The sequence below is a fragment of the Argopecten irradians genome, chromosome 10 (genome assembly GCF_041381155.1).
Source record: "Argopecten irradians isolate NY chromosome 10, Ai_NY, whole genome shotgun sequence".
In the NCBI taxonomy this organism is placed as follows: Eukaryota; Metazoa; Mollusca; class Bivalvia; order Pectinida; family Pectinidae; genus Argopecten; species Argopecten irradians.
This window is the reverse complement of record NC_091143.1, coordinates 16671682-16960039: the sequence shown is the minus strand read 5'-3', so window position 1 is coordinate 16960039 and position 288358 is coordinate 16671682. Positions and strand designations below refer to the sequence as shown.

Sequence of the window (288358 nt, the reverse complement as noted above, 5' to 3'; positions counted from 1 at the left end):
AAATCCCCTCACCATTAACTTTTGTTACTTCGTGATTCAAGGGGTAATTGTATACGTTAATGACGTCAACAGCTGTCAGAGATCGAGATCATGAAGAAGTTTCGGTATATCATCCGAGTATCAAGGAGTTATTGTATATGTTAAGATTATAATAGCATACGTCAACAGCTGTCGGAGTTCGAGATAAACACGATGATGAAAGACTATGAAGAGTTTCTGGTATATCAACCGAATATCAAGGAGTTATTGCCTATGTTAAGATTATAATAGCATACGTCAACAGCTGTTGGAGTTCGAGATAAACACGATGATGATGACTATGAAGGAGTTTCTGATATATCATCCGTTATCAAGGAGTTACTGCCTATGTTAAGATCATAATAACAGGCGTCAACTGCTGTCGAGGGTTCGCGATAAACATGACGATGAAGACTATGAAGTAATTTTGTGGTCGACATTAGAGCGTTATCGGTAATCATATGTTTCTCTTAGGGTTCTATATTTATTAATGTTTTTTAACATATTTTTTGATTCCGAACCAATTGCTAACAAACTAAGTCTTTTGAAGCAAATGTTCAACTAAACTTAACTAGTTTGTTTGTACTTTGAAGCAATATCTCGACATCTAAACTAATCATCCAAAAATTGTATTGGTAATTTCATTCATCAAGACCGCGTGGCCTAATGGATAAGGCGTCCGACTTCGAATCGGAAGATTGCGAGTTCGAGTCTCGTCGTGGTCGTTACATTTTTGGTTCAATTAGTTGTGCAGCTATGTTTTCAATTGTACTATGGATGATATAACAGATATTGACAAATTTATATCAAACTGTATCACAACTATCGAGATTTTTTATTTTCATTTCTAGATTGTAAAATCCCCTTACTAATAACTTCTCATATTTTTACTGTTCGCGTCTGATCCGATATACAGAACCAAGGGGTTAGTGCTTATGTAATCATTACTATAACATACGTCGACTGATGACGGGGTTCGAGACCAAAGGAATGATTAAATTGAACGCTGGTGATGCAGTTTGGTTTCAACTTGTCAATTTATGTATCATCATGATACCTTGTTGCCTTGATTTAACATAGATTTGTATGACGGGTGTCGACGATCGAAGCATATTTACAGTAGCGGATTTTCTCAAAGAAACATAGTTCTATAATATTTGATGTATTTTATAGTAATCATTGTAATTCATTTTAATGTGTATATTGTTGCTAACTGGTGTTGTTGAAGAGTTTATAATTTCGATTTTGATGTTAATGAATTTATTTTTACCATGATTTGTATTTGGTGATGTGCCAGTGTGATTATCAAGTCCATTGGGTACAAAATGGTTTCATTTGGAAGTTTCAATGTTCCTTGACGACAAATGAAAGCCTTTTCATAAAACCGCATCTATTAGTCACGAATCACTTGAGGAATGCATTTGCATGTTTGCTGGTTTGCTATTTTACCTTATTAAAATCAAAACAGTGAAGATTACTGCAAACGCATAAATTTGATGTGAAAGATGTGGCAGACATCAATTTAACACTGTACATTTGTATATACATATACCTTAATCGACATTTCGACATTTAAAGCTCATTTGTTAAAAAAAAATGATTGACTTTTATTATTTATCAAGACCGCGTGGCCTAATGGATAAGGCGTCCGACTTCGAATCGGAAGATTGCGAGTTCGAGTCTCGTCGTGGTCGATATATTTTTTGGTTCGATTAGGTGTGTAGCTATTCACTAATGTTTTCCAATTAAACAGTGGATGATATACAGATATTGATAACTTTAAACTTAATTGTAATCATCAGTATCACAAATTTTATATTTCATTTCCTAGATAGTAAAATCCCCTCACCATTAACTTTCCGTGTTGTACTTCTGATATATCATCCGATATCAAGGTTTTATTGTATACGTTAATATTATAACAACAGACGTCAACAGCTGTCGGAGTTCGAGATAAACACGATGATGAAGACTAATGAAGGAGTTTTCTGATATATCATCCGTATAAAGGAGTTACTGCCTATGTTAAGATTATAATAGCAGTCGTCGGGACAGCTGACGGAGTTCGAGATAAACACGATGATGAAGACTATGAAGAAGTTTCTGGTATATCATCCGATATCAAGGAGTTATTGCCTATGTTAAGATTATAATAACAGGCGCTAACTGCTGTCGGGGTTCGCGATAAACATGACGATGAAGACTATGAAGTAATTTTGTGGTCGACATTAGAGCGTTATCGGTAAATCATATGTTTCTCTTAGGGTTCTATATTTATTAATGTTTTTTAAGATATTTTTTGATTTCCGAACCAATTGCTAACAAACTAAGTCTTTTGAAGCAAATGTTCAACTAAACTTAACTAGTTTGTTTGTACTTTGAAGCAATATCTCGACATCTAAACTAATCATCCAAAAATTGTATTGGTAATTTCATGCATCAAGACCGCGTGGCCTAATGGATAAGGCGTCCGACTTCGAATTGGAAGATTGCGAGTTCGAGTCTCGTCGTGGTCGTTACATTTTTGGTTCAATTAGTTGTGCAGCTATGTTTTCAATTGTACTATGGATGATATACAGATATTGACAAAATTTAAATCAAACTGTATCACAACTATCGAGATTTTTTATTTCATTTCCTAGATTGTAAAAATTTGCCTTAATAATAACTTCTCATATTTTACTGTTCGCGTCTGATCCGATACAGAACACTCGGAAGGGGTTAGTGCTTATGTATTATCATTACTATAACATACGTCGACTGATTGACGGGGTTTCGAGACCAAAGGTACTGATTGAAATTAAACGCTGGTGATGCAGTTTGGTTTCAACTTGTCAATTTATGTATCATCATGATACCCTTGTTGCCTTGATTTAACATAGATTTGTATGACGGGTGTCGACAATGAATCATATTTACAGTAGCAGATGACTTTTCTCAAAAAGAAACATAGTCTATAAACTATTTGATGTATTTTATAGTAATCATTGTTAATTTATTTTAATGTGTATAATTGTTGCTAACTGGTGTTTGTTGAAGTGTTTAAAATTTCGATTTTGATGTTAATGAATTTTCATTTTTACCATATTTGTATTGGTGATGCCAGTGTGATTATCAAAGTCCATTGGGTACAAATGGTTTCATTTTGGAAGTTTCAATGTTCCTGACGACAAAATGAAAGCCTTTTCTCATAAAACCGCATCTATTAGTCACGAATCACTTTAGGAATGTATTTGCATGTTTGCTGGTTTGCTATTTTACCCTATTAAATCAAAACAGTGAAGATGCAGCAACGGATAAATTTGATGTGAAAGATGTGGCAGACATCAATTTAACACTGTACATTTGTATTATATCAATATACCTTAATCGACATTTCGACATTTAAAGCTCATTTGTTAAAAAAAATATTGACTTTTATTATATATCAAGACGCGTGGCCTAATGGATAAGGCGTCCGACTTCGAATCGGAAGATTGCGAGTTCGAGTCTCGTCGTGGTCGATATATTTTTTGGTTCGATTAGGTGTGTAGACTATTCACTAAGTTTCCAATTAAACAGTGGGATGTTATATACAGATATTGATAACTTTAAACTTATCTGTATCATCAGTATCACAATTTTATATTTCATTTCCTAGACAGTAAAAGTCCCCTCACCATTAACTTTCCGTGTTGTACTTCTGATATATCATCCGATATCAAGGGGTAATTGTATACGTTAATATTATAACAACAGACGTCAACAGCTGTCAGAGTTCGAGATAAACACGATGATGAAGACTATGAAGAAGTTTCTGGTATATCATCCGATATCAAGGAGTTATTGCCTATGTTAAGATTATAATAGCATACGTCAACAGCTTGTTCGGAGTTCGAGATAAACACGATGAATGAAGACTATGAAGGAGTTTCTGGTATATCACACCGATATCTAAGGAGTTATTGCACTATGAAGATGTTATAATATTAGATACGTCAACAGCTGTTGGAGGTTCGAGATAAACACGATGATGATGACGAAGGAGTTTCTGAGTATATCATCCGTTATCAAGGAGTTACTGCCTATTAAGATTAAGATTTTTTTTTTACTAATAAACAGGCGTCAACTGCTGTCGGGGTTCGCGATAAACATGACGATGAAGACTATGAAGTAATTTTGTGGTCGACATTAGAGCGTTATCGGCTAAATCATATGTTTCTCTTAGGGTTCTATATTTATTAATGTTTTTAACTGATATTTTTTGATTCCGAACCAATTGCTAACAAACTAAGTCTTTTGAAGCAAATGTTCAACTAAACTTAACTAGTTTGTTTGTACTTTGAAGCAATATCTCGACATCTAAACTAATCATTCCAACAATTGTATTGATAATTTCATATCAAGACCGCGTGGCCTAATGGATAAGGCAGATATTGAGTCTCGTCGTGGGTCGTTACATTTTTGGTTCAAATTTAAATCAAACTGTATCACAACTATCGAGATTTTTTATTTCATTTCCTAGATTGTAAAATCCCCTTACTAATAACTTCTCATATTTTACTGTTCGCGTCTGATCCGATACAGTACCAAGGGGTTATTGCTTATGTAATCATTACTATATCATACGTCGACTGATGACGGGGTTCGAGACCAAAGGAATGATGAAATTGAACGCTGGTGATGCAGTTTGGTTTCAACTTGTCAATTTATGTATCATCATGATACCTTGTTGCCTTGATTTAACATAGATTTGTATGACGGGTGTCGACGATGAAGCATATTTACAGTAGCGGATTTTCTCAAAGAAACATGGTTCTATAATATTTGATGTATTTTATAGTAATCATTGTAATTTATTCTAATGTGTATATTGTTGCTAACTGGTGTTGTTGAAGAGTTTATAATTTCGATATTGATGTTAAGAATTTATTTTTACCATATTTGTATTGGTTTGGTGATGCCAGTGTGATTATCAAGTCCATTGGGTACAAATGGGTTCATTTTTGAAGTTTCAATGTTCCTGACGACAAAATGAAAGCCTTTTCATAAAACCGCATCTATTAGTCACGAATCACTTTAGGAATGTATTTGCATGTTTGCTGGTTTGCTATTTTACCTTATTAAATCAGTGTGAAGATTGCTGCAAACGCATCAATTTGATGTGAAAGATGTGGTAGCTATCAATTTAACACTGTACATTTGTATATACATATACCTTAATCGACATTTCGACATTTAAAAGCTCATTTGTTAAAAAAAATTATTGACTTTTATTACTTTATCAAGACCGCGTGGCCTAATGGATAAGGCATCCGACTTCGAATCGGAAGATTGCGAGTTCGAGTCACGTCGTGGTCGATATATTTTTTGGTTCGATTAGGTGTGTAGCTATTCACTAAGTTTCCAATTAAACAGTGGATGATATACAGATATTGATAACTTTAAACTTATATCTGTATCATCAGTATCACAATTTTATATTTCATTTCCTACATAGTAAAATCCCCTCACCATTAACTTTCCGTGTTGTACTTCTGATATATCATCCGATATCAAGGGGTAATTGTATACGTTAATATTACAACAACAGACGTCAACAGCTGTCAGTGTTCGAGATAAACACGATGATGAAGACTATGAAGAAGTTTCTGATATATCATCCGTTATCAAGGAGTTACTGCCTATGTTAAGATCATAATAACAGGCGCTAACTGCTGTCGGGGTTCGCGATAAACATGACGATGAAGACTATGAAGTAATTTTGTGGTCGACATTAGAGCGTTATCGGTAAATCATATATTTCTCTTAGGGTTCTATATTTATTAATGTTTTTAACATATTTTTTTATTACGAACCAATTGCTAACTAACTAAGTTTTTTGAAGCAAATGTCCAACTAAACTTAACTAGTTTGTTTGTACTTTGAAGCAATATCTCGACATCTAAACTAATCATCCAAAAATTGTATTGGTAATTTCATTCATCAAGACCGCGTGGCCTAATGGATAAGGCGTCCGACTTCGAATCGGAAGATTGCGAGTTCGAGTCTCGTCGTGGTCGTTACATTTTGGGTTCAATTAGTTGTGCAGCTATGTTTTCAATGATACAGTGATCATTGTGACAATGATTGTGCAGCTATGGATGATAAACAGATATTGACAAATTTAAATCAAACTGTATCACAACTTTCGAGATTTTTTATTTCATTTCCTAGATTGTAAAATCCCCTTACTAATAACTTCTCATATTTTACTGTTCGCGTCTGATCAGATACAGTACCAAGGGGTTATTGCTTATGTAATCATTACTATAACATACGTCGACTGATGACGGGGTTGGAGACCAAAGGAATGATGAAATTGAACGCTGGTGATGCAGTTTGGTTTCAACTTGTCAATTTATGTATCATCATGATACCTTGTTGCCTTGATTTAACATAGATTTGTATGACGGGTGTCGACGATGAAGCATATTTACAGTAGCGGATTTTCTCAAAGAAACATGGTTCTATAATATTTGATGTATTTTATAGTAATCATTGTAATTTATTTTAATGTGTATATTGTTGCTAACTGGTGTTGTTGAAGAGTTTATAATTTCGATTTTGATGTTAATGAATGTATTTTTACCATATTTGTATTGGTGATGCCAGTGTGATTATCAAGTCCATTGGGTACAAATGGTTTTATTTTGGAAGTTTCAATGTTCCTGACGACAAAATGAAAGCCTTTTCATAAAACCGCATCTATTAGTCACGAATCACTTGAGGAATGTATTTGCATGTTTGCTGGTTTTCTATTTTACATTATTAAATCAAAACAGTGAAGATTGCAGCAAACGTATAAATTTGATGTGAAAGATGTGGCAGACATCAATTTAACACTGTACATTTGTATATACATATACCTTAATCGACATTTCGACATTTAAAGCTCATTTGTTAAAAAAAAAATTATTGACTTTTATTATTTATCCAGACCGCGTGGCCTAATGGATAAGGCGTCCGACTGGACTTCCGGTTTGGACTTTGATGCGAATGGACGTTTGTCTATGTGCGTAATTCAAATCTGTCAAATCTGTCAACATCGGTGGTAAGGAAGGGTCATTGACCCTAAATTTGTGACTTTTGAATATTTATATATATATGCTGATTACCCGCTGAAATATTATTATGTGACTTTTTCTGCGTATTTTGACATTTTCCCCTATTCCCGTTTCCGGTTTTTACCGGGGGGGATGGCGGCCTCGGGAGGAGGCTCCGGTGGGAAGAGACAATATTCTAAAGATAACACTGTTGTAGTGGATGTGTTGGATAACAAAAATATCAAGGCGGCACGTGTTATTCATGAAATATCGGAACTTTGTGGTGAGGGTTCAGTTTTCGCTTGTGTCCCGAAATCTGGAAACCTTTTTGAAGTGACCTTAGAAGGTAGAGCTGGAATAAACATTTTATTGGATGGTGTTGTTGTTGATGGTAAAAGGTTTGATTGTCGCGATATCACTCAGCGGTTTACGCTTGTGAGTTTCCTCCATCTTCCTGCCTATATTAGTGACGATGAAATCGTGAATAAGCTTCAGCAGCTTAATGTTGAAATGGTTTCGCCGATTAAACGTCGTTTTTATCAAGGGACAACTGTTGCTGATGGTACGCGATATGTGCGTGTGAAATTGCCCCCGACATTGAAATACCTACCGTATACAATGAAATTTGGAACTGATTACTATCGGGTCATTCATGATAATCAGCTGAAGGTATGTACACTATGCTACTCGGATCAACATTTGTTCCGCGAATGTCCACAGTTTGTGTGTTTCACGTGTGGAGGTCAAGGTCATTTCAGGAGGGCTTGCAAAACACAGCCGTGTGTGCGATGTGGAGAGATTCGATTTGAGTGTGATTGTTCGCGCGCACCCAGGTGTGTCGACACTCTTTGTGACAGGTGTGGGCGCTATGACTGTACATGTTTTGACACTGGCGATAACCAGTATAGCGGAGATTCGGACGAGGTGTGTGATATTGCCAGTGATGATGTCTCGCGCTCTGAAGTTGGAACCGCAGATTCCATTCCGTTACCTGATGGGCATGGTGATAGCTCAGAATCTATGAGCACCAGTGGTGGGGATGATGACGCTGACGACGACGCGATGATGATGATGATGATGATGGCGGCGGTGATGCTGATGGTGGTTGGTAGTGACGGTCTTTGTTCGGATGTCGATCGTGAATCAGAATCCGTCCAGAGTCAGAACACTTTAACTGACGGTAATGATGTTTGCTTTGGCGACGTCCTCGCGCAGCCAATGTGTTCCAAGTTTTGGGATAACGATGGTGTAGAGGAGGAGGGGGATGATGATAAGAAAGTAACTGAGAGACATGGTGTTGCTCAGGGAAAAGATTTTTTAAAATTAAAGGTTGGAGATGGCGGAGTAAAGAAAAAGAAAAAGAAGAAGAAAGCCAAAAAAGTTAAATAATTTTTATAATGAACTTTGTCTTGTTGTGTTTTTTTATGTTTACGGTATCATCCATAAATGTTAACGGATTAAGAGATGTTGTAAAAGTTAAGAATTTATTTGAATATTTTCAGTATCATAATTATAAAGTTGTTTTATTGCAAGAAACTTTCTGGGATGACACTTTTGTCAATCAAATAAGTCACCTGTGGAAAGGTAAGGATTTTTTTTTAACAATAGTAATGATAACAGGAAAGGTGTCGCTATTTTAGTGTCTAATGATTTAAAAGATGGTTTTATTGATTTTGATGGTTATGACGGAAGAGTTTTACGATTAAGATAACGATTGATGATAATGTTGGAATATTGTTAATATATATGCCCCGAATGTTGTTAGTGAAAAAAATTTTTTTTTGAACGGTTGAAAGTTTGGTTAGGACCTTTTTTGGAGAATCTGATTACAGGGGGTGATTTTAATACTACTCTGTCCACTCTAGATCGTACGGGTGCTACAGTACATACGGTGAATCCTAGTGTGTCGGCATTGAAAAGTCTTATGTTTTCATGTGATATTCACGATATTTGGAGAATTAGAAACAAAAATTGTGCTGTTTTTTCACGCAAACGAGTGAGTTTAGATACTTTATCGCAAAGTCGTATAGACTACTTTCTAGTAGCTAAATCCATAAGTTCTTTTGTACAAAATGTATACTATAATGATACTTCGTTCAGTGATCATTGCTTTGTAGTTATGAAAATCGACTGTGATAGTGAAAGTAAAGGTCCAGGTATTTGGATTTTTAATAATTGTTTTTTGTTAGAAGATGATTTTAATACAAAAATAAGGTCTTTAATAGATTCTGCTAAACATTGTCCCTTATATGTCAATGAACCTAAAGTTTGGTGGGATAATTTGAAATATAAAATTAAAAGTTTTCTCGAGTTTACGGTAAGGATCGAAGAAAACAGAAAATGTCCGAGTTTTATAAGATTCAGAATAAACTGCATAATTATTCTTGTGATATAGCCAATGGGAGATCCTTTTGATTTTAGTAAATATGATGAGCTTAAGCAGAATTTACAGAAAATTTGAACAAGAAAAATGTAATGGTGCTGTTTTGCTGTTTTAAGATCTAAAGCGAAATGGGCTGTGGATGGTGATAAAAAACACTAGTTATTTTTTAAAATTAGAAAAGTACAGACAGAATTGTAATACTGTCAAAAGTTTACATGATGTTGATGGCAATGTTTTATCAACGCCAGATGAAATGTCTAATGAAATATTCAATTTTTATAACGAATTGTATAATTGTATAGAAACAGATGACAATGATATTGAGAATGTTTTATCTTTTATTGATAAACGAGTAACTGATGAAGATAGAGTTAAATGTGATTTGCCTGTGACTATTGATGAAATACAAAAGGCATTATTGTCCATGTCTAAAAATAAAAGTCCAGGCTTAGATGGTTTGACTGTTGAATTTTATTGTCACTTTTTGATGATTTAAAATACATTTTTCCTCGAATTGTACAAAGTATATGGGAAGAAAGGGAGTTGACCAGAAGTATGAAGCAAGGAGTTATTAATCTTGTTTATAAAAAAAGGGGGTATAAAACTTTGTTGAAAAATTGGAGACCTATCAGTCTTTTAAATGTTGATTATAAAATTTTAGCTCGGGTTATGTCTGAGCGACTTAAATTTGTTTTACCTTCTATTATTTCTGATTTTCAGTCTTGCTGTGTGGTTGGGCGTGATATAGCGGATACTATTTTTTGTGTGCGAGATATTATCGATCTACTTCGCAAGAAGATTGTGAGGGATATATCCTTAAAATTGATCAGGAAAAGGCATTTGATCGTGTTAGTCATTCGTATCTATTTAAAGTTTTAGAAAAATTTGGTTTTGGGGGAAAATTTTGTTGATTGGATTAAGATATTTTACACTAATATTTCAAGTTCTGTAAAATATAATGGCAATCTTACCAAATTTAAATCCATCCGAACTCAGTAAGGCAGGGCTGTCCAATTTCTGCGATGTTATATGTTTTGGCGGCAGAACCTTTGGGAAATATGATTTTGAAATCTCCAGATGTTAATGGTATCACTGTTCCTAATAAAAATTTTGATCTAAAGTGTATCAACATGCGGATGATACTACTTTGACACTTGGAAATAAAATGTGTATTGAAAATGTTTTTAAATTATTGGAAATTATAGTAAGGGATCTGGTGCCAAAATTAATAAAGATAAGTCAGAAATTCTATGTGTTGGCCAAGGTAATATTTCGCCAAATGAGCTTGATAAGTTTCGTATAAAATTATGCGAAGAAGTTATTGTGTGTCTTGGTGTGTATGTTGGTATAAGATTTGCGTTTATGCAATGAAAAGAATTGGGATAATAAGGTTGCTAACTATTAGAAATACTTTGAAAATGTGGTCCCAGAGACAGTTAACTATACAAGGGAGAGCTATTGTGATCAATTCATTGTTGATGTCTAGATGTTGGTATTGTCTAACGTCACATACAATACCTCTGCAGCTATTACTGAAATAAAAAAAACTATGTATTGATTTTTTGTGGCATAAAATGCACATTTGGTCGCTGATGACACCATTATTGGCAAAAGAAAAGATGGTGGTTTGAATGTACCTGATATTGAGTTAAAACTTAAAGCATTTAGATTAAAATTTCTTTTAAGGTGGTTAGATACATCTTGCAGAGCAGTCTGGAAATGTACGGGTCAGTATTTTTTTAACAAATTTCTGAATTTAAATCTCGATTTTGAGGTTATTTATTGTAAGTTTCCTAATAAGTATCTTAGATCTTTACCCATTGTTTATCACGAAATGTTAAAGGCTTGGTATGTATTTTCAGTCTGTTAATGAGTGTCTTCTATAATGAGGACAACTTTTTTGTGTATGAACAGCCTTTGTTTTTCAACCCAATATTTTTGAACAATGACAAACCTGTATTTTATTGAATGTTTCTCCAAAGCTGGTATAGTTAAAGTGAAGCATTTGACTTTAGAAGTTGTATCTAAGTTCATTCACTCAAATGCAATAGTTGATGTTATTAAGGATAGTAATCCAGATATTTCTAGAGATATGATTTTAAATGATTATAAAATTATCATGAACTCTATTCCTGCTAAATATAAAGATGTCATTTTGAGCAATGTACATACCAATATAAGAACTGACGTAGACCTTTCGTTACATATATGGATGGTAATGGGACAACTGTACAGCTCTATCCAAAAACTACAAAGATATCTATGGTTGTTTCATTCGTCGATTTTTCAGAAGACCAAAATCAACTGAATATTGGTCAAATGTTTTTAATAGCATGAGTCCTACCACAAGTCTTTACAATAATGTATTTGCCATTTTTACCATGTGATATTGTTGATGTTCACTATCGTATTGTTCATAATACTATATTTTACCATGGAAAAGTGAAGAAAATTGGCACAGTTAATAATGACCAATGTCTAGTTTGTAAAACTGATTCAGAAACTTTACAGCATTTGTTTCTTGATTGTTCAGAACTTTCCGATTTTTTAGCCTATATCCAAACATTAACAAAGAAACTTTTTTCAAAGGCTGATCAGAATTACTTATCGGATATTTCTCTAGGAAGTCTTGTACTTCTGGGTTTCACAAGAAAGATCAAATTCACTAATCCGTATTTCATTAACTTCTTTTTTGGAGTAGTTCGTTTCTGTATATTTAAAAGGCGCAACTTAGTAGTTAGTGATATGTCAAAGTTGAATTTGAAAACTTTCTTTAAGTATACACTTAGAAAATATTTTGATTATATTAGACATTATTATCAAATGGCAAAGAAATATCAGTTGTTCAAAAAGTATATTGCTGCAGATAATGTATTGTTAAAAGGTGATGATATTTTTTTAAATTCTAATGATTTGAGTTCCTTTGTTTTAGATATCTAGTTAACACTATTGTACTCATTGTCTTTGCATTATTATTGCAAATGAAAAGAAATTGAATGTATGCGTTATAAAGTACTGTGATATATTGATTTCAAATGTTTATATTAAATGAAATGTGAGGAGCCTTCGGGGCCCCAACCCCGGGGGTCCTATTTGCTGGGAACATTAAAAGATTATTTTTAAAGATAAAAAAAAGGCGTCCGACTTCGAATCGGAAGATTGCGAGTTCGAGTCTCGTCGTGGTCGATATATTTTTTGGTTCGATTAGGTGTGTAGCTATTCACTAAGTTTCCAATTAAACAGTGGATGATATACAGATATTGATAACTTTAAACTTATCTGTATCATCAGTATCACAATTTTATATTTCATTTCCTAGATAGAAAAATCCCCTCACCATTAACTTTCCGTGTTGTACTTCTGATATATCATCCGATATCAAGGTTTTATTGTATACGTTAATATTATAACAACAGACGTAACAGCTATTAGATAAACACGATGATGAAGACTATGAAGAAGTTCTGGTATATCATCCGATATCGGAGTTCGTTAAGATATAATAGCAGTCGTCGACAGCTGTCGGATTCGATGATGAAGACTATGAAGAAGTTTCTGGTATATCATCCGATATCAAGGAGTTATTGCCTATGTTAAGATTATAATAGCATGCGTCAACAGCTGTTGGAGTTCGAGATAAACACGATTACTATGAAGAAGTTTCTGATATATCATCCGTTATCAAGGAGTTACTGCCTATGTTAAGATCATAATAACAGGCGGCAACTGCTGTCGAGGTTCGCGATAAACATGACGATGAAGACTATGAAGTAATTTTGTGGTCGACATTAGAGCGTTATCGGTATGTCATATGTTTCTCTTGGGGTTCTATATTTTTTAATGTTTTAAACATATTGTTTGATTCCGAACCAATTGCTAACAAACTAAGTTTTTTGAAGCAAATGTTCAACTAAACTTTACTAGTTTGTTTGTACTTTGAAGCAATATCTCGACATCTAAACTAATCATCCAAAAATTGTATTGGTAATTTCATTCATCAAGACCGCGTGGCCTAATGGATAAGGCGTCCGACTTCGAATCGGAAGATTGCGAGTTCGAGTCTCGTCGTGGTCGATATATTTTTTGGTTCGATTAGGTGTGTAGCTATTCACTAAGTTTCCAATTAAACAGTGGATGATATACAGATATTGATAACTTTAAACTTATCTGTATCATCAGTATCACAATTTTATATTTCATTTCCTAGATAGAAAAATCCCCTCACCATTAACTTTCCGTGTTGTACTTCTGATATATCATCCGATATCAAGGTTTTATTGTATACGTTAATATTATAACAACAGACATCAACAGCTGTCGGAGTTCGAGATAAACACGATGATGAAGACTATGAAGAAGTTTCTGGTATATCATCCGATATTAAGGAGTTATTGCCTATGTTAAGATCATAATAGCAGTCGTCGACAGCTGACGGAGTTCAGATGAACACGATGATGAAGACTATGAAGAGTTTCTTCGAAAATATCATCCGTTATCAAGGAGTTACTGCCTATGTTAAGATTTAAAATATAGTTGTCGACAGCTGACGGAGTTCGAGATAAACACGATGATGAAGACTATGAAGGAGTTTCTGATATATCATCCGTTATCAAGGAGTTACTGCCTATGTTAAGATCATAATAACAGGCGTCAACTGCTGTCGGGGTTCGCGATAAACATGACGATGAAGACTATGAAGTAATTTTGTGGTCGACATTAGAGCGTTATCGGTATGTCATATGTTTCTCTTGGGGTTCTATATTTATTAATGTTTTTAACATATTTTTTTTTATTCCGAACCAATTGCTAACAAACTAAGTCTTTTGAAGCAAATGTTCAACTAAACTTTACTAGTTTGTTTGTACTTTGAAGCAATATCTCGACATCTAAACTAATCATCCAAAAATTGTATTGGTAATTTCATTCATCAAGACCGCGTGGCCTAATGGATAAGGCGTCCGACTTCGAATCGGAAGATTGCGAGTTCGAGTCTCGTCGTGGTCGATATATTTTTTGGTTCGATTAGGTGTGTAGCTATTCACTAAGTTTCCAATTAAACAGTGGATGATATACAGATATTGATAACTTTAAACTTATCTGTATCATCAGTATCACAATTTTATATTTCATTTCCTAGATAGTAAAATCCCCTCACCATTAACTTTCCGTGTTGTACTTCTGATATATCATCCGATATCAAGGTTTTATTGTATACGTTAATATTATAACAACAGACGTCAACAGCTGTCGGAGTTCGAGATAAACACGATGATGAAGACTATGAAGAAGTTTCTGATATATCATCCGTTATCAAGGAGTTACTGCCTATGTTAAGATTATAATAGCAGTCGTCGACAGCTGACGGAGTTCGAGATAAACACGATGATTAAGACTATGAAGGAGTTTCTGATATATCATCCGTTATCAAGGAGTTACTGCCTATGTTAAGATCATAATAACAGGCGCTAACTGCTGTCGAGATTCGCGATAAACATGACGATGAAGACTATGAAGTAATTTTGTGGTCGACATTAGAGCGTTATCGGTTAATCATATGTTTCTCTTAGGGTTCTATATTTATTAATGTTTTTAAGATATTTTTTGATTCCGAACCAATTGCTAACAAACTAAGTCTTTTGAAGCAAATGTTCAACTAAACTTAACTAGTTTGTTTGTACTTTGAAGCAATATCTCGACATCTAAACTAATCATCCAACAATTGTATTGGTAATTTCATTCATCAAGACCGCGTGGCCTAATGGATAAGGCGTCCGACTTCGAATCGGAAGATTGCGAGTTCGAGTCTCGTCGTGGTCGTTACATTTTTGGTTCAATTAGTTGTGCAGCTATGTTTTCAATTGTACTATGGATGATATACAGATATTGACAAATTTATATCAAACTGTATCACAACTATCGAGATTTTTTATTTCATTTCCTAGATTGTAAAATCCCCTTACTAATAACTTCTCATATTTTACTGTTCGCGTCTGATCCGATACAGAACCAAGGGGTTAGTGCTTATGTAATCATTACTATAACATACGACGACTTATGACGGGGTTCGAGACCAAAGGAATGATTAAATTAAACGCTGGTGATGCAGTTTGGTTTCAACTTGTCAATTTATGTATCATCATGATACCTTGTTGCCTTGATTTAACATAGATTTGTATGACGGGTGTCGACAATGAATCGTATTTACAGTAGCGGATTTTCTCAAAGAAACATAGTTCTATAATATTTGATGTATTTTATAGTAATCATTGTAATTTATTTTAATGTGTATATTGTTGCTAACTGGTGTTGTTGAAGTGTTTATAATTTCGATTTTGATGTTAATGAATTTATTTTTACCATATTTGTATTGGTGATGCCAGTGTGATTATCAAGTCCATTGGGTACAAATGGTTTCATTTGGGAAGTTTCAATGTTCCTGACGACAAAATGAAAGCCTTTTCATAAAACCGCATCTATTAGTCACGAATCACTTTAGAATGTATTTGCATGTTTGCTGGTTTGCTATTTTACGTTATTAGATCAAAACAGTGAAGATTGCTGCAAACAAATAAATTTGATGTGAAAGATGTGGCAGACATCAATTTAACACTGTACATTTGTATATACATATACCTTAATCGTCATTTCGACATTTAAAAGCTCATTTGTTAAAAAAAATATTGACTTTTATTATATATCAAGACCGCGTGGCCTAATGGATAAGGCGTCCGACTTCGAATCGGAAGATTGCGAGTTCGAGTCTCGTCGTGGTCGATATATTTTTTGGTTCGATTAGGTGTGTAGCTATTCACTAAGTTTCCAATTAAACAGTGGATGATATACAGATATTGATAACTTTAAACTTATCTGTATCATCAGTATCACAATTTTATATTTCATTTCCTAGACAGTAAAGTCCCCTCACCATTAACTTTCCGTGTTGTACTTCTGATATATCATCCGATATCAAGGTTTTATTGTATACGTTAATATTATAACAACAGACGTCAACAGCTGTCGGAGTTCGAGATAAACACGATGATGAAGACTATGAAGAAGTTTATGGTATATCATCCGATATCAAGGAGTTATTGCCTATGTTAAGATTATAATAGCATACGTCAACAGCTGTCGGAGTTCGAGATAAACACGATGATGAAGACTATGAAGGAGTTTCTGGTATATCAACCGATATCAAGGAGTTATTGCCTATGTTAAGATTATAATAGCATACGTCAACAGCTGTTGGAGTTCGAGATAAACACGATGATGATGACTATGAAGAAGTTTCTGATATATCATCCGTTATCAAGGAGTTACTGCCTATGTTAAGATCATAATAACAGGCGTCAACTGCTGTCGAGGTTCGCGATAAACATGACGATGAAGACTATGAAGTAATTTTGTGGTCGACATTAGAGCGTTATCGGTTAATCATATGTTTCTCTTAGGGTTCTATATTTATTAATGTTTTTTAAGATATTTTTTGATTCCGAACCAATTGCTAACAAACTAAGTCTTTTGAAGCAAATGTTCAACTAAACTTAACTAATTTGTTTGTACTTTGAAGCAATATCTCGACATCTAAACTAATCATCCAACAATTGTATTGGTAATTTCATTCATCAAGACCGCGTGGCCTAATGGATAAGGCGTCCGACTTCGAATCGGAAGATTGCGAGTTCGAGTCTCGTCGTGGTCGTTACATTTTTGGTTCAATTAGTTGTGCAGCTATGTTTTCAATTGTACTATGGATGATATACAGATATTGACAAATTTATATCAAACTGTATCACAACTATCGAGATTTTTTTATTTCATTTCCTAGATTGTAAAATCCACTTACTAATAACTTCTCATATTTTACTGTTCGCGTCTGATCCGATACAGAACCAAGGGGTTAGTGCTTATGTAATCATTACTATAACATACGTCGACTGATGACGGGGTTCGAGACCAAAGGAATGATTAAATTGAACGCTGGTGATGCAGTTTGGTTTCAACTTGTCAATTTATGTATCATCATGATACCTTGTTGCCTTGATTTAACATAGATTTGTATGACGGGTGTCGACGATGAAGTATTTTTACAGTAGCGGATTTTCTCAAAGAAACATAGTTCTATAATATTTGATGTATTTTATAGTAATCATTGTAATTTATTTTAATGTGTATATTGTTGCTAACTGGTGTTGTTGAAGAGTTTATAATTTCGATTTTGATGTTAATGAATTTATTTTTACCATATTTGTATTGGTGATGCCAGTGTGATTATCAAGTCCATTGGGTACAAATGGTTTCATTTGGGAAGTTTCAATGTTCCTGACGACAAAATGAAAGCCTTTTCATAAAAACCGCATCTATTAGTCACGAATCACTTTAGGAATGTATTTGCATGTTTGCTGGTTTGCTATTTTACCTATTAAATCAAAACAGTGAAGATTGCTGCAAACGCATAAATTTGATGTGAAAGATGTGGCAGACATCAATTTAACACTGTACATTTGTATATACATATACCTTAATCGACATTTCGACATTTAAATCTCATTTGTTAAAAAAAATGATTGACTTTTATAATTTATCAAGACCGCGTGGCCTAATGGATAAGGCGTCCGACTTCGAATCAGTTTGTGTGTTACACGTGTGGAGGTCAAGGTCATTTCCGGAGGGCTTGCAAAACACAGCCGTGTGTGCGATGTGGAGAGATTCGCTTCGAGTGTGATTGTTTGCGCGCACCCAGGTGTGTCGACACTCTTTGTGACAGGTGTGGGCGCTACGACTGTGATTGTTTTGACACTGGCGATAACCAGTACAGCGGAGACTCAGACGAGGCGGGTGATATTGCCGATGATGATGACTCGCGCTCTGTGATTGGAACCGCTGGTTCCATTCCGATTCCCGATGGGCGTTGTGATAGCTCTGACTCTATGAGCACCAGTGGTGGGGATGATGACGCTGACACGATGACGTCGATGATGATGATGATGATGGCGGTGATGCTGACGGTGTTGGTAGTGACGGTCTTTGTAAGGATGTCGATCGCGAATCGGAATCCGCTCTGAGTCAGAACACTATAACTGACGGTAATTATGTTTGCTTTGGCGACGTCCTCGCGCAGCCAGTGTGTTCCAAGTTTTGGGATAATGATGGTATAGAGGAGGAGGGGGATGATGGTAAGAAAGTAACTGAGAGACCTAGTTCTGCTCAAGGAAAAGATTTTTTAAAATTAAAGGTTGGAGATGGTGGAGTAAAGAAAAAGAAAAAGAAGAAGAAGGCCAAAAAAGTTAAATAATTATATAATGAACTTTGTCTTGTTGTGCTTTTTTATGTTTACGATATCATCCATTAATGTTAATGGTTTAAGGGATGTTGTTAAAGTTAAAAATTTATTTGAATACTTTCAGTATCATAATTATAAAGTTGTTTTATTGCAAGAAACTTTCTGGGATGACACTTTTGTCAATCAAATAAGTCACCTATGGAAAGGTAGGATTGTTTTTAACAATAGCAATGATAACAGGAAAGGTGTCGCTATTTTTAGTGTCTAATGATTTTAAAGATGGTTTGATTGATTTTGATGGGTATGACGGAAGAGTTTTACGATTGAAGATAACAATTGAAGATAAGGATTGGAATATTGTTAATATATATGCTCCGAATGTTGATAGTGAAAAAAAAAATTTTTTGAACGTTTAAAAATTTGGTTAGGACCATTTTTGGAGAATCTGATTACAGGGGGTGATTTTAATACTACTCTTTCCACTCTAGATCGTACAGGTGCTACGTCACATACGGTGAATCCTAGTGTGTCGGCATTGAAAAGTCTTATGTTTTCATGTGATATTCACGATATTTGGAGAGTTAGAAATAAAAATTGTGCTGTTTTTTCACGGAAACGAGTGAGTTTAGATACTTTATCGCAAAGTCGTATAGACTACTTTCTAGTAGCTAAAACCATAAGTTCTTTTGTACAAAATGTATACTATAATGATACTTCGTTTAGTGATCATTGTTTTGTTGTTATGAAAATTGACTGTGATAGTGAAAGTAAAGGTCCAGGTATTTGGATTTTTAATAATTGTTTTTTTGTTAGAAGATGATTTAATACAAAAATAAGGTCTATAATAGATTCTGCTAAAAATTGCCCTTTGTATGTTAATGAACCGAAAGTTTGGTGGGATAATTTGAAATATAAAATTAAAAAGTTTTCTCGAGTTTATGGTAAGGATCGAAGAAAACAGAAAATGTCCGAGTTTTATAAGATTCAGAATAAACTGCATAATTATTCCTGTGATATAGCTAATGGGAGATCCTTTGATTGTACTAAGTATGATGAGTTAAAACAGAGTTTAGAAAAATTTGAAAAAGAAAAGTGTAATGGGGCTGTTTTGAGGTCAAAAGCGAAATGGGCAGTAGATGGTGATAAAAATACTGGTTATTTTTTAAAATTGGAGAAGTATAGGCAGAACTCTAATGCCATAAAGTGTCTGCATGACAGCGATGGAAATGTTTTAGCGTCATCTGAAGAGATGTCTCATGAAATATTTAGTTTTTATAATCAATTGTATAATTGTATTGAAACAGATGATTGTGATATTGAAAATGTTTTAACTTTTATTGACAAAAAGGTATCTGAGGATGACAGAATCAAGTGCGATTCGCCTGTAACTGTTGATGAAATACACAAAGCTTTGTTTTCTATGTCTAAGTCTAAAAGTCCAGGCTTAGATGGTCTGACTGTTGAATTTTATTGCCATTTTCTTGATGATTTGAAATATATTTTTCCTCATATTGTACAAAGTATCTGGGAAGAAAAAGAATTGACAAAGAAACAAGGGGTTATTAATCTGGTTTATAAAAAGAGAGGTGATAAAACTTTATTGAAAAATTGGAGGCCTATTAGCCTTTTAAACGTAGATTATAAAATTTTAGCCCGGGTTATGTCAGAGCGGCTTAAGTCTGTTTTACCTTCTATTATTTCTGATTTTCAGTCTTGCTGTGTGGTTGGGCGTGATATCGCGGATACTATTTTTTGTGTGCGTGATATTATTGATCTTACTACACAGGAAGATCGTGAGGGGTATATTCTAAAAATTGATCAAGAAAAGGCCTTTGATCGTGTAAGTCATTCGTATTTGTTCAAAGTTTTGGAAAAATTTGGTTTTGGTGGGAATTTTGTTGACTGGATTAAGATATTTTACACCAATATTTCTAGTTCTGTGAAATATAATGGCAATCTTACCAAATTTACATCTGCGATGTTTTATGTTTTGTTTGGCGGCAGAACCTTTGGGAAATATGATTTTAAAATCTCCAGATGTTAATGGTATCACGGTTCCTAATACAAATTTTGAATCTAAAGTGTATCAACATGCGGATGATACTACTTTGACACTTGGACATAAATGTGTATTGAAAATGTTTTTAAATTATTGGAAACTTATAGTAATGGATCTGGTGCCAAAATATTAATAAAGATAAGTCAGAAATTCTATGTGTTGGCCAAGGTAATATTTCGCCAAATGAGCTTGATAAGTTTCGTATAAAATTATGCGAAAAAGGTTATTTGTGTTCTTGGTGTGTATGTTGGTACAGATTTACGTTTATGTAACGAAAAGAATTGGGATACTAAGGTTGCTAACATTAGAAATATTTTGAAAATGTGGTCCCAGAGACAGTTAACTATACAAGGGAGAGCTATTGTAATTAATTCATTGTTGATCTAGATGTTGGTATTGTCTAACGTCACATACAATACCTCTGGCAGCTATTACTGAAATTAAGAAACTATGTATTGATTTTTGTGGCATAAAAGTGCACATTTGGTCGCTTATGATACTATTATTGGCAAAAGAAAAGATGGTGGTTTGAATGTACCTGATATTGAAATAAAACTTAAAGCGTTTAGATTAAAATTTCTTTTAAGGTGGTTAGATATACAGATATTGACAAATTTAAATCAAACTGTATCACAAATATCGAGATTTTTTATTTCATTTCCTAGATTGTAAAATTGCCTTACTAATAACTTCTCATATTTTACTGTTCACGTCTGATCCGATCCAGTACCAAGGGGTTATTGCTTATGTAATCATTACTATAACATACGTCGACTGATGACGGGGTTCGAGACCAAAGGAATGATGAAATTGAACGCTGGTGATGCAGTTTGGTTTCAACTTGTCAATTTATGTATCATCATGATACCTTGCTGCCTTGATTTAACATAGATTTGTATGACGGGTGTCGACGATGAAGCATATTTACAGTAGCGGATTTTCTCAAAGAAACATGGTTCTATAATATTTGATGTATTTTTTATAGTAATCATTGTAATTTATTTTAATGTGTATATTGTTGCTAACTGGTGTTGTTGAAGAGTTTATAATTTCGATTTTGATGTTAATGAATTTATTTTTATCATATTTGTATTGGTGATGCCAGTGTGATTATCAAGTCCATTGGGTACAAATGGTTTCATTTTGAAGTTTCAATGTTCCTGACGACAAAATGAAAGCCTTTTCATAAAACCGCATCTATTAGTCACGAATCACTTTAGGAATGTATTTGCATGTTTGCTGGTTTGCTATTTTACGTTATTAGATCAAAACAGTGAAGATTGCTGCAAACGCATAAATTTGATGTGAAAGATGTGGCAGACATCAATTTAACACTGTTCATTTGTATATACATATACCTTAATCGACATTTCGACATTTAAAGCTCATTTGTTAAAAAAAATTTATTGACATTTATTATTTATCAAGACCGCGTGGCCTAATGGATAAGGCGTCCGACTTCGAATCGGAAGATTGCGAGTTCGAGTCTCGTCGTGGTCGATATATTTTTTGGTTCGATTAGGTGTGTAGCTATTCACTAAGTTTCCAATTAAACAGTGGATGATATACAGATATTGATAACTTTAAACTTAATTGTATCATCAGTATCACAATTTTATATTTCATTTCCTAGATAGTAAAATCCCCTCACCATTAACTTTCCGTGTTGTACTTCTGATATATCATCCGATATCAAGAGGTAATTGTATACATTAATATTATAACAACAGACGTCAACAGCTGTCGGAGTTCGAGATGAACACGATGATGAAGACTATGAAGAAGTTTCTGATATATCATCCGATATCAAGGAGTTATTGCCTATGTTAAGATTATAATAGCAGTCGTCGACAGCTGACGGAGTTCGAGATAAACACGATGATGAAGACTATGAAGGAGTTTCTGATATATCATCCGTTATCAAGGAGTTACTGCCTATGTTAAGATCATAATAACAGCGCACTGTCGGGGTTCGCGATAAACATGACGATGAAGACTATGAAGTAATTTTGTGGTCGACATTAGAGCGTTATCGGTAAATCATATGTTTCTCTTAGGGTTCTATATTTATTAATGTTTTTAACATATTTTTTGATTCCGAACCAATTGCTAACAAACTAAGTTTTTTGAAGCAAATGTTCAACTAAACTTAACTAGTTTGTTTGTACTTTGAAGCAATATCTCGACATCTAAACTAATCATCCAAAAATTGTATTGGTAATTTCATTCATCAAGACCGCGTGGCCTAATGGATAAAGCGTCCGAATTCGAATCGGAAGATTGCGAGTTCGAGTCTCGTCGTGGTCGTTACATTTTTGGTTCAATTAGTTGTGCAGCTATGTTTTCAATTGTACTATGGATGATATACAGATATTGACAAATTTAAATCAAACTGTATCACAACTATCGAGATTTTTTATTTCATTTCCTAGATTATAAAATTGCCTTACTAATAACTTCTCATATTTTACTATTCGCGGCTGATCCGATCTAGTACCAAGGGGTTATTGCTTATGTAATCATTACTATAACATACGTCGACTGATGACGGGGTTCGAGACCAAAGGAATGATGAAATTGAACGCTGGTGATGCAGTTTGGTTTCAACTTGTCAATTTATGTATCATCATGATACCTTGTTGCCTTGATTTAACATAGATTTGTATGACGGGTGTCGACGATGAAGCATATTTACAGTAGCGGATTTTCTCAAAGAAACATAGTTCTATAATATTTGATGTATTTTATAGTAATCATTGTAATTTATTTTAATGTGTATATTGTTGCTAACTGGTGTTGTTGAAGAGTTTATAATTTCGATTTTGATGTTAATGAATTTATTTTTACCATATTTGTATTGGTGATGCCAGTGTGATTATCAAGTCCATTGGGTACAAATGGTTTCATTTTGGAAGTTTCAATGTTCCTGACGACAAAATGAAAGCCTTTTCATAAAACCGCATCTATTAGTCACGAATCACTTTAGGAATGTATTTGCATGTTTGCTGGTTTGCTATTTTACGTTATTAGATCAAAACAGTGAAGATTGCTGCAAACGCATAAATTTGATGTGAAAGATGTGGCAGACATCAATTTAACACTGTACATTTGTATATACATATACCTTAATCGACATTTCGACATTTAAAGCTCATTTGTTAAAAAAAATTATTGACTTTTATTATTTATCAAGACCGCGTGGCCTAATGGATAAGGCGTCCGACTTCGAATCGGAAGATTGCGAGTTCGAGTCTCGTCGTGGTCGATATATTTTTTGGTTCGATTAGGTGTGTAGCTATTCACTAAGTTTCCAATTAAACAGTGGATGATATACAGATATTGATAACTTTAAACTTATCTGTATCATCAGTATCACAATTTTATATTTCATTTCCTAGATAGAAAAATCCCCTCACCATTAACTTTCCGTGTTGTACTTCTGATATATCATCCGATATCAAGGTTTTATTGTATACGTTAATATTATAACAACAGACGTCAACAGCTGTCGGAGTTCGAGATAAACACGATGATGAAGACTATGAAGAAGTTTCTGGTATATCATCCGTTATCAAGGAGTTACTGCCTATGTTAAGATCATAATAACAGGCGCTAACTGCTGTCGAGATTCGCGATAAACATGACGATGAAGACTATGAAGTAATTTTGTGGTCGGCATTAGAGCGTTATCGGTATATCATATGTTTCTCTTAGGGTTCTATATTTATTAATGTTTTTAACATATTTTTTTTTATTCCGAACCAATTGCTAACAAACTAAGTCTTTTGAAGCAAATGTTCAACTAAACTTTACTAGTTTGTTTGTACTTTGAAGCAATATCTCGACATCTAAACTAATCATCCAAAAATTGTATTGGTAATTTCATTCATCAAGACCGCGTGGCCTAATGGATAAGGCGTCCGACTTCGAATCGGAAGATTGCGAGTTCGAGTCTCGTCGTGGTCGTTACATTTTTGGTTCAATTAGTTGTGCAGCTATGTTTTCAATTGTACTATGGATGATATACAGATATTGACAAATTTAAATCAAACTGCATCACAACTATCGAGATTTTTTATTTCATTTCCTAGATTGTAAAATTGCCTTACTAATAACTTCTCATATTTTACTGTTCGCGTCTGATCCGATCTAGTACCAAGGGGTTATTGCTTATGTAATCATTACTATAACATACGTCGACTGATGACGGGGTTCGAGACCAAAGGAATGATGAAATTGAACGCTGGTGATGCAGTTTGGTTTCAACTTGTCAATTTATGTATCATCATGATACCTTGTTGCCTTGATTTAACATAGATTTGTATGACGGGTGTCGACGATGAAGCATATTTACAGTAGCGGATTTTCTCAAAGAAACATAGTTCTATAATATTTGATGTATTTTATAGTAATCATTGTAATTTATTTTAATGTGTATATTGTTGCTAACTGGTGTTGTTGAAGAGTTTATAATTTCGATTTTGATGTTAATGAATTTATTTTTATCATATTTGTATTGGTGATGCCAGTGTGATTATCAAGTCCATTGGGTACAAATGGTTTCATTTGGGAAGTTTCAATGTTCCTGACGACAAAATGAAAGCCTTTTCATAAAACCGCATCTATTAGTCACGAATCACTTGAGGAATGTATTTGCATATTTGCTGGTTTGCTATTTTACGTTATTAGATCAAAACAGTGAAGATTGCTGCAAACGCATAAATTTGATGTGAAAGATGTGGCAGACATCAATTTAACACTGTTCATTTGTATATACATATACCTTAATCGACATTTCGACATTTAAAGCTCATTTGTTAAAAAAAATTATTGACTTTTATTATTTATCAAGACCGCGTGGCCTAATGGATAAGGCGTCCGACTTCGAATCGGAAGATTGCGAGTTCGAGTCTCGTCGTGGTCGATATATTTTTTGGTTCGATTAGGTGTGTAGCTATTCACTAAGTTTCCAATTAAACAGTGGATGATATACAGATATTGATAACTTTAAACTTATCTGTATCATCAGTATCACAATTTTATATTTCATTTCCTAGATAGAAAAATCCCCTCACCATTAACTTTCCGTGTTGTACTTCTGATATATCATCCGATATCAAGGTTTTATTGTATACGTTAATATTATAACAACAGACGTCAACAGCTGTCGGAGTTCGAGATAAACACGATGATGAAGACTATGAAGAAGTTTCTGGTATATCATCCGATATCAAGGAGTTATTGCCTATGTTAAGATCATAATAACAGGCGCTAACTGCTGTCGGGGTTCGCGATATAAACATGACGATGAAGACTATGAAGTAATTTTGTGGTCGACATTAGAGCGTTATCGGTAAATCATATGTTTCTCTTAGGGTTCTATATTTATTAATGTTTTTAACATATTTTTTTTATTCCGAACCAATTGCTAACAAACTAAGTCTTTTGAAGCAAATGTTCAACTAAACTTTACTAGTTTGTTTGTACTTTGAAGCAATATCTCGACATCTAAACTAATCATCCAAAAATTGTATTGGTAATTTCATTCATCAAGACCGCGTGGCCTAATGGATAAGGCGTCCGACTTCGAATCGGAAGATTGCGAGTTCGAGTCTCGTCGTGGTCGTTACATTTTTGGTTCAATTAGTTGTGCAGCTATGTTTTCAATTGTACTATGGATGATATACAGATATTGACAAATTTAAATCAAACTGCATCACAACTATCGAGATTTTTTTATTTCATTTCCTAGATTGTAAAATCCACTTACTAATAACTTCTCATATTTTACTGTTCGCGTCTGATCCGATACAGAACCAAGGGGTTAGTGCTTATGTAATCATTACTATAACATACGTCGACTGATGACGGGGTTCGAGACCAAAGGAATGATGAAATTGAACGCTGGTGATGCAGTTTGGTTTCAACTTGTCAATTTATGTATCATCATGATACCTTGTTGCCTTGATTTAACATAGATTTGTATGACGGGTGTCGACGATGAAGCATATTTACAGTAGCGGATTTTCTCAAAGAAACATGGTTCTATAATATTTGATGTATTTTATAGTAATCATTGTAATTTATTTTAATGTGTATATTGTTGCTAACTGGTGTTGTTGAAGAGTTTATAATTTCGATTTTGATGTTAATGAATTTATTTTTACCATATTTGTATTGGTGATGCCAGTGTGATTATCAAGTCCATTGGGTACAAATGGTTTCATTTGGGAAGTTCCTGACGACAAAATGAAAGCCTTTTCATAAAACCGCATCTATTAGTCACGAATCACTTTAGAATGTATTTGCATGTTTGCTGGTTTGCTATTTTACGTTATTAGATCAAAACAGTGAAGATTGCTGCAAACGCATAAATTTGATGTGAAAGATGTGGCAGACATCAATTTAACACTGTACATTTGTATATACATATACCTTAATCGACATTTCGACATTTAAAGCTCATTTGTTAAAAAATATTTATTGACTTTTATTATTTATCAAGACCGCGTGGCCTAATGGATAAGGCGTCCGACTTCGAATCGGAAGATTGCGAGTTCGAGTCTCGTCGTGGTCGATATATTTTTTGGTTCGATTAGGTGTGTAGCTATTCACTAAGTTTCCAATTAAACAGTGGATGATATACAGATATTGATAACTTTAAACTTATCTGTATCATCAGTATCACAATTTTATATTTCATTTCCTAGATAGAAAAATCCCCTCACCATTAACTTTCCGTGTTGTACTTCTGATATATCATCCGATATCAAGGTTTTATTGTATACGTTAATATTATAACAACAGACGTCAACAGCTGTCGGAGTTCGAGATAAACACGATGATGAAGACTATGAAGAAGTTTCTGGTATATCATCCGATATCAAGGAGTTATTGCCTATGTTAAGATTATAATAGCAGTCGTCGACAGCTGACGGAGTTCGAGATAAACACGATGATGAAGACTATGAAGGAGTTTTGAAGGAGTTTCTGATATATCATCCGTTATCAAGGAGTTACTGCCTATGTTAAGATCATAATAACAGGCGTCAACTGCTGACGGGGTTCGCGATAAACATGACGATGAAGACTATGAAGTAATTTTGTGGTCGGCATTAGAGCGTTATCGGTATATCATATGTTTCTCTTAGGGTTCTATATTTATTAATGTTTTTAACATATTTTTTTGATTCCGAACCAATTGCTAACAAACTAAGTCTTTTGAAGCAAATGTTCAACTAAACTTAACTAGTTTGTTTGTACTTTGAAGCAATATCTCGACATCTAAACTAATCATCCAAAAATTGTATTGGTAATTTCATTCATCAAGACCGCGTGGCCTAATGGATAAGGCGTCCGACTTCGAATCGGAAGATTGCGAGTTCGAGTCTCGTCGTGGTCGTTACATTTTTGGTTCAATTAGTTGTGCAGCTATGTTTTCAATTGTACTATGGATGATATACAGATATTGACAAATTTAAATCAAACTGTATCACAACTATCGAGATTTTTTATTTCATTTCCTAGATTGTAAAATTGCCTTACTAATAACTTCTCATATTTTACTGTTCGCGGCTGATCCGATCTAGTACCAAGGGGTTATTGCTTATGTAATCATTACTATAACATACGTCGACTGATGACGGGGTTCGAGACCAAAGGAATGATGAATTTGAACGCTGGTGATGCAGTTTGGTTTCAGCTTGTCAATTTATGTATCATCATGATACCTTGTAGCCTTGATTTAACATAGATTTGTATGACGGGTGTCGACGATGAAGCATATTTACAGTAGCGGATTTTCTCAAAGAAACATAGTTCTATAATATTTGATGTATTTTATAGTAATCATTGTAATTTATTTTAATGTGTATATTGTTGCTAACTGGTGTTGTTGAAGAGTTTATAATTTCGATTTTGATGTTAATGAATTTATTTTTACCATATTTGTATTGGTGATGCCAGTGTGATTATCAAGTCCATTGGGTACAAATGGTTTCATTTGGGAAGTTTCAATGTTCCTGACGACAAAATGAAAGCCTTTTCATAAAACCGCATCTATTAGTCACGAATCACTTTAGGAATGTATTTGCATGTTTGCTGGTTTGCTATTTTACGTTATTAGATCAAAACAGTGAAGATTGCAGCAAACGTATAAATTTGATGTGAAAGATGTGGCAGACATCAATTTAACACTGTACATTTGTATATACATATACCTTAATCGACATTTCGACATTTAAAGCTCATTTGTTAAAAAAAATTATTGACTTTTATTATTTATCAAGACCGCGTGGCCTAATGGATAAGGCGTCCGACTTCGAATCGGAAGATTGCGAGTTCGAGTCTCGTCGTGGTCGATATATTTTTTGGTTCGATTAGGTGTGTAGCTATTCACTAAGTTTCCAATTAAACAGTGGATGATATACAGATATTGATAACTTTAAACTTATCTGTATCATCAGTATCACAATTTTATATTTCATTTCCTAGATAGTAAAATCCCCTCACCATTAACTTTCCGTGTTGTACTTCTGATATATCATCCGATATCAAGGGGTAATTGTATACGTTAATATTATAACAACAGACGTCAACAGCTGTCGGAGTTCGAGATAAACACGATGATGAAGACTATGAAGAAGTTTCTGGTATATCATCCGTTATCAAGGAGTTATTGCCTATGTTAAGATTATAATAGCAGTCGTCGACAGCTGACGGAGTTCGAGATAAACACGATGATGAAGACTATGAAGGAGTTTCTGATATATCATCCGTTATCAAGGAGTTACTGCCTATGTTAAGATCATAATAACAGGCGTCAACTGCTGACGGGGTTCGCGATAAACATGACGATGAAGACTATGAAGTAATTTTGTGGTCGGCATTAGAGCGTTATCGGTATATCATATGTTTCTCTTAGGGTTCTATATTTATTAATGTTTTTAACATATTTTTTTATTCCGAACCAATTGCTAACAAACTAAGTCTTTTGAAGCAAATGTTCAACTAAACTTAACTAGTTTGTTTGTACTTTGAAGCAATATCTCGACATCTAAACTAATCATCCAAAAATTGTATTGGTAATTTCATTCATCAAGACCGCGTGGCCTAATGGATAAGGCGTCCGACTTCGAATCGGAAGATTGCGAGTTCGAGTCTCGTCGTGGTCGTTACATTTTTGGTTCAATTAGTTGTGCAGCTATGTTTTCAATTGTACTATGGATGATATACAGATATTGACAAATTTAAATCAAACTGCATCACAACTATCGAGATTTTTTTATTTCATTTCCTAGATTGTAAAATCCACTTACTAATAACTTCTCATATTTTACTGTTCGCGTCTGATCCGATACAGAACCAAGGGGTTAGTGCTTATGTAATCATTACTATAACATACGTCGACTGATGACGGGGTTCGAGACCAAAGGAATGATGAAATTGAACGCTGGTGATGCAGTTTGGTTTCAACTTGTCAATTTATGTATCATCATGATACCTTGTTGCCTTGATTTAACATAGATTTGTATGACGGGTGTCGACGATGAAGCATATTTACAGTAGCGGATTTTCTCAAAGAAACATAGTTCTATAATATTTGATGTATTTTATAGTAATCATTGTAATTTATTTTAATGTGTTTATTGTTGCTAACTGGTGTTGTTGAAGAGTTTATAATTTCGATTTTGATGTTAATGAATTTATTTTTACCATATTTGTATTGGTGATGCCAGTGTGATTATCAAGTCCATTGGGTACAAATGGTTTCATTTGGGAAGTTTCAATGTTCCTGACGACAAAATGAAAGCCTTTTCATAAAACCGCATCTATTAGTCACGAATCACTTGAGGAATGTATTTGCATGTTTGCTGGTTTGCTATTTTACGTTATTAAATCAAAACAGTGAAGATTGCAGCAAACGTAAAATTTGATGTGAAAGATGTGGCAGACATCAATTTAACACTGTACATTTGTATATACATATACCTTAATCGACATTTCGACATTTAAAGCTCATTTGTTAAAAAATATGATTGACTTTTATTATTTATCAAGACCGCGTGGCCTAATGGATAAGGCGTCCGACTTCGAATCGGAAGATTGCGAGTTCGAGTCTCGTCGTGGTCGATATATTTTTTGGTTCGATTAGGTGTGTAGCTATTCACTAAGTTTCCAATTAAACAGTGGATGATATACAGATATTGATAACTTTAAACTTATCTGTATCATCAGTATCACAATTTTATATTTCATTTCCTAGATAGTAAAATCCCCTCACCATTAACTTTCCGTGTTGTACTTCTGATATATCATCCGATATCAAGGGGTAATTGTATACGTTAATATTATAACAACAGACGTCAACAGCTGTCGGAGTTCGAGATAAACACGATGATGAAGACTATGAAGAAGTTTCTGGTATATCATCCGATATCAAGGAGTTATTGCCTATGTTAAGATTATAATAGCAGTCGTCGACAGCTGACGGAGTTCGAGATAAACACGATGATGAAGACTATGAAGGAGTTTCTGATATATCATCCGTTATCAAGGAGTTACTGCCTATGTTAAGATCATAATAACAGGCGCTAACTGCTGTCGGGGTTCGCGATAAACATGACGATGAAGACTATGAAGTAATTTTGTGGTCGGCATTAGAGCGTTATCGGTATATCATATGTTTCTCTTAGGGTTCTATATTTATTAATGTTTTTAACATATTTTTTTTATTCCGAACCAATTGCTAACAAACTAAGTCTTTTGAAGCAAATGTTCAACTAAACTTTACTAGTTTGTTTGTACTTTGAAGCAATATCTCGACATCTAAACTAATCATCCAAAAATTGTATTGGTAATTTCATTCATCAAGACCGCGTGGCCTAATGGATAAGGCGTCCGACTTCGAATCGGAAGATTGCGAGTTCGAGTCTCGTCGTGGTCGATATATTTTTTGGTTCGATTAGGTGTGCAGCTATGTTTTCAATTGTACTATGGATGATATACAGATATTGACAAATTTAAATCAAACTGTATCACAACTATCGAGATTTTTTATTTCATTTCCTAGATTGTAAAATTGCCTTACTAATAACTTCTCATATTTTACTGTTCGCGTCTGATCCGATACAGTACCAAGGGGTTATTGCTTATGTAATCATTACTATAACATACGTCGACTGATGACGGGGTTCGAGACCAAAGGAATGATGAAATTGAACGCTGGTGATGCAGTTTGGTTTCAACTTGTCAATTTATGTATCATCATGATACCTTGTTGCCTTGATTTAACATAGATTTGTATGACGGGTGTCGACGATGAAGCATATTTACAGTAGCGGATTTTCTCAAAGAAACATGGTTCTATAATATTTGATGTATTTTATAGTAATCATTGTAATTTATTTTAATGTGTATATTGTTGCTAACTGGTGTTGTTGAAGAGTTTATAATTTCGATTTTGATGTTAATGAATTTATTTTTATCATATTTGTATTGGTGATGCCAGTGTGATTATCAAGTCCATTGGGTACAAATGGTTTCATTTGGAGTCAATGTTCCTGACGACAAAATGAAAGCCTTTTCATAAAACCGCATCTATTAGTCACGAATCACTTTAGGAATGTATTTGCATGTTTGCTGGTTTGCTATTTTACCTTATTAAATCAAAACAGTGAAGATTGCTGCAAAAACGTAAATTTGATGTGAAAGATGTGGCAGACATCAATTTAACACTGTACATTTGTATATATATACCTTAATCGACATTTCGACATTTAAAGCTCATTTGTTAAAAAAAATTATTGACTTTTATTATTTATCAAGACCGCGTGGCCTAATGGATAAGGCGTCCGACTTCGAATCGGAAGATTGCGAGTTCGAGTCTCGTCGTGGTCGATATATTTTTTGGTTCGATTAGGTGTGTAGCTATTCACTAAGTTTCCAATTAAACAGTGGATGATATACAGATATTGATAACTTTAAACTTTCTTATCATCTTATCACAATTTTATCATTCAGATATCACCATTAACTTTCCGTATTGTACTCTGATATTCCAAGATTTTATTGTATACGTAAAATCCAACAACGCAACAGCTGTAACTTTAACACGTGTTGAGACTATGAGATTCTGATATATCATCCGATATCAAGGGTAATTGTATACCTATGTTAATATTATAATAGCAGTCGTCGACAGCTGACGGAGTTCGAGATAAACACGATGATGAAGACTATGAAGGAGTTTCTGATATATCATCCGTTATCAAGGAGTTACTGCCTATGTTAAGATCATAATAACAGGCGTCAACTGCTGACGGGGTTCGCGATAAACATGACGATGAAGACTATGAAGTAATTTTGTGGTCGGCATTAGAGCGTTATCGGTAAATCATATGTTTCTCTTAGGGTTCTATATTTATTAATGTTTTTAACATATTTTTTTTTATTCCGAACCAATTGCTAACAAACTAAGTCTTTTGAAGCAAATGTTCAACTAAACTTAACTAGTTTGTTTGTACTTTGAAGCAATATCTCGACATCTAAACTAAATCATCCAAAAATTGTATTGGTAATTTCATTCATCAAGACCGCGTGGCCTAATGGATAAGGCGTCCGACTTCGAATCGGAAGATTGCGAGTTCGAGTCTCGTCGTGGTCGTTACATTTTTGGTTCAATTAGTTGTGCAGCTATGTTTTCAATTGTACTATGGATGATATACAGATATTGACAAATTTAAATCAAACTGTATCACAACTATCGAGATTTTTTATTTCATTTCCTAGATTGTAAAATTGCCTTACTAATAACTTCTCATATTTTACTATTCGCGGCTGATCCGATCTAGTACCAAGGGGTTATTGCTTATGTAATCATTACTATAACATACGTCGACTGATGACGGGGTTCGAGACCAAAGGAATGATGAATTTGAACGCTGGTGATGCAGTTTGGTTTCAGCTTGTCAATTTATGTATCATCATGATACCTTGTAGCCTTGATTTAACATAGATTTGTATGACGGGTGTCGACGATGAAGCATATTTACAGTAGCGGATTTTCTCAAAGAAACATAGTTCTATAATATTTGATGTATTTTATAGTAATCATTGTAATTTATTTTAATGTGTTTATTGTTGCTAACTGGTGTTGTTGAAGAGTTTATAATTTCGATTTTGATGTTAATGAATTTATTTTTACCATATTTGTATTGGTGATGCCAGTGTGATTATCAAGTCCATTGGGTACAAATGGTTTCATTTGGGAAGTTTCAATGTTCCTGACGACAAAATGAAAGCCTTTTCATAAAACCGCATCTATTAGTCACGAATCACTTTAGAATGTATTTGCATGTTTGCTGGTTTGCTATTTTACGTTATTAAATCAAAACAGTGAAGATTGCAATTCATCAAGAATTTGATGTGAAAGATGTGGCAGACATCAATTTAACACTGTTCATTTGTATATACATATACCTTAATCGACATTTCGACATTTAAAGCTCATTTGTTAAAAAAAATGATTGACTTTTATTATTTATCAAGACCGCGTGGCCTAATGGATAAGGCGTCCGACTTCGAATCGGAAGATTGCGAGTTCGAGTCTCGTCGTGGTCGATATATTTTTTGGTTCGATTAGGTGTGTAGCTATTCACTAAGTTTCCAATTAAACAGTGGATGATATACAGATATTGATAACTTTAAACTTAATTGTATCATCAGTATCACAATTTTATATTTCATTTCCTAGATAGTAAAATCCCCTCACCATTAACTTTCCGTGTTGTACTTCTGATATATCATCCGATATCAAGGTTTAATTGTATACATTAATATTATAACAACAGACGTCAACAGCTGTCGGAGTTCGAGATAAACACGATGATGAAGACTATGAAGAAGTTTCTGGTATATCATCCGTTATCAAGGAGTTACTGCCTATGTTAAGATTATAATAGCAGACTTCGACAGCTGACGGAGTTCGAGATAAACGCATACAATGATGATAGACTATGAAGTACGTTTTGTGGTCGACATTAGAGCGTTATCGGTAAATTACATATGTTTCTCTTAGGTTTCGCATATATTCTATTAATGTTTTTACTACATTTTTTATTCCGAACCAATTGCTAACAAAATAAGTGTTTTGAAGGAACTGTTCAACTGAACCTAACTAGTTTTTTTGTACTTTGAAGCAATATCTCGACATTAAAACTAATTAGTAAAATTTTTTATCTGCAGTTGTATTTTTCAAGACCGCGTGGCCTTATGGATAAGGCGTCCGATTTAAAAAAATTTCATAAAATCGCATCTATTAGTCACGATTCACTTTAAAGGATGTATTTACATGTTTGCTGGAGCGACTATTTTACGTTATTAAATATGCTCCACCGCTGACAAATGGTATTTTTTCACTATCAAAAACAGGAGCAGACGATTTTGTATTTTTCTTCAGTCACAAAAGTTACTTACTTTACACCATTACCATCATTGAAAAGTTTGAGCTTCTAAATTTACTTCAAGTGAAAAATATGAAAAATAATTAATTGCATCCCGAAAAAATTCCGTGCCACTATATCTTATATGGAATGAAGTAATGATTGCGAATGCACCAAAGGCAAAATAAATTGTTTTATATTATTTTTTCTGTTGATTAGGCATATATATACACGATTAAACACCAATTATTGTCCATATGATGAATATCATTTATCCTCTGTCAGCGGTGGAGCATCAAAAAAAAAAATTTAAAAAAATGTGAATCAATTGCTAACAAACTAAGTAAATTGAAGCAACTGTTAACTAAACTTAACTAGTTTGTTGGTACTTTGAAGAATTATCTGGACATTTAAAACTAATAATCCAAAAATTGTATTGGTATTTTTTTCATCAAGATGGATAAGGCGTCCGACTTCGAATCGGAAGATTGCGAGTTCGAGTTTCGTCGTGGTCGATATATTTCTTGGTTCGATAAGGTGTGCATCAATTCTTGAAGTTTCCAATTAAACCATGGATGATATACATATATTGATAACTTTAAATGGTTAATAGGAGAGGAGACATTGTCAAATATGTAGACATTTTTTTATGAACATTGTTCTTTTTTTCTTTTATCATTTCTTTATTTGTTGATAACCAACTATCTAGACCACTGTACTATTATATACGTCTTAAATGTGTTATATTACCTACTATTATACGTATCAAACATTAGTGGTGAAGATACAAAGGAGTTTTAGGAGAGACACAATACCTATGTACATTACTTTGAATGTGCTCTAAAGTATACATTAAACTTGACTCCATATGAGGAAGACAGAGGTACAAATGAATATCAGACACCAAAATGATTTCTACATATAAGTGTTTTCTTTGATAAAACTCACCTTCTTATCAACCTCTTCAAATTTAATCTGTGTTTCCTGCAAGTCCTTTTTGTACCACTTTCACATCTTTCTTGATCGTTTTAACATCAGTTTTCGCCTGATATGCTAAAAGAAACGTTAACATTAGATTGTTTAACATTTTCAATGTGCAAATCTATCAGTAGCAATGGACGTTTATCATGGCAATTTGAACTGTTTGCGGCGTAAAATCTCGTGTACAACGCAGACCTTGTCATATCAAAGCTGAACATACCATAGTTCGCCTCATGAAAAGAAAATAATGAAATGTCAAACGATAACATTTAAAAGATACATATATACAACAAAAGTATTGACAATTCGCAAATAGTCCTCTCTAATAATCACGTTGTCCTGTCAATGCAGTAGAAATGCGTTAAGAAATCGCAATTTCTCCATTTATTACAGAAAATAGCTTACCTTGTCAACAAAGTCTCTCAATAGGTAATTGACTATTTCGAAATGTATGTTTTTTTCTAGTTGTGCTCCATGTAGGAACGGCAGTCCCTCCGTTTCCATGGTGAATTTCAAACCTGTTATGAATGCTTTATTTACCGTGGCTGGTATATCTTTCCCCTTCCTAAACATTTCCTGCCTAGACATAGTGTATTTTTAAGGTGCTCCATCGCTGATAGAGCATAAAATATACCCATCATTTGAACAATAATTGATTGGTATTAACTCGTTTATAGATATATGTCTAGTTAACACAAAAAAATAATATCAAATAATTCATTTTGGTTTTGGTGCATGCGCAATCAGTACTTCATTCCATATAGACATAGTGACACGGATTTTTTTTCTGGATACAGTTTATTATTTTCAATATTTTATCTTGAAGTAAAATTAGAAAGATCAATAGTGGTAATGGCGTTAATTAAGTAACTTTTGTAACTGAAGAAAAATAATAAATCGTCTGCTCCTGTTTTAAAACAAAAATACCATTTGTCAGCGGTGGAGCATACTTAAAACTTAGTTTCCTTTTTTCTATACCTATAAAAGGAATATGATATGTTGCATCAAGAAGATAAAAACAAATTATTATTTAAATTTGACAACAGCGATGTCACATAAACAAAATCTTCAATGCATATTGATCTTTAAAATATTTGTATTTGAAATTGGTGTTTACGATTTAAATATGACGTTTACTTCCATAATGATATCTATTGTCTTACTTGTAAGCATTCAGGGATCCGTCAAACAACATTCTACCAACTCGAACGGATCTAATTGCTTCCCATGGATAGTCCCTCTCCTTCATAAAAACCACCATTCTCTCCATAAGACCAGGAACTACAGACGGGTAGTTCTGTAAGTAGATCATTAAGTTGTAATCGGGAATAGAACTGTAAAGTAGGAGGGATACAGAGGGATAGGTCAGTAATGGTACACAAAGATTGATCGAGAAATATTCTCAGTTAATAGGGAATAGAACATTACACTAAGACCAACTAAGCGGTAACCCTGAAAGCTAAGTGTCTTAGCTGTACCTTAAGATGGAGGTTATACGCCACATGTTTGGCAAATCTGTTAAGAAAAGAAGACTTCTTCTCCATTGTCGCGATGGTCAGCTTGGCTACAGTTGGTCCTAGTTTGTCATCAATCTTGTGCAATCTAAGGGAATATCTTTTGCACATTTTATGATGTAAATAATTCATTCTATTAAAAACAATGAAATAAAATATTGACAGATATTTCGCCATTGATTTAACACAATATCACTCATACGTTACTTACATTAACTATATAATCTTATACAAAAAATTCAAATCCAAATGTATAAGACTTTTTTTAAGCATAAAATTTTTTTTTTAATTTTTTTTACAAAAAACATGAAATTGTTTAAATGGGAACCGCAAAACAACAGATAAAGCTAGTCGACATTCTCAATTTGTCGAAGATTAGGAGAATTTTATGAGACTGCATCACACTTGGTATATGTGTATAATCCGGAATGCGTTACACAGGCAAAGTATCGTTAGGTGAGTTTGACCTTAAAAGAGCTTGACCTATAATCAAATGAAGTGGAAATGACCTTTATTTTTTCATCACTTTTAATTTCATTTTTTACCATCTATTTTTTTTATTTTTTTTCCCGATCACCTTTGATTTGTTACTGTTGCACGATTCACCAACTCATAATCTTTTCTACTATGAGATATTAAAAAGTATTCTAGCAATCACTTAATCAATTGTTGTGTGTCGTTTTAACTGTGCTCTAGACAAAGTTAAATTGATTCTGAAATGATTGACTGAAATTAACGTACACGAATTGCTTCATTAATGTGTCGATGCATTCCGCAAAATCGTCCCAACTTTCGTCGTGTAATTTAATTTTTTCTTTGTCGGAGGATGTGTCGAATTCCTCTGAATCGTCCGAGTCTTTGGCTTTTTTTTCCTTTTTCTTGTCTTCTTTCATTGACCTTTCTGTGGGAAAGTCAATTTCCCAATGATTTTTATGATTTCCACAGCATGTCTTTCATTTTTCTATTAACTGAATATGAAAAAAAATCCTTTGGTATTGTTGTATATTCGCGTGATCTATTTAGAAAATGACAGTTCGTTTTAGATGAGGCAAATGAAACATTATTTCTATTTATGAATATGACCATATTAGTGTTTATGTTATTGTTCATATTATGGCCTCATAATACGAGGGTTTTGAGTTCCCGAAACGACGTGGGTAAAGTACAATTTACGTCGTGTTGGGATCTCGAAATCTCCGTATTTGATTTGAACGGCACAATCAATGAAAAAGTAACTCAATGTATCGACAATGCAATTCAATTTAAAACAAAACATTCGTTATGTACCAAAAATTATGTTACTTTCCATTCCCCTTTAAAATATTACATATTTTATTTCGATTTTTTTTAATTTTGTGTCAGAATGCATTCTCTTACTTTCCAATCTCAGATGGCTTTGAATATGTCTCTGTTGAGAATAATGTGTGCTGCTCTTCCGACGGCTTTGTGTAGATAACGTACAAGTCCTTTCACTATCACAAGCCAGGATACAACTAAGTCTTTCCTAACAAGGCATGAAACAAGATAAATGTTCAACAAGTTTTAAACATGTCCGTAAGTAAACACAAACCATTAGCTTAATAAGCTTATCTTTTACAACATACTAAAATCAAATCAAGATCATTCTGACAAGAAATGATTGATACATGCTTCAAAATACAAACAATCGTTTTCCATGTGTTTGTGTAAACAAAACCTGATGAATATCTCGTATATATACCACATTGACATAACTTGAAAATTAATTATTTCATTAACACATAGAATATTATCTTGTATATTTCTACTTTGAAGATATTTACCGAGTGGTTAAGATGTCCTGACATGTAATCACGCATTTGCCAGGTACTGGAAAATTGTCGGTGGTTTTTTCCCCGGGTACTCCGGTTTTCCTTCACCATCTAAATATTGCACCCCAAAAAATGGCCTTGGTTATCAACTGGACGTTAAACTAGTAAAAAAACAGACATTTATGAGTGGATATACGTACTGTGGGACCCAGTAGTCTGCCATCCGGGTTGCAGAAGTGAAAGCCCAACTTTCCAAACATTTGTACGATGGTGCCTTTTGTAGCATTTCTCCGAAAACTGGTATCCATCTTGTGACCAGCTCGGGATTTTTCTGAAAACAACGTCTTAACTTGTTTATCGTTCATGATCAACCAATTATTTATAAACGTATTCTGAAATATTAAATCTTCTTTAGCACTTACCAATTACTTAAATAATTGAATGTAATTAGAATACAATGATGCAATATAACGATCAACCAACGAATCAGTAATTTATTTCGAAATAATTAAAAAGAAAATTAACACTTACTATTACAATCATTAATTGAATGTGATTAACATACATCGATGCAATATTATGTAATATTAAGATATATTTTAACTCTTTGTAATTATTTTTTCTAGCTCTTTTACGCCAATGGGACTAGTTCACGTACCACGTGATACCCGATAACGTTTGTGCGGGACTAGTATCTCCAGTGGTGATGGAACGTAGCTCTTTGAAATCTTCCCGCTGAAATGACGTTATCCCGCGATAACGTCATTTGACGTCATTCCATCACTAATAGAAACAATAGTCCCGCACAAACGTTATTGGGTATCACGTGGTACGTGAATGAGTCCCATTGATTTAAGACCTTAATAATAAAAACAAATTACAAAAATATCCATAACCTTTTCCGCTCAACGGAGTCAGTAAAGACATCTGCACAAAGTATAATATTCTATTACCGTAAATTACTTTATTTTATAGAAAATTCTAACGCGAATTTAAATATATCGCGAATATGTTTATAAAACAAAACATGTGGTAAGCACGATTGTCAGTCAGAGCCCTTGGTCGCGAATTTTTGTTTTCGAATATGTCGACAATAACGCTGACACGAAATACTGTAAACGCAAAAAAAAAGTGATTTACAGTATATGCTATATATGTATAGACATGTATATAGTTTCCTCTGTTAATATGAGATATGCAACGGTGGTTGACTCTTTTCATACAGAAACATCAACACAAAGCGCAGCATAAATGTATATTCGTTAAACTGCAAACAAAAAGATTTCTTACTCACTTTAAATCTTTTTCAAAAGTTACCAAAAAATATTCTTAGCGGATTTATAATCTCCGGATACTGAGTACATTTTTCCGAAACTACCAACTCTTTCATGAACTGCAAAACGCTATCCCAAAACTCTGATATCTGGTGTATCTCTGTAAACAGTGTTTTAATGGCGTTATTACCTTACTTAGAATGAGTCACTTGAATATGAAGAAGTTTAGATAGTCATGCAATTTGTGAAAAATAATTGATGAGGTGGAATTTTTTTTTAATAACCACAAAACTTTGGCATTTTATAAATAAACTGAATTCCTATCACTTTCATAACTTATTTATAAACATGATCGAAATTGATTACAGCGATGTAGAATTCATCAGTTTGGTTTGGCTGTTTTATTAGCGTCCTATTAACATCCAGGGTCATTAACGACGGCCTCCCATGTATGTGATGTCTGTGTTAAGTGCGAGGTGCGTGTTTTTGAAGATTGTGGTATATTCGTGATGCGTCTTCTTGTATAAATTGGATCTCTTGCCGTTTTTATAGTGATAAAAAGCATTTTGCCGAAGGACAACCAGGCAACAACCCCACTCGTGCTCACATTATTCGGACAACGGGCGAGCTAACCGTCTGTAATGCTTTAGGCGGGAGCGATTTACGGACGTGTATACTTCTGTGCAACAGAAACCAGAGCATTCTGGAAACGTCATAAGAAGAGAAAATATAATATCCAAAAATATAGTGGACTTTACCACCCCCAAATTAGAAATGTCATACAAAATTATAATATGCAACAAATAAGCATCAAAACACAACATATTAATGATAAGAGGTACGGATAATCTAAGATATCCTGTATACAGAGGTAAACAGACCTGATAGCACCAAGAGTTCTTTCTATTTCTTCCACAGTTGTCTCCAGCTGCACCTTATTCCTACCGAATTTCCCAATGTAAAAAACCTCTTTCAATCCTTCAAAATGTCTTTGGACGATTTCTTTACTTCTCAACGATTTCTGGAAAATAAATACACAAAGTATAGAGACTCTCAGAAAGTTTAGTAATCTTCCACTTGTAAAGAACACAAACCACCTTCTAACTTGTAAAATATTTGACAAAGGGAAGAGAGATCAACGAAATATTTTGGAAAGCAACGATGGTATCTGCAATGAAAAAAAGGTGTTCTGAAACATAGCCATGTCATTGAATTGGTATTCTGAAACATAGCCATGTCATTGAATTGGTATTTTGAAACATAGCCATGTCATTGAATTGGTATTTTGAAACATAGCCATGTCATTGGAAATATTTTGAAGTTGTCCTTGAAAGATACGTTTAATATTGATTTGTTTGGTTTGTTTGGTTATGACTATGTTCAGTTCGCGATGGTAGTTTGCAAGATATTGGCAGCGGAGAAAATCCGCAATAAAAGGGTTTTTTGTGTTGAATTACCATAAGTTTCAAAATATCCCAACTCTATTTCTCTAAATTTTCTATCTACAGAATCTATATCCAAAAATCATAAAATTTGTTCTTTATGGTAGCATCAACGTTCCCATCTCAATTATTCTAAATATTGATCCAATATAAACATAGTGTTTTTGAATACGACGTGCTCTGGTTCAGTTGGAAATGCATGTAGCTAGGTATATGGTCAGTACAGTTCAGAAACTTGTTTAACAAGGTCGCAGAAATAAAGAAAAAGAAAAAGACAAATTAATTTCTTCTTATCTTTACCTTTCTTGACCACTTCCAAAATATTACTTCCGTCCTCGTCATAGCCGTTCTTTATTCCCCGTGACAACCTCTTGATGTCTCCGGCGAAAGCATTGGGGAAGTCGCCCATCATTCTGATAAACATGTGTGGAGCTCCACCATTTCTCCATGGACAACTGGATCGTTGAGTCTTTTCTTTGCCTCCCGACTTTAGTCGCCAAGTGCAACAATTTTTGGAAACGTTTGTGAAAATAAAATAATACAATATAATAATTACAAACCAACAAAGCCACAATTTTTGTAAAATATAATTTTATTGAAGTCTTTTATTTTCAATTCGATAAATAAAAACTAAAGAATTTGCAGTATAACCGAAGAATATTTTGTTATATATTATTTTAATATGCACAATCACCTGCAAGGGTGATACCTCTAAACTATAATATTACTATAAATCAACTTTCTTTCGTGGCTACTAATTTGTTCGCGATTTTAATAACAAATCCAGTTTGTGGAGATTAATTTTGATTATTGAAAAATGTATCCAAATAGTGTTGAAAATTATATTCCAATAGTATTGAAAAATATTTCCCTATAGCATCGAAGCAAATAAGAATTCGCGGAGATAAACGATTACGAATTAAGATAGAACTCGAAAATCGTGGAAGAAAATCGCACACGAAAGACAGTTGTTATACCGTATCCCGATAGTGGGTATAACAAGGTCGTACTTTACAATGTTCAACACGATTGAATGAAGCATGCAGTCTCCCCAGTACGTGGCCCGGTCATCATTTTTGATGGTGGGTCTTTCTGACGTAAACTCCACCGCCTTAATCGTGTCCAAAAGTCTAATTAACTCTGGTCCAGTTAATTTCTATCAAAACAAAACACAATATTTCTTTATCTGTATTATATCTGCATGTTAAACACATTTTCGTTTTCAGAAAAGACTAATCAGTTTTCAACAGTTCTACAAACAACTTTTCGCCTTCATCCAATAAAATCAGTTTTTACATGTCAAACAATCCAATCAAAAGCTACGTTACAAAATTACTCACCTTGATATATGATGTCATTCCCTTCATATCCATGATCTTTTGTACAATTTCGTCGGCATGAGCACTCGAGGGGCCAGTGGTAATACAAGCAAGATGGAATTCAAACATGATCTTCGTACATTGCTCCCGGGATATTCAAGTTTAAGATTGTGAGATAGTGAGAATGTATTTAAAAAATACAAAGAGTACCTGTTGAAGACGATTTCCTAAAAGCAAATGACAATTACTATGTATGTCATTTTCACTAGCAATGATAAAGATGATTTCACACGTATTTGCGCACAATTCCCTTTCTCCGCTAACATATTTTTCTTTTTTATTGTATTTTGTTTATGTTGTATAAATCATGAACATTTCTGTTTTGATATCAAGTAAACAAGTTTGATAAGTAAGTTGCAGTATAAGAAAATATCATTATGGCATCAAGATCAACGTTTAAATCTAAAAATAAAGAATAGCATTTATAGTTTTATTTGAAATGAGCATTCTGTGAAACAGAACATCATATGAAACTCGTGTTGTACAGTTTATTGGCAAACAATAGAAATAATACTGATTTACATGAAGTTTACGATGTTTTTTCTGAAATGTTCGTTTTTGTTTTGTCTTCTGATCCAGAGTTGAGCATTAGTACCCGAGAGGAAGGCTATATCCCCTGGCCGAGACACACCATAGTTTATAAAAGCAGTTGCCATGTTTTATGTTCAGAGAGAAGAGAGTTGGAATACGGGTTTACCCGTTGGATAATGTGACCTAGTAGGGTGTGATGTTCGGTGTCTTTAAGAGTGTACTTTATTGAGATAGCATTATCAAATTGATAAGTTTTTATTCGCAAGGAAAAAACAACACGGATGTACTACAGTCTCCCAGAAACACAAAAGTATCACATATAATTTTAATTGCTCTATATGATTTGATACTACATACTTCACCATACCAGATGTATCTGTGATGATTTTCATCATTAATAAGTATTGGCATGTGTCCGCTAAATTGCATTCGCAAAGTAAAGCACATCATAGAACAATTGCACAGCGAGTGCGCAATACGATGTTTTGTAGCTTCCTTGCAATAAAATGTAGTTTGATTTATTACAATTGTTTTCGGGTGTTAAGTAAATCTGATAAGATTGTTTTAGTTGATAAAGCTGTACAGTATAATGAATATAGACACAACTGACTGCAAGCAATATATGAAGAGCCTTGTTCAAGTCATTTTCTATAAAGAAAATCAATGAAGCGGAGATGACTATAGACCTATAGCTAGTATACCTACCCTGCCCACCACCTACATCCTCGTCAAAGTCCTGCCAGAGTGGTGGTTCGGACGCCTCAGAAGACATAGTATTTAATATCTGTCCACCTAACCGAAGGTATCAAACATCTTCAGTAATTCCATGCACAGGCTCCAAGCCCAGGTTACAGGTAAACAAACTGCTCTGACGGACAGTCTATCTAGAAACCTTCCTAATTAACTAACGCGTCGTTGTCCACATAACAAAAGCATCCAGGAAAACCCACAACCTAAATTCGGTTGAACTCTGTGGAGTCTATTGTTTAGCATCACTACCACACACAATTGGTCAACAGTGGGTTAAATGGATTTTTTAATAAAAAAATGTACCTTTTGTTTATGCTCCGATCATATCAAGCCAATGACTGGAATAGTATATTTTCCAAATGAGCTCTATATTATGAAATAATCTATTTTGCCTTTGGTGCATGTGCAATCAGAACTTCATTCCATATAGAATAGTGCCACGGATTTTTTTCGGGATGCAATTTATTGTTTTTTTTTATATTTTTAACCAAGTAAAATATAAAGCTCAAACTTTTCAATGGTGGTAATGGTGTAAAGTAAGTAACTTTTGTAACTGAAGAAAAATACTATTCTGTCTGCTCCTGTTTCTGATAGTGAAAAAATACCATTTGTCAGCAGTAGAGCATCTTTAAATGCACTATCTTTAAATTCTGCTAAGCCTAAAATGCTTCAAATTAAAATTACTTAAGAAATATTTACCAATCTATAGTTTGTTTATTGGTTTTCACAGATGAAAACATGCATATGTCATTTGACGAAAGGCGGTGCAAATAAGTCTGTAGCTACCTCAATGACAAAGCTATCATTCCCATGAACAAGTATTATAGGGAATGAAAGTTAGTTTCACGTGCGGTTAGATTTCGAGAATTCCGCGGGTAATAAGAAATCGCGAGAATCATTGGCCGTGAAAATATTACCATTGCATAATTATACCGTAGAATCGCCGTGAAAAGCTATTGGGACATGAAGCCGCGAAATTGTTTACAGTATACCTAATGTATTCGCTTGATAGAATAAATAGTTTGAAGTTGGTATAAGATGCATTCTATATTAGTTTTAGTAACCAATAATTAAACATTTATCTCCATTTTATAATACAGCATATTTTATACGACGTTTTGGCCAGTTTCCACTTCAACATCTTCGTTTCAAAATGGTCCACAAATTATCCCTTTCGGGTTTTTTTTTTGGTGCGACTTTCCATCAATTAAATGGCTTTTAGACTAATTATGTAACAAACAACTGAGGCAAGCAACACCTGGTACGCGCTGTCATAAACAGCATGTGAAGCTGGAGCCTCTGCACAGCTGGTCACTGGCGATCGATCCGATCTAGGAATGAGTGCTTGGTTATTGAGAAGTTCAAAGGAATATGCTAATGCTGGACGCTTCACCAAAGGTATGAGATCACGCTTTGGGCAGTGCAGCTAACAATATGGGTGGTCTTTCGCTGAAGCATGATACTAGTCCAATAACATCATCGATACTCCAAGGGTTTCGATCACACACGATCTCTACAACCCTGGACTATCTCATAGTAAAACTGAAGACAGCAGAACAGAACAGGTAATTCAGTCCTTTGATGTACATCAAAAGAGGCGTATAATGGTACACTGTGTGGCTTTGAAGTAGGGCGTCACTCTCTGTAGTTTTCAAAGAAACATTTTGCATCGATTGGTTCAGATTTGTTTTACTTGATGTACCAAAATAGTAAGTGATCGGAACCCCTGGAGTATCGAAGATGGGCCAATGGCATATAATCAATAAGTCATTTTGGTGCATTGGGCCTCTATGACCATGATAAACAAGTCAAGGTCATCCATTTCAACATACTTGGAATTGGGACAGACATAGCTGGACTCTTTAAAATGCCTGAATTATTTCAAAATGTTAAGTGTTGTCCGGTATGTACATGATGCAGAAATATCAGTGTTAGTATCTCTAAACAGGCGTATATATAGTGGACTGCCTTGTCCTTATAACCAGAGGTTGACTCTGTTGGTGCCATTATTCCAAAATTTGTATTCTGTGCACTAAATTAACATCCTTTGAATTTTGGAATCTAACCCAAAGGAAGGGTCCCAATTGAGTTGACTTCAGATGAGCTATCAACTTAAGGAGAGTACTACACAAGGTCACAGCTGGACAAAATAACAGAAATCTTGTATAAATTATCAATTTCATTATTTTGTTGATTTTTTTAAAGGTAATTTTTCTTTTTATATTTTGACATGGCTATGTACATCAAGCTTACATGATCCATGTACATATGTGTATGAAATAAACTTACTAACAATCTCCACACCAACTTCACAGGCTCTAACAACTGTTCACACACATCCAATATATCACATGTCACTACTCAATTTCAAACTTCAATCTACTGTATTAAAAACTATTTTCATACCAACTGAACTAATTAATCACTTGCTTTCAAAGAATTAAACAAATCAATTCAATCTTATCAAAGTAATGTTTAAGGAATTGGACGGAGAAATAGTTCAGATGAAATTTAAACTGAAAATATTTTTATCAGAATAGTTATAATTCAAATATTGCAAAAGTTCTTAGAATCAACATATAAAGTGACTTTTGTAAGTTATCAGAACTATCTATTGAATTTTGATTGCTTTGAATTTTGCTTTGAATTTTGAGCTCTTTTTTATATAGGTCATAGATCAAATTGTATACCTAACAGAAAATTAGAATATTAAAGATAGAACCAGTACAAAGAATGTGTTGAACGATAATCCAATTCTTAAAATGACATTCAACAAAAAAAATTGTTGTCAAGAGATTGAGTTACTATTGCAGAACATAACAATATGAACATCAAAGCTGATATTTCATTGGGGTTTTTCCAGCACAAACATCCAGTAGCACTAACAACAAAGTGGCTATAAACTAATATAACCGTCTAGGTGATATCATATCATTACAATGTGTACAGCTTGTACAATACAACTAAGATCAACACTAGAGACAGGGGCAACAACTCTTCTTCTGCTTGTATCAAGAGTTTGTAACTGAAATCATGTCGTGTATGTGACACTCCTATAAAGTTTGATCCAAGGAAACTGGATCTGATAAAACACTAAAATTGTTCAACTTCTGCAGAAAATGTTGGCATTGTCATCATTTTTGACCATGCATATCAAACATTTATTAGGATTATTCCAAACTTACTTCTTAATATTTTAGATTCTTAAAACATGTAATCTAAAATTTCAACCACAGCTCTATAGGCTGGCGAATAGTTCTCGTCAAAGACCAATTCCCTTCAAAGCATGTGTACAAAGTATTAGTGTTTTATGTGTAAAAAAGTCCTCTTCTGATCGTGAGAGAAGACTTGCTACTATGCAGATTTCTACAAAAATATGTCTGTAAATGTGTGTTATCATGCTAATACCAATGCATTTCAGGAATCAAAGATAAATTATTAACTGAACATTAATACTTAATTTGCCAAAAAAAAACCTAACAGGTATACACATGTCTAATACTAATTCCAAAAAATTAGCGGTCCAGCCAGCTATATTTCTCCTCATACTGTTTATGGTGTGTTAATTGTGACGTGTGCCAAAACGTTTCTATACCAATCTATCAATGTCATGCATATCCAACATACTTTGGAATATTTATGTTGATTTTACTTCTTTGACTCATTGTTAATTTAATAATATACTGCAAACCACTTTATTTCTGAGTATACAATATTTTGTGTTTTTGTTATTTTTAACACATTTGCAAACACATTAATTCACGATGAAGTTCTCTTACTGACTAAAATGCATTCATAGATGTGGATTCAATTATTTGCAAAACATCTGAATTCATGTTCCAGCTCTCACAGAATTATGCAAACATTTTTAACTTGCAAAAATAATGTGGTTAATAGTACTTGTTAAGTTATTGTCAAAACTATTGGGTCCAATATCTCGCATCTTTTAAACATGTTCTTATCCCGTCACATCAGTATAGAATGTTACAGAAAATCTATTGGTGTATCTCTGGTCATATCACAATACATGTTATAACCTCTGTATGTAGCACAATACAGGTATTCAACTCACTTATAGTATATATTAAAACGTCTTCAAATAAACCAGTTGTGGCTTCCAACATCCAGTTTAAACCTCAAGTTAAACTTGCTTTAAAAAATAAATTATTTGATATACAATATCGAGAAGAAAATAACATCAACAAATAACAGTTCATTCTGCACATCTTGTTGTTGACAAGTGATCTATAAGTCTCCTGCATGGGGAGTTGCATTTAGTTTAAAAAAAATTACAAACGTTCACACTGTCAACACACACAATATTCTTAAATAAAAATGAAAATCTAACAAATTATCTTACTGATACTGTCTTTGTTCTGTACAGGTTTTCCTACATTTCATTTATTGCTATGTCACAAACAATCCAGATTCACTTAAGGCTTATCCTAACTTACAAAAACTTTCATTTGAAGACTGGCTTCTGATTTAAGATATGTAACACTGATACAGTTGTAATCTAAGGGAGATAACCGTGACATATCTGTAGTGGATTATACTATTGACAGTCTTACCATACACTGTTACACGAGCTGAAGCTCTTTCCATCAACTTTTATCATATTTGACTTTTCTTTGGCAGAAAATGGTAATGATGGAAGTTGGTTCTTACTTTACTTGCTTAAACTGAATAGTTTACAAATTTCGTTTTATGTTAGATAATCACCAGTGAACACAGTCAACTATCATACATGTACTTCACATTTCTATCAGCTTGTATATATACTAGTGCACAGATGTTTATATGTATGAACAGTTTCCCAAGTTGATATCACTCAGCACTTCTAGAAATGTACACAACATCATGTCCTATTGAAACACATGTAAACTTTAGCACCATCCTTCATAACACACTACACATTCTCTCAAACAGTCACAGAACGCGAGATTCACCGTCAGACTTCACCGATTCAAGCAAGAGATGATGATGATGATGAGGACGATAAAATGGTCTTGCTAAAGATGAATTTGTGATAATTCCGTAAAGATTCCTAAAAAGTTAAATGCTAGGATGACACCAGCGTCACCACACTCCACATACATATTGGCCACAGTTTGTGTATTTGTAGGTGTAATGAGAGACGCTGAGGCATCCCATTCTGATAAGCTTCACGGTTTCTAGGTTGTAAATGAACACAATGAGACCAGAATGAATCAGCTGCTCCCCTTTCGTCAGTGCTTCCCATGGGAGTCACTCCCTGCATTTGAATATCCATCATTACTATGGTCTTCAGCTAGCCTAGGGTCTTTTAAACTACTATAGGATCGTCTATCAAAATTATCACTTTTCCTTTTCCGGTCGGAATGAGAAACATAACTGAAAACAAAATAGGAAACAGTAATTATACATAGGCTTGGAGGTTATAAACCGAGAACTACTTTACATACTAATTCCAAAGTTGTTTGCACATATGTCAATTTCTAACAGGCATAAGCTATAAAGCTATTAAGGTTATCATTATTTCCATTTTATTGGTTGGTGTCTAATTTGAAGAAGTTTGATCTCCCACAAATAAACATAGCTATACAGTAATCAGGACAGATAACAATCACCTACTCATAAATAACAATTAAGTTTAGTTATGACAATCACCTACTCATAAATAACAATTAAGTTTTGTTAACTTATTCACCCCGATGACATATTCAGTCTAGTTTAAGGATTGAATGAAGTTTCAAGGGAAAATGGGGTTAAAGGTTGAAATACATTATAGCACTCTAGTAACTTACTTGTCACCACCTGGTCGTGCAAAGCTCCTAGATGACCCTCCACTACCCCCATAATCACGGTGTCCAAACTGACCATAGTCCGGCCGCTGGTAATCTCCACGATCGTTCCTATCAGAGCGGTCACTACGATAGTCTGGCCTGTACTTGCCACTGCTGTGATGATCTGGCCGATCATGATGGTGAAATGATGCATTATCTCGATGAAATTGTTTTTGGCTTCCAGACGAATATTCGCGCCTGTTATCACTGTTGAACCTGTAAATTTAAATCATGCTTGTATTGATAACTAAATCAAAATTGATCTATTCATAATGACAAATTTTGTAGTTGTGAGATGGCATATTATCTGAAGTACATTAGCGACCAGCACGATATTTAACCATTCATGTCAACAACTTTACAAGAATATGGTGCTACTATCACTAATGTGTGTCCTCAACAATGAGTCTGTATTCCACATGTAATTTTATTACTAATACCATGAAAAAGATACATTTTTGTGACCGAAGATTTTCATTGCTAACCTATGATGTCCGTCTCCAGCTCCATATTTGTGTTCGTTGGCGTGGAATCCTCCCCTATAACCGTCCTGGTGTTGTTTGGATCGTTTGTATGTCCCAGATCCACCACCATCCCCATACCTACACAAAGTACATAGTTACAGATTAATATATATCACTCATTCTACTTCCTTTCCTCCCATCTCTGTAAACCTCCACCTGGTGAATAGCCTCATCTACCTCTGGAAATCTGTGACACATTTTACTATGATGTTTAACGACACAAGAGTGAAACAAAATAATGAAATTGTTACAGCGCCGTTACAATAAGCGTACGTGTGACGACCAGTCTAGTAGGTGGTTTCGTTGATCGGTAGCTAGTCAGCTTGCATGGTAGCTAGTCAGTTTGCCAACGACATTGAATAAGCTGTGTAAGTGCGGCTCTCATTGGCTGTCCTTCAATGTAGGGGCGAGCTAAACAGTCGGAAACGTCACTCGGTGATTACCAAGATCAGAACGTGTACTGTACCAGAAGGCAGTATACATAAGATGATCGGCATCATAAGCAGATTACACAAACACATTTTTAAATACCTCATGTATAGACTCTGAATCAGTGTACTCAGTGTATGGAAAGAGCTACTTTTGTAGCAGAAAAGTCAGTCAGAAGTTGTACAGAAAAGATATCGCCTGCTTCTGACTAATTATAACTTTACCGCAAGGTGTGGGAAACCAAATGGGGTACAATGTACGAACGATTATTGTGTCTTTTGTTACATGCCAACTAAAATCTAATCTACTGCATCAGTTACCAGCCTACTACATCAGCTACCAGTCAATGTGTCTATCGAGTGAATGAATGTAAACAGGTACACTTGTTGTCACGGCGCTGTAAGACACTACGAGTGTTCCTTTCCAGGTCTTTGGATCAATTTCATAGTTCATACCAATTACAAACAATTTGGTATTTGTCTGAGGCAATGTTCTTTATCTTATATGTCTAGGGTTGTGTGATGACATACAAACTAAAATTCTGAAAAAGATAAAGTGAAAGCATGCATTTAGCTTCAACAACATGCCTATTTCTGATTACACAAAACATGCCATGCAGATGGTTAGACCCCTAACTCACAAAAATGGACAGACCAATACCTCATAAATATAAGTGATTGTGATGATGAGTTAGCTACTATGTAGTTGTAAATGATATTTCAGATACTATATGTATATAACATCATTTTCATAACCAAACATCCCTATGCTTCAGAGAAAAAGAAATAGATTTTGTGACCATAGCATTAATTTTTGAGCTTGTAAAACTGGCAGAAATCTTAATCTGAAAAAAGCAAACTCATGCTTAATTCTGATATCTCTAACTTTCTATCCACCTGGCATATTGTTGAATCTAGTACAATGATTTTCAATATTTTAGGGTGTAGAGAAAAAGACAATATTCAAATTAACCTGTCATTGCTTGTAAAATGCAGTAAAAAAAAATATTAAAAAAAGAAAAAAAATTCAACTGAAATAGTTAAGACATCTCATTAGCTAATGAAATTATTTTACCTTGGAGGTGCATTTCAAAATCCATCAACATTAAATCAGTTCTGTGTAAATCAATCATTCTGATATCAGAAACAAACATAACCAGTACCAGAGCAACTGAAGATAACTGATTATAGTGGGTGATGTAAGCCTACAACCTACTGTAGTGGTTTGGAAGGTGTCCTCACATAAACATGTTGTCACGTGATCAGAGAGATGACAAATAAAATTAAAGGAACATCGACATCCTTTTTATAATATAACGGCATACAGCTGTTAGGCACACAAGAAGTTTTATTTTGTGTAGCTCAAATTCAGTCACACCAGAAAGCAGTCAAAAATATCCCCCAGTAACAAATCCAAATTTGGCAGTTAATTCCATAACACTTTAGGAGAAATCAACTATTAATAAATTAGTTTTAAATAAGCAACTTAATTTTTCCAAAAAGTCTTCATCAAACACTTCAACCAAAAACACTCTTGAACCATTTTATTAATTAAGTATTTCACTTTGCCCTTAAAAACACTTTAAAATCAATTGTTATACATGTACACACGAACAGAAAATTGAGGTCCTCATATCTTTCTAGAATATGTTTGATAAATGGAATTCTTTGAATTGATTAAACCAAGATGGTTTTAGTCACTATAAACCTAACGATAAATCAAACAAATCCATTTAGTTCTATGAGGTTACAATTGAAATAAGCTATTGGCTATACTGTATAGAGCTTTAAGTTGTGGGCTCCAGATTTCGCAGAACACCGATTTCTCTAAGTGCAGTATTCACTGATCTACAAAAATTTTAATTTTGATTTTAGTCACTTGAGAGTTGTGCATTCTTTTTTACTATGGTACACAGTAACCGAAGCATTGACAATAATACAATAATGAAACAATTATTTTGCTAGTTTTTGTATTTTGCAGATTTCAGCAATATCATGAATATATAGCCAAAATAAATCAACTGCGAAATTTACCTGCTATACAGTATATCGGTTCATTTACCAAAAACTCTAGAAAAATAGTGAGGTCCATGGTGTAGCACTATCATGTTTCGGGGCATGAACACAACTTGCCTATTTCTTGTAGGATCGTCGGGTCGGGCTAGCGGACTGGCTTGTGTCCACCGGTCAGCGGGACTAGCTTTCGAGTCAGCCCGCTGACTGGTACTGTCTCGCCCTCCTTTGGTGGCTGCACTATGCCAGGGACCGTTACTATTAGAGGCAGAACTGAACCACGAGACAGAAATGGAAAGAAAAACAAAATAATTTTAACAACAACAACAAACAACATTGACTCACAAATGGTATACTGGTAGCACACAACATGACAAAATGCCTACGGTATTTCTCTACTGGTACTATGTATCACACGACACCAATTAGGAGGATATAGTTTGATAGAGAGAGAAAAGAAGAAAGTATGACTAGTTAGAGTCAGTGGGTCCCAGAGAACAGTTTTGAACAACGCTTACTCAGATTGAATACAGATGTTGAAAGAGGGGAACTAGAAGAAAGCGGTAGTTCTTTTTGAATGAAAAAAAATAACATTAACGCTATATTTTCCCCTATAAGAGATTACATATTACTTTTAATGAACATTTAAAAGCAGAAACATCAATAAGATGAAGAAAATTTGTCAAAGAACAATTCCCAACTAGGTCACTGTCACAGTGACCTTTCAGTAAACAACACATCCCATTACCCAGCTGGTAAACCTGTGACACAAATACAAGTCCTTGTAACAGGTAATAAAGCTCAAGACAATACAACGTGCAGAATGATGGAAGGAGACAAGGCAAAGTTATAGTAAAACCATGAGTAAAATACATGTAGAACATTGGTATATTCAGAATTCCCAAACCATATGTAAATTATAGAGTAGTATATTCTAACTTCCCAAACTATGAGTAGTATAATTAATCAAATATTATTATCAATTTAGCATTTTCAAGTTATTTTTTTTCCTGAATGTCAGGGATAACTGAAAATGGTTTTATACTGAGAACAATCACAACTATCTATGACAGATGCAAAAATGATAAAAACAAAATCAAATAACTAAGCCATTATCACTAGATAATGTACACATTTACAAGACAATTTGAAATGATGCAAAACTTGGCTACTTGTAAACAGGATTTCTTAACACAAAAATAAAATTGTAACATGTGGACATAGTGTCAAAATAAAAGGAGAGTGCCTGTAGCTCATATATAGTTAATAAAATACTTGCAACTAATTAAATGGTGGACAAAAGTACAAACAACAAAAATAAAAGTGTGGAAAAAAAACCAAAAGTGGCTGAAAATTGAAGTAATAGAAGAATCTTCGCAACTACTTCACTTCAATTTGAATGATGCCATGGCTACATTTGGAAAAATATTTACAATATATTGGTTCACAATATTGGGTCAGAAGGTATACTATGCTTTATGCTTGATAAAAATTCATCTGATTTGATATTCTAACTCATATAGGCTTACTATGCATAATTGCTGAATATTTTCAATTTCAAAGCAATATATGATGTGTTTTTTCCCTTCAAAACTCATGACTACATTTGTTAAGCAATAGATATGGTGAATCTGGCATATATATGGGTGAGTATACACATGATATAAAATAGACATTTTCATCTTGAGATGTCAGCATGCACCTAGTAAGTCCTCATTATCATTTTTTTTTTTCTCAGCCTCAGACAAATGATCTCCAATAAACTAAGACAATCAGATACACAGATCCTTACATATAAGGTAACAATAAGTACAAACTAAGACAATCAGATACACAGATCCTTACATATAAGGTGACAATAAGTAAGAATCAAGAAAATTATTAACGACATGCATCTGTGATACAATGATACATTACATTTTTTTTATCTCTCCCTATCAAATATGATCACTTACAAACATTCAAAGGTACAATATAGATGCTACCACAACCCATTCATAAGAAAATTGACCTACTTTTTATGTTCTTTACTGCTCCAATGGTCCGTACTGTTATGCATAGGTTTCTGTGAATGTTCTTTTTTGATGTGGTCTGCGTGGTCAAGTGATCGCTTGTGGCCAGATTTGTCGTGTGATGATGAATGGTGATGACGCTCCTGAGAATGAGGTTCAATCTTCAATGAAAAACAAAATTCCCCTAAAAGTGATCTTGTCATGATCAGGTCCTAGTTTATTAGAGCATTTTTAATGAATGAAATACCTCCCTATAAGCTGCATTTGTGTGACAGAATTCTAAACCATGATTTGCATCTCAAGGTTAAACATAAATGTTTATTCAGTCAAACAAATCGTAAGAGTAACTAACTGCTATATATACTATTATCACCAGGGCAGGATTTAAGTGCAATTCATGTGTCCCTTTTCTCCTGAAATATTTTGTACCAAATCAAATGCATCATAACAAATTATTGCATATCAAACACAAGGCATTGAGCGATTTACATGTATACTTATTATTTATCAAATTCATTGTTGTTCAACTGTTCCAGAAAAGTGATGATTAACCCTATACATGACTATCAAAATGTATAAAGTCTTGTTACTGTTCATCAAAACTTACATCTTCTTTCTCCTTGTCTTCCTCGCGTTTTCTGTAGGCTCGTTTGTACAGCTTGTGTAGTTTTTGATCATCAAATTCTGTGAATTTTGACACAAATATCCAAAGATGACTGTAAAAAGAATCATTCAGGTGTAGCAATTAGAAAATGACTCCGAGGATTTTATCATTCAAATGCAAATTTTGCAAAAGAAATTAATTATAAAGCAGAATAATCTGTCCAATTCTTACTGTTTGTACTTTATTATGATAATAAATGTTATCATACAAGTTTATTTTCAATTCTGGAGAATTTATCTTTTTGTATGAACTTGTTTAAACTTTTTGTTCTTAACTTATGACCAACAAAATATCCGATAAACCCTAGTAAGATCCACATACGAGAATGTTTAAACTTTTTCCACAAGTGTTAAAGCCCCATTATGTTTTGGGATGAAAAAATATCGTCATAAAGTACCAAACTTTCCTGAATAGTAGAGTATATATCCTTATGAAAACATCCGCTGATAAAAAATGCCCAACATTTCCATGTTTTCGAAAAACAATAGAAAACCTCTCTTCGGAGAGGGGGAAATCCGTAGTTCCGCCCCAGAGCCAAAACTATCTAGTACGCATGCGTAGGCACAAAAAAGGTGGAATTTCCCTAACAAACTTTAACATCGTGCATGGCGAACGCACTGAAGACTCGCCAAATACGTGTCAGCGAACACACATGGGTCCGTTCTTCATCACGTGCACGTTCCTTCAAACAACGACAATTTAGCGGTCAAGTTGCATTGCTCGATCGCGATCGACTGCACGTTACGATCCCACGCATTCCACGTGTGGACCTACAAATACATGTTATACATGCATGTATTTACATGTAGTTTCGATATAAAACTAGGCTAAAACTATTCAAAAAGCGTTTGTTCTTGAATGGAAAGCAAGCAATTAACAAAATTATAATTACAATGGTATTTGCTGATCTTATGTATTTTGTAATAAAGATTTATAGATGCCTATAGGGTCTAATCTAGCTTTATTGAAATGTACATCGAAACCGAACACACGTTTATTGTGTACATCGAAACCGAACACACGTACGTTTGTGTTACCTGATGAGGCTTCCCACGGGACTCGCAAACTCGGAAACAAATAAAAGTAAACACAAACACGCCATGTCGTTACCTGCTATATAGATATTACACTTTGTTTCTTTTTACAATAATACAGCGATGTATACATACATACATACGAAGTCTGGAAAGCCTACATGTTCTACCCCATTGAAGACCGATCGCGAACATGTACATGAAACTTAAACCAGTGTTTGAGACAACAGGGTCAACGACATTATCGGATATATCAATGACAAGTGATCATGATCATGAATTACTAACTGAGTACAATCCACATTGTAGCATAAGATAATTATTATGAACTTTGTAATTACTACATGCAAAAACATATATACATAATATTAGAGACTTATCTAAGTCTCTGATAATATATGTTTATGAACCACAGGTGTTTGGCTCTATAGACTTTTTTTTTCTTTTTCTATATATATACATGTACAAATGTAATACTGTGTCAATATATAAAGAGAGAAAAATGTCTATAGAGCCAAACACCAGTGCATGGACCACACATGTAGGTCAATGTGATTAATTTTTATCTCATAATTCATTGCATGCACGGGACAGGAAAAGGAATGCATGTACAAAATGTAGAATAGTTTGGTTTGATTGAATAGGACTAATTAAAAAATGGTGTATAAAAACAGTCCGTTAATGATTTCTATACAGTTTATCAAGTGAAGAAGATCTGGTGGAAAAGTATACCAAAACAGCTAAAGAAAACCTGGATCAGTCCTTCATTAAAGGAAGAGAAAATGGGGAAAATATCCGTTTAAATTAGACTGGTAAAGTCCTAGCAGGCATCACGAACTTATTTTTTCTCACATATTTTATTTAGCGCATAAACTTTTAGCCTTGCTCCATAAATCGAAAACAAATGGGCTGAATGCTTATAAACATAATTCACGTTCAGCGTAAAATGGAATGCACACTTGTGAAATTAGAGAAATTTCAGTTTCAATTCCCTTTTCCTTTTTACTACGTACATGTAAGAATTACGTACCGACGGCAAATGATAGTCCACCAGGTAGTATCAAGGGTCAAAATAATATATGTTGTGTCTTTTTAATGATGAAACTCCAATAGTCTGACAATATTTATATCCCCTTAGTTCACTCTAATACTGACGTTTGTACTAATAAAAATGCGAGTCTTTGATTAGTTTAATTTGCTCTGTGTACATAAAATTGTAGGCCTATATTTAAAAATGCCCATACGATAATTTAGACTCATGCACCTGGTAATCTCTACTTAATCAGTTAATTATACAGAAATGAAATCTCGACAGGTATCGGTATATAGATACAACGTACAGATTGATGTATCTCGACTAGCGTCGATTCCAGTGATCTTTCATCTATATGTACATGCATGTACTATCACATATTTCATAGACGAATATCGTTATAAAATATCCAAAGAATAAATAGAAAGCAGTTATAATACATAGTAACCAATTAGTCCACCTCTTTACGTATGTTCTAAGTATTTAGATATACTGTGCTCTCCTAACTCTCAAATTATGAATAGATTAGTAGCATCATGGTATTTATTTATCTATATATAGTTTGGATTAATACTGTATTTATCTCAAATTATTACACGAGAGGAAAGAAAATCAACTGATCATCACCAAAATTGACACGGCCACGTGTTTATATTTGTACGATAAAATACCCCATGTGGTGCCCCATGTATGCATTTCACTATTTACATCCACTGTTTTTCGATTAATATGTATTTTGTATTATGCTTTATATAAACTATATGTAACCTTGGACAGGACACATTTATAATAAGTGGAATCTAATATGTATCATATACTAAAACAATTATAGAACATTGTATTGCTCACCGTTTCCTCAAAACTGCACTCTGTCTCGGCCATGCTTGTTTTGTTTACTATATCCGGGTATCGAACATATACGTATACACGAGGTATTTTTAACTATGCAAATCGACCTGTTCTATTTTAAGAATTCTTTACTAATTGATTATTGCGTAATTATCTTCATTGGAAAGAAACCAAATGAAGAACCTTTCATAAGGGTTGTTAATGTATATTTTAGCAAAGTTTGGTGAAAGCATAATGGGACTTTAACAGCATTACCTTCTCCACTGTTTAATGATGTCTGGGTCATTATACTCTGCCAGGCATTCATTAATTCGATCACCTATCTTCAGTAGGCAGTGCTTGGTGTGCACTACCTGCTCCTTCTCTGTGAGGCCCTCATCTGGGTTATCAAGTCTCTTTAAGGCTCTCTTCACTGGCCTCATCATTTCCTTACACTATGATAAAATCAACACACACAATCAGTTAAAGTATCAACCATAGCAAATGTTTAAACACCAATTTACTATTCACTATAGAGGTACTGAAACTCAATTGGCTTGAAATCTGAGAATTATTTTGTTGAAAATCTTTTTTTTTTAGGTAATTTGAGATGAAGACTTTCAGTTGCCTGCAAACATCAACCTTAATGGCTAGAGAAGTACTTATCATCAGATATCCCTATTACTGAGGCTACTTTGTATGAAATATTCTAATTTTCAGATTACCTTAGCAAACACATTAGAAGGTAACTCGGCACCGAACTCTGCCTCTGTTGATATAGCTACAGGCTCCTTCTCAGCAGTGATATGTACAGGACCAGATTTGTTCTTTTTGTTCTTGGCTTTTGTTCCCTGAAATATTGGAGAATATATTACCGTAAAAACTTGTGTAAAATGCGCATTTTACCCCTGCAAAAATAAAAATTTCAAGTTGGGGGTGCGCAAGTTACATTCATAGAAGGGTTTAAAAATTTTACGAGGAAAAAATCTGTCCATTCTGAGGGGTTGACATTCTATGAATGTTGAAGTACCACTCTGTTTATAGTAGCCTTTTATATAATAAAAGCTATTGATGATTGTAAAAACAATGCCTCACCTACTACAGTTGATTATCTAAGGCTAATTAAAGTGTTAAGTTATGACCACGATGTCTTGATTTCCATTTGACATGAGAATTCAATGGCGACTGACCGAGAGCATGGCTTCTCCGACAGCAATAGATGTATACCCTTGACACCTCCTAATATAATGGGACAGCCACAACCAGTGACTTTGGCCGGGTTTATCTAGTTTATTATTTTATTTTATTAAAATTGCCACTTTAATACATCAGTTTTGTGGCTCCCTGCACATCGTTTTTCCCCCAAAAATTTTATGCGCAAAATATACCGATACAGGGCATTCATTAACCTGAGAACTAGGGTTATTGACGCAGCAAAATTTACTTTGACGCATGATCTTTGCATGCCGTGCGTCAATCTGACGCTTCACATTTTTACTACCACTGCCCATCACTAATTGGTAGAACACCCTATGCCAACTAAAAGATTCACAACTGTGGCATAATCCGACCGTAAGCTGCTAATTGGAGCACAGGTAAAGAAGTCACACCTCTACTGAGTACCTAGCCTACCTATCTCCAATCCACTAAAACTGCACTTTCTTATCAGCAATCACATTTTAATCAAAGCAATATTAGAATCTCATTTCACTACATTAATGTTATATAACTTGCAATCGAGTATACAACAGAGTTAGTAGATAGACTGGTGCGCAAGTTACATGAGTTTATACGGTAATTATTTTTTACATGCTGACAGAATGATGAATTAAACATCTTCCTATCCTGTACATAACTAAATTTCACATGTGGTTTTATTTTCAATATATTTGCTTTTCCACTAAAATCTTCAGAAATTCATTGACATACCTAAGGAAAATAGTTCAAAGAATTCAAGGAATCAGTGAAGGGATTTTTTTTTAACAAAATATTGACCATACAAATTTAAAGCACTATACAGCGCTTTAAATTATATCTAAACATGTCATAGAAAATTAGTGTCAGGCAAATAACCACATATCATAGACCATACATGTCAACTTAGACTACACATTAGTCAAAGATCTGAAAATGTCAATTTCTCAATCATTTTCTAAAGTTCAACTATTTACATGTAAACAGACTTTGTATGTTCATGGAATCGTAACATATAGCTGACCTTCTTTTTCTTGTTTTCCCTGTGGAAGTCGAGAGAATCCTTTGTGTCCTCGTCATCAGCCATGTGCGACTTCGCCTCCTTCTCACTATTATCCTTCTTCTTCCTTTTCTTGGCAGGACTTTCTGGAATACTGTCTAGTGTTGTCTCATCTTTTACGGAATGATGTTGGCCCGTGTCGGAATCAGAAATATCTTTCTCTATCACCTCTGCTTTAGATAATACTGGTTTTCTTTTCCTTTTTGTTTTTGTTACTGGAGCCTAGAGAAGATAAAATAAACGAACAACTTCAAAACCATTTATTTTTCTGCATCAAACTTATCCACATATATAAATAATTGAAAAAATAAACCTTTTGGTCGGTTTTTGATTAAGCTAAACAAATGTCCCAACAGCTGTATGCAATATACAGCATTTTAAAGTATAAGTATTGTTAAAGTTTAAGAGTAAATATACTTACAATGCCATGTTTTTCAATATCAAACTGTCGTTTGAGCACTTTAAGGAGGTATTCTGCTCGTGTCTGTAAATGCTTGGCCTGAGGTTTGAGGTCACCTCCATCAGGAAGGATCTGTTGACAGCAACAACAATAAGATCCATGAAAACAACGAAACAAAATTTCTACACACAAAAATTAAAGGGATGAAGAAATCAAAACATGGCAAGGGGATTAAAGAAAGCATTTTGTCAGGTGGGACTTTCTTTTAGTAACAGTATATAGTTTGTGGTATCATGTCAAGGAAAGGAAGTTCTATCTCAGTTTGCATTGTTTTTCTTTTGTCATTAACAACCTTAACTGAATAATGGGACATTAACTAGTTTTAGTATCAATATAAGATCATTGAGACATAGACCAAGTCTATCTTTCTCCATCCTAACATTCCTTGGTAAGAAGAGTATACCTTGTCATGTAGGTTGAGACTAGGGTCCATTTTGATTGCCTCCCAGCTGCCCATTCCGTACTCGTGGATTCCTTTGAGTAGATCACTGTCTTCCTCAATGTCCCAGGGACAGTCCCAATGCACTGCTTTCACGTGAGCAGTCAGGCGGTACCTATAGAGAGCAAAATAGAGAAAGTGTTGTACACCAAATTAAACATAGGATTTAAACTTTAGCCTAATTCTACATGCTCTTCTAAATCTAAAATCACCACTATTTTTTAAATGTATAGGAGGGCGGTCTGACTTACTTGCTCTTTAGCTCCTTGTTGGAAGGTATTGCGACAGCCAATGGCTCTAGTTCCTGTTCTGCTTTCATTAAGGACTGAGCATTAACAGTTACACTAGAGATCTTCAATGTTGGCCCTCTGTGTGTCTTCTTTCCAGCTAGGGATCAAATGACAAATACAACTGTAGGTAACCACATAATACAGTAAGGCAACAACTGAATATTTATTTACAGATCATACACTTTCTAAAATATTTAGTTTTATAAATGTATTTATAAGTAAAAATGTATAAATAATTTTGTAAATGCAACAAATAAAGATTATGACAATAAAACATACACAAAAGCTATGCACTTTCTTCAATTATAGACTCTTAAGTTCAATATTTAATTATCTTAGTTAACCCCATAAGTGCCCCCCCATCCATATAAGCACTCTTTCCCCTTTTTGAAGCCTCAATTCTAATTACCTCAAATTAAATGTATAGTGAAAATATAAAACCTGTGTAGGTTTCTTTATTTGGTATCTTTTGAAAATTAATTTATGGCTTAATTGGTGCAATAATTCCATGAAACACTAGTCCATATTTGGTTCTATCAAGCATACCCCTATTTTTGTGATTTTTAAGCGCCTTTGGCAGCTATTGGGTTAAATATGGTACTACCTGTTGCCATACTTACCCTCGAAGTTAGGATCTCCCTCCAGCTTTGTCTTGTATTCCTCCATAGCTACCTCACAGCTGTGCTTTATTGTTTCAGCCAGACGCTTCAAGTCAGACTCTGACTTCTCCTGTAATTCTGCATCACACGCCACCGAGTCAAGTCTATGGAGTAAAATAAAAATCAATCTCATTTGTTTATGTCTTTTACACAGTGTGTCTGCAGATTATAAGATAGTTGCATATCGATTGGTATACTTTTCTGACTATTTCCTTTTCTGTTGATTTTTTATTTTTTCAATTCACCAATTTTCCATTTGTTTAAAAACATGTACTTACCTAGTCATAGGATGGCCAAACTTTTTGAAGCTTTTGATGAACCTCCTTATCTCGGAATCGGTGAAGCCCTTCACAGCCTCTTTTGCAATAGTTCTTGGACGTCCTCGTTTCTTTGGCCGATCCTCCTCTTCATCATCATCACTAGAATCAGAGTCGTCAGCATCATTCTTCTTTTTTCTTCGTTTTTTGTTTTCATCAGAATCATACTCTTGCTGGAGCTGGAATAAAACCCTAAAATTTAGTTACAAAGAACACACAAAAACAATATAGCTATGTCAGGATTTCAGGGACAATTCTCCACCCTATACAGTTTTTTTGCAGCATATTTTGACATTTAAATTCTTTGAAATGCACGTAGCTTTAGTTATGTAATAAACAATACCTTTAAATTTGTATCAATTTCTTGATTTCATTTTTTTATTATTTAATGCAAAGTCTTAGGTTTTAATTTTGAAAACCCTATAAACACAGATTTAAGATCGTTTATGAAGGTTCTGTTAACCCATGTGTTCCATTTTCTGATTCATACCATTTGTACTAAATTGATATGGCACTGGATTTTTCCATGATGTGGCACCCATGTGAAAGATACGCTTTGAAAATTAAAGCCAATTATTTTCAATGTTAAATATAAAATGGATATAAAAGTAGTACATATATATTTTCTGCATACATTGAAATACATAATCCATGTAATTCCATTGGATATAAATACTCTCTGTATTGTTATCAAAAAGAAAACATTTCAATGAGAAATGAAAAATCTTGGGTCCCCGTCCTGGATCCAAGTGGTACGCTTCTAAAAACAAAACACTTGTACCAGTTCGATTCGGCTGGTACAGCACGTTCCATTACAGATACTGTAGATCCATACTGGTACAACTGGTGCGAATATACAAATTGAACCCTCAGTAAGTACCTGTTGTATCGTTTTCCTACTACGAGGAGGCAGATTCAATTCCAACAACTGTTGTTGTCTCTCCTCCTCTTCAATCCTACGGATATCATCTTCTGGAATTATGGCATCCCACATTTTTCCTGAAACATTAAAGAGATTGAGAGTCAAACACAAAATCAATGTGCCATAAGGATTAAAATGTTGAGGTGTAATGATAAAATACTAGGAAATTAATTATCTTTAAACCATCATAGGACTATCTATTATTACCTGCATCGTCATGGTTAGTTTCTCCAAGGCGTTCAATTTCCTCGTCCTCCAAATTATCGAAACTGACAACTTTAAACTGTGAGAGCAGGTCATCTCCTACAGTGGTTGGTTCAACTTCTCTAGTTTCTGCTCGTTGAAGGATTTCATCAATGTCCACCTACAAAAATAAACAATGAAATGAAGAATTCCTGACAATTAAGAAGGAAGCTAAATAGCAGGAAGAAAAAATATGACTACTCCACAACCAGATTTAGACCCACGCTGTAAATTATTCAGTCCAATTGTGCTTTACCTCTCTATATATATACACAACATAAAAATCATTTATGGATAAATTCAGTCTTAGCATTGTTGAATTAATCAGAGTTTCCCTTGATAAACATTTGATATTTAATTTGGTCATTTTTATTTAAAACATTCTTCTATCAATATGGGCAGTATTATTTTTATTATAAATAAGAAGTTGACAACATCATACCTGTGGTTCCTCATCATCACTATCACATTCTTTGAATAATTCTTCGGCACCGAATTTGAGAATGGCACTCAATTCTTCCTTCTTAAATGGGGTAGCATTGCTGTGGAAAACAAACGTCTCCTTTAACTATCTTATATTAATTGGTACAAGTATCAAAACATTACAAAATGGGAGTTTTACAAACATATTTAACCTAGTTTCAATAATTGACACAGTCTAACACTCTTTAACAATCAGACCACATTTTGTCTTGACAAATGCTCACCTAGAAGGGACGTTGCCACGATCTAGAACTGTCCGACCAGTTGTGTCCATTCTTTGGATGACCAAATGGTCAAGCACCATCTTCCGTTTGGCTCGCTCTACAATGTCTTCCTCGACGCTGCCTTTTGTCACAAGTCTGTACACGCTCACCTAATATACACAGCAAATCATGAAAGCATGAATTTCTCTTGTTATCATATTCAGTCTGTCTGCTTAAAGGTTGTATCTGTCTTATGGAAATCTTGGTTGGAGTAATATGCAGTCTAAAACTAGCGACTATGTTAAAACATGGTTTATCTAAATGAGGTCAATACACGGTTAATTTCTGTGTGACCAACTGTTTTATTTGAAAGTTTGTATAACTTGACTTCTACACATTAATAGGTACAAAACATACCAGATTCCATACACTATTGTAATCAGCTCCAACATGCAGAACTATAGATTTCTTGTACCAAAATACATCAGACTCCCCTAGAAAATTCTATGGGTTGTAGCTTGACTTTAATGTAGATAAGTATACCTGGTTCTTTTGACCTATTCTATGGGCTCTAGCTTGAGCCTGGAGATCATTTTGTGGATTCCAATCACTATCAAATATAATGACTGTGTCTGCTGTTGCAAGATTAATACCCAGGCCACCTGCTCTTGTCGACAAGAGGAAACAAAAGTCCTGAAATGATGAATCATCATAATCATATTCAATAGTATGCCTATCATAAATATGAATAAGACAATGCGAGTGCTATTACATTTCAACAATATTTTCTGTTAAAATCCAATGGTACCGGCCAACATTCCAATTCAAATTGAATTGTTTCATTATATGTATATAATTATCAAAATGCACTTTTAAGAATCCAATTCTTTCTTTCTTATTGATTTAGTTAAATCTTCACTCTTAAAGACTTACTTACCGGCGAACCTTCTGCATTGAAATGATCTAGAGCTGCCTTTCGTAAATCACCTCGCATAGAACCATCTAGCCTCTGTTTGAGAAAAAGTACAAAATAATCAGTTTTCATTAAAATAACCAAAAAGTTATCCAAACGTATAATATAAATACCTGAAAGTAATGCATTTAACATAAATAAACAATTTTAAATGTTGCTTCTTGGTGATGGAATGTAACTCTACATGAAAACTGCAATACCTTTCAAAAACATGCCCCTATCATAAACAATGAAAGAAAGCACAAAATATTTATTTTTTCCAGTTTCAGATATTTGGAAACTTCACAAAGAATACTTAAAACAATTTCCGTATTCAGATAATTTGGAAAATTCATATGACTTTATGCAGAGGATAACTGTTTCCCAAATCTAAACTTCTGACCAGATGAGAGCTTCAAACCTACCTGGTGATTGAAATGCCGGGCCTTGAGATAGTCAGCTATAAGATCCAGCATGCGAACCATCTGTGAAAATATTAGCACTCGATGTCCCGTTTCTTTAAGTCGACACAAAAGTTTGTCTAACAACAACAACTTTCCACTGCCCTTCATAAGGGCCTGAAATTTTTCCATATTTGCATCATCATCTGGCTGACGAATAAGTTGGGTGTGGTTACAGCACTTTTTTAGTTCCATTATAATGTTCACAAAACTCCCAATATTACCCTTTAGGCCTTTTGACAATGCCTTGTAGTTTTTTGTGAGGATCCACCTGAAAAGTAATAAAATAATATAGGAAAATAATAACTAAACAATTTCCATATTTTCTATCACTCTCTTTAAGTTACTTTGCAATTTCTAGTTTTTTGTCTCAGTGACTTTTTCAGTGGGTTCTGTCCACAGATTCTGTATTCACAGGTGTAATCAAGTGAAATAAGCACAATAAAAGTTAACGATTATAGCAACTCTCAAGTCTGTCTTGTGTATAGCAGAAACCAAAACAGCCTAAAGCAACTATTTTGATATGCAAGATATGTCCTCTTTATATACAGAAGAAAGAGAAATGTACAGAAATATTTACTTATAGTACTGTTTTTGTAAGGATGTCATTTCCACACGCAGGATTTGTTCAGTCTGAAATACAAAAAATTCATTTCATACTCGGTAAAGTTTAATATTTGCAAATTTCAAATTAATGTGTACAAGGTCTATTCCCCAAAGATACTGGGGTTGTCAGTTTGTATTTACAGTCTAGACTCTTACGATACTAACTGATTGCCTGATCAATTAGCAAATGCATGTAAATAAAGAATAGCAAAAAAAAAACTTTCAACTTTGTCAATAGATTTAAAACAAAAACTTTTTTTCTAGCAGAAATTTAAGCATTGATATGTTAATAAATACTTTTGCCGGAAGAGATTTTTCCACATCTTTTTTCATCCGGCGTAACAAGAAGGGTTCCAGTTCTTTGTGTAAGTTTGTAAATCCAGTTTTGTTCTCTGAAGAATGCATTCTTTCAAAGTCAGACCAGCAATCAAATCTGCAATGATGAAATGTTTCATATGAAAGAAAAGATGTGTAGCAAAATGCATAACATTAACTTAATGGTGCGAGATGCATATTACTTCAACACACACACACACACAAAATATTCATTGTAAACTTTGTCCTGATAATACAAATGCTTGAAAATATTTGAATGCATAAAATCATGAATAATATCACACAAAATTTGTTTATGTATAATGTGTACTAGCTTTTTTCTATAAACTGGAATAATCAATTTTAATTTGCAGGTGATTGGTGTGAATTAATAAATTTCTTCCATATAAATGCCCTTATCAGTGACAACATATTAAAGGATATTATACTTTCCGTGATCATCTAAGACATTCACAGACTTCGAACATTTCTTACATTCTTTAAATCTGTCATCTTATCTTCTCTAAATAGCATAACAATATTTTGTGCTGGTTGTAAATGGTGCCCACAAGAATATTGGTGCGCATGAGCGAGTACCAGATGTGCTTCCAGTGGGGTGCATTTGATTTGTTTTCAGGTGTATAGTGTTGGTTAACAGTGGAATTGCCTAATGTTTACTTGTAACTTACTTGTCAGGCATAATGAAGTGTAGAAGGGCCCAGAGCTCTTTGAGGGAGTTCTGGAGTGGTGTGCCTGTAATGAGGAGGCGATGATTAGAATGGAAATCAAATAATGATCTGTACAGAAGGGAGTCGTCATTCTTCAGACGGTGAGCCTCATCAACACCAAGGAAAGCCCACTGAACACCACCAAGGAAAGACTACAAATATAGAAAGAGAATAAATACATAGACTTATGTAAATTACAGATTTATGAAGCTTTAGTGTGTTCTAAAACCATTACTATCAATATGGCTACCAAAGCCGAAGATATTTTTATGGGATTTTCAGTAAAAAGTTGTCATTTTTAAGATTCATGAACCATTTTTATCCAATACCAGACTTACAATAGTGTTGTATTTCACTGAAGTTACTGTTCTTTATACCGTCAACATTTGAATCTAAGTTATAATGTTTTTGCATTACATTTACATTTCATAAAATAATTTAATATCAAAGCACAAAATTAAGAAAGTGATGTGTTCTGTATGTGATAACCCACCTTGTCTTTGAGTAATATTTCATATGTAGTTATAAGTACATTGAACTTTAATCTCTTGTTTCCTGGGTGACACCATTCAAACTCCCTAATCTGGAATATACACAACACAACTTATAAACTCAAGACAAGCATATAACTCGATTGAATTAATGGCTGATGAACTATGGCAAAACTAACTAATTCAGATATTGAGTCATGTATTTCTGAGAATTTCCTTAAAATACTTCAATGTTTACAGATGATGAACAATTACAGCTAATGGCTGACAATTTACAAATCCATAATCTCATTTCTAAAACACAAGAATAATTTCAAAGAAATAAGTGTAGGAAGCTTTCATGCACATTTGAATACTTGCCTTGTTTCTACTGATGATATCACCCATATATATCACAACGTTCATTTCTGGTGCCCAGGTTTCAAACTCGCGTTGCCAGGCGACCACTGTTGAGAGCGGTACAACCAATAGGTATGGGCCGTGGAGTTGGTAGTTGTTATGGAGTATGGAGATGAATGATATTGTCTGTATAGTCTTACCCAGCCCCATCTCATCCGCAAGGATCACACTGTTCTCTCTGTAAAATATCAAACATTCACATTCTATATTACCAGTGATTGATAAAGTTATTTACACGAATAAAAATTTCTTCAAATTGGACTACTAGAAACGAGAAAATTTAATTTCAGTGTTTTAAATATTTCGTGATTTGGCTCTAAGGTTATATCATTCATCCATTTCTAAATTTTTCATGGATCAAAATTTTGCAACCATAGCAATATCACACTAAACGGTGACAAGAGGCCTATGGGGCTTAGCAGTCACCTGAGTTTGGATACTGATAAAATAAACACATATAAACACTATATTGGCCCATCAGGCCCTTGAAATCGGTTCATGATTTTATAAATTTGACCTTTTAAACTATGAATAGTATTTGGTTCCATCAAATCTGTGAATTCAAAAGAATTTTTTTTTAAATTTTAGTCAATTTTGACCACGTTTGGCCCTGCCCCACTGGTCCCTGAGGGTTGGCCAGGACCAATATGGATATGACCTAAAAATATCAACTAGGCAAAAGTAACCGGTATATGTAAAATGGTACAGGATAACACAGTTTCAATAACTTATTTTATACAAATTTCAACACTGTAACTTCTTAACATCAATTTGACTATATGTTAATGCTTATCAGAATGTCAAATAACATATATCATTTTTGTTTGTTTGAATTAATTACATTCAAAGAAAAAGGTCCAAAGTTGTAAAATTTAAATTAGCCTTGTAAAACATACTTGCACCAGGCATGCATTAGCCAGTTTACTCCATTCAGCTGGTAGTCTCGTAGCTCCAAGGACTCAACACCCCCTAGGAATTTTGGCTGGACTTTCAAGGGTGCAAATTTAGGACGGGACTTCAAAACCTGGACAAAAATACAAAAAGAAATACTGAGTACAAATTGAAGGCAGGTTTTCAGCAAATATCAAATGATATTGTGAATATTTTTTTTTTGAGTCTCTGGATTGAAGCCAATAATTTAGACTGCACTGGCAAACAAAATTCCTACTTAAAAGTTTATGCTTCAATTGTGAAAACATGTATATATTTTGATACAAAAAGGAACACACCTTTGAAAGCTTTGTAGGAATTTTTTGTGATTTGTTACGAGCTTGGTACTCGTCTACAGCTGACTGGAATTTTCGAGAGACCAGCTCGCCTTCTTCCCAAGTACACTCCGAGTATGGTAGGCCCATCCACTTACACAAGTAGTCCGGATAGCCATTATTCTCATTCGCCATCTTTTGGTTGGAATGAGCTGGAAATAAATACAATTTATCCCAGCAATCTTGCAGAGTCTTCTTAGAACGATATACAGCCATACTTAAAAGTCTAATTCTACAGGAAATGATGAAACTGAATGACTCATAATTGAGGCCAAAACATCTAACGCTGTTTGAATCATTCTTAATACCTTAATTGAGTTATTAAGTGTATCTCCAAAACAAAAGCAATAAGAAATGGAACCAAATTCATTTCCTTTATCGAATTTAATTGGTCATTAGTTTTGACAAAATCACATCTGACAAATCATCTGTTGATATGACCTTCATCAAATAACTATGACATGCTCACTGTTGTAGCACTTGTAGTATAAATTACTTATGACACTGTTCTGATTACATTGGTTATGACCTTAATATACTTACCTATGACGCGTTCACAGTTGCGATACTGCTGGTACAAATCTTCCATCATTTCCTGTTGAATGTCATAGTAATCCTGATCCTCGGGCGAGGCATGATCCTTCCTACAACACACCATCAATGATCACATATTGATAACAACCTAAACCTTTAACTCTTTAGATACTTAACTTGAAACTTAGTATTCTGTCTTTGCATATTACAGATTTACCTCCCTTGCGAGCAGGTATTAATAATGAAATAAAGTTATTCTATATTAAGTGAGTCATTATCTCTGAAAAATATGATGGTGTGTTCACAATCTATTCTATACCTAACCACACGGGCAAATATTAAAAGAAATAAGTTCATATTTTACAATCAAAAATATATTTTATGACTCCGATGGCATAACAGCAGATTGTATAGTCTAATAAACAGAATTTGAGAGCTGCATATCTATAAGAATATATTTTGTCATCAGAACCACATTAAATGAAGACTTTTCATAGGATTTTCTTTTGTTGTTGTTTTTAAAACACAAATAGTTAGACTAGAGGTATATGATGGTAGTATGACATACCAATCTTTGATTTCATTCGTTTTTTTGATGTAGTTCTCCAGCTTTTTAAGTCCGTGTACTTTCTGCTCCTTGATGTTATCGTACGACTCCCAAGTATTATGGATATGAGCCCAGTTCTTCCATTTAATGTGGTACTGCTGGGACGTCTCCTCAGTCTGGGGATCACAGCCTTCATTAGGATCGCCATTGTCCTGTACATTGTAGATTGTTGTCTTGCTGCCAATAGCTAGACAAAAAAGACAAACTAACATACAATACTCCTTGTTCATTTATTATTAAGAACAACTTAGGCCAAAAAAATTAATTCTTAGTTTCTCAGGCCCCGCCGCATCGACATTTACCCCCCGCACCAACTTTTTTATGCGCCATAACTTAAAAATTAAAATCGAGACCGCCGCATCGAATGCACCCCAAATTTCCATTCGAACTCGCCCGCAATTTCCATTCGAAAACGCACCCGGAAATTGGCTCCAATTTTAGTATGCACCTTTCATTTGCGGAAAAAAATGGCTGCCGATGTCAGCATTGCTCAAAACGGAATGTTTCCTCCCAGGATTATGTATTTTCAACTGGTTTTCTTTGGATATAGTGAGGATTGAGATATTTAAAAGCTGTTCTTTAAGACTGAGTAAGAATTTACATTTTCTACATGTGTTTTCATTGATTTTCATGTCCTTCAAGTGAGAAAAAAATAAAATGTTATCTGCCGCATTTGTTTTCAGAGAAATAAAAAATAAAAAATATTCCCGCCGCCCGCACTGACTTTTTAAAAAAGTGGCCTGAGAAACTAACAATTAATTTTGTTTGGCCTTAGGTACACATATTCTGTTTCAGAAGAAAACTTTACCAAAGAGCATTGCCATTCTCTTGAAATAATTTCATGCCGTTGGACTTCTATGTGAAATGAGTGTGTGCCTGGCACGCTAATTTTATAGCACGACAGTATGTGATTGTCATTAATTCTCATCCATTCTTTCAAATTTCTGATAGTGCCTGATTAAGTCCAATCTGTATTATTTACCTAATTTTTGCCCTATCTGTGTCGTTTAAGCCCTGTTTGAAACTGTTTTACACCCTATCTGTGTTGTTTAAGCCCTGTTTGTACCTGTTTTACATCCTATCTGTGTTGTTTAAGCTCTGTTTGAACCTGTTTTATACCCTATCTGTGTCGTTTAAGCCCTGTTTGTACCTGTTTTACACCCTATCTGTGTCATTAAAGCCCTGTTTGTACCTGTTTTACACCCTATCTGTGTCGTTTAAGCCCTGTTTGTACCTGTTTTACACCCTATCTGTGTCGTTTAAGCCCTGTTTGTACCTGTTTTACACCCTATCTGTGTCGTTTAAGCCCTGTTTGTACCTGTTTTACACCCTATCTGTGTCTTTAAGCCCTGTTTGTACCTGTTTTACACCCTATCTGTGTCGTTTAAGCCCTGTTTGTACCTGTTTTACACCCTATCTGTGTCGTTTAAGCCCTGTTTGTACCTGTTTTACACCCTATCTGTGTCATTTAAGCCCTGTTTGTACCTGTTTTACACCCTATCTGTGTCATTTAAGCCCTGTTTGTACCTGTTTTACACCCTATCTGTGTCGTTTAAGCCCTGTTTGTACCTGTTTTACACCCTATCTGTGTCATTCAAGCCCTGTTTGTACCTGTTTTATACCCTATCTGTGTCGTTTAAGCCCTGTTTGTACCTGTTTTACACCCTATCTGTGTCATTTAAGCCCTGTTTGTACCTGTTTTACACCCTATCTGTGTCGTTTAAGCCCTGTTTGTACCTGTTTTACACCCTATCTGTGTCATTTAAGCCCTGTTTGTACCTGTTTTACACCCTATCTGTGTCATTTAAGTCCTGTTTGTACCTGATTTACACCCTATCTGTGTCGTTTAAGCCCTGTTTGTACCTGTTTTACACCCTATCTGTGTCGTTTAAGCCATGTTTGTACCTGTTTTACCCTATCTGTGTCGTTTAAGCCCTGTTTGTACCTGTTTTACACCCTATCTGTGTCATTTAAGCCCTGTTTGTACCTGTTTTACACCCTATCTGTGTCGTTTAAGCCCTGTTTGTACCTGTTTTACACCCTATCTGTGTCGTTTAAGCCCTGTTTGTACCTGTTTTACACCCTATCTGTGTCGTTTAAGCCCTGTTTGTACCTGTTTTACACCCTATCTGTGTCATTTAAGCCCTGTTTGTACCTGTTTTACACCCTATCTGTGTCGTTTAAGCCCTGTTTGTACCTGTTTTACACCCTATCTGTGTCGTTTAAGCCCTGTTTGTACCTGTTTTACACCCTATCTGTGTCATTTAAGCCCTGTTTGTACCTGTTTTACACCCTATCTGTGTCGTTTAAGCCCTGTTTGTACCTGTTTTACACCCTATCTGTGTCATTTAAGCCCTGTTTGTACCTGTTTTACACCCTATCTGTGTCATTCAAGCCCTGTTTGTACCTGTTTTACACCCTATCTGTGTCATTTAAGCCCTGTTTGTACCTGTTTTACACCCTATCTGTGTCATTCAAGCCCTGTTTGTACCTGTTTTACACCCTATCTGTGTCATTTAAGCCCTGTTTGTACCTGTTTTACACTCTATCTGTGTCATTTAAGCCCTGTTTGTACCTGTTTTACATCCTATCTGTGTCGTTTAAGCCCTGTTTTACACCCTATCTGTGTCGTTTAAGCCCTGTTTGTACCTGTTTTACATCCTATCTGTGTCATTTAAGTCCTGTTTGTACCTGATTTACACCCTATCTGTGTCGTTTAAGCCCTGTTTGTACCTGTTTTACATCCTATCTGTGTCGTTTAAGCCCTGTTTGTACCTGTTTTACATCCTATCTGTGTTGTTAAGCCCTGTTTGCACCTGTTTTACACCCTATCTGTATTGTTTAAGCCCTTTTTGCACCTGTTTTACACCCTATCTGTATTGTTTAAGCCCTGTTTGTACCTGTTTTACATCCTATCTGTATTGTTTAAGCCCTGTTTGCACCTGTTTTACACCCTATCTGTATTGTTTAAGCCCTTTTTGCACCTGTTTTACACCCTATCTATATTGTTTAAGCCCTGTTTGCACCTGTTTTACACCCTATCTGTGTCGTTTAAGCCCTGTTTGTACCTGTTTTACATCCTATCTGTGTTGTTAAGCCCTGTTTGTACCTGTTTTATACCCTATCTGTGTCGTTTAAGCCCTGTTTGTACCCGTTTTACACCAAATGTGTATTGTTTAAGCCCTATTTGTACCTATTTAAACCCTATTTGTATTGTTTAAGCCCTGTTTGCACCTGTTTTACACCCTTTCTGTATTGTTTAAGCCCTAGTTGTGCCTGTTTAAACCCTATTTGTATTGTTTAAGCCCTAGTCATACCTGTTTTTCGTCCAATGCGATCGCCAAGAATCTTTTCTATACACTCCCTGTTATCCTCTACAGCTGGTTCCGCCGTCTCATCTCCTGCAGCAACCTCTATCAGGTCGTCCGAGTCTGTACGGTCATCGGAGGCTTCCTTGTAACTGTCAAAATAAAATATGTAATACACTAAATGTTTCACAAATTTGTCAGCATTTGAGATTTTTTTTATTGATTAAACTCAAGAAAAAACATTTACTATAATTTTATATTTAGATGTTATATAGGTTACATAAAACAATTCAGCTAGATTTGTTACCCTTCACCTTTTGTAGCCTGGCTCGAGAGTTTAATGGATCTAGATCTATATCATACCTTATAATTATCAGTTATATCAGTAGGTTATTATTAGATTATTATTATAGATAATTACTAAATATCTTGAAACATTTTAACCTGTACCTTATATTGCAATGCAAGTGCATCTAAAATAACATAACTGAATGAAAACTAAACAAAAGTCTGACAAGGTCATACAACTATGGTACATGTATAGACTAAGTGTGCACTCCAGATATGTTCATCTTAGATAATCTTACACCAATAAGACATTTTTTGAGCCAGTGTAAAATCACTAAAATGGTACTGATTTCGCTCTATACTACATGAGAACAATTGAATTATAATGAGGAAGATATGAAAATGAAGGAAGGCTTGTTTTTGAGACAATACATACTCCTGTGATAAGAAATGTGTAGTACAACAAGTAAATAGAAAAGTTTTCAAACCTAACAAAACTATTTGATACATGATAATAAACATCAACTTTTTTTCTGAGAAAAATTGATAAAAATATATGTGCTTGGTCAAGATACTGAAAAATAAACGATTGTAAATAAAACTGAAAAGAAAGACAAGAAACTACTAAAATAGGTATGGCGGGCAAAGACAACATTCCATGCCTTACCTAACATTTTTCTTTGCACTTTTCCTTCGCAGGGCGGGAGCTTTGTTAAGCTTGTTCCCCGATGCCTTGCCCCTATGTCACATAAGGAGAAATCTATCAGCACTACTAGCACGTAACAATACAATGATTTCCCCGGCACTTGTTCTTAACACTTCTACTTAACTTCTAAGTGGAGAAAAGAAGAAGCTTCCTTCCAAAAACATTGACTTGTTGTCAGGTGTCATACTATCTTACTAATCTATCATTAAAAATTCCATTGACGTATATAACTCATTGTATGCAATATCTTGGGTATGTTTTTTTATTGATCCAAAACTATTTGGACAATTATCAGAATATGCTCATATGTTCATGATATACTAAAAACATTTAGCATCTAGTTGTTTGAAATTGGTCAAATGTGACCTTTGACTGTCTAATTAATCTTAACTGTTACGTGAACTAAATCCATTTGGAAAGGATCAAACGCTTTGCTTTCTCTCACATATAAAAGTGATAAAAGTATCTGTCTCTCACATATAAAAATGATAAAAGTATCTGTCTCTCACATATAAAAGTGATAAAAGTATCTGTAAGCAGTTTTTCCGATATTAATGTGATAAACCTTGGAATCGACTCTACATCTCTGATCCCACACCAACTCATTTATGATGACAAGAGATGGAAATGATGATGATGATGAATATTTCTGACATTTTTTAAAAACACTTACCTTATTTTATTTGCTGTACTTCTATAGGAAGTTCTTCGATCTTCATCACTGTCAGAGTCATACGAGTCAGAGAGGCGCCTTTCTCTCCGCCTCCCTCCCGCTGCTCGACGTTTTTGTGTCTTAGCTGGGCGACGAGACGGCCTTTTAGACTGTGGTTGCCTAGTAGAAGAGAAACAAAAATATTTACAATTATATTTGATGTGTCTGTAAAGCTGGGCTGTAGCTATTCTGGCGACGTGAAAGGGGATGGCAGCCTTGTGCCAATCAGAACCTTATAGATCTCCACAGGAGAGTCTTTTCATCTATTTGGTGCGTCTACTGGGCCAGAGAGTTCCAACAGCCAGAGACGTGATTGGCAGCTAATATGTTCTCTTTCATCATGAACATATCCTTGTACGATAAGTATGGATCTGCTATTATAGACACAATAACCTACCTCTTGCTGATTGATATTATCGTGATTTTGTTGGACATTGCTATAGTCATGAAAACAAATTTCAAAGAAATACAAAAGAAATTGATGAAATATGTCTCCTTACATACATTGAAAGTAAAAATTTTTGTTTTAGTTTAAATCATGATAAATTTTGACCACAGAAAGTAATGGGCTATACAGCATATTCTTGCAGGATTTCTTAAATTCTAAGTGCAGGTCAATGACCAAATTGCCCCTACAACATGATCCCTGCGGTAAACTTTAGATTCAGGTATTTGTTTATCTAACCAAGTCTTTTTACCCATGGACCAACCATACCAGAATTATGTTGTTTGCTAGCTGCCTTATCTTACCGTTTCTGTCTGATAGCTGCTTTGTATCCATCACTCGATCCACTGTCACTGTCACTGCTGCCTTCCCATTCCCCTGATCTGAATGTAAGGAAGGAGTTATTACTAAATAAAACTAAAAACAACCATAAAGGACAGAATTCACTAAATACTGAGAAATAATTGAAAAGTTTTATCAAGATTTTGTTAATGCTTTTCATGTCATTTATATGATTGCCTACAAAACAAATCTACAATGCAATGTAGGCTTCTTCTTTTTATCATTATCAGGGAACAAAGATAAACACTAAACTACTCACCCTTTTCTACGAGATCGTTTCCTGCCAGCAGAATCACCATCATCGCTTTCATTCTGTAACATAAAGATAGTCCTTAAAACCAATTCAAGATTCAATTGCTTATTTTAGCATCTGTAAAATGGTATAAAACAATGCAAAGGCAAGGCACCAGGAGAGACATTGCTTTTAGATTTAAAATTTTCTTTGAAATAAGAACTTTAACTCATAAATGCATTACATCCATGTGCATTCCCTTCAATCATTGAGATGAACAAATTTTTTGAGTTTTAATAATCTGAATTTTGTTTGCTTCATTATTTTAACGTCTTATTAACAGCTAAGGTCATGTAAGGACGACCTCCCATGTATGCGGTGTGTTGCGTGTATGTTGTGCAATGTGCATGTTTCGGGAGACTGCAGTATGTTCGTGCTGTGTCTTCTTGCATAGTGGAACTGTTGCCCTTTTTATAATGCTATATCACTGAAGCATGCCGCCGAAGACACCAAGCAACACACCACACCCTGTCATATCATACTGACAACGGGCGAACCAGTCGTCCCACTCCCCATATGCTGAGCGCTAAGCAGGAGCAGAAACTACAATTTTTCAAGACTTGGGTGTGTCTTGACCAGGGGACAGAACCTAGAGCCTTCTTCACAGGGGTGAATGCTCAACTCAAGGCCAAAAGTGAGGTGGTGCCAAGGGAGGCATTAGGAAACATAAAGTCAGTTAGGAAGAAAAGAAAAGATAAGATCCTAAATTTTTTGCGATCATGCAATAGGGGCAGCAGGTACAATTCTAACGCCCCACCTGCAGGGGTACTTACAATTGAGGTGTATCGTATAGGCTCCTTCTTAGCCCTTCCTGACCGTCGGAGTCCATACAGATCAGGATTCTGTTCTACTATCTGAAATTTAAGTTAAAATCATCTGGAAAGATCTGAGAGATAAGATATACAATGCGAGTTTTGCTTGATATTTAATTTTATTTCAAAACTTTTTAACTGTTAACAAGAGATCCCAGAGGGATCTTGGCGCCCACCAAAGAATGATCTATGTCTGACAATGGAAAGATGGATATTTTCTCTACTTTTTAAACTTTTTCAAACATATACTACACATAAAATTTGAGACAGATCGCTTCAGTACTTTCTAAGAAATAGCAGTAACAAACTTCAACTATCAAAATCCAAGATGGTTCCTTGGCGGTCATCTTGTTGATGATCGGTCCAAAATCGCAATATGCACGTCAAGAGCCCTAGGGGAACCTACATGTGAAATTTGAGAATGATCTATTCAATACTTTCTGAGAAATAGCGATAACAAACTTTAAATGTCAAATTCCAAGATGGCTGCCTGGTGGCCATCTTGTTGACTGATCGGTCCCAAAATGCAATATGCACAACCAGGTTCCTAGGGGAACCTACATATGAAATTTGACACATGTCCCTTCAGCACTTTCTGAGAAATAGCGATAACAAACTCAAGCTATCAAAATCCAAGATGGCTGCCTGGCGGCCATCATGTTCACCGATGTGTCCCAAAATGCAATATGCACAACTAGGTTCCTAGGGGAACCTACATATGAAATTTAAGACAGATCCCTTCAGTACTTTCTGAGAAATAGCGATAAAAAACTTTAAATATCAAAATCCAATATGGCTGCCTGGCGGCCATCTTGTTGACCGATCGGTCCCAAAACGCAATATGCATAACTAGGTCCCTAGGGGAACCTTCATATGAATTTTGAGACAAATCCCTTCAGTACTTTCTGAGAAATAGCGATAACAAACTTTAACTATCAAAATCCAAGATGGCTGCCTGGCAGCCATCTTGTTGACTGATCCGTCCCAAAATGCAATATGCACAACTAGGGCCCTAGGGGAACCTTCATATGAATTTTGAGACAAATCCCTTCAGTACTTTCTGAGAAATAGCGATAACAAGAATTGTTAACGGATGGACGGACGGACGGAAGGACGGACGACGGACCACGGACAAAAAGCGATTTGAATAGCCCACCATCTGATGATGGTGGGCTAAAAATGAACTCAATTTTTTTAAAGTCAAAACATACTATAAATCATTTTTTCTGTCATGACTTCTAAATTTTGTGATTTTCATGTCAAAATAAATTTGGAAAGATTAACTTGTGTGGATTTGAATATTGAACGAAATTATCACTTAAAACAAGTTATTTGTACATTCACAGAAATAAACGTTTGCGAACAACCTTTAATCATGAAACTCACAAGAGGCTGACTTACCTCTTTGAGTTCGCCAATGTCAGCTTTGCGAGGACGACCTTTCTTGCCCGTCGACGATGGTACATCTTGGGAATCAGAGGTTGTTATTTCTAACTTTGGTCTTTTGGAGTCATGATCTTCATCACTATCCGACCCACTCTCTGACTTGTTTGAGTTTCTATCACTATTGTCCTCCTGGCTGGAGTCAGACGAGCTATCTGATCCACTTGACTTCCCCGACCTTCGATCTTCACATCCTCCTGATCCTGATCCCGACCCTGATCCAGATCCTGATTCAGAATCAGAGTCGGAACTTGAACCACTAAAACAAAATTCCTCAGTTTGTATAATATTTAATCCATTTAACACATAATTTTTCTGAACATTTTCTTCGGATTGGAAAGTATTATTTATGTAATGATATTTTAACACACAAGTGGAAGTGTCATATATATGTGACGTTTTCAATGACCAGTAGGATGTGTACACAATTACCATCATCAGACAAATGACCGTAAGGATCTGGATTTAAATAAGATTTGTAAGGAAATACAACAGAATGAGCAAGTGGCAATGAATTATATATTGATATCTCAGGAGAAATATGAAGCATATACAGTACCTAGTGTTTGAACCCGACCCGCTGTCTTCTACATCATATTTTTTATCGTCAGAACCATTTCTGGTATCAAGTGAAGACTTCTTAAACTTTGATTTGGAGTTATCATCATTACATGTTGGACCAAACAGGGGGCTGCTAAAATCCAATCCACCCTGAAAAGTACAAAAGAAAAAGTATGATCATCGAACCTTTCAAAAACCTTTTGTATACATGCATGTAATTATGTATATTTTTACTAACAAATCATCCATGTTCCAGAATAAGGAAAAAATACTTTGATGTCACCAAGACTATATTTATTATCCTAATGGAGACAATGTGTTGATGACGTCATATTTAATGAGCACCAGTATGTATTTATGACAACTATGGTTCCCAACAGAGAGATGCTACACAACAAGTTAAGAAAATTTTAAGAAATTACATATTTATTTGTAAAACTGAATGCTTGATTTATCATGATCAAAGTCTAACAATTTTATGCTGCACTATGCCTAAAAAATTGTAAAATATCTTAAGAGGGTCCGTCTTAAAAAAGGGTAAAATCAACATCATCAGTAATCAATTAATGGGTAGAAAATAAATCTATTGTTTCAGCTTGGTCCACATTCGATTACTGCTTTTTTCTTTGCTTTTTAAAAAAAACTTTAATTCAATAGAAAAATAGTAGGGAAACAAGTACCTATCAACTAAAACCATGCTGACTATATATATATTCATATGAAATATCAATTTCAAGATGTAATATCTATATACATTGCTCTAGTACCATTACAATATAATTTATTCTATTTTCAGTCATTTTAAAATAAAGTGATCCCCATATTTTAGACTGAGAAAATACTATCTTCCAAGGTCAAGGTCACTCTGACCTTATTCCACACAATTAGCAGATGACATTGAGATGACCTTGACAGTTTTTATGACCATTAGGATGTATGACAACTAGAACTGCAAACCCAAACACATTGCCCCTATAGACATTAGTACACTTCCTCACTATATAACACTCCTGTAGCAGCCATTTTGTACACACACTGCAGACACAAATTGGCTGCCTTCACAAATCAATTCACAGTTATATAGCTACTGGCTTACTGGTAATCATAATTTACTGTAATTTAACATTAAATACAAATGTTATAATCAGAGCATTTATAACAAATCACTATTGTACCTTACTGAAATTTATAAAAGATGAATGTCAATAAAGAATTCATATACATTGTATATCCTTAAACATATATATTCAACATAAATACAATGAATGCAATAGTTTAAAACTGAAAAGGAAAACAAATTACTTCAAGCAATGATACCCTAGCTCTAAAACTGTAAAATATCTTAAAAGGGTACATCTTGAAATCGTGAAAAATCAACATCATCAGTATGCTATCAATGTACAGAATATAAAACTACAGTTTCAACTTGGTCCACATTCAATTATGGCCTTTCTTCTTAGCTTTTTGTTCATCAAACAGAATGTCTCAGTGAACAGACAATTACCTATAAGTCCTTATACTGACTGATCATGTTTAGTAAATTACATAAAGTGTTGTTACTTTAAATTACTCAAAAATAGGATATAAATGACAGAATACTTACATAAAAACACACTTGTTTCATATTTGATGCAATGGATGCTTTTTTTTTGACAATTAAGATGCTTTATTATCTTTTGTTCATGTCTCTTTCATCTCAAGAAAATAACAAAAAGTATCTTCTAAGGTCAAGGTCACTGTGACCTTATTCTACCCAATTAGCAGATGACCTTGAGATGACCTTGACAGTTTATGACCATTAGTATGTATGACAACTAGAACTCCCAACCCAAACACATGGCCCATATGGACTCAACACTACCTCGCTATATAACATTACTATAGCAGCCATTTTGTACACACACTGCAGACACAAAATGGCTGCCTTCACAAATCAATACACAGTTATAGACTTTGGTAATCCAAAAGTAGCATTAAAATACAAATGTTATAATCAGGACATTTACAAAATATCGCCATTATGTAGCTTAGTGAAATGTATAAGAGATTCTTGTAAATAAAGAATCCATATATAACTTATAACATATTTAACATACATAATATATACAGTAGTTTTTTACAATTGTTTCTCACTGACAAAGTGAACAAATTTTTTCACAATAACAATCAGTAGTGACAGATTATATTTGCTTATTCAACTTCAGCAAGGATACCCTTGCTCTAAAACTGTAAAATATCTTAAAAGGGTACATCTTAAAATCTTGAAAAATCAACATCATCAGTAAGCAATTGATGAAAGGAAAATAAAACTACAGTTTCAGTTTGGTCCACATTCAATTATGGCCTTTTTCTTGGCATTTTGTTCATTCGATGGAATCGTGGAACAGACAAGTTCCTATAAACTATAACAGATTAGTAAGTAAGTAAGTGTTGGTAAATGTATCAAACAAAAATATGTCTATAAATGACTGAATATTCCCACAAAACAAATTCATATCACACTTTACACAATATCTTTGCTCTATACATTTTACCATTAAAAAGTTTTATTCTGTTTTGCTTATGTCAATTGCTTTAAAATGCTGCTATGTTCTCTAGATCTAAATATGAAAATACCATCTTCTAAGGTCAATGTCACTATGACCATATTCCACACAATTAGCAGATGACCTTGAGATGACCTTGATAGCTACTGACTATAAGCATGTATGACAACTAGAATTGCAAACCCAAACACATGGCCCCTATAGACACAACACTACCTCACTATATAACACTACTATAGCAGCCATTTTGTACATACACTGCAGACACAAAATGGCTGCCTTCACAAATCAATACACAGTTATAGTCTCTGTTAATCCAAAATTAACATTAAAATACAAATGTAATAGTCAGAATCATTACAATATATCACTACCAGTAGTTTACTGAAATTTATAAGAGATTAAAGATTCTATATTTTATTACATATTCAACATACCAGTAAAATACATGCAGTAATTTGTTACAATTGTTTTGAACTGAAAAAGGAAAACAAATTACTTCACAATAACAATCAGTAATGAAAGGTTATTTTCGCTTACTCAGTCCAAGCAATGATACCCTAGCTCTAAAACTGTAAAATATCTTAAAAGGGTACATCTTAAAATCTTGAAATATCAACATCATCAGTAAGGTATCAATGTAAGGAGGATAAAACTACAGTTTCAACTTGGTCCACATTCAATTATGGCCTTTTTTTAAGCCTTTTCTCTCTTCAATAGAATGTATTGTGGAACAGACAAGTAACTAAAAGACTACATGCTCACTGATCATGATTAGTAAATAACATAAAGTGTTGTTACCTTACACATAAATATGCATACAAAAGACAGAACATTCACATAAAAACATCTATTTTGTAATAATTACAATTCTTTATTCTCTTTTGCTCATGTCAATCGCTTTCATCTCCCAGAGATAAGAAATGGGAAAGTACATACTATCATCCGAGGTCAAGGTCATTGTGGCCTTATTCTACTCAATTAGCAGATGACCTTGAGATGACCTTGACAATTAATCACCATTAGTATGTATGGCAACTAGAACTGCCAACCCAAACACATGGCCCCTATGGACACAACACTACCTCACTATATAACACTACTATAGCAGCCATTTTGTACACACACTGCAGACATAAAATGGCTGCCTTCACAAATCAATACACAGTTATAGACTTTGGTAATCCAAAAGTAGCATTAAAATACAAATGTTATAATCAGGACATTTACAAAATATCGCCATCATGTAGCTTAGTGAAATGTATAAGAGATTCTTGTAAATAAAGAATCCATATATAACTTATAACATATTTAACATACATAATATATACAGTAGTTTTTTACAATTGTTTCTCACTGACAAAGTGAACAAATTTTTTCACAATAACAATCAGTAGTGACAGATTATATTTGCTTATTCAACTTCAGCAAGGATACCCTTGCTCTAAAACTGTAAAATATCTTAAAAGGGTACATCTTAAAATCTTGAAAAATCAACATCATCAGTAAGCAATTGATGAAAGGAAAATAAAACTACAGTTTCAGTTTGGTCCACATTCAATTATGGCCTTTTTCTTGGCATTTTGTTCATTCGATGGAATCGTGGAACAGACAAGTTCCTATAAACTATAACAGATTGGTAAGTAAGTAAGTGTTGGTAAATGTATCAAACAAAAATATGTCTATATATAAATGACTGAATATTCCCACAAAACAAATTCATATCACACTTTACAGAATATCTTGCTCAATGCATTTTACCATTAAAAAGTTTTATTCTATTTTGCTTATGTCAATTGCTTTAAAATGACGCTATGTTCTCTAGATCTCAATATGAAAATACCATCTTCTAAGGTCAAGGTCACTATGACCATATTCCACACAATTAGCAGATGACCTTGATAGCTACTGACTATAAGTATGTATGACAACTAGAATTGCAAACCCAAACACATGGCCCCTATAGACACAACACTACCTCACTATATAACACTACTATAGCAGCCATTTTGTACACACACTGCAGACACAAAATGGCTGCCTTCACAAATCAATACACAGTTATTGTCTCTGTTAATCCAAAATTAACATTAAAATACAAATGTAATAGTCAGGATCATTACAATATATCACTACCAGTAGTTTACTGAAATTTATAAGAGATTAAAGATTCTATATCTTATTACATATATTCAACATACCAGTAAAATACATGCAGTAATTTGTTACAATTGTTTTGAACTGAAAAAGGAAAACAAATTACTTCTCAATAACAATCAGTAATGAAAGGTTATTTTCGCTTACTCAGTCCAAGCAATGATACCCTAGCTCTAAAACTGTAAAATATCTTAAAAGGGTACATCTTAAAATCTTGAAATATCAACATCATCAGTAAGGTATCAATGTAAGGAGGATAAAACTACAGTTTCAACTTGGTCCACATTCAATTATGGCCTTTTCTAAGCCTTTTCTCTCTTCAATAGAATGTATTGTGGAACAGACAAGTAACTAAAAGACTACATGCTCACTGATCATGATTAGTAAATAACATAAAGTGTTGTTACCTTACACATAAATATGCATACAAAGGACAGAACATTCACATAAAAACATCTATTTTGTAATACATGTAATTACAATTCTTTATTCTCTTTTGCTCATGTCAATCGCTTTCATCTCCCAGAGATAAGAAATGGGAAAGTACATACTATCATCCGAGGTCAAGGTCATTGTGGCCTTATTCTACTCAATTAGCAGATGACCTTGAGATGACCTTGACAGTTAATCACCATTAATATGTATGACAACTAGAACTGCCAACCCAAACACATGGCCCCTATGGACACAACACTACCTCACTATATAACACTATTATATTGCAGCCATTTTGTACACACACACTGCAGACACAAAATGGCTGCCTTTACAAATCAACACACAGTTATAGTCTCTGGTTATTCTAAATTAAGTTTAACATTAATTAAAATACAAATGTTATAATCAGGTTCATCACAACATATCAATACCATGTAGTTTACTGGAATTTATAAGAGATTAATGTAAATAAGGAATATCTTTATCTTTTAACATTTTCATTATAAGTAATATATATACAGTATTTTGTTCAAATTGTTTTGAACTGAAAAGGAAAGCAAATTACTTCACAATTACAATCAGAAGAGAAAGGTAATTTATGCTTATTCAGTTCTAGCAATGATACCCTAGCTCTAAAACTGTAAAATATCTTTAAAGGGTACATCTTAAAATCTTGAAATATCAACATCATTAGTAAGCAATTGATGAAAGGAAAATAAAACTACAGTTTCAGTTTGGTCCACATTCAATTATGGCCTCTTTTTAAGCTTTTTGTTCATTTGATGGAATCGTGGAACAGACAAGTTCCTATAAACTATAACAGATTAGTAAGTAAGTAAGTGTTGGTAAATGTATCAAACAAAAATATGTCTATAAATGACTGAATATTCCCACAAAACAAATTCATATCACACTTTACACAATATCTTGCTCTATGCATTTTACCATTAAAAAGTTTTATTCTGTTTTGCTTATGTCAATTGATTTAAAATGACACTATGGCCTCTAGATCTCAATATGAAAATACCATATTCTAAGGTCAAGGTCACTGTGACCTTATTCCACACAATTAGCAGATGACCTTGAGATGACCTTGATAGTTAATGACTATTAGTATATGTATGACAACTTGAACTGCCAACCCAAACACATGGCCCCTATAGACACAACACTACCTCACTATATAACACTACTATAGCAGCCATTTTGTACACACACTGCAGACATAAAATGGCTGCCTTAAAAATCAATACACAGTTCTGGTCACTGGTAATCCGAAATAAACATTAAAATCCAAATGTTTTAATCAGGACATTTTTAACATATCACTGTCATGTAATTTACTGGAATTTATAAGAGATTCTTGTAAATAAGGAATCTCTTTATCTTAAAACATATATTCAAAATGAGAAATATATACAGTAGTTTGTTATAATTGTTTTGAACTGAAAGGGAAATCAAATTACTTCACAATAACAATCAGTAGTGACAGGTTATATTTGCTTATTCAGTTCAAGCAATGATATCCTAAGTCTAAAACTGTAAAATATCTTAAAAGGGTACATCTTAAAATCTTGAAAAATCAATATCATCAGTAAGCTATCAATGTAAAGAAGATAAAACTAAAGTTTCAACTTGGTCCACATTCAATTATGGCCTTTTTCTTGGCTTTTTCTTCATTCAATAGAAAGTATCATGAAATAGACAAGTATCTATAATACTACACACTGACTGATCATGATTGTTAATTTACACAGTATTGTTACCTTACATGAAAATATGACAAAAACGACAGATATTCACATAAAAACACATTCATGTCATACTTGATACAATATCTGCTATTTGGTTATAATTTAAATGCTTTATTCTCATTTGTTCATGTTTTTTTCATCTCCAAAAGATAAGAAATGGGAAAATGCTATCTTCCAAGGTCACTGTGACCTTATTCCACACAATTAGCAAATGACCTTGAGATGACCTTAGTAGTTAATGACCATTAGTATGTATGACAACTAGAACTTCCATCCCAAACACATGGCCCCTATAGACACAACACTTCCTTACTATATAGCACTACTATTGTAGCCATTTTTTACACACACTGCAGAGACACAAAATGGCTGCTTTACAATGCAGCTCAATACAGTTATATATAGTCACTGGTAATCCTAAATTTCATTAAAATACAAATGTCATAATCAGGATGTCACTATCATGTAGCTTACTGAAATTTATATGAGATTAATGCAAATAAAGAACTCACATTAGACCTTATAACATATTCACCAAGTACAATGCATGCAGTAGTGTGTTAAAAAATGTTTTTAACTGAAAAAGGAAAGCAAATTACTTAACAATTACAATCAGCAGAGAAAGGTAATTTATGCATATTCAGTTCAAGCAATGATACTCTAGCTCTAAAACTGTAAAATATCTTGAAAGGGTACGTCTTAAAATTTTGAAATATCAACATCATCAGTAAGTAATTGATGAAAGGAAAACAAAACTATAGTTTCAGTTTGGTCCGCAGTCAATTATGGCCTTTTTCTTGGCTTTTTGTTCATTCAATGGAGTCGTGGAATTGACGACTACCTTTAAACTCAAAACAAACTGTTTGGTAAGTAAGTATAAATGTTGGTATATATGTATCCGACATGTATATGTCTACACATGACTGAATATTCCCATAAAAACATATTCATATCACATTTTACCCAATATCTACACTTTATATATGCTGATACCATTACAGTGTTATTCTGTTTTGCTCATATCAATCACTTTAAAGTGAAGCTATAGTCACTAGATCTCAATATAAAAATATCTTCTAAGGTCAAGGTCACTGTGACCTTAATCAACACAATTAGTAGATGACCTTGAGATGACCTTGGTAGTTAATGACCATTAGTATGTATGACAACTAGAACTCCCAACCCAAACATGACCCCTATAGACACAACACTTCCTCACTATATAACACTACTATAGCAGCCATTTTGTACACACACTGCAGACACAAAATGGCTGCCTTCACAAATCAATACAATCCCTCAATGATTAACAAATATCTGAATACAGAACCCTTAAAGTTTTATATGGGCCAATATCCAACTTGGAAGACATTTTTAATGTAAGACTCATCGCTCAAGAATATCAGTTTTAAAGGTGTCGGTAGTTTTTAGGTATTTGTAGCATCAATTCATGGGAGTATATTGTAAAGGACTTACTAAGGTACCACTGAAGAAAAGCCTTTCTTAATGAAAATAAGTATATATGAATGAAGAGTCATGCTTGCTCAATTAATTATCTAGCACTAAATAATAGTCTGGGTCTGTTAAAAATTAACCATCATGCCATTGATATTAATTCCAAGCTATTACAGTATAAAACCCTTTTCTCGTTTTGTTTATAGATTTACCAATGCTTTAATTTGTACAAGCTTTCTCTGAGGATTTCATATCATTTCTTTCAATTAGTATGTGCCTGACATTTCATTTAAGTTTCTGTCATCACAGTTTATTGTAATGGTAACTTTTGCTTACATTTATTTTTACACAAGCACTTGCCATCTTATGATCACCATTGAAGATATTAATAAACAAGATCATGATTTAATGAAAATACTTATAAATACATGCAGTTTTCATCCATCAGCAATCTTTTTCATGGATTCATTTTATGCTTTAAATAATATATCTGTTGTTATATGGAAATAATCTGAACAAATTGATCGAACAACAAAATCTGTCCTCTAAAGACAAGCAAGCAGAAAATCTAAGGTCAAGGTCACATTGATCTTGTTCAACAGATATTACTGACCTTGACTATGACTATTAGTACCTGTAGACAAGCTATGCACCTAACCTTAACATTCAGCCCCTCTTGCTACATTCTATAACCTAAACTTGAGCAATATGACATTATGAGAGATTTCTGTTATACAAAGACGTCCTCAACTTATTAGATACACACATTTGCCTTAGTTTTGAAAAGTATTAATATTGATGTCTTTATTCTCTAACAACAATCTAGATGAAGGCAGCTACCAGAAAAATTGAAACTTATGTTGTTGTTTTTTCCTTTTCAAAAAGCTTTTAACTCTTTATGAAATATATCTTTTGACATTAACACAGTCTGTTTGAAATCAATGTATAAAAAATATTAAAAATACCTATTTCCTCTTAGAAAATTTGACAAGGTGATTATAACACATTCATATGGAATTAATACAAAAAAGTGTTTTCTAAAAGCAAACTTGTTCAAGTTAAGCATTATTTTCAAAATGTTTATACCTTGATCATGACCATTGAATATTTAATGTATAGCCAGGGCTTTAGCCTTCAAACAAGGCTATGATTTTTTTCAAAGCTGGGTGAAAATGTGAAAGACTTACTTTTGAAAAATGATATGCAAGCAAAAGTTAATTGTTTGTTGAAGCTTTGCTTCAGAAATTTATGCTTTGGTACCATAAATGTATGCTTTGGTACCGTAATGGGAGATAACCCATTAACAAAATTCAAAAATTCAATTTTCACTTAAAATATTAATTCATTAAGACATCCTATTTTAACTGGATAAACAAATTTGAATGCCATTTTCATACAGAGATTATTTCCTAAGCAATATATGTATCATGAAAGAAGCAAAAGAAATGTGGAACTTTTAGCAAGGAAAGATAACTCCTTACTTTGGATAAAAGCATATAAATTGGCATTTATCAATTTTTTCTTTTACTGAATAACTTTTATTTCAACAAAACTATTAATTAACATGAAAATCACAAAATTCATTCCTAAAAACCATGTTTTCCCCTTAAAACACCTTTTACAGTCGTATTACTATATTTATATATATAGCTCTTCTGATTGCTTAGGAATACTTATTCAAGGTTAACTAACAAAATGAATTAATAATCATTATCTTTTCAACTACATTTACCATGACATATTTCTGAGATTTCGATAGACCATGGATACCATGTATTTAATAATTGAGTTAAATAATTTCATTTTATCATTCATTTTATAAAATCAGTTCTACATAAAACTTCAATTCTTAATGGTACCAACATCGCATTATGGAATATAGTATAAATTTCAATACGATATGGCGTTTTTTACAGGCAAAATACATTTCAATAGTTATTTGTCAATCATCTTACATAATTACTTTTGATTCATGCTTTTTCTCAAATACAATACAAAGAATATCTTGTTGTTTTTATATGATAGCACAAGGCAAACCTGGCACTATTGGTTAATAATGAAAGAGAGGTGAGATCACAAATAAACATTATATTGAGCATTAGGCTAATAATTCTGAGCTCATTGAGCTTTCTAAATGTTATTTAATCAACCAGCTTTTGAAATGACCTATCATAGAAAGGACTCCTTCTTCCCAATATGTGTGGATACCACATTTTCATAACTATTCAGTTTTTAACACAAGAACAAGCATTTGTAACACACTCCTGAAGTCATTTCACATTGAGAACATGATAACAAACAAACCATTGTCTACTAGGTGGTGAAATGAATGTACTTCAGAGGATGAGTTTCATGACACCTGCAAGTACAACTGATGGTTGAGTTTCAAAAGAAATGAATAAAATGTCACAAAAATATTAGAAAATGTAAGAAAAATGCTTAAATATCATCATATTTGTACATACAAGATGCTAAAAGTATGCATTGACTATTCAACATATATAATAGCTCAAAAGACACAAATTTTATCAAATATCACTGTTGTGTATTTAGAATCATAATATGAATACACAGAAAATAAACAAAGTCCAAAAACAAGTGCAAATTGCAAAAATGGGCCTGTTGACAAAATGGCAAATTTCAAGGTCATGTGAAAGACACATACATATAGGACATCTTAACACAAAAATATTCATGAAACACATCCAATTATGATATTTTAAACATTATTTTTGATAGCTGGTCTCCAAAACAAATTTCAGAAACATCTAACTGATCAAAGAGGGTACTCACCAACTTAAGCAAAAATATCAAAACAGGTATAATACACACGTACAATACATATGCCATAATAACAATTGAATATTAGCGAAAACGAATAACAGTGTAATAGACACAAAAAATACTCTTTAGACCACTAAATCTGCGAACAAAAACGAGCCATCGTCTAAACGTAAAATTTTTCAATATGGCGGCCGAACGTCGGCGGCCGGTTTCCACCCAAATTTTTGGATCAACATTCAATATTTACGACATATTTGACTCCTAAATGTTCACAAATTGCAAGACGAAGAACTGAAATAACATTTAAATACATTAAGTACTCTACAAACCTTGCTCATCTTGAGTCATGAAGTCGCTCCATCGTCAACTGTCTGGTGGCGGCCCAACAAAGGCGAATCGAACAAAATTCTTTGCGAATCACGTGTCACTGTCGCTCTTGCTCACGTCATAAATTGTGCATAAACAATTTACAACAAAAATACGTGGATGGCCCCAGTTCTTACCTGGAAATTGTGGAAACAACGTCAAAATACGACAATATTTACCTTCAATATGCGATTTCTAACCGAAAAAATGGGTGTTTGTAGATTTTCGAGAAAACAAAGTGTTGTCAATGAAAATCATGTAAAATTTTAACCTTAAAATACTTTGCCAAATGAATCTTAGGATGTTCAAATGCATACTTACAGCAATTTCAGCACAAAACAGTGTCAAAAACACACATGCATAAGGGATTTTCCTGTCGTATTCTCAAAGCATAAATAGTCAATATGGCCGCCATTTTCTGTACTAACTAACAATGTTGCATCATGGGATAGGGTATTTTTTAGCCATGCTGATTTTATAATTTCAAAATGATCATTTGGGATAAACGTAAAGATGAATCGACTGACCGACTACATTTCACCCATTTTACATTATATCAGAACAGTAAATCTATTGAACTTCTACTACCAGTAAAACATTTTTTTAAATGTCCGGAAAGGAGCTAAAAATGATAAATTATATATTTCCCCGTCATCTGCCATGGGTTTCGTAGTGTAGTGGTTATCACGTTCGCCTCACACGCGAAAGGTCCTGGGTTCGACCCCCAGCGAAACCACTTTTTTTTGTATATTTCATTTCATTTTATTTTCTAATTGTATACAATGGCAAATAACAAACACCGGAAAAATATAACCAAATGATAGAACTAGTTAAATTGAATAGTCGGACAAAGAAAACCAGTCTCAATGCGTTCACTGGCCTTCCAAAAGTCCTCACATATCAAAACGACGGTCAAGTTCTGTTAACGTTACCCAATTCTGACCATCGAAATAGTCATAATGGAAAAGTTTGTAAAATAAATTCGCCTAACCATTTGAAAGCGAGACTGTGGAAATGTTACAAAAAGCCATATAATTTAAATTAATTTCTTCGCATGCAGAGCGATTTTGACGGGAGATTTTATTTTTCTATGTCATAAGAAATTATACTTGATACATTCACACCATTTTTACCGACTTAAGCCTTCCTTTGCCCAATTGTTCACCTAAACAAACCAAAACAAGCACACTAAAAACCCAACAAAACAACAGAACTTCAATCTGAACAAAAAACACTAAAAAAAACCTACCTGTAAATTCCCGAGTTAACAATTAAGCTCTAAAACCACATATGACATGACTCAACTACACTCGCTTCAACACCGACACATTGTGTGATATGATTCTGCGTTTAACATTTTTTTTTTAATTTTTCAAAAGTTTTCAGTATGTAAAAGTTACATCAGACATCGGCACACAAGTCATCATATTCACTCCCTTTATCATAATTATCATATTCATCATCATCATCATGCATATACTCATTCTATATACAACATCATTCAGTAGGCCTAATCACCACATCATCATTAGCAGATTATCAGCATAGCTACTCAATAAGCATCACCACTATATAGCTACAGTTAGCACATCAATAGCACAACATCATCACTCAATTCGCACAATTATCACCATGATCATAATCACTCGGTCAGAAATATCACTGCATGTATTTTAACATCATCATCAATGTTATCACATATTATATCTTGTCATAGATATAATTTGACACTTAAGCTACATGTAATTACCGTCATTACGGCATGTATTCTCGATACACCAGTGGTTACTATCCCTATCGTTATATCCACTCCTGGACTATCTCGTAGTAAAAGTTGAGACAGTTCAAGAGAAATAAAAAAATACCAATCGCAGGCCAGCAGAAATCCTCTGAAGATTACACGAAGCGATGCCCGACTTCAAAGCCACGAAAGCCACAAAGTCAACAAAAATGTACCATTATTCGAATCTTTTGACGTTCTTTTAAGGAATTTTTGTTGGCCTGCGATTACTTGATTTTTTCCCCTTCCAGGTTGATATGATAACTACGGTGGCTGGGAGCTACGGTGGCTGGGAGCGGACATGGAATAAATAAAATTATTGCGTGCGAACGAAATAGTATTGCGTGCGAACGCAAAAGTATTGCGTGTGAACGCAATAATTATTGCGTGCGAACGCAAAAGTATTGCGTGTGAACGCAATAATTATTGCGTGCGAACGAAATACTATTGCGTGCGAACGCAATAATTATTGCGTGCGAACGAAATACTATTGCGTGCGAACGCAATAATTATTGCGTGTGAACGCAATAGTATTCTCACGAAATACTATAACGTTCACACGCAATAATTATTGCGTTCGCACGCAATACTATTACGTTCACACGCAATAATTATTGCGTTCGCACGCAATAATTATTGCGTTCGCACGCAATATTATTGCGTTCACACGCAATAATTATTTCGTTCGCACGCAATAATTATTTCGTTCGCACGCAATAATTATTTCGTTCGCACGCAATACTATTGCGTTCACACGCAATAATTATTTCGTTCGCACGCAATACTATTGCGTTCACATGCAATACTTTTGCGTTCACACGCAATACTATTGCGTTCACACGCAATATATTTTTTTTCATGTCCGCTCCCAGCCACCGTAGTTTTACGTGAGCACGTAAACGTTTTATGTGCTCACAAGTTTTACGTGAGCACGTAAAAGAAAAAATATTTTTCACCCTACATAAAATCTTTTTTTTTTGTCCTACATTAAAAAAATATTTTTCGTGTCACTTCTGTGCCGCCGTAATATTCTAAATTCATAATGCTTAATAAATATATCGCATGAATAGATTCACCCTCATAATTATCAGATTTAACTAACTATGTAAAATACCAATTAAAGTCTCTAACACAGCAAAGGATGGCAGGACTAAATCTATAAGCTTGAGAATATAATTTTGATTGGATATAACGCACGAACTTGATAAGGAAATATGTTGAATAATGCAGTAGTTTACCCAATGAGATATTTGGTGATGTTTTCAATTAATAACGCATGTTTCAATCAATTATCGAATTGGAATTCGATGTTCATTATGAACACAATAATCGAATTGGAATTCGATGTTCATTATGAACATAGAATTTTAATTATATTTCTTAATCAATAACAGAACATAAATATCTAATCTATAATTAAGATTCCATACATTGTAATTATTATAGTTAAAGTGAATCATTTTGCAGATCTCTTCGCTGGTCGATGAAATATGTTTCGAATAAGGTAACCTGGAATGTGTCACTGTGGATGTTGAAAGCCGATTCGCTTTTCAAGTTGCAATCGGCAATATCAGGTAAGTAAGCCAACATGTTAACACGTGAATGAGACGTGATGCATGACAATTATTAGAAAATAGGAGTCTATGATTTACATCGGTTCTATTTTAAACTCATCTGACCTTGAGACGACATTGTGAGGAAATATATACGACAAGTCACGAAGACCATAAACTAATGCTATATAACAAGCGATCAAATCTAGTTAAACTTAGACTTGTTATGTTGATTAGATTGATAAGTGATGATATTTTACCTGTTAAAGACATTTGCGCGTGAGGAATTTACTTCTTTGCAATTGAATTTAGGTTTTGTGAGGTATCCTTAGGTGTATGGAAGAGAGATTGACTGGTATATAGTTCATATTTGTTTTGCTGTGTTTAGTTTGTAAATGAATATACACAGTTTTATTACTTTGTGTTTTTCAATAGTACGACCTCAACACATTATACGAGCCTAAACCTCGTGACAATTTGGTGGCAGCGGTGGGGTGATTTGATTCACGTCCTTGATTAAGCGACATTTGTAAAACCAATATGGCTGAAATGAGTTAGAGGAAGAAAATTCGAAAGCATATGTCATCGAAAATAGCTCTTGTTACTTATCTACCAGTGTTTGGTGTTTAATATTAGACCTTCTCATCCAATTGATCAAAAGTATGGTGCTTTAGGCACGGTCCCACTGAAGAGCGGATTAATTACGAATGAATGGAAAATAGCTCTTGTTACTTATCTACCAGTCTTTGGTGTTTAATATAAGACCTTCTCATCCAAGATGATCAAAAGTATGGTGCTTTAGGCACGGTCCCACTCAAGAGCGGATTAATTACGAATGAATGGAATTTCCAAATTTCGTCCGTTCGTTGTCATCCACAACATAATTGACCAAAAATCACAAATTTCTTAGTGTTCATTACGGATATATTAGTAAAATGAACAAATTGATGACGAACTAACGAAAAGCATATTGATGAGGCAGGTATTTCACGAATAAAAGCGAATAAGATAACGGATGCTCTCCGTATAGGTAAAAACCGTCTAACCTAACAACCAGTCATCGGCAATGTGCCTCCATCCTTCAGTAGTAAGACAAGTCACCTGCTCATCAAGGTACTCTTCCACTCTGGCCTCACATACTTCTTTGACAGATTTGCTGTTTGACGTCCTCCGCGCATATCGTATATTCAGTATTTTGTACCTGGGGTATAGTCCATGGCGCAGAGTTACTGCTTCCTAGAGCCCACTTCATGTTGTTTTCAAGTTGGTATATTCTATCAGGTTTTAAAATCGTCTTACCTCTTCCAACCACCGTCTTCCAATGCAGACTGTCGTTCTCTATCTTTGTGGTCTACTCTGTGTCTCCGTTACATCTTTGTCGACTGACTATGCCTTCTGTCTGTTCTCACTCCTATTCCTGCTGTATTACTTTCTCGTCTCTACAGTCTTTCAACCGGGAACAACGACATCGTAACAAGATGTGGTCGTTAGTTTCAGTTTCGTTTTCATTATTGCATGGACACAGTAGACTATCTATACAAGTTTTTCTTAAAACTGTGGAATTAAAATATCTGCAATTACCCTTGGGGAATATATAATTACACATAAAGAAGTGTCATCTGCAAATTTTACAATATCGTTAATGAAAATCAGAAACAGGAGGAGGCCAATAATGGAGCCCTGTGGAACACCAGCCTTAAAGGGCCACTACCTTTCCGGAACGGCTTTTAATTTTTAAAATGGGAAAGTAAAACGAGATCGATAATTTTGTAGAGTCGCAAAAGTTATTAACTTAACCGTTAATACTACGTTTATCATCACCTTCTGAACAATTTGATTGATATAAATAAAACGCTAATTTTCATAACGCGGGTCGTCTCATGTTTCCCGTCGTCATGCTAAATACCGGGCGGTAGTGGACTATCACTGCGCCAGACGGCAAAACAGCGGAATGTCTTTCCACTGTTATCATATATTACGCAGGAAATCTTGCATATGTTCGGTATTGTAACCTCAGCTTAGGCCATCGGATATATTTTCTTCTGTTATAATGTTTTTAAGAAACATTTTGTTTTGCTCCGGAAAGGTAGTGGGCCTTTAATATATGATAAGATGAATTTTTGTTCCCAATTACAACAACGTTGTTAATTTTCGGTTGGATAGGTAATTTTACCATTCATATTCTTTGACATTACCGAGTTAAGAAATGTTACATTCATTTCTATTGGTTAGATCTTTGAGGTTATATTTCCATAGACCAAAAGAATTGTACGTCACGTATTATGACGTCACAAATACAGAACGTTTTCGCAGGGAATTTTCTAAGCGGCACAGTCATTGGCCAAACTAAATTATCAGATAAGATATCAATGCGCCACAACTCAATTTGTTTTATTGTAAAAGCAAGTAAAATTTCGGAAATACATACTTTAATTTATTAGTACCTGAATGAGTTATCTGAATTAAATCATAAGCATTATTCTCAAAATCTTTTGGGGTTATGAAGTCATATACAAAAAACGGACGGACATTCTTTTTCATAGACGCGTCGCGTCGCGTCTATGAAAAATGTCCTTCAGTTTTATGTCTATGACTTCATACCCCCAAAAGATATTGAGAATAATGCTTAAGGATGCTCGTTTTTCATAGTTTAGCCGACAGAGCACTGACAACCCTCGATCTACATCCTAGATGTTCATATGGTTACTATCACTGTCGTCCATGCAAACATACCATAGCAAAACTGAAGAAGAGAGAACAACACTTTTTGTAGATCTATTCAAAATATCCTCGACACTGGAGGGGTAACAAATTCGTTTTCAATTTTGGAAATCATAAAATCGAATTCTTGATATCCAAAATTATCGTTTCAGCATTGGTAAAACAAGTGAGAATTTATTTCTTTATATCCATAATTCGAATTCTTGATATCCAAAACTCGAATTCTTGATATCCATAATTCAAATTCTTGATATCCATAATTCGAATTCTTGATATCCAAAAAAAAATGGATATCAATAAACGAATTTTGGATATCAAAAATTTGAATTTTGGATATCAAATATAATAATTTTGGAAACCAAAAATACGAATTTCGGATATATCAAGAATTCGCATCCATCAGAATGTGAAATTCCGGAAACGTTGCTTTTGGTTTTACTTTATCAAGATACGAATGGTCAGTTGAACGTTTGTCGCGGTTGAGCTGACAGAGACACAAAAGCGTCTAACAAACATAGAAGACCGCGACGGGCACCAACGCGAAATGGACGAAAAGCAAGTTCGCTATGAGAAAATAGAGTTCTTAGGCGAAGGACAGGTATAATTTTAAACTATTTTATGATATTGTCACAAATTTTCGCTCACATTTACAATATAGAGCAGAAAATATCCCACTATCGTATTTTTAGCAACAAATAACACATAAGAAAAAGTGAGCTCAAACTTTTTCCTGTCGTGTCTTGTTCAGCTGTCAATACTGTCAGTTTTCAGCTAACGAAAATTAGCCACTTTTTATCTTTTTAGTGTTTGTTAATTCATTATTATCATTATTTGTTTACGGTAGGAAAAGCGGCTCCGGGATTTACAGAAAATCATCTGCGATAATTTGTTAATTTAGAAATAATTTGTCTCCACTTGTCTAGTAAAGTACTGTAACTGTTATGTTGAGTATAACAACTGTTCCTTAAAATATTAAAGAAGCCCAGAAAAGCTTAAACTCTCTCAAGTTTTATATTAAAACCAATAAGCATATGATACTTTTTACTTATATGTTTATTGTTGTTAATTATTATTTTTTAATATTGATTATTAATGTAAACTAATTAACACCTTATATATACTGTAGTCAAAATTACAATTCCAGCATTTTAATTCTCTCTCAATTTACAAATAGACATAAAGCAGCAAAGCAATTCCTGTCTTAAAACCCCTTGCTAGCTCTTATTATAACTTGCAACTTGTCCATTTATTTGATTAATAAACAGCCTAATATATTGAATAAAAAATCTAAAATGTTGTCAATCTTTTATTATGACGCTTTTCAAAGAGAAAAGAACATGTTTGTCGGATGTCATTTCTGAGGAGCTATTCATGATTTCAGAAATAAATCTTGGAGGACTTGTTATTTTTAACATCTTCAATTTTATATAATTATATATTAATATATTATTGCAATTTTCTGATCCATAGGTGATTGTATTGGAGGAATTAAGTTATTGTCAGATTTTGTTTTTCTATACATTCATAATGCAGTCGATTGGTGTTGTTTTTTGTTCGGTAGATTGTCTCTAAAACCTTTTTTTAGTCCACCATCAAAACTAATTGGCACACTGGACCATAAAGTATATCACAGGTCCAAACCAGTATCTGACCACCTGTCATGACCAATCCACAAAAGATTTGTCACCTTTGGTTACCTTTCACAGTTTGTTTTATTGATGACACCTGTTTTCACTCATGATTAAGTGTTGACAATTAAAGGTTAACAATAGTCTTTTACATTAGTAGTATATACTTATATTTTATACCCTGGTATTACTGCCCTTAGTAATTATAAGAAAGGTAATAAATTGTTATAATTTATTACCTATGACACTCTGGATATCATCAAGAACATTATTTTTTGCTCTTGTTATCAGACAGTTGATTTAATTATCTTCAATATACAAATATATCCTCTATTTTCACCCGTTGATTGAAGATTTTAACAGTAGTATAGGGAAACATGGATATGATATATACTTTTTTATATAAAATCAAAAGCATTATTAAAGTGTACACGGAATGGTTTGGTATATAAGGCTTGATAAATGTGTGATTGTATAAAATTTAGAATGGAGAAAGTACGAGTTTCATAGCGAATACGGTATTAGAGATAATGCGACTTTTCTCTAGGACACACCTGAAGCCCCCAGCCATTGACCCCGATTCGGGACCCCTGACCTGTGACGTCACGAGGACAACGGGACCGACTCTACTCGCTTAGATAGAGTGGCGATTTTCTGTGTCTGCCATCTAATATAAACTATCTGTTTGTAAATATCGATTTTTACAGACACAAGTACCTGTGTACATGTCCGATACCTATTTAATATTATCCTCAATCACAGATATGAGTTTGGAATACGCTTGAAAATAGGAATTTATACCATGCATATATTGATGTACCTGTCGTAGACAAATGAACATTTCTGCGCGATTTCTGCACAATTATACACAATATAATGTTTATAATAATACACGTACGTTGTAAATCTACGGTATTTGGAACCACATATACATGAATATTATGTAAAGGATTCTTGACTAAGTTATCCAAAACTCGACTCGGGCTCGGGTCGTTGTACTGGTCAAATCCGCTTTACAAATTTCTGACTTTTTCATATAACCTACCCATACGAATTAAGTTATGATTCTAAACAGAATTTTTCGCATATACGTAAATGCATCTACTAATTGCTTTATATCTGAAATTGATCCTTTTTTTTTACGAAATACATTCAGCTTTCATATAATACAATACATCCGGCGACTTGTTGATATTTCGCTCAAGTTCATTTATTAGTGTCTTTAATTGAACAAAATAAATCATGCACGAGTCAGTTGAAAAAGATTGAAGATGTCTATGTCTAATCCAAGTTGCAGATATCTAGTATAGAACAAAATCAGAACTGTACTTCCGAATAGCCAATGTCGTGCTGCGTTTATCTCTGTACCTGTATACTGCAGTAACTGAAACGCGTAGTCAACCGTAACTAATGAGGGGGCTTATAACCAGATTACGTAAGAAAGGTGTTTAGTGATCTGTCACGCTTCGTTGATTAGCTCACGTCAGGTGTCAAAAGTAAGATCACAGGTAAGTTAGCGATGGACCATCATTTAATTGTTGTAATGTCATATTTGTTTAAAGTTATAAATCCTTGGTTTACAGTAAAATATACCGTTCGAACATAACATATAACAAGTGTATAAATCACTAGATGTATACATAATTGCATATTTTAGAATGACCGATGTATACATTTGTCTCGTATATATATTTCTAGTTATATGTATATGTATTTTCATAACAGAAACAAGAAAATTATTTACAAATGGCATGTCGAGAAAGAACAATGCAAATATGATGCACAATGTCAGAATTTTGATATTTCTGGTAGTTGCTAGATTTTGGATATCCAATTCTTTGTGAATTTTAGTCAATATCGATCATTATATTATACTAATAATGATAATCAATATAACCAATATATTGTTAAAATAACGCATGTTCTCATACATGTACATGTAGCTATAAAAGGAAGATAGACTCGTTACAGCTATAAATGAATTATGTATTTTAAATTCACTTTCTCAAGTGGTTTATTTTTTTTTATTTACTCTCCCTCCCAATTTATGTCTATGATATCTACGTGTATTGAACTATGAAATACATTTAACACCTTTTCTTTTCGTTATGCTGATTCTTGAAATCCATAGGCCAAGTGAATTTTTATTTATACAGAAACACATTCAAATGGATAATTATATGACCATCATTTTTCGAATTCGTCTCTTTTTATATGACATTATGAAAATTGAATATTCCCCAGGTTTGATAATTTAGTAAGCTGTTAAAACAGAGATAAGATCTCTACTTAAAAGTTTTTACACAAGGTACACCTGGCTTATACCAGAAACATAAATAACTTCCGCTAATCTACTTATGTATTTAGCATGATTTCAGTAGCAATATCGTCACCATAACTGTATACTGTATATATATCTGTAAAATTCTCGTAACCCCATTTTAGGAATACATATATGTCCACCTTTGTGCTATAACTCCACTACCAAACACCTCACTGCCGTTGTCCTCGTGACGTCACATCCGGTTATTCCCCAAATCAGCGTGAGCGGCCGATTCCCTGATTAGCAATTGATTAACAGGTAAAAATCGAGCACTTCGGAGGGCGGTATCTCGGTACTGAAGCGGCCGATTTTGATGCGGTTTTCAACATTCTTGTCAGGAGATTAAACAGAATAACATATCTACATATCATTTTCCATTCCGTGTACACTTTAAACAAGATTTAGTAATAAATCAAATCGTCAATAGGAGTGACTGAAGAGTCAGTTATGTTGTAATAATTTTTCACACTTAATTTTGAAATTATGTGATGGTTTGCTACCAAACATCAACAGGATTATAGACTATGTTTTGATAGAAGGTTTCAGATTGATGATGACTATCTTTGGGAAACTGAAACTTGTTACCAATGTTGTAACCCTGGATAATGATTCCAGATACTAGTTAGCTTCCATGATTAAGATTATGCCTCAAAACAATAACCCAAGATACCTTTTTTGAGGGGGGTTATGTTATTACCAGACATTGTCACCCTAGTTTTAGAAGACTTGATAAAAAGGGGAGGGAGCTTAGTGCCAGTGAATTACAGTATCATTAGATGGAATACTGCATTTTAGACCATTTACTATTTACAAACCCAGTAGTATGAATTTGAAATAATTAGTGTATTCTTTTGATTTCAGTTTGCTACAGTTTACAAAGCTAAAGATTATAAAACCGGGAACATTGTTGCCGTGAAGAAGGTGAGTATACTAGTGATTTAGAAAAATAGTGTATAGAAATGTTTTCCAATCCTGTACATATTTAAGCTGCAATTATTTGTTGTTTTAGGGTTTTATCACTTTAATAGACCACCCTTTCAATAAATTACAACTGATCCAATTCATGTGCCATATTGTTGAACCTGTTGATGCATTAATTAAGTCAAGATGTAAAAAATGAAATTTTATTGCTGAAAGCAATATTCTTTATTTTAGTGTGTATTGATTGAAATTTTAGCACAGCATTAGGCCCTCTTTCAAGTTTTACTTTAGAATATTTAAGCAATTTTCTCAAAATTTGAATTGACCTCTTAAAGTTCTTATATAACCTCATTGCTTTCCTGAGATGAAAGCTAGCTCTTATCTAAAGTCCGAAAAGATATAGAAGTAGGAATCTGTTTAGTCTCTGAAGTTATTTAGGGATAACTGACTTTTTATTATTTGTACCTCAGATAAAAGTAGGCACGCGGGCTGAAGTCGCTGATGGAATCAACAGAACGGCGCTCCGGGAGATAAAATTACTCCAGGAGCTAAGTCATACACATATCATCGGGGTGAGTTAATTATATATAGATGTACAATCATTATTGTGTCATTAGTTTAGATTTGTTGCAATAAGTAACCAGATAGAAGGTTATTATTTATTCACATTTTGGCATATGCCATAGAAGCTAGTTCTATAGCCATGATACTGTTTTGATACAGATTTAGGAAACCAGGGGCTAATCCAGATGGCATTGAAAAGGGAGGGGGGCATATGTACATTTGTTGAAAAAAGGGTGAAATTTATACTAGAATGAAGAGACATGACAGTCAAACATGAATAACTGCTCTAATTTACCGGCTTGATATCTTTTGTTCTACATTGTCATACCACTGAGCAAAGAAATTAAAGATAATTTTGTATTTTCAGCTCCTTGATGTCTTTGGACACAGGTCAAATGTCAGTCTTGTTTTTGATTTTATGGAGACAGATTTAGAAGTGAGTATTATGGGATAACATATTGTTGACCTGTACAATTTTTAGGAGTCTCATTTCAATACCAGTGCAAACATCACAAAAGCATGCCTACCCAAATAAAACCAATAAGGTTATTCATGTCTATGCATAATTTATTGGCAATAGCTTTAATCATCCTCTTTTCCATTATAGAACTTATGTTTTGTTTGAGTACAATTGTATCATATAGTTTTGTCACAAATATTTTATACAATGTATACATCTTTAATGCAATTTTCCAAGGTGGGAGAATAAATTATTTGTACTGTCAAAAAAAGAATTTTTTGATTCTGTTTAATTTTGGTTCCTCTTTGTTTCAGATTGTTATAAAAGATAATGAGATTGTTTTAACTCCAGGACATATAAAGTCATATACACTACAAACTCTGAAGGGTTTGGAGTACCTTCACTCCCACTGGATATTACACAGAGTAAGTTAGACAGAATTAGACATGTAGTTTGGTGAAAAGCTATGATAGTTAATTGGTAATTGGTGTAAAACATTCTACCTGTCACCTGCATATCAGTATTGTGATTACCAATAAGTAAGCTGTCTGGCTACTACCACAAGTCCTCTGCTTTTGGGTCATAGATGTCAAACTTTTAATGACTATCTCATAAACCTCATCTATCAAATCTACCAAATCTATCATTAGCTCTCCACCTTATAAATGTTTTTAATTTTTTGTGTTTCTTTTCATTTTACCAGGATTTAAAGCCAAACAATTTACTCATAAACCAACAAGGAATACTAAAACTTGGTGATTTTGGCCTTGCAAAGTTTTACGGATCCCCAACGAGGATTTACACACATCAAGTGGTAACAAGGTTAGTATCGGGCATTCCTTCTGTTAAACAATCTAAATAAAAATAATACTTACTAAAAGTTTAGAAGGGGAGTGATGTAAATTAGCAACTTTTGATATGTTGATTTCAAGATTTTCAAGCTTTTACTAAACCAAACTAAATATTCTCTTTACTGATGAGAAAGGCATAAAAACATAGATTCATGTGATTCTGTCTGTTGAAAAAATAAATTGACCAACAAATTGTTCCTAATAGAATACACTTGTCAAAGCTTATTTGTTTATTACATGTACAGTCAAACCTGTGTATAAAGACTAGCCAAGGTCTTTGTAGTCATGTGGTCTTTATTATAATGAATTTGTGTTTTAATTGTTTATTTTGACTGATTTGTTTACAGATGGTACCGGTGTCCAGAATTGTTATTTGGTGCACGACAGTACGGGACAGGAGTGGACATGTGGGCTGTAGGATGTATACTGGCAGAACTGTTACGACGAGTTAGTACACATCTATTATAATGTAACAGTGCTATAAATCACTTTGTTATGACAAGTTAGTGCACATCAATTATAAGGTTACAGTACAGTAAACCACTTTAAATATTTTTTTTGTAAGACACAAGTTTTCATGTAGTTTCACAAGAATGCAAATTCAAACATTTATACCGTTTTCACCTCATTATGAAACATTTCATGAATAATTGTATATATGAGTGCATGATTGTCAGTAAGAGACCATGATCACAACTTGATGTATTCGCAAATATGTTGAAAATGATGAATAATGTGATTTTTATATTGTATCCGCAAATATTCAGCATCATAAGTTGTTTGACATCATAAAGGTTATTACTTTCCAAGCATGTGAAATAACAGCTAAGAGTGATGTATAAAAGTTTGGTGCTTTTGCCAAACTGAAAAGGTTTTGAACACAAATAAAATCCTAAATGTATACATCTTTTATTTAATGCAATTTTCCAAGGTGGGAGAAAAAAACTCATTAATTGTACTGTCAAAAAAAATTTTTTTTGATTCTGTTTAAAAATTTTGGTTCCTCTTTGTTTCAGATTGTTATAAGATTTGTTAAAAAGATAATGAGATTGTTTTAACTCCAGGACATATAAAGTCATATACACAAAACTCTGAAGGGTTTGGAGTCTTTTTCACTCCCACTGGATATTACACAGAGTAAGTTAGACAGTTTAGACATGTAGTTTGGTGAAAAGCTATGAAATAGTTAATTTGTAATTGGTGTTCAAAAATTCTAATGTCACCTGCATATCAGTATTGTTTTTACCAATAAATGTAAGCTGTGTGGCTACTACCACAAAGCTCCTGAATCTGCTTTTGGGTCATAGATGTCAAACTTTTAAGGTACTATCTCATAAACCTCCTCTATCAAATCTACCTCATAAGCCTCCTAATGTTATAAATGGGATTTTTCTTATTATTTTGGTTTTTTTTGTGCTTTGATATTTGTACCAGGATTTAAAGCCAAACAATTTACTATAAACCAACAAGGAATACTAAAACTTGGTGATTTTGGTCTTGCAAAGTTTTACGGATCCCCAACGAGAAAAATTTTAAACACATCAAGTGGTAACAAGGTTAGTATATCAGGGCATTCCTTTTAAGTGTTGTCACAATTAAATAAAAATAATAAAAATCCAGTCACTTAATGTACTTTTAGACCCAAGTTTTAGAACCAGGGCTGTGATGAAATTTATAACTTTTGATATATATTGATTTCAAGATTTTCAGTTAATGTACCTGTCACTAGCCTTTACTGAGACCCAAACTGTAAACACCAGGGCTAGTGGTTATATATACTGATATATATCATTGAGACCCAAACTGTAAACACCAGGGCTAGTGGTTATATTATATATAGTATATATATCAGGACACCCCTTTACTACTCGTCCACTCAGTTAATGTACCTGTCACTAGCCTTAACTGAGACCCAAACTGTAAACACCAGGGCTAGTGGTTATATATATATATATATATATATACTCAGGACACCCCTGTTACTAGGACACCCTTTACTACTCGTCCACTCAGTTAATGTACCTGTCACTAGCCTTATGAGACCCAAACTGTAAACACCAGGGCTAGTGGTTATATATATATATCAGGACACCCCTTTACTACTCGTCCACTCAGTTAATGTACCTGTCACTAGCCTTACCTGAGACCCAAACTGTAAACACCAGGGCTAGTGGTTATATATATATATATATATATATCAGGACACCCCTTTACTACTCGTCCACTCAGTTAATGTACCTGTCACTAGCCTTAACTGAGACCCAAACTGTAAACACCAGGGCTAGTGGTTATATATATATATTATATCAGGACACCCCTTTACTACTCGTCCACTCAGTTAATGTACCTGTCACTAGCCTTAACTGAGACCCAAACTGTAAACACCAGGGCTAGTGGTTATATATATATATATATATATATATCAGGACACCCCTTTACTACTCGTCCACTCAGTTAATGTACCTGTCACTAGCCTTAACTGAGACCCAAACTGTAAACACCAGGGCTAGTGGTTATATATATATATATATATATATCAGGACACCCCTTTACTACTCGTCCACTCAGTTAATGTACCTGTCACTAGCCTTAACTGAGACCCAAACTGTAAACACCAGGGCTAGTGGTTATATATATATAAATATATATATCAGGACACCCCTTTACTACTACGTCCACTCAGTTAATGTACCTGTCACTAGCCTTAACTGAGACCCAAACTGTAAACACCAGGGCTAGTGGTTATATATATATATATATATATATATATCAGGACACCCCTTTACTACTCGTCCACTCAGTTAATGTACCTGTCACTAGCCTTAACTGAGACCCAAACTGTAAACACCAGGGCTAGTGGTTATATATATATATATATATATATCAGGACACCCCTTTACTACTCGTCCACTCAGTTAATGTACCTGTCACTAGTCTTAACTGAGACCCAAACTGTAAACACCAGGGCTAGTGGTTATATATATATATATAAATATCAGGACACCCCTTTACTACTGGTCCACTCAGTTAATGTACCTGTCACTAGCCTTAACTGAGACCCAAACTGTAAACACCTGGGCTAGTGGTTATATATATATATATCAGGACACCCCTTTACTACTCGTCCACTCAGTTAATGTACCTGTCACTAGCCTTACCTGAGACCCAAACTGTAAACACCAGGGCTAGTGGTTATATATATATATCAGGACACCCCTTTACTACTCGTCCACTCAGTTAATGTACCTGTCACTAGCCTTAACTGAGACCCAAACTGTAAACACCAGGGCTAGTGGTTTATATATATATATCAGGACACCCCTTTACTACTCGTCCACTCAGTTAATGTACCTGTCACTAGCCTTACCTGAGACCCAAACTGTAAACACCAGGGCTAGTGGTTATATATATCAGGACACCCCTTTACTACTCGTCCACTCAGTTAATGTACCTGTCACTAGCCTTAACTGAGACCCAAACTGTAAACACCAGGGCTAGTGGTTATATATATATATCAGGACACCCCTTTACTACTCGTCCACTCAGTTAATGTACCTGTCACTAGCCTTAACTGAGACCCAAACTGTAAACACCAGGGCTAGTGGTTATATATATATATATATATCAGGACACCCCTTTACTACTCGTCCACTCAGTTAATGTACCTGTCACTAGCCTTAACTGAGACCCAAACTGTAAACACCAGGGCTAGTGGTTATATATATATATATATCAGGACACCCCTTTACTACTCGTCCACTCAGTTAATGTACCTGTCACTAGCCTTAACTGAGACCCAAACTGTAAACACCAGGGCTAGTGGTTATATATATATATCAGGACACCCCTTTACTACTCGTCCACTCAGTTAATGTACCTGTCACTAGCCTTAACTGAGACCCAAACTGTAAACACCAGGGCTAGTGGTTATATATATATATATCAGGACACCCCTTTACTACTCGTCCACTCAGTTAATGTACCTGTCACTAGTCTTACCTGAGACCCAAACTGTAAACACCAGGGCTAGTGGTTATATATATCAGGACACCCCTTTACTACTCGTCCACTCAGTTAATGTACCTGTCACTAGCCTTACCTGAGACCCAAACTGTAAACACCAGGGCTAGTGGTTATATATATCAGGACACCCCTTTACTACTCGTCCACTCAGTTAATGTACCTGTCACTAGCCTTAACTGAGACCCAAACTGTAAACACCAGGGCTAGTGGTTATATATATATATATATCAGGACACCCCTTTACTACTCGTCCACTCAGTTAATGTACCTGTCACTAGCCTTAACTGAGACCCAAACTGTAAACACCAGGGCTAGTGGTTATATATATATATATATATATCAGGACACCCCTTTACTACTCGTCCACTCAGTTAATGTACCTGTCACTAGCCTTAACTGAGACCCAAACTGTAAACACCAGGGCTAGTGGTTATATATATATATATATATATATCAGGACACCCCTTTACTACTCGTCCACTCAGTTAATGTACCTGTCACTAGCCTTAACTGAGACCCAAACTGTAAACACCAGGGCTAGTGGTTATATATATATATATATATATATATATATATCAGGACACCCCTTTACTACTCGTCCACTCAGTTAATGTACCTGTCACTAGCCTTAACCCAAACTGAGACCCAAACTAGTAAATATATATATTCAGGACACCCCTTTACTACTCGTCCACTCAGGTACCTGTCACTAGCCTTAACTGAGACCCAAACTGTAAACACCAGGCTATTATATATATATATATATCAGGACACCCCTTTACTACTCGTCCACTCAGTTAATGTACCTGTCACTAGCCTTAACTGAGACCCAAACTGTAAACACCAGGGCTAGTGGTTATATATATATATATCAGGACACCCCTTTACTACTCGTCCACTCAGTTAATGTACCTGTCACTAGCCTTACCTGAGACCCAAACTGTAAACACCAGGGCTAGTGGTTATATATATCAGGACACCCCTTTACTACTCGTCCACTCAGTTAATGTACCTGTCACTAGCCTTAACTGAGACCCAAACTGTAAACACCAGGGCTAGTGGTTATATATATATATATATATATATATATCAGGACACCCCTTTACTACTCGTCCACTCAGTTAATGTACCTGTCACTAGCCTTAACTGAGACCCAAACTGTAAACACCAGGGCTAGTGGTTATATATATATATATATATATATATCAGGACACCCCTTTACTACTCGTCCACTCAGTTAATGTACCTGTCACTAGCCTTAACTGAGACCCAAACTGTAAACACCAGGGCTAGTGGTTATATATATATATATATATCAGGACACCCCTTTACTACTCGTCCACTCAGTTAATGTACCTGTCACTAGCCTTAACTGAGACCCAAACTGTAAACACCAGGGCTAGTGGTTATATATATATATATATATCAGGACACCCCTTTACTACTCGTCCACTCAGTTAATGTACCTGTCACTAGCCTTAACTGAGACCCAAACTGTAAACACCAGGGCTAGTGGTTATATATATATATATATATATATCAGGACACCCCTTTACTACTCGTCCACTCAGTTAATGTACCTGTCACTAGCCTTAACTGAGACCCAAACTGTAAACACCAGGGCTAGTGGTTATATATATATATATATATATATCAGGACACCCCTTTACTACTCGTCCACTCAGTTAATGTACCTGTCACTAGCCTTAACTGAGACCCAAACTGTAAACACCAGGGCTAGTGGTTATATAATAATATATATATATATATATATCAGGACACCCCTTTACTACTCGTCCACTCAGTTAATGTACCTGTCACTAGCCTTAACTGAGACCCAAACTGTAAAACACCAGGGCTAGTGGTTATATATATATATATATATATATAGGACACCCCTTTACTACTCGTCCACTCAGTTAATGTACCTGTCACTAGCCTTAACTGAGACCCAAACTGTAAACACCAGGGCTAGTGGTTATATATATATATATATATATATCAGGACACCCCTTTACTACTCGTCCACTCAGTTAATGTACCTGTCACTAGCCTTAACTGAGACCCAAACTGTAAACACCAGGGCTAGTGGTTATATATATATATATATCAGGACACCCCTTTACTACTCGTCCACTCAGTTAATGTACCTGTCACTAGCCTTAACTGAGACCCAAACTGTAAACACCAGGGCTAGTGGTTATATATATATATATATCAGGACACCCCTTTACTACTCGTCCACTCAGTTAATGTACCTGTCACTAGCCTTAACTGAGACCCAAACTGTAAACACCAGGGCTAGTGGTTATATATATATATATATATCAGGACACCCCTTTACTACTCGTCCACTCAGTTAATGTACCTGTCACTAGCCTTAACTGAGACCCAAACTGTAAACACCAGGGCTAGTGGTTATATATATATATATATATATATATATCAGGACACCCCTTTACTACTCGTCCACTCAGTTAATGTACCTGTCACTAGCCTTAACTGAGACCCAAACTGTAAACACCAGGGCTAGTGGTTATATATATATATATATATATATATCAGGACACCCCTTTACTACTCGTCCACTCAGTTAATGTACCTGTCACTAGCCTTAACTGAGACCCAAACTGTAAACACCAGGGCTAGTGGTTATATATATATATATATATATCAGGACACCCCTTTACTACTCGTCCACTCAGTTAATGTACCTGTCACTAGCCTTAACTGAGACCCAAACTGTAAACACCAGGGCTAGTGGTTATATATATATATATATATATATATATCAGGACACCCCTTTACTACTCGTCCACTCAGTTAATGTACCTGTCACTAGCCTTACCTGAGACCCAAACTGTAAACACCAGGGCTAGTGGTTATATATATATATATATATATATATATATATCAGGACACCCCTTTACTACTCGTCCACTCAGTTAATGTACCTGTCACTAGCCTTACCTGAGACCCAAACTGTAAACACCAGGGCTAGTGGTTATATATATATATATATATATATCAGGACACCCCTTTACTACTCGTCCACTCAGTTAATGTACCTGTCACTAGCCTTACCTGAGACCCAAACTGTAAACACCAGGGCTAGTGGTTATATATATATATATATATCAGGACACCCCTTTACTACTCGTCCACTCAGTTAATGTACCTGTCACTAGTCTTACCTGAGACCCAAACTGTAAACACCAGGGCTAGTGGTTATATATATATATATAAGGACACCCCTTTACTACTCGTCCACTCAGTTAATGTACCTGTCACTAGTCTTACCTGAGACCCAAACTGTAAACACCTGGGCTAGTGGTTATATATATATATATCAGGACACCCCTTTACTACTCGTCCACTCAGTTAATGTACCTGTCACTAGCCTTAACTGAGACCCAAACTGTAAACACCAGGGCTGGTTGTATATATATATATATAAATAAGGACACCCCTTTACTACTCGTCCACTCAGTTAATGTACCTGTCACTAGCCTTAACTGAGACCCAAACTGTAAACACCAGGGCTAGTGGTTATATATATATATATATATATATCAGGACACCCCTTTACTACTCGTCCACTCAGTTAATGTACCTGTCACTAGCCTTAACTGAGACCCAAACTGTAAACACCAGGGCTAGTGGTTATATATATATATATATATATATATCAGGACACCCCTTTACTACTCGTCCACTCAGTTAATGTACCTGTCACTAGCCTTAACTGAGACCCAAACTGTAAACACCAGGGCTAGTGGTTATATATATATATATATATATATCAGGACACCCCTTTACTACTCGTCCACTCAGTTAATGTACCTGTCACTAGTCTTAACTGAGACCCAAACTGTAAACACCAGGGCTAGTGGTTATATATATATATATCAGGACACCCCTTTACTACTCGTCCACTCAGTTAATGTACCTGTCACTAGTCTTACCTGAGACCCAAACTGTAAACACCTGGGCTAGTGGTTATATATATATATATATATCAGGACACCCCTTTACTACTGGTCCACTCAGTTAATGTACCTGTCACTAGCCTTAACTGAGACCCAAACTGTAAACACCTGGGCTAGTGGTTATATATATATATATCAGGACACCCCTTTACTACTCGTCCACTCAGTTAATGTACCTGTCACTAGCCTTAACTGAGACCCAAACTGTAAACACCAGGGCTAGTGGTTATATATATATATATCAGGACGCCCCTTTACTACTCGTCCACTCAGTTGATAAGATAACAGGAGTATTAATCAATATGATTAAGAGTATATTAATACAACAGAGTAACTGATGTGATTTTACAGGCTCTACAGATGGACTACTTTGTAATGAAGCCCTACCCAACCCCCGGTCATCTACTTCCGATGCCGGGTAGTAATAAAATAAAGGACCAGAATCAACTCGATAATAGATTTAGCCTTAAACGGAAACTTCAGGGCGATACAGGTAAGATGAATGACATCACAAATACAAGAAAGTATGGCAAATAAAGACATGCTGAAAAATAAAGAGAATTATTTGAATAATGTAACTAGATGTGCCAATAGTGGTTCTATCAAAATATGAATCCGTATTCTTAACAATTTTGTACATTATCCTTACAGGTGGTTTAGTAAAGAGGCTGGTGTTTTAACGGAACATGGACAGGAGAGAATATATTGATGCAGTGATCTCATTGATAAGATGTATACTGACAAGCTGTTGAGGATTCATACCAATCACTCAGAATTTGTTTTTGTCGGTTCACATTTTGAAACTGTCAAGTTAAATTAAAGAACAAAACAAACTGATAAGATAAGGTTGATATTATAATAGATTAAAAGTGAAAATATGTTGATTTTGGTTTTGAAATTGAAAATTCAGAAAAAAATGAATATTTTTTATGAAACTTTTCATTTGACAAAATATGAGATTTTTTTTTTACATAACAGATAAAATTTAAAAAAAAATTCTATAGATTCTCTGTTAGATAAATTATCATTATTTACTTAAAATGAATCCTGATTTTACATGGTAACAGGAAAAAAACTGAAAGAATAAAATAAAGAACTTTACTTGTATGAGAACTTGGAATAGTCAGATCTCCTTGTATAGATTAACAATAATGTGAAAATGTAGTGATATTAGAGATCGATATCGAGTGAGTGTGTTTGGTGTCGTTTGTTTCAGTGAGTGTGTGAATTGCCATCCTCATTATTTATTTATTACACCCATCACTTGTTGATCATTTTCTGCACGTTGTTACAGATTTGTGGACAAATGGACAATTGTTTTGTTGAGTTTTATGACTTCAAGTTGTTAAGACTGTTAGATTATTGCTGTAAAGATGAAACTAAACACGAGAGGAAATTTGCCAGAGTTAAGAAAAGTTATTCAGCATTTAAATGTGCTATTTGAGTGTATATAAAACCCTCATGTAAAATTTGTGTTTTAAAATTTGGAAATTACCACCAGAGGAGATAATCAGTACCAAAGCAACTTTTCCCGCCATTAAAAAGCCAAAACTATTTCCTGTGATTTTAACCTTCACAATTTTTTTCACTTTATTTTTATCATTCTGGGTATGATGAGAAATTTGAGTTTCTAATGTAACAGATACTGTATATTACTGTTTTAAAAACTTAGTCTTATTCTCAGTGGAGTGTATCACCATTATAGTAAGTTTTAATGAAAGTGTTGGCTGTAAAATGAGAGCAAGTTTTCCGATAAAGTTATTTGTATAATAAACAACACATGATCGTTTCTAGTGAAATAAAAATGATGAATTTGTCTCTTTAAATGACAGTCTCCAATGTATACATTGTAGTATATAAGGAGAAAATATATCTTTTATTGACATTTTTTTTGTACAGTTTATTCTATCTGCTTTTTTGATACAGCATGGGATGTTTCATAATTTTTTTGAGAGAGATGCCATAAGTTGCTTTAAGGTATTCATGCTATGGAGTTATCTGCCCTTGTGGATAGGTATTGGTTGTGACTTCAGTTGTTTGTAAATGTAAGGCAGGGGAAGATAATTATATAATGTACAAAGAAGGAATAACTTTGGAATGCATGCATATGAAGCAAACAGTCAATAGACTAGAAGGATCAACTTGAAGAAAACAGGCAAAACCTTCTCTCAAGAGTAGATAACTCTGTAGAAAACAAAGGCATTATTTGTTCTATTATTAATGATGGTCATAGCGACACAGTTGTATTGTGTACTTGTTATATTCCTTAATCTAGCAACAAGAGGTTTATGTATTTTGTTGTTGATAATGTTAACATGACCGTTTGTTTTTGATTATATTTATTAAAATTTTTGTTTAATATTCAGAAATGATTACAAAAAACTTTATATCAAAATCTGAGGTGAACGTCCTTTAATACAAACTGTTCTTTCAAAATTCAGACACTGAATGAAAAGGAACAGTAGGTTTTTATATTCGTTTTAGGGGACCAAAACATTATGATCAGATATTTTTCTAAGACTGGATTTGGAAATGTGGAAATTGTTGGTTTCTTCTGTTAAAAAGAATTGTGAAAATATTGGAACATTTTTATGGGCAATAATATCAGATTGTGTTTGAACATGTGATAGTGCCATTAACAATATAATACAATTTTGGTTGATATATTGTGTCAAGACTGTGATGCAACTTTTGAACTGTACTTACATATGTTTATTGGTTAAAGAATTGGACTGTTTTACATTATAGTAGAGGTTGATAATTTAGTATGTTCAGATGTATGTTTCAGTATCATTGATGCTTAAAGATGAAGTTTATGTACAACTGAGCCAAACTTACTATCGCTTTGTTTCATTGTCAATTCTTTTATAATTATAATAAATATTGACAGGCAAGTGAACAGCCATGTAATGTCACATCTGATAAGGTATTCAACACTGTCAGTCATTTTTGTTTCTTACAGTAATTTATGTATGTCTATAGTTTAGTAAAATTGATGATATCTAGTTCCTGGATTACCACCTACCATGACTCAGCCTATTGCTAGGCTTTCCTTGTAAATTAATTACACATCATTTACAAAATCTTTCGGATTATGAAGCCATAGGCAAAAAGCAGGATATTCTTCGTAGTAGCTATTTCTACTATTGAATCTGACAAAATAGTATACACTTTTTTTTTATCTTTCAAATAGTGTTCACAGTCATTGCCAAAATTGAATCAAACTCGTAAGAGAATGATTGATTTCTCGACAAAAGTTTTTCCGAAAGTTTGTTCACATGTCTGTGTCTTTAGCACTGCCTGTACGTTCTAGAAAAATGATAGTAATTTTGATTTTCTGTTTCATTTAGTCAAAATACCTGGGAAGAAATGTTGAGATGTCCCGACATATAACCACTTGCCTTCCACCTCTAGGTTTCAAGTTCAAATCTTGTTTGGAGCAGTTGTCAGTGGTATCCTTAAATGATTCTGACTGATAAAACAAACCAAACAAATAAATCTAAGAAAAATGTTTTAATTAATAAAATGGAATTTTTGTTTCATTATAATATCTTTTCCATTCTTTCATCATGGTATTCTTTCTCAATGAACATACAGAATAAAAAACTTTTATTCAAGATTTTTGAAAATTAAAAATTAGTTTTCTTCGCGTTGTTGAACACCTGTGTTAATTTTTACCTCACCTCTGCTATCACAAGGATGCAACTGTTTTGTTATTATTTATTCTGTTTTCTTAATTTGCACTTTGTTGAAATGTGAGCGCATTTCTTAGTTAATTAAGCCAGTGTTTGGTTTTCATCTGTAGAATCTTGCCTCTTGAATGATTTTAAGTGCTGTTTTGGATATATGTATGACCCTTAACAAACATTTTATATCGATAGACATAAAAACATAAAAAAATGAAACAAAGTTTGTTAACAATTTTGTTTGTTTCATCTCTTCCTCTAAATGTTATAAATACTTTTACAACGAATATGTTTGATATACTGGTACATATTGTATATTGTACCTGTCCGAAGATCACCTGATTGAGAGAGGAAAAATGGTATTTATAGCCAGGTGGTCTGTCAGGTCAAACTGGAAATGTGGTCTTGTCAAACAGGTGATCTTTATATAGAGGTGGTCGCTAAGGCAGGTTTTACTGTACCAAGTCTTTTTGATATAAATTAAATAGTTATTGTGCAATGAGACTTACAGTTATGCAATGTTTTAACGGATAGCATTCATGACACATGTACATGTGAGGATATTGAAATTTATATGCATCTGATTTAGTACAACCAAATACTAACATACTTCAGGACCCAGTTTCAAGAACAGCACTACTAGGGTTAATTCAAAATTCCCTCTCGGAAAGCATTATAGCAGTTAAGGAAAGTCACTTGGAGGAATACTTTCCCTTTAACTTCTGTAATGATTTCCTATGAGGAATTTTTAATGAAGGCGTCTCCTAAGTTAAGAAAATGTTCCTGAAATAGGAAAATAAGTTTAGTATTTAAATGAGAAGTTTATATATATTCACATGTATTGATCCCGATATAGTTTAATCTAGACTATTAAACTTCTATTTGATACTGTTGAGGTTATTTTTACCTTGGATTTGTGTCTGCTTAAAGCAAATTTAAACAAAACATCTAAGTATCGGAAATTGACCAAAAGGGAAAGTCCCTTGTCTTGATTAACAGAAACTCTTGCAGATGAATTTGAGTTCTATGTGATTGAAAAACACAATTTTTTTATACTAAGTCAATCAAACATATAAAAATGTAGATAACTTACAATGGCTTGAGGAAAATGTTATTTTTATGTTGTCTCATTCAAGCAATGATGGCGAGCAAGCATTACATTAGACAAATGTAGCAATTATGCAATTTAGATAATCTTGTATGTTGTTGTCAGCCAAGTCGAAATAAACTCTTATAATATAGAATGTTTGTCTGGCTTTTCTCACGAGTTGAATCATTTATTTTGATAGTTCTGGTGGCTTCTAAAGGAACAAGCCAAGTTTGACCACTACAATTGAGTCAGTAAATGATTGAAACAGACTGAAATTTAACTACGGACAAAACATCTGTAGGTAGTTTTACCTCACCTGAGCTATATTGCAATGAGGGAGGATCATTTGTGCGACTTCTATTAGCCTTTCTCAACAGAGAGGGATGAAATTTAATTCAATGACTAGTTAAAGGATCCTTATTGATAATTTGTGTTAAGACTTGTGGGGGGAATCAAAATGGCTACCATGACAATCATCTTTAAAAAAAATAGTTCAGCTCCTGGGCTGTTTTCGTTTCTTCTGAACAACCCGTTCAACCGTTTGTTAAAAATTATCATTTCAAGTATAAATCCTAAAAGACCTGCAGTTTTTGATACAGGCCTGTGAGGGCTTTGTCAAGGCTCGTCTGAAAACAATATAAAATCACTAGATACGTCTTTAATTCATAAACGAACAACTATGGGTCAAACCAGTCAAACTGTGTACTCAAAAATGGCCGAGCTCTCTTACTTTTAAGGGAACCAATCTTTAAGGACATGAGGAGTGGGATTTGTTGTGTAGAGAAATAATCAACACTGTACACAGACTTGTATTCATGTTTATTAGGATTCCAACATGTAAGCCTTCTTGTAGATTTATATACAATTTTACAGTAACAAGATTTGAAGATAGGGCTCTCACAGTTTATGTTGAACATGATATATTACCTATATACAAGTAGGTAAACCTTATCACACAGACTATATACCCCACAAAACAATAGTATCTGTAAGTAACTAAAGATACAGGAATTATAAATTTATACTTCCGTTAAACAAAATCACAGATTTGCACACACATTATTAGCCTCAGTTTGATTCTGTCATTGTAACAGTTGTAACTAAAGCTTTCCTAGTATTAAATACTGAAGCTTACACCAATGTACACAACTTTTCTGAAACCAGCTTATTTTTGTGTAAGATTAATTTTTATCCTATTCCAACAGCAATTAAAATATCGAATTATATAAAAAAGAATACATTTTCTTAGAAATTTCCAATTGAAAAGTGTAAAATAAAATCGCTGTTAAATAGTTGTTAGGTGTGAAAATAAGAAACCATATTGCAACAAAACTAATTTGGTTTATTGTGGTTACTTTTAGCAGCCTAGAAAAGAGTGTTAATTGTATGATGAAATGTCATACATTATCGTGGCAACTTTTAGCAGCCTAGAAAAGAGTCTTAATTGTATGATGAAATGTCATACATTATCGTGGCAACTTTTAGCAGCCTAGAAAATAGCCTAAATTGTATGATGAAATGTCACACATAACAGTGGTCACTTTTAGCAGCCTAGAAAGTAGTCTAGATTGTATGATGAAATGCCATACATTATAGTGGTCACTTTTAGCAGGTTAGAAAATAGCCTCAGCTGTATGATGAAATGTCAAACATTATAGTGGTTACTTGTAGCAGCTTAGAAAATAGCCTAAATTGTATGATGTAATGCCACACATTATTGTGGTTACTTTTAGCAGCCTAGAAAATAGCCTAAATTGTATGATGTAATGCCACACATTTTAAATGTTATTAGTTGTAAATTGAGCTTTGCTTCAGTAAATCTGTATATGAAAAGTTAGTAAAACATTATCAACTGTTAAAATCTTAAAAATTACATTTGAAGTGTTATGTATAATATAAAATATTTTATTGAATATTTTCATACTGGTGCTTTTTTCAAAGAAAGGCAACAACACTCATGGGCATTTACTTCTTATTGAAAGTGTTGAAAATTCATGACCTCTGTGTTTAGTATGAAGAAGTAGTAAACAAGCTTACTGCAGGAGGATATTCTATAAACATTCATATTTCAGCTGTTACCTTAATTCAGCGCTTTTAGTGAATTTTTTTTTTGAAATATCGCAGTACAAATTGCTTTTATCTTAATTCATGTTGTGAGAGCAAACTATCAATGTAAATGTGCTAATTTATCAGTGTGATAACTTGCTAAAATTCAGCGCTAAAATTTGACTGCACCCAAACAAGAATTTTTATATTACTCCTTACAGTGAATTAACAAATAACAAAATTGATCATTACCAGAATTGATCCCATAAACAAAGCACTTAATATTAGTTCAAATAGCCATCCCTTAACCTTTGGTTAATTCATATAAATAGATTATGTAATAGAAGGTACACACACACACACACACACTTCCAACATTTAACTCACACGCAATGCCTCTGTGACTCACAGTAATAATTAATATACACTGTATATGCAACTCAGGCAAATAATTCCCAGTAAAAATATTTATAAAAGACTTTGTTCAGAAATTGTTCAAGTCATCTTTTTAACTAATATTTAAATTTCTCCTTCCTGTACAGATCCTCAAATCTGTTCACTGGTTAAATCACATCAAACATTAATTTTTTTTATACATGTACATTAACATTTTGTATATTTCAGTAAAAGTTAAAAGACATACACAGTAGTGCAAGTATACCATTCCCAATACTCAATGGGTTACAATCACCTACCCTCTCCTCTATATGCTCACTCTTTGTATACATGTATATATAAATTGTATGGTATTACTTAATTGTATAATGTGTTTCATGATTTGATTAAAGATCACTCCAAATTTTAAAATGTAGTATAACCCATTCACCCCTGAAATCCAATAATGGACTGTTCCTGTCCTTGAACTAGAAGAGTCCAAATGTATCTTCAGGAGAGAATGAGCTCACCAGAAGTAAGCACTAAATAATATTTTTAATTAGAATTCTTCAGTTTTTCAATGTTACTGAAAATATCACACGTGATGATTTGTATTTGACAATTATTAAGAATAAATCTTAATATTGATATATATTGTACTTAATAAAATAAAATATGTAAATATAATGATACATACATAGGCCTACAGTACACTTCAGTACTTTTTAACCACTTGATCATAGCAACTCTACACTATTGAATATTCATGAGTAAAATATTTACTTGCTTCGATCTAGTACCTGTTATGGTAACAGTTGATCAAGCAGAAACAAACTTACTGGTATGCTTAATGCAGGCCAAAGTAATATAAACTGTAGGCGATTTATCAGGATTTTGGATGAATATCTGACTAGTAATATTTGTACTCTGTAGTACATTGCAGCCTGTCAAACAACACTGAAAACGAAATTCAGTCAACAGAATATCCTGAACAGTACACAGGGGCTTGACGATAACGCCAGGGTCAATAAAATAATGTGCATGGTATCTTTGATGTTTATTTGGTCACGTGCCGTTAACTTATTCATCTCTGAAGATGCATTTAGATTATTTTAGTTTTAAGACTGGAACGGTTTATCTAAAAATAGTTCGTGGAGAAAAAAAAAATCAAAACAAACCACACCAAAGTTTTGGTCAGAATCTGGTGCAGTCATCACAATATATTTGACCTTGAGCTGTGCATAGGCCATATGCCCCTGAACAAGCATTTAACCTCAGGCAACACAACTGAATATCCTTACCAATGTATGGTGTATTGCATCCTCAATGAGAGAGGAAACATACGTTACAATCATGCATGCTTTCTCTAAGCTTACAACAAAGTTAGATATGTACCGTAAAGCACTTTATTTTCACATATTTCACATCTTCTTTACTTTCAACATATTTGTGAATAAATTTGCCATCAATGGCTCTTACTGACAATTGTGTATTCACATACATGTATACAGCTATACAATTTTTTGTATAACATTTGAATTTGCCTTTGAGCTCTCACAAAATCAAGTGAAAATTTGTATCTTGCAAAAATAAAGTGGTACAGTATTCTGTCTCTGAATATTACAGAGTTAGCTCCCCTGTGGATAGATATCGATTGTTACATCATTATTTTGTGAATGCAATTATGTTGTTATCTCTGAAAAGTATGATGTTGTGCTCAAAAACATGACGTCACAATCAATAGCTACTTAGACAGGGTAGATAAATCTGCAATATGCAAATACAAAATATCAACAAATGAATGAGCAATGATGAGGTTACAACATATGGTTTGATGATTATACATGTACTTTGGTGAATATGACATCTGCGGCTTATATATACAGTATCACACCTGTATAAATGATAATGGAGCACAATATTACTTATCAAAAAGGCCTTTGTCCAATACAGATCCCTGTCTTGTCCATCATTATTTTATAGCATTTTCTTTCTTAATTCATAGTAATTACAATGTAATCTGGAAACCTGGCTATACCGACCATTTTAGTTTCTGCATGTAAATTGATATTAAATATACCCTGTATATGAAGAGAATTCAATCCTCTCCTGCTATATCTTTCTAATATTTTTGCATTGAAAGGCCAAAGTGTATCCCGGATGAAATGTTGAAAAATGTACTTATGCAATACAGACTTATATACAGAACACAATGTAAGCCAAGCAGCTGTACACAATATATGTTTTAAAAACACTAATACTGGAAGCTTTCATACATTCATACTACAAATATTGACTTTTAATGACTTGTTGTTAAAATGGCACAAACAATTGTTTAAAAAAAGACAAAAATTAACAAGGTGTTTTTGTCATTGGTTACAAAAATAAGAGGATGATTACACATCCGAGGCGATATTCTGTATTTTAACTTTAAACACCCATGTCCTTTTTAGTGTACTCACTTTATTTGGTTGACTAATATAATCATAAATGAATATCACATATCAACTAGCCCCCATTTTATATGACACTGTATAACAGGATTATATTTTTGTGCTTCCGTAGGACATTTTTTGAAACAAATACACTCTAAAGTCCAAATTGTGAACTAAAATTTCGTTATCTTAAAAGTAGCTGGTTTACATCAACGTAAAAAAGCCACTGATCTTGATCTCTATGCATGTAGAATCCTGGGTGCTTAAATGGTCTGATACAGGTTTTCCTTAAACCTATCCGTCTGTGTGATTGTCAAACAACATTTGTCAACAACCCAACCTACAATCTTAACAACCCATTTAAAATTGTAAACAATCTAACCAACAGTTGTAAACAACCCAACCAACAATTGTAAACAACCCATGAACAACAATGCTGTTCAGTAACAGTTCTAATCTATTGCAGAAGGCAAAGTAAAAATCAATAAATAAGATGTCAAGTTCAAATATTGTTATTTCAATTATTATATCCGATTCAGTTAAAAGATTAATTTCATAGAAAGTCTTGAAGAAACCTTGTCTAACAAATCGTATGTTGTCATGATCGTCATTTTGGTCATTTTGAGCATATGTTGAAGAACAAAAGACATGCTTAGTTGTTCTTTGATAGTTCATTTCCTCACCTATCTACCTATAGACGGGGCCCAGTTTTAACATCATTCTTTAATTTAGGGATTCTTTAACGTGAAATTTTCTAGAGAAATGCATAACAGAAGTTCATGATAAACTCTTCAGTTAAGGAACTTTCCTTAACTTCTGTAATGCTTTCCAATGAGAATCTTAATATAAGGAATTTCCTTAAAGTTAAGGAATGTTGATGAAACTGGGCCATGTTATTGTAAATTGAGGACATACCAGGCCTATGTTTAGAGGAAAGCCAGCTTCCTACAAGGAAAATTACATGGCAAGTATGTCCTCTTTGGTAACACTGGCCGTAAACTGTCATGTATAACAAAGCACAACATGACATTATGATGATAGTTTATCAATACTATGTCTGACGAATCAAACCTGTGATTAAAATGAAGTTGACACACTGTACTTATGAATGAAATATTCCACAAACATTATTACTCTAAGTACAAAGCAAACATATATGACCAATTACACATGCTGTGTCTTCCTGGACATATCTTGACTTCTTGATTAAACAACTGTCTAACTTCAAGGTCATTTTAAGGTTGTGACCTTTGACACCATTTAAAACAATATGACAACAATTTTGTTGGCAGATGTTTCAAGGTCATTTCAAGGTTGTGACCTTTGACACTGTTTTGTTGGCATAGACATCCTTCAGCAGTTTGTGTAAGCGTTGCTGATTGGACGAAGAAGGTGAAGTTCACTTTCCTGTGATATGATTGGCAGATTGTGTGTACGATGATGCTGGATGAGATGGGGTACACTGTCAAAGGCCCGGTCCTTGGTCCTTACCTAAAACATCACAATAATGTCAGTTTACATACTACAATACAATACCATCATTTTGGATTGATTAATATAACCTCCAATTAATGGCCAGGGTCATTCAAAGACATGCCAGGATTAGATGTTAGAGGAAAGCTGGCATACCCAGAAAAAACCGCCGACCTATGATTAGAACCACATGAGATTCAAACTCATGACCCAAAGGCAGAGGGCTTCTGAGGTCAATTTAATTGGCACCCTTCTGTAATTGGAAAGTCATTTCCTAATGGTAGGATATTGCCCAATGTAGTTAAGAAATCAGAAAGCCTTCCAAAAGGAGAAGGATGTGCTAATCAAGTGTACAGAATACAAATTCCAGAATAAGAATGATAACAGCTGTGTTAGAACACTCACCACACCATCAGGGTCCACTAGTAGTAAGTGTTTGATGGAGCCGTCCTGTTTACCACACAGTACAAACTGACCAGGATCGGAGGAGCTCTGTCTCACCAGGAAGTCACCATCCTTCTGTAACAGCTTTTCTGCCTGAAAGTATTACATAGAAATCTCATCTCTCTTTATAACAATACACATTCCAACAAATATAAAAATAATATGCCTCCTACAGGTATACTCCCCAAAACCATTCTGCTAGAAGTATATTCTCTAAATTTATCAAGGGCCATGGTGGCCAAGTGTTTAAAGGGACAATTCAGTTTAAGAGAACATTAAAATTTGTACATATATCGGAAAAAACCAGTTCTAATGGAGATTAGATCTCAGATTTCCCCTATTGGGCCCCGCCCCTCCTGCCCCGGGGGGTCAGAGCCCAAAATTTATACAAGTTCTGTTTCCCCCTCCCCCAAGGATGTTTGTGGCCAAATTTGGTTACAAATCCATGCAGAACTCTATGACTAAGTAGCGATTTAAAAAATGTTGACGGACAGACGGACGGACGGACGAACGGACGGATGACGGACGGACGGACGACGGACGACGGACGACGGACGACGCGCCATGACATAAGCTCACCGGCCCCTTCGGGCAGGTGAGCTAAAATAGATATGTGTGGGGGGTCAACAAAATTGAAAATCACTTCTATCGGTGGGTCTCCTAATTTCAAAGTGCCTTCCCCCCTACCATATATGTTTTTGCTGGAACAGCCCTCAGTCGGTTTTACTGTGATATGCCTAAAAAGCCCATGGTGGTGACATGTGTTAAATGTTCAAACTCGCTCACTGTCCACCATTACACACTGTAGTCGAACTTCTTGTATGCCGAACCTTGTCCCTTGCTCGTTGAGTAATGCAACTTTTGTCTAGAACTGCTCAAATCGCTCTGACAGTAGTGTGTTTACCTTATAAGGTGAATTGTCTTGCCTAAAAATTATTTTAATCACCTTCTCAGTGATTATGTAGTTCATTTGTTTAACGTGCATGACTTAGGCTCGGGTATGGGTACAGCGTCTATATTGTACCTGCTTAATCGTATTGATGAACGATTTGATATTTCAACAATATTAATTAAAATACTAAACAATGTCGTGGAATTTGTCAATGTTTTACGTTATATGTTTCATAAGAAATGTAGAACAATACATTTATGCTATATATTGCTTCTTGTTATGTAAAAGAATTAGCCTGAGTGAATTGTCTCTTTAAGATGTCCAGACATATTACCACAAAGCCTTCACATCTGGGGCATAAGTTAGAATCCCATGTGGAGAAGTTGCCAGGTACTGAGCACTTTTCACTGTTTTTTCTTTGGGTACTCTAGTTTTCCTCCACCAACAAACCTGGCACAACCTTACATGACCCTGGCTGTTAATAGGATGTTTAACTAATCAAATACAGTGAACCCACGATAATCCGGACGCCGATATTCCGGAAAACTCACAATCCGGACGGAAATGTCCGTAATGTTATTTATACTCACTTGTCCGGAAATTCACACTAGCTAGTGTGCTGTAATTGAGATACACAACACATTTTTAGCCACATGCTTTTAAACATGCAGTTTGAGCTTTGTTACCGGTACGCATACTGTCGATACCTGTATATCGCTCTCAGTTTCCGATATAATAAAGTGAGATGATGCTCACAAAATTTATTTTAAATGTAAGTGAATCTATTCGAATTTATCGTCTATGGTTCTATGGTATAAGATATAATGGCACATGCCATTTACACGTGTGACATTGTGCACGAAGTTAGACATAAACGGGTGAGTGGTTGTTACACACGTCTGTAAGTCAGTAAGCAAAGACTTGTGGAAATGGTCAATAAAAACACACAATATACAAATCTATATTTGTTCTTAAAATATTCACAACTATTTGTTATCATAGTTTTTTTTATGCCAAGTAGATGATATTGATCCTTGGTTTGGCATTTTGAAACATAATTTGCCGTACGACAGATCAAGAGTGGGATAGGTGGCTAAAATAATGCATATATAGTACACAATTAACGATGGCTTTCGGTTTTGTATTTTGAAAAAAAGAAAAATGTTTATTTAATATTCTTTACGTTATAGTATAAAATAACGCCCATAAAACATAACAAAAGAAGTATTTATTATAATATACGTATATTACATAAAAGTCTATCATCAATTACAAAGTAATGGGGAGTAACTCTTATGTGAGAATTTAATTGACTAAGAACACGGAATTTGGCAGTATGTAAAACTCATAATCCGGAAAGTTTAGGCTTGGAACGAAGGTGTCAGGATTATCGTGGGTCCACTGTAAACCAAATATATCCCATTTTTCAAATACAAATTTACAATTTTTCTCTCAACTAACAAGTAAACTCTTTGTATTTAAACAGTATAAATGTCTCTCCTTGTACAAATTTTCAACCTTTTGGCTATCCTCAGGTACATAGAACAGAAACCATCAATGTAAAATCCATCTTGAACTTCTTGATATGATGCTATAGTAACCATCTTTCTATTTACCCGATCTCATGATTCCCCTGTCCTACAAGTGTACACACATATCTTTACTGGTTCAGAGTTGGAACTTAGTCATTTCTAAGTAGATTTTTTTTTTTTTTATCATTATGAAAATTTTTCAAATAAATCCCCTTAGAGTGTATGATAACCAACAACTTGGGTAAAACACCACACAATGATTATGCTATAATGGATCTTTACACTAATTGCCATGGTTTGTGTTTTAAGATCATTCATCATCTGTAAATTAGTTTTTGTGTCAGATTTTGGGAGAGAGATGAGTCAGTGTTTTCTGGGAAAGGACCACTGAACTATAGATTCTGATGTTACTGACAACTCCTCAATGTAGGAATCAACATTGAAAACCACTACAACTTAGGGGTAGATTGAAGGTTAAAGGTAAAACGTGAGAGATCTTTTAATTGAAAACTATCAGCCACTAAGACCCAGAGATGGAGAGGTATTGGTTGAATGTCAGATGCCTTAACGACATATGTACTTGGCCACTAACATTCAGCCGTCTACTATTGGTTACTATTTGTATTACCTGTTTCCGTGGCAACGCCCCATGATACCACTCCTCAAACACTGGCGCTATGTCTGAGGTAGACTGAGGAGGCACATCTGGAGGGGAAACTGGCACATCGGGGTGTCGCCGGAACGTGTCCTGGTCTGTGGGCAGGCCTGCATTGAATGGTTCTGTAAAGGAGATTAGATAAATGTATTAGAGTATTGACACACTTGCTCCAATTTTAAGGCATATTTTATATAAATTGATACTCTAACAGTGTTTTTTTTTTTTTTTTTTTTTTTGTATATGCCTTCAATTTTTGCAATCAAATTTTCACTTGTAACACAAATTTTTATTTTTTCTTTAAATTATATGCTATATGAGGTGGTTTCATTGATACAGTGGAACCGGTTATATTGAATTGAAATCTTCGAGGAATGGAAAATCTCTTCAAATTATCAAGAATTCAATATAACCAGGGAATAAGACAATGAATTTGTGTTAACAATGATTATAATTCATTTTCTATTAAGCAATACTTCAATATAACTGATTTTAAATTAAGTGGGTCCCACTGTACATGTACTGGTGCCTGAATTGTTTCCAATACACATTATATATCACAGTGATCATGTCAGCATATCGAACCGACTATCACTTCGTCATTGAAACATCCTTTTTGGGGATGTGGATGTGGCGCTGTGGTAGAAGGCGCAGCTATGTTTGGCTAGGCGATTGGGTGCCGTAGATCGTGAGTTCGAGACGAGTCAATAAATTGGCATGCTTTGTTAAATTGTGTTTCTTTGATATTCAATACACATTATACAAACCCATATCAAATGGATCAGCAGCTCCATTGGCCTCCGGGGAGGAGAGGACATTCTCTTTGTTGTCATACACATTGTCTGTATCAAATTTGTAGGCCCCATTCATATTTCCTGCAACAGAATAGATCATCTAATTAATCTCTTGATGTTCTACCAAAAGGTTTCCATTTATAGGTACAATATTGTACAATCAACATAATACACAAGATTGATATTCACATCAGGAACGTATTTTTCTACAACGACAATGCAGGTTTTTTTCTAGTTACATTATTGTAAAAGTTACCTTGCCCTTTAGGAAACTGGAGTCAATAGAGTCCAATACGTTTACTATGTTATCTATTACCATATAGCTTGTTATTTTTGTGGGTAAGATGTTACCGTGATTTCATTTTGACATTGCTATGATTGCAAAAATTTGATCTGTGAAATATTGTGAATTGTTTGAGTCACATAGATACTGAAAGCCAGATGACAAAAAGTTTTAAATCACTGAAATTTAATTTGATCATTTTTGAATTAAAATTGCAAAATTTTTGACCCACATAAATAACAGGCTATACAGAATTAGGATATCAAGTTGATTGTTTATATTTACCTTTATTGTCATAGATTTCTGCGACTTCAGCATCTGAGAAGTCAATGAGTGAGCGTTCCTTTGCCTCGTCATATAATGGTGGGTCTTTTACAGAGGAGTACATACCATCACTCACCTAGACAGTTTTGTAAATCAATAAAATCATTTATTATCAGTAACATCGGCTGTTATTATCATATAAACAAGTGTCACTTATCCATTATAATATTGCTTAGCTCAAATTGTTGTCTCGAACAACTTTCCATAGTCTCTATTCTAAACGTTTCTGTGCACTATCAAAATAATTAACAACTTAAAACTGTTTGATGAAGGTTTGAAATTAAATTTCTGTGAAGCATACTGTACTTCAATTTGAATTACATAGTTATTACTGCAATACTAGAAATTGATAATAAGTCGGAACTTGTATTCATGAAATTGTAATTAAATCAATACATTTTGACATTAATTTTACAACAGCATAACATGGATTATGACTTGTTTATAAATTAAACTTGATTCTGGATCAAAGAAGTAATAACCGCAGCATGTTCCAGGAAACACAGGATGCTTACAAATATATAACTGTAGGATACAAATTACACAGACTTAATCCTAACCATGTAGACAAAATAAGTTGTTAAATTTGCCTTTTTTATCTATTTTTTTAGGTTGTTGAATTTGTCTTTTTTTTGTCTATTTGATAAAGATCCTGAGTGGACAGCCTTGAAAATTTGATAATCTATTTTGTTTACACTCTTAGATTTAATTCTGTGATATTGATGATTGCAAAGCTATTTAAACTGCTATGACTGATATTAAAACGAAAGAAAAGCCAATGAATGGATAATTGGATTACAGAGTGAGAGTACACTTCCAATGACTTTAGGTTGGCTCACTAAAATGAGTGAAGAAGTACAGAAAAGAGAATTTACTACTTGCATGCCATTTTGATCTTTGTAAACATGTAATACAAATGAAAGATGAATCAATAGGCCTTAATGTAAACCATCATTTTTCAAATCTGCAAAATTTAATTTTCATATACTTGTTGCAAATTTAGAAATTTGAATTACAGTTTTGCATTCCATTGTACCCTCTCTCCAATGATACTGGGATTTCTGGCGAGTTAAAGGGAGATAATCGATCCTCTTATGATACTGGGATTACTGGTCAGTTAAGGGGAGATAAACCATTGTCTATTGATACTGGGATTACTGGCTAGTTAAGGGGAGATAAACCATTGTCTAATGATACTGGGATTACTGACTAGTTAAGGGGAGATAAACCATCATCTAATGATACTAGGATTACTGGCTAGTTAAGGGGAGATAAACCATTGTCTAATGATACTGGGATTACTGGCTAGTTAAGGGGAGATAAACCATCATCTAATGATACTGGGATTACTGGCTAGTTAAGGGGAGATAAACCATTGTCTAATGATACTGGGATTACTGGCTAGTTAAGGGGAGATAATCCATTGTCTAATGATACTGAGATTACTGGCTAGTTAAGGGGAAATAAACCATAGTCTAATGGTGCTGGGATTACTGAGTAGTTAAGAGGAGATATACCATCATCTACTGATACTGGGATTACTGGCTAGTTAAGGGGAGATTAACCATCGTAAAATGATACTGGGATTGAGTAGTTAAGGGGAGATAAACCATCATCTACTGATACTGGGATTACTGGCTAGTTAAGGGGAGATTAACCATAGTCTAATGTTACTGGGATTACTGAGAAGTTAAGGGGAGATAACCCATCCTCTAATGATACTGGGATTTACTTGCCAGTTAAGGGGAGATAACCTATTGTCTAGTGATACTGGGATTACTGGCTAATTAAGGGGAGATAATTCATCCTCTAATGATACTGGGATTTACTTGCTAGTTAAGGGGAGATAAACCATTGTCTAATGATACCGTAACTACTGGCTAGTTAAGAGGAGATAAAAGTTCCTCTCCCATGATACTGGGATTACTGGCTAGTTAAAGGGAGATAAACGTTCCTCTCCCATGATACTGGGATTACTGGCTAGTTAAATGGAGATAAACGTTCCTCTCCCATGATACTGGGATTACTGGCTAGTTAAAGGGAGATAAATGTTCTTCTCCCATGATACTGGGATTACTGGCTTGTTAATTAAGGGGAGATAAATCAATGAATCAAACAAACACATCATAACTACTCCTGTTTCTTTCATAGGCATGATAGAATGGAGTTTCCCTACTAGGTAGCTGAATAGAAGGAAGGATGGAGTGGTACTTCTTTGAGAGACAAGCACTACAGAGGTACCTTGCTGAGAAGGATGTGACTAATATGTCAAGCACTGCTAGGAAGGTATTAAATGGATTTTTCTGCATGCTTAAGAGGAATAGAGTAATGTTTCTGTGAGGGATACTTACAGGTAGGTTGGAGGTGGGAACAGCATATTCAGAAGCTTGTGTCAGGGGTGGACGTGCTCCAGGTCGGTCATTATAGTAATCACCTTCATGATCTTCACCCCATGCGTCACCCTCGCTAATGGGGTTCTCCATTCTACAGTACAACATACCAAGTTTAGTTTCTCTCTTCACACACCCCTCACTAATAGAGTTCTACAATACCATACTACTTTACCCTCTACGTACTCCGGCTTTCCTTTACCTCCAAAACCTGGCATGTCCCTAAATGACCCAAACCAAACTTTTTGTGTGTATTTCTCACCAACAGCTTCTGCTTGTCAAAGTGCAAAAGGAAAAGCAATGAGAAACAGCAGGAGTGTGATATCTTGGTAGGGTGGATCGCTTGACCACTTACAACTGGATTTCAATCTGTTATAGCAACATACTGCCTTATGCAATCCTGGAATCTCACAGACTGATAAATTCAATAAACAAACGTTCTGAACGTGCAAAAGGAAATGTTGCTGCATCATGTGTTTAGGGGGTGTACTGTAGTCTCACTTACATGTGGTAAGTTTGGGTAGAGGTGAGCAGTAAAGTTATTACTATACTCAGCATCCCTTTCTCTGTCAGACTGCCATTCAGGTATTTTGTTATCGTATATATCACCATCGTCATGCAGCAGTTTTACACTCAGGTCTGCGTAATCATACTCTTTATTCTCTGGTACTTCCGCAATACTGTTAAGGAGTTATTTTTTTCAGAATATTCTTTTCAGAAGGACTTCAGTCAACAAATAAGAAAATTACCCAGTAGGTATGTATTTGCTTAAATCACATATATATTAAATAAATCAAGTGTATTCATTTGATAAATATCTACACTGAATGAATGAATATATTGAAATATCTAGCAGGAATGATATTCAATAAATTATTTACCGTAAAAACTTGTATAATTTGCGCACCAGTGTAATTTGCGCAGGTACTTTTTAGGGCTGAAAATGCTGAAAAAAATCTACTATCAATATATTTTGCGCATCAAATTTTTTTGGGAAAAACGATGTCCAGGGAGTCCCAAAATCGATGTATGAAGGTGGCAATTTCAATGCAAAATATTCCCCAGAAATGCTTGACAACATGCACAAAGAAGTGTTGTATTAAGAAGAAATAACATATTAAAACCACATTGTGTTTGTTTTCTTTTATTGGCCACCGTAACCTGAAACTAAAATATCTTGCAGATGTCCAAAACATCGGCGGCCCGGTTCGCCGTACTCCGTGCACATGTCAATGTTTTGAGATATTACACATGAATAGTAATCAGTAATATTCAAAAATATTAGAATCTATTTGTTTAAAATTGTCACAATAAGTAATTAGTGTGTTGGAGATCATTAACAATCAACAGCAATCGGCTAGCGGATACGTTAGCTTGCAACAATCACATTGTGAGTAAACTCACTACCTGTACGGTACCAGATCCAAGCTGATGGCTAATTATATTTATCAATACGGTTGAATATGTCACTAACCTTGTAGCTTGTTAATTCTGCAGTAATAAAATTGCAAAGCAGTTATTAAAAGTCCTAAATATATGTAAGTTTAGGCATCTTATAAATCCCACGTGTGTTTTGATTTTTTGCACACGGCCTGCAGCCGGGCCCTACGGAGTTTCATGTGCAAAGCTAAAGGCTAATTATATACAACAATACGGTTGAAAATGTCACTAACCTTGTAGCTTGTTAATTCTGCAGTAATGCAATTGCAAACCATTTATTGAAAGTCCTAAATATAGGTCAGTTTAGGCATCTTATAAATCCCACATGTGTTTTGACTTTTTGCACACGGCCTGCAGCCGCGGGGTAAACATATGTTTGTGTATACACACAGACTCTCTCTACAGCCTCTCTCCCCTAAAAAAATACAGGTAAACTACATTGACCCGGCCAAAGTCACTGATTGTGGCTGTCCCATTATACTACGAGGTGTACAGGGTATACATCTCTTGCTGTCAGTAGAAGCCATGCTCTCAGTCAGTCACCATTGAAATTCTCGATCAAATGTAAACAAGACATCGTGGTCATAACTTAACACTTTAATTAGCCATAGATAATCCACTTTAATAGGTGAGGCATTGTTTTTACAATCTTTAATACCTTTTATCATATAATGGCTACCATACACAGAGCGGTACTCAACAATCATAGATCGTCAGCCCCTCAGAATGGACAGATTTTTTCCCCGTAATTTTTTTAAAACTACTCTATCAATGTAATTTGCGCACCCCCAACTTCAAATTTTATTTTTGCACAGAAAAAGTGCGCAAATTACACAAGTTTTTACGGTATCCATCAAGAAATTTGTTAAATTACATACCAAGTAAACCACCTTTATTTGCATTTTACTTTCGCAATTTGTGATAATGGTAAGTTCGCTTAAGTTTTCTGCAGATTATTATTTATACTTTGATAATTATAATACTGTTTTAAAAATATTTCAATTCAGTTTTTGAATCTATGAAAATTAATCTCTATGAATTTGATTTAAACTGAAATCACAAAATTTAGTAGCCATAAAATAAAGTTGGTTTACAGTCGATGAATATTATCCTGAACAAAACATGGAATGTAACAATACCTGTCTGGAGCTGTGACTGGCTTGGGCTGATTTTTGAGATATTCTTTGAAGCGGAGCTCGAAGGCTTGTCCTATAGTGGTAATAACGTCCTCAGCCAAACCACCGCCACACTCCAGGACATGACAGGCTCGCCCATTTACCGCATCCTTCGCCACATAAGCTACAAAATCTAACGTTTCCTGTAATACAACACAGACACTGACATCTTCAGACAAACTTTCAATCTCAAATCAAACTATACAAAGATATATACACAAACATTATCATCTTCTGCCAAATTTTCAGTCTAGAGTCTAACTAAATACTGCTATATTGAAAATGCTATTTCACTAAACTTCAGACATATGAAATGTAATAAGAATGCCACTAAGATCAATTACTCATGTATTTATAAGAATCTTTTACAGGTAAAAAAAAAATCAGACCTAGCTATCACAGTCAACATATGACATTTCCTCATATATTTACATTTCTGTAAAGCGCCTTGATTTTTAAATAAGAGTTTTTTCTCTTTTACTTACTGAGTCTCCCCCAGAAGCAAATGATATTCCAGGCATTTGGTGGTTGGCGATCATCTGAAATCAGAACCATATAGAAAGTCAATGGTATTGGAATGTGCAAAGAATGATCAATGATATCAATTCATCTAGTCTTTTTCACTGGTAATATTTACAGCTACAGTAAAACAGCTTTCTTTCGTGTGTGATTTATTTTCGCAAATTTTGCTATGCAAGAGTATATTTGCTTAAGCTGATATCCATGAATAAGTATATACATTACTTATATTAATAAAAACTTCAGTTTTTTTCTTTTTAATCTGCTAATGTTTAAGTCTTTGCAACATTGTTTTGAAATTATGAAATTTAATAGCTGCAAAAGAAAGTTGGTTTTACAGCATCTTGGTTGATTTTGATCACCCTTGATCAATTCATAGGTTTTCAGAATGATAACGTTATGTTCTCGGGAACATTTTACTCATTATGGGATTCAGATGAAAGGGAGGCCGTGTTATCTCAGATATCATCTTAAACATTTTCCGTGTTGACATTTTCTCTACTGTAAATCACTTTATTTTCACAAGATACAATTTTTTGTGCAATTTCGAGATAGAGGTCTGAATTCAAATATTTTGCATTAACGAATATGTTGAAATTAAAAAGACACGAAATATATTGTACATGCGAAAACAAAATGGTTTACAGTTATCATGACAGTGCATGATAGGACAGATCAGACATTGCTAACACTATAGCACCCCTCTCTACTTCAAGGTACGGGCATGAAACTGACTGCCCTTATCCCCGACACATACCTCACCAGACTCCATAATCATCAGTGTAAGGGCCTCGGTAGTTATCGTCAGATTGACATTTGATCCAGCATACTGCATCTCTGGTCTCTCTCCCAACATTTTGGACAGCTTCTTGTCCTACAAAATTACATCTGTATAAGTTGACATACAGACTCTCTGGAGGTCATAGTGCTGGATTTCCATATGATAACATGAAACAGGTATTTTTGTTTTATTTGATGATGTTTGTCATGAATTAAACAAGCCTGACCTAAAATAAATCTACAATTAATTAAAAAGAAAACTCTCACCTTTTTCTTCTTTGATAAAGGTTTCATACCAGCAGATTCACAAACCCGGCTGATAGCTTCTCTACAAGTACAAATATTTTCTTGTGAAAATCAAACATAATTTTAACAAACCAGATTTTTAATAGCTAAATTGATACAAACCAGATTTTTAATAGCTTAATTAATAAGAGTTCTCTATAGATAATAAAAGAACTTTTAATTTATTGTATTAAAATTAATTAATAGGTTTCCAGCAATAACACTATCTACTGGAAGAAACAGCACAAAATGTCTGGACATATTACCACTTGTACAAGCCCTCCACTTCTGGGTCACAAAGTTAGTTAAAAATGTTTTATCTAACATATGAAGACTTTGCTCCATTACCTGGCAAGACTTGTGCGTGTGTCAAAGTCTAAACTTCTCATTGATTCCTTCACTTCCAAACAGCCAATATACTGAAATCATATCCAACAAATTTTCATTAAACAAACAATTTTGTAAAAATAGAATCCATCTAATAAATTAATAGAATTTATTCCAATTTTATCTAAATAGTTTTTTTTCAAATTTAGAAAATTTTACATTAAAAGTTCAAAGCACATTTATTTTCGAAATCAATCTCAAGCTTTTATGATATACCAGATGTTTGCTGTGATGCTGAGTACAGACTCAAGTTTTCTAATTCTTTTTGAGGAAATGCAGAGCATGAAATCTGCTGCTGGCAATACATAAAACAAATTTTAAGTAATTAGAGAAATATTCTGCTATAACCATCTTCAACAACTCTGAAACTGACCTGAAGGGACTCAGACGTATGAAAAAAGACATGTAAATTTACAAAAGAGGGTAATTAGGTAATTATGAACTAACCCGGACTCCGTAACAGATACCGCTGTCAACTTGTAGTTGTACATCAGGATGGATCCAACCTCGATCCGGTTTGTTCATGAAACTTCCAGTTTTGGACCATTCTGACCCCGTCCGCTGCTTCTTCTTTGTCTTGTCTGGTTTACTCGCCATTCTGAATAATAATACATAAATGACATTCATATGAATACATAAATACATGTACTTATCTATCAAAAAAAGTTTACTTAGATTCTATGAGAGAGCTCCAAGGCTGCTTCAAATGATATAGTACTTTACTGACAGACATCAGTTTTGATACTTACAAAAATATTATAAACAAAAGATTTGTTATTATGGATAAACAAAATATTTATGTATCCTCTTTTACAATTTCAAAGTGAGGAACCAATAAGTATTACATACCTATCATTTATAGACATCTGATCAAAGGGTTCAAAAAGGCCAAGTGACACAACAATTACAGTGTCGTTTATCTTTCCCATACTGTCATCTTACTCTATTTATAGTCTGTTTGAAATGAATATTGTAATAACTAAGTCATGGTAATTAAAATTTATATAAATTGATGTTTGATAATGGTGATACTTTCCCACTAAATTCAAAGATTCTGTGATGAAAATAAACAAGAGGCCCAGAGGGCCTGTATCGCTCACCTGGTTTGTAATGCCTAGTAAGGTTCATTGTTTCTTTTCTAAAGGAATTTGAATATTTACCTCTAATTCCCCTATTGGGCCCCACTCTTTCTGCTCAAGGGGGTCAGAGCCAAAAATTATAGGAATTCTGTTAACCCCAAGGATGTTTCTAGGCCAAATTTGGTTAAACTCCAAGCAGAATTCTAAGACTAGTAGCGATTTATAGGATTTACCTAAATTTCCCCTATTGGGCCCCGCCCCTCCTGCCCCCAGGGGGTCAGAGCCAAAATTTATACAAGTTCTATTCTCCTTCCCCCAAGGATGTTTCTGGCCAAATTTGGTTTCAATCCATGCAGAACTCTAGGACAAGTAGCGATTTATAGGATTTACCTCTATTTCCCCTATTGGGCCCGCCCCTCCTGCCCCCGGGGGTCAGAGCCAAAATTTATATAAGTTCTGTTCCCTTTCCCCTAAGAATGTTTCTGGCCAAATTTGGTTACAATCCATGCAGAACTCTAGGACAAGTAGCGATTTATAGGATTTACCTCTATTTCCCCTATTGGGCCCCGCCCCTCCTGTCCCCAGGGGGTCAGAGCAAAAATTTATACAAGTTCTGTTCCCCTTCCCCCTAGGATGTTTCTGGCCAAATTTGGTTACAATCCATGCAGAACTCTAGAACAAGTAGCAATTTATAGGATTTACCTAAATTTCCCCTATTGGGCCCCGCCCCTCCTGTCCTCGGGGGGTCAGAGCAAAAATTTAAACAAGTTCTGATCCCCTTCCCCCAAGGATGTTTCTGGCCAAATTTGGTTACAATCCATGCAGAACTCTAGGACAAGTAGCGATTTATAGGATTTACCTCAATTTCACCTATTGGGCCCCGCCCCTCCTGCCCCCGGGGGGTCAGAGCCAATATTTATACAAGTTCTATTCCCCTTCCCCCAAGGATGTTTCTGGCCAAATTTGTTTTCAATCCATGCAGAACTCTAGGACAAGTAGCGATTTATAGGATTTACCTCAATTTCCCCTATTGGGCCCCGCCCCTCCTGTCCCCGGGGGGTCAGAGCAAAAATTTATACAAGTTCTGTTCCCCTTCCCCCAAGGATGTTTCTGGCCAAATTTGGTTACAATCCATGCAGAACACTAGGACAGATAGCGATTTATAGGATTTACCTCAATTTCACCTATTGGGCCCCGCCCCTCCTGCCCCCGGGGGGTCAGAGCCAATATTTATACAAGTTCTATTCCCCTTCCCCCAAGGATGTTTCTGGCCAAATTTGTTTTCAATCCATGCAGAACTCTAGGACAAGTAGCGATTTATAGGATTTACCTCAATTTCCCCTATTGGGCCCCGCCCCTCCTGTCCCCGGGGGGTCAGAGCAAAAATTTATACAAGTTCTGTTCCCCTCCCCCCAAGGATGTTTCTGGCCAAATTTGGTTAAAATCCATGCAGAACTCTATGACTAGTAGCGATTTAAAGGAAATGTTGACGGACAGACGGACGGACGGACGGACGGACGGACGGACGGACGGACGGACGACGGACGACGGACGCCGCGCCATGACATAAGCTCACCGGCCCTTTGGGCCAGGTGAGCTAAAAAGAGTGAATTCTTAGTGTTATTACACTGTCTAATGACATTCCAGGGCATTTGTCAGCATTCCAGGGCTATGACCTCTGACCTTGGTCAAAGTGATATTCAAATCCGCTTTTGGTTTAAGAAAGTTACAACGAATTGAGCTTTACATTTAGAACTTACAAGTCTAATACAGCGTGTCTCTCCATTTATTTGAAGGGGATTGAAACATGACAATTACATGTACTTATCAATTAGTATATAACATTATCTATACTGTAGAGATCAAAACATGACAATTACATGTACTTATCAATTAGTATATAACATTATCTATACTGTAGAGATCAAAACATGACAATTACATGTACTTATCAATTAGTATATCACATTATCTATATAATGTAGAGATCGAAACATGACAATTACATGTACTTATCAATTAGTATACAACTTTATCTATACTGTAGAGATCAAAACATGACAATTACATGTACTTATCAATTAGTATATAACATTATCTATACTGTAGAGATCAAAACATGACAATTACATGTACTTATCAATTAGTATATCACATTATCTATATAATGTAGAGATCGAAACATGACAATTACATGTACTTATCAATTAGTATATAACATTATCTATACTGTAGAGATCAAAACATGACAATTACATGTACTTATCAATTAGTATAACATTATCTATACTGTAGAGATCAAAACATGACAATTACATGTACTTATCAATTAGTATATAACATTATCTATACTGTAGAGATCAAAACATGACAATTACATGTACTTATCAATTAGTATATAACATTATCTATACTGTAGAGATCAAAACATGACAATTACATGTACTTATCAATTAGTATATAACATTATCTATACTGTAGAGATCAAAACATGACAATTACATGTACTTATCAATTAGTATATCTTATCTATTAATGTAGGATCATCATGACAATTACATGTACTTATCAATTAGTATATAACATTATCTATACTGTAGAGATCCAAAACATGACAATTACATGTACTTATCAATTAGTATAACATTATCTATACTGTAGAGATCAAAACATGACAATTACATGTACTTATCAATTAGTATATAACATTATCTATACTGTAGAGATCAAAACATGACAATTACATGTACTTATCAATTAGTATATAACATTATCTATACTGTAGACATCAAAACATGACAATTACATGTACTTATCAATTAGTATGTAACATTATCTATACTGTAGAGATCAAAACACGACAATTACATGTACTTATCAATTAGTATGTAACATTATCTATACTGTAGAGATCGAAACATGACAATTACATGTACTTATCAATAAATACATGTATAACATTATCTATACTGTAGAGATCAAAACATGACAATTACATGTACTTATCAATTAGTATAACATTATCTATACTGTAGAGATCGAAACATGACAATTACATGTACTTATCAATTAGTATATAACATTATCTATACTGTAGAGATCAAAACATGACAATTACATGTACTTATCAGTTAGTATGTAACATTATCTATACTGTAGAGATCAAAACATGACAATTACATGTACTTATCAATTAGTATAACATTATCTATACTATAGAGATCGAAACATGACAATTACATGTACTTATCAATTAGTATATAACATTATCTATACTGTAGAGATCAAAAACATGACAAATTACATGTACTTATCAATTAGTATGTAACATTATCTATACTGTAGAGATCAAAACATGACAATTACATGTACTTATCAATTAGTATATAACATTATCTATACTGTAGAGATCAAAACATGACAATTACATGTACTTATCAATTAGTATATAACATTATCTATACTGTAGAGATCAAAACATGACAATTACATGTACTTATCAATTAGTATATAACATTATCTATACTGTAGAGATCAAAACATGACAATACATGTACTTATCAATTAGTATATCACATTATCTATATAATGTAGAGATCAAAACATGACAATTACATGTACTTATCAATTAGTATGTAACATTATCTATACTGTAGAGATCAAAACATGACAATTACATGTACTTATCAATTAGTATATAACATTATCTATACTGTAGAGATCAAAACATGACAATTACATGTACTTATCAATTAGTATGTAACATTATCTATACTGTAGAGATCAAAACATGACAATTACATGTACTTATCAATTAGTATATCACATTATCTATACTGTAAAGATCAAAACATGACAATTACATGTACTTATCAATTAGTATATAACATTATCTATATAATGTAGAGATCGAAACATGACAATTACATGTACTTATCAATTAGTATATAACATTATCTATACTGTAGAGATCGAAACATGACAATTACATGTACTTATCAATTAGTATATAACATTATCTATACTGTAGAGATCGAAACATGACAATTACATGTACTTATCAATTAGTATAACATTATCTATACTGTAGAGATCAAAACATGACAATTACATGTACTTATCAATTAGTATATAACATTATCTATACTGTAGAGATCAAAACATGACAATTACATGTACTTATCAATTAGTATATAACATTATCTATACTGTAGAATACACTCAACAATAAGCTTATGATACTTATAAATAACTGAACTATTGTATATCTCTGTGTACTTACATATCAAACACCTTCAATCCCATTTCACTTATAGATAGACTTTGTAACCTAGTCATCAACAATACATTTTATCAGTGTGTGTTACATTCAATCTACATTTACTATGTGTTCATAGAACATGGTGAATGGTACATCGTGACAACTAAACTAACGAACCATGAATCATACAATGAAATAACATATTTTAATGTCCCCTGGTTTTGCCCATTTAACACATGTACCTGTTATATCTATATATAGCATCAGCAAATAACCACTATTTTCCATTTATCATGTAAATCATAGGTTATCAAAACACCAATTAGTAAACAAGATGCCCAGAGGGCCTGTATCGCTGTTCAGCCAACTGTACCGAGCACAGCTTGTCAATTTTCATGCTAGTGCATGATAAAAACATCATACATACATGTATATGATGATTTTTAAATCATTAACAATATTGATGCCCTTTTTTCATCCATAATTAAACACGAAGGACCCAATTTTTGGTCAATAGCTCATTCTTTAAAGGGATATATATATACAATGTATTATAATCAACATGTTATGTCTATTATGTGACAATAGCGGAACTTAACATACGTGCATACAGTTAGGTTTGTTGGAAATGAAAATTAAATCATGTGGAATTAATCTGCTTTACCATATGTTATTCTGCTTTCCATTAGGGCTGTCACGGGTACTAAATTTTGTCCCCGGGTACCCGAATTTTAGTACCCGACCCGTACCCGGGTACTCGACACAGATCTACTGCTTTTCTAACAAATTGGGTTACGTTATGTTTGCTGTTTGGAAAGATTGGTTGATCGACAGAGATTTGATGAAATCATATGTGAGTTCAGTAAAGATAGCTTCAGTCGTTAATTGTCTACTTCATTTCTATTTGACATTCATAATTGCTAATGAGCTGCCGTAAAGTGTGTAGCTATATACCAGTCCCAGAGGAAATGTTTTTGCACATGCGCAACAGGAAGTACTACATTCGGACGGTCTCTTGTGTTATCCGATATGACTATAGTGTGACCTATTTAAGTGTACATGTCCGTCAAGTAGATTGTTCTCGCTTCAAAAGACGGTCATGAAAATTAAAATGTATTGAAAAGATAAGGTTTCATCCTTGTTGAGTGAAAACGAAAACAAATGAGTTGGATTTTGTAATACTTTTAATATAAGTTCTAGACTTGTTTACGTACATCCAGACGAATTGTCCTATTTTGACGGGTACCCGGGTACACATTTTTTGACCCGGTTACATCCCCAACCCGACCCGTAACCGGGTACTCGGGTACTCGTAACAGCCCTACTTTCCATCATGCATAGGTGCTTCTAACTTAAATTTTAATAAACTTTTCTGAACAAATATTATCAGAAATGTTTGGAAAAAGTGAGTGAGCTAGGTGCACATATATTATTGTACCAACACATATAAGTATATTAAGTCTTTTGTGAATGTGACAATTCGGTATATTTATTGTACATATTACAATAGGTTCATGCCTCACTGACTTTAGGTGTATAAGTCACAAGGAGTTTTATGACAAGGTAAAACCACAAAACCTGACTTTGGTGTAATATCCTCCCTGACCACAGAACAGGATAGCACGGGTGATTCACATCCTAGATAATGTCACCTATCTACTAATGTACACTACAGTAACATATCTTCTTAAATAAAGTAGTCCATAGTCTATACTGTTAAACTACACCTTTTACATATAAGGTCAGATGGAGAGTGTACTCACTACTGAATGTGCATCTGTGAGATTAGCCTGAATCTGTACTGTTCATACTGTTCACGTTAATCAATTTCCTGAACTGTTCAGTTCTACTTTCACAATAAGTGAAAGACACTTCTTTCAAATGCTGATTTGATTTCCTTTATTATATATACTGACCCAGTTTTATATATTTACTCAATCCAATATCTTTCATGACTTCCTGTTCTATTTATACAGGTATATCATAACAAAACACTAAATACATCAAAGTAAACATTATACCTGATACGTACAGCATTCATACAACCATCATCCCCAGTACTTCACAATACATCCACATCTTATCATTCTTTTCATTATCAGTACATGTGCTGCATTATAGATACTTGAGAGTAGTGTTAAATATAATCCCAAGGTACTAATACTATTGATCATAATATGCTTGTTAACAACAAATTCCATGGATATGGTAATTATGATTGATAAATCATATATGTATACACTTGTTGTCACTTGCAAAGAACTTAGCCTATAGGCATTCAGCCTTTAAATCAAATTTCAAAACACAATATCTAGTCAAGCCTCAAGGAGCAGTGGCAATAATGAGGCTTAATGGCCCAAAACATATCAATTTATGATTTTGGCTTAATACACATTTAATACATATTTTCTATTAATATGATACTTGATAGATAAAAAGATGGAATTTGGCAGAAAAATTGTGACGTCACGACCCCAAAAAATTGGCGGGAAACGTCACGTTATTTTTAGAAATTACTTAAAATGGCCAATTTTTTGTTGTTCAATTCAATATTTAACTACCTCCGCATTTGTGTACCAGCCTGAAATGTTGCATATAGAAATATCAGCCTACAATGTAGACTATATCCAAAAATATTTTTGGTACATCCTTGCGGAGGCATTCAAAATTAAACAAGTAGGTGAGAAAATGGAGCCTTTTCAGGCCTAAGTAACTACGTTGTCATAACATAAAGTTACATCTTGGGCGGATCGATTACGGATCGGTAAATTATTGACAGATATGATGAAAAAATCATAGCTCTTTGCTATGAAAATAAATCATTAATTTTCCCCCTTTTTCCGCGTCTCTAGATTAAAAAATAAGATTGATGTGATGTAAAAAAAAACGTCAAAAACTGACTTAGGTCAAATGTTTTCTCTGAACATAAGTTACATACAGATGAAACTTAGTTTTGAATTAAATCTGCACTTTCTTTTTGTGTTTTGAGAAATCAAAGCCTCATGCTGTACAGATTAGAATACCTGGTGACTGATGACCAGCCCCGCCCATGCAATCCCAATACACTGGCTCAAACATCAACATCAAAACCTACAATATAACGGTAACATAATCTATAAATATTATGAATACCATAAAAAATATTAAAATAGTCAGTATTAAATAGAAAGGCTCACTCAGTAACAGTTACCATAATCTGTTATTTTTGCACAATTGCTTTTTTAAGTATGACATACATATGGATATGGGTCAACATATCAAATTCCACTTCAGAGTACAATGTAGTTGCATTGTTGATCAAGGCTTTAATATTGTATACAGTATCAAATGACAACAGAATATTTTTGCATATATTATCCATTCAACCTTGAAAAAGGATAGACTCATTTTGTCAGCATTATTGACTTATTTTACCATATCGACAAATTTGCAATGCTATGGAAAATGTCTACTAATATAGTGCTAAAACATATTCAACTTAATACTATATTTGAAAGTACATATTTTAAAATTTTGCTTTGCCTATAATTTTGAACTGATCTATAGTAGCATTTCTGAAGCGGGCCATCCTTTAATAATATGTCATATATTTTCAATGAAAATTTATGGCATTTCTTCTAAATTTTCCATCCTTAAAGCAAGGATAAGACACTGTGAAATTAGTTAAACTTTACATGAGTGTTTGACTCGATAAGACAAGTACAATGCAGGCTGGTAAGTTTGCGCACCTAAGACTATCTTTGCTGTTTCTGTCATTTTATTTTCGTTAAAATAAAATAAAATAAAATGCACATCAATAGCTATATATTTAAGAAGGCTGAAGTTTTATCTTTTGAAACAAAAGAAATAAAATATTCATCAAAATATTGGAGTTTACAAGGCGTAAAACGTGGCTGCTCCCACGTCTCTGCGGATGTTGACATGTCGGGTAAGTCTGCGCATGTACTAGAATAGTCATTTATGGAGATATTTCACTTGGTATAGAGGCCAATACATGTTAAATTGGTTTATCGGTGTCGTGTGCTGATTTCCAAGTATTTTATTTTTAATATAAATATAATAACTGTTGAACTAGGGATGAAAATCAAATATCTGTACTGTAACAACACATTTCATGATTTGATCTAACTGATTATAAAAATAAAACATTTCAACACTTTGATGAATTTATGACAATGTTTTGCCATTATACAAAATTTACTGAACGTCTGCTATTTTCTTGACAGCAAGATATGGCGTCGATTACTCATGCGCAGACTTACCAGACCCACAGAATTGCTGGACACATCTGTATTTGTTGAGAAAAATGGTTTTTATTCCTGGTTCATAGGTGTCTCGCGTAGTGTAAAGAGACAGTGACAGATCCTCCTCACTTATAAATCCTTTGATTATCCAATACCAATACAAGTTTCTTTTAGCTCCAATATTTTCTAATATATTAGGTCATAATCTAACAAATAACACACTGTAAACTATATGGGTGAAGTTTCAACAGCCACTGTCAATCTCCACTGACATCAGAATGATTTTTTTCAAGCAACATTACAAATGAAGCTCTATAACCAACTTCGCCAGGTTCGTTGTGTTTTGATGGGTGTCTGCTTGGACGTGCGTTTAGACTATATCATCACGTAATTACGATAAGCGCTAGGCTCTTCCCGAGCAGTCAGACAAAAACAGGCAGCCTGACAGATCACAGATTGCACAGACTGTCTGGAGGCGAAGATCATATTAACACCGTTGATTGTAAATATCAAAGGTATACACAGATAATGGTCATTCAGAATATTGATGATCGATACAAAATGGTTAATGTTATATGAATGGCTCACCTGTCAAATTCTTGTCATATTTTCGTTTTGAGGATGAAAAACTTCATTTTCTAATCCGGAAGTTTATTTCGGTAAATACAATGCGCATGCTTATGGACGTTTCCTGGTACCTTTATAATAAAACGTATTCAAGTATTTACCGGTAATAAAGATCCGGAAAATAATACTCTGAAATTCTAAATCAATTTACAAAATATCGTACTAAAAAGATATACCCTACTACCACAAAATGGACTCGTTATAAAATAAATAAAATAAAATGTCGTGATTTAATAAAGCAAAAATTATTGAATAAATGAATTATTTTGTACCATTTGGTAAAATAGTCATTTTATCGAATCAGAACTGTTTGTAATAAATATTTTTTTTAATAGTTAGTTTTTTTTCTTTTTTCTTTTATTTTTTTATGTGATGTAATAAAGAAAATTTATGGCCCTAAAAAGGACCATGTGCGTATTTTCGAGCGTATTAATTAAATGGAGCACTTTAAAAACATGGACGTGATACAGAATTTTCATTTTACAATCTAAACTCAAAAAACCTGAAAACTGCCCTGAACAAAAAATAAGGTGCTGAATAATAACTGTGAGAAAGTTCCTGTTGCTTATTATCTGTATATAAAAATGAAAATAATGAAATTGTGAAAAACTTTCGGAATCGTTATTTTACACAATTTTAGGAATGTCGGTGAGTGGTTATATACTATGCCCGTGATTCCAAAAAGTACATTTACGTTTGTCGGCACAACTTATCAGCTGAAATTCTGCTGATTTATCCGTTTTGAAAATCCGATAATTTCCCGATCTCTGTCAACTCAACAAATGTTTCTGGACTTGTTGCGAAAACCACTAGGCCATTCCAAAAATTGTGTAAAACAGAGCCCCTCCCCCTCGTACAAGCGATTTTCCCACGGTACCGCCTACACCCGGTGGTATAGTCTAGGAAAAGCATTAGGCTATATATATATATAATTCATTTTTGCTTGTTACGAGCATTTTCATTGGTTTAAAAATTTACTTTATCAGCCCATAAAGGAAAAAATGGCGTCGCCGTTTGTAACGTTGCTTCTGATTGGCTGAGATGACGGCGCATTAATTTCATAGACAAAAGAGTCCCAAAATGAATTTTAAATGTTGAAGAGATTATCTTTAGTAAATTGAATTATAAGTATTAATTTGAATAGATTTTTTATGTTATGGAGATATAACACAAAAATCTGAGTGTACTCTCATCATAAACCGCTTCGCGGTTTATTTAGAGTACACTCAGATTTTTGTGTTATATCTCCATAACATAAAAAATCTATTCAAGTTAATCCTTAAACAAATGTACATAAAAAGAAAACACAACTTTAAAACAGTTTTTTCCTAACTATTGAAAAATTGGGAGGAAAAAACTGTTTTATAGTTGTGTTTTCGTTTTATGTATATGGAAACCATCACATGGACATGGTTCTTTTTTACTTATATATATATTATATATGATAAATTTAAAGAAAAATCCTTACGGACGAAATTTATAAGAAATAAAAACAATAACGACTGACTAGTGAGCGCTTTCGCCTCATTCAAGGGAACTCTTAGACTAAGAGCTCCCTTGAATGGGGCGAAAGCGCTCACTAGTCAGTCATTATTGTTTTTATTTCTTGTGTCTGTTTAGGATTACATTGGCAAAAAAAAAGGGTTGGTAGGTCGGACTTTTTTTAGTGCCTTTCACTCTAAAGTAATGGCCGGAACCGGAGTCTAAGATCGAAATACCGACTTTTTTTTGCCGCAGAAAAGTAGAAACAAATTGGGCGGGGGGGGGGGGGGGGGGGGTCGGTCGGGTACTCTTATTCATCATTAGGTTTAGGTTTTTTAGGTTTTTTAGGCCTTCGGAATATACAAGTGTCACATAACTAGTATAGCAATGAAAACCGTAGAAATGTATTAGTGTATATAGTGCGTGAACCACAGGTGTTCGTTTCTAATATAAGTATAAGTATAATACTGGGTCAAGGTCTCTATAACTCGGCCGGCCATATAACACTACCCAATTTCAGAAAAAGTATGATTATTAACCAACCGTATAGGATATAATAATAGGAATACTCTCAATCGGCAGCCAGATAATTTATCTTTATTTTGGTATATGATACAATAGTTGAAATCTGGCTGTTTTCCGATGTTTCTGGATACCTAGTGACATTTATACGGCATGATATATATTGTATCATATACCAAATTAAAGATAAATTATCTGGCTGTCGATTGAGAGTATTTCTATTATTATATCCTATACGGTTGGATAATAATCATACTTTTTCTGAAATTGGGTAGTGTTATATGGCCGGCCGAGTTATAGACCTTGACCCAGTATTATACTTATACTTATATTAGAAACGAACACCTGTGCGTGAACCACATAAATCATACTGGTTTATCATGAAGTAATAGGCCTAATAATAGGCGGGGACATGTAGTCGGAAAAAAATGATTATAGCTACATGTAACTTATATCAGTTTTCAATGTCAATAGTCTTTAGCTGTAACCAACGTCATCGAGTAGCAATTTTATCAGTCAGCTTTGTTAGTCGGCTTCGACCGTTATCTAAAAACCGCACAACGTCAACACTTATTACAATTTTAAATGGCTCTTTTGATGAACATCAAAGGCTTAATTACATATTATTTTCTGTTGCCTCCGGTTTACTATGAGAAAGCCAACGTCAGTTATCATGGTTATCTCTGGAGTATCGAGGATGTATCCACCCATGATGGACTTTATGTCATGCTAGGTAAATTTTTAAAATGCGTCAGTGCCATTTAATAACAGTAATGGATATAAATTCAAATATCTTTGTATGTGCAATAATAATGTCAAATTGAAATAAAACAAATTATTACGCAAACCTGGTATTCTACCACACAACACTGGGACCAATGATTGACTGGGACCTATAGTCCTATCTTACAGAATGTCAAATTTACATTTACTATTATTATGGTATCAATTTCTATTTACATAATTATGTATTATTGAACACTTGTTACGTTACATATGCAATGATATTTCTAATTTAGACCCAATGTTGGCTGTTACAGATTCCTCACCGTATGTTGGTTATTGTTTTAGTCCCATCTTGACTTTTCGGAATACCTCTTCCGCTCATGTGTAATACAAGGTGTTGCGCATTATGTTTTTTTCGTTAGTGCTATTTTTCTGTTAATAAAGAACCATCCAGTGCTTTAAAGGTGAATGGTAGTAGTACTAACATTCAAAAAGAGTTCTAAATATTCAATTACATATAGTCCATGGTATGCTTCTGAAGTGAAATACTTTGTTTTTTACTTGCATCACGTGACTGAATATATCGACCAATCAAATCAGGTCAACTCCATTCAAACATTCCCGTACTTCCGAAGAGGACCGACACGACAACTGGCCGAGGCACGTCCACGAGGGATATATAGCTAAAATGGCACACAAAAACATATATTATTCAGACAAATACACAGATGAAAACTATGAATACAGGTACACCAATGGACATATCCCTTATATATGTTGTTTTGGTTTTGTACTGTAATGTTGTGTTGCTAGCAAGTGCGCCATCTTATCGTGTTGTGTTTGGACATGTTTCTAAGATCCATGTTATATATTTACGCAATACCAACAGTAATGGGTTCCTGACATTAGCTAATATTTCCATGATCTAATTGATATAACATATCATGATATAACATTTTTTAAAGAAATAATCGCAAGAACATTCTACTGAATGTTCTTCCTGGCCGTGGTGTGACTGTGTACAGATCTAGCGCCAGGGGAAGGGAGGGGGTGTAACAACAGCGCTATTATGAGCTAGGAGGTCTAACATTGATTTTGATTTTAGCTTATAGTCCTATTTCGGTAATACATAATTATTTCATGTACTTAATTTGATAGAAATCCCTGTAGTCTAGGCTCTACTGATAGTAGTCCGCTAAACCTGCCTATATTATTATTAGGCTTTTTTTACTATTTTTTTTTTGTCTAATATATAGTCAGCTCGCGGTACCTCTTAAAAGTTTTAAATCGTAGGACAGATTCTGCCTACACTATGTCAACGGCATATTTCTAATATGTCTTTCATGCAATGCCGGGCAAACATGCACATACCCAAGGATTTATAAGTGAGAAGGATTTGCGATTGTCTCTTCACACTACTAAACACCACCCGAGACGCCTATGAACCGGGAATAAAAACAGTTTATCTCAACACGCCTATGAACCGGGAATAAAAACAGTTTATCTCAACAAATGCTTGCCTTATCGAGTCAAACGAAACACCAATGTAAAGTTTATTAAATTTCACAAAGTTTATTACTTGCTTTAGCAGGTTGGGGACACTCCCGTATATGCAGGATAGTCCTTCATTTGAGTAACAGCTGTCAGTCCTGTATTTGAGGGATAATTTTGTTACGCAAATGCAGGATTCTGTGAAATGAAAACTGATAAAGTTGTTTTAAACATTGCTATCAAAAAAGGGCGTAACAATTTTTACATGGCATCATCACTGATACAACTTTTCACATTATTACTCAAATGTAAACAATTTTCATTATCTAATTGTTTGTAAAAGTGACAAACAAAATCACCTCTTGCTTACTATGGGGCTAAAAATAGAACGCCGGTAAAAGTCAATCAACCATGACATTTGCACTGAATTTCTCTGATTGGTATACACTGTCTATGATTGGAGAGCACCTAAATTGTCACTTTATGACAAATAGCTGCAATATTGTAGCTCAAAAGACTTTTTGACAGAAAATGGTGTTGTCTTTAAAGCTACAATTGTTGCCTATTACTGCTTATGGAGCAAAGTAATGATTATGCAAACCACTATAAAACGTTTGTTTGCATTTTTATCGTACTTGTTTGATATCGCTTACCTTCTAGGTAATCAAACTGAACCACATAAAATATTAAATTCTCATCGAGGCATTATTTTTTTTACATAATACATATGAATGTCTTTCTGAAGGGAATTTATACGGCAAGTCCACAAATTGTGAATTTCCCGTCTTGTGAGCGGTACGGTAGATATTAAGAATGGCAGTAATGTTTGTTTTGGACAAAAATAATATGTAAATGCATGTATACGCATAAAATAATTGGAAACCTACAAAAAAAGTAAAGAAAAGTTTTTAACTATTCCCGAGTGATTTTCGTAGGCAGTGCTCCACTACGACACATAGGGACCAATTGCATTTGCGTAACGAAATTATCCCTCAAATACAGGACATATGACATGTCCTTGACATAACTATTCATTGGGATCTTATGTACTCGGCTGCCCCTATGTTACATCCCATTTATTTTATAAATAAAACCGGAAGCGACGGTGATTGGCTACCATTTGCTCAAACAAATGTGTAAGATGGCGGCCATTACAAATGTGTGAAATAGAAGGGTCTCGGAAGTTTTTCATTGTGCAGAGTTGTTTAATTTCATAAATGGGATGTAACATAGGAGCAGCGGAGTACATATCCCAATGAATAGGTATGTGTACGTTTTACCGACAATGCATGAACGATATATTAGAAAAATGCCGTTGACATAACGTACTAGTGTAGGCCAAATCAGTCCTACGATTTCACTTTTTAGCTCACCTGGCCGGAAGGGCCGGTGAGCTTATGTCATGGCGCGGCGTCCGTCCGTCCGTCCGTCCGTCCGTTTGCATGTCCGTCCGTCAACATTTCCTTTAAATCGCTACTAGTCATAGAGTTCTGCATGGATTGTAACCAAATTTGGCCACAAGCATCCTTGGGGGAGGTGGAACAGAACTTGTATAAATTTTGGCTCTAACCCCCCGGGGGCAGGAGGGGCGGGGCCCAATAGGGGAAATAGAGGTAAATCCTTTAAATCGCTACTTGTCCTAGAGTTCTGCATGGAATGTAACCAAATTTGGCCACAAACATCCTTGGGGGAGTGGGAACAGAACTTGTATAAATTTTGGCTCTGACCCCCCGGGGGCAGGAGGGGCGGGGCCCAATAGGGGAAATAGAGGTAAATTCTTTAAATCGCTACTTGTCCTAGAGTTCTGCATGGATTGTAACCAAAATTAGCCACAAACATTCTTGGGAGAGGGGGAACAGAACTTGTATAAATTTTGGCTCTGCCCCCCTGGGGGCAGGAGGGGCGGGGCCCAATAGGGAAAATAGAGGTAAATTCATTAAATCGCTACTTGTCCTAGAGTTCTGCATAGATTGTAACCAAAATTAGCCACAAACATCCTTGGGGGAAGGGGATCAGAACTTGTATAAATTTGGCTCTGGTCCCCCGAGGGCAGGAGGGGTGGGGCCCAATAGGGGAAATAGAGGTAAATCCTTTAAATCGCTACTAGTCATAGAGTTCTACATAAATTGTAACCAAATTTGGCCACAAACATCCTTTTTGGAAGCGGAACAGAACTTGTATAAATTTTGGCTCTGACCCCCCGGGGGCAGGAGGGGCGGGGCCCAATAGGGGAAATAGAGGTAAATTCTTTAAATCGCTACTTGTCCTAGAGTTCTGCATGGATTGTAACCAAAATTAGCCACAAACATCCTTGGGGGAGGGGGAACAGAAGTTGTATAAATTTTGGCTCTGCCCCCCTGGGGGCAGGAGGGGTGGGGCCCAATAGGGAAAATAGAGGTAAATTCATTAAATCGCTACTTGTCCTAGAGTTCTGCATAGATTGTAACCAAAATTAGCCACAAACATCCTTGGGGGAAGGGGATCAGAACTTGTATAAATTTTGGCTCTGGTCCCCCGGGGGCAGGAGGGGCGGGGCCCAATAGGGGAAATAGAGGTAAATCCTTTAAATCGCTACTAGTCATAGAGTTCTACATAAATTGTAACCAAATTTGGCCACAAACATCCTTGGAAGAAGGGGAACAGAACTTGTATAAATTTTGGCTCTGACCCCCCAGGGGCAGGAGGGGCGGGGCCCAATAGGGGAAATAGAGGTAAATTCTTTAAATCGCTACTTGTCCTAGAGTTTTGCATGGATTGTAACCAAAATTAGCCACAAACATCCTTGGGGGAAGGGGAACAGAACTTGTATAAATTTTGGCTCTGATCCCCCAGGGGCAGGAGGGGCGGGGCCCAATAGGGGAAATAGAGGTAAATCCTATAAATCGCTACTAGTCATAGAGTTCTACATGAATTGTAACCAAATTTGGCCACAAACATCCTTTTTGGAAGCGAAACAGAACTTGTATAAATTTTGGCTCTGGTCCCCGGGGGCAGGAGGGGCGGGGCCCAATAGGGGAAATAGAGGTAAATCCTTTAAATCGCTACTAGTCATAGAGTTCTGAATGGAATGTAACCAAATTTGGCCACAAACATCCTTGGGGGAAGGGGATCAGAACTTGTATAAATTTTGGCTCTGCCCCCCTGGGGGCAGGAGGGGCGGGGCCCAATAGGGAAAATAGAGGTAAATTCTTTAAATCGCTACTTGTCCTAGAGTTCTGCATAGATTGTAACCAAATTTGGCCACAAACATCCTTGGGGGAAGGGGAACAGAACTTGTATAAATTTTGGCTCTGGTCCCCCGGGGGCAGGAGGGGCGGGGCCCAATAGGGGAAATAGAGGTAAATCCTTTAAATCGCTACTAGTCATAGAGTTCTACATAAATTGTAACCAAATTTGGCCACAAACATCCTTGGGAGAAGGGGAACAGAACTTGTATAAATTTTGGCTCTGACCCCCCGGGGGCAGGAGGGGCGGGGCCCAATAGGGGAAATAGAGGTAAATCCTTTAAATCGCTACTTGTCCTAGAGTTCTGCATGGATTGTAACCAAATTTGGCCACAAACATCCTTGGGGGAAGGGGAACAGAACTTGTATAAATTTTGGCTCTGATCCCCCATGGGCAGGAGGGGCGGGGCCCAATAGGGGAAATAGAGGTAAATCCTATAAATCGCTACTAGTCATAGAGTTCTACATGAATTGTAACCAAATTTGGCCACAAACATCCTTTTTGGAAGCGAAACAGAACTTGTATAAATTTTGGCTCTGACCCCCCGGGGGCAGGAGGGGCGGGGCCCAATAGGGGAAATAGAGGTAAATTCTTTAAATCGCTACTAGTCATAGAGTTCTGAATGGAATGTAACCAAATTTGGCCACAAACATCCTTGGGGGAAGGGGATCAGAACTTGTATAAATTTTGCCTCTGGTCCCCGGGGGCAGGAGGGGCGGGGCCCAATAGGGAAAATAGAAGTAAATTCTATTAATCGCTACTTGTCCTAGAGTTCTGCATGGATTGTAACTAAATTTGGCCACAAACATCCTTGGGGGAAGGGGAACAGAACTTGTATAAATTTTGGCTCTGACCCCCCGGGGGCAGGAGGGGTGGGGCCCAATAGGGGAAATAGAGGTAAATCCTTTAAATCGCTTCTAGTCATAGAGTTCTGCACATATTGTAACCAAATTTGGCCACAAACATCCCTTGGGGGAAGGGAAACAGAACTTGTATAAATTTTGGCTCAGATCCGCTGGGGACAGGAGGGGCATGGCCCAATAGGGGAAATAGAGGTAAATCCTTTAAATCGCTACTTGTCATAGAGATCTGCACGTATTGTAACCAAATTTGGCCACAAACATCCTTGGGGGAAGGGAAACAGAACTTGTATAAATTTTGGCTCTGATCCCCCATGGGCAGGAGGGGCGGGGCCCAATAGGGGAAATAGAGTATAAATCCTATAAATCGCTACTAGTCATAGAGTTCTACATGAATTGTAACCAAATTTGGCCACAAACATCCTTTTTGGAAGCGAAACAGAACTTGTATAAATTTTGGCTCTGGTCCCCGGGGGCAGGAGGGGCGGGGCCCAATAGGGGAAATAGAGGTAAATTCTTTAAATCGCTACTAGTCATAGAGTTCTGAATGGAATGTAACCAAATTTGGCCACAAACATCCTTGGGGGAAGGGGATCAGAACTTGTATAAATTTTGCCTCTGGTCCCCGGGGGCAGGAGGGGCGGGGCCCAATAGGGAAAATAGAAGTAAATTCTATTAATCGCTACTTGTCCTAGAGTTCTGCATGGATTGTAACTAAATTTGGCCACAAACATCCTTGGGGGAAGGGGAACAGAACTTGTATAAATTTTGGCTCTGACCCCCCGGGGGCAGGAGGGGTGGGGCCCAATAGGGGAAATAGAGGTAAATCCTTTAAATCGCTTCTAGTCATAGAGTTCTGCACATATTGTAACCAAATTTGGCCACAAACATCCTTGGGGGAAGGGAAACAGAACTTGTATAAATTTTGGCTCAGATCCGCTGGGGACAGGAGGGGCATGGCCCAATAGGGGAAATAGAGGTAAATCCTTTAAATCGCTACTTGTCATAGAGATCTGCACGTATTGTAACCAAATTTGGCCACAAACATCCTTGGGGGAAGGGAAACAGAACTTGTATAAATTTTGGCTCTGATCCCCCATGGGCAGGAGGGGCGGGGCCCAATAGGGGAAATAGAGGTAAATCCTATAAATCGTACTAGTCATAGAGTTCTACATGAATTGTAACCAAATTTGGCCACAAACTTCCTTTTTGGAAGCGAAACAGAACTTGTATAAATTTTGGCTCTGACCCCCCGGGGCAGGAGGGGCGGGGCCCAAATAGGGGAAATAGAGGTAAATTCTTTAAATTGCTACTAGTCATAGAGTTCTGAATGGAATGTAACCAAATTTGGCCACAAACATCCTTGGGGGAAGGGGATCAGAACTTGTATAAATTTTGCCTCTGGTCCCCGGGGGCAGGAGGGGCGGGGCCCAATAGGGAAAATAGAAGTAAATTCTATTAATCGCTACTTGTCCTAGAGTTCTGCATGGATTGTAACTAAATTTGGCCACAAACATCCTTGGGGGAAGGGGAACAGAACTTGTATAAATTTTGGCTCTGACCCCCCGGGGGCAGGAGGGGTGGGGCCCAATAGGGGAAATAGAGGTAAATCCTTTAAATCGCTTCTAGTCATAGAGTTCTGCACATATTGTAACCAAATTTGGCCACAAACATACTTGGGGGAAGGGAAACAGAACTTGTGTAAATTTTGGCTCAGATCCGCTGGGGACAGGAGGGGCATGGCCCAATAGGGGAAATAGAGGTAAATCCTTTAAATCGCTACTTGTCATAGAGATCTGCACGTATTGTAGCTATAAGGTATACTCTCGGAGGCAAGTCACCAAATTTGGCCACAAACACCCCCAGGGTGGAAATGGGGACATAAGAACTTGTAAAAAATTTTGCTCTGACACCCTGGGGGCAGGAGAGGTGGGAGACCCAATAGAGGAAATAGAGGTAAATCCTTTAAAGGCCACTACCTTTACTGGTTATCACATGACCCAGGTATATAACGACCCAGGTGTATGTTTAAGGTTGGTGATACCATTCAACATTACATGATCCAGGTATAAAAATAAAAATATAACATTGAGACAGGAGTCAGGATTATAACATTAAATGATCCATGCAAATATATATAACATTGAGTCAGGAGTCAGGATTATAACATTACATGATCCAGGTATAAAATATAACATTGAGTCAGGAGTCAGGATTATAACATTACATGATCCATGTGTAAAATATAACATTGAGTCAGAAGTCAGGATTATAACATTACATGATCCAGGTCCATAAAATATATAACATTGAGTCAGGAGTCAGGATTATAACATTACATGATCCAGGTATAATATATAACATTGAGTCAGGAGTCAGGATTATAACATTACATGATCCAGGTATAAAATATAACATTGAGTCAGAAGTCAGGATTATAACATTACATGATCCAGGTATACAAATATAACATTGAGTCAGGAGTCAGGATTATAACATTACATGATCCAGGTATAATATATAACATTGAGTCAGGAGTCAGGATTATAACATTACATGATCCATGTATAAAATATAACATTGAGTCAGAAGTCAGGATTATAACATTACATGATCCAGGTATAAAATATAACATTGAGTCAGGAGTCAGGATTATAGCATTACATGATCCAGGTATAAAATATAAACATTGAGTCAGGAGTCAGGATTATAACATTAAATGTTCCAGGTATAATATATAACATTGAGTCAGGAGTCAGGATTATAACATTAAATGCTCTAGGTATAATGTATAACATTGAGTCAGGAGTCAGGATTATAACATTACTTGATCCAGGTGTAAAATATAACATTGAGTCAGGAGTCAGGATTATAACATTACTTGATCCAGGTGTAAAATATAACATTGAGTCAGGAGTCAGGATTATAGCATTACATGATATCGATCCAGGTATAAAATATAACATTGAGTCAGGAGTCAGGATTATAACATTACATGATTCAGATATAATATAACATTGAGTCAGGAGTCAGGATTATAACATTAAATGATCCAGGTATAATATATATATATAACATTGAGTCAGAACTCAGGATTATAACATTACATGATTCAGATATAATATAACATTGAGTCAGGAGTCAGGATTATAACATTACATGATCTAGGTATAAAATATAACATTGAGTCAGGAGTCAGGATTATAACATTACATGATCTAGGTATAATATATAACATTGAGTCAGGAGTCAGGACTATAACATAACATGTTCCAGGTATAATATATAACATTGAGTCAGGAGTCAGGATTATAACATTAAATGCTCTAGGTATAATGTATAACATTGAGTCAGGAGTCAGGATTATAACATTACTTGATCCAGGTGTAAAATATAACATTGAGTCAGGAGTCAGGATTATAACATTACTTGATCCAGGTGTAAAATAGAACATTGAGTCAGGAGTCAGGATTATAGCATTACATGATATCGATCCAGGTATAAAATATAACATTGAGTCAGGAGTCAGGATTATAACATTACATGATTCAGATATAATATAACATTGAGTCAGGAGTCAGGATTATAAACATTAAATGATCCAGGTATAATATATATATATATAACATTGAGTCAGAACTCAGGATTATAACATTACATGATTCAGATATAATATAACATTGAGTCAGGAGTCAGGATTATAACATTACATGATCCAGGTATAAAATATAACATTGAGTCAGGAGTCAGGATTATAACATTACATGATCCAGGTATAAAATATAACATTGAGTCAGGAGTCAGGATTATAACATTACATGATCCAGGTATAATATATAACATTGAGTCAGGAGTCAGGATTATAACATTACTTGATCCAGATATGAAATATAACATTGAGTCAGGAGTCAGGATTATAGCATTACATGATATCGATCCAGGTATAAAATATAACATTGAGTCAGGAGTCAGGATTATAACATTGAATGATCCAGGTATAATATATATATAAACATTGAGTCAGAACTCAGGATTATAACATTACATGATTCAGATATAATATATAACATTGAGTCAGGAGTCAAGATTATAACATTAAATGATCTAGGTAAATATATATAACATTGAGTCAGGAGTCAGGATTATAACATTACATGATCCAGGTATAAAATATAACATTGAGTCAGGAGTCAGGATTATAACATTACATGATCCAGGTATAAAATATAACATTGAGTCAGAAGTCAGGATTATAACATTACATGATCCAGGTATAAAATATAACATTGAGTCAGGAGTCAGGATTATAACATTACATGATCCAGGTATAATATATAACATTGAGTCAGGAGTCAGGATTATAACATTAAATGATCCAGGTATAATATATATATATAACATTGAGTCAGAACTCAGGATTATAACATTACATGATTCAGATATAATATATAACATTGAGTCAGGAGTCAGGATTATAACATTACATGATCCAGGTATAAAATATAACATTGAGTCAGGAGTCAGGATTATAACATTACATGATCTAGGTATAACATATAACATTGAGTCAGGAGTCAGGATTATAACATTACATGTTCCAGGTATAATATATAACATTGAGTCAGGAGTCAGGATTATAACATTACATGATCCAGGTATAAAATATAACATTGAGTCAGGAGTCAGGATTATAACATTACATGATCCAGGTATAAAATATAACATTGAGTCAGGAGTCAGGATTATAACATTACATGATCCAGGTATAATATATAACATTGAGTCAGGAGTCAGGATTATAACATTACATGATCCAGGTATAATATATAACATTGAGTCAGGAGTCGGGACTATAATATCCTTTGGGTGTATAATAGCCAGACTAAAACTTTGTGGACGGGGTTATATATCAATGTATATGGCTGAGAATTTATTATGTTGAATTTTGTTTACTTACTTAACTATACAAAATGTACCAGTATGAAAACACTTAAAATTTTTTTTTTAATTTCAGAACCTCACATTCTTCTGTTTCGAAGAGGACTCCCAATGCAGACACAGAACTGTTCATGATCCATATACAATGTACACTTGATAGTGTAATCATCGCCATAACAACAAGTTCATCATCCTCATTACACACCATACCTCATCGTCCTTCCAATCGACAAAGACAGAAGGAATCTTTGTTACAATGAAAAAAGTATCAAAAATCATGTGAAAATATTTTAAACATCTTTTCTTTGAGAAAAATCTCGAAAATTATTTAGTTATTATACATGAATCATGCAAACAGGTTGATAATGTTTGATTGTTAATCAGTTAATGAGATGAATTTGTGGAAAAATCTGTTTCTGAACCATTCATAGAATCAAAATTGTTATAGATTATTTAGAAATACAAAGATAGATTATAACTGCATTTGATATAACTTTTGATGAAGATAAATGTAATGTTGACACTGCGTGATTCAAATCGACAGAAGGTGCTGCAAAGCAAGTGTTGTGAAAGGAGAGTTTGACCGAGCAAGTCTTGGGTTGTTTCTATGAAAGCCACCATTCAATTTAAATAATAGAAATATGTTGTGAGATACAATACGCCTGTTATGTAGAAAAGATTTTTAAGCCTATATTTTTGGCATAAAGTATTTTTGGACAGGTCTATAGCTAGCTTTTTTACTCCAAATTTCTGTTCAATCGTGCTTAACCAGGGAGACTCATTGTTGGTAAACTTCAAATATACAAGGTCAAAGAAAATTATGTGGATATCTGGTAACACTTTAAACTGAAGGGCCAGTAGGTATGCTCTTGTTATTGTTTTCTCTTCATCAGTTTTCTTGCAATGAGGCCTGAAATAAAAAACTTAATTTACCTGATCAGACCATGGATTTGATTCTAATTTCTTATATTCTGTACTGTAGACAGAATCTGCACAGAAAAACATGATTATGATAAAAGAAATTTTTTTTTTTTCGGTCATTATTTTTTATTTGCTAAATCATGATTGATTTATAAAAAAAAAAAAAAAAATGGGTAGGCTCCAATTCTATAATGTTGATCAAGTAACTGAAAACTAATATTTGTTTAACAATGTTTGTATGTCGACCTGAACTATAACTTCAGCTTAGTCTGTTACTTCTACGATTTTGTTTCATTATATCTTTAAATTTACATGTAATGAATTTTTGATATGTGGACCATTGGTTGGTATTTGGTGCCAGGACTGTATGGATGCATTGATGTATGATGTGTAGTAGTAAAGATATGTACAGTATGAATGTCTGGATTCTCCTGCGTGAAGATAGGGTTTTGTGCAAAAATATGGACTGTTTATAACTTGTATTGTGCTACTGATTTAATAACAAGTTATTCTGTTATAATGTAGAATGTAATGAGATAAGTAGTATAACTTTTCTGAGAGAAATGGTGAGTCGTTAGTTGTATATGCTGAACTTAACACTGAAAACAGGTAATATATATAAAAAGATGTATACATACTCTGGTAATTATAATATGGGTATAAGTATTTTGTCAATGTAAAAGCAATCTGAATTTTTTCTCTGGAACATTTCCTTTAGTTGTAAATAACTAAATAAGGAGACAAATGAATGTTAATAACAACACCTTGGTATCCATATGCTGTATAGTAGCATCTGTCTCTAATTAATGAACATAAAACATTTTAAAATGAGGAAAAATAACATGGGGGAGGGGAGAGAATATGTTAAAATATCAAGTGTGATCTGTGTTGTGATAACAAATCGTAACTAATCCATTATTGGGAAGTTATTATAATTAGCTCTTATTCCTATTGTGTGAAAGGCAGTTTTATACTGTAAACAATGTCTTTGCTAAACTTGAAGTTTTGTTACAAATCACATGTGAATTGTCATTGTGGTATGTTGGCTATATCTTCTGCAGACATTGGTAAACACTAATTATGCGTGTACCCAATCTTACCTAATGTTAATTGGTAAAATATTTTGTTTTTGAAATTAAATAGCCAAATATAGCACTGTCACCTCCATGAGGTTGAAGCACAGTTGGAAGTGTGTACTATTATGTTACAAAAACTGTTATTAGTATGGTCATAATTTTCCTGTTTACTTCATTATTGTTCAGCTTCTTTTTTTCTACCTTGGTTTTTTTCTGATCTATTAGAATGAGGATATATATGTGTACATTTTGTAAAATAAATTAAAAATATGATATTAATTGAAAATTGAAGTTGAATGTTCATGATCACTGATTCAATTGAATTATCATTGATTATGAAATCAGAAAATTATGAAATTGTATCATCAATCCTCATTTGTTCACTACATCTGTCTTCTTCCTTCCATTCCTTTAATCTCTTGTGTAAATATTTTTCAAGCTTGAACATTTTGAATTTGACAAATAAATTTTGATATACATTAAATATTTTTCTTGTTATTCAGAACAGTTGGATTCCCAAGATATTTTCATCAGTATAAAATTGGCTTGAATTTACATGTAAGAAAGTCTATCACTGACATTATTTCTAGCTGATTACATGGTATTAATTGACTGATTATATATAACAATAACCTGATATTTTGCCAAGAGGTTCAACTCGCATAAATTGGTAAAAGTATCATTTCAAATACAAACTGGCAATTATGCTTTTAACGGAAGTAATTTCGCTGGTCCTAGAGATATGTTTTAAAGTGAATAGTCCGGCAAAGAAAACCAATCTAAATGCGTTCATTGGCCTTCCAAAAGTTCTCACATATTAATACGACGGCCAAGTTCTGCTTAGTTTCCCAGTTCTGACCATTAAAGTAAAGAAAATTTGAAAGCATTGAAAGCGAGGCTGCGTGGAAATGTAACCACGGACATAGTGAGCGGGGAGGACGTTTTAGAATTTCCATACTTTAAATTAATTTCTTCGTACGCAGACAGATTTTGACGAGAGATCTTATTTTTCCATTTCATAAGAAATTATACTGGATACATTCACACCATTTTTACCGACTTTAGCCATCCTTGCCCGACTGTTCACTTTAACCATGTTTTACTGTTTCATTGGTATTTAGAGTAACTGTTGATACAATGTATTGTTTACACTATTTGTTTAGGATATTTATCAAATATATTTCACTTCTGATATCATTACTGTCAGAAGTCAAATCCATAAAATATCTTTCATTGAAGAATTGTTTAGCTGACAAACCAGCCCAAACATTGGATCTTCATGCAGACGATGTATTCCATGGTGCAAAATAAAGTAATAATAATATGGCCAGCGCAATCATTTACCTAGACTTATATTTCCAACAATCAAGAATATAAGAATTATCACTAAAAATTGACCTGATGTTTTCAAACCAGGGGGAGACAATCTAGTGTCTAGTTCAAAGAAATTCTTATCAACAACTGGTTTGTCATTCTGGTGGTCAGTCCAGCAGTCATTTTCACTATAAGTACCATATTCGCCGTAATAAGTGCCCAGGGCACTTTAAAATTTTTACCAAGGGAGGGGGGGCTTATTAGTGAACCAGAATGTAAGTTGTAGACAAAAAGATCAGCCATATTAACTTTTGAGACACTATGTTGTCATGATTCACATGTGAAAGATATTCAAGACTCACAAGTTCATGCAATATTGGATACAATGTGATGTTGGAGGCATCACAAGTAAAACATTGTTAAATCCTCTTTCTCCAGAAAAGGGGAGGGGTGTTAATAACGAAGAATAAGGTACTGGTACCTGAAATGAGTTTTTTATAAGGAGGCATACACTTCACAAACCAACACTAGTGATCTACCTGGTCATAATTTCTCAAAAAATGTACTAGCTAGTTAGGAAAGGAAGGTTTTGCTATGTTTTGAATCAGATGAATACCCCCCCCCTCACCTCCCAACATCCCAGGTCACAGACATCTTGAAATTAATTTCCTTAGGCTTAATTCGCTTGACCTTCTTTTTCAAGCGCTACAAGTTTGTGTGTGATGAACAAGGTACTATAAACAAGAAGTGAAATATGACATAGAAGTACTGTTAAACATTCCTTATGAAAAATTAACAAAATTCATATAGATAAATTCTTCAATATCAACTCATCAACTCTTTCAATTGATACCCTTGAAATTTTAAATTGTATATACCATATGAACCATACCCGAGCCAATGTCACATAAGTAACACGCTGGTCATGGGTTGGTCTCTTACTTTACTCTCACTACTTAACCATGAAATATAATACTTTAGATTGAAATCTAGTGTTAAAATTTAACATATTACTCTTTGAAGTAAATGTAAACAACAGTTTCCAACTTCAACTCAATGCAATAAATTAAAACTAAAAACTAAATTATGTTAAAGCCGCACTATACGAAACTATCAACAAAAAGTCAAGTTAGATTCGTCCCCGATATTGAAACTATTTGTAGATGTAGTTGAATTTAAGTTACATCAAAGAATATTTATATCGATTTCTTAATAATTTTGGTACAACACTTGTTGAAAGTCGATACTTGTAAACATGCCTTCATATCTAATTGGTTGCCATAGAAGTTACGATTATTGCCAAATGGAAGTCGGAAAGTTCATGACCCGTTCTGGGAAGAGTTCGGACAGACGTTACGTAGTTACGGTAGTCACATGACATTCTCGGCAACGACAGCTACCTTCGGGTTGTTTGGCTATGTGGAACCCACCTAGCGATGTTCAATATCTATTTGTTTTTTGTCAAAAGTTTCCGAATCATTATCGCTCACCTTGACCTCGATTTAGTCCTGTCTCTGCATGATTTACAACAGGATTTTTTTTCAAGATTCTTCTAAATCATGAAAAATAAAAGACAGATAAGGATAGTGGGACTTCAATTGTTTTTATTATTATTTTTTCAAATTTAGTAAACAATAGTATTTATAACAACACTTATAACACATTGATGTTTGTAAATCTCAGTATAACTACTTCATCTATCCACAAATAAATGAATTCTTTATTAAAGCACTTCTGACTTTTACTAGCTTATTTTATACTTTTTGAATGAAATTGGTTTGTAAAATTTACCAATGATATAAAAACATGTAAAATATTGCACTTCTGATCAATCATATACATTCTGTAATGACATTAAACTTTTAGCATTCAGTAATGAGAGGGCAAATAAACTCAGAATGACGGATGCCAAGGGAATGTTGTGGCGGGGTCTGCTTGTTGATGCTAACTCTCTCGGGGCTGTGTTGTCCAGGACCTGGCTTCTTGGTATTGTCTCCTGGCATGTAGCTTCTGCTTCTCATCGAATACAGTGGAGCCTTCACCATGTAGCTGTCAGGGTGTGTTCCATTATACTGACCAGGTCCCGGCGCCTTGGCCAAGTCTTCAAGATAACTGCCGATGTTTTGTCTACTTGACATGAAGTAGGCAGGAGGTGCTGGTTTGTTTGGCTGTTTGTTACCAAGGACTGGAGGTAGACAGTACTTATTGGGAGATGGGTTATGGTCTCTCTGCCTATAAGGAGTTCTGGCTGAGATGGAATAGCGTGCAGCATGTCTCTCGCCCTGGGGATGAACTTTTTCTGGCGAGTATGCTCCAGGAGAGGGAGTCTTGAAGGTATCTAAAGCACAATTTTTTCAAAATAAAGATAAATATCTTAGCTTATTAATGCAAATTGTTAATGAATATGAGTGAATTGTAAGATTGAAGAATTTATCAAACACTGTCCAGTACAAGTATCAATTTGTGTAGTACTTATCTGAATTTGATATACAGTGTGTTCATTTTTTTTTTTTTTACAGCGTGTTCATTAATAACATCATTGCATATTAGAGTTAAACATAGATCTTAACAAAATCTTTGCAGTAAGTCAAATCATCTTGGTCACAGCACCAACATGTTAAAATGATTGACTGAGGTTAGGCTGCAATGGTTTTGGGTTGTCGAGTTTCGCGCATGCGCATTGCTGAGTTAAACATAGATCTTACCAAAATCTTTGCAGTAAGTCAAATCATCTTGGTCACAGCACCAACATGTTAAAATGATTGACAGGTTATCTAGTCGATGCTGAACTGGTAACACTAGACTCAATTATAATTCCTGGGCCTTTAAAAGGCTGTTAGACTTACTGGGGTCATGTTGACGTGCTAACATGGAGTATGCTGGAGTTCCATCTGTGCCATGACGTGTAATTCGGGGATCAATGAAGTAGGCAGGTCCTGGGCTGCTATCACTTCTGTACACTGTTGAAAAAAAAAGTATTTCATCGGCTATCACTTCAGTGATGATGTCGGGTAAGACCACGTTCGGTAAGATTTTCGCCTGATATTGAAAATTCTATAATATTAGTATGGCATTCGGATATCAAAATCGGGACAGTGTAATGCGGGCATTAAGAATTTCATAAGTATAATTGGTAATTATAATCTTAAAAGCATTATACAAGCAGGTCATACACTTGTAGTTTACATATACTGTAGTTGGAAGATCTACTAGATCTAGTACTTAGCAACATAGTAAGAAAAAATGTTTGGGGAAAAAATTACATACAGTCATCATACAATCTTCGCCCAAATGAGTATGCAGGTTTCATATGCTTGGTACAATCATGGGACATGAACCCGATAGATGAAGGGAGTGCATATCGTCCTGGACCCGGACCTGTTAAATAAAAGTAATTCAATTCATTAGTAAACAATATGTAACATCTTACCTGACATTGTTGAAGGCCACTTTTACAGGCTGACATAAGGCAGTGATTTTTCAGGGTATTTTGGGAAAAAAGTTTTTGTAACAAATTGGGAATTTCTAATCGCACAAAGAGCAGTTTTGGAAAAAAGTTTCACAGGTGATCAAATATTGTAAAACAGTAAATTGTCTCATTTTATCAAAAGATGATGACCATTGCAACAGCTTCAGAGTAGGTTGTTTCAGATAAAACAACGAGGGAAGAGATTTTCGGGTTTTGTTTGTCTTTCACGGATTTAGTTTTCTGAGATTTTCATTGTAATTGGGGAAAAAGTTGGGAGGTTTGGCATTGGGAATGGGGTCGTTTAGTTACCGACCCGTCATGTAAGGAGAAAAATCACTGTAAGGCTGTTATTTGATTTATTATAAGATATTTTGAAGTGTACACCAACTAAGTTGATATCTGGATGAGAATGCCTCTACTGTAATGTAACTGTTACTTTTCTTCGCTGATACTTCGCTGATGGCGGCCTCGTTGAAAGGGTAAACACTTATGTAGAGGCATTGGTGATGTATTGAATCTTTGTACTTCTCCTCTACAATAACATCATCTGGCCTCTTTGTATTTAGTTTTCAATTTTTGTTAAAAACAAATATGGGCACAATATTTACACAATAGGCCTATTTGCCTAATAAATTTTCGTGTATATTACAGTCAAACCTGTGTATAAAGACCGCTCAAGGGGAGAGAGAAAAACGGTCACTATAGACAGGTTGCCTTTATCGACAGGTCGAGATTTTCGCGGCAACCAATCAACAGCAAAATGATACAAATAACCTGTCATTGAGCATGTGATTCAGTAAAACCATTGATATGACCCATGTTATAATTATGATTGATTTTAAATATTTTAATTATATGAAAATAGATAAATAATTGATCTTTAAAATGGTTTATACTTATTACATGTTCAATATTAGGCCTACAAGGCTATAGCAACTGTACTATAATAATGAAGTCTCTGTACGCAATGTCATAACTTATCACAGTTGGAGGTCAAATGTCTGAAGAATTTCTATTTATGGCCTAGACATAGCTGAAAAATATAAGCTCACAAAAAGATGACTGCACAAAGTTATTGTAGGGTCTGCAGAACAATGACGAGGAAAGAGTCTACGCAGAGCTCTCAAAAATGCATGAAAGTTTGAAAGAGGAATTTCATTCTAACTAACCAATCTGTTTTTCGTTAAGATCTAGATATTAAAACTACTATCACATTTTGATGTACCTCTCTCCCTTGCAGCAATGATGACAGTTCTTTTATCGTTTGCAGTTGCTGCCATATTCAGATTCACACTTCCCGGTTCTCATACATTTGTGATAGTTTACTTAGCAACGAGTCACGTGTTCCAAATCACGTTTTACTTAACGCGATAAACGAGACTTGAGATCAAGTGACCTGCCACTTCCGGGATGAAGTAGGATGAAAACATAGGAAAGAGATAGACGAATTCTGGTAAGAAATAACGATGTCAGCAAGTTATCTGATGAAAATGAGTCCTTTTGTATGCACACGTACACATTGCAAGTAATGTTGGTGTTTAAAATCCCAAGAATAAACAACATATTTCTTTATCATATCGACAACTTTACTGAACAGAAGGCACTTCTGTAGTTGAGTGTCATGACAGATGACGAGGGCCGTCTGTTGCAGCTGAACGTTATTCACGGCTTATTTCATGTCAAATGTTTTGATTAGATATAGATATTTAGAGTCGTGCAGCATTTCCTTTGTTTTCTTAATCTAACTATGATGACAGCAAAGAATTATAGGATAAATTGGTAATTTACACTGTTTTACATCATCACAATATATAACTAGTCAAATGAGCGCAATATTGAAAAAACCTCCCCTGTCAAAACATCGTCTTATTCAGTGTGTTCATTAAACTTTTTTTAATTTTTTTATTTTGTTTTTTTTGTTAAACATATCCTTTTTTTAGCTCACCTGGTCCGAAGGACCAAGGCTTGAGCTCTATGCCATACCGTGGCGTCCGGCGTCCGCTCGCGTCCGTCGCTCCGTCGTCCGTTCCGTCCGTCGTCCGTCGTCCGTCCGTCCGTCACGTCTTCCGTCAACAATCGACGCTTCTTCTCCATAAACCGCTGGTCCGGATTTCAACAAAATTTGGCTGGAATAGCATCCTTATGGTCTACTTACTGAAAATTGTACAAATGATGAGGCGCTGACCCCCCAGGGCCTGAGTGGGCGGGGCCAAAAGGGTCAATTTGGCTATTTCCATTATAAACGACTTCTTCTCTGAAACCAAGCATGAGATCAGCTCCCTCCATAAATGCAAATGGTAGCATCATTATAGGGGTGGGGATTCAAAATTGTACAAATGATGGGGCTGACCCCCCGGGGGCCTGAGGGGCGGGGGTCAAATGGGGTCCATTTGGCTATTTCCATATAAACGACTTCTTCTCTGAAACCAAGCTAGGGATAGCACCCATAATGCAATGGTTAAGCATCCTTATAGGGTGGGATTCAAAATTGTACAAATGATGGGGCTGACCCCCGGGGGCCTGAGGGGCGGGGTCCAAATGGGGTCAATTTGGCTATTTCCATATAAACGACTTCTTCTCTGAAACCAAGCATGGGATAGCACCCATAATGCAATGGTAGCATCCTTATAGGGTGGGGATTCAAAATTGTACAAATGATGGGCTGACCCCCCGGGGGCCTGAGGGCGCGGGCGTCAAATGGGCGTCCCATTTGGCTATTTCCATATAAAACGACTTTCTTCTCTGAAATCCAATGCATGGGATATGCACCATAATGCAATGGTAGCATCCTTATAGGGCTTTATAGGGTGGGGATTCAAAATTGTACAAAAGATGGCCCCCCCCCCCCCCATGGGGCTGACCCCCCGGGGCCTGAGGGGCGGGGTCAAATGGGGTCAATTTCGGCTATTTTCCATATAAACGATCTCTCTGAAACTAAGCATGACGATAGCACTCATAATGCAATATGGTAGTTAATCGTTAAAGGGTAAAGGAATTAAAAAATTGTACAAATGATTTGCGATTGACCCCCCTGGGGGCCTGAGGGCGTGGGGTCAAAAGGGGTCCATTTGGCTATTTTTTCCATATAAACAACTTCTTCTCTGAAACCAAGCAAGGGATAGCACCCATAATGCAATGGTAGCATCCTTATGGGCTAACTAACTGAAAATTGTACAAATGATGGGGCTGACCCCCCAGGGGCCTGAGGGGCGGGCCAAAAGGGGTCAATTTGGCTATTTCCATATAAACGACTTCTTCTCTGAAACCAAGCATGGGATAGCACCCATAATACAATGGTAGCATCCTTATAGGGTGGGGATTCAAAATTGTACAAATGATGGGGCTGACCTCCCGGGGGCCTGAGGGGCGGGGTCAAATGGGGTCCATTTGGCTATTTTCCATATAAACGACTTCTTCTCTGAAACCAAGTCATTGGAATAGCACCCAAAACTGCAATGATGTAGCATCCTATATAGTGGTGGAGGATAACAAAATTTGTACAAGATGATGGGGCTAGACCCCCCGGGGGGCCTGAAGGGGTGATGGTCAAAAGCCGTGGTCAAGTTTAGTATATTTCCATATAATCGACTTCATTCTCTGGCAAACTAAGAATGGTAAGAAGCAGCCACTTATAATGCAATGTAGCAATCACTAATGAGGGTTGGGATTTGTAAATTTGTTACAACTGATTAGAGTCTGACCACCGAGAGGCTTTAGACTGGGCAAAAGATGCGAGGTCAAAAGGTCAATTTTAGGTCTACTATATTTCACTATAAATCTACTTTGTCGTCTGAACCTATGTTATGTGGATAGCATATTTGTATTGGTAATCAATAGCATCATTGTAAAGATGTTGTGATACTATCAAAATTAAACTTTGGGAGTCAATTTTGCTTATTTATTCTAATTGTCTGAGTCTTGTGATAATGTACTAATCAAAAAAACCAGTGTCGATGAGGCGATACAGGCCCCTCTGGGCCTCATGTTAATTTGTATTGTTGAGTAAAAAATAAATACTAATACATGTGGGAATTAACCGATAATCACTATAACCATCAATAAAGTTTGTGTGTCCGAAATTTGAAACACCCCATTACATCAAGATGGAAAATTTCCTTATATGGAACAGTCCACAAATATAATCGCAATAAAATACTTAAAATATCTGTTCGATTAATTCATATACAGTTTGCTAAAGTTCTGAACTGGCATATTTTAGTAATTCCAGATGCTTTCCTTAGTTATATCAAATCAATCAAAATGTAAAAGTAAAGTAGTAACTAAGGGTAACCAGTTTTATCCTAGATAATAAAAGTTGCCAAGTAGACGAAGGATAACATGTTTTATCAGTCTAAAGCCTCTTAGAGGTACTTTACACATTGATGCCCAAAATCTGGGTAAATAATGTATGTAAAGAGTAACAATTTATTATATTAACTAAACAAACTCAACAAACTTTTTATTTCAATGCATATACATTTGCTCACATGAAATTTCATGATTATCTGTAACAATTACATGTTGCAGTAAAATGTAAACAGTGCTAAATAATTAAATACTACTTGTTAAGTGTATTTAGTCTTGTGGCGAAAGATACGTTATGTTATAGTTTTAAGCAAGATGTATGTTTGATGGTTGTAACTAAGAATCAGATAAAAGGGATTTTTTTTACTTTATTTCATCGCATAATTTGACATAATTTTCAACTTTATGAAGTCCATTCAATATGTGGTAGAAGTAAAAGGTTTAAGTTTCTTATCCTATTGTCAGGAATGTGTCCTAATTGCATTATCATAAAAGGCGACTATTTTCTCTTCCTTCCTACTGTCTCCCTTGACACCATCTTACTTTTGGTCTTGAGTTGAGTGCTCGCCCCTGTGAAGAATACTCTAGTTCTATCCTTTTGCCAAGACACACCATACTGATAGTCTATTATGGTGGAAGTTTCTACTCTTGCTTAGCACTTAGCATAAAGGAACTAGTTTGCCCATTGTCAGTACATTGTGACAAGGTGGGATGTGCTTGTTCTGTGTCTATCGCAGCATGCTTATTGAGATATCACTATAAAAAGTTCTGTGATAAAAATAACATTGATTCACAACATGAACACATGCACTTTAGTCTCCTAAAACATGCACACACGCTTCACACTACCTACAAAAGAGGCCATCATTACACGACATTACATTATATTACATTACATTACATGAAAGTTTTTATTAATTGGACCAATATTCATCTTATTGATCAACCAACTTACTGTCCTGGTATGAGTATAGATTCCCAAAACTAAACACATATGACCATCCATTTGGTTATTTCTCAACTTGTTAAAGTTGATCATTTCAAATTAGAAGTAGAGGGAAAGGAATATAAATCTCTTATCATTTAAGTTATCAACATATTATACAGACTAGATACTGTTTTCCTAAGGCAACCAATGTTTATAAGCAAACTTTTGCACACTGTTATGTCTTTATTCAATGGTTGTTTTAGGTTCAACATTGCCATACGTTCTAAAATGGATTAAATTAACTAAACTGGATATAATTTGGTTGTATGTATATGATGGTGATCATGATCACATTGCTGAATGAAAACACAAATATCACAGGGAACAATTTAGATATCGGACAATTATAATCCATTACCATTGCTATTTTATTTTGCTCAGCATGAAATCAGAGATGTTTTAATTAAAATGATATTTTGCACATTTCAGTTTGTGATGCTGGACAGAACTTGTTATGTGCAATGATGAGTGAAATAGCTAATTCTGCTGAATATAAGAGCTTTAGAAGCTCAGTTCCTATGAAAAAAGTAAGTTCCCTGACTATTATACCTCATATACATTACTGTGTATTGGTAGTTGTTTTTATTCGCTAGGGATTAAACTTTATTATATTTGTGGTCAATGTAATTTCTGCCAAAATAAATACTGTTAATTAAATGGAAAAAATGACAAATAAATCCGAAAAGCTTTTTGGCGTTAGAAATGGACCATGTGTGAAAATTTCTCCCTGTGTAAGTATCAAAGAGGCGATTGTGAAAATGTTTTCCCTGCCAAAATAAGCGACGGTACTGTAATATATGATGGGGGCGATAGTAGCATAGTGAAAACTTGCACCTCTTGTAATTTTACCACTGGTAAAAATGTTAGGTTTATTCTTAAGCATCCTCTATTTTGTTGTTGAAACACCTGGTACTGTTTATTTTCATGCTGAGAGTTGGTTCTGCATGTAATAAAAAAAAATTAACAATTATAGCAATTGATGCCATACCATTAATATTCAGAGTGGTATATCAGAGTGGTATATAAAGGTAGCCATTTACTGTAATGGGAGACCTTCACCAGCTGATAAATTCATAAATTACTATAGTAAATGCATTCAACCCTGGCTTCTTCAGGGTGCATGCACAAGGTAAGCCAAACTAAGCTAAAAGTATTTAGTGAAAAGAAATGAACAGTTTCACATGGAAGTTTTTTTTTGCCATAGTTTATTGTAGATGATGATCAAACTAAAGAATGGGCCCTATATGATGCTGGACCTAAGAGTGTAAGATGTCCATTGATATGTTTTCCCCCTGCCAGTGGAACTGCTGATGTTTATTTTCGTCAGGTGCTAGCACTGTCGGCACATGGTTATAGAGTGATTACTGTAAGTAAACCTGATGTATTAATAATACCTCTAGATCAATCATTGCCCTCATCTTTATAGGAAACCTGATGTTTCAGTTAGGAAAAAGGTTAATTTTCCATAATAATATTTTTATATGAAATTATTGTATTGTTTTCCTTTAAGGAAACCTCTCAAGCAAACTCTTCTCATATCTGTTTACCGTATATTGTTGTGCATGAGAGGGATGGAGACTAAAATGAGGTAACTAAATGATTTAAAATTTATCTGTTTGTCACAGGTGGAGTACCCTGTGTACTGGACCATGAAAGAATTCTGTGATGGCTTTAGAAAGTTACTAGATCATCTACAACTTGACAGGGTAAATTCTTGAATATTTGTTATTGCAGAAGATGCAATATGAGTAGTGTTGTTTTCATTAGGAATTAATATTGGTTAAAGTGAATAGTCAGACAAAGGAAGGCTAAAGTCGGTAAAAGTGGTGTTGATGTATCAAGTATAATTTCTTACGAAATAGAAAAGTAAATTTCTCATCAAAATCTCTGTGCATGCAAAGAAATTAATTTATATTATAGGAATCCTAAAACGTCCTCCCGGCTGGCTATGTTCCTGTTGACATTCCCACGCAGCCTTGCTTTTAAGAAATTATTTTTAGAACTGTACTGAAACATCGGGCCTTTTCATAATTTCAATGGTCAAAACTGGACAACATAAGCAGTTTTGGAAGGCCAATGAAGGCATTTAAACTGGTTTTCATTGCCCGACTACTCACTTTAAAGATGCTGCACAGCTGACAGAGCATAAATGATACTCATCATTTGAGCAGTAATTGGTGTTTAATTTTATTATTAATTAATACAAAAATAATTCAAAATATTTTATTTTACTTTTGGTGTATTTGCAATTTGTATCTCATTCCATGTATATGTAGGATAAACATTGTAGTGCCAATTTCTTTTTAATATGATTGATTTTAAGTGAAATTAGAAACTCAAACTTTCCAAGGGGGGTAATGGTGTAAAGTAAGTAACTTTTGTAACTAAAAAAATACTCATTCGTCTTCTATTTTGGACAGATAAAAAAAACACCATATGTCTGGTGGACGTTCTTTAATTTACACAAACAATAAGAAATCAAATTTAATTTGCTCATAAATTTATTTGACTTGAAAGTTATAAACCTCATGCAAATTATACAGTAAAAAACTAATGTACATTGTGTTGAAAACCTCTAAATGTAACCTTTACTTTATTGAAATCATTCCTTTCAGGTGCATCTGTTTGGATCCTCACTTGGAGGTTTTCTGGCTCAGAAGTTCACAGAGTTCACACAGTCGTCTCCGAGGGTTGCCTCACTGATTCTGTGCAATTCTTTTTATGATACATCAATATTTCAGCAGACAAATTCAGCTCCAACGTAAGTTTTATGTCAAATTGATGCTTTATTTCTGGTGTATACAGCACTGCTACTAGAGTAGTTGGTATTTAATGCGGTATTCTCCACTTTGTTGTATTGAGTATGTAAAAGTTAAAATTGATATACTGGTATTTAAAAGACTGTGAATAGTGTACTTTGAAATGTTGTGGTGACACCTTGATGTTTCAATTTCTAATTGTTAAAAATAAATTAAGGACACACATTCTACTAGAAAATATAATGTAAATTGGAATTCTGAAATAGAATATTTTTGATTAAATGAGTGTATATCATATATTGATAGGATTATTTTATATTCTGAATTGGATATTACAAAATTTGAATGATTCCATAAAAAAATAGTGTAAAAAAGTTTCAAAGTAAATTTTTGCTACATTTCATGGTTGAATTGCTATATAATGTTGTAAATAAATTGCATGTTTTATTCGACAATACAATGTATCTCTAAATGAAATCTAGAATACTTGGGTTGGTTGGGGAAGATGTTTAACTGCAGTTGTAATAACTAAAGTACTTAAATGTGGAGAATATAAATAAGGTATCAGGTTTGAATAAAACCTAACTTTACCATAAGGGTATGGATCTGACTTTGTAGAGCCAATGAAGAAACAAAATAGAATCAGTTGTGCCTTTTTTTATCAGGTTCTGGATGATGCCTGCCTTACTTCTCAAAAAGATGGTGATGGGGAACTTTGAGAAAGGCCCATCTGATCCTAATATATGTGATTCTGTTGACTTTCTAGTAGAAAAGGTAATTATATGTGGATTCTTATTAAGGGTGTTTTACACAAATTGTAACTCCTTCACCACATTTGGTAGATTCTCTTCAAATGATCAGATTGGGACTTCATGGAAAAACAGCAAAGTAATTATAAAACTGGAAGTATACACAGTATTAAGATACATGTCATCCATGTAGCTCCAGGAGTTACCGCTACTTTACTTGATTACGTTATATTTAAGCTAAAGGCATTTCAGGAAGCGTAAAACTAGACTACATGTATACAGATACATAACTTGAAGATTACAGAGAATGACATGCGTTTTCAAATACTATTTACTATTATTGGATTCTTTTGATGTACATCAAAGGACCAAACTACCTGTCTCATGTGTTGTTGCTCACAGAGCCTTCAGTTTTGCTATGACATAGTCCAGGGGTGCATATAATGACAGTGATAGTAACTCCTTGAATGTCGAGAATGGACCCATGATGGACCTATCTTATTGTGCCTTGTGCTATGAAAAAGACAGATGCATTTATAAAATATCATGAAAAATATATGTATGGGAAAAACAAAATGTTTTATTTGGAAATACATGTTGAAACAATTGGTATACGATGGAAAACCATTTCATAAGAAAAGAACATGCTGATTAAAGATATCAATGGAAATCAAAGTTAAGCAAAATAGATCAGTATTTTAAACATGTATACCTGGTAGATTCACGATTGATTGTACAACTCTACACTAAACTTATTACTGGATGATGAATGCAGTGGTGCATTGTGTAATCATCCGTTATGTGTAGCTGTCCTTTTAATTTAATAAGCAAAATAAGCCTCCACGACCAATTGATTTCCCCTATTAACATTTGCTTGTCCCTCTAGCTGGATAACCTGTCACAGCAGCAGTTGGCCTCTCGTCTGACGTTAAACTGTATGAACTGCTACGTAGAACCACAGAAAGTCTCTACGGTACCCATCACCATACTCGATGTAAGTATAGTGGATTATAACTGTAATAATGCTTCAAAAACTTCACTTTGTCTTAGTTAGTTTATATCTAGAAGAAGTGGCAGTTGAATGTTATACTTTACAAAAATACTGTATACTATAATCCTATTCTGTTCTGTAGGTATTAGATGAAGCTTATTTTGTCCTCTAGGTATTTTATAAGTCCCATTTTGTCAACTAGATGTTTGATAAAGCCTATTCTGTTGTCTGGGTAATTGATGAATTGTATTAATCTGTTGTCTAGGTGTTTGGTGAAGCCTATTTTGTCCTCTAAGTGTTTGATGGAGCCTATTCTGTTGTCTATGTGTTTGATGAAGCCTATTTTATCCTCTAGTTGTTTGATGATGCGTATTCTGTTCTCTAGGTATTTGATGAAGCGTATTCTGTTGTCTAGGTGTTTGGTGAAGCGTATTTTGCCCTCTAAGTGTTTGATGAAGCCTATTCTGTTGTCTATGTGTTTGATAAAGCCTATTCTACTGTCTAGGTGTTTGATGAAGCCTATTCTGTTGTCTAGGTGTTTGATGAAGCCTATTCTGTTGTCTAGGTGTTTGACGAAGCCTATTTTGTCCTTTAGGTATTTGATGAAGCCTATTCTGTTGTCTGGGTAATTGATGAATTGTATAAATCTGTTGTCTAGGTGTTTGGTGAAGCCTATTTTGTCCTCTAAGTGTTTGATGGAGCCTATTCTGTTGTCTATGTGTTTGATGAAGCCTATTTTATCCTCTAGTTGTTTGATGATGCGTATTCTGTTCTCTAGGTATTTGAAGCGTATTCTGAAGCGTATTCTGTTGTCTAGGTGTTTGGTGAAGCCTATTTGTTGTTTTGCCCTCTAGGTGTTTGATGAAGCCTATTCTGTTGTCTAGGTGTTTGATGAAGCGTATTCTGTTGTCTAGGTGATTGATGAAGCGTATTCTGTTGTCTAGGTGTTTTGATGAAGCCTATTCTGTTGTCTAGGTGATTGATGAAGCCTATTCTGTTGTCTAGGTGTTTGATGAAGCGTATTCTGTTGTCCAGGTGTTTGATGAAGCCTATTCTGTTGTCTAGGTGATTGATGAAGCCTATTCTGCTGTCTAGGTGTTTGATGAAGCCTATTCTGTTGTCTATGATGAAGCCTATTCTGTTCTCTAGTTATTTGATGAAGCGTATTCTGTTGTCTATGTGTTTGATAAAGCCTATTCTACTGTCTAGGTGTTTGATGAAGCCTATTCTGTTGTCTAGGTGTTTGATGAAGCCTATTCTGTTGTCTAGGTGTTTGACGAAGCCTATTTTGTCCTTTAGGTATTTGATGAAGCCTATTCTGTTGTCAAGGTATTTGATGAAGCCTATTTGCCATATAGATTTTGATGAAGCCTATTCTGTTGTCTATGTGTTTGATGAAAACTATTCTGTTGTCTATGTGTTTGATGAAGCCTATTCTACTGTCTAGGTGTTTGATGAAGCCTATTCTGTTGTCTAGGTGATTGATGAAGCCTATTCTGTTGTCTAGGTGTTTGATGAAGCCTATTCTGTTGTCTATGATGAAGCCTATTCTGTTGTCTAGGTGTTTGATGAAGCCTATTCTGTTGTCTAGGTATTTGATGAAGCCTATTCTGTCCTCTAGTTATTTGATGAAGCCTATTCTCTCCTCTAGGTATTTTACGAATTGATTCTGTTGTCTAGGTGTTTGATGAAGCCTATTCTGTTGTCTAGGTGTTTGGTGAAGCCTATTTTGTCCTCTAAGTGTTTGATGAAGCCTATTCTGTTGTCTATGTGTTTGATGAAGCCTATTTTATTAGGTCACCTGAGACGAAGTCTCAAGTGACCTTTTCTAATCGCCTTTTGTCCGTCGTCGTGCGTCGTGTGTTCGTAAACAATTTACATTTTCGACTTCTTCTCCAAAACCGCTGAAGCAATTTCAATGAAATTTTGCACAAACCTTCTAAGGCATAAGGCTAATCAAAATTGTGAATTATATGACCCCCACCCCCCAGGGGGCTGTGGGAGGGGCCAAAAGGGGTAAAATTGACTAAAATTTCAAAAATCTTCTCCTCCACTCACAGATGTGGTAGAATCAAATACTCTTCATAGATAGAAAGGTCTCAAGGCCCTCTACAAAAATTGTGAATTATATGACCCTGGAGTCTCAGGTTTCCCCCTGGGGAGGGGGTTAAGTTTACTATAGTTTATATAATGAAAACACATTTTGGAGCATTACTTGGTCATTTATATTAGAAAATTAGTCAATTGTTGTCAGAATTATCCCTATGAAATGGCCATTGAATTCTATTAACAAATTTTCCATGACTGACTCCCAGGGGCCTTAGGGGTGGGGCCAAAAGGGGTCAAATAGGCTAAAACTTCAAAAATCTTCTTCTAAAATTCTGGAACTGGTAGAATCAAATACTCTTCATAGATGGAAAGGTCTTAAGGTCATTTACAAAAATTGTGAATTATATGACCCTGGGGTCTCATGTTTCCCCCTGGGGAGGGGGTCAAGTTAACTGTAGTTTATATAGGAAAAAACACATATATGAATGTTTTTTGCTTATTTTTCATAGGAAATTAGTAAAACTGGGTTAGAATGTTTAGCCTGAGATAGCATTTTATCGTCATAACCATATTGGTCCTGGCGGACCTCCAGGGGCCTTAGGGGCGGGGCCAAAAAAGGGTCAAATAGGCTAAAACTTCAAAAATCTTCTTCTGAATTCACAGATTTGATGGAACCTGATACTCTTCATAGATTGGAAGGTCTTAAGGCCCTTTACAAAAATTGTGAATCTCATCGCCCTGGGATCTCAGATTTTCCCCTGGGTAGGGCGTCAAATTTACTATAGTTTATATAGGAAAAACACATTTATGAACATTATTTGCTTTGTTTTCATTGGAAATTAGTCAAACTGGGTTAGAAATTAACACCATATCCATATTTGTCCAGGCCTCAGGCGGACCCCCAAGGGCCAGAGGGGCGGGGCCAAAAGGGGTCAAATAGGCTAAAACTTCAAAAATCTTATTCTGAATTCACAGTTTTGATGGAACCAAATAATCTTCATAGATTAAAAAGTGAAATTTATGAAATGACTGACATTGACTGACTTCTTATTTGGTTTTGTTGTTTAACATTGGCAAAGCAAATTGGAATTTGAAGCATAAGGTTTGGTAACATAAAACACTATCAAAATGAAAAACAAAAAATAAAAAAATCCAAAAGGTTCAAGTTTAAAGTTTATTCTAATTCGTAAATACTTATTACAGATTTGAACCTACTTTGCAAGGTGTTTGATGAAGCCTATTCTGTTGTCTAGGTGTTTGATGAAGCGTATTCTGTTGTCTACATGTTTGATGAAGCCTATTCTGTTGTGTAGGTGTTTGATGAAGCCCATTCTGTTGTCTAGGTGTTTGATGAAGCCTATTCTGTTGTCTAGGTGTTTGATGAAGCCTATTCTGTTGTCTAGGTGATTGATGAAGCGTATTCTGTTGTCTAGGTGTTTGATGAAGCCTATTCTGTTGTCTAGGTGATTGATGAAGCCTATTCTGTTGTCTAGGTGTTTGATGAAGCGTATTCTGTTGTCCAGGTGTTTGATGAAGCCTATTCTGTTGTCTAGGTGATTGATGAAGCCTATTCTGCTGTCTAGGTGTTTGATGAAGCCTATTCTGTTGTCTATGATGAAGCCTATTCTGTTCTCTAGTTATTTGATGAAGCGTATTCTGTTGTCTATGTGTTTGATGAAGCGTATTCTGTTGTGTAGGTGTTTGATGAAGCGTATTCTGTTGTGTAGGTGTTTGATGAAGCCTATTCTGTTGTGTAGGTGTTTGATGAAGCCTATTCTGTTGTCTATGTATTTGATGAAGCGTATTCTGTCCTCTAGTTGTTAGATGAAGCGTATTCTGTCCTCTAGGTATTTGATGAAGCGTTTTCTGTTATATAGATTATTCTGTTGTCAAGGTGTTTGATGAAGCCTATTCTGTTGTCTAGGTGTTTGATGAAGCGTATTCTGTTGTCTACATGTTTGATGAAGCCTATTCTGTTGTGTAGGTGTTTGATGAAGCCCATTCTGTTGTCTAGGTGTTTGATGAAGCCTATTCTGTTGTCTAGGTGTTTGATGAAGCCTATTCTGTTGTCTAGGTATTTGATGAAGCCTATTCTGTCCTCTAGTTGTTTGATGAAGCCTATTCTCCCTTCTAGGTGTTTGATGAAGCCTATTCTGTTGTCTAGGTGTTTTATGAAGCGTATTCTGTTGTCTAGGTGTTTGATGAAGCCTATTCTGTTGTCTAGGTGTTTGATGAAGCCTATTCTGTTGTCTAGGTGTTTGATGAAGCCTATTCTGTTGTCTAGGTGTTTGATGAAGCCTATTCTGTTGTCTAGGTATTTGATGAAGCCTATTCTGTACTCTAGTTGTTTGATGAAGCCTATTCTCTTCTCTAGGTATTTTACGAAGCGTATTCTGTTTAGGTGTTTGATGAAGCCTATTCTGTTGTCTAGGTGTTTGGTGAAGCCTATTTTGTCCTCTAAGTGTTTGATGAAGCCTATTCTGTTGTCTATGTGTTTGATGAAGCCTATTCTGTTGTCTAGGTGTTTGATGAAGCGTATTCTGTTGTCTAGGTGATTGATGAAGCCTATTCTGTTGTCTAGGTGTTTGATGAAGCCTATTCTGTTGTCTATGATGAAGCTTATTCTGTTCTCTAGTTATTTGATGAAGCGTATTCTGTTGTCTATGTGTTTGATGAAGCGTATTCTGTTGTCTAGGTGTTTGATGAAGCCTATTCTGTTGTCTAGGTGTTTGATGAAGCCTATTCTGTTGTCTAGGTGTTTGATGAAGCCTATTTTGTCCTCTAAGTGTTTGATGAAGCCTATTCTGTTGTCTATGTGTTTGATGAAGCCTATTTTATTAGGTCACCTGAGACGAAGTCTCAAGTGACCTTTTCTAATCGCCTTTTGTCCGTCGTCGTGCGTCGTGTGTTCGTAAACAATTTACATTTTCGACTTCTTCTCTAGGTATTTGATGAAGTGTATTCTGTCCTCTAGTTGTTAGATGAAGCGTATTCTGTCCTCTAGGTATTTGATGAAGCGTATTCTGTTGTCTAGGTATTTGATGAAGCGTATTCTGTTGTCAAGGTGTTTGATGAAGCCTATTCTGTTGTCTAGGTGTTTGATGAAGCGTATTCTGTTGTCTAGGTGTTTGATGAAGCCTATTCTGTTGTCTAGGTGTTTGATGAAGCCTATTCTGTTGTCAAGGTATTTGATGAAGTGTATTCTGTCGTCTAGGTGTTTGATGAAGCCTATTTTATCCTCTAAGTGTTTGATGAAGCCTATTCTGTTGTCAAGGTATTTTATGAAGCCTATTCTGTTGTCTAGGTATTTGATGAAGCCTATTCTGTTGTCTAGGTATTTGATGAAGCCTATTCTGTACTCTAGTTGTTTGATGAAGCCTATTCTCTTCTCTAGGTATTTTACGAAGCGTATTCTGTTTAGGTGTTTGATGAAGCCTATTCTGTTGTCTAGGTGTTTGGTGAAGCCTATTTTGTCCTCTAAGTGTTTGATGAAGCCTATTCTGTTGTCTATGTGTTTGATGAAGCCTATTCTATTGTCTAGGTGTTTGATGAAGCGTATTCTGTTGTCTAGGTGATTGATGAAGCCTATTCTGTTGTCTAGGTGTTTGATGAAGCCTATTCTGTTGTCTATGATGAAGCCTATTCTGTTCTCTAGTTATTTGATGAAGCGTATTCTGTTGTCTATGTGTTTGATGAAGCGTATTCTGTTGTCAAGGTGTTTGATGAAGCCTATTCTGTTGTGTAGGTGTTTGATGAAGCCTATTGTGTTGTGTAGGTGTTTGATGAAGCCTATTTTGTCCTCTAAGTGTTTGATGAAGCCTATTCTGTTGTCTATGTGTTTGATGAAGCCTATTTTATTAGGTCACCTGAGACGAAGTCTCAAGTGACCTTTTCTAATCGCCTTTTGTCCGTCGTCGTGCGTCGTGTGTTCGTAAACAATTTACATTTTCGACTTCTTCTCTAGGTATTTGATGAAGTGTATTCTGTCCTCTAGTTGTTAGATGAAGCGTATTCTGTCCTCTAGGTATTTGATGAAGCGTATTCTGTTGTCAAGGTATTTGATGAAGCGTATTCTGTTGTCAAGGTGTTTGATGAAGCCTATTCTGTTGTCTAGGTGTTTGATGAAGCGTATTCTGTTGTCTAGGTGTTTGATGAAGCCTATTCTGTTGTCTAGGTGTTTGATGAAGCCTATTCTGTTGTCAAGGTATTTGATGAAGTGTATTCTGTCGTCTAGGTGTTTGATGAAGCCTATTTTATCCTCTAAGTGTTTGATGAAGCCTATTCTGTTGTCAAGGTATTTTATGAAGCCTGTTCTGTTGTCTAGGTGTTTGATGAAGCCTATTCTGTTGTCTAGGTGTTTGATGAAGCCTATTTTGTCCTTTAGGTATTTGATGAAGCCTATTCTGTTGTCAAGGTATTTGATGAAGCCTATTTGCCATATAGATTTTGATGAAGCCTATTCTGTTGTCTAGGTATTTGATAAAGCCTATTTTTTCCTCTAGGTATTTGATGACTGTGCCTTGTCGTTTTCTGCACGAGAGGAAATGTACAAATGTTACCCAGATGCCAAAAAAGCTCATTTAAAGTCAGGAGGAAATTTCCCCTACCTAAGCCGTTGTGATGAAGTTAACATCTTTATACAGGTAAGAATTACGTTCAATTGCTTTTCTAGAATTTGTGAACCCTACAATTCCAGGTTCATCTCAAGGTTTGTATTTTTTCGATGACCCCTACAAGTCTTGTTACATTTCATAGTTTAACTATCTATGCTATTCCATTTACTGTTATTACTTTTTCATTGCTTGACGGTCCAACAACTCCCCAGTTTCCTTGCACAGTTTAATGCCTCTCTAAAACTTTGGCTTTTGACATGACATATTCAAGTTTAGTACTTTAGGATAAATTAGGGGTGGGACTAATTTACCCTCAGACTGAAAGTACTTGATTTGCCTTCAGTTTTGCTATGAGATAGTCCAGGGTGGACAATATGTCAGTGATATTAACCCCTGGAGCTTGGAGGATGACCCAAATCATAATCAAAATAATTTGTTTTACTATCACCATATTTCCATTGATAATCCATGCTTGTTATCACCTGTTGTTATTTCACAGATTCATCTGAAACAGTTCCAGGGAACTCGACATAGTGCCAGTGACACAGTTCTGTTGACAGACGAGAACGACTCCTCTAGAGAACAAATGTAGAACTGGACTTAAGCACAGGGACCAAAAACTAGCAGTTAGTGTGCCATTGATTAACAGTAGCCATGGTTATGGTTTCTAACCAAAGGAGTGTTGTTCAGTTGTAACCTTGACTTGAGCTTCCTTTGTATTCACCCATTGGGTCCACTATCGTCAATATCCCTTAGCTTTATGAGTCATAATTTTTTTTAATACTTAAAATCATCCCACTGGAAAGCATTACAGTTTTTTCCTAATTTCGGAAATGCTTTAGTAGAGAACTCCAACTTAAGAAATTTCTTTGGGACCAGGACACAATTCCATAACTAATCCTCATCTTAGAAAGAAATATTTGGAGTTCTTGTTCACTAAATTAAAGCATTAGAAAAGTAAAGGCAACATATCATATTAAAGTAAAAGAACATTCTTTGCCATATATTGTGTAATGCTTTGGAGAGTACATGTATGTCCTTAAGTTTATTGATATGTAGATGCAGTACAATGATATTAACATTTTTAATTTTGACATGACTCAAACCCCATATTCAAATGACTTGATGTCTCCATGAAAACTTGTCAATATGACATTTCATTTTTGGCTATAAACATGTGTACAAACTCTTGCTATTTCGCAAGTAGTCTTGGAGAGTGTGTTTAACACATTCAGAGCAATGGCAATGTTTTAGTGGGTTAAACTCCCAGTAAGAAATTTGCTTAATATTTTATTTATACATGTATATGAATGCTATATATAATGCTTGCAATGCCAAATCATTTGTTTTACATTGTTTGAATGTGACTTATTCATGTATGTGTGTGTTGTTTTAAATACCAGGTACAAGAATGTTATCATAAACCTATTTCATTAACACAAACCTGCATTAATTTTGTACTCAAGATATATAATCATAAAACATCAAAATTACAAAACTATTTTCTTATGAATCTAAAGGTTAAAAGTTGAGTGTAATTTTGTTGTTTGTAAATATTCAGTAAAAGTTTTATGATCTTTTTTAATTTTTCAACATTAAATAGGATTTTGTTTCTGAAAATATTACGTCTTGAGGTAGAAAAGCTTCAACTGAAAAAGCAGAGATAAATGTTAAAATTTAACAATGTATATAAAAAAAACTATGTAATTTTTTAAACTTCATTTATGTTATAACTTCATAATCAATAAACAAAAATGTTGTATTTTTGGAGCTTTAAATATTATTCTCTTTACAAAGAAATTTAGATATGTTACCAGTCTATTAAATTTTTTTTTATCATATTGATATGATTTCATAAAAAATATACTACTTTGTCGCCATGAAAAGATTTAGATCCAATTATTAAATTATAGTATACGTACATGTTATGAATAAAAGTAAAATAAAATGGAAAAAAAATCCATTAAGTGACGGTTATAGTTGACATTTACTGCTCATCAATTTTATTATATTTTAGATGTATTCTTTTCAGTTCACACCAGTACTAGTCTTATTGGTTCATACACTATATTTTACAAGATTGATAAGCACTGTCAAAATGACCATGAATCAATACTCTGATACTTACATTTCTTAATATTGTTGTTATTAAACCAAGAAAATACATCCGAATCATACACACCTATCAATAACATTTATTTAATGTATTAAAAAGTGGCTATATACATGTATAACATAATTGATATAAAACTACTATAATATATATGTATATCCTACAACATCAATTTGAGTTTTATAGGACAAAGTTGTGAAGAGCATGACTATTATGATATTTATTTGGAGAAAATTGAATTAATGTGTTTGAATTTTTAGCCCACCATCATCAGATGGTGGGCTATTCAAATCGCCTTTCGTCCGTGGTCCGTCCGTCCTTCCGTCCGTCCGTCCGTCCTTCCGTCCGTCCGTCCGTCCTTCCGTCCGTCCGTCCGTCCTTCCGTCCGTCCGTCCGTCCGTCCGTTAACAATTCTTGTTACCGCTATTTCTCTAAAAGTACTGAAGGGATCTTTCTCAAATTTCATATGTAGGTTCCCCTAGGACCCTAGTTGTGCATATTGCATTTTGGGACTGATCGGTCAACAAGATGGCCGCCAGGCAGCCATCTTGGATTTTGATAGTTAAAGTTTGTTACCGCTATTTCTCTAAAAGTACTGAAGGGATCTTTCTCAAATTTCATATGTAGGTTCCCCTAGGACCCTAGTTGTGCATATTGCATTTTGGGACTGATCGGTCAACAAGATGGCCGCCAGGCAGCCATCTTGGATTTTGATAGTTAAAGTTTGTTACCGCTATTTCTCAGAAAGTATTGAAGGGATCTTTCTCAAATTTCATATGTAGGTTCCCCTAGGACCCTAGTAGTGCATATTGCATTTTGGGACTGATCAGTCAACAAGATGGCCGCCAGGTAGCCATCTTGGATTTTGATAGTTAAAGTTTGTTACCGCTATTTCTCAAAAAGCACTAAAGGGATCTTTCTCAAATTTCATATGTAGGTTCCCCTAGGACCCCTGTTGTGCATATTGCATTTTGGGACTGATCGGTCAACAAGATGGCCGCCAGGTAGCCATCTTGGATTTTGATAGTTAAAGTTTGTTACCGCTATTTCTCAGAAAGCACTGAAGGGATCTATCTCAAATTTCATATGTAGGTTCCCCTAGGACCATAGTTGTGCATATTGCATTTTGGGACTGATCGGTCAACAAGATGGCCGCCAGGCAGCCATCTTGGATTTTGATAGTTAAAGTTTGTTACCGCTATTTCTCAGAAAGCACTGAAGGGATCTTTCTCAAATTTCATATGTAGGTTCCCCTAGGACCATAGTTGTGCATATTGCATTTTGGGACCGATCGGTCAACAAGATGGCCGACCAGGCGGCCATCTTGGATTTTGATAGTTAAAGTTTGTTACCGCTATTTCTCAGAAAGTACTGAAGGGATCTTTCTCAAATTTCATATGTAGGTTCCCCTAGGACCCTAGTTGTGCATATTGCATTTTGGGACTGATCGGTCAACAAGATGGCCGACCGGTGGCCATCTTGGATTTTGATAGTTAAAGTTTGTTACGGCTATATCTCAGAAAGTATTGAAGGGATTGTTCTCAAATTTCATATGTAGGTTCCCCTAGGACCCTAGTAGTGCATATTGCATTTTGGGACTGATCAGTCAACAAGATGGCCGCCAGGTAGCCATCTTGGATTTTGATAGTTAAAGTTTGTTACCGCTATTTCTCAAAAAGCACTAAAGGGATCTTTCTCAAATTTCATATGTAGGTTCCCCTAGGACCCCAGTTTTGCATATTGCATTTTGGGACTGATCGGTCAACAAGATGGCCGCCAGGTAGCCATCTTGGATTTTGATAGTTAAAGTTTGTTACCGCTATTTCTCAGAAAGCACTGAAGGGATCTTTCTCAAATTTCATATGTAGGTTCCCCTAGGACCCCAGTTGTGCATATTGCATTTTGGGACTGATCGGTCAACAAGATGGCCGACCGGTGGCCATCTTGGATTTTGATAGTTAAAGTTTGTTACCGCTATTTCTCAGAAAGTATTGAAGGGATTGTTCTCAAATATCATATGTAGGTTCCTCTAGGACCCTAGTTCTGCCTATTGCATTTTGCGACCACCATCTTGGATTTTGATAGTTTAAAGTTTGAAAAGCAGAAAAAAGAATTGAAAGTTTGAAAAGCAGGGATCTCTTGTTTTTTCTGACGATGAAACACATGAGAGTATGCGACTTCTGTGATATGAACGGAATTGAATGTTTTGTTGGTAAGATTTATATAAAGAACGGTTGTAAATACAATAGCATGATGTTGAGTTGTTTGAGTTGTTTTATATCATTTCTCCCATTTCCATTATGGTGCTTTTACATTTGAAGTAGTTAGTAAATAGCATATTCAATTATTCATGCAGTATGCGATATTTGTTAGTACTTAAAAATCTACCAATGATAGACTATTAAATGTCTCAATAAGGCCGAAGTCTGGCATCAATATAATCTGTTCAGTTTAAACTTTGTTAATATGAGTCATTATATTTTAATTAGAAAGAGATCCATACATGTTGTTATATAAAATATACTACATGGGTCTTGTTCTTTCGTTAGCCAATCAAAAAATAACTTTAACAAATTATATCCTGTTCCGATATATTTATATATAGTGAATGTTGGCTTAAAAATCAGCTTCCATAACTGTAGTGTCCCTGAAATCATTTTATCAACACAATACATTATGTGCTTGTTGTTTCAATTATATATTGACAATTGTGATGTACAGATGATACAGAGAGCACGAGAGCATTCATGACTTTTTGAGGGATATCATATATCATTCTTTTACCGACAGTAACAGATACAGCGTAAGGATCTGGTTCTTTATACCTGATCAAGTTTGTAAACTTTGATAGTCATTTCTTAGAATAATTACCATTTCTAACATTTAAAATTGTCTGTTAAGCTAAATGTACAAATGAAATACATTTCATTCCATATTATGAACACTTCAGGTGTTATCCTATAAATGGAAACTTGAATAATTTATGGAACAGAAATTGCTATGAGTGGACTCGAATTACAGTATTAGAGATAACTGAAGAATCTGGTATTGAGTACCAGAGAAATTGTTATTGAATAAGTTTCCATTAAAAATTGGAGTCCACAGTTGTTATTTTACCCTCAATACTCCAGGGGTTACTTTCATTGTTGTTACCGGTTTATCAACTCCTGAATTATCTCATAGTAAAACTGAAGGCAATTCAGAACTGACCAATCACAGGCCTACAGAGACTGCCTTTGAAGATAAGCGTGACTCCCAACTTCAAAGCCACAAATTCAACCACATTGTACCATCATTCAATTTTTTTGATGTACATCAAAGGACCAAGTTAACCAATTGATCATTCATTGCTGTAGACAGAGCTTTCAGTTTTAATGAAATAGTCCAGGGGTGGATATTATGACAGTGATAGTAACAACTAGAATGTTGTTATGAATGTATGAATCAATAGCATATATATACATACAAGTATATATAGCTCAGCAAAATTATTCAAACATGAACAAATTGTAAACTTTCTTAATATTCATAATAATTTTAAAGATATACATGTAAGCATGTATGTTCACATTAAAATTGTTTTCGCATGAACTGGATCCCAGATACATAAATCGACTGATGAAAAATAAACTTTGATAAGAAATCATTGTTGTTTGGTGATTCACTATAAATTCTACAATAGGTAGTATTGATATTCTATGCTACTGACCTGCAAAATAATTCCTCAAGATCATTAATTCATTATCAAATGCACATCCCCTTTTGCTGAAAAAGACATTTTGGGGAATATTTGCTGAGAGAGCTTTACATGTCAACCCTGACACCCCAACCTCCAAACTTGTTGAAGATATTTAAAAATTCCCTGGTGAAATACAGTGAATGGAGTGCTGACAAGAATTCACTGTATTTAACCAGGGAATTTTTTAATATCTTTAACAAGTTTGGAGGTTGGGGTGTCAGGGTTGACATGAGGTGCTGTTCATGTATGCTGATGATATACAGTGTCAAAGCTTGGTTTAATTTGGATTACATTTAAGTCCTATTAACAGAAAGGGTCATTGTGTATCATGGAGGTGGAGGAAAGTTGGAAACTACCTGCAGTCACTACCTAGCAGCTGGGTCAGCACATGTCAACACATGTCAATGCAAATAGTATGGAGACAAAATAGTATCAAGTCAAAATAAAACATCATTAATTTATTCCATACATACACTTTTTGACATTTTATGCACACTAATTCAATAACTTTACTGGCATCTACCATTCTTTTAATGATGAAGTGTTATGCATTATGTTTGCTTCGGAGAGGCTTTGGTACAGATCGTTCATGTTTCAATTCCTTCTTTGATTTTGCATATCTAGGTTTGATAGCTAAGAAATCGTCATATACTGTAAGATTGTGTCTTCCTTTTAGATATCTATTGAACAGTCTTCGACGTCCTGATTGTGATGCCAGTGCATTCTCTAATCCAAACTTATGGAGACGTTTCCAGGCACTAGGCTGGAATTTCCCACGTTTCTTCAGGCCACTTTCCCTTTCTGGAGGGAGAGTTAGACAACGTTTAGGTATTGACCAATGCAGTGGGACATTCTTAAATCCAGTAGCAGTATGTTCACTGGTGATTTGTGAAAAACAGGAATGTATCCTACTTGTATATCTCAGAAGATTCCTGGAACAACAGATTTAAATTACATCATTTTCTCAGAAGAACATATATATTTACTTGTATACATGCCTAGATAGATCCAAATAAATTGTCCTACAGCGATGGTATAGGAGACAGAGCCTGGATAAGATTTTTCTCTTACTAAAAGTCAAAGGTCATAATATAGGTCACAAAGCGACATGGTTGTTGATGGTAGTAATATTTATACCGATAATTATGTACATGTAGTTGACTTTTCATTCCTCCAGTTCCTGGACGGGCTCTATTTCAGTTCTCATGATCTCTATATAATCTCTTAAAACTGTAAACAGCTTACATTATCAAGTTTTAATTTTATTATCATCTAAATTCTAACTTGATGGATACTTCAACAATGTAAGAGGTATAGCACAACACCGACGAGACACTTTTGAAACATAAATACATCATGTCCGATAACGTCGGCAAAATACTTGCTGGAAAAACTGTCCATATAATTTTATAAACATACAATGACCGAGCATTTTCATTGAAAAATTTACTCATCAGTAAAGGAAAAAATGGCGAGTTTACTTGCTGACGGCGTGAGAGTCCCAAAATGAATTTTATTTGAAAAAGTAAATTGAATTTTAATTTGAATTTTTTTATGTTATGGAGATATAACACAAAAATACTCTCATCATAAACCGCTTCGCGGTTTATTTAGAGTACACTCAGATTTTTGTGTTATATCTCCACATAAAAAATCTATAAGTTAACTTAAAACTTGATGAAGAAGGTCAACATGATGTTAATGAATGTGACCTTGAGTAAAAGTGAGTCAGTGACCTAGGATAAAGGTCATCAAGGTCAAGGTCACTATTCATATTGTTCACATATATAGAAGTTGAAGACTATGAACTGACAGATCATGGCAGATTGAGATTGTTTGCCATCTAAACTGAGGTTTAAATAGACCAAGAATCAGGTATATCATTTTTACTGCTTTTGACTGGGCTAATGGATTCACTGCCGTTTTTATGCAAAGGGGAGATAATCACCGACATGATATTATAGAAGTGACAGTCTGACTGGACATAAAATCAGACCTTTAGTAACCAAAATAGAAAATATTTCAACCACTAAACAAGTAAGCTATAGTGTCAATTTGTATTTATGCATACCTGAAACCAGCTACCACGACTGACATTGCTCCTTTAGGTCTGTTAAAGCTTCCCAACTTGCCTAGGGACTCCACGAGCCATCGATCCTCGAACACTCTAAACTTCCGGCGGAAATATGCTGAAATATTAATCCGCATCTTTCATGAATTTTAATAAAAATATTGATATTTGATCACATCAAATGCATTATTAAATGAAACAAAATAAAACGAACGTAATTTGATAAACACAGGACATGTATATCCCTTAGAAAATACTCAATTTGACCTGTTCAGCGGACTATATTTAAAGAGGTTGTCGCTTCCTTTTTTGTGAGTTGTTCGGTCCACTTCCATGGAAAATATAAACAAGAATGCACACAACAGGGTCTAAATGTAAGATAACTTTTATTGTCGTCTGGTGTGAATTCAAATCGTCTGCAACTACTGAATATCTGATAAACCGTACGTTCTGTTGTCAACCAAAGATAATTTTACTCTAATAACATACAGAATTTCATTCAACCTCACTGTTGCTGTTAGATGTCATACAATATGTTTCTTATATAAAACACGTACGTATCTCATATGCTTCATGTTATGATGTATAAAAGCACGCGTAGCTCGGCCTTATATATTTATAAGACCGAGATACATGTATTTTTATAAATGACGCATATGTTTGTAATTATCTTTGTTAGCATTCTATATAATGGAACATGGTACATTCCAACATATGTTTAAGACATAAAAAAAATCTTCAAAAAAATATAAAAATAATAATTTATAGACATATTCATGTCCACAAGTACCTGTGGTCCACAGGTTATTTTCATGAATATAAAATTAATCCATAGTAGTGCAATTTTTAGTACGTTTTATTATCAGATCAAGATCAATTTAATTGATGTCAATATATTGATCTCGACTTTAAATTATTGTTACTTGGTATTTTCATTAAGTTTGTCATTTAACAACACCTGTGGTCATCACTGGTTGACAAAGCATGCTTCTTTGGCTCAGTCGGTAGAGTCGTAGATTTTCACACTGGTGACCCGGGTTCAATTCCTGGTCGGGGCACTTGACACGAATGTATATTTTCCCTGTTCTACAGTAGAACTAATATACGTACCCAAGTCGACCTACTACACTTTACCAAAGTCTTTTGAGGTTAAATATTGCAGCTATAGTCTATAGCTTCTAGAGTAGGGCCTATTAGTTAAACAGTATATGTTGTAGAGAGTGGGCTATAATAATTATACTGAATACATATTTAGATAAACCAGGTAACTCTGATTACTACCAGATGAAACTGTCTGTGGGTATTGTATAATTTAATCAATATTTCTGGTTTGATTAATAGAGCTGTTCCTTACTAAGAGTGTAACAGTTCTGGATGGGTCGATCAACGATGATCTCAATTGGTAGAGTACCTGGACTAGTGTTGAAGGATCCCAGATTTTAATCCTGGTATTGCTATTCATTTTTCACTCCTACAACAGGAGAGGAGTGGAAATGACGACAAGTTAGGAGTTTAAGCTCATGACCTCTGAACACTAATTGGGTGCTCTACCGCTTGAACGATGTGGTCATCAATGATCGACTTAATTAAATCCCGCTACACTCTCTCTAAGACATAACCACCACCTCTCCTGTTAGTTCTACTTGGCACCCATGTAAATAATGGGTGATAGTTTAAGGGTCTCGTGCGTCTTTAAGGATGAACATTTTGAGAAAGGAATGATGAATGTAGTGGGATGGGACTGTGTTGATTATCAAAACCTCAGTGAGCACAATATAATTAAATACTTAGCAAATTGAATGAAAGCAATGTTTTCAGATTTGAACTTTACAAATTCTTTCCTGCATCCCTGGAATTCACCAGTCACAATATGCCAGTTTCAGAGAAGACTTTTTATACTTTTGATAGACCTTAGGAATTAGCCACCACCAGTTATAATGATTTGTTAATTGAATTAAAAATGTTCTCTGTTACAATTATTCTGTTTTATTTATCAGATGGGAAGGTGATGATGTTTAACCAGCTGTGAGAGATATTAGCTTACATGCCTTGCTGCAATGCCAGACGCATTGTTCGTGTATCACCAGCCCCTGACACTAATCCAGAAATCGTTGAGATTCGCAAAGGCCGTTACCTGAGGATACAACATTTCAATAAACAAAAAAGAGATGGCAAATTTGAAAAAGAAATGCAGATGTTCATGGAATACAAACACACAGGGATGCTCCCAAATCTTGCCACACATCTAAGTATTCGACGGACGAATGGGGAAAAGGGATCCAATCAATCCACTCCGAACAAAAGCATTGGCAAGTCCAGTGATGATACATCTGTGGTTTCCAACAATGTTTCAAATGATCCAACAAATAGTCTTCCCAATTGTAATCCTGAGCGGCCTCTGACAGAAAAGAGTATAACCAGCCGACGGACCATTCCAACCCCGAGTAGAGGAGTTTCACAGACTTCCTATGTAGATACACAGAGTGTCATGTCCTCATCCAATGTTACTATTTCTATGGACCAGCAAGGTAAACGTATAGATTTGGGACATGTTGACACTGGGCCTACCATAGATGAGGGCAGTGAGTCTGTCAATTCTAATAGTAAACCAAATCTCACTGATAAACCACCTATGCATTCACATGCTGCAAGCAAAATCATTGGAAAGGAGATGCAGGGCAAAAATACCGATACAAACATGGTGTTATTCTTTATTCATGGTGTAGGAGGATCGTCGGATGTGTGGAAGTCACAAATCGATTACTTTGCTGGTCTTGGGTATGAAATTGTGTGTCCTGATATGATTGGCCATGGATTGAGTTGTGCTCCAGACAAACGCGAAGCCTACCATTTTGATGAGATTCTTGCTGACATCAATGAGATATTTGACAAATACTGTAAAAGAAAGAATATTGTCATTGGCCATTCCTATGGGTAATGCTTCATTTGACATATTTTGAACAGATGTATGCTGTTAATATGATCTTGATTGGATATACTTGCATTGTGCTGTAGAAAAGTGTAACTTAATACCAAATGAATGTTTTCTTTATGATCTGTAAAGTATATCAGAGCATTTGACCAGACAGTTAAATTTGGATAAGAAAATAACTGACATATTTTCAGAGTACTGAAAAAAATGTACATGCTAATTGTTTAGATGTATTAAGATACCAGCATAAACCAAACTGACTGTTCCATCAAATGAAAACAAAAATAGTCTAGTCCTGATGTTCTATTTTACAGATGTGCATTTGCCACAGTGCTGGCCAGACAACGTTCCAGTCGTATCCACAAACTTATCCTTGTTAGTGGTGGAGGGCCAAACCCTCTGGCGCCCCAGCCAGGGGTCTTCTCTCTACCTATATGTATGCTGGCCTGCATCAAGCCATGTCTTTCTTGCTGCTTCCATAGGTTAGTGTGTAGTAACAATACTGAAAATGAGTCATGACAGCACACAGAGGTCAAGTGGTAAACCACTAACCTGTTACACATCTAGGTCATGATTTTAAAACCCACAGTTTGATGGCTTTTCTCCATTTATTCTGGTTTTCTTGGGAATTAACATTTCTATTTGATAATGAGGGTCGTGAATTTTTACTACTTTGTAATATTTCCAATCAATAATTGTCTCAATTTTTGTATTTTATGCAACTTTTAAGCAACAATTTATAGGGTGGGGATTTTTGGGGCTGACCCCCCGGGGGCCTGAGGGGCGGGGTCAAATGGGGTCAATTTGGCTATTTCCATATAAACGACTTCTTCTCTGAAACCAAGCATGGGATAGCACCCATAATGCAATGGTAGCATCCTTATAGGGTGGGGATTCAAAATTGTACAAATGATGGGGCTGACCCCCCGGGGGCCTGAGGGGCGGGGTCAAATGGGGTCAATTTGGCTATTTCCATATAAACGACTTCTTCTCTGAAACTAAGCATGAGATAGCACTCATAATGCAATGGTAGTATCGTTATAGGGTAGGGATTAAAAATTGTACAAATGATGTGGCTGACCCCCCGGGGGCCTGAGGGGCGGGGTCAAATGGGGTCAATTTGGCTATTTCCATATAAACGACTTCTTCTCTGAAACCAAGCATTGGATAGCACCCATAATGCAATGGTAGCATCCTTATAGGGTGGGGATTCAAAATTGTACAAATGATGGGGCTGACCCCCGGGGGCCTGAGGGGCGGTGTCAAATGGGGTCAATTTGGCTATTTCCATATAAACGACTTCTTCTCTGAAACTAAGCATGATATAGCACTCATAATGCAATGGTAGTATCTTTATAGGTTGGGGATTCAAAATTGTACAAATGATGTGGCTGACCCCCCAGGGGGCCTGAGGGGCGGGGTCAAAAGGGGCCAATTTGGCTATTTCCATATAAACGACTTCTTCTCTGAAACTAAGCATGGTATAGCACCCATTATGCAATGGTAGCATCTTTATAGGGTGGGGATTCAAAATTGTGCAAATGATGGGGCTGACCCCCAGGGGGCCTGAGGGGCGGGGTCGAAAGTGGCCAATTTGGCTCTTTCCATATAAACGACTTCTTCTCTGAAACTAAGCACGGTATAGCACCCATAATACAATGGTAGTATCCTTTTAGTGTGGGGATTCAAAATTGTGCAAATGATAGGGCTAACCCCCCGGGGGCCTGAGGGGCGGGGTCAAAAGTGGTCAATTTCCATATAAATGACTTTTTCTCTGCAACTTAACATGGGATTACGCTCACAATGCAATGGTTACATCCTTATAGGGTTTGGATTCAAAATTTTGCAAATGATGGGGCTGACCCCCCGGGGGCCTGAAGGGTGGGGTCAAAAGGGGTCAATTTAGCTATTTCCATATAAACGACTTCTTCTCTGCAACTAAGAATGGAAGAGCACTTATAATGCAATGGTAGCATCCTTATAGGGCTGGGATTTGAAATTGTACAAATGATAGGGCTGACCCCCGGGGCCTTAGACGGCAATAGATGCGAGGTCAAAAGGTCAATTAGGCTACTATTTTCATATAAATTACTTTGTCTCTGAACCTATGTATTGGATAGCATATTTGTATGGTATCAATAGCATCATTGTATGGTTGTGATTCAAAATTAAACTTTGGGAGTCAATTTGCTTATTTTTCTAATTGTCAGAGTCTTGTGATAATTACTAACAAAAAACCAGGTGAGCGATACAGGCCCTCTGGGCCTCTTGTTTAAAGAAAGACATGTAGAATAGATTTATAGCTACCAATCAATAATCTAAGAATTCTAATATTATGATGAAATCTGGTTTGTCTAGTATTAGCTGAGAAATTATCTGAATCTAAAACTTGGTTGTCATTTCGAATAAGAATGTAGTAATGATTAAGGTAAGCTAAACTATTTAGTTTTTACATATAAACATACACTGAAACTACAAATATAAACATATACTGAAACTACAAATATAAACATACACTGAAACTACAAATAATACTTACTGTGTTCTAAAGTATTGTATAAGCCACACATTTCATTATAGATAAAAATAATATCATTCCTGTTACAGAAGAGCCTTTAACTCTGGTTCAGATTTACCAGTATCTAAGGAAACAACGTTTGACATTCCGACGTATGTACTGAGTTACATTATGAATGGTCAGTACTGGCCGGATGGAGACGATATGTACCACAGCTGGATAGCGGTCAGTACTCTTTTAGTGTATGGTCGCCATGACATCTTCGTCACTATACAGGAAGAGGAGGAAATGAATAAGGTAAGATTTTTAGGATTGTTGTTGTAAATGTATGTGTGTTTTAAGACTAATTTGCATGCATAACATCAGTGTAGAAACAGTTTAATACCGGGGTTTCGGAATCCCAAAACAATGTTGGCAAAGTACAATTTATGTTTGATTAGTCCCACCTTTCAGTGATTTTGTCATCACAAAAGTCACGTCAAAATATGATGTCACAATCATCGGAAGATGGGACTAATTGACGGTAAATTGTATGTAATTTACCTACCTCATTTTGAGATCTTGAAACCCCCACAATCGTATTAGAATAAATTAAAGAGAATATTCAAGTACAACTTAATTCAGGAGTTACTTACCTCACATAGTCAGGGAGAATTTTGCAGGTATTCTGGCTGTCCTGCTTATTTTGCATGTTTATTGTCTTATTTACCTGACAGGAAAATTCTGTAGATCTTAGCAAGAACCAATTTATAGTCCTGGTTATGGTTTTGTAGAAAAAAACATTTGCTTTTACTTTATTGAAACTGTAACATGATATATTTTATTTCTGTTTAGGTGATCTATGGGTCCCAGCTGGAGGTGGTTGAACATGCAGGTCACATGGTGATGATTGAAACGCCAGATGTGTTCAATCAAAAAGTTCATAGCTTTATTGATGAAAACTGGGCCCCACCAAACTCTAGTCAACAGGCCCCAGACACAAGGGCTGAGGAAGGTTCCAGCCCCGTACCAGAACGGAGTCAAACACCACTCACAGACCGACTAGCGAGTAGGGCTAGTCACCTGTCCATCCGATCGGCTAAGTCTACCAAATCCACCAAGTCTATGCCACGAGTTGTGCTGTCTACAAGAAGCTAAATGCAATATTACTCAAAGGTGTCAACCAGAAGCCATGTCTCTACCAATTTAAAATTTCCATAATGGTACATTATTGTAATACAACTTTCTTTTTTATACTATTTTTATCCAGTATATTTTTTATTCATTACGACTGTTGGTCAATTTGTTGATTTTGTACAGACATGTTTTATTACACTGATTTTGTGATGTTAAGACTGTGATAAAGTTATCCCTCCCGGCAGTTTTTCTGTCTCCGTTGTTATTTACAGAAATTATATTTGATATTAAGTATAATTCATGATTCATAGTGCTATTTTGTGTATTACTCCCAAAAACTTGTTTCAGACCTACATGTAATTTTTTTCTTTGATTTGTTGTCTCCGGAAGTCAGATAGGGACCATAAGATAAGCCTTAAGGGTACCATATTAATGATATTATACCACCAAAAACCTATTCATTAACATTAAATGGTAAAGTGCATCAGGAACCAAACACAAAGCAATAAGTGCCAAGTATTTTCAGCCTCTAGATTCTACTATCTATAGAGTGATAAAGGGGACATAACTCCAGATGAATCAGAATGGAGTTATAATTTAATGACTTACCTACTAGTCTCTGTTGTGTTATCATTCAACATCATATGACTTCAGGATCACAGTTGCTGATTGATTGTAATTTACAGAGTCTCTACCACTAACATTCCACCTCTGAATTATCTGTTTAAAGCCTTTGGGAATAAACCATATGTAGTTTGGTTATTTTCTCCGAGTACAATGGCTTTTTTCCCAGCAATTCTCACACTCTGTAAGTGATCCAGGATGTTATTAGGAGACATAAATCAAATGAATACCCACGACCTCTGTATACAGTATTATGATGTCAGCTTATACTATCTTTATATATTAACATTTAAAGTGTTTATGTCGCATACTGGTACATGTATTCCTCTATTTTGTTTTATCACCTTTGGGAAATATATTACTACATGTAGTAATTGTACTATACCTTAATGTCAGCTGTGATCTGATTTTACCAGAAACTGTTTATGGATCTGAGGATGATAAAAAAAATCCAATTACAATATGCATTACCTTATATCATATGTCATTTATATTGTTTGATAAAAGTTTAGAATTGGCTACTAGGGGTACATTTATATTTTTGAATCTCATCGAATGCATGATGAAATTATTTATACAAGCTGGCAGACTTATAAAGACTTGCATTAGCTATTATTGATACCCAATTCTCAATATGTTTTATTTTAAATATCTTTCTTTTTAAAAAAAAAAAAAAAAAAAAAAAAAATTATGTTTGTTTACCTTAGTATTGTAATTTTAAATTCAATCATATCTTCACATGGAACTGTTGTATTGAAAACTGAACATGATAATTCATACTTTATAATAAGACATGAAAAGGAATAGAAGATAGGCTTTGGTTTGTTTAGTTTAAGTCCTATTAACAGCCAGGGTCATCTAAGGACGTGCCAGGTTTGTTGGTAGAGGAAAGCCGGAGTACCAGGAGAAAAACCACCAGTCAGCGGTCATTACCTGGCAACTGCCCCACATGGGATTCGAACCCGCATCCCAGAGGTGGAGGGCTTGTGGTAATATGTCGGGACATCTTAACCCCTTGATAGGCATCCAATCTATAACACAAGCAATAGTTACAGAAGACTCAAGCTTTTTATAAAATTTATGCGAGGGGAAAATTTTGGCTAATTACACAAAGATTGCTTAATCGCAAAAAATCCTCATGATTTACAACAGCCATTATTTCAACATTTAATTAAACAAAAAATGTTTTAACATTAAAGTTTTCATTAGTGATCTTTTTCTAGGTATTTGTTTGCCTGTAACTGATTTGTATTGCTGGGTTGTAATTAGGAGAGATTTTTTTGATCTATTAAAAGTTATTTTTGAACATCAATCTGTTGTATATGTATGAAGGCTGTTTTTTAAAAATTCTATTAAATATTATTTTGTTTTAAATTAATTATATACATGTATTTACCTACTTTAATGAAATAAAAATGAATGTTGTATTTGAGGTTTGTAACTCAAATGCCAGGTTCACATCCATATACATGTAATACATTATTGAAGAATATATCCACTTTGTGTTTACTTATCAAGTTACCATCAGGATCTGTATATGATAAGATCAACAAAACTTTTATTATATTAAGATGTTTTATCTGATGTAGAGCTGAAACTGACTGATGTGGTATTACCTATTTCAATAATGATTTTATCTTAATGTGTATCAAATGTGTATTTTTTTCTTATTTTTTTATACTTTTGATATAGTTGTACCCAATAATTGTTGAAAAGAAAAAAGTCAGACTTATGTCTGTGATTCAATCTGGTCTGTGATTAACTAATTAACTGTGGTGTGATGAATTCCTATCTATATGAGTTATGTTCCATTGTTTGATTTTGGATGTCAAGCAATAGCTGTCACAGAGAGAAACTAAGGAAAGCTTTGTGATATCTTGACCGTATATCAAGCACTACAGCATTTATTGGATATACAATTCGTCTGATAATATATATTTTTATTAGATATATTTAACCTCTTAGAAAATTATGCAGTAAATGATTATCATAATTTGTTAAAACTGCAATAAGTGACAATTCTTGGTAGTCTAGAGGTTACTGTCACTGTCATTATATCTACCCTCTGGACTACCATATATCATAGTAAAATTGAAGGCATTTCAGGAAAAACACAAACTGACCAATTACAGGCTTACAGAGGATTCCTTTGAAGATTATAGATTCCCAGCCTTACTGTTAACCATTATTCATTACTCTGCACCTAAGCATGGGATAGCACTCATAATGCAATGGTAGCATCCTTATAGGGTGGGGATTCAAAATTGTACAAATGATGGGGCTGACCCCCTGGGGGCTTGAGGGGCGGGGTCAAAGCGGTCAATTTGGCTATTTTCATATAAACGACTTCTTCTCTGCAACTAAGCATGAGAGAGCACTCATAATGCAATGATAGCATCCTTATAGGGTGGAGATTCGATATTGTACAAATGATGCAAGAGTCTTTGTGATAATTACTTTAAAAAAAACCAGGTGAGCGATACAGGCCCTCTGGGCCTCTTATTTTTGTGCCCATGCCATGTAGTTGGGGTACATAAATTGTTACTAAAATGTGTCTCATTGTGTCTCATCATGCCTTCCATCCTGTCCAACTTTGAAATATGGAGATGACATTTATGTTTTAGACATTTCTAGTTCTACTTTGTGTATTCCAGGTTACAGATTATATTCCATATCTCAAAAATTGTTCTACCTATCCAATTTTTAATGTTATTTATATGTAATTTATGAATTAAAATAATTGAATTGTTTTGAATGAAATTTTGAAAGATGGTTTAAGCTTCATATCTTAAACCAATTTTGGGTTTCACTTTAATGACACTATATATTATCAATCTGAATTATATGTAGACACACTATATAGCTACAATACACTGTTCTTGCCTGTTGATAATGTTGCTGCCTGATAATCAAAGTACAAGTTACCTATGCATACAAAATGTACATATACCGGGTATGTTAGAATTAAATGTATAGAATTTGGTAATGTGACTATGGAAATGGTTTTCCTGAAAAGTTTATATTACAATAAATTTTTGAAGAGAAACATTGAAAAAACTGTGATCTCAAGTTTTAAAATGCTCGAGTAATTTTGATATATTAATTGGTTTTAAATGTGTTATTGAAGAAAAATTTAGTTGACCAGAAACAGAAAAAGTATTGGCTAGGCCAAAAAAAAAAATGTCTGTTAAGGGTTACATCGGCAAAAAAAATAGGGTCAGTCGGTTGGTCAGGAGGAATTTTTTTTATCCTTTTAGGTCATCTGAGCCGAATGGTCAGGATGACCTATAGTCTGTCGTCGTCTGCTGTGCGCCGTCCACTGTGCATTAACTTTTCACATTTTGAACTTCTTTTCAAGTTCTCGCAGTGCGATTTAGCTGAAACTTACATGAAATGATCCTGACATGGTCCCGACAAAGTGTTGTTATTTTTCAGGTCGATCCAAAATCCAAGATTGCTGCCAGAGCCACCATCTTGAAAACACATTTTGAACTTCTTCTCAAGTTCTACCAGTGCGATTTGGCTGAAACTTGCATGAAATGATCCTGACATGGTCCCGGCAAACTGTTGTTATTTTTCGGGTTGATCTGAAATCCAAGATGGCTAAGATGACACTATATCTAATTAATTTGTTATATCTTAGGCCCTTGGGCCTATTGTTTGAAATAAAATTTGTTGAAGGAAATTGAAAATGTTCCTGACATGGTCCTGACAAAGTGACACCATATGTAATTTTACTATTGCCAAGGTAGTCAGATGACCGTTAAGGCCTTTGGGCTTCTTTTTTTTTTTAAAGTGTCTTTCACTCTAAAATGATGGCCGGAACCGGAGTCTGAGATCAACTTTTTATTTATTTTTTTTTGCAGAAAAGTGGAAAAAAATTCAGGGTCAGTCGGGTAACCCTAAACAGACATACTTTTTTTAGGCCTTGTATATTCACTGACATGAACAGGTATAGTCAGTACAACAGACCAAGACATTTTTATTTACACTGGCGTCTGTAGATAACATTTTTTATGTTTGATGTAATTTCCAATCATAAGATACATTGTTTAGTAAGTTATACTAATTGGTTTAATTTATTGATAAAATCATGAAAAATTACTGTGGGAAACTTAAATAGATAATTTTCATAAATTCAAAAATATTTCTACGTTTCATGCAAACCTCTGCCAGGAATATCACGATCAGTACCCGGTAGTTAAGAAAGTTTCTCAATATAATCAATGTTAATGTTTGTTGTTGACAGATCACATTTATTGATTGTTTGTAAAGTTCAATAAATCATAGAATTTAATATTTGTCATTGATTTTCTATTCATACAAATAACAACAGTCTGTCTTAATTAATCATATATAATGATTGCTTTTAATAACTGAAAATAACATATAACAGTTGAGGTATAAAATGGTATCATTTGTTCCCAAAAGACTTTTCCATTCAAGATTAATGCCACATTTCAACATAAGTAAAAGTAAATTCATGGCTCAGTGCTATTCACTGATTTTGTCAGGCAGCTTTGTGTTGTATATAAATATCTTTTGATAAAAGTATTAATGATTTTTGTTTGTATTTACTTTCTCCTCCAAACTTGATGGACAACACTTGAATAATGGTAGAAGAACTGCAGTCAATGCCATAAATAGAAAGTACACATATCTGTAGCCTACAAAGTCTGTGATAGGTCCTGTTGCCACAGAGAACGTTAACTTTCCCAGGACTTCCAAGGTCGCTAGCACAGTGTAGTGTGTGGCTTGAATCCTGTTGGGTGCTAGCTGGGAACACTGCATCATCATGGTGAAGGTTGCTGTGGTGACCGTGCCACTGATCAGTAACATTGTAAGCATACTCGCTATAGATATCACTGAAAACAGAAAAGTAACACTGTAACTGACTAAAGATTTAAATCTGATTTCCTTACTACTGTAAACCAACTTTCTTTTGCAGTTTCTAAATTTCATTATTTCGGTTTCAAAACAATAAATGGAAATAAATTTGATTTGAAATTGCAATCAGTAGAAATGTTGATGTAGATGTTTAATCATGGATTACTTGAATCACAAAATTTGTGTCAGTTTAGATTGAAGATCAGTATTTCAATCAGATCTATTAACAGGTTCAATTATAAACATTTAACCCAAATGTTTTCTTTATTATTTTTTAAATTTCTCTATGTAATTCAGGATACACCACCTGTTATTTACTTACCATAACAAAGACTAGCATTTTCCTCTGACCAGAGCCACATGACAAAGATCTGACTGCAAAGTGGGAACAAGCGAAGCATACAGGACACTCTGAGGAGGTCCAATGTGTTCCAGCTAAAGAAGAAACACAAATATTAACAAAATCAATACTACATAGGCCTATGAAGAATAACAGTTATTTTCTACACAAAAGTCCATTAAGATAATAGCAGTTTCTCTGATACAGTGTCTTTATCGGGGATAAGACGAGATATCACACCTTTTACCTGGAAACAAATACAAATGTATTACACTTGAGCTTTTATTTGTCATGCATTATACCTGAACATTTTAGCTGAAAGGGAATATATCACACACCTAAATAGCACATCTAAGCTATCTACCTATAAAGAGATATCACACATGGGTCTTTCACCTGCAGTGGAAAGTTTGCAGTTCAGTAAAGATCATTTTCGGAAAAGATCCAATTAAAAATAATTTCTGGAAATATTCAAATGTAAAATTTTAAAACCCATAATTGTTTTGGCAAGTATTGAAGCAAAATTTATCCTTGAAAACCAATTGAATTTACCTGAGATGAGATATAAGCCAGCCTCCAATGAATGAACCAACAATAGACACTAGTTGTCCTATCATGCCTGTCCAGAATCCTATCTGTGACATTGGTAGGTCTTTATCTACAAGGAAGAGTGGCACCATGCTTATGGCTCCTTGTTCACCTGTAATCAAATGAACTGGTTTGTAAACAGCTAATAATCAATGTCCATATAAACTACAAACATATACTAGTTTTATTTAGGAAATTAATGTAATTGATTTTTGATTTCATAGGAAAATGAAAAAAAAATTGTTTGCATACTGTGAATCTGCTAGGTGGATTAATTGATTTTTCTTAAGTTTGTTTTCATACTAAATTTGACTTTCATATTTAGCCAACTTTTTTCCATATATATCTATGTTAAAATTCAAAAGTGGTGCAAAAAATAGCATTGACACAATAAAAACATTGATATTACATCCTTGAGTTGGAAAAATTACCCCTCGATAAATCAACAGGCCGTACATAAAAACAAGAATCCGAGAAAAATATTACATAATCCAAATAAAATGAGAAAAAAACCCATACATATCTAGCTGTCAAAAAAACATAGGGCCAATTTGATTTATCAATAATAGCGAAGGAGTGAAGAATATGTGTGATAAAGAACTACACTAATAGTAAAAATTCCCAATTTAATTAAAATTTTATGTTCATCATCTACTCTGTAAACTCTGAATAATGAGTTCACGGAAAAGATAATGAAATTAAATTTTAATTAGACTGGAAATTTCATGGTACAAATTTTGTTTTGTTGCATTCACTTGAGCTAAAAAACCCTTACTTACCTAATTTATAAAGAAGAACAAACACAATGATCCATTTAGTTCCATTAGATCTGTAAACTTCTGCTAGATGTGTGAAAAACCATCCATACTGTCCGTCTTCATTATCTGTCTGTTTAGATGTATGGTCACTTTTCTCTGTCTCCTCTGTATGTGTACCTTCTGTATGAGATATGCCAATAGTGACAAGGAATGTTGAAAGCGAGTAGACTCCTACTAAAACGAAGAATAGAACTGACCAGGGCATGTGGTCACTTAGCCAGGTAAGAACACCTCCGCTGACCAATGTTCCTACCTTGTAACCCACCACCTGAGCAATATTCCCATATGCCAGTTCTGATGAAGTCAAAATTTGTATAGCTATTCCATCTACAGCTATATCCTGAGTTGATGTTAAAAGATTGAACAGGAAAAGTACACAGGCCAGTGGAATGATGAGCTCCGGTGGTGACATGGCCCCAAATACACAAGTCACAGCTAGTCCAGCCATACTCCACATTAACCAGTCTCTTTTGGTGCCATATCGATCAACATAAGGTGCCCACAATGCTTTACACATCCAGGGAAGTAGGAGGAGTTTGAAGAGGCTTATGTCTGTCAAGCTCATGCCATGTGAGCGAAAGTAGATAGGTAGAAACTTGGCCTGTAGTCCATATGGTAGGCCTTGTAGAAAGTACAGCACAGCCAGTAATAAAATGTTTCTCATTGCGACGTTTGATTTATGATTGCTTTCTACTAAAAATAAGGCAACTAAAATAAGATTTTGTTTCGTAATTTAAGACAAAGTCTGCAGCAGAAGTTCAAGTGTTCGTAATGTAACTTGCTTTGATCAAACAATTACAACTAGGAATTTTTTCTTGACATTGTTTTCTGAAATATAGATAAGATTTTACAACATTCAACCATTGAATTATATCATCACACTAACATAATATTTAATACAAGTTTGACAAAATGTCAATCTCATGGTTTATGATTTATTCAATGTTAATTAATCTGAATTCTGAACACTGAAGTTGTATTACTTTATACGAAAGAAAATAAAAAAATGAATCATGAAATAATATAATTAAGCTTATCTGTCAAATTATCACATAAAAAAGAAGGTGGAAAAATACCCCAAACAGTATAAATCTATGTCTATGAAACTTACGATATAGGCCTACACATCATATTCAGTTGAAATTCTCTGTTTGTAAACATATAAGCGCCAGATATTGGTTTGATACACGTGTTACTAAAACACTACAACCTATATTTATCTCTGACGGGAACGGTACTTAGCTAATCACTGTTCTACTTTCAGTTTAACCGGAAGTGTTAGTTGGAATCTTACTCTTATGTGGACGAGCCAGCGATCTCACATTACCGCTTACGTTAAGTTTATTGAGAAATCTTATAAAAATGTAAATGTAGAGGCCTACTGAAGTAACAAAATTTAAATCTATGCTAGAAGTGTTTAAAACAAAACATATGTTACTCTAGCTATTAACAGGTAATTTAGTAGAACGGAACAAGTCATGAAAGGGGAGGGATCCTAATGCGTGTAACAAGAAAATACATATTGTTATCCATAATTGTGATTAATCAAGTTCTGTTGATATTTAAAATTTATTTTAACATATGATTATTCAATATTTATGAATTGTTTTTGACGTTTAGTAATATTTCAAAATAAAAAGAAATAAAAGCGAATAATGAATCCGGATGTCGTTTTATCAGTTTAGTTTGTCCTTAGTATCGCGTAAACTTCCGGTAAGGAGAAAGTAATCGATGTAAGTTTTAGGAAATCTTTATTTGTTGTGTAAATGACGAGATTTACGCTTTGCAAAAGTAGTAAGAATATTTGTCAGTAGTTTCATGAAAGTGAAAGTAACGTGGAAATTCTTGTGTTGTCGCGAATTTTACACAGTGTACCGTCACAGATCCAATATTTAACAGTTAGAACGAGCACGACCATAAGCTTTGTTACATATATCCGATTTCCTTGAAGTTGCTTGCAGGCTATTTCATACACATTTTCCACAATGTAAAATAATTCTGTATGTTATTGATTATTGAAGTACTGTGACCCTTTTGATACCTCTGAGAACATAAAAAGAATAAAACTCAATTGTTTGGAAAAACAAACACCGTTTAATACAATTTTATCTACGAATCTAGATCTAATTCGTTATAAAGTATTATCAAAAATTAAAGATGTAATAAATTATTCAGAACTACCAACCAATGCTGACAATTTAACTTATTTTTTTTCTAGAATGAAGTTGAAGAAATGTTATCAAAGTATTCACCATTTAAGTTGAAGTTAAACCATATTTCTAACGACCCTGGGAAGAGGTAAGTGATGCGCTTTATTATTATTATTGTTCTGTTTTTCTGAGATTGTTGATTAAGGGAATTTCATGTTTAAAATTGTTTACATTAATTTGTTCTGTATATCTGAGATATAATATTAGTAAGCGCATTGTACATTTTTAAAGGTACAGTCTAATTTCGTTATCTCAAAATCGCTTGACTCGAAATTCCGATTGAGTCGAATTAATTTTGAAGTCCCATTTTTCCCTTTTTTGTATATGTAATTAAAGATCGGATGACTCGAATTTCGATGACTTGAAAATCTGGTTGAGTCAAAGTCAATTCCTGGTCCCTATAACGAATATTCAGCGAAAAAAAATAGTCGCTTTGTGTGTATTTACGCTATTCTCTTTCTTATTTACTTTCAGGTTTAAATCGGTTTTTGTGAAGTTTTCTCAAAGTAACAGTGCCAAAGCTGAGCAATTAATAAAGGAAAAAGATGGTAAAATATGGAAAGGGAAGAAACTGTATGTTGGATATGCCAGGAACAGGAGAGGTCAAGATGCTAACGTCAAGGAAGGTATGATAGGTTTGATGGTACTTATGGTATCAATGTTCTGGCCTCAACGCTTTCTGGGAATGTGAGATTGTTTGTTATACTAAGTACATCGCACACAAATAAAACACAAAATAATGTTAAACCCAAATGAACCGAGTTTATTCTGGTTATTTTTTATGTGATAATTTGAGTGTAAATCACTATCATTTTTATTTTTCCTTACAAAATGAGAACATAGAAAAGTTTTGTAAATGATAATCTTTAAACGTACACACGATATTACAGGAATTTCATGACACAAATCTGACTCATGACAACTCATTTATATAATAAAATTACATACCCACCTCCGGTATGGCTATTTTTAGTCTTGATACGCAACATCAGTTACCGAAATTTTGTTTTCATTAACCCCATCTTCCCTATCACATGAGAGATGGGATGTTCCATAAGTAACGGATATTATGACAAAAAACTAAAAATAATTTATGAGCCTGAAATATACACTGATCTCTTCTTTTATTAGGAAACGAGGATACATCTGTCAGTTCTGCGACAAACAAGGACACCTCTTCTGGAATGTTGATAAAGCCTTTACACAGAACTTCATCATACGATTCTAAAGGGTTTTCCGGCACCATTCCAAAAATGTTACCCTCTAGGCGAGAACCAATAGCAGATGACTCAAGTAACAACGCTAACAAAGCCTGGTGGAAAAAGAACTGAAAACGATCCTGATCTGGTCTTGTATGAGGAAAATCAGGTACATGTATCTGTGAGTGGCGTTTTACGCTAAAAAGTTTTAAAATCATATAAGGGACCAAGAAACCATGCTGTTATATATAGTGCTAAAGCAATCTATACAATCATTAAGCTTATTCCAAATCGGTTTTAGAAAATTCACACAGAATACAATGTATAATTTAAACTATCCTGTAACAGGGGCTCGTTTGCTACTCAGTTGCTCTCTGCGTTAAATTTATCAATTTAACGGTTAAAGCAGCCGTTGGATATTGTGTTGGTATTCTTGTGTGTAAAACCATCAATGCATAATCCTATTCTTGTCACTGAAATAGTTCATGAATATGGGAAACATGAATTACGATTATTTGGGCATTTCAATGTATCTTGTAAAAATGATGGATGTTTAAACGAAATTTTGGATCACAGGCTTTAAGTAAAAAGGAGGAAGACTTTCTTGTTAAGTTGATAAACTGGTATTACCATATTTGTAGAATATTGTTTCAATGCGTAACTTAAACCACCCTTTGCTAAGGAGGCTAATGGTTATCGTAAATTTTGTTGATCAGAACAGGGTATTTCAAGTTTTTTAAGTTTTAAATTTTTGATATTCTGTTCGTATACGTTTAATTTCTGTTTGTGTATCATTACACAGGAAAAACCTGTTTTGTAGTGATTAAATAGATTACCATGATAGCTTTTTTGCGATAATTGCGATGAATATATTGAAATGGTGTTAATATCTATTTGTAAAAATGCGAATTTCCTTTAATCTGATCTGTTCCATCAAACAGTAAACTGTTTTACTATGCTTTTGTTCACTGACATACTTGTAGACGATTTTTAAATGTACTATATACTCAACATGAAATGTTATGTATTTTATAGAAATGTAATTTTCATTATGCCTGTTTCCATCGCATTGTGTTCCTTCTTTTAAAGATGGGTTTCCGCATTCTTTATACGCTTGAAAAAAATAATGAATGGAGTAATTCTACAGTATTTGATACCATTTTATCTTTTTTTCATTTGATATTTGAAATCTACCAGACATTAAAGTTTCCAGCTTCATAGTTGAAAAAAAACACTTTTTATACTTTTAACTATTTTTCGCGGCTTCTAAAATTTTGCAATTTTCGTTTCAAAGCATTTCCGCGGGGATTAAGTTTAGCCGATTTGCATAAATTGTGGATTCATTTCTCATAGATTACATGAATTGTGATCGCAAAATTCGCGAAAATACATCGCATGCAAGAATTTTGGTTTACAGTATGCGGAAGCCCATTTTCGATTATCACTATTCATCAGATTATGTTTTCTTTCTATTTTTTGAAATAAATTTCATAGTGCCTGAATATCGAGCAGCGAATTTCCTAAAAGCAATATCTTCATACTCTCTACATATGATTTGCACATGATTGTTGATCAATCCTTTTGTGTTCACATTGAATATGATCACAATGACACATATCTTTAACATTCTAAAGAAGCGATCTCAAATCTGTTCACAAACACTCCTTGATACAATGGTATGACGGGTTGTAACCGGCGTAATTTATTATTTTGTCGATGTTTATGATATTATTTCAATTGTAACTTTGGTGATTTAAGTGATTCTATAGTCTATACTTGTATACTCACTATTCAAAGTTAATTTGTGTATCTCATTATAACGATTATGTATACAGTCAGATTAATTGTCCTCAATGAGTCCCTTTTTGTTCATGTGCTTTTTTCCCTGAAATTCCTCTATTTTTGTGTTTTGTTGAGGCCTTGTTTCTGTGTTCCATTACTTTATGGTATATATTCTGTCCTGTATAACATAAGTGAGATATGGCTAGCAAAGAACGATTTGTTTAATTCATGTCCAAATTATCATTTTCCGTCCAATTGATTTCCCTAGAATGTGTCTGTTTATATCTAAATCTATGTTTAAGACATTATACATCCAGCTATATTTCCATTCAAATCAATTACTTTGTTCTATATTAGATCAATCACCAATCACATGATAGCATTATGTTCGTAATTCGCACTAATTTAAATTTAGGTAATACTACAATTTATTAATATTGTTTTAGATAGTAAACCATTTGGTACCACTTCCTTATCCTTGAATCAATCTATTTGTGGTCACAGAAATAAACAATTTACCCTATTTATGTTGCGAATGACAGACCGTCTATAAAGGAATTCGAATACCTATCTTGGTTTTATATTCCAATGTCGAAAACAAACAACAAAACACACACACACATGATGATAGAAACGATTCCATTTCATACGTACATAAACACTATTCTACGTAACGTGTTAGTGTTGGCTTAGGCCAGGGTATATCCAAAACATACAAATATCGAACGAAAATATTCTCCATTTACAGATCATATCTTTGATTAAGATCAAATTGACCGTATGAAATGTGAGGAAGACACGTTATCTAAAGTAAAAGAAAAAAAATGGGCTGTAAGTCAATATGATATTTAGTAAGGAAATATTCAGAAATTTTATAAACCTCATCTATTTGTTTTAAAAATACCTGTGTGTAGTTTACGTGTTATTTCACGGTTTTGTGTTAAACGTTTACCTGATTATGTCTCACGTTTACATGTTATATCTCACCGGTTGTGTAATACACCTGAATATTTGCCAGTAATATGTCGCTTGTTGTTAATATTTCAGAAATTTTTGTAAATTGTAACAGAGTTGATTTCTTGCACATTAAGTTCTAGATCTCCATTGTGTATAGTTGTTCTAGGATGTTGATCCGTGATGCCGTTTACTTGCTTTATAGTCAACCAATTTAGTCTTTCTACACTTGATAGTAATTATTTTGATAATTTTATTAATATACAATATATACAATATATTTTGAAGATTTGTCAATACACATTTGTAGTATCCACAACTATATTTTACCAATTAAATAAAATACACCAATATAGTCATACGTTTGTTGTATTTTTATTTATCTATTTATTTTATTATATATTTTGCAGCATTAAACATAATATGAATTGCAATAAACATCAGAATCTGTCTTCCTACTAATTTCACAGTGATATATGTTCCATTTTGGAAACGTGTATGTCTGTTTCTGATACATAAAAACAGCTGAAATATTAAAGAATATACATCGGTAAGGTAGGACTATTAGGTTTGTAATTATTCGTCCTATGACAAGTTGACAATAAGCTAATGTCATACCTTTTATCTCTTAGACGTCAATGGATAACTGATATCAGTTAATTCCTGCGCATTTTGTGATTTTACAAAATATGCAAATTCTTTACACAGTGGGAATAGAAATGTGTGCACCGGAAGAGTGAACATTGTTCGCTTCCTTGATGATCTCACCATACTAATCTAGGTCAAATCCGATATAGCAAAAGCAAATTTAGTTATCCCGATAAATTAAAGAAACAACTGGGTCACACGAACATAACATTGAGGAGTATTGGTACTACCTAGTAATGGAAAGGTCACGAGCTAACATTGTCCATGCCTGAATAGCGATGCAGAACTGTAATATTGAAGAGTCTTTGACAACGTTAAATTTTAATTTGTTTTATCAATATATATTTGTCTCTATATTATTCAAAATGTTGTAAATCAAGACGTGAAGATATCACATATCATATATACATCTAGATTGTATGTCACACTATTTTTTTCTGAACCTACGCCAGGTTGTTATTATCCCCTCACCAAAACTGTTGCTTTGTGAATGGAGACATTTGAAATAAATAAAATAGTGACAGTATACACATTGAGTGGTTTTGTGAAGGTTCATAAACACCTCTTAAAGGCCTACTACCTATTCAAACCACAAATTAAAAGTCTCTTAAAAACACAATTTTATAATGAAATGTAAGATGAGTTTACAGTTTCAAATAAAAACACAATTTTATGCGTAATCCATATTAAGTGTATATATTCATTGGTCTGTTTTGCCGTCTTGCACTGTGATAGTCAACTATAACGCGCGGTGACTAGGACGACGGCGGGAAACATAAGACGACCCGCGTTATAACATTTAATTTATTCTAATTAAACTGTTAAGAAGCTGATGATATTTGCAGTATACACGATAAGTAAATATCTTTGGTGATAAAATTACCAATCTCGTAATATAGTCTTATTTAAAAAAAATTAAATCCGTTTAGGTAAGGTAGCGGGCCTTTAAAATGTGGTCGCCTGCTCTCATTTGATCCACTCACAGGTGTTGTCTTTTGACCTGTTTGTGTGCAACGTACCATGTCAAGGCATACGAGGGGTTCGCTAGCAACGTTATCCTCTCTCAGTTGTTTTTATAAAAGGACCAATACTATCGAACCTACTTTATCTGCATCAATAGATACATATTACGGAAGATATATTATCTATGATGAATACAGTTGGATTTGATACTTTATGGCTAGCCGTGTAAGACTGATAGTCTGATTTGATTGCCTTCTCGATCTAATACAAGGATGTATATGAATTCTTGATCTAATATCATCATTGGTCAATTGAGAACGCGTCAGGACGAGGAGGACAAATTCAAAAGAAAAATCATCGACCCATTTGAAGAATCAACCGGAGCTGGGAAGCGGGGTAAACTAAAAAGATCATATTACTTGACATATGTATCTAAGGTAAGTGTAACTACCTTGACCTTTATTTTGCATTGGTGGGTTACACATATACGATACACAATTTATTTCACTCATTCTATCACTTGGGTGCAAAATACATACCTGGCTGGGTTACAAATATGGGTCAGTCGTTTTAAGAGACATATATTTAACTATTTGTTTATGACAATATTAGAACATAATTACCCCATTTTACCGTCATGCACTATAGGTAATAAACGGCAGTTTGCTCTCGTGTATTTTAAAAAGAGGAGTTTGTTTATCTCTAAATCGCGATGTTAACTGTTTAGATGATACAACATGTGACCTAGTAACACCACCTTAAGATGATCAGCGCACCAGTGACAACATTTACATTGAATCAAATTAATAGATTTGAAACAAATTTTGATGAAGAAAACATCCAGAAAATAACTGAATATGATGACCTCAATGCAATAAATTTGCAGCAAGTATCTTATACCGAATACATACCCAAAGTATATTAATATGATATATGGTTTTGCAATAATTGAAGAAAGATGTTTAAAAGTCATTTTTCACATAAGGTATAAACTGTGTAGATTTATGGACTGTTTTCATCTGATAATTTATGACATATTAATGCGATATAAGAGAGAAACATGTCACACGTGACAGGATTATAATATTTTCCGTACTGAATTCTCCTTATTCCAGAGACAATGAGTAAACCACTCTTGCTGTTGGGATTAGTAGCTGTACTAGTTGCTGTTGTTTATTACCAGCCAAAAAGCCGTAGTAGTACTGCCTTCCCGCTCACACTAAATGACAGCTATGATTTCATAATAGGTAAGTAAAGCTTTATATAAAATAAATGTTCATCTAACAAAGATTATTTGACTGTCACAATTTACTTAAACAATGAAATAGGGATTAATATAGGTTTTGTAGCCATTGTATAAAAAAGAAACGAAATAAATTAATTCATAGAAAAAAAACCCACTTGTCTCTCCTTACTTTAAATTTAGAGTAATTACCCAGTGTTGAAAAACATTTATTTCGGATAACGTATACAAAGATACCAGGTATGCATTTGATTTGCAGCTACTATAGCGACGCGTAGACAACGAGGACGAGTGTCATATTCTTTCGCACATCACAGACGCCACGAATTGAAGACAGCTGGGAGTTGATATCGAACGAGTGGGAATACCAACCCGTCCCATATTCTCATGATAACAATAATGTGTTTTCCCCTTTTAGAATTAATTTAGACACAACAAACATATCATTGGGTTTACAATGTTCGACTTCTATTTATATTGCACTTTTTCAAGCCGTTCTTATATCAAGTATAGATTCCTAGTAATATCAAACCCTTCATAAAATATGAATTTCCATACATTGTAAAAAGATTAAATTACCAATATCAATACTGATTTGAATGTCTCTTTACCTATACACTTCCCCACTTCGTAGGTATTTTAAAATGATGTTAAAGCTAGGACAAAACATAATTTAATATCAGCATAAAAAGATAATATTTTATAGAAATATAATTTGAATGGAGTTTATTATACATTTTTGACAACAGGCATATTTGATGCTCTGTCAATCAGATAAATAATGTATCATTTATAACAAATAACATATATAAAACACTTCGGTATCAATTACCTGGCATTTGTCTCGATCTTTACTTGAAGCGAAATGAAAAGGCGCGTTTTGCGACTAATCTATGTGACATATGTCACATTACTTTACTGGATAGTAACATTTATATATCTTCAATCCATGGTTCTCCTGTCTTTGTTGAGTCTATCTCTTGTTTTAAAATTATGGGTGTCGTGAAGATATATTTATATTTCCTTGATATGTATATGTACTGCCTATTCAATTGTATATTCTTTTGAGACCTTGTTTCTGTGTTCCATTACTTTATGGTATATATTCTACCCTGCATATTTCATGTTGAGAGTTCAAGTTCACACTTCCTTACTTCTGTTTGTGACACTGTTGTTGGCCGATCGTAACTTGATTTTAACCAGAATTGTAAGACTGATATCATTGATGAAATAAGCACTTACTCTTTAGAAACACTTGTTTCTAATATTCTTGCAGTTTTAAAGCTCTATGGTCTATCACTTTCGCTCTTTTCGTCATAGTGAAAACTGTTTAAGAGTTATACACATTTTTCGTCGTCTGTCCGAGGTTTAAACTTTCTAATTTTACCACTTTTTAAAAAGTTGCAGCACTGGAAGTATTTTTGAATATAAATTTAAAAAATCTTTTCAACGTGTACACGTAAACAATAGGCTCGAAAGATTCAGAATCATTCCGAACTCTTCCGAACATCATCACGACTATCTCGAAGTAACACTAGAGTTTTGAAACCAAGAGAAAATGTCAACATTTGTTCGTAAACAAAACATTTGGTCGACCTCAGCAGACTGGATCTACAAAGAAAATATTGCTCGCACATTACAATATTTGATACACACAATATTGTATTAAGGCAATGTGTGAATTAGATGTTTCAAAAATGTTGCTCATATTTGCCAGAAGGAAAACGTAAACAAACACATGTGCGCTTACCCGAAGGTGCTGAACGCGGCGGTGATTGAAGGCGCTTTATTCAAAACCAGGAATATATGATCCCTAGATTCCGGCTCTCTTATAGGCCGACATATGCTTTTGGGGAGCTAAATCATCAAGTTACATGTCCATGTTCAGATATCAAATGTTTAAAAGACATATCGTTACAGTGAAATTATCATGAAATATAACTTGAATACTCAATCAAATATTGGTTTAGGTTTGTTAACCATGCGTAAACTATATGAGTTTGGAAAACAATTTTTGTTGTCATGGTAATAATAATTTGTTTTTTTTTCCATCAGTTGGAGCTGGTTCGGCTGGCTCCGTGCTGGCATCACGACTTTCTGAAGACAGGACCAATCAGGTACTCCTTCTGGAGGCTGGAGGCTTTCCGGAAGATAACTCCGGTATCCTCGTACCTGGGTTCGCTGAAGGTCTTGGAGGATCTGATCAGGATTGGATGTTTGTTACAGAGCCACAGAAGGATGCATTTCTTGCTTATGAAGAACAGGTAGATACGGTTACGTCCCTTCAATTTAAATTGTTTTTAATTGATCTCTCTCTCTCTCTTGACAGCATGGTGACTAAACAGAAGTGTCAGAACTCTAAGTATAGAGTGAAATTAACACTGTTTTAACTTTAGATTAAAATAACATCCCAGAAATACAGAACAACACTAAGAACTAACAGTATAATATCCTTTACAGAGGTCGTACTGGTCGCGTGGAAAGGTTCTTGGGGGATCCAGTGCTATCAATTATCTACAATTTGTACGGTGCAGTCGTCATGACTACGACAGCTGGGCGGCGGAAGGATGTGAGGGTTGGAGTTATATGGACGTCCTTCCTTACTTCATCAAATCAGAAAATATCCAGATTGAGGAATTGAAGAACTCTGGTAAACCTTTGGTGTTGATCATTTAGGGGATATAATGGAAAATAAGTTAAACTCAGCTCCTAACCAAACCCATAAAATGAATCGAATAGCAAGAGTGGGTATTAAGAGTTTACGACATTGGATTGCGGCATTGGTGCGGCAATTATTTAGAATCGCAAACGTAATGAAAAATATAAAAATGGAGTTTTCAGAAGCTGAAATCCTACTATATGTATTTTGCATAGCCCTTTGGATAACCGTATTTAGGTAGATCTATCCCTTGTTTGAAATGTTGTCTTGTGAGACCAGCTGGCTTGAATGTAATTACAATCTGCATATACACCTGTTGAAATCTTAATATTTAGTGCAAAACTTTGGACAACCTATTTCGCAGATCTATCTCTTTTTTGAAATATTATCTTTGGAGACAAGCTGCCTGGATGCGATTACAATTTGCATATATACACATGTGACATTTTACAATTCTGCCGTATACTTTAGTCTGGTCAACGCATTATCAGATTGTTCTTATAACGTCTTTGCTATTGTACAAAGAATACCATGGAACTGATGGTCCAATACCAGTAACGACACCTATCCTTACACCAATGCAGCAACTTTACATGAACGCGGGGATGGATCTGGGTTACAACGTCACAGATTGTAACGGGAAAGAACAAATAGGTATATGCATGTCATTCTGTTTTACTAACAGAGATTCAATGAACCAAAGGAATACTTGCAATGTTATAGAAAATTAAAAAAATAAAACTTCAAATAAACTTTAAATGCACATGACATTGTGACGTCGTTCATACAACGAGAAGAGCTCTCCATATATATACAAAGTCTTTTGAAAGTTCTCGTTCACACTTACGGGTTGTTGTTCGATCTGCTAATATGAATACTGATAAAAATACAATCACTGATGGATTCTTAAATAAAATAAGTTTTTAAGTCGTGTCATTTTCATTGCTGAGCATTTGTTTTGTTTTTTATTTGTTTGTCTATTTTAATATATCAAACATAGCTCACCATTACTCATTTCTTACGCTTTGCTATTTAAGGAATACCGGGATAGCTTATGAAAATGATGCCATTTCATCATCGACACACAAAAGCCTACAATGTTTTAAAATGATATTACATCTATGCAGGGTTTTGCTGGACGCAGTCGAATGTGAAAAACGGCGAGCGATGGAGTAACTACAGAGCTTTTGTTGAGCCTCACACAAGTCGGACTAACCTTCACATCAGTCCAAACACCGTCACAACTAAAGTATGGCGTCATTTCTTCCATAGTCATTTTCATAATACCCGTAATAAACTAATACGTATATGCATGTGTTATTTTAACTTTATGGAGACTACATGCACTGCACGAATATGAAAAATAACGAATATTTCTTGATTATTGGTACTTTTTATTGATTGCACTACAAACTTGACGACCTAATTGAAAATGTCAGGACGTTAATGGCTCGTTTTTGGCCGTTATAGCTTAAACCATAAGTTGTGTTTGACCACAACCTTTCCATAACTTAATTGCCATTGAATGCAACGGAAAGTCAAGAAACCACGATTATTTAAGTAATCAGAAAATTCCGACAATCATACAATACCCTTTTTACTATTTCCTGTGTAGATAATAATCAGAAACAAGAAAGCGGTCGGTGTGGAGTGTATTAGGAATGGAAGGAAGCTTCGATTGTTTGCAAGGAAGGAAGTAATCTTATCCGCCGGAGCTATTAACTCGCCACATCTCCTAATGCTATCAGGTATTGGTCCTAAAGATCATCTCAAAAGCCACGGGGTACGTTTCCTTTCGTCTTATTGACACAATAAAATATTTGAAATTGCGAAAATGTTTTTTCGTTAATTAAGTATATGTCTCTTACACTGTTTAAGATTTTCACTTTTTGTAAGAACGACGTAGCTGTCGAAAATTTTACTATTTTATGTTGATCAATTTTTATTTGTTATATTGCATATCCTCTAAGACAGTGTGTCCATTTTGGTGTAATGTTGTCATTTTAGATTGAGGTACACGCCGATTTACCTGTGGGTGAAAACGTACAAGAACAGGTCGCAGTTCCTCTGATGTTTAGTATTAATACAACAGACTCGGTAACTCTGTCAGATTTGATGTCATTGTGGACCTTCCTGAAATATAACATTTTCGGTTCAGGTGAGAGAAAACTGCGTAAATACAATGAAAAAAAATAATGACTCAATTTCATATATATTTTTCTGTATCAGATAAAATATTTTCATTTCCGTTTTCTCTTTGCTATATCACTATACCAACCAAAGAATTGTTTATACTTGCATAAACGCAAGGTTGCCGTGCAGGAATACACACAATGGAACAATTATATCCGCAAGTAGAATGAGTTTATTACTAATGTAATGAAGATCTTCAAATATATATTTCAGGGAATAACAGGTTTAAGATATAAAAGATGTACATATGATATAAAAAGACAAAGTTATTGCGGAAATATTTGTTTACTCTCTCATTTCCCGACAAATAGATATTAGGCGTTCCGGTATTCGATGAATTTATCGACTGTTACATCTATCGTATAACGTTGAAAAAACAAAGATTCAATTTATCAGAACTCTTTGGAAAGAACTAGTCGGTCGGAATGGAAATAGGAATGTATTTTATTTTCTGTTATTTAATTTGTTGTTTAAATGACATGCGTTAGCACACCAGTAAACAACACAAAAATAGAAATCATTCCTTAAGTATGTGAGACCATATTGCTTTTCATGATATTTTTTGTTTTTGTTCATTAAATGTAGTGCTCATTTTATACTTATTTTACAACACGATCAACATGAAATGTATTATATAATATAGTTACAAGCTATGTATAACATAAAAATCTATTTATGTAAGGATTCATGTGAGGAATAAGTATGTGATAGTTTTGAGCATTTGTCATAATGCGTTCAGATTTACCTGTTAAATGATCACTTTTTGCTTATATCACAACATGGATTAACATAACATATTTTTACTAAAATCATTACAGGCTATCTGTCAGCTTCACTCAATGAAGGTATGGCGTTTGTATATAAAGATTTTAACCAAAAGAGCGACTCAGGTAGACCGCCAGATATTCAGCTTCATTTTTCTACTAAACACATCTTTACCCCAAGCATGAAGAATTTGGTTAACATGCATTTCAAAGAAGAGGTATGAATATGAATGTTTAAAAATTCTCTTGGATAACTTATCCTTTAAAACACCAATGCAAATTGTTTTTCTATCAGTTGTGTTGAATTATGATAAATTTATATAAAATGTGTGAGGTAATAAAATCATCTGTTCATGACTTGTCGAATGCGCTCTTATTCAGGCAACGAACTAAGAGGGAAGCATCCTCCTACATGTCATGCGTGTGATTATCCTCTCACAGTGGCGCATATTTTACTGCACTGTATTGATTTTAAACTCATACGAGATAAGTATTACGATTTCTCCGACATGTGCACTTTGTTCCATGTCGTGAGACATAATCGTATTTTCAACTATCTCAAAGAGATCGGCATTTTTAACAAAATATGAACGTTTTCAATCTCATTATCATATCAACCTAACATTGTGTCGTTTCATCAATATTGCATGAGTTTTTTCACGTGTTTTAACCAAAACTGTCTTATCCCATACAAATTTTACAATATGTGGTTTTTAGTTCTTACTTAGCCATGTTTTATCCTAATCGTCAGGATTACGAGGACGGTGGGACAAAATGGAGGCCTGTTTTGTAGTCTTGAAGTTTTAATTTCCAACTTTTTCGCCAAGGCTCGCAAAATAAAACTTCTTAGACCCGTTTCATAAAATCTCACGTGAAATGAACACTCATGTTAATCCTATATGTATTTGATCTATTATTAATGATTGACGATTATCATCAATTGTAATATACAGGTGGCAGCAAAGATCTTTACTGCAAAAGAAGACGTTGAATCAGTCACACTTTTGCCAGTATTGCTTCACCCCAAGAGTAAAGGGACAATTAGGCTGAAAAGTACTGACCCTTTTGATTACCCTGAAATTAATCCTAATTTTCTCCAACACCCGGATGATTTGAAGATGACAATACAAAGTACGACAATTTATTCCAATTAATGTAATTTGTAATTTCACAAATTTTTGATATTAACTACCGATAAATGGAATTAAATATGATACATTATGTAACCTATTATATAATTGAATATAGTGTAATACATTGTACATGATAATATGACTACCATTTGCAAATAAAATGCAACTACAATAAAATAAGTTTCTTCTCATATTCAATAGTGTAAAGAATAACAGTGTTTCATACTGAAATATATTTATTTTATGTTGTTTCTTCATTTTCCTATATAGGTATACGCTTTGTTGAGAAGCTCGTTGCGACAAAAACTTTGCGATCGATCGGAATGAATGTGGATAACATCTCACCGTTATACTATTTATGTAATAAACACGAGTTCCGGTCTGATGCATTCTGGGAATGCTACATCCGGCATTACATACTAAATTTTTGTCATGCGTCATCAACATGTAGAATTGGCGCTTTAGATGACAAAACTGCTGTAGTGGATCCACTGCTAAGGTAAAGTACGTGCATGAGTAAAAGTAGAAGACAGAATTCAGAAATCCTTTTGAATTACTTTTTGTATGATTGACATTTTATATGCCCGTTTCATGCTTTTCCATCAGCATATAATGGAAAATCTGCTCAAAGAAGAATTGTTGGAACTTTTGGAATTTGAGAGTATGCCTAGCAACTACGTTGATTCGGGGTGGGTTGCAATCAGCCCATGACGAAACTAAAGTTTCAGAAAATGTATAGTGTATTACTGTTATTATTACAAATTATTTCTCTTTGTCCTATATAAAGTGCTATTGCAAAGTTTTAATGCACTATCAACACATGATATTTGAATGCTTTATAATTGAAACCAATTTAAATGTCTTATTATTATTATATCATTTGTTTTCACATTTTAGAGTAAAAGGAATATCTGGTCTACGTGTGGTTGATGCTTCTGTGATGAGGAACTTACCTTCAGGCAATACAAACGCTCCGGTAACGATGATAGCAGAGAAAGCTGCTGACATAATTCTTCACAGATGACCTCATTATCATCATACACAACGTTTATGATTGATTTTTGTTGCTTGTGTTACAGTTGGTGTATTCTGTGATACATTATGAATGTTATACTGAAAAATGTAAATTACTATAGATGATATAACATTATATTTACATTTAAACTGAATAACACGTATGTATCGACAATTTTCACTGTTCGAATTATTACGAAAACAACGCAAATGAAGTAGATTAAAAAAAACATGAGAAAGAGATTCAATGTCGATTGTATCGACAATATTCAAATATTTATAAAAGATTTGCCCAGTGTATTAATTCACATCTATGTATGCAGTGTTAGTGAAATAAATCTATACCTACTTATGTTCTCCCTAACATGGCCATTAATAATCTGTCTGGTGTGAGTCTATACAACTGGTACATGTTATCTGTATTTACATAAACATGTGAGACTTGGATTGTGATAATACGGATATACTGAAATCGTTATAACTCATTCCTTCGTAAAGCGACAATATCAAGCTTTTACCTTTGGTTAAGGTATCAGCGCAACAAGTTAGATATATTTAAATTTTCTTTGAGAATATTTTACATTTATGTTTATTATCATAAAGAATGGAATAATACATTGACATATAATGCAATTAAATGTCAAAAACTGAGTACAGTTCGAGTAGGGTATATATATGTAGAATCCCACGTCAATGCTAATAACTGGGATGATATTTATGCTTGACATTGTGAACAGTGCACATATGTGTGACCATGAACATATTAACACACTGTCTCAAAAATGACAACGACCCTTGCTATTTACAGAAAAACATATATGCTTGCTTCTCTTGAAAATGACTAAGTAAGTAATGGGATTGAATGAGAACTACATACTGCATTTGTCTCCCCTCAATATCCCTTTAAGGATGTATTCTTCTGAGGTTTCAGTCCCGTTGAAGTCTCGTTTCAATATAGATCAAAGAAGTTATGAGATTTTCAAATATAATTTATCAGTATCTGTAGCAATTTGCCAGATGCGAATTTTGTCAAAAAATTACATTTCTATTTTTAGTAGATTTTTTTATACGGGGATTTTAAGAAATGGCCCATTTGGCGGCCATTTTGAAATTGTGTCTTTTTTCGCTTCAACTGTAGCCACAGTTTTACCATTATTTACTGAAATTGTTTTTACTTACATCATTACTGCGCCAGCATTTTTAGCTGTATTTAGCTAATTTCTGCTGCAAATCGTTACTAGGTTTGTAGTAATTAAAATATTGAGCATTAATGTGTGAAACGATACACTTTTGTGACTTTATTTTTACACTTAATGGTAGTTTCGGCACTTTTTTTTTTTACTCTAAAATACTGAAAAATAACAAAAATTCAAATGGGACAAAAAAGTAAGCACGCGGACCCCCAATTTTTCTTTCTGATTTAGAAAGAACAACAATTTCCGAATTGATATGCAAAATAATAACAAAAGTTTAATACCAGAACTTTTTCTATAAAGGGTTAAATTTGACAAAAATGGCTGAAAATGGTGCATTTTGTAGCACAAAATTAAGGGATAGGGGTAGCATATGTTGTTATTCTGAGAAAAAATATTAGTCTAATTAATCAAAACTTGTATATTTTTAAAGAAGACTACTAGAAAATGAATTCTGCAAACATTCATACATATCAAACACCTCATTAGGAAATAATCGCTTTAATCTCTATCTTATATAGTCAAAACGGCAAAATTCCCATAAAATCTAATATTTTGTCAACTAGGTGTCTTTGAGTGACAAAAGCTCAAAAACGAGCACACGGACATATGTTTTTTCTTCCATTTTCTTTTATGGTATAAATTCCTTTTTCCAAAAATCTATATGAGAAAAAAAATTTAATACAAGAAAATTTTGACTTCTCAGAGGTGTACATCCTTAACTGCTGTGGCGGGTTATTAATCGGTAACTAAAAGATTAACACCAGTCAACCATCTCTTTGTGACGAGAAAGAAAAAGAAGACATGTCCAACATATTCCAGATATTGTTAGGCACTAAGATTTCAGTCACTTTTTTATTAGTTCACCTGGTCCGAAGGACCAAGGTGAGCTTATGGGATACCGCGGCGTCCGACGTTCGTCGTCCGTCGTCCGTCAACAATCGACTTTTTCTCCATAACCGCTGGTCGGAATTCAACAAAATTTGACTAGTACCATCCTTATGGTTTACTGACTGAAAATTGTACAAATAATGGGACCCCCCGGGAACCTGAGGGGCGGGGTCAAAAGGGGTCAATTTGGCTATTTCCATATAAACGACTTCGCTGAAACTAAGCATGGGATAGCACTCATAATGCAATGGTAGCAACCTTATAGGATGGGGATTCAAAATTGTACAAATAATTGGGCTGACCCCCCGGGGGCCTGAGGGGTGGGGTCAAAAGGGGCCAATCTGGCCATTTCCATATAAACAACTTCTCTGAAACTAATCATGGGACAGCACTCATAATGCAATGGTAGCACCCTTATAGGGTGGGTATTCAAAATTGTACAAATGATGGGGCTGACCCCCCGTGGGCCTGAGGGGCGGGGTCAAAATGGGTCAATTTGGCTATTTTAATATAAATGACGTTTTAGGTGATCTGACCCGAAGGGTCAGGATGACCTTTTGTCATCATGATACGTCCGTCGTCGTGCGCCATGCACCGTGCGTAAGCTTTTCATTCAAACGACTTCTTCTCAATAACCGAAAGGCCCATGACACTGATATTTGGTCTGTAGCATGCTGAGATAAAGGACTCAAGTTTGTTAAAATGAATGACCTTGACCTACATTCAAGGTCACAGGGTTTAAAAAGGTTAAAATCTTTAAACGACTTCTTCTCAAGAACCAGGAGGCACAGGGTACATATATCAGGCTTGTAGCATGCTGGGATAAAGGGCTCTCAGGTTTGTTCAAATGAATGACCTCGATCTTCATTCAGCGTGTGTGAAGAGTTTTACGTACCGTGACGCTATATATAACGTTTCGGGGCACGGGATCTTCATTCAAGGCCAAAGGGCTTAAAATAGGCTAAAATATTCAACAACTTCTTGAGAATAACTAAGAGTCCTAAAGAACTGAGATCGGTCCTGTGACATGCTTGGAGGAATAGCTTCCAAATTTGGTCAAATTAATGACCTTGACCTTCATTCAAGGTCAAAGGGGTCAAAAAGGCTAAAATCTTTTAAATAATTTCTTCTCAAGCACCAGAAAGCCCAGATTACTGATATATAGCTTGTAGCATGCTGGGATGAAGGGCTACAAATTTTAATCCAATGAATGACCTTTAAGAGTCTTAGAGACCTGATATTGGGCATGTGACATGCAGAAATAAAGAGCTACCAAGTTTGTTCAAATAAATGACCTTGACCTTCATTCAACGTCACAGAGATCAATTAGGCTTAAATCTTTAAACGACTTCTTGTGAATATCTAAGAGGCCTAGAGGCCTGATATTGGGCATGTGACATGCTGGGATGAAGAGCTACCAAGTTTGTTCAAATGAATGACCTTGACCTTCATTCAAGATTACAGGGTTCAAAATGGCTGAAATATTTATATGACTTCTTGTGAATTACTAAAAGGCCTAGAGACCTGTTATTGGGCCTGTGACATGCTGGAATGAAGGGTTACCAAGTGTTTTCAAATGAATGACCTTGACTTTCATTCAAGGTCACTGGTGTTGAATAAGCTCTAATTACTAAGAGACCTAGAAAGTTCTATTGGGCATGTGACATGCTGGGGTGAAGAGCTACCAAGTGTTTTCAAATGAATGACCTTAACCTTCATTAAAGGTCACAGAGGTCGAATAGGATCTAATCTTTAAACGACTAAGTTGTATTGTGCTAATAGTCAGATGACCGTTAAGGCCCATGGGCCTCTTGTTCTCTGAAACTAAGCATGGCATAACACCCATAATACAATGGTAACTTCATTATAGGGTTGGAATTAAAAAGTGTACAAATGATGGGGCTGACCCCCTCCCCCCTGGGGGCCTGAGGGGTGGGGTCGAAAGGGGCCAATTTGGCTATTTCCATATAAATCACTCTGAAACTAAGCATGGGATAGCACTCATAATGCAATGGTAGCATCCTTATAGGGTGCGGATTCAAAATTGTAAAATTGATAGGGCTGACCCCCTGGGACCTTAGGCGTGGGGCCCAAAAGTTTAATTAGGCTACTATTTTCATATAAATTATTTCCTCTCTGAAACTATGTATTTATAGCATATGCGTATGGTATCTTAAGTATCATTATATGGTTGGGATTCAAATTACACAAATGGTGGGGTCAATTTGTCTTTGTGATTTTTTAATCACTAATTACTTAATTACAGAATTACTCAAATAAAAAAACACCAAAAAACAAAAAAACAAAACAAAAAACAGGTGAGCAATACAAGCCTTCTGGGCCTCTTGTTATTTTTATGTGACTGAATTAAGATTTATTAGGTAATTACTAGCTTTTACAATAACTGTATTACCGGGTATATTTAAAGTAAGTATTTAAACAAACAGCCCTAGAGATGCGGTCCTTTTCTTTTATTTTTGAACAAATTTTTCTTCTACATTTGTAATTCCATTTAAGTACAAATGATGCAATAAAATCAAATGATGCGAGACACTTGCATGTTCTATTTTTCAATGGATTTTACGAGGATTGCAAACAGTGCTAGGAACACTAGGTGCCCTCCTCGAGTGCATTGAACGGATCACTGCCTATGGAAGATACATTTCATTAGCACTGAAAGAATATTTAAGAACATAATATCATGAAGATGGAGTTTGATACAGTGTTAAGCTATACTTTATTCATAAATGAAATCTCAACACTAAAAAGAATCAATAAAATCCCGCATTTTCGGAAATGCATAAGGATAACATCGTTGACAGAGGTTCAAGATAATATATGATCATAAGGTATTTTTTAGCGTGTGTTGCAAAAAGCTTTGCATTTGGTACGTGTCGTACTTTATATCTGTGTCATCATATGCACAGTTACAGTTATATGTACAGTAAGCTTGGCATATCCTTGTCAGAAAAGGTATATATAACACTTGAGCCAGGTGCATCCTATGTAGAGTCGCCGCAGATAGCAGTCAGTGGAAAAAGTAAGTAAATGTTCAATATCCATTTTTTTCCTCCAAGTACTGCAAAACAGTCCGGATGAGGTATGCATGGCCTGGCAAATTTACTCATATACTACCTTGTGGACAGGATTTAAGCGTTGTCGTAGATATAAACATATGTGTGTAATGCCAGATTGAAGGTATTGTGTAAGTCAAGGCATTATTGAATTTTTGAGAAGTAAGGATGAACTAGTAAGTGAGAAATCGGCAGGTTTTGATCAAAATTGGGCTTACCTTTGACCCTGTGCATACCAGCTATATATAACACATGCTGGAACGCTGCATAAAGGGTTTAAACCATCGTTATGTCGTCTGCTGTAGTAGCCCATCTGTCCTGTTATTATTTGCGTCGACCCAGATACAAAAGTATTTAAAAGACATCATTTCCAATTAGGGAAGCACGGTTGACATACAGCGTATTACATGAACATGTATTAAAATGTGTCTTGTACTCTCAACATTTTGAGGAATAAAGAATGATGATAAGACTGTAAGATCGATTTGGTACAGACGATTATCCTTAGCGTGATGGCTGAGGTCTGGGGGTTGAGGTTAATGCAAACAGGTGTATGTTTTTGTCTGCAGTCATCTTTTATATGTAGATGATATCGTGAAGTATCGATGATATAATTCTAACATAATTATGTACAAGTAGTTGGTACCTCCAGTCAAACCGTTAATTACAAGCTTATATTAGATCACTGGTTCGATATCCATTATTGCACGAAGTTAAGTATAGAGTGTATTACTTCTTTCAGGGTTATATGACTTGTAGTTATATATGAATATATTTCTAGTCGTACTAAATGCAATATAGAAAGATACCTAAGGTCGGCGCAAAGTTTTTTTTCAGTTTTGCTAAAATCTGTCGGCAATCTAGTGCTTTGAAATACAGCTTCCATTGTATTTAATATTTCAACTTACATGTTATTAACTGAACAATCTAGTAGCCTATATTATGGTAAAGATGACAGCAAAACAATGTCTGATAACTATAAGCTGAAATGCATTTAATGTGAACTGACTCATGCACACACAATTACTGTTTACTAAAAACAAGATTCTAAGATTAATTAGCTTCATATTTTCCCCGATACTTACGGACAGCTTCAATATTATTGATACAAACATTATCTTTCGAATGAGTTACCGACTACACTTACGGATACATTGACGTCATTAGTGTTTCCCACAGCCCCGATTAGCATGGCGCCGCGCCGTGCCCTTTTTACCTGACGCCATGCCCCTTTGACCTAACGCCGTGCCCTGTTTGTCCCCAGTACACTTCTACTAAATTACCAAATACCAGGTAGTGGCTTGATAATTAAGTAAACAAAATAAGTGTGACCACTCCCTGACCCCCTGACCAACACCCCAGTGGCCCTAATTAGCAGCCTTGGGCTATTTCCACCTTGGCTTGTGGTATCACTTTCAGGTCTGTGTATTACGTAAGCTGAAGTCAAGCAGCCGATCGGCAGCCTAGAAAACAATCAGCTGGCCTTTCAATAAGTTAAGATAGCCCAATATTATATTCGGATAGAAAGAGTAACCTCCCTTGCTGACATCTTACAAAATAACATATTGTTATCAACATTATGCACATAACCTTATCCTGTGAGATACGTCTGAATGTTTATACTTTTATCCATAGCGTTTCGTGTACATATGTTTTTCTATATTGGTAAATATCTATCTAATTTAAATTGACACATTGTACACGTCATTTGTTACTTACGAATCCATATCAAACCATGATACCTGGTTTTCATCCAGAGTAGAGCGATGGAATTGTACCTGCTGTCCTTATTGTTTGATCGTAAAAGGCGAATAATTTTCTTTCCTCTTCCTAACGTCTCCCTTGACACTGCCTCACTTTTTGCCTTCTGTTGTGAGGTAGGTTCTCGGTTATGTCCCCTTTCCGAGATATACAACAGTCTAAGTGGTAGGTTTTGCCTCTGCAGAGTGATCAGCTCAGCGGGAGAGGGACGACTAGTTTGTCAGTTGTTAGTATAATGTGACTAGATTGAGTGTTTTGTTCGTGTGTCGTCGGTGGTACAATACTAAAGAGGGCAAACGTTCCACTACAAAGAGACACAGAGAATTTTGAAACAATAACAGAAACTAGATCAAAACGTGATGATGCGAAATACGTTCCTTTCTTATTTTGGGGTTCGTACAGATGCCATACACCCTTCCGTTAATTTACATTACATTAAAAATAATAAGTCGTTAGCAATAGGAAATATCTATATAATCTAGAAAGAAGATATGTTTTATCTGAGAAACGTTGAAATAATACTAAATTGAGGAGTGTATGAAATATAACGAACTACAAACAATTTGTGATTTTCTTGATAAAGAAATATCCTCATAATTACATTTGAAGGTTCTATGTGCGATGGGTGGTTAAGGCTAGCAGTTTTTTTTAAAAATATTATTAACTTAAGGTAGCTGATGTATGGCCCTAAACTAGTTAAGGTAGGCCCTTGGGATGGCTTAAGGCTTTTGACTGCGTTTAAAATAGAGATATTTTGTATGCCTATATATCATTTCTTCTCAAAACTTGAACATAGCAAAATTGACAAACATTTTGTATGCATCAGGTCTAATCTTAGGTATTACTTTTGAGTCATAGCTTGTTGTGTGTGTTGATTTTCAATTTTGACAAAATATACAAAAACATGCACATCGGGTCCCCTTTGAACTTGTCATGTATTTCACAATTGTAAAGTGAACATGGTATGGTAATTGTCCTTTATATATTCTCATAGCTGCCACGGCGATAAACATTAAGTGTCCATTAGAATCGACTGGAATTAAATGTAGTTGTTGATTACCTGGAGCTGTCCAATAAAATTACATGTCCCATTACCAGAATATGTACTTCCTGTTATGTCCTTTATGGTTGTTACGTACAGTATTACAAAAATCATTTGGTTGTTCTTTTACAGAAATGGAGACAAGTCTTGTGTCAGCGTTACTGTTTTGTGTATTGGCATATATTTATAAATCAACAGGAAAAACAAACAACAATGATGTATTTACATCAAACCTGAAGGCATCCTATGATTATATCGTTGGTAAGAGAAATTCAAGAACACATTTGTTGTTTCGCGTCTAAAACGATTTTTCATGCTAATGCAATATTTCATATCTCAATACCATTAGTATAATCTCACTATTTGTCATGTATAGAATATTTTTTAATGACCACTACCTTTCCGAGACGGCTTTTGATTTTTAAAATGGGAATGTAAAACAAGATCTATAATTTTGTAGGAGTCACAAAATTATTAATTTACCGTTGATAATACACATATCATCACCTTCTGAATCATTTGATTTTTCCATCGTCCTCCAAAATACCGCGTAGACTATCACCTGAACACTGCTCCAGACGGCAAAACAGCGAAATAACTCTCCATTGCTAACATCTATTTCGCAGAAAATCTTGCATATGTTTGGTGTTATAAGCTCATCTTAGGCCATTGGTATATATTTTCTGATGTAATTAATGTTTTTAAGAAAACTTTATGTTTTCCTATGGAAAGATAGTGGGCCTTTAAGTTTTTTTTATTAATGTATTAATGAAACCCTTGTGTCTTACGCTGGAAAGGTAGTAGGCCTTAAATAGGTGCGTATCTTTATTATATTTAAGAAGCATACATTCATTGATGTTATGAAATAATTCAGTCTTATGCCAAAATATATTTTAAAAAATGAATGTACTTTCTTCTTTGTTACTGTTACGTTTACTATCAAATAAAAGAAAGAATTTATGTAGGCTACGCCTGTTATTAAATACTTTTGACTTCATATCTTCTTGCAATGAAATGAAATTATAATTGGTTGATACATGAAATTTAACATTGTAGTTTAACACTAATAAAGTAGCTGTAGTACCTGGTTAAATCGAGAGAGTTATAGTAGTTTGTATATGTCTATCATAATCCTAGTTGGAGCTGGTTCTTCAGGCTCGGTGGTGGCATCACGATTGTCAGAGGAGCCAGGAAATGACGTCATACTTCTGGAGGCTGGTGGTTCTGACGAGGACCACCCCGACATTTTTACACCCTCGGCGGTGTCTAAATTACTCCATACTGATGTTGACTGGGAGTATTACACACTACCACAGAAACACTCCTGTCTAGCCCAGAAAAAACAGGTTCAAATAACACGAAAATAGCATAAGCGCTAATAACAATATATTCAAATACATGTATTCATTATTTTTTTTAATGTTTTAAATAATTCATTGGAATGACATTGTTATATTTCAAACTGATTATGTTCATTGGTAACTTTGAATGTTTTTACAATTTTCTTATAAGTTGCCCTCCAAATATTCCGTAACATATATATTATTATAAATATCCCCAACAAATTTAAGATGTAATTATTTAACGTACGTAACTTTAAATATACGTCGATAACAGAGGAGCTATTGGCCTCGAGGACGGGTTATGGGAGGAACCGGTTCTCTAAATTGGATGGCGTACGTTAGAGGTAACCGCCATGACTACGACAGATGGGCGGCGGAAGGATGTGATGGTTGGAGTTACAAGGACGTTCTTCCTTACTTTGTAAAATCAGAAGATATTCAGATAGCCGAGTTTAAAAACTCAAGTAAGTAATCAATTTTACCAATGCTACAATTGTGTCTTTGTTAGATAATTAATTATGGTGTTTTCAAATTGTTCATTTCCAAAAACACTATATTGAAATAATGCAGAAAGAAAAATTGGCCAATCATGCAAAGGTACTATAAACCAACTTTATACCGCGGATTTAATAATTAAATGCCAATTCCTGTCAAAATACACAAGGTAGACATAAATTCGCGGAGATAAACTTTTAACCTTGATTGCGAAATTTAAAAATAAATCACACGCGAATGAAAATTGCTTTACACTATATCTTTAGTAAGCATCGGAACAGATTAAAAAAAACCAGGTATACATAAAAATGACATATTCCATTCAGAATATCACGGAAAGGGAGGTCATCAACCAGTCTCTAGGCCGACTTCCACTTCGATGCAAAAGGTCTACCTTGACGCTGGCAAAGACCTTGGGTTCGACATCATTGATTGTAACGGCGAAAACCAAATCGGTATCTTTTTACATTATATAAAACATCTACATAAAATATGAAACGAACATATAACGCTTTTTTAGCGTATGGAGATACAATACGATTAAAACATTATATTCAACATTTTTGTTTGAAGGATTTTGCTGGCATCAAGCTACCATTAAAAACGGAGAGAGATGGAGTTCCTACCGATCCTTTGTGAAACCACACTTAGATCGTACCAATCTACATGTAGTCCGTAACATACTCACTACAAAGGTAAATATAACAAGCTTACAGTAAGGGTTGCAAGCAACACACGTCCCCTGCCGTCAATTACATTTTCTAATCTATGGCAAGTTATTATCATTGCTAAGTTATGCTATCATTGTATCATCGTCCGAAAAATATTTTTTTAAACAATTCATTTTTAATAACAGTGACCTTTGTAGTTGACCTTTTGACCCCGAATTCACGCCAATGCTCTATTGTCTTATTTGCTACCATTGTGTAAAGGTTGATGAAAATCCGTTGATGTTTTCTCGAGTTTTCGTCAGGAAACGAAAATTTTGAAACCATCTATTTTTAGTACCAGTAACCTTTGTAGTTGACCTTTTAACCCCAAATTCAATCCTAAGCTGTATTTTCCATTATGCTAACATTGTGAGAAGTTTCACCGGTAGGGGACTAAAAAACACCAACAAATACGTGCCTCAATGTCAAGTTCAAAGTATGCGGTGTTGAACGTATTGCGTTATAGCAAAACAACAATTCAGTTTAAGTATTGGATTGGAGTGACATGAACTCTTATCAGTGATTTTAATACTCTGTAAATATTCAAAATATTGAATTATCGATGCATAGAAAAACTGTTAAATGTATAATTAGTTTCTAATATTTGACAGGTGATCATCAAAGACAAAAAAGCTATAGGTGTGGAGTGTATCAGGAATGGAAAAAAGGTAAAGGTATTTGCTAAGAAGGAGGTCATACTGTCGGCTGGAGCTGTCAACTCACCGCAGATACTTATGCTATCCGGTATAGGACCGAGGAAACATCTCCAGGAATTAGGGGTAGGTATCCATCAACTCACCACATGTACTGATGTTATCTGCTAGGACCGAGGAAACATCTCTAGGAACTAGGTGTAGGTAATCATTAGCTCACCCAGATACTGATGCTGTCCGGTATGGGACCGAGGAAACATCTCCAGGAATGTGAGGTAGGTATTCATTAGCTCACTACAGATATTGATGCTTTCCGATATAGGACCGAGGAAACCTTTTGAAGAGTTAGGGGTAGGTACTTATCACTGCTCAATAGATTGCGTACTTGTGTATATTACATTTTCTGCCGATAGCCGCATAAAAGAATAAATTATATATAAACTTATATATATTATGTTACTTATAAACTATAAAAGAACCAATGACATAGACTAGACACATTTAAAGAGTCTTCTTGCTCGCGACCTTCTGCTCTGCACTTTCAGTATATTTGGTATTACTTTTAGTTACTGACTTAAACAGATGAGTCAATTCTTAAATTCATATACATTGTGGTTTTATGCCTTTTCCTATTTCTCATAAACTCATATTGCTGTTGTTGGTCATCTTTCCGTTAGTCGTATAATATCTATTCGGCTTCTTTTACTTTCGTTCTACATCAGATTACTGTCAGTACATACGTCCACTTATTTCGGTGGCGGTAGACAAATGGGTCAAACGCCCATCACCTCTGGGTTTCGAGATCGAATCCTATGTGTGCCAATTGCAAGTTACTGACCTTTGACCTTTATTTACTAGATCCCCGTTGTAACGGACCTGCCTGTAGGGGAGAACTTACAGGATCACATAACGATTCATTTGGTATACAGCGTGAATGTGTCTGGGGTATTAACCTTCAACGATCTGACTTCCACATGGACAGCCAAGCAGTACGAATACTTTCGGACAGGTTTGTGGATACAAATGTTTTAAAGGGGACCATTGATACGTTGTTACTCTTTCTATATATTTTTACCATATTTTGATATATAGAAACAACAATAAGCTATGCTGCAATAAAAGTGTAGTTGACAAACATTCATTATCACAAATCAAGAATAACTCCCATCGTCTAATAATTTTCAAATATATCTAATGGTTATTCCAGCCCTCCGGGTTAAATGGTCATCCAATTCTGTATTTGCAAATTACAGGATTATCTCTCCTTGCGGGTAGGTATTGATTGTGACGTCATATGTTTGCGAGCGTAACGTCACACGTTCGGAATTCGGAACAAACGACGTGAATTGCGCTCACAAAATAATGACGTAACAGTCGATACCTATCCGCAAGGGAGCTTACTCTGTAATACTGTTGCATTCATCCCAAGGTCCATTGTCCACCACTTCGCTTGAGGCTATGGCATTTGTATACAAAGATTTTGATAAGAAGAAAGATTCAGGAGATAATTCTGATATCCAGTTAATGACCTACAGTATCCACGGTATCACACCTTCAATGCGAGAAGTCAACGATTTTAACTACAGGGAAGATGTAAGTCTATTCTGATATGTAAAAACTCAACATAGAATTCAACGTCGTTTGAGTATGTCATGATATAAATACATATTGGGTTCTTAGCAACTCTTGTTCTCATTTACGATGCCTCATCCCACAGGATTGTTCGTTCATGTTCGATCGTACATCTGTTTTGCTAAGATGAATTATTTATAAAATCATTATTGTATACTTGAAGTTTTTTCAGACATGTATAATATTTACATCATACTAATACTAATTAGTTATTAATAATCATCATTTACGTGCTAACTAATTTCCGTTTAAGATATGGATATAGATATAAAAAACCCAGAAAAAACACATTTTCTAAAGAATCACGAAACGAAATTGCATTTGAAGAACTGGTTTATTCTAGTATGGGTGTTGTTTCATTTCAGAAATGTATTTATGAACTATTTGCACACTGTTTTCAGGTCACGGATACTATTTTCACAGGAACTGATGACACGAGGACAATTATTCTTGCTCCGACACTAATGCATCCAAAAAGTACAGGAACTATCAGGCTGAAAAGTTCTGATCCGTTTGATTACCCCGTAATTGATCCACACTACCTAGAACACCCGGATGATGTGAAGACGCTTATAGCAGGTAATGTAAACAACATAAACGCTTATTCAATCGTAAAGAACACCTAATATCGCACCTCGGACAAAAATGTCCCCAAATGATTGGCGAAGAGCCGTCACGTGGTGACCCCCTAACACTTTATAGGGTGTCAGTAAAATTCATTATGGTGCAATATGGCGGCTGTCGCCCTCGCTTCAAAATTTAAACACATTCTCTTCAACTTAATATACCATTTCAATGCTGTAAAAATATATTTCTTTCTATTTTTTGGGTAAAATGAACCTAAATCGCTTTAATACTTTAAATTAAATGAAATACGATTTTTTTAAATACGAGTTACTTCCCATACGCCAATTTAAAAGTTGAAGACGCGGTTAAAGTCAAACGTAACCATTCAAGCGTTTTCTTGACTGTGATTATAAACAAATGGAGGGTCTCTATCTATAGATCTATCATATACTACCTCTAAAATCAATTTATCGGCATAATTTTAAGTGATTATCTCAGCGAGAATGCAGAGATGATCATGGGGATTTTGCCTTAAATTTTAGATGGATGTTTGTCACTTTTGTTTGTGATGCTTTCAATCTACAGCCAGTCTGGCGTCGTATTTAGGTAGGCCTTTGTGCAGTATGAATATCGAATTATTGTTGATTTATAAATAAATTATTCGGTACTGTTCTTCAGGTTCCTGAAACAGTATAATTGCAGATTTTGGAAAGAAATACATAAATAAATATGTAGGCCTACGCCAACTATTTCAAAAGCGGCGATTGGGTGTATCCTTCGCAAGCATGATTCAGGTTTGATTTTAGATTCTTGACAAAAAATAAGAAACGAGGACCTAATGAAACAAATAACAGGTCCTCGATGCTATAAATTCGTAATATAGTCAGTTACTGACCCCCTTTTAAGGCATCGAGGGCCAGTAAGAAGTATAAGAGGTTCGGGCTACGCCCTCGCTCCCTATAAAACTTACTGACCCTCTATGCCTTTATACGGGATCAATAACAAAAACAAGTCGGTAATATAAGTGATACGACCATTTAGAAAAGAGGAAAAGTAAATTGTACATGTGTAAGAATTGAAATATTGTTTTAATATACAATGTATACTATTTATTCATTTCAGGGATAAGATTCGCGGAACAATTGGTTGGCACGAAAACATTTCAGTCCATAGGAGCGGATGTCAACTTTCGGTCTCCGTACCATAAATTATGTTCTCAGCATGATTTCCGGTCAGATGCATTCTGGGAATGTTACGTTAGACATTATGGCTTAACGGTGTCCCACCAGACCACGACATGTAGAATGGGTAGTAAGGACGACCCGACGGCAGTAGTGGATCCTCAGTTAAGGTATGGATCTAAGATGTAAAATACTTAATAAACAAGGTTTTCGAGATACTAAAACGACGTTGGACATGTATCATTAGTCTAAACTTCCCGCGACTGTGACGTCATAATGTCACATTCATATAGGACGAAATAATCACCAGAGGGTATCATTTATCTGCAGTAATGGTACTTTACCAATGCTGTTTTGGTAGCTCGCACACCATCGTACAGAAAGGATTCGTCTGCAATGACATCATTTTGTTGTGTGATGCTTCGACGAATGATAATTTCTTCTCAATTTTAATAGCTTTGTTTGCATATTTTAAAATAAGCGTTTGTTGCAACAATAAATATTGCAGAATTCACCTTCACATATTGGCTGAATGTTATCATATTAGCATCATTAGCATATCTTAGCGGATTTTAAAATAATAAAGTGTAATGGTAGGTTATGTCTTAGGACTTGTTAGGGGCACCACGTAACACGACTTAGCGTTTGTTATGCTGATATAACCAAATGTATCCAAATATATTGTAACCAGGCATGGCTCATCGTCGTACAGTAACGTATCTAAACATAATGTAAGCTGATGTAGGAGACATTATCTCTAATACGATACGGTACAGTATGTTATAAAAAACGCTAGTATACGCAAATACAGGTTATCCTAAGTTACGCTATGCTTTTATAAGAAATAGCTTAGCTTACCTCATTTTTGACATGTTCATAAGTAAAAATTCCGATATGTTAAATCGTTAGATAAAATAGGGGTAAAGGTGCGCTAGTCTGTAAGTTCAGACACATTTAGGTATGTAACGGCACGCAACTGTGCGCTAAACCACGTTATATTACGTAAGTATTACCATGGCTTTAGCGATTGTGAAATCTTAGGTAAATGGGTATATTGTAAAAGTACGTTGCACTTGCTATTTGGCCAAATGTGTTTCAGATAATCCATTGAATTAATAATACGTTATCTTTCTACATATACATTTAAATTCATTTCAGGGTTAAAGGCATTTCCGGTCTACGTGTTGCCGACGCTTCTGTTATGAGAAATGTACCTGCAGGCAATACAAACGCTCCGGCGATCATGGTCGGAGAGAAAGCTGCTGATATGATAAGAAATGGCTAACGACAAGGTCTACAAATCAAAGCTCCTCTAGACCTCACACAATACGCTTAGAAGAAAATTCATTGTCATCATTAATTTACCTTGAAATACATGTTTTATATATTCCTTATCACTTTGCTTACCAGAATCAACACTTTCAACATTGAAATCCGACATTTCCATTGTTCTGATGTTACATTTGTACTGAAGTTTGTTATGATAACATTTGTGCTATATTGAGGTATTTGTTATTTAACATATGTGTTATTATAACAGAACGAAATTGTGTACAACAAAGTTCGAGGTTTTACTCGTTTTGGATTTTATTATTAAAAGTTGGATTACAGCATTTCTATAACCGTTCGTTATTGTAAAAATTGAAAACCAATAATTTTCCGCAGTTCTAAACCCGTTTTAGATATTTTCAGACGTATTTACTTTCTTTTGGAATGCTTGAAAAATTTCTGTTTATATGTATATGATGTCGTTATCATGTATGTATCAGCCAAACTCAAAGTGAGCATTCATATGCCGTAGGTCAGTATAACCAAGCCTAGGTTGTTTCCCGTTGCTTTTTCTTTTACTGGAATAAAACGAACCTTGAATTTATGTGTTATGGCCATACTTTTTCAGGCATCATATTTTGCAGTTTTGTCGAGCTGTATTCCTGCGTTGCTTGATGTCTGAATTTAACAATATTTTGTGCTTCAATCAATTGACTGAGAAATGTGATGTACCATTATATCATAAAAGTAAACACATAATGTATAAAAATGTCTTGTTTGATTATTCGTAAATCTAAGATTTCTTTGCATCTTAAAATAGGGTTGTGCTTAATTTTTGACGCTATGTATTTGTGAAAATAATAACAATTAACCAAGCGCAATATTTTTTTTTCGTAAACAGCAACAACATCTACGAGCATATTTACAGACTTAACTCATATCAGGTCGATGTTATCATGTCAATGTTACACGTTGGGTTGTGAAACATGTAGTCTTTAAAGCATTTTTTTTAACTACTCACTATCATTACTATAAACAAATGCGTCAGAAACAACAATACACATGTATATATGTTGCAATGTTCATCCGATATATAATTTCTGTGTACTTAGTCGTTTTGAAATACATGCGCTGTGTATTTTCTGAATTTACACGCCCCTGTGTCATGTTATGGCATGTACATGTAAATATATGTGTATGTAAGTTATTTTTATAACGTATGGAAGCAAACGAATGGATTGGTTGAGTGTCACATCGACCTTGCATGACCCTGTCCTTGACGTTAACTCCAACTCATGTGAAACCATGTTCGACATTACATTTAGGCACTGGACGTATACCACATATAGCTATAAGCCAGAATGATTTACGGTCACAGTGCTGAAAGAGATGTGTATTTAATTTATGACTATTCAATATAAAATAAAATAGGTATACTTTCTGTTAAAACTTTTTTAAATGACTTGTTCATAAACACCTTTACTATATGTATAACAAAGGAACGTACGTGGTCAGTTAGGTTAGGGTAATGTAAAAAGTCACGTGATTGTAAATTAAATGTAATTTATGATATATAACCATGAACTTAAAATAAAATTTATTATATTATAAATAGATACCTGCAAATATATCTACGACCTTATATAATAAATGTATCATATATGATTGTCGGTAACATTTATGGGTCTCTTTTCTTTTTCCAGTGGTTGTGTTGTTATGGAAATAGCCCCTTAGTTTAAAAATGGATGTCCTTGTGTCACATCCGAGGTCAATGTACGACAGTTATATCCGATACGTTCCGGGTGCATGCTCAACACTTTTGATACAAGGATAGAGAAAACGGGGAGTAACTGTTGGTCCCCGGAGCCAAGGTTATTAAGCTATTGGCGATTGTTGAGCGAAAGGTATCGTCCTATAACTCGCCAAACGTAGATATTTCTGTTGCCGAAACGCATCCGAAGTGCATACCATATTCATCCAGCATCACTGTTGACGAATTTGGTGTAGTCATAAAGGATGCTGAGGAAGTCCGAGATCTGAATTTTGGGGTAAAAGATTTTCCTTATTGATCCGAGAAAGGTTTAGGCATGGATTGCTGTTGGGAGAAATCCTGGGATGGGGAATGCTCAAGGATATCCGTATAGGAAGCTTAGATCGCAATTAGGGACTCAAGAGACACCCCGGAATTAAGAGTAACGATGATGCAGGTTATTTCTGTGAGGCTGATCTAAAGGACTGCTTGACTGAACTAGAGGTGGGTTCGTTTAGTGGAGAAGCCCTTACTGAAAGCAGTTTTGTAAAGGAACCGAATCCCCGCTCGGTTTACGAGGGAACACTTGAGAGACGGTACATTAAAGAGGGTATCGCAGAAGGAATATCTTGTAATGCACTGTATGGCTTTATGAAGACTCCGGAAGATTTTTATCAAGCAATATAGACCCCAATGGTATATTATGTGTCGTGGAACACCAAATGTCGGTATCTTGTGGCCGGTTAAGCTTTGAAGGGAGTCCTTTGTGCGAGTGGTAGTGGGTGATTATTCCTGTAGGAAGGGAGTTCGTTATGAAGATATCTTGATATCTCGGAAAATGTTTTCAATGTCTTGCTTGAGTGCTTTCATAGTTCAGGAGGGTGATGGTACAAAGAGCAATGATCTGGCTGACGAACTGGCGAATTGTTCAGCTTTTGGTCCAGCTGTTAACATTGGCAAGGTAGCAGGTATTGGCACTGAAAGAGAGAAGTGGCTGAATAAGTCTTGCCTTGATCAGTGTCATGCCGAGCGACGGGACCAGTAGTCGTATTGTATAGCTGTTGAGTTTGAGCTTTGCAGCTCTAAGCTATACGTTGCTTGGTACACACATATCGACTACAGGTCGCGAGTTACTCGCGACATCAGCTCACGACCACTAGCTAGGTAGTCGTGAACACTCACGACATAGGAAGTCGTGAACACCCACGACATAGGTAGTCGTGAGTAGGGCTGGTAACAGCTAGGTGTGTTGGCGACACGCTCGCAGTCAGCGTGTGTCGGTGTACACGTTTCACGACAGGTAGTCGTTATATTGCAGCTGTGAAGGGCCGTGATCAGCACTGAGAGTGTTCCGTTCCATTGGTATAGGATTTGTCTCCCTTCATCTAGTTCTTTGTAGTACAGAGAGGTACTACAATGTCATATTGTGCTTATAACGTGTATTGTACATAGCTGTTGAGGTTAGAGCTTTGCAGCTCTTAGCTATACATTGGTTGGTACACACATATCGACTACAGGTCGCGAGTTACTCGCGACAACACTCACGACATAGGTAGTCGTGAGTAGGGCTGGTAACAGCTACAATAATGTAGCTGTGTTAGTGTTGGCGACACGCTCGCAGTCAGCGGGCTACGTGTGTCGGTGTACAAGTTTAACGACAGGCAGTCGTTATATTGTAGCTGTGAAGGGCCGTGATCAGCACTGAGTGATCTATTGTTTGTAGGATTTGTCTCCCTTCATCTAGTTCAATATAGTACAGAGAGGTACTCTGTCATATTGTGCTTATAACGTGTATTGTACATAGAAAATTGACTAGTGTTGCTTGTTGTAACCTAGCTTATCTGTATATATTGGCTGCTGTAGTATAGTTGGTAATTCACAATAGGGACCCAAATATATCTTGGTAACAACCCCCGCAGGTACTTTACACTAGCTTAAGTTCATTCAAAATGTTATTATTTTTAATTGATTTGAATTAAACGCTTCCAATCGTGACCGTACGTAATGACTTCTTCATTTTTGTTTTTAGGTCTCAGGCTAGACCTTGGCTAGTCCTTACGCTATAGGTAGAGTTTTTTCTGTTTGCCGGAAGTGCGATCTTGTTAGCAGGGTTTCTTAAAATCTAGAGAAGTTATGTTAATGAAATTTGGAAGGTTACGGTGAAGAAATTACCGATTAAATTTGAACATCATAGATTGAATCTTTTAGGAGATGTTGGCAAATATATACACGGTGTCTATATAACATAGGTATCTCACTGCAAACCTCCACAGCGGGGCTATATATAGACGGTTAACTGTCCAGTGTAGTTTCAGTGTTTTATTGTATGCATGCATTGCCAGCTGTGATGTACTTTTGGTAATAATTTAAAAGTTATTATAAGGTAAGTCCGAATTATTTTGTCTATCTAACTGCTTTTATATTTTGACATGTGCGGTTGATATAAATCCATCCATAGTCTAAACGCCAAAAAACCAGCGACCCTCGCCAGGGTCTCCGTGAAGTTTTATTATGTTCAGAAATGTTATACTGAGATTTTTTAAATAGAAACAATTTGCTGTAATACCAAACCTAAATGTTGTATGCATTGTCAGTTTTAATTTATAAAATAATTATACAGATATCATAAAAAATAATGAATCGACTGCAAGGGTACAACCAGAGACCTACGAGGCCATTGGCCTCTTGTTTTAAATCGTGAAAGATTTAAGGTAGGAAGATGTATTGGGACTTTAATCTGATAGTATATCTGTTTTCTCAATGTGACGTGACTATCGCTCCTGCATTATGTGCATTACCTGGTGCAAGCAAGAACTAAAGCATATTTTGTCGTCTGCATACATAACTTGTTTGCCAGCTTCGTGAAGCGTAAAGTTGTATTCAAAGCCAAAGGAGAACTGGGTCAAAGCTGACTTGAATGAGATGAAGTCTGCAGTTTAGAGACAATTCTAAATTGAAACTTGGTTGAATCTCTTCGCTTGTGACTTTATACAACATTAAAAGAGAAGGTAGGTTAATATGTTTTATGTTGTACGAATATTCTACTTTTAATGCGACCCCTGTTTCTGTTTTAACAAATATGAATTGGTGTTTCGTAGCCATCTTTGTAGTTATGTAGGGACATCAACAATATGTGAATTACCTTGTTTACCTGCAATATAACTAACATCCTGGTTCAGGTGAGCTGATATATATAAGGTAAGTACTGTATCTGTCATATCGTATGGAATACTAGTTGATTAAGCAATTACAACATTGTCTACCAAATACAGAAAAACCGCCAGGCCATCAAACGACATGTAAATTGAAAATTAGCCATTACATAATGCAACTTTAGTCACTTTAATCTGATTGATTGTAGGGTGCCGCGGTTTACCAGTATATCGGTGTATTGCAATACATTGGAAAACGATATAATATCGCAATACGCATGTGATGTACCGATTTTTCGGCGATACATACATCATTATAACCGTGTGTCATGCAATGTTTTAGTTTACATTTTGATTATCGTTTTCGTTTAAAGTTTTGTCTGCTTTCGCTTTCACGTTTCTCGGAAATTTTCACTGAATAAAGTCTTCATGGTCACATGAGTGTTTGTAAGACCAGTATATAAACGCCGCGTTGATTCAAACCAGCATGGTGAAATGAAACACGGTTGACAAAATCGATCATGGAGTCATGGATTGGAATCTTTTAAAACAAATGATGCCATGTGTCTTGTTGAAAATGAGAAATCGTCTACAATCTTTATGTTTTTTAAATACATAGATTACGTTCTAGTCATTCTCATTCATTACATTCAATACTCATTTTAATCGGCAGTCATAATTCAAAATCGTGATAGTTGATAATCCTCCATTTTTATTTCATTATTCATTTCAGATGACAATGTATGTCATGTTTTTGTGTTGTTATTGATTTCGTTTATCAGTCTTTCAAGTTTTAAAGGTAGGTTCCGTCCAACCAAATAAATATTTTTTTGTGAAATGCGATAAGCGGAAGCAAAGATGAAAAATACATATTAAAATATCTCAATTTAATTTCTTTATGTGTTTGAGATTGAACAAATGTGTCTTGAATACAAAATTGAAGGAAATCCTTGATTTATTACGGTGTCCGTCAGACAAAATAATATGCAAATGAAGCTGCGATGGATTGTGTTGTCGAAGTTTGGCGCATGCGCATTGTCACGCACTAAAAGTAAACAAAATGGCTGAACGAAAGTGTGTGCGATGAAAAAAATATATCTGAATCGGCAACAAAGTGGAGGAAATTATAATGGATTAGGTAGCACCCTAGGATATCTATAGGGAATTAAATTCAGAGATGGCATGTAGCAATAGAAGAAACAGAAGCCACATCTCAAGCGGAACTTGCCGGGATCTGTTGGGACTCGTGTAACGGCATTGCACGTGGTGAGTTAAATTTCAACACATATGCCAGCGCACAAACAGCCGCAGACTAACTACGTGTATATTTGGTGTACAAAGTTAGCGAGCGTATGATATGATATGTATAAACAGTCCCTCGCACTTCGATTTGTTGTTGTTGTTTTTTAACTAAACATGCCGTGGCAAGACTGTCACTTCTATCTGACATTTTGTTGCACGCTTCCGTTTGTTGCTGCGGCCTCGTTTTGGAAAAATACGTCATGTTCTATGTAAAGCTTGACTTCGCTCTATTTTTAGAGGAGTATTTTCCTGGTCAAGCTAGGCAACTGACCACCCATATTGTTCGCTGTATGCATTGAAAATGATCTGAAGATTATATCTATGTATAGGATAAATTTCAATTTCGTAGTCTTTATATTTCATTGGGCGAAACCTACCTTTAAAGTACAATACTAATAAATGTATCGTTTTCATTTACTGTAGAGTGTTGCGGTTTGAGTGAATAATGGAAATATACAAAACTCAAGATTTTTTATATTCATAAAAAAAAGTTTGGGTCATGCGAAAGTGTTGATGCAAGTGCTACGCGCATGGGGTCAATATATATATAGGATTATAGGATTGTATGAAAAGATGTTTTTTCTTTTTGTTGCGAACCTTGGCGAGACGAGTTTAATAAAATCTCGTATAAAATGAACACACATTTAAGATACTTTTTATCACATGTCTACAAATACTCTACAGAACAAAGAATTTCACGTTAAAATGATCTACATGTATAATGGAAAAGAAAAATATTTACTAAGTATTATTAAATGGATACCCTGTAAGATTAAGTGGAGGTTAAGATCAGCATTGCTTCATAATTTCTCTTGTTTAATATGAAAACGTCCATATTAATGTTTTTCTGAAGTGTCTATTAACGTAAAAGGGTTTTACAGGTTACCTGATTATTGATATATTTGGTCCCGTCTTCTTGTTGTAGAGACAATGAGTAGGCCGCTCTTGCTGTCGGGTTTAGTAGCTGCTCTAGTTGCCATTCTGTATTATCATCCTAACAGCCGTAGTAGAACCGTCTTCATCGCCACTCTGAACGACACCTATGATTTCATAATAAGTAAGTAGACATATATAAAACACAAAAACTTTAAATTATGTTTCATAAACATTTCATAATATAGATAACGTATTCGTCATCGTTAATAAAAACCGCCTTCAAACTAGCTGATAATCAAGTACGTCCCAGGAAATCGGAACTTAAAATGAAGTTTTTGTGATTCCGGATAATTTCATGTATGTTATATGCAAGATTTGATATAACTTGGCAAGAGTACAAATGTTAAGATTTATCACAATATAAAGTCAAACCTGTCTATAAAGACCAACCAAGGAACAGAGGAAATGGTCTTTATAGCCAGATGATCTTTATACAAAGGTTAAATGTGTTCCAATTGGTCATTTGATAACCTAGAAAAGATTTATAAGCAGGTGGTCATGAAACAGAGGTGATTGCCTTGGCAGGTTTTACTGTATGGAAGGAACAAATAAATTTACAAATGGATTGAAAAAAAAATATAATTTTAATTGGTGAAGTAATTTACGACTCTAATGAAATGGCGTTTAAATTTGTGAAATAGTGATGTTCAAACGAGCCGTATTAATGACATCAAAACGACCACTGAAGTAGAAGTTTTTACTAAAGGTGTTATATTCTCAATCAGTTGGAGCTGGTTCGGCTGGCTCCGTGCTGGCATCACGACTTTCTGAAGACAGGACCAATCAGGTACTCCTTCTGGAGGCTGGAGGCTTTCCGGAAGATAACACCGGTATCCTCGTACCTGGGTTCGCTGAAGGTCTTGGAGGATCTGATCAGGATTGGATGTTTGTTACAGAGCCACAGAAGGATGCATTTCTTGCTTATGAAGAACAGGTATATAAAAAGAAGTTATACAACAAGTGGTTGTTGGACATGGAATTCATCGCACACAAATGAATTATGTTTTAAAAGTTGAAAAGAAATAAGCTTTTTACGTTATATCAAAAAATTGAAAACATCTTTTATTGAGCTATTTTCTTGTCGACGTTAATTATTTTTAGAACGAAAGAAAAAAGGTTATTAACAAACTAACGTTTTGATACTCTAAATAGTCTTTACTTGAGCTGGAAATATAGCATTGTACTATTTTGAAATTAAACAGAGGTCATACTGGTCGCGCGGAAAGGTTCTTGGAGGATCCAGTGCTATCAATTATCTACAATTTGTCCGGTGCAGTCGCCATGACTACGACAGCTGGGCGGCGGAAGGATGTGATGGTTGGAGTTACAAGGACGTCCTTCCTTACTTCATCAAATCAGAAAATATCAAGATTGAGGAGCTCAGGGGTTCAGGTATAACTGTTCTCGAAATCATTAAGTAGACTTCAATCCAGCTTTTACTAATACTTACATGTTGTGTGCTCGAGTGTATTATTTTAAGGTAGAATTGATGTCACTTTTGTCGTCTTCGTATGCTATTGAACTGTTTACAACACACTGTTCTCTATCACGTCAATGTTATGTTTAGATTACCATGGAACTGATGGTCCAATACCAGTAACGACACCTACCCTTACACCAATGCAGCAACTTTACATGGACGCGGGAATGGATCTGGGTTACAACGTCACAGATTGTAACGGGAAAGAACAAATAGGTACATTAGAAAAAGTTATCAAGATTTCACAGCAAAGAAAAGATAACATATCGAGCAAATTCTGCACGTAATCTATTTAATAGTTAACTAAGTACTTGAAAATATAATATAGGAAAACATTTTGCATCATAACTGATTATTTGATAATAGATTTTCCTAATTTTTATAACGAATCTTACGCATTCTATTCGGGACGATACATAATATTTACCATAATTATACATTTTGTATTAGGTATAACTACTAAAAACGATTTTAGGTTCCACAGAGTATCTTATTTGGTAAACGGTTAGTAATAAGTCTCTATGTTGCCATTTGTGGATATATAATGTCTATTTAGGATTCTGTTGGACGCAGTCGAACGTGAAAAACGGCGAACGATGGAGTAATTACAGAGCTTTTGTTGAGCCTCACACAAGTCGGACTAACCTTCACATCAGCCAAACACCGTCACAACTAAGGTATGGCGTCATTTCTTCCATAGTCATTTTCATAATACCCGTAATAAACTAATACGTATATGCATGTGTTATATTAACTTTATGGAGAGTACATGCACTGCACGAATATAAAAACTAACGAATATTTCTTAATTATTGATACTTTTTATTGATTGCACTACAAACTTGACGACCTAATTGAAAATGCCAGGATGTTAATGGCTCGTTTTAGGCCGTTATAGTTTAAACCATAAGTTGTGTTTGACCACAACCTTTTCATAACTTAATTGCCATTGGATGCAACGGAATGTCAAGAAACCACGATTATTTAAGTAATCAGAAAATTCCGACAATCATACAATACTCTTTATACTATTTCCTGTGTAGATAATAATCAGAAACAAGAAAGCGGTCGGTGTGGAGTGTATTAGGAATGGAAGGAAGCTTCGATTGTTTGCAAGGAAGGAAGTAATCTTATCCGCCGGAGCTATTAACTCGCCACATCTCCTAATGTTATCAGGTATTGGTCCTAAAGATCATCTCAAAAACCACGGGGTACGTTTCCTTTCGTCTTATTGACACAATAAAATATTTAAAATTGCGAAAATGTTTTTTTCATTAATTAAGTATATGTCTCTTACACTGTTTAAGATTTTCACTTTTTGTAAGAACGACGTAGCTGTCGAAGATTTTACTATTTTATGTTGATCAATTTTTATTTGTTATATTGCATATCCTCTAAGACAGTGCGTCCATTTTGGTGTAATGTTGTCATTTTAGATTGAGGTACACGCCGATTTACCTGTGGGTGAAAACGAACAAGAACAGGTCGCAGTTCCTCTGATGTTTAGTATTAATACAACAGACTCGGTAACTCTGTCAGACATGGTGTCATTGTGGACCTTCCTGAAATATAACATTTTCGGTTCAGGTGAGAGAAACTGCGTAAATACAATGAAAAAAATTAACGACTCAATTACATATATATTTTTCTGTATAAGATAAAATATTTTCATTTCCGTTTTCTCTTTGCTATATCACTATACCAACCAAAGAATTGTTTACACTTGCATAAACGCAAAGGTTGCCGTGCAGGAATACACACAATGGAACAATTATATCCGCAAGTAGAATGAGTTTGAATGTAATGAAGATCTTCAAATATATATTTCAGGGAATAATATGTTTAAGACATAAAAGATGTACGAATAATATAAAAAGACAGAGTTATTGCGGAAATATTTGTTTACTCTCTCATTTCCCGACAAATTGATATTAGGTGTTCCGGTATTCGATGAATTTATCGACTGTTATATCTATCGTATAACGTTGAAAAAACAAAGATTTAATTGATCAGAACTCTTTGGAAAGAAATAGTCGGTCGGAATGGAAATAGTTTTTTTATTTTCTGTTATTTAATTTGTTGCTTAAATAACATGCGTTAGCACACCAGTAAACAACACAAAAATAGAAATCATTCCTTAAGTATGTGAGACCATATTGCTTTCATCATAATTTTTTGTTTTTGTTCATTAAATGTAGTGCTCATTTTATACTTATTTTACAACACGGATCAACATGAAATGTATTATTTAATATAGTTACAAGCTATGTATAACATAAAAATCTATTTATGTAAGGATTCATGTGAGGAATAAGTGTGTGATAGTTTTGAGTATTTGTCATAATGCGTTCAGATTTAACTGTTAAATGATCATTTTTTGCTTATATCACAACATGGATTAACATAACATATTTTTACTAAAATCATTATAGGCTATCTGTCAGCTTCACTCAATGAAGGTATGGCGTTTGTATATAAAGATTTTAACCAAAAGAGCGACTCAGGAAGACCGCCAGATATTCAGCTTCAATTTTCTACTAAACACATCTTTACCCCAAGCATGAAGAATTTGGTTAACATGCATTTCAAAGAAGAGGTATGAATATGAATGTTTAAAAGTTCTCTTTGATAACCAATCCTTTAAAAACACCAATGCAAATTGTTTTTCTATCAGTTGTGTTGAATTATGATAAATTTATATAAAATGTGTAAGGTAATAAAATCATCTGTTCATGACTTGTCGAATGCGCTCTTATTCAGGCAACGAACAAAGAGGGAAGGATCCTCCTACATGCCATGCGTGTGATTATCCTCTCACAGTGGCGCATATTTTACTGCACTGTATTGATTTTAAACTCATACGAGATAAGTATTACGATTTCTCCGACATGTGCACTTTGTTCCATGTCGTGAGACATAATCGTATTTTCAACTATTTCAAAGAGATCGGCATTTTTAACAAAATATGAACGTTTTCAATCTCATCATCATATCAACCTAACATTGTGTCGTTTCATCAATATTGCTGTTTTTTCACGTGTTTTAACCAAAACTGTCTTATCCCATACAAATTTTACAATATGTGGTTTTCAGTTCTTACTTAGCTATGTTTTATCCTAATCGTCAGGATTACGAGGACGGTGGGACAAAATGGAGGCTTGTTTTGAAGTCTTGAAGTTTTGATTTCCAAGTTTTTCGCCAAGGCTCGCAAAATAAAACTTCTTAGACACGTTTCATAAAATCACACGTGAAATGAACACTCATGTTAGTCCTATATGTATTTGATCTATTATTAATGATTGACTATTATCATCAATTGTAATATACAGGTGGCAGCAAAGATCTTTACTGCAAAAGAAGACGTTGAATCAGTCACACTTTTGCCAGTATTGCTTCACCCCAAGAGTAAAGGGACAATTAGGCTGAAAAGTACTGACCCTTTTGATTACCCTGAAATTTATCCTAATTTTCTCCAACACCCGGATGATTTGAAGATGATAATACAAAGTACGACAATTTATTCCAATTAATGTAATTTGTAATTTCACAAATTTTTGAAATTAACTACCGATAAATGGAGTTAAATATGATAGATTATGTAAACTATTATATAATTGAATATAGTGCAATACATTGTACATGATAATATGACTACCATTTGCAAATAAAATGCAACTACAATAAAATAAGTTTCTTCTCATATTCAATAGTGTAAAGAATAACAGTGTTTCATACTGAAATATATTTATCTTATGTTGTTTCTTCATTTTCCTATATAGGTATACGCTTTGTTGAGAAGCTCGTTGCGATAAAAACTTTGCGATCGATCGGAATGAATGTGGATAACATCTCACCGTTATACCATTTATGTAATAAACACGAGTTCCGGTCTGATGCATTCTGGGAATGCTACATCCGGCATTACATACTAAATTTTTGTCATGCGTCATCAACATGTAGAATTGGCGCTTTAGATGACAAAACTGCTGTAGTGGATCCACTGCTAAGGTAAAGTACGTGTATGAGTAAAAGTACAAGACAGAATTCAGAAATCGTTTTGAATTATTTTTTGTATGATTGACATTTTATATGCCCGTTTCATGCTTTCTATATTATTAATGTCTTGGAATCAATCTAAATGTCGCTTCACTCACGATACATGTAATTAGAATCATTCAGTTGATGCAGTAAACGGATGTTTCAGTATAAGCTTTAGTCCTGAACACACGAACAGCGATGTTGATTTATTTAGGTGTTTTATTGGTATATATATATGTATTATAAATTTCAACAGTATAAAAATACAGTAAAACTTTCATAAGGCGAATATACTTGAAAAAGTAAAATTCAAATTCCCAATTTTGGTTCTTTTTTTGTTTATACTTCTTTGAGAAACGTAAGAAACGCATAACAAAATTGCTTTTAACGAATTAAGTGTTTTTTATTCCATCAAGTCAATATTTGCAAATATATTGATAGCAATCGATTTATAATCAAATACAATCAGACAATTATACATTGCTTTCAATTGATTGTCGATAATGGAAAATCTGCTCAAAGAAGAACTGTTGGAACTTTTGGAATTTGAGAGTATGCCTAGCAACTACGTTGATTCGGGGTGGGTTGCAATCAGCCCATGACGAAACTAAAGTTTCAGAAAAAGTATAGCGTATTACTGCTATTATTACAAATTATTTCTCTTTGTCCTATATGATGTGTTATTGCAAAGTTTTAATGCAAGATCAACACATGATATTTGAATGCTATATAATTGAAACCAATTTAAATGTTTTATTGTTATTATGTCATTTGTTTTTTTACATTTTAGAGTAAAAGGAATATCTGGTCTACGTGTGGTTGATGCTTCTGTGATGAGGAACTTACCTTCAGGCAATACAAACGCTCCGGTAACGATGATAGCAGAGAAAGCTGCTGACATAATTCTTCACAGATGACCTCATTATCATCATACACAACGTTTATGATTGATTTTTGTTGCTTGTCTTACAGTTGGTGTATTCTGTGATACATTATGAATGTTATACTGAACAATGTAAACAACTATAGATGAATTACACGTTTTTGTATCGACAATTTTCACATTTCGAATTATTACGAAAACAACGCAAATGGAGTAGGTTACAAAAAAAGAATAATAATAAAAAAAAAAAAAAAAAAAAAGCACGAGAAAGAAATAAAAAGTAAAAAAAATTAAAGAGATTCAATGTCGATTGTATCGACAATATTCAAATATTTATTTTGCCCAGTGTATTAATTCACATCTATGTATGCAGTGTTAGTGAAATAAATCTATACATACTTATGCTCTCCCTAACATGCCCATTTATAATCTGTCTGGTGTGAGCCTATACAACTGGTACATGTTCTCTGTATTTACATAATAACGGGTATACTGAGATCGTTATAACACATTCCTTCGTAAAACGACAATATCAAGCTTTTACCTTTGGTTAAGGTATCAACGCAACAAGTTAGATATATTTGAATTTTCTTTGAGAATATTTTACATTTATGTTTATTATCATAAAGAATGGAATAATATATATTTACATATAATGCAATTAAATGTCTAAAACTGAGTATAGTTCGAGTAGGGTATATATATGTAGAATCACACGTCAATGGTAATAACTGGGATGATATTTATACTTGACATTGTGAACAGTGCACATATGTGTGACCATGAACATATTAACACACTGTCTCAAAAATGACAACGACCCTCGCTATTTACAGAAAAACATAAATGCTTGCTTCTCTTGAAAATGACTAAGTAAGTAATGGGATTGAATGAGAACTACATACTGCATTTGTCTCCCCTCAATATCCCTTTAACTGCTGTGGCGGGTTATTAATCGGTACCTAACAGATTAACACCAGTCAACCATCTCTTTGTGACGAGTTCGAATCCACTTGTGACGGGTACTTACCGCTAATTAGACACTCCGGCTTTCGTCTACCTTGCAAACATGACATGTCCTTCAATGACCCTGAACATAAGAAGACGATCATTAAAGTAAGTAAAAGAAAAAAAAGACATGTCCAACATAGTCCAGATATTGTGAGGTCACTTTTTAGCTTACCTGGCCCAAAGGGCCGGTGAGCTTATGTCATGGCGCGGCGTCCGTCGTCCGTCGTCCGTCTGTCCGTCAACATTTCCTTTAAATCGCTACTAGTCATAGAGTTCTGCATGGATTTTAACCAAATTTGGCCAGAAACATCCTTGGGGAGAGGGGAACAGAACTTGTATAAATTTTTGCTCTGACCCCCGGGGACAGGAGGGGCGGGGCCCAATAGGGGAATTTGAGGTAAATCCTATAAATCGTTACTTGTCTTAGAGTTCTGCATGGATTGAAACCAAATTTGACCAGAAACATCCTTGAGGGAAGGGGAATAGAACTTGTATTAATTTTGGCTCTGACTCCCCGGGGACAGGAGGGGTGGGGCCCAATAGGGGAAATTGAGGTAAATCCTATAAATTGCTACTTGTCCTAGTGTTCTGCATGGATTGTAACCAAATTTGGCCAGAAACATCCTTGGGGGAAGGGAACAGAACTTGTAAAATTTTGGCAGAACTTGTATAAATTTATAAATCGCTACTGTCCACTGCATAGATTGTAACCCCAGAATATCCTTGGGGAAGGGAATAGAACAGGCTTGAGGGGTGGGGCCCAATAGGGGAAATTGAGGTAAATCCTATAAATCGCTAATTGTTCTAGAGTTCTGCATGGATTGTAACCAAATTTGGCCAGAAACATCCTTCGGGGAAGGGGAACAGAACTTGTATAAATTTTGGCTCTGACCCCCCGGGGACAGTAGGGGCGGGGCCCAATAGGGGAAATAGAGGTAAATCCTATAAATCGCTACTTGTCCAAGAGTTCTGCATAGATTGTAACCAAATTTGGCCAGAAATATCCTTGGGGGAAGGGGAATAGAACTTGTATAAATTTTGGCTCTGACCCCCCGGGGACAGGAGGGGTGGGGCCCAATAGGGGAAATTTAGGTAAATCCTATAAATCGCTAATTGTTCTAGAGTTCTGCATGGATTGTAACCAAATTTGGCCAGAAACATCCTTAGGGGAAGGGGAACAGAACTTGTGTAAATTTTGGCTCTGACCCCCCGGGGACAGTAGGGGCGGGGCCCAATAGGGGAAATAGAGGTAAATCCTATAAATCGCTACTTGTCCTAGAATTCTGCATAGATTGTAACCAAATTTGGCCAGAAACATCCTTAGGGGAAGGGGGATAGACCTTGTATAAATTTTGGCTCTGAACCCCTGGGGACAGGAGGGGCGGGGCCCAATAGGGGAAATTTAGGTAAATCCTATAAATCGCTACTTGTCCTAGAGTTCTGCATGGATTGTAACCAAATTTGGCCAGAAACATTCTTAGGGGAAAAGGAACAGAATTTATATAAATTTTGGCTCTGACCCCCCGGGGGCAGAAGGGGCGGGCCCAATAGGGGAAATAGAGGTAAATCCTATAAATCGCTACTTGTCCTAGAGTTCTGCATGGATTGAAACCAAATTTGGCCAGAAACATCCTTGGGGGAAAGGGGAATAGAACCTGTATAAATTTTGGCTCTGACCCCTTTGGGACAGGAGGGGCGGGGCCCAATAGGGGAAATTTAGGTAAATCCTATAAATCGGTACTAGTCTTAGAGTTCTGCTTGAATTTTAACCAAATTTGACCCAGAAACATCCTTGGGGTTAACAGAATTCCTATAATTTTTGGCTCTGACCCCCTGGAGCAGAAAGAGTGGGGCCCAATAGGGGAATTAGAGGTAAATATTCGAATTCCTTCAGAAAAGAAACAATGAACCTTACTAGGCATTACAAACCAGGTGAGCGATACAGGCCCTCTGGGCCTCTTGTTTATTAGTTCACCTGGTCCGAAGGACCAAGGTGAGCTTATGGGATACCGCGGCGTCCGACGTTCGTCGTCCGTCGTCCGTCAACAATCGACTTTTTCTCCATAACCGCTAGTCGGAATTCAACAAAATTTGACTAGTACCATCCTTATGGTTTACTGACTGAAAATTGTACAAATAATGGGACCCCCGGGAACCTGAGGGGCGGGGTCAAAAGGGGTCAATTTGGCTATTTCCATATAAACGACTTCGCTGAAACTAAGCATGGGATAGCACTCATAATGCAATGGTAGCAACCTTATAGGATGGGGATTCAAAATTCTACAAATAATTGGGCTAGCCCCCCGGGGGCCTGAGGGGTGGGGTCAAAAGGGGCCAATCTGGCCATTTCCATATAAACAACTTCTTGTCTGAAACTAAGCATGGGACAGCACTCATAATGCAATGGTAGCACCCTTATAGGGTGGGTATTCAAAATTGTACAAATGATGGGGCTGACCCCCCGTGGGCCTGAAGGGCAGGGTCAAAATGGGTTAATTTGGCTATTTTAATATAAATGACGTTTCAGGTGATCTGACCCGAAGGGTCAGGGTGACCTTTTGTCATCATGCTACGTCCGTCGTCGTGCGCCATAAACCGTGCGTAAGCTTTTCATTCAAACGACTTCTTCTCAATAACCGAAAGGCCCATGACACTGATATTTGGTCTGTAGCATGCTGAGATAAAGGACTCAAGTTTGTTAAAATGAATGACCTTGACCTACACTTAAGGTCACATGGTTTAAAAAGGTTAAAATCTTTAAACGACTTCTTCTCAAGAACCAGGAGGCACAGGGTACTGATATCAGGCTTGTAGCATGCTGGGATAAAGGGCTCTCAGGTTTGTTCAAATGAATGACCTCGATCTTCATTCAGCGTGTGTGAAGAGTTTTACGTACCGTGACGCTATATATAACGTTTCGGGGCACGAGATCTTCATTCAAGGCCACAGGGGTTAAAATAGGCTAAAATATTCAACAACTTCTTGAGAATAACGAGTACTAAAGAACTGAGATCGGTCCTGTGACATTCTTGGATGAATGGCTTCCAAATTTGGTCAAATTAATGACCTTGACCTTCATTCAAGGTCAAAGGGGTCAAAAAGGCTAAAATATTTTAAATAATTTCTTCTCAAGCACCAGAAAGCCCAGAGTACTGATATTGAGCTTGTAGCATGCTGGGATGAAGGGCTACAAATTTTAATCCAATGAATGACCTTTAAGAGTCTTAGAGACCTGATATTGGGCATGTGACATGCAGAAATAAAGAGCTACCAAGTTTGTTCAAATGAATGACCTTGATCTTCATTCAACGTCACAGGGATCAATTAGGCTTAAATCTTTAAACGACTTCTTGTGAATATCTAAGAGGCCTAGAGGCCTGATATTGAGCCTGTGACATGCTGGGATGAAGAGCAACCAAGTTTGTTCAAATGAATGACCTTGACCTTCATTCAAGATCACAGGGTTCAAAATGGCTGAAATATTTATATGACTTCTTGTGAATTACTAAAAGGCCTAGAGACCTGTTATTGGGCCTGTGACATGCTGGGGTGAAGGGTTACCAAGTGTTTTCAAATGAATGACCTTGACTTTCATTCAAGTCACTGGTGTTGAATAGGCTCTAATTACCAAGAGGCCTAGAAACCTGCTATTGGGCAGGTGACATGCTGGGGTGAAGAGCTACCAAGTGTTTTCAAATGAATGGCCTTAACCTTCATTCAAGGTCACAGGGGTCGAATAGGATCTAATCTTTAAACGACTATGTTGTATTGTGCTAATAGTCAGATGACCGTTAAGGCCCATGGGCCTCTTGTTCTCTGAAACTATGCATGGCATAACACCCATAATACTTGGTAACTTCATTATAGGGTTGGAATTAAAAAGTGTACAAATGATGGGGCTGACCCCCCTCCCCCCTGGGGGCCTGAGGGGTGGGGTCGAAAGGGGCCAATTTGGCTATTTCCATATTAAACACTTCTCTGAAACTAAGTATGGGATAGCACTCATAATGCAACGGTAGCATCCTTATAGGGTGCGGATTCAAAATTGTAAAAGTAATTGGGCTGACCACCTGGGACCTTAGGCGTGAGGCCTAAAAGTTTAATTAGGCTACTATTTTTATATAAATTATTTCCTCTCTGAAACTATGTATTTATAGCATATGCGTATGGTATCTTAAGCATCATTATATGGTTGGGATTCAAATTACACAAATGGTGGGGTCAATTTGTCTTTGTGATTTTTTAATCACTAATTACTTAATTACAGAATTACTCAAATAAAAAAACACCAAAAAACAAAAAAAAAAAAAAAAAAAAAAACAGGTGAGCGATACAAGCCTTCTGGGCCTCTTGTTATTTTCATGTGACTGAATTAAGATTTATTAGGTATTTATTAGCTTTTACAATAACTGTATTACCGGGTATATTTAAAGTAAGTATTTAAACAAACAGCCCTAGAGATGCGGTCCTTTTCTTTTATTTTTGAACAAATTTTTCTTCTACATTTTTAATTGCATTTAAGTACAAGTGATGCAATAAAATCAAATGATGCGAGACACTTGCATGTTCTATTTTTCTATGGATTTTACGAGGATTGCAAACAGTGCTAGGGACACTAGGTGCCCTCCTCGAGTGCATTGAACGGATCACTGCCTATGGAAGATACATTTCATTAGCACTGAAAGAATATTTAAGAACATTATATCATGAAGATGGAGTTTGATACAGTGTTAAGCTATACTTTATTCATAAATGAAATCTCAACACTTAATAGAATCAATAAAATCCCGCATTTTCGGAAATGCATAAGGATAACATCGTTGACAGAGGTTCAAGATAATATATGATCATAAGGTATTTTTTAGCGTGTGTATTCTTTGCATTTGGTACGTGTCGTAATTTATATCTGTGTCATCATATGCACAGTTACTTGTTATATGTACAGTAAGCTTAGCATATCCTTGTCAGAAAAGGTATATATAACACTTGAGCTTGGTGCATCCTATGTAGAGTCGCCGCAGATAGCAGTCAGTGGAAAAAGTAAGTAAATGTTCAATATCCTATTTTTTTCCTCCAAGTACTGCAAAACAGTCCGGATGAGGTATATGCATGGCCTGGCAAATTTACTCATATATTGCCTTGTGGACAGGAGTTAAGCGTTGTCGTAGATAATAGACGGTATTGTGTAAGTCGAGGCATTATTGAATTTTGAGAAGTTAGGATCAACTAGTAAGTGAGAAATCGGAAAATCTTTATCAAAATTGGGCCCCTTCAGGTCTTACCCTTGATCCTGTACATACCAGATATATATATATATATGCTGCACCGCTGCATACAGGGTTTAAACCATTGTTATGTCGTTTGCTATAGTAGCGTCGACCCAGATACAAAAGAATTTTAAAGACATCATTTCCAATTAGGGAAGCACGGTTGACATACAGCGTATTACATGAACATGTATTAAAATTTGTCTTGTACTCTTAACATTTTAAGGAATAAAGAATGATGATAAGACTGTAAGATTGATTTGGTATAGACGATTATCATTAGTGTGATGGCTGAGGTCTGGGGGTTGAAGTTAATGCAAACAGGTGTTTGTTTTTGTCTACAGTCATAAGTAGGTGATATCGTGAAGTATCGATGATATAATTCTAACATAATTATGTACAATTTGTTGGTACCTTCAGTCAAACCGTTAATTACAAGCTTATATTAGATCACTGGTTCGATATCCATTATTGCACGAAGTTAAGTATAGAGTGTATTACTTCTTTCAGGGTTATATGACTTGTAGTTATATATGAATATATTTCTAGTCTAGTACTAAATGCAATATAGAAAGATACCTAAGGTCGGCGCAAAGGTTTTTTTTTCAGTTTTGCTAAAATCTGTCGGCAATCTAGTGCTTTGAAATACAGCTTCCATTGTATTTAATATTTCAACTTACATGTTATTAACTGAACAATCTTGTAGCCTATTCCGTCTTTGCATATTACAGAGTTAGCTCCCTTGCGGGTAGATATCGATTGTTACGTCATTATTTCATGAGTGGAATTCACGTCGTTTTCTTCGAATCTTATGACGTTACTAGTTCATCCTAACCTCTTGATATTATGGACTATGTTATAAGTAAGTGATAAGTTAATTCTATAATTATTCATAAACTTATTATATGGGGACCCCATTGGAAATAAACCTTCGTGGCTTTGATGGGTTATCCTAGGTGAAGAGTTACTTGTATAATGTTTGTTGATTTGTAACTTTACGGTGAACTATCTAAATGTACATTTGTGAGGTACCATGTATTGATATCTTTAAGTCCAACCAAATCGCCACATGTATGTCTATTTGTTACTTTACCTGAATAAATATTATTATTATTACGCTCCCAAACAAATGACGTCACAACCAATACCTACCCGCAAATGCAGATTACTCTGTAATATGCATATTCGGATTACATTTCTGACTGAATTTAGGTAAAGATGGCAGCAAAACAATGTCTGCTAACTATAAGCTGAAATGCATTTAATGTGAACTGACTCATGCACACACAATTACTGTTTACTGAAAACAAGATTCTAAGATAATTAGCTTCATTTCCCCCCCGATACTTACGAACAGCTTCAGCATTATTAATACAAACACTATCTTTCGAATGAGTTACCAACTACACTTACGGATACATTGACGTCATTGTCTATAAAATATTTAGGTCTACCATAGATTTAGATAACCATTTTGTGGTGTATTTAGATCTTTGGTACACGGTTACTTTATACATATACAAACGACCGATCGATAGTGGTGTTTATACACATACTCTTCCAATTGGCCCATGGGTTACTGACGATGCATAGCTATAGTTGCATTAACCCTCCTAACCGTTTTCTGCGCAAATATATTTTTCTGTTTGGCCGACCGATAGCCCAATACTATATTCGGATAGAAAGAGTAACCTCCCTTGCTGGCATGTTACAAAATAATATATTGTTATCAACATTATGCAAATAACCTTATCCTGTGAGATACGTGGCAATTTGTCTTAAGATTTACTTATTCTTTTTTATCTCACGGTGTATTTGTTTGGTTACATGTGTTTTTCTGCATGATATGTTTTAAACATACTCTTTAATTAATTGAATAACCGATATGTTATTCTTTGTTGAAGTGACTAACGATTTTTACACGAATCCTCGTAATTCAACTTTCGATATGAAATAAATGTCGCCCATTACCCCATCATATCATATACCATAGTGACCAGTAAAGAATTGTCATCAATGTAAACTAAAAAATATTCAGATCGGATGATTTTTGTGGTGTTCAGAGCATTTTAAAATGAATTACCCCATTTTCTGGAAATGGGATACAGGGCCAAGTAAACAACCTTTCAGTATTTTTAGTTTTTCTCTTTCTTTTTGCGCGTCGTAAACCTGTGGTATAATGTGACTAGATGGAGTGTTTTGTTCGGTGTCGTCGGTGGTACAACGCTAAAGAGGGCAAACGCTCCACTACAAAGAGACACAGAGAATCTTGAAACAATAACAGGAACGAGATCAAAACGTGTTGATGCGAAATACGTTCCTTTCTTATTTTGGGGTTCGTACAGATGCCATACATCCTTCCGTTAATTTACATTACATTAAAAATAATAAGTCGTTAGCAATAGAAAATATCTATATAATCTAGAAAGAAGACATGTTTTATCTGAGAAACGTTGAAATAATACTAAATTGATGAGTGTATGAAATATAACGAACTATAAACAATTTGTGATTTTCTTGATAAAGAAATATCCTCATAATTACATTGGAAGGTTCTATGTACGATGGATGGTTAAGGCTAACAGTTTTTTTAATATTATTAACTTAAGGTAGCCGATGTAGGGCCCTGAATAGTTAAGGTAGACCCTTGGGATGGCTTAAGGCTTTTAACTGTGTTAAAAATAGAGATGTTTTGTATGCCTATATATCCTTTCTTCGCAAAACTTGAACATAGCAAAGTTGACAAACATTTTATATGCATCAGGTCTAATCTTAGGTATTACTTTTGAGTCATAGATTGTTGTGTGTGTTGATTTTCAATTTTGACAAAATATACAAAAACATGCACATCGGGTCCACTTTTTAACTTGTCATGTATTTCACAATTGTAAAGTGAACATGGTAACGTAATTGTCCTTTATATATTCTCATAGCTGCCACGCCGATAAACCTTAAGTGTCCATTAGAATCGACTGGAATTAAATGTAGTTGTTGATTACCTGGAGCTGTCCAATAAAATTACATGTCCCATTACCAGAATATGTACTTTCTGTTATGTCCTTTATGGTTGTTACGTACAGTATTACAAAAATCATTTGGTTGTTCTTTTACAGAAATGGAGAAAAGTTTTGTGTCGGCGTTACTGTTTTGTGTATTGGCATACCTTTATAAACCAACAGGAAAACCAAACAACAATGATGTATTTACATCAAACCTGAAGGCATCCTATGATTATATCGTTGGTAAGAGAAATTCAAGAACACATTTGTTGTTTCGCGTCTAAAACGATTTTTCATGCTAAAGCAATATTTCATATCTCAATACCATTAGTATAATCTCACTATTTGTCATGTATAGAATATTTTTTAATGACCACTACCTTTCCGAGACGGCTTTTGATTTTTAAAATGGGAAGGTAAAACAAGATCGATTTTGTAGGAGTCACAAAGTTATTAATTTACCGTTGATAGTACACGTATCATCACCTTCTGAATCATTTAATTTTTCCATCGTCGTCCAAAATACCGCGTAGACTATCACTGCGCCAGACGGCAAAACAGCGAAATAACTCTCCACTGCTAACATCTATTTCGCAGAAAATCTTGCATATGTTTGGTGTTATGAGCTCATCTTAAGCAATCGGTATATATTTTCTGATGTTATGAATGTTTAAAAGAAACCTTTATGTCTTACTCCGGAAAGGTAGTAGGCCTTTAATAGGTGCGTATCTTTATTATATTTAAGAAGCATACATTCATTGATGTTATGAAATATTTCAGTCTTATGCCAAAAATATTTTAAAAAATGAATGTTCTTTCTTCTTTGTTACTGTTACCTTTACTATCAAATGGAAGACAGAATTTATGTAGGCTACGCCTGTTATTCAATACTTTTGACTTCATATCTTCTTGCAATGAAATGAGATTATAATTGGTTGATATATGAAATTTAACATTGTAGTTAAACAATAATAAAGTAGCTGTAGTACCTGGTTAAATCGAGAGAGTTATAATAGTTTGTATATGTCTATCATAATCCTAGTTGGAGCTGGTTCTTCAGGCTCGGTGGTGGCATCACGATTGTCAGAGGAGCCTGAAAATGACGTCATACTTCTGGAGGCTGGTGGGTCTGACGAGGACCACCCCGACATTTTTACACCCTCGGCGGTGTCTAAATTACTCCATACTGATGCTGACTGGGAGTATTACACACTACCACAGAAACACTCCTGTCTAGCCCAGAAAAAACAGGTTCAAATAACACGAAAATTGCATAAGCGCTAATAACAATATATTCAAATACATGTATTCATTATTTTTTTTAATGTTTTAAATAATTCATTGGAATGGCATTGTTATATTTCAAACTGATTATGTTCATTGGTAACTTTGAATGTTTTTACAATTTTCTTATAAGTTGCCCTCCAAATATTCCGTAACATATATATTATTATAAATATCCCCAACAAATTTAAGATGTAAGTATTTAACGTACGTAACTTTAAATATACGTCGATAACAGAGGAGCTATTGGCCTCGAGGACGGGTTATGGGAGGAACCGGTTCTCTAAACTGGATGGCGTACGTTAGAGGTAACCGCCATGACTTCGACAGATGGGCGGCGGAAGGATGTGATGGTTGGAGTTACAAGGACGTTCTTCCTTACTTTGTAAAATCAGAAGATATTCAGATAGACGAGTTTAAAAACTCAAGTAAGTAATCAATTCTACCAATGCTACAATTGTGTCTTTGTTAGATAATTAATTATAGTGTTTTCAAATTGTTCATTTCCAAAAACACTATATTGAAATAATGCAGAAAGAAAAATTGGCCAATCATACAAAGGTACTATAAGCCAACTTTATACCGCGGATTTTATAATTAAATGCCAATTCCTATCAAAATACACAAGGTTGACATAAATTCGCGGAGATAAACTTTTTACTTTGATTGCGAAATTTGCAAATAAATCACACGCGAATGAAAATTGCTTTACACTGTATCTTTAGTAAGCATCGGAACAAATTGAAAAAATAGGTATACATAAAAATGACATATTCCATTCAGAATATCACGGAAAGGGAGGTCATCAACCAGTCTCTAGGCCGACTTCCACTTCGATGCAAAAGGTCTACCTTGACGCTGGCAAAGACCTTGGGTTCGACATCATTGATTGTAACGGCGAAAACCAAATCGGTATCTTTTTACATTATATACAACATCTACATCAAATATGAAACGAACATATAACGCTTTTTTAGCGTATGGAGATACAATACGATTAAAACATTATATTCAACATTTTTGTTTGAAGGATTTTGCTGGCATCAAGCTACCATTAAAAACGGAGAGAGATGGAGTTCCTACCGATCCTTTGTGTTAAACCGCACTTAGATCGTACCAATCTACATGTAGTCCGTAACATACTCACAACAAAGGTAAATATAACAAGCTTACAGTAAGAGTTGCAAGCAACACACGTCCCCTGCCGTCAATTACATTATCTAATCTATGGCAAGTTATTATCATTGCTAAGTTATGCTATCATTGTATCATCGTCCGAAAAATATTTTTTTAAACAATTCATTTTTAATAACAGTGACCTTTGTAGTTGACCTTTTGACCCCGAATTCACGCCAATGCTCTATTGTCTTATTTGCTACCATTGTGTAAAGGTTGATGAAAATCCGTTGATGTTTTCTCGAGTTATCGTCTGGAAACGAAAATTTTGAAACCATCTATTTTTAGTACCAGTGACCTTTGTAGTTGACCTTTTAACCCAAAATTCAATCCTAAGCTGTATTTTCCATTATGCTACCATTGTGAGAAGTTTCACCGGTAGGGGACTAAAAAACACCAACAAATACGTGCCTCAATGTCAAGTTCAAAGTATGCGGTGTTGAACGTATTGCGTTATAGCAAAACAACAATTCAGTTTTAGTATTGAATTGGAGTGACATGAACTCTTATCAGTGATTTTAATACTCTGTAAATATTCAAAATATTGAATTATCGATGCATAGAAAAACTGTTAAATGTATAATTAGTTTCTAATATTTGACAGGTGATCATCAAAGACAAAAAAGCTATAGGTGTGGAGTGTATCAGGAATGGAAAAAAAGGTAAAGGTATTTGCTAGGAAGGAGGTCATACTGTCGGCTGGAGCTGTCAACTCACCGCAGATACTTATGCTATCCGGTATAGGACCGAGGAAACATCTCCAGAAATTAGGGGTAGGTATCCATCAATTCACCACATGTACTGATGTTATCTGCTAGGACCGAGGAAACATCTCTAGGAACTAGGTGTAGGTAATCATTAGCTCACCCAGATACTGATGCTGTCCGGTATGGGACCGAGGAAACATCTCCAGGAATGTGAGGTAGGTATTCATTAGCTCACTACAGATATTGATGCTTTCCGATATAGGACCGAGGAAACCTTTTGAAGAGTTAGGGGTAGGTACTTATCACTGCTCAATAGATTGCGTACTTGTGTATATTACATTTTCTGCCGATAGCCGCATAAAAGAATAAATTACATATAAACTTATATATATTATGTTATTTATAAACTATAAAAGAACCAATGACATAGACACATTTAAAGAGTCTTTTTGCTGGCGACCTTCTGCTCTGCACTTTCAGTATATTTGGTATTATTTTTAGTTATTGACTTAAACATATGAGTCAATTCTTAAATTCATATACATTGTGGTTTTATGCCTTTTCCTATTTCTCATAAACTCATATTGCTGTTGTTGGTCATCTTTCCGTTAGTCGTATAATATCTATTCGGCTTCTTTTACTTTCGTTCTACATCAGATTACTTTCAGTACATACGTCCACTTATTTCGGTGGCGGTAGACAAATGGGTCAAACGCCCATCACCTCTGGGTTTCGAGATCGAATCCTATGTGGGCCAATGGTGTATCGAGGCCAGTTATCTACCGTTACCGGTATTCTAGGTGGCAGCAGGGGGAAAGCCGGTCCCGCTCTCGGAACTCCTCTATATTAAGTCTCGGGTTTTATCCAGCTATATTAGGTACGCCATTGTGAATTACTGAACCGTGAGCACTGTCAACAAAGCTGTTTTATAATGCCTTCAACCTGTTGTTCCGTACCTGGGTGTCACAATAGAGGAGGTCATAGTTTCCCCACCGAAAGTAAGCTGCGAAAAGCATGGATTTGTGCTATCAAGCGAGGCAATACAAGGTTTAGTTTGTGGGAGCCAAACCAACATAGCGTCGTCTGTAAAATGCATTTCAAGGACGATGATTACAGTCAAGAAACATCTTATGGTAAGTTAGTTTATAGATAGACTAATTTTGTTATGATGGTATTTCGGACTCGTAGTGATTACCGTCCGAGGCGACGGTCTAATGTTATCTGACTGGAAAGAGATATGACTGTAAACAGTTAAATGCACTCGGCAGGTCCTGCTCGGTACCTGCTCGGTACTGCAACCAGTGATCGCACAATCTCTACAGTACAGGCAGACATATTCACGATGTAGAAAATACGACATGTACAACTAATGTTGTAATATAATACTGATATTGTTATATTGAGCGATCTAGTAACTACTGCTATCGGCTAAACAAAGTCGCTTCGTCATCACACCCGGCCCCCTCCCTCCACACACACACACACCCTCACACACAACATACATAAGGATTCAGTGTTATCTGGAATATATCGTTGCTATTACGTCTTTGACACGTGCACATGTAGATAGATATAAAATATATAATTTACGCCTTGCAAGTGCTATGGTTTAATGAAACGAGATTCCCATGATACTCTGTGTATGTGTAAAAAGGATAAAAAGCAAAATAAACAAACAAAAAATGAGCAAATGTGTATTAATTTTTTTTACATCAAAGCAATATGTAATTATCATATTAAATTTTAAGTGGTATTAAAATGTGATTCATGCAGCTGCAAAATTTAATTTTTATTTTTCACTTTTAATATTTTTAGGATCATCACCATTACATCAACGTCTAAAGAAAGGTGTTGTTCCAAGTGTATTCTCATGGACTGATGAACCATCGCCACAGGACCATGCTAGAGGACAACGTGTAATGAATAGAGGTATCAAAAGGAAACTACTCGTAGAACTTGATGCTGTAGCTAATACTGAGTCTGATGACAATTTACATACTGTACCAGACATTGGACTTAATGTTGAGATTTGTGATGATGAAACCGGTGAAGTATTACAGGAAAATGAAACCAAGTCTGACATAAGTGTTCCAACCACCTTTACTTCATCCACTCAGACACCAGCTCATCCAATGTTTAACATTTATAACTTCACTGATGATGATGCTGGAATACATTTTTATACTGGACTAGAAAATTATTTTCGATTTCTGTTTGTTTTAAGAACGCTTGGACCAGTAGCATATTCGTTGGAATATATAGGACATCAAGTTTGTAATATGTCAGTTGAAAATCAATTTTTATGACATTGATGAAATTAAGACGTCACACTACTAATTTTGAACTGTCAAGACTCTTCGGGATATCTGACAACACAGTATCTAATATTGTATTAAATATTGGATAAATTTTATGTATTTACAATGGAAAGAGTTAGATTTGTGGCCAGTAAGAGAACTTGTACATCACTTTACACCATCTGACTTTGGATTGAAGTTTCCCACCACCAGATTAATTGTTGATGGAACTGAGTGTCCTATTAAGAAGCCAAAAGCACCCAAGGCTCAACAAGCTACTTTTTCAACATATAAAAACAGAAACACTGTGAAGACTCTCGTTGGTGCCACACCTGGTGGGTTTATTTCATATGTTTCCCCAGCTTATGCTGGTTCAACTAGTGACCGTCAGATATGTGAGAGAAGCAATCTATTAACAAAATGTGACCCTGGGGATTCTATTATGGCTGACAAAGGCTTTAATGTACAAGATATATTTGCACCGATGGATATATCTATAAACATACCAAGTTTCTTTCAAAAGAAGAATAGACTTTCTGGAGAAATTGTCATGAAGGATAGGAAAATTGCAAGCAAGCGTGTTCATATTGAACGAATAATTGGTTTAGCAAAAACTTATAAAATATTAACTGAGCCTATGACAAGTACAGAGACAAAGTTGGCAACTGAAATTATATTTATTTGCTTCATGCTTTGTAATTTTCGCCCTTGCATTGTTCCATCTCATGCTTAAAGGGACAATTCAGTTTTACACTATAGTGATCGGATGTCTTGCATGCAGAACCCTGGCCCTTGCCAGTCTTGTAGTAAAGATTTTTTTGTCTAGAACTACTCATATCGCTCTTACAGTAGTGTGTTTACCTAATTAGATGCATGTTCTTGTCTAAAAATTATTTTATCAACTCCTCTGGTTATGTACTGCATTTGTTTAACTTGCATGACTTTGGCTTGGGTGTTGGTACAGCATACATGATGTACCTGCTTAATCGTATTGATCAACGATTTGGAATTTCAATGATATCAATCAAATTACATAATGTCATGACTCGTGAAATTTGTCAATATTTCTTGTTAATATATGTTTCATAACAATGTAGAACAATACATTTGTAACAGAATTAGCTTCACTGAATTGTCCCTTTAAATGTATTTACATTTATAACTAAATATTTATATTAATAGTGTATATAAATTAAGTCAGTGATTCAGATTGGGGATAAATTTACTTAATTTAGTCCATTTTGCTAGTACGTATATACTCTTTCCAAATGTCCTTAAGATTTTGAAAATCCATAATCATTCCAATAGAGCTAGCTATAGATATCAATATTGTCATAACAAAATTTTGTAAAAATCCCAAAAGGTCCTAATGATTTTGAAGCTAATCTGGAACACAGTAAGTTTATAAGTAATTTAAAGGTTTGGTTTGTTTGGAACAGCCAGGCTTATCAGGACCTGTCAGGTTTAGATTGTGGAGGAAAGGCCAGAGTACCCAGCGAAAAACCGTTGACAAGCTATAGCTAGCGGTCACTACAGGTCTATCTGTTCATGTCCCACATGGGATTCAAACTAGCGGCCTAGAAGTATTAGTGCACATGTGGAAATCTAGAGATTGTTGCCATGGTAATGTTCACTTTCAGCCTATCAGGACATGAATCACTCAGCTAAAGTATCCCAGAGTCAAACTCTCTTTGTCTTTACATTTTATATACCGGTAAATCAAATACTGCAACAAATTTACATGCGAAATATTTTTTGTTTACATTAATTAAGTGACAGTGTATATCACTTACATGTATAAAAGTAAAATTTTTATTTGTATGCTTTAGACAAAACAAACAACAAGTTGGCTAATAAATGAACTTGGTCAATATTTTGGAGAGGTTAAATTTCAACATGATCATAAAGATTCATTCGTAGTGTCTTGTATCATATAAGTGTACTTTATGCAATGTACTGATAAACTTAATCGTTCAGAGAAAAGTGAACTGACAACTCAAATCTTTAATTATTATGTTATACAGTAGCGGGTACTTGGTACGCACATGTTAGAATACATAACTGATAACAATAAAAGTACATAAATTCATTACTCTTTCCATTATTTTTCATAAAGTTTATATGTGATATATTTACAAATGGCACTGACTCAATAATTAATCACCCATGTACCTTCTGAAATTATCATTATCAAGTGCTGCATAATGTCAATGATACTGGAACACATACTAGATCTGTAACTGTTATTATGAAAATATTGGTGGTAATGTTTATGATTAAATATCACACTATACAAACAGGATACCTCAGCCTCCATAACAAATGATGTGTTCCACTGATCATGAATCAGCTGTTGAATAGATCTAAGACAATGTCAGGATGTTTGACAGAACATTTTGGTAAAAAAAACATGGTATATTTACAGAAAACTGTAAATAGAAGGAATAATTATTTACTTTGTTTATATTATGCCATAGGAGGAAAATGATAATTGAAATAATGATAAATTGATAATTGAGACAGTGAATTTTACATCAATCAGCTTAAATTATGCCATGATTTTGCAATTTTAATTTTACTTGTGCTCAATCATTATTCTCTCATAACCTTAACAAAATAAAAAAAAAATCATTCAAGGAAGAATGGAAATTTGACATTACTAAGCCTTTAACACTCATACATCTGTTCATACATCCAACTCAGAATCTGACAAGTACTCTTATGTGATTATTTTCTGTGAACTTCTACATCTCCTTTGTACGTTTTATAGTACTGTTTGCTCAGAAGTGCTGGACAGAAGTATTCATCAAAGAAGTTGGTGAGACTGGAAACCATATTTGATATAAAGTTATCATCTCTTTCAATTTCAATTATTTTCATATCACACAGAGTTAAAACAACAAAATCACATCTGTGCATTTTGGTACAAAAAAGCTGTCCTTGGACTTGATAGAAGTAATCATGCTTAGGAGATAAGATTAGATTTCCCTCCCCATTTTCTCTCAGGTATGGTATGGACTGCGGGGTGATCTCCTTGTCTCTAGAAACATACGGACACTTAACCTCAACTAAATGTGACCCTTCAACTACACCATCGGGTGAAGCTGCCAAATAAGGATGGGATTCAGAAATGAATAGTCCACATTTTGAAACATCACACTTTTTTTCTGACATGTATCTTTCTATAGCAAATGGTTCATACTTCTTCCCATGAATAATGGATGGGGCCTTCAACTTTCAGCTGGTTTCAGATATGCACTTGCAAGCCGCTTTTTATCGGTGAGGCTTGTCAACTTGCATATTCTTCCAAATGAAGAGGAGCAAAGCCTTTTGCTTCTCTCTGCTCCCCAAAGTTTACTGTTTGATTGTTCTCTCGTGTTTGACTCAATTTTAGAAACATAATGTTCATCAACATCTTTTACACCTACTGAAGTCAGAAAATTATCCTCATGCGTCAAAGCAAAGTAGTCATGATCATGAGCTACAGCCAATGTATTTGCTGGAACAAAAGTTTGAAAAATTGGTAAATTAAAAATTCCTGGAGAAGACAAACAAATGTTTCTGAAATTGTCCTTATAGTTGTCACACTTTCTCAGATGCAATGGTCTAGGATCAAATTTTATGTTACAGACTTCATTAGCACCATCCATTTTCAACTCTCTTGCTTTAAGTGGAGATCCCTTATACCTCTTTGCATGATGGAAAGTTTGTAGCTTTTCTGTACATGTTAGTTCCACGGTCACATGTTTTTTACAAGAAAATTCTGATACAGCATACAGTACAGTACACACATGCTTACAGTGGGCATTTGGTCCCATTCCCGCAGCACATTCACACTGTGACTGCATGCCCATCAGAATCAAATGAAACATCAATTTTGTAAGCTACTGATTTTGACATTTCAGCATGACAGGAACTTCTTACAAAGAACATATCATTATAACTAACACTTCGCATGTACATGAGGTATTTCTCTTTGTACATATTCATCGATACCTTCTCAATAGATTTGTCATATTGTTCAAGGTAAGTGTTTATATTAGCAGTTGTTACATTAGGGAATTTTCTGTCACTGTTCAGGTCGCAATACCCTGCTTCATCTGGAAGCTGCATTTTGAAATCTTCCATTCTGACGTCATTATTGCTGCCAAAGTTGAAATTTCTTGTATATGATTCCAGTCTGAAATTGCAATTGAAGCTAATACTACTACTATAGCTATCAATAAATTAACTCAAGCCATTAAACAAGTTCTTGTAGTTCAAATATTGAGTGGTTTTTAGCTATGAAGCTCAACAAATTTACAGTAGTAGTCTATATCTATAACAAGGGGTGTTATCACAAATGATTACATTATACAGGCAAATTTACATACAATAGCAGTCCACTATCTTATATTGATCTTGTATTTTATAAACATTTTTTAAAGAAATTTTAAATAATCATGTCTGGATAAAATAGATAGGCTGCATAGCTGCGATGATATCGACTTGACGATCCCCCATAAGAATTTACAATGCGTTCAAGCACAGTCGGACTTACACAAGTCTACCGAATACAGACGTATTTTAAACAAGAACAAATAACGCCATGAATCTAAAACAGCCATAATAATTCTTTATTTGTTTATTATTTACAGCAAGTATGATTAATTGATAATACTAGCGACCTTTGTCAAAAACCAAAACAGGATGAGCGCATCAGACCATCTTTGTTTACGTTATACATAGGCCCTACATACAGTACATTAGCTAACCTTTCAATCAGTTCTTTTTTACGCCCAGACACTTTCGCATTGCGTTTCTTCAGTTCACACTTAAGTTGATCAATTGTCCATGTTCCATACTTGTCTGAAGACATCGTTACCGGCAAAGTTTCATTCAGGATAACGACTTTTAGCGATAAAAGAGACGCAGAAAATCGTTGACGAAATCGTCTAAAATCGTAATGTTACCGGAAACCAACTTGGACCAGGTCGCCCGAAGCGCCACCTGTCGATTTCAAGTAAGGTAACTGGCCTCGATTCGCCATTACATGTGCAGTACTTTTAATTATGGACATGATATAGTTTTTGATCTTGAGTGACTTTTTATTCAGGTAGCAGAAAAGATTTTCACCGCAAGAGAAGACGTTAGGTCAATAACAATATGGGCTGTATTACTTCACCCCAAGAGTAGGGGGACAATACGGCTGAAAAGTACTGACCCTTTTGATTACCCTGAAATTGACCCCCATTTTCTCCAGCACCCGGATGATATGAAGATGGCAATTCAAAGTACGACAATTATGTTGCTATAGTTTTATATATCATTTATATTATCAATCTGTATTATAATGTGTATGACCCATGATTCACTTTAAATTAGAACATGGAATTATACTAACGAAATTAAATATATAAAATTTCTACATGTTCTCTCTGTAGTGAAAATCGAAATAGAGAGGTTATTTTACTGGTTGATATTCGTTAAATGTGTACTTTTCTTTTTCATGCAGTGGTCCGTTTTGTTGAGAAACTTGTGGATACAGAAACACTGCGATCAATTGGAATGAATGTGAATGAAATTTCACCTTTATATCAGTTGTGTAATCAACATGAGTTCCGGTCTGATGCATTCTGGGAATGCTACATCCGGTATTTCATGTTGAATTTTTGCCATGCGACCTCCACATGTAGAATTGGAGCTGTTAACGACACAACTGCTGTAGTGGATCCACAGCTGAGGTGAAGTATAACCATCTATAGATAGTCTTAAAGATGCTCCACCGCCGACAGAGCATAAATGATATTCATCATTTGAACAAAGACTGGAGTTTAATCGTGTATATATATGCCTAATTAACACAACAAATAACATGAAATAATTTATGTCGCCTTTGATGCATGTGCAATCATTACTTCATTCTATATAGGATATAGTGCCACGGATTTTTTTCGGGATGCAATTAATTATTTTTCATATTTCTATCTTAAAGTAAAATAAGAAGCTCAAACTTTTCAATGGTAGTAATGGTGTAAAGTAAGTAACTTTTGTAAATGAAGAAAAATACTAATTCGTCTGTTTCTGTTTTTGATAGCGAAAAAATACCATTTGTCAGCGGTGGAGCATCTTTAATATTGAATGGGAATAAGATCTACAAAATAGATGTTTTATCATAAGTTATCATAGTTTTATTATATTTTGAGGCTATCCGCCCCTTTATTTCAAAATCACAAAGACCATATCTTAGAAGAGTCCAATAAACATTTCGGGAGTGGAAGCCGAAGTCAGATTCTTCCGATGTCATCACGGCATCATACGTTGGTTTTTAGTAATCTTTAATACTAGAAAAAAAACTTGCTTTTTCAAAATTTCCAAGGAAACCAGACAATCAAGATTATACGGATTACTATCATGTACAGGTTGATGGAAACTGTATTGAGAATCCTACAAAACTAATATGCAACTTTGATTTTTTACAACGGAGTTTCAGTTCAATCAATCATTTTTTTCTTGAACTCAAAACAACTTGAAATGTTGTAACTGTAACAATATCATTGTTCATAATCATTTGTTCAGATTGTTTAGACTGTTAGCATAATGTGACATATCATATTTTTGTATTAGTTATCTTTCGCTGGGAGTTATAGAAGTAAATGGTAAAAGTTCAGTAACCAATTGGGTTTATTTACATTGTTGCAGTTTCATAATTAACTCGGTACGGTGTTTTTTCTTTAAATAGTACCGGATTTAATTATTACCTTTACATTAAGCCCTATCGTTGCGATCAGAAAGCATTGCTTGAGAGAAAATATAGAGGTGTTTTGAAGTTTCTTTATTGATACATAAAACTCATGGTCATTGTAAAGTTGTGTTACGTGGCTCATTTACCATGAAATCGACACCTAATTGAATAATAATTTACTGTAATTGTAGCCATTCTTATCATAGTGTATTGAAATGAAATTTTGTGGACATCAGATATTGCTTGCATACAGGAAACGTTATTCTTACAAATAACATATGGACGTGGTTTATGATTGGAATTTATGTTTTCTTCTCATTTTTAGGGTAAAGGGAATATCTGGTCTGCGTGTTGTTGACGCTTCTGTGATGAGGTCCTTACCTTCAGGCAATACAAACGCTCCGGTGACGATGATTGCGGAGAAAGCGGCTGACATTATATTCAATGAGGACTCGATGGTTACGTACAGAAATCCAAAAATATAATCCGTGTGTATGAAAAAGTGTTATATTCAACAGCCACATTATGTTTTTATTTGCATTTTTTCTCCTTTTTTGTAAGTAATTAGCTGTTTGTAACATAGGTGTAAGAATGTGAGGTATGAAACAAACAAATCATTGTACGTAAAAATGTATAGTATTACACACGATCTTAGGGATGCTTTTCTTATGAGCAGTTATATTAATAGGCGTCAGTTATAAACGTCAAATAAATGTAAGAGAGAGAGAGAGAGAGAAATATATCAATGACTTATCCAGATAAATGTATTTTTGTTTACATGCTTGTTATTTTATCTGTTGATAACCAAGACTTCCTTCTGTACATTTCATGGAGGAGAGAATTGCTATTTGTGTACATTGTATATATTTACTACTGATTATCATCCTTTCTACCACAATTGGCGGTGTTATTCAACTCTCATGACATTCAATTAAACACTGCAGCTGTTGATTAACAATATCTTTTGTACGCATTCTGATTAGTTGACACGGTGAACGTTAACCGAACTACATGTACTTATTTTTCAGAGCCGTGTCATTATTGTCAACGTCATCAATAATCAAATGACGTCATTATATGCTGTGATCGCCGCTTGACGTCCAAAACTGCTGTTGGAAAGCGTATGCATCGTGGTCGTTGTGTCAAAATACGTAATGTTTTCATACATGTTTAATTGACCTTTAGTACTAATAATACATCTTGTCGAACAGGAATTTTACTGATGAGTTTCGTAGGTTTAACGTATATGAAACAAACTTAATCTTAATGGTATTGGCTTGATGAGTATCTGGCGGGAAATAGACGATGCCGTGTCGTACGAATGCTTTTACATGAATACATGTAGCCGACATTGAGTTTTGTTTTTTGGAAGCGACTATGAAGATTTGAACTCAATAAGACGTTAAATGAGTGTTATCATTTAACTCTAAAGATGTTCCCAAATCGAAGAATTTGATATAAATGGATTCTTTATCAAACAATAATTTTTGAATACTAATTAGTGTCTTTTTGCCGATGAAAATATTACTACATCTTATTTGCATATTTCGGTAAATACACGTTACCGTATTCCTGTCGTATTTCTATCGGCTAAAATCGAATATGATTCTGGTAGAAACAGGTCACACTACTCGTGTCTTTTTAACTTTTAAAAAATAACTCACGCGTTTGTTATTTTTTAAAAGTTACAAAAAAGACACTCGCTAAAGCTCGTGTCTTTTTAACTTTTAAAAAATAACTCACGCGTTTGGATAACATTCAATATTCAACAACCACACGTTGTGTAACCTCTTTTTCTTTATAATTACAAAGCAAATATTAACACTTCGATACAATGTATTATCTAGATTATCATCACATTTTCGAAAAGATCTATTGATAACCAAGACTTCCTTGTGTATATTTTATGAGAGTGAGAATTGCTATTTGTACAGTGTATATATTTATTTCTGATAATCATCCTTCCTTTATGAATAAATTGTGAAATATGTACAATGTGATACGTTGTATTATCTAGAATATCATCACCTTTTCGAAATTATCTATTGATAACCAAACTTCCTTGTGTATATTTTATGAAGGAGAAGATCTTAACATCAATTATATATAATTACATAGCAAAATATTAACAGTGTGATACAATGTATTATCTAGATTATTATCGGATTTTCGAAAGTATGATCAGATCCCCTTCGCGCATCTTATCACTTACAGATTCCAGATTGTGTGTGTCATTTTCACTCATTGCTCAATCTTCTAGTGTGAAAGCGGCCGAGGTTTCGGTGAATCAGACGCTGCAAAATGTCGGCTAATGAGAAACGGTGAAAATACAGAGATAACATTAATGTCAAAAGCTCTACCTCTGCTGTCTTTGTCCAATGGCCTCCCATTTTAAAGTCCCGTATGTTTACGTCAAAAAAAAGATTGATAAGTCGTATTCAAAACGTTAATTCGCTTTGATGGAAATGTTGACTATTTCCGTCATATGTTAGCATCACTTTTAATTACTATTCAACGACTTTCACTTTCAAGCAAAAATTGTAAGTAAAGAATAATTTTGGAGAATTAACGATATTAGGTAAAACAGGATTTAATGTTACCCTGTAATCATGTTTAACCCTTGGACCTTACTGTTGCTGTCAACCTTGGAACTCGACTAAGATTCTAAATGTGATACAACATGTATATAAATGTATTTTGATATATATCTATAAATGTGTTTTAATATTTTATATTCAATGTTAGATAGACATCTTAAGAAAGATTATATATATGGTGGAAAGAACCAACATTAAAGTGGTCGTTAAGAACAATTTAAGAAACAAACTAACAAATTAATTTTGTGAATAAAACCGTCAAAAGCACAATGTTACATTTTTACTTCATATTTGTGTTTATGATTACATTTGAATTAAACAGCTTCAGTGTTTGTCTCTATATACTATGATTCATTTAGCCATACTTAACCAATAAAGAATTTGCAGGTATTGTTTTAATGTCCCTCCTGCAGGACGGTAGTGTCAATATGTTGTCACGGGTACTCGGTGATACGGAGAGTTTACGTTTTAGAAATATAAACTCCACACAGTTTTGTCGCTATGTTCACTGTTAGTAGAATATGATACCTAATCGTTCAGGAAATGTTTGATGTTGGGTTTCTCTGGTAACATCTAATGACCAATGGTTCCATAGCAAAACCTGTAGTTAATGACAAATTCTAGAAATTAACATTTTTTTTTAAAACAATGCTTTGTGTTGGGAATTTAGTGTTAAAAACTGCTTGTGAAATGGAACACTCAGATATATTGTCATTCGCCTGTTTTATCATTAAGAGGTATTTGATTTATATATTTTCACCTACGAATCTTATATAGGAAAACACATGGGAATACGGGGGTTTCGAGATCCCAAAACGACGTGAGTAAAGTACTATTTACCGTCGATTAGTCCCACCTTCCGGTGATTATGACGTCGTCATTTGACGTGAGTTTCGTGACGTCATAATCACCGGAAGGTGGGACTAATCGACGGTAAATTGTACTTTACCCACGTCGTTTTGGGATCTCTAAACTCGAAACTCCCGTATTGTAAGCTCTCATTAGTAAAACAGCAACATCCAATAAAAAAAATATGGTAAAACCAATTGTAATAACTGGCCACCAAGTGCTTATTACTTTCCCAAAAATCTATTACATAATTTTATATACAGGGAATTTGTAGATTTCCATTTTGAAACGAAATGATTTAATTTGATACATAAAAATAATTACCGAGGATTTTGTACGGCGACATTGTAATGAAAATTATCAGTTTCTTAGCTAGTACAAAGCGGTTTATGATGAGAGTACACTCAGATTTTTGTGTTATATCTCAATAACATCAAAAAATTCAATTAATCCTTATAATTCAATTTACGAAAGATAACCTCTTCAATACTCAAAATTCATTTTGGGACTCTTTTGTCAATGAAATCATTACGCCGTCATCTTAGCCGAACAGAAGCAACGTCACAAACGGAGACGCCATTTTTTCCTTTATGGGCTGATAAAGTAAATTTGTAAGCCAATGCAAATGCTCATAACAAGCAAAATTGAATTATATTGAAGAAATTCACCAGGTAGGTGGCATAATGGCTATGAAGTACTTATTTGTTATGGTGTGGATGGGATGACACTACTGCGTCACAGTATCGTCGAGTGATGGATAGAATACAATACTATGACATAATAGTGCCTTCTTAACTACTCAATCTGTGTTTAGAACATTAACATCAGCGGCATCTTCATTTCCATTGTACATTAGCATGCGAATTCTTCAAACAAGTTCTAATGTTAACTCTTGATTTCTGACTTTAGAATCAAAACATTTTGATAAAATAGGGTAGTGGCATCTTCATTTTCAAATGGCATTTACATGCCATTCTTAAAACAAGTTCATAGACAGTTAAAATATAACTTCATTTTGACGGCTTTGTCCAACGTTTAATTATAACAATAATCATATTTATGCGAAACAAAGGAAACGGGTTAATCCTACATTTCGGGTTAGCAATTGAAGGATTAAAACAATATCACTTTAACTGGTTTCAAAAGAACTCGTCAATTTCCGTACAATGTTTTTTTTTCGCCAGTGTCTTTTCTCATAACATAGCTTGGCTAAATATAAACGGGCGAATATTATCTGGGTGGGAGTTTACTAATGTTAACTGATATCCCATAATAGGTATACGTATACGTGTATACCGTATATATCGTATATACGTAGTTGATCTACCCTTGGGCAGTCCGGTAACAGGTAAGACTAGCGTTAATGTTTTGATTACTGTATAAGCTGTAAGTATGCCGTGACCAATCTGAACATTAATCATATCAGAAAAAGAAATGTATAATTACCCATGTTGTTTTATACACTGTATTTATACTACCGTACAGTGGTCAGTGACAATCATACTTCTGCTATAAAACATCCACGCTACTAAATGAGATGTAACACTAACGATAGAAGAATCCTAATATGTGACATAAATCAAGGTTTGAATTAAACAGTTGCACTTCAATGGCGAAATTATGATGTTGCGAAAATTAAATATCCTATTTTCGGGTACAAATGGCGGAATTTGTGAGTGGCGATCATAACCCATTATACGGTAACTATAAAAACTTCGTGTTGAAAAATATAAATGTAAATTACGTTATTTTTTTCATAGACTACATATATGTACATTTCAGTAATTACAAAGTGGAAAGCCATGGGTTAACATATAGAGATATAATGATATTATATAATTGATTGATTCATTAGATATTTACGTATATTAGAGACATACCTTGCCTGATTCACATTTTCTACACTATTTCCCTTATTCAGAGGAAATAAGAAAACTTCTATTGCTATCTCTTTCCTCATTTTCCCTTTTCGTGAAATCATAATGAGTACTATCCTTGTGATATTGGCATTCCCTATCCTGATTTCTTTCTTATTTCACAGATGATTGTGTTTAGAAGATATTTCGTTCACGATTTCTGATGATGAGTAATGTTCAATTACTATGGGTTTTAGTAACTGCTCTAGTTGCCGTTCTGTATTACTATCCTTCCAGCCGTAGTGGTAATGCATTCCCAGACACACTGAATAACACCTATGACTTTATAATAGGTAAGTACTGTATCATCTCGGACTTATTTTGTCATATAGCTGATAAGTACTGACATTTCTAAGTCCATGAAACGTTGTCAGTATTACGTACTATTTATCTGTAATTATGTTATCGGGGGTCATGTTGTACTGCACGCGCGAGTTCAGTGTTTATACCCATCGGTTTTAACACTAATTACTTGGTTTCCGAATAGATAAAATGGCCACCAACTTCCTTAGCAGCGATGAACGATACACAGACAGCATCTGCAAACCATTTGAAACATAGAATGCTTTAACTTCCATTCTTAGCTGAAGTTGAAATATTGACACAGGAAATAATCACATGATGCTCTTAAAATACGCAGGTTAATGAGAAAGATATCTGTGTCATCAAGAATCGTTCTCTTAAAATATAATTTTACTTGAATTTATATTTGGTAAGGTCGTCGACAGAGTATCGTTACAGGTTTTACCTGGATTTGCCTGGTTAACGTAGTAACGTAGGCAGGAAACGTTCATTATTTTGAATCATCTGGTTGTATTCGTCTTGTACTGTTTCGGAAATTTTTATACAACCACTTATGAATAAGTAAATCTTTTAATAAAATCGATTGTCATACGTAATTTTCTCCATCAGTTGGAGCTGGTTCGGCTGGCTCCGTGCTGGCATCAAGACTTTCTGAAGACACGACCAACCAAGTTCTTCTTCTGGAAGCTGGAGGCTTTCCTGAAGACAACCCTAGTATCATTGTACCGGGGGAAGCTGGAAAGTTAGTAGGATCTGATCAGGATTGGATGTTTGTTACTGAGCCACAGACAGATGCATTCCTTGCGTTTAAAGATCAGGTAGATAAGCCTTTCGTTTTTATCTTGTAATTGTCTTACCGTATTACCGTACATCACTGTGACTTACATGTATAAGTTTGACCTGGATTTTTGTGACAGTCATTGATAAAGCGTAAAAATAAATGATATCAAGATTATAATCGCGTGCTGATCTTTTATGATGTGATTAGAAAGGTCATACAAATCAGATTATGGAATAGACAATAATTCAAAGTATTCCGTTAGTTTACATTATCATTAAATCAACTTGTAATACAGAGATCATACTGGCCGCGTGGAAAGGTTCTTGGTGGAACAAGTGCTCTCAACAACTTACAATTTGTCCGGTGCAGTCGTCATGACTACGACAGCTGGGCGGCTGAAGGATGTGAGGGTTGGAGTTACAGGGACGTCCTTCCTTACTTCATCAAATCAGAAAATATCCAGATTGAGGAATTAAAGAACTCAGGTAAAACTGATGTCTGGATCTAGTATTATTCAATGCGTGGACTTTTACGCACCTGCGTCACATCATTCGTACTGGAGCGGTAAAGGTTTCCCGGCATATAACTACTAGTACTTCACCTTTGAGTTGCGAATTTGAACATCTTGGGATAGTTGCCAAATGTTGGCAATTGACTGTTTTGTACGTGTACTTTCCTCCGACTTCTGAACGCATTGCATCTATCAATAACCTGGCTGTTAAACGGATGTTAAGCAAAATATGTCTTATCCCAGTTCTGATAATCGATATCCATCCGTAATTACACTCAGCCATCCCAAGTCGAGGATAATTTACGCATAAAATTGACGTACACAGAATATTTGCTCTGGTAGTTCTCAAGTTATAATTCAATACCATAGTGACCCATTCAATATTGATGCATCTATATATGCTAAATATTGGTTATAGAAAGAAACATTCCATCATTTAACAAAGAAAAACACAGAACAGCGGTTACAGATGCTTAAATTATACAGATTTAATATGCACATGATTTTGTATATATTTTAGGATAAATGACTACATCTTTATTTCCAAGGTATATGCTTATTTGATGTATGTATATCTACACAGTACTATTTGGGTTGTTGTATAACTGTTACAGCAATCAGTGGAATATTGTTTAAAAAACAATTTTTTTCAAAGAATACCATGGATCTGATGGGCCAATACCAATAACCAGACAGATTATTACACCGATGCAGCAGCTTTACATGGACGCAGGTGTTGATCTTGGTTACAACGTCACAGACTGCAACGGAGAGGATCAGATAGGTATATATTCAAACGATATATGTAAGACAAGGATGTAATATTAACTGTGAAGATAAAAAAGATTGTCGCATTGCCAAAGTAGTCTCATCCTGTTTTCAGACACGCCTACAACAAACATGGTCACTTTATCTAGAATGAACAAACATACGTTGGCAAGAATCCTGTGTTACCCGAATGCACCGTTGATGTTATTTGACTGATCCATATCTAGACATTTCGGTTAAGTAAAGCCTTCCTATTATGGTCGAACACTTCCAAAAACGATACCTGTCGAAGCCATCAAAGCCAAAGCAGAAGCAGATCTAGAGACGGTCATCAATGTTTAAGGTAAATATTGGTGTTCGCCAGGGATGTCTGCTGTCACTATTACCCGTTCTCTTGGTTATTGACCGAATTAGAAAAAAATGCTACTTGTGGAAAAAACAGCGGTTTACAGTAGACGCTCTTGACACAGCTGGATGACGTTGACTTTGTGGTCGGCAATGCGCCCTTGTCACTGCAGCTGAAATCAAACGGGTTTAGACTTAGAATGAATTAGACAAAAACAGAATGAAAATCCACGCCACTACCAATACACCAGTCACAGTGAGCGGGAAGGCAAGCAGGAAAGTTAACTTAGTTACTAAAGATATTTGGTGACAGACAGGAGGGATCTGATAGAGATGTTTTAGCTACGATTGGAAAAGCCAGACCAGCTTTTACTTTGTTCAACAGAACACCCGGATAACGAACAAAGGACCTAGACGACCCCACAGAATATCCAGACGCTTTTCTTTAACACATGTTTGAGGCGCATCTATGTACACAGTTGCAACTTCCGATGACCAGAGAAGGTTAGAAATTGAAATCTGATATAGGGTACGGATGATCAAGAACAAATGGTCAAACAGATTCCACGGAGAAAAAAATGGCTAGATTAGCCCTGACCTGGAAGAATGGAATCAACAAGTACAAAGCAGGAGAGGCCAGTTCCGAAACAGCTGACATGGAAATAAGCAGTCAGGGAAGAAAAATGGTTCGGCGTAGCAATAGATGTTCATATATGACATATACTAATGAGGCCGATAAATGAGTTAGTAAAGTCTTTGTATTGGCATAGAGGGCTCAAAGAGCCATAGATGTTAAAAGGTCGAAATCAGAAACTCTTGGCTTTAATTTTAACTATTTCTGCCTGCAGAGGTAGCTGCTATGATGTTTCTGGCTTCAGAGGTAATTCTGACAAAATGTTTGGAATTCTAAAATTAATGTGACCATAACATTATTGACCATTCACTACACCCACATTTATTCTTGACCAATCAAATAATTCGGAGTAGAATAATATTCATCCGCTATCGACATGTCTGTCAAACACTTAGTTGAATAATTCAATTGTGCTTGTTACGAGCATTTTCGTTGGCTTAAAAAATCCTTTATCAGCCCATAAAGGAAAAAATGGCGTCGTCGTTTGTAACGTTGCTTCTGATTGGCTGAGATGACGGCGTAATGATTTCATAGACAAAAGAGTCCAAAAATTATTTATTGATATTGAAGAGATTATCTTAAGTAAATATTATTATAAGGATTAATTTGAATAGATTTTTTATGTTGTGGAGATATAACACAAAAATCTGAGTGTACTCTCACCATAAACCTCTTCGCGGTTTATTTAGAGTACACTCAGATTTTTGTGTTATATCTCCATAACATAAAAAATCTATTCAAGTTAATCCTTAAATATCGCTTTGATTTATTTTATTTTATATTATGTTATTACATAAAGATGGCAAATCGGGGAGATAAGTGCTTAATATATTTTCTTTCAAAGGATCACATTGATTTTCTTTATTTCAAACCAACACGTAATTAATATTACTATACGGGTTATAGTTCAACCTATTCGATCAAGGATGTAAAAACCCACACGTCCAGCTTTCAACAAAATAACAAGAAAGTGCTATTTGCCAAGGACAGAAACAGCTTGGTATCGCCACTAAATGGACACATATACTACACAGCGGATGTGTTACATACCTCACACGGGGTATATACTCTACATGTGTCGTTTGTTAGGCTATTGTATAATACTTGTATACCATCGACACTTGTTACTGCTGCTTCCAATTATATACGTTCCTAATATTGTTATTTTTAATAAGCGAGGCATATCATATCCACGATACACCATGGGTTACTGTCACTGTCGTCATATCCGTACCTGGACTGTATAGCATAGCAAAACTGAAGGCAGTTCAGGATAAAGATATATTGATCATTTAAAAGATTTACAGAGCCGAGAGCGACGCAAAACCTGAAAGCCATACAATGTACTGTTATTTGATTCTTATAATGGACATCAAGGGAACAAAATACCTGTCCTGTTTTCTCTGTTGCCGGACACAGAGAGCTTTAAGTTTTGCTATTGCATAGTCTAGAGGTGGATAAAGTAATATCGTTATAGTAATCCCTGTATGACATGTACCAGGATAGCGTATATGTGCAGGTTGAAAAGCTGCAATTCTGTCTACACCTTTACAAATCACAATACATTAAAAACTCAAAAGTTGGGATTATATCATTCGGCACCATTTACCTCTTTTGATTTCTGTTTTTGTCAGTTATCTCTTAAGTTTGTGCCTTGATACTTAAATATTCATAAGATTCCTGTCAATATGCATAACATAAACGTAGATTTCCGGAAGTGTTTATGTGAACAATGTGAGAAAAGCATCCATTGCATGACATGTCAATGATATATAACGCAAATAGTAATTGTTTATATGTATAATTGAAAGATATATTTTCGTTTTCGCGTTTATACATTTTTATTTATTTTAGTAATGTACGTGATATTAACCACCATACAGACTGGGGGTGGAGAGATATTTACCGAATCAAGCAATGATTAACTACCGGTCTTATTTTGTAACCTCACCACCTAAATAAAAATATGTTGCAACGGTCTTCATGGAAATCAATTAGTAGTATTTCTTAGGAAATCAATGCACATTTTTAATTGCGGAATATCATGTAACGATTTTAGAAAGTATCGAAACAAGTAATATCTGTTTCTGTTTAGGGTTTTGCTGGTCACAGACAAATCAGAGAAATGGCGAGCGATGGAGTAATTACAGAGCTTTTGTTGAGCCTCATACAAGTCGGACTAACCTTCACATCAGTCCAAACACCGTCACAACTAAGGTACTGCGTCATCAAAGGAGTTCTTATCAACTTCCAAGTGCATGAAAAAGTTAAATGTGTATGCCAGACATGTAAAAATTCATTTTAACGAAAAATACATTTTGATTGAGTTTTGACAGCAAGTCATGCTTACATTTGTTTAGCCCAAACCGTTCACATTGGATAGATTCTGATTTATCAAAATGGCACAAGTAAATCCCAGATGGTGAAATATTATCACTAACCCTCTACTTCTGGGTGTTGAATTTGAACTCTATGCGGGTCATTTGTAATTCAGGTAATGGTTGTAGGTTTCTCTCCGCAAGTATTTCATGTATTTTCTGTATTTACTTAGCCTGACAGTCCTTATATAACTCTGTTAGAGCAAAAAATATTTTAATCAAACGAAGCTTTCTTCGATTTAGGATAATCCACGAGTTGTTCAACCTTGACTACGGTTGACCTTGCAAGCGGTCAATTTTTTCAATTTATATTTCCTGTGTAGATTATAATCAGGAACAAGAAAGCAGTCGGGGTGGAGTGTATTAGCAATGGAAGGAAGCTTCGATTGTTAGCCAGGAAGGAAGTGATCTTATCAGCGGGAGCCATCAACTCACCACATCTGCTAATGTTATCAGGTATAGGACCGAAACATCATCTTAAAAAACACGGGGTACGTTTCTCATATACAATGTATTTGGTTTGACTCAAAAAAGCAATTTGATTAAAGCGACCACTTCTTTATATTTCAAAATTAAAACATATATCAAACAACTTACTATATATCCCAAATCTAACACTTTCTCGTAGTTATAACGTTTAAAAGTTCTCACAAGCTATTCAATTGCGTGTGCTATATAAAACTGTAAAACTTATCGTGTGGGTGTCACCCAAAATTCATAATTTACCGTCCTTAAGGTATACGTAGTAAGGAGTAATGTGCGCCTGCATAAGACGGCCGCGTTATAAAAATTAAACTTTAATTTTTTTTTATCTAAATTGTTCATAAAGCGATGATAAGTAAAGTTTTAACGGTAAGCAAATAACTTTTGTGAGTCAACAAAAATTATCAATCTCGTTTTACATTTTCATTTTTAAAGCTTTAAAGAAAAATTTAAAGCTGTTTCAGATTTACCAAAGGTGAAAGCTATTTAAATTATTACTCGTCGTCAGACTTGTTGCTATTTTTTGAAATTATCTTCTGTGAATAAACAGACATTATCAACTCGAAATCGACGGGACCATAGGAAGGTTATTTGACTGTAATAAATTAATTTAGGTCTCCTTGATAATATATCCTGAAAAGTTAAAATTGAACCATTTTAAATTCGAAAGAAATCCGAGTTGGACGATTTCAATTTATGGAGGTACACTTTTATAAAAAAGTTAAGAACTTGCATTCGATCAATTTTAGTTTTATTATGTTTCGTGCCTCTATACGTATAAATCTTTTCACATATTTATAAATAATAGATTGAAGTACATGCCGATCTGCCTGTGGGAGAGAACCTACAAGAACACCTTTCACTGCCTCTGATGTTTAGCATTAATACAACTGCCTCAGTCACACTGAATGAAGTGAAGTCATTGTGGACTCAACTAAAATATTACATTTTCGGCACAGGTAATACAAAGTTGATAGAAACCAGTAAAGCATTTGAATCATAATGGCAGAATATATTTACTTGTAATAACTGTCTTCTCGTTTGAGATATAGTCACTTTGAGCAATAGATCATTGAATGTTTGCAGTTATATTGTAAAAAAGCATTAGAACTATCGTTGAATGTGGATTGCTGGTATTGTTCAACGATAATAATGAAGTCAGGGAGTTGAGGGAATATAATGATTTCGGTTGTCTAAATGTCTACTAGAGGGATTTCAACGAAACTTAATGACAATAATCCATAAAGCGTGTATAAGTTATATAAATAGAGATTGAACAGTGTTTTGATATCGTTAAAAGTGGTATGAACACCATGGGATACAGACATATTCATTGTAGCGCGTACAGACATATTCATGTATGTAAAACATGTCTGTATCCGATTGCGTTCATACCAGCTTTAACGTAATCAAAACACTGTTGACTCTATATAATTACATAAATGAGTCTATTTTTACATGTTCGTGATCAAAGTTAAAACGATGTTGGTTGCTAATCTGGGTAACTGCGGTAGTCAGGATGACCGAAGATATAGTTCTGATTTTTGAATGTTATAGCTGCAGTTTGGTATGAAATATAACAATGACAGCTTTGAATTATTTTTAAAATATTTTTTTTTCAATTAATCATATATCAATAATGTGTTTCTCGAAAAAAAAATGAGATAAACGAGGCTGGACGACTACCGGTATGTATCGTTGTCGGGGTAGTGATACGGTCTGAAGTGGTGCGAGCCGCCATATTTTGTTTTCAACCGAGGAAAGTTACTGTGCTATACCCTAATGGTGGTATGACCGTTGAGCTGCTGAATGTTTGTCATGAATGTATCGGTCTACGAACTCGATATAGACTTAATTCTTCAGAATCATGACTTTTATTTTATAGTACGGAGGATAGACAAGTGTTTGCATGTACGTGTGTACGCTAATTTGAACACAACTCCTCTCCCGTTGACTATATAGCGGCATATGTAAATATATGTATACCTTTAATATTCAGATTCAGAGTTATGAAATATATGTATACCTTTAATATTCAGAGTTATGATCCTTTGTTGAAAACGGGGTTGGGTTGGTGGGATTATAACTTGGTTGCCTAGAAGACAGTTCCAGTTTTGCACTAATTAATGTAGGAAGGATTATTATTCCTGACAGGTTATCTATCGGCTTCTCTCATGGAAGGTATGGCGTTTGTTTATGGGGATATTAACCAAAAGAGCGACACAGGAAGAACGCCAGACATGCAGCTTCGTTTTTCAACTAACCATATTTTTACTCCAAGCATGAAAAATATCGTAAACATGCATTTCAAAGATGAGGTACGCTACCATTTTAGCATTTTCAGTTTCGCAGACAACGGTAGTATTGATCCGTTTTGAGCAATTTCAATGTTTAACTACTATACTGTACTATACTAAGTGATCGTTGGTATTGCAGCATTCGTTTAAAACTCTCGGAATTATAATTTAACTACAATACCTATGTTAGCCAGGTAGATTACCGTTCCCGGAGATTCAATTTAGCGAATGTGCATTGGTCGCGATATTCACGTAAATCGACCAAAATTTGGTTATTGTTGTATGTTATTGCTGTTCAGCTGCTGTAAAGATTTTGTAAAATGATTAAGGGAATTCCCAAAATAATGATCCGATACGATCGATTAAATATGGTATTTTTTCTCATTTTTTCTCATTCAGGAACAGGCGAATTGGTATTTTTTTCGTATTCTTCAGTTACAAAATTTACTTTGCATCATTATAATAATTGTTCAGTTTGAGTTCTTAATTTATTTCAAGTTAACAACATTAAGAATAATTCACTGAGAAAAAAAACCCAACAACTTTACACTATGCTCTATATGAAAGAGGTATTAACTGTAAATGCACCAAAAGCAAAATAATGTCTTTTAAATCTATTTTTGCGTTAATTAAACACATATATACACGATTAAACATAAAATATTGTTCAAATGATGGGTATCGTTTTAATAAAGACTAACATATAGGAGAGTATGGTTGTTAATAATGATTAATTTCGTTTTAAAGGTTGCCGAAAAGATTTTCACTGCAAGAGAAGACGTTAGGTCAATAACAATATGGGCTGTGTTACTTCACCCCAAGAGTAGGGGGACAATACGGCTGACAAGTACTGACCCTTTTGATTACCCTGAAATTGACCCCCATTTTCTCCAACACCCAGATGATGTGAAGATGGCAATTCAAAGTATGGCAGCTTGTTCTTATCACAATAATTGAAATCACACAAAGATAAATAGGTTAAGCGATAAAGAGATCAATATATTATACAGGAGTCAAGATGTTCTTTACACTTTCATCATTAACATTTTCATAACATTGTAACATTAAGTCTACAGGTAAAATACACATTTGATATTCGACTACATAAATAATAGAAAACTACAATCGGGTAGATTTGTCATACTTATTAAGTAAATAGTATTAAATACATCTATTTTGAAAAACAATCGTTGAATGTGTTCTACTTCTCTGTTGCATAATCATTAAAAACGATAATCATGTAGAGTCAAACTAAAGAGTATTGCATGTATTTATTATTTTTCATGTAGTGGTTCGCTTTGTGGAGAAACTTGTCGATACAGAAACACTGCGATCAATTGGGATGAATGTTAATGAAATGTCACCTCTATATCAATTGTGTAATCAACATGAGTTCCGGTCTGATGTATTCTGGGAATGTTACAGCCGGTATTTCTTACTTAATTTTTGCCATGCGTCATCAACATGTAGAATGGGCGCTGTAGATGACAAAACGGCAGTAGTGGACCCACAACTAAGGTATACAAGTAAAATATATACTAGTTTGCTTTTAGATTATTGGCATTTTGTTCAAACTATATTAAAATGTTTAGTATTTTTCATCATTTGACTTTTCATTATCGTTATTGACAAAATAGCAGTAATTTAATAAAATTATATTACGTATTTCATGTAAATGAGCTTTATCTATTTAGTTAATTTGTCCTCCATTTTAGAGTAAAGGGGATATATGGTCTACGTGTGGTCGACGCTTCAATGTGATGAGGAACCTTACCGTCAGGCAATACACACGCACCCGTGACGATGATTGCAGAGGAAAGCTGCCGATCTCATCTTACCATCGATGGTATTCATGATTCAAGCTGCGATATATTCGTTAGATCGTTTTGAGTTGCTGACGCTGTTTCAAATATCATCTGAAGGATAGGATAGCCGAGGAAAGGTGGATAAATGGGTCCTTTTAAATTGTATATTGTTAATGCAAAATCTATTAAATAATTGAGAGAACGAAAGATCTTTACAATCGATGATCTTATCTTGATAGCCACAACTTGATATTCATGATCAACTGACGTTATATTCGTTAGATGTTTTGATTGCTGACGCTGTTCAAATCATTCTGATGGATAGCGAGGAAGGAAAGTGGAAATATGCATCCTTAAAATTTATAGTTAATGCAACTCTATTAAATAATTGAGAGAACGAAATATTAAATGAGGAGAATGCAGTCAAATTTAAATACTCTTCTTTCGATGCATATCGTCTGATTTGACTATGTTATGTCTGAGAACAAAACAACATATATTGATGGAAAAACTATTAACTCATAATATGTTTACTTTGATATATTTTGATGT

At 34.8% G+C, this 288358-nt stretch overlaps 12 protein-coding genes, 26 non-coding genes and 3 pseudogenes across 45 annotated transcripts; 36 read left to right on the top strand and 5 right to left on the bottom strand.

The window, feature by feature from the left end:
• Positions 1–670: 670 nt before the first annotated feature.
• Positions 671–743, top strand: Trnar-ucg (transfer RNA arginine (anticodon UCG)). The gene has a single exon. It is a non-coding gene; the product is annotated as a tRNA-Arg (tRNA).
• Positions 744–1639: 896 nt separating this feature from the next.
• Trnar-ucg (transfer RNA arginine (anticodon UCG)) lies at positions 1640–1712 on the top strand. The gene has a single exon. It is a non-coding gene; the product is annotated as a tRNA-Arg (tRNA).
• Positions 1713–2461: 749 nt separating this feature from the next.
• Positions 2462–2534, top strand: Trnar-ucg (transfer RNA arginine (anticodon UCG)). The gene has a single exon. It is a non-coding gene; the product is annotated as a tRNA-Arg (tRNA).
• A 915-nt stretch (positions 2535–3449) lies between these two features.
• On the top strand, positions 3450–3521 carry Trnar-ucg (transfer RNA arginine (anticodon UCG)). The gene has a single exon. It is a non-coding gene; the product is annotated as a tRNA-Arg (tRNA).
• Positions 3522–5285: 1764 nt separating this feature from the next.
• On the top strand, positions 5286–5358 carry Trnar-ucg (transfer RNA arginine (anticodon UCG)). Its single transcript has one exon. It is a non-coding gene; the product is annotated as a tRNA-Arg (tRNA).
• A 628-nt stretch (positions 5359–5986) lies between these two features.
• On the top strand, positions 5987–6059 carry Trnar-ucg (transfer RNA arginine (anticodon UCG)). Its single transcript has one exon. It is a non-coding gene; the product is annotated as a tRNA-Arg (tRNA).
• A 7407-nt stretch (positions 6060–13466) lies between these two features.
• Positions 13467–13539, top strand: Trnar-ucg (transfer RNA arginine (anticodon UCG)). The gene has a single exon. It is a non-coding gene; the product is annotated as a tRNA-Arg (tRNA).
• Positions 13540–14396: 857 nt separating this feature from the next.
• On the top strand, positions 14397–14469 carry Trnar-ucg (transfer RNA arginine (anticodon UCG)). The gene has a single exon. It is a non-coding gene; the product is annotated as a tRNA-Arg (tRNA).
• Positions 14470–15209: 740 nt separating this feature from the next.
• Positions 15210–15282, top strand: Trnar-ucg (transfer RNA arginine (anticodon UCG)). Its single transcript has one exon. It is a non-coding gene; the product is annotated as a tRNA-Arg (tRNA).
• An 884-nt stretch (positions 15283–16166) lies between these two features.
• On the top strand, positions 16167–16239 carry Trnar-ucg (transfer RNA arginine (anticodon UCG)). The gene has a single exon. It is a non-coding gene; the product is annotated as a tRNA-Arg (tRNA).
• An 855-nt stretch (positions 16240–17094) lies between these two features.
• On the top strand, positions 17095–17167 carry Trnar-ucg (transfer RNA arginine (anticodon UCG)). The gene has a single exon. It is a non-coding gene; the product is annotated as a tRNA-Arg (tRNA).
• Positions 17168–22234: 5067 nt separating this feature from the next.
• On the top strand, positions 22235–22307 carry Trnar-ucg (transfer RNA arginine (anticodon UCG)). The gene has a single exon. It is a non-coding gene; the product is annotated as a tRNA-Arg (tRNA).
• Positions 22308–23999: 1692 nt separating this feature from the next.
• Positions 24000–24072, top strand: Trnar-ucg (transfer RNA arginine (anticodon UCG)). The gene has a single exon. It is a non-coding gene; the product is annotated as a tRNA-Arg (tRNA).
• A 628-nt stretch (positions 24073–24700) lies between these two features.
• Trnar-ucg (transfer RNA arginine (anticodon UCG)) lies at positions 24701–24773 on the top strand. Its single transcript has one exon. It is a non-coding gene; the product is annotated as a tRNA-Arg (tRNA).
• Positions 24774–25658: 885 nt separating this feature from the next.
• On the top strand, positions 25659–25731 carry Trnar-ucg (transfer RNA arginine (anticodon UCG)). The gene has a single exon. It is a non-coding gene; the product is annotated as a tRNA-Arg (tRNA).
• Positions 25732–26360: 629 nt separating this feature from the next.
• Positions 26361–26433, top strand: Trnar-ucg (transfer RNA arginine (anticodon UCG)). The gene has a single exon. It is a non-coding gene; the product is annotated as a tRNA-Arg (tRNA).
• Positions 26434–27311: 878 nt separating this feature from the next.
• Positions 27312–27384, top strand: Trnar-ucg (transfer RNA arginine (anticodon UCG)). The gene has a single exon. It is a non-coding gene; the product is annotated as a tRNA-Arg (tRNA).
• A 752-nt stretch (positions 27385–28136) lies between these two features.
• Trnar-ucg (transfer RNA arginine (anticodon UCG)) lies at positions 28137–28209 on the top strand. The gene has a single exon. It is a non-coding gene; the product is annotated as a tRNA-Arg (tRNA).
• An 885-nt stretch (positions 28210–29094) lies between these two features.
• On the top strand, positions 29095–29167 carry Trnar-ucg (transfer RNA arginine (anticodon UCG)). The gene has a single exon. It is a non-coding gene; the product is annotated as a tRNA-Arg (tRNA).
• A 740-nt stretch (positions 29168–29907) lies between these two features.
• Trnar-ucg (transfer RNA arginine (anticodon UCG)) lies at positions 29908–29980 on the top strand. The gene has a single exon. It is a non-coding gene; the product is annotated as a tRNA-Arg (tRNA).
• An 885-nt stretch (positions 29981–30865) lies between these two features.
• Trnar-ucg (transfer RNA arginine (anticodon UCG)) lies at positions 30866–30938 on the top strand. Its single transcript has one exon. It is a non-coding gene; the product is annotated as a tRNA-Arg (tRNA).
• Positions 30939–31679: 741 nt separating this feature from the next.
• Positions 31680–31752, top strand: Trnar-ucg (transfer RNA arginine (anticodon UCG)). Its single transcript has one exon. It is a non-coding gene; the product is annotated as a tRNA-Arg (tRNA).
• Positions 31753–32632: 880 nt separating this feature from the next.
• Positions 32633–32705, top strand: Trnar-ucg (transfer RNA arginine (anticodon UCG)). Its single transcript has one exon. It is a non-coding gene; the product is annotated as a tRNA-Arg (tRNA).
• A 693-nt stretch (positions 32706–33398) lies between these two features.
• Positions 33399–33471, top strand: Trnar-ucg (transfer RNA arginine (anticodon UCG)). Its single transcript has one exon. It is a non-coding gene; the product is annotated as a tRNA-Arg (tRNA).
• Positions 33472–34354: 883 nt separating this feature from the next.
• Trnar-ucg (transfer RNA arginine (anticodon UCG)) lies at positions 34355–34427 on the top strand. Its single transcript has one exon. It is a non-coding gene; the product is annotated as a tRNA-Arg (tRNA).
• A 14281-nt stretch (positions 34428–48708) lies between these two features.
• Positions 48709–92731, bottom strand: LOC138333273 (chromodomain-helicase-DNA-binding protein 1-like). 3 transcript variants are annotated; one of them, XM_069281550.1, is made up of 40 exons: positions 92629–92731; positions 92271–92444; positions 80806–80957; positions 80205–80505; positions 78765–78845; positions 77959–78011; positions 77663–77740; positions 76874–77032; positions 76162–76233; positions 75216–75358; positions 71860–72085; positions 71301–71401; positions 70722–70909; positions 70389–70516; positions 69454–69670; positions 69096–69185; positions 68564–68754; positions 67857–67992; positions 67534–67586; positions 66918–67224; positions 66478–66549; positions 66084–66233; positions 65562–65710; positions 65297–65396; positions 64819–64975; positions 64570–64688; positions 63651–63868; positions 63334–63476; positions 62675–62810; positions 62388–62538; positions 61946–62056; positions 61489–61746; positions 59996–60121; positions 59547–59725; positions 56319–56427; positions 55715–55872; positions 53820–53972; positions 51220–51336; positions 50696–50950; positions 48709–50282 (listed from the first exon to the last, which is right to left on the bottom strand). In XM_069281550.1, exons 2-40 carry the CDS (start codon positions 92277–92279, stop codon positions 50138–50140), a joined length of 5691 nt encoding a protein of 1896 aa, XP_069137651.1. In that variant the 5' UTR covers positions 92280–92444; positions 92629–92731; the 3' UTR covers positions 48709–50137. The 3 variants fall into 3 exon arrangements, with proteins under 3 accessions (XP_069137651.1, XP_069137653.1, XP_069137652.1); XM_069281552.1 differs by lacking the exon at positions 53820–53972; XM_069281551.1 differs by lacking the exon at positions 76162–76233.
• A 239-nt stretch (positions 92732–92970) lies between these two features.
• On the top strand, positions 92971–93043 carry Trnav-cac (transfer RNA valine (anticodon CAC)). The gene has a single exon. It is a non-coding gene; the product is annotated as a tRNA-Val (tRNA).
• A 5810-nt stretch (positions 93044–98853) lies between these two features.
• Positions 98854–118050, top strand: LOC138332570 (cyclin-dependent kinase 7-like). Its single transcript, XM_069280572.1, has 10 exons — positions 98854–98959; positions 103174–103233; positions 103704–103805; positions 104165–104233; positions 104572–104682; positions 104961–105079; positions 105456–105559; positions 106173–106245; positions 113450–113613; positions 113772–118050. Exons 1-10 carry the CDS (start codon positions 98906–98908, stop codon positions 113798–113800), a joined length of 885 nt encoding a protein of 294 aa, XP_069136673.1. The 5' UTR covers positions 98854–98905; the 3' UTR covers positions 113801–118050.
• A 648-nt stretch (positions 118051–118698) lies between these two features.
• LOC138333272 (SHC-transforming protein 1-like) lies at positions 118699–146439 on the bottom strand. 5 transcript variants are annotated; one of them, XM_069281547.1, is made up of 14 exons: positions 146298–146359; positions 144489–144555; positions 136573–136723; positions 136087–136157; positions 135721–135781; positions 135431–135547; positions 134640–134693; positions 134119–134297; positions 131501–131633; positions 129111–129225; positions 128516–128623; positions 127722–127873; positions 124631–124762; positions 118699–124243 (listed from the first exon to the last, which is right to left on the bottom strand). In XM_069281547.1, the coding sequence occupies exons 3-14, from the start codon at positions 136720–136722 to the stop codon at positions 124106–124108; spliced, it is 1410 nt and encodes a 469-aa protein (XP_069137648.1). In that variant the 5' UTR covers position 136723; positions 144489–144555; positions 146298–146359; the 3' UTR covers positions 118699–124105. The 5 variants fall into 5 exon arrangements, with proteins under 5 accessions (XP_069137648.1, XP_069137647.1, XP_069137646.1 ...); XM_069281546.1 differs by lacking the exon at positions 144489–144555 and having other exon boundaries at positions 146298–146439; XM_069281545.1 differs by lacking the exons at positions 144489–144555; positions 146298–146359 and adding an exon at positions 143487–143521.
• A 3210-nt stretch (positions 146440–149649) lies between these two features.
• On the top strand, positions 149650–162061 carry LOC138332569 (cyclin-dependent kinases regulatory subunit 2-like). The gene is made up of 2 exons (XM_069280571.1): positions 149650–149851; positions 159570–162061. Exons 1-2 carry the CDS (start codon positions 149755–149757, stop codon positions 159713–159715), a joined length of 243 nt encoding a protein of 80 aa, XP_069136672.1. The 5' UTR covers positions 149650–149754; the 3' UTR covers positions 159716–162061.
• Positions 162062–164462: 2401 nt separating this feature from the next.
• LOC138333270 (ciliary microtubule associated protein 1A-like) lies at positions 164463–167734 on the bottom strand. Its single transcript, XM_069281542.1, has 4 exons — positions 167586–167734; positions 166159–166269; positions 165738–165851; positions 164463–165229 (listed from the first exon to the last, which is right to left on the bottom strand). Exons 1-4 carry the CDS (start codon positions 167638–167640, stop codon positions 164754–164756), a joined length of 756 nt encoding a protein of 251 aa, XP_069137643.1. The 5' UTR covers positions 167641–167734; the 3' UTR covers positions 164463–164753.
• On the top strand, positions 167729–202224 carry LOC138332567 (uncharacterized). The gene is made up of 13 exons (XM_069280570.1): positions 167729–167813; positions 172083–172180; positions 172858–173019; positions 173279–173359; positions 174269–174414; positions 175078–175186; positions 176048–176155; positions 182704–182844; positions 183314–183403; positions 192770–193671; positions 193984–194151; positions 196277–196484; positions 197022–202224. Exons 2-13 carry the CDS (start codon positions 172115–172117, stop codon positions 197322–197324), a joined length of 2484 nt encoding a protein of 827 aa, XP_069136671.1. The 5' UTR covers positions 167729–167813; positions 172083–172114; the 3' UTR covers positions 197325–202224.
• Positions 189110–190855, bottom strand: LOC138333271 (uncharacterized). Its single transcript, XM_069281543.1, has 2 exons — positions 190738–190855; positions 189110–189598 (listed from the first exon to the last, which is right to left on the bottom strand). Exons 1-2 carry the CDS (start codon positions 190761–190763, stop codon positions 189211–189213), a joined length of 414 nt encoding a protein of 137 aa, XP_069137644.1. The 5' UTR covers positions 190764–190855; the 3' UTR covers positions 189110–189210.
• A 41-nt stretch (positions 202225–202265) lies between the features above and the next one.
• Positions 202266–205825, bottom strand: LOC138333269 (major facilitator superfamily domain-containing protein 3-like). Of its 2 annotated transcripts, none has more exons than XM_069281540.1 (5): positions 205672–205825; positions 204522–205388; positions 203707–203854; positions 203137–203249; positions 202266–202792 (listed from the first exon to the last, which is right to left on the bottom strand). In XM_069281540.1, exons 2-5 carry the CDS (start codon positions 205222–205224, stop codon positions 202482–202484), a joined length of 1275 nt encoding a protein of 424 aa, XP_069137641.1. In that variant the 5' UTR covers positions 205225–205388; positions 205672–205825; the 3' UTR covers positions 202266–202481. The 2 variants fall into 2 exon arrangements, with proteins under 2 accessions (XP_069137641.1, XP_069137642.1); XM_069281541.1 differs by having other exon boundaries at positions 204522–205181.
• Positions 205826–206782: 957 nt separating this feature from the next.
• On the top strand, positions 206783–211064 carry LOC138333268 (uncharacterized). Its single transcript, XM_069281538.1, has 3 exons — positions 206783–206858; positions 207245–207396; positions 207902–211064. Exons 1-3 carry the CDS (start codon positions 206794–206796, stop codon positions 208099–208101), a joined length of 417 nt encoding a protein of 138 aa, XP_069137639.1. The 5' UTR covers positions 206783–206793; the 3' UTR covers positions 208102–211064.
• Positions 211065–212355: 1291 nt separating this feature from the next.
• Positions 212356–225955, top strand: LOC138333267 (glucose dehydrogenase [FAD, quinone]-like). Its single transcript, XM_069281537.1, has 12 exons — positions 212356–212753; positions 213432–213563; positions 215615–215823; positions 216020–216209; positions 216744–216872; positions 217346–217467; positions 217834–218001; positions 218226–218376; positions 219230–219393; positions 220129–220306; positions 220579–220807; positions 221206–225955. Exons 2-12 carry the CDS (start codon positions 213437–213439, stop codon positions 221330–221332), a joined length of 1794 nt encoding a protein of 597 aa, XP_069137638.1. The 5' UTR covers positions 212356–212753; positions 213432–213436; the 3' UTR covers positions 221333–225955.
• A 2128-nt stretch (positions 225956–228083) lies between these two features.
• On the top strand, positions 228084–237477 carry LOC138333266 (glucose dehydrogenase [FAD, quinone]-like). Its single transcript, XM_069281536.1, has 11 exons — positions 228084–229544; positions 230421–230629; positions 230901–231090; positions 231448–231576; positions 231695–231816; positions 232443–232610; positions 233343–233493; positions 233914–234077; positions 234518–234695; positions 235806–236034; positions 237023–237477. The coding sequence occupies exons 1-11, from the start codon at positions 229325–229327 to the stop codon at positions 237147–237149; spliced, it is 1887 nt and encodes a 628-aa protein (XP_069137637.1). The 5' UTR covers positions 228084–229324; the 3' UTR covers positions 237150–237477.
• A 4512-nt stretch (positions 237478–241989) lies between these two features.
• LOC138333264 (glucose dehydrogenase [FAD, quinone]-like) lies at positions 241990–250934 on the top strand (annotated as a pseudogene).
• A 1524-nt stretch (positions 250935–252458) lies between these two features.
• Positions 252459–273804, top strand: LOC138332566 (glucose dehydrogenase [FAD, quinone]-like; annotated as a pseudogene).
• LOC138333265 (uncharacterized) lies at positions 263046–267504 on the top strand (annotated as a pseudogene).
• A 1734-nt stretch (positions 273805–275538) lies between the features above and the next one.
• LOC138332565 (glucose dehydrogenase [FAD, quinone]-like) lies at positions 275539–287762 on the top strand. Its single transcript, XM_069280569.1, has 11 exons — positions 275539–277794; positions 278414–278622; positions 278881–279070; positions 279752–279880; positions 282939–283060; positions 283545–283712; positions 284513–284663; positions 285859–286022; positions 286749–286926; positions 287291–287519; positions 287717–287762. Exons 1-11 carry the CDS (start codon positions 277665–277667, stop codon positions 287760–287762), a joined length of 1716 nt encoding a protein of 571 aa, XP_069136670.1. The 5' UTR covers positions 275539–277664.
• Positions 287763–288358: the final 596 nt, after the last annotated feature.

Coding starts and splice junctions, on each gene's coding strand:
- LOC138333272 (XM_069281544.1), bottom strand. CDS start 141,542: ATGACTAGGTTACAAAGTCTATCTATAAGTGAAATGGGATTGAAGGTG. Junction 136,724..141,486: donor GGATTGAAGGTGTTTGATAT/GTAAGTACACAG, acceptor ATTATTATTCAG/AATGGCGAGTAAACCAGACA. Junction 129,226..131,500: donor TTCCCACCTCCAACCTACCT/GTAAGTATCCCT, acceptor AAAACTGTCTAG/GTGAGTGATGGTATGTACTC.
- LOC138333271 (XM_069281543.1), bottom strand. CDS start 190,763: ATGTCAGTCGTGGTAGCTGGTTTCAG. Junction 189,599..190,737: donor GTCGTGGTAGCTGGTTTCAG/GTATGCATAAAT, acceptor CTGTTGTTCCAG/GAATCTTCTGAGATATACAA.
- LOC138333266 (XM_069281536.1), top strand. CDS start 229,325: ATGTCCCATTACCAGAATATGTACTTCCTGTTATGTCCTTTATGGTTG. Junction 229,545..230,420: donor ATCCTATGATTATATCGTTG/GTAAGAGAAATT, acceptor TCATAATCCTAG/TTGGAGCTGGTTCTTCAGGC. Junction 234,696..235,805: donor TGTGAAGACGCTTATAGCAG/GTAATGTAAACA, acceptor TATTCATTTCAG/GGATAAGATTCGCGGAACAA.
- LOC138333269 (XM_069281540.1), bottom strand. CDS start 205,224: ATGAGAAACATTTTATTACTGGCTGTGCTGTACTTTCTACAAGGCCTA. Junction 203,855..204,521: donor TGTTCTTCTTTATAAATTAG/GTAAGTAAGGGT, acceptor ATTTGATTACAG/GTGAACAAGGAGCCATAAGC. Junction 203,250..203,706: donor TGGCTTATATCTCATCTCAG/GTAAATTCAATT, acceptor TTTCTTCTTTAG/CTGGAACACATTGGACCTCC.
- LOC138333270 (XM_069281542.1), bottom strand. CDS start 167,640: ATGGCAGCAACTGCAAACGATAAAAGAACTGTCATCATTGCTGCAAGG. Junction 166,270..167,585: donor CATTGCTGCAAGGGAGAGAG/GTACATCAAAAT, acceptor TTTATTTAACAG/GTCCGGGTCCAGGACGATAT. Junction 165,230..165,737: donor AGCACGTCAACATGACCCCA/GTAAGTCTAACA, acceptor ATTGTGCTTTAG/ATACCTTCAAGACTCCCTCT.
- LOC138332565 (XM_069280569.1), top strand. CDS start 277,665: ATGATGAGTAATGTTCAATTACTATGGGTTTTAGTAACTGCTCTAGTT. Junction 283,061..283,544: donor CAAACACCGTCACAACTAAG/GTACTGCGTCAT, acceptor TTTCCTGTGTAG/ATTATAATCAGGAACAAGAA. Junction 284,664..285,858: donor ATATTACATTTTCGGCACAG/GTAATACAAAGT, acceptor TATTCCTGACAG/GTTATCTATCGGCTTCTCTC.
- LOC138332570 (XM_069280572.1), top strand. CDS start 98,906: ATGGACGAAAAGCAAGTTCGCTATGAGAAAATAGAGTTCTTAGGCGAA. Junction 103,806..104,164: donor GTCATACACATATCATCGGG/GTGAGTTAATTA, acceptor TTGTATTTTCAG/CTCCTTGATGTCTTTGGACA. Junction 113,614..113,771: donor GAAACTTCAGGGCGATACAG/GTAAGATGAATG, acceptor TTATCCTTACAG/GTGGTTTAGTAAAGAGGCTG.
- LOC138333273 (XM_069281550.1), bottom strand. Junction 69,671..70,388: donor CTAATGCATGCCTGGTGCAA/GTATGTTTTACA, acceptor GATATTTTACAG/AGAGAACAGTGTGATCCTTG. Junction 63,477..63,650: donor TTTGGCCATCCTATGACTAG/GTAAGTACATGT, acceptor TTTACTCCATAG/ACTTGACTCGGTGGCGTGTG.
- LOC138333267 (XM_069281537.1), top strand. CDS start 213,437: ATGAGTAAACCACTCTTGCTGTTGGGATTAGTAGCTGTACTAGTTGCT. Junction 216,873..217,345: donor TAACGGGAAAGAACAAATAG/GTATATGCATGT, acceptor ACATCTATGCAG/GGTTTTGCTGGACGCAGTCG. Junction 220,808..221,205: donor GTAGTGGATCCACTGCTAAG/GTAAAGTACGTG, acceptor TTCACATTTTAG/AGTAAAAGGAATATCTGGTC.
- LOC138333268 (XM_069281538.1), top strand. CDS start 206,794: ATGTTATCAAAGTATTCACCATTTAAGTTGAAGTTAAACCATATTTCT. Junction 206,859..207,244: donor TCTAACGACCCTGGGAAGAG/GTAAGTGATGCG, acceptor ATTTACTTTCAG/GTTTAAATCGGTTTTTGTGA. Junction 207,397..207,901: donor AGATGCTAACGTCAAGGAAG/GTATGATAGGTT, acceptor TTCTTTTATTAG/GAAACGAGGATACATCTGTC.
- LOC138332569 (XM_069280571.1), top strand. CDS start 149,755: ATGGCACACAAAAACATATATTATTCAGACAAATACACAGATGAAAAC. Junction 149,852..159,569: donor CCCTTATATATGTTGTTTTG/GTTTTGTACTGT, acceptor TATATGGCTGAG/AATTTATTATGTTGAATTTT.
- LOC138332567 (XM_069280570.1), top strand. CDS start 172,115: ATGATGAGTGAAATAGCTAATTCTGCTGAATATAAGAGCTTTAGAAGC. Junction 172,181..172,857: donor GCTCAGTTCCTATGAAAAAA/GTAAGTTCCCTG, acceptor TTTTTGCCATAG/TTTATTGTAGATGATGATCA. Junction 194,152..196,276: donor CTTTCTTGCTGCTTCCATAG/GTTAGTGTGTAG, acceptor TTCCTGTTACAG/AAGAGCCTTTAACTCTGGTT.